The sequence below is a fragment of the Callithrix jacchus genome, chromosome 21, assembly GCF_049354715.1.
Source record: "Callithrix jacchus isolate 240 chromosome 21, calJac240_pri, whole genome shotgun sequence".
Taxonomy (NCBI): Eukaryota; Metazoa; Chordata; class Mammalia; order Primates; family Cebidae; genus Callithrix; species Callithrix jacchus.
Genome location: NC_133522.1, coordinates 46,860,049 through 47,090,023, shown reverse-complemented (window position 1 = coordinate 47,090,023; position 229,975 = coordinate 46,860,049). Strand labels below are relative to the sequence as shown.

The 229,975-nt window shown below is 46.1% G+C and overlaps 1 protein-coding gene, 1 long non-coding RNA gene and 1 pseudogene across 3 annotated transcripts; 1 reads left to right on the top strand and 2 right to left on the bottom strand.

The window, feature by feature from the left end:
• Positions 1-16,320: 16,320 nt before the first annotated feature.
• Positions 16,321-120,989, bottom strand: BACE2 (beta-secretase 2). 2 transcript variants are annotated; one of them, XM_035283289.3, is made up of 9 exons: positions 120,515-120,989; positions 65,384-65,472; positions 56,530-56,746; positions 52,884-53,012; positions 51,351-51,485; positions 48,846-48,947; positions 44,152-44,301; positions 38,484-38,652; positions 16,321-17,535 (listed from the first exon to the last, which is right to left on the bottom strand). In XM_035283289.3, the coding sequence occupies exons 1-9, from the start codon at positions 120,824-120,826 to the stop codon at positions 17,282-17,284; spliced, it is 1,557 nt and encodes a 518-aa protein (XP_035139180.3). In that variant the 5' UTR covers positions 120,827-120,989; the 3' UTR covers positions 16,321-17,281. The 2 variants fall into 2 exon arrangements, with proteins under 2 accessions (XP_035139180.3, XP_035139181.3); XM_035283290.3 differs by lacking the exon at positions 44,152-44,301.
• On the top strand, positions 120,315-124,912 carry LOC144580647 (uncharacterized). Its single transcript, XR_013530583.1, has 4 exons — positions 120,315-120,547; positions 122,427-122,581; positions 123,202-123,345; positions 123,454-124,912. It is a non-coding gene; the product is annotated as an uncharacterized LOC144580647 (long non-coding RNA).
• A 48,675-nt stretch (positions 124,913-173,587) lies between these two features.
• Positions 173,588-201,531, bottom strand: LOC100405342 (actin, cytoplasmic 2 pseudogene; annotated as a pseudogene).
• Positions 201,532-229,975: the final 28,444 nt, after the last annotated feature.

Sequence of the window (229,975 nt, the reverse complement as noted above, 5' to 3'; positions counted from 1 at the left end):
ACACCAAAGTGTAAAGACCATCGACACTATGAAGAAACTGCATTAACTAATGGGCAAAACAACCAGCTAGCATCAAAATGGCAGGATCGGATTTGCACATAACAATATTAACCTTAAATGTAAATGAGCTAAATGCCCAATCAAAAGACACAGACTAGCAAATTGGATAAAGAGTCAAGACCCATTGGTGTTCTGTATTCCGGAAACCCATCTCATGTACAAAGATACACATAGGCTCAAAGTAAAGGGATGGAGGAAGATTTACCAAGCAAATGGAGAGAGAGAGAGAGAAAAAAAAAGTAGGGGTTGCAATCCTAGTCTTTAAACAAACAAAGATCAAAAGAGACAAAGAAGGGCATTACATAATGGTAAAGGGATCAATGCAACAAGAAGAGCTACAAATCCTAAATATATATGCACCCAATACAAGAGCACCTGGATACATAAAGCAAGTTCTTAATGACCTGCAAAGAGACTTAGACTCTGCAACAATAATAGTGGGAAACTTTAACACCCCACTGTCAATATTAGACAAATCAACAAGACAGAAAATTAACAAAGATATCCAGGACTTGAACTCAGAACTGGACCAAGCAGACCTGGTAGACATCTACAGAACTCTCCATGTGAAATCAACATAATATACATTCTTCTCAGCACCACATTGCACTTTACTCTAAAATTGACCACATAATTGGAAGTCAATCACTCCTCAGCAAATGCAAAAGAACAGAAATCATAACAAACAGTCTCTCAGACCACAGTGCAATCAAATTAGAACTCAGGATTAAGAAACTCACTCAAAACTGCACAACTACATGGAAACTAAACAACCTGCTCATGAATAACTGCTGGAAAAATCATGAAATGAAGGCAGAAATAAAGATGTTCTTCAAAACCAGTGAGAATGAAGACACAACGTACCAGAATCACTGGGACACATTTAAAGCAGTGTCCAGAGGGAAATTTATAGCAATAAATGCCCACATGAGAAGTGAGGAAAGATCTAAAATTGATACCCTAATGTCCTAATTAAAAGAACTAGAAGGGCAAGATCAAACAAATTCAAAAGCTAGGAGAAGACAAGAAATAACTAAGATCAGAGCAGAACTGAAAAAGAGAGAGACACAAAAACCCTTCAAAAAATCAATAAACCCAGGAGCTGGTTTTTTGAAAAGATCAACAAAACAGTAGACTGCTAGCCAGACTAGTAAAGAAGAAGAGAGAGAAGAATCAAATAGGTGCAATAAAAAATGATAAAGGGGATATCACTACTGATCCCACAGAAATACAAACCACTGTCAGAGATTATTATAAACACCACTATGCAAATAAACCAGCAAATCTGGAAGAAATGAATAAATAATACTCTCCCAAGACTAAACCAGGAAGAAGTTGAATCCCTGAACAGACCAATAACAAGGTCTGAAATTGAGGCAGCAATTAGTAGCCTACCAACCAAAAAAAGTCCAGGACCAGACAGGTTCACAGCCAAATTCTACCAGAGATACAAAAATGAGCTGGTAGCATTCCTTCTGAAACTAATGCAAACAATACAAAAAGAGGGAATCCTTCCTAACTCATTTTATGAGATCAACATCATCCTGATACCAAAACCTGGCAGAGACACAACTGAAAAAGAAAATTTCAGACCAATATCCATGATGAACAATGATGAGAAAATCTTCAATGAACACTGGCAAACCAAATCCAACAGCACATCAAAAAGCTTATCCATCACAATCAAGTCAGCTTCATCCCAGGGATGCAAGGCTGGTTCAACATATGCAAATCTATAAACATAATCCATCACATAAACAGAACCAAAGACAGAAACCACATGATTATCTCAATAGATGCAGAGAAGGCCTTTGACAAAATTCAACAGCCCTTTATGCTAAAAACTTTCAATAAACTAGGTATTGATGGAACGTATCTCAAAATAATAAGAACTATTCATGACAAAAACCACAGCCAGTATCATAATGAACAGGCAAAAACTGGAGGCACTTCCTTTGAAAACTGGTAGAAGACAAGGATGCCCTCTCTCACCATTCCTATTCAACATAGTATTGGAAGTTCTGGCCAGGGAATTCAGGCAAGAGAAAGAAATAAAGAGTATTCAATTAGGAAAAGAGGAAGTCAAATTGTCTGCAGATGACATGATTGTATATTTAGAAGACCCCATCATCTCAGTTCGTAATCTTCTTAAGCTGATAACAACTTCAGCCAAGTCTCAGGATACAAAATCAATGTGCAAAAATTACATGCATTTCTATACACCAATAACAGAGAGCCAGATCATGAGTGAATTCCCATTTTCAACTACAACAAAGAGAATAAAATACCTAGGAACACAACTAACAATGGATGTGAAGGACCTCTTCAAGGAGAACTATGAACCACTGCTCAAGGAAATAAGAGAGGACACCAACAGATGGGGAAACATTACATGCTCCTGGTGAGAAAGATCAGTATCATAAAAATGGCCATACTGTCCAAAGTGATTTATAGATTCAATGCTATCCCCATCAACCTACCATTGACTTTCTTCACAGAGTTGGGAGAAAAACCACATTAAACTTCATATGAAATCAAAAAATAGCCTGCATAGCCAAGACAATCCTAAGCAAAAAATAAAAATAAAAAATAAAAAAGCTGGAGGCATCATGCTACCTGACTTCAAACTATACTACAAGACTACAGTAATCAAAACAGCATGGTACTAGTACCAAAACAGAGACACAGACCAATGGAACAGAAAAGAGGCCTCAGAAGTGACACTACACATCTACAACCATCTGATCTTTGACAAATCTGACAAAAACAAGCAATGGGGAAAGGATTTCCTATTTTATATATGTTGTTGGGAAAATTGGCTAGCCATATGCAGAAAGCTGAAACTGGATCCCTTCCTTACACCATATATAAGTTAACTCCAGATGGATTAAAGATTTAAAAATAAGACCTAACACGATAAAAACCCTAGAAGAAAATCTAAGCAATACCATTCAGGACATAGGCATAGGCAAGGACTTCACGACTAAAACACCAAAAGCAATGGTAACAAAGCCAAAATAGACAAATGAGATCTAATTAAACTTAAGAGCTTCTACACAGCAAAAGAAATTATAATTAGAGTGAACTGGCAACTAACAGAATGGTAAAAAATTGTTGCAATCTATTTATTTGACAAAGGACTAATCCAGAATCTACAAATAACTTAAATTTACAAGAAAAAAACAACTCATCAAAAGTGGGCAAAGGATAGGAACAGACACTTCTCAAAAGAAGACATGTATGTAGCCACCAAACAGGCAAAAAAGCTCATCATCACTGGTCATTAGAGAAATGCAAATCAAAACCACATTGAGATACCATCTCACGCCAGTCAGAATGGTGATCATTAAAACATCAGGAGACAACAGATGCTGAAAAGGATGTGGAGAAATGGGAACACTTTTACACTGTTAGTGGGAGTGTAAATTAGTTCAACCATTTGTGGAAGACAGTGTGGCGATTCCTCAAGGCCTTAGAAATAGAAATTCCATTTGACTCAGCAATCCCATGACTGGGCATATGCCCAAAGTGCTTGGAACGTGCCAGACCCCTCGGTGGTAACCAAGCAACTCCAAGCCTCTGGAAGGATTGGAAAATCTGAGACATTTGAGATTTCAAGAAAAAACTGTGGTTGACATTTCGTTTATTGTGCTATCTTAAGCTCAGGTCGCCTAAGAGGAGTTGTTTGCTTTGCTGTACTTGTTATGCTCTGTACTAATCATATTTGGGGACACAAAGAATAGCGTAAAAAGTTAAAATGTAACTGGTAACTTTGGCCCTGCTGAGCTGTTCTTATAAAACAGGAACCCTGTAAAAGACACACCACATAGTCTGACTGCCGGAGAGAGATGACAGCATGTAATAAGCTTCTTGTTGCAGAGAGCCTATAAACAGATGTGTAATGGAGAGGATCATTACCCAGATTCCCTTCCCAGGAAAGGCATATTGATCATAGCCCTGGAAAGGGAATGCGACCCTTATGGAGAGCCTATAAACAGATGCATGAGGGGCGTCTGCTTGGAGGGAAACCTCTGTGGTTGAGATAAGGATGTAAAAGTCTTTCTTCTCCCACTGCTCCTCCCTGCCTGCATGGGGGTCTCCCTGCTCTTGCAGTTTTGTGATCAGGCTCGTTGCCCTGTGTCAGATCCTGCCTCCCTTCAGCTGGGAGCTCAATGTGTTTCTTGCTAATAGTTATAAGTTTATGTTTAACTCTATTCTTGCTAAGGTGTATGGTTTTTAGCTAACACACAGAAAGTAACTTCCACATGATTATGCTTTCACAACACTATATTGTGATCTTTGGTCAACAGTTTTTGCTTATGTTTCTTTTTGTATAATTATCACTGAAACTTTGTGCGACCTCACTCACCTTCCCTACTGAAAGAGCCTAATAAAAAACTGAGGTTTTCAGGGGAATGTTAGATATCCACAGAGCAGCTTTATGTGGTGTCTCCCCTGAACCCAGCTTTGAAGGAAACTGTTTCTTTGTCTTTTCTTTCTTTTTCAGCAACCACTGGATCACTTTGAGAGATCTTGAATCCATATTGATATATTGGGAGCTGGTCTCCGCAATACAAAGGATTATAAATCATTCTGTTATAAAGACACATGCAGATGTATGTTCACTGCAGCACTGTTTACAATAGAAAAGGCCTGGAACCAACCCAAATGCCCATCAAGCATAGACCGGATAAAGAAAATGTGGCACATATACACCATGGAATACTATGCAGCCATAAAGAGGATGAGTTCAGGTCCTTTGCAGAGACATGGATGAAGCTGGAAACCATCATTCTCAGCAAACCAACACAAGAACAGAAAACCAAACACCACATGTTCTCACACATTAGTGGGTGTTGAACAATGAGAACACAGGGACATAGGGAGGGGAACATCACACACTGGGGCCTGTCAGGGGGTTGGGGTGCTAGGGGAGAGGTAGCATGGGGTAGGGAATTGGGGAGGGATAGCATTAGGAGAAATACCAAATGAGGATGATGGGGGATGGATGCAGCAAACCACCATGGCACGTGTGTGCCTATGTAACAAGCCTGCATGTTCTGCACATGTACCCCAGAACTTAAAAAAAATTGTTCAGTATTTTTTTCCTTTTCTTTCTTTCTTTCTTTTTTTTTTTTCTGAGGTGGAGTCTCGCTCTGTCACCCAGGCTGGAGTGCAGTGGTGCAATCTTGGCTCACTGCAACCTCCACCTTCTGAGTTTAAGTGATTCCCCTGCCTTAATCTCCCAAGTAGCAGGGACTACAGGTGAGCACCACCACACCCAGTTAAGTTTTTGTATTTTAGTAGATCAGGGTTTCACCATGTTGGCCAGACTGGTTTTGAACTCCTAACCTCTTGAGCCACCATGCCCAGCCAAAAAGTTGTTCAGTATTTCTAAAGGATATCTAGATGAACACATTTGAGATAATATCATGTAAGATGATTAACTGGGAGAGACTGCCCAGCTACACATTAAAAATCACATTAATAAACACTAGCAACAAAAACTTCAGGCACGGAGGCAAAAACAGACACATAGATAGGATCAGGAGAGTCTGGCAATGGCCCTAAGAAATGTAGGAACTTAGAAAATGCTCAAATTGGCAATTACTAAATCAATGGAATCAATGTTATTGGCTGACCAGATAGCAAACAGAGCACGGACATATAATTTAGAAGTATGCAGGCCGGGCGCGGTGGCTCAAGTCTGTAATCCCAGCACTTTGGGAGGCCGAGGCGGGCGGATCACCAGGTCAAGAGATAGAGACCATCCTGGCCAACATGGTGAAACCCCGTCTCTACTTAAAAATACAAAAATTAGCTGGGCACGGTGGTGCATGCCTGTAATCCCAGCTACTCGGGAGGCTGAGGCAGGAGAATTGCTTGAACCTGGGAGGCAGAGGTTGCGGTGAGCCGAGACTGTGCCACTGCACTCCAGCCTGGCACCTGGCAACAGAGTGAGACTCTGTCTCAAAAAAAAAAAAAAGAAAAGAAAAGAAATATGCAGGCAACCATCAGGGCAAACAGAAGATTTGGTCTGGTCTGGAAGAAGCTACCACTGCAGAGTAGGTCCTGGAGGTGGGCAGAAGTGAGGCAGCAGATACCTCATGATAAGCCTCTCGAAACTATTTAATGTTTAGTAATGATGTAACTGTATGTGTTATCCATGTTTCTCCAGAGAAACAGGAACAGAACATACATAAGATGAAGCAGAATGTCTATCTATCTATCATCTGTCTGCCTGTCTATATCTAGAAAGACTGATACACAGTAATTGGCTTCCATGATTATGAAGGCTAAGAAATCCCAGTATCTGCAGTCGGCAAGCTGGAACTGAGGAGAACCCGTGGTGTAAGTTACCTTCCAACAGCTGCCGGAAGAGCTGATGTTTCCATTTGCGTCTGAAGGTAGGAAAAGGCTCACGTCCCAGCTCACAGCAGTCAAGCAGGAGGAATTCTCCCTTGTAAGACGGTCAGCGTTTTTGTTCTGTTCAGGCTTTCAAGTGATTGGATGAGGCCCACCTGCCGTAGGGAGAGCAATCTACTTTATTCATTCTACCAGTTTAAATGTCAATCTCATCCAAAAACAGCCTCACGGACATACTGCTATGAGCTGAATTGTGTGCCCCCGCAAAACCCTGGCCCTCACCCCTGATGTCACTGCATAAGAGACAGGACATTTAGCAAGTAGTTAAGGTTAAATGAGGTCATACGAATGAGATTGTCATCCAATAGGATTGGCAGCCTTATGAGAAAAGGAGATCTCCATGTTCACACAGCAAGGAAAGGCCATGTGGGGACCCAGGAAGAAGGTGGCTATCTGCAAGCCTGGAAGAGACTCCTCACCAGCAGCTGGCTGAACCTGGATCCTGGACCTTCCAGCCTCCGGAACAGGAGAGAAAATAAAATTCTTTTCTTTTTCTTTTTAAGCCACCCAGCCTATAGCATTTGTTATGGCGGCTAATATATACGTCTAGAATAATAATTGAGCAAATATCCTGGCACCCAATGCAGCATTCAAGTTGACACATGAAATAATCCATTACAGTGTATTACTTGAATACAAAATAAAATTAATTTTAAAATTCTTAAGCCATCTCCTTTATGTATGAGTCCCAGTTGGAGGGTAATAGATTAGTGTGAATTTCATGTACTTATCACATTCTTAAATTCTATATTCTCATATCCATATATTATATTTCCCTTTAAAAATCAATGAAATGTTAGCATATTCAGAAAATGGCTTTTTTTTCCTCTATACTGTAGCCCATGTTGTCAATATTTCTATCTCTTTAGGATAGATTTCTAAAAGAAGTATTGATTCAAAGATGAGTTGGCTATTTTTTAGGGCTCTTTGAAATTATTTTTCCAATTTACACTTTCAGTCAGCAAAGCAGAAGATTGCTTACCTCCTGGACAGCTTTGAATCGTTAAAAGCTGTGTTCGTTCCATTTGCAGCTATTTAGCTATTATGCACGCGTTAAGAAGGCTGAACGCTTCCGTTCCATGGCCATTGGTATTCCCACTTTGACCAGCCTTGGCATGTTTTCTACTGGACTCTAACGTGATTCTTCTATTCTTGATGCTTGAAAGCTCTCTGGGATTTTTTTTTTATAAATTACATTTTTTTATTGCATTTAAGTTTTGGGGTACATGTGAAGAACATGCAAGATAGTTGCATAGGTACACACGTGGCAGTGTGATTTGCTGCCTTCCTCCCCTTCACCTATATCTGCCATTTCTCCCCATGCTATCTCTCCCCAGCTCCTCACCCCCCGCTGTCCCTCCACTATTCCCTCCAATTGACCCCAGTGTGTAGTGCTCCCCTCCCTGTGTCCATGTGTTCTCATTGTTCAACACTCGCCTATGAGTGAGAACATGTGGTGTTTCATTTTCTGTTCTTGTGTCAGTTTGCTGAGAATGATGTTCTCCAGGTTCATCCATGTCCCTACAAAGGACAAGAACTCGTCGTTTGTGATTGCTGCATAATATTCCACGGTGTATATGTGCCACATTTTCCTTGTCCAGTCTATCATCAATGGGCATTTGGGTTGATTCCAGGTCTTTGCTATTGTAAACAGTGCTGCAATGAACATTCATGGGATTTGTTTTAACGGATGTGACAAGGCACACAGACACAGAAATGACCGTCTTAAAGGAAGGAGCTTTTTGTATTCATAGATCCCTAGAAACAGGAGGCACAGCTGCCACTCAAGGCCACTCAGCAAAGCACCAGGTGGGTCAGGAGGCCGAAGGATGGTGGAAGAGGTGGGGCAGGAGGCTTTGCTGTGGTTTCTGTAGGAAAGTAGGGAAGAGCCAGGGTAATCACGCTTAGCTTTGGCTAATTGGAATAATTTCAGAGGCTTTGGGCAGGGGGATTGTGCCTAGGTGTCTGCTACCCTGGCTCTGGGGTGATGAGAGCAGGTGGATTTGGCCTGAGGGTGAGAGCTCCAGATAAGAGGTGGATGGGTGTGCCCTCTGGATTGGCGGGTTTGCATCTGAAAGGCAGGCTCCCAAGGGAGCCATTGACTGTATCTAGGCATTAGCCAACCCTGAGAGAGGCAGTCCCTCCAGGGTCAACAGGGCTCTGGCTATCACAGCATCAGATACAGAAAATAACACATTTGGCTTATCTCTGTATGATCTCTGCATGCTAAAGACGGTAAATCTTTTTGTTTTTATATTTTTCATGGTGATGATGCCTGAGACTTTGGACTGGGGCGTCTCATCCTGTGGGGTGAGATTCTCCCCTCCCTGGACCTCCTGATTTCCCTGAGCCTGTCCTTGCTGTAGCCCTGTCTTCCAACCTTGGGTTTTAAAATGTTTTTAGTGCCACGTACACCTCATTGGGGGTTGTTCTGAGGATGAAATGGCAGGATGCATGGCCAGAATTTGCTGTTCAATAAATATCAGCTTCTGCCCTTATATTTGTTACAAATATTTTCCCCAGTATTTTCTCCTTGTAGCATTTTAATTTTAGCATAAATAATTTTAAATCTTTAACCTTAAAAGGGCAATGGCATAATGATTGAGCTCACGAGTCTGGTAACCAGACACACAGGTGTTTTGAATCTGGGTATGTCATTTACGGAAGAATCTGGAGACGTCATAGCGCCTCTCTGTGCCTCAGTTTCCTTCCCAGTGATGTTCGAGCAGACACCTCCAGAGGGAACTTGCAGAGCCAAGTCTAAAACCCAGGGACGGGCCAGGGCTGGAGATGTGTGTTTAGGGGTTGCCTCTAAGATTTACTACACCGCTAGCTGGCCTATTTTTCAGATTCTATAAAGAACAGAATGAAAAAGGTCTGATGGTGTGTAGGGTCCTTACACACCCGTAACTTGATAAAAGCCTGCGAAAGCGACCCACAATGGGGAAAAAGGCGCGATCGTTATACCACAATGCTTTACAACAGCACCACCTAGTGACAGACTTGTGAAAATGCCATCCGCTGCGTGCCCTCCAGCTTAGGGATGGCAAAATAGGACAAAGCATCTCACTCTGGCTAGAAAGCAGGTACCCTCTTCTGTTTCTCCAGTAACTATCACTTTACCTCCTACTGGTTGGAGATTCTTCTTTTCCCCTCCTCACTTGGATATTGTCAGATAAAAAGTGTGTAGTCACTGAAAGCAGTCTATTGGCAAAGGATTGGCTTAGCAGCTAGATCACGGCTCATGGGTGACGTTCACTTCATTCATTACGTTCTTCTGCCGTGCCCAAGTTGGTGCACACCCATCTCTAGAGACCGAACCACTAAACTGGATTTTTCTGGCACAAATGATGTGTTAGGCTCTGAGAGTGTGGTTCTAACCGGCAGATGGGCCAGAGTGTGGTGCAGAGAAACAGCTGGGCCGTTGGAGGGAGACAGAGCTGGGTTCCTCTCCACTTTTTAGCTGTATTTTCCTGGGTGGGTGACTCAGAGATATAGCTTCTCGTCTGTGAAATGGGAGAATGACACCTCCCTGCAGGGTGATCACGGGAGTGACCGCATAGGCATTGCTGTCCTGGTCATCTCCAGGACCCAGCTGAATCACCTGTCCCATCTTTACAACCGCTGAAATGGGCTTCTTGGATTTCTTCTCTACAGGTGTTTTCTCTCCACCTGTAGGGTTTCCAGATTTGAAAGCACTTTGTTCTCCCCACCTTCAGCGTTTTGCATCTTAATGAGTGAGCCTGAACCCTTCCTTCCATTTGATTTTATCCTTGACATTTTCCAGGAACCCACAAGGAAGGAGTGGAGGTAACAAACCACCAGACCTGTCACTTACAGTGATTTCAGAAGTGTGACCCAAGAGAAATAAGTACCTACAAAAAATTCCAAAAAGCAACAGGTTGGAAGTATTATTTATTCAAATAAACAAAAACGCTTTATCTCCCTTTCAATGGTATGTATCTTAAATTGCTGGAACTTACAAGTATAAAAATAAGGTTATTTTAGAAAACTCCAGTTCTGAAGGGCACAGCAATGGTTCAGACATTAATCAGCAGCCATGAAGCCACTTTGAAGATGAAATGAATATCCCATTACTCCAACTCTTGGTCTTATTACAATTTTAAATCAACCAGCGTGCTGGAAATAGAGCAAAATTCCAAAAGGGAAATATAAAATAATTTTAGGCATTTTCAAAAGTACAAGTTACACTTAAGAAACATGTATTAAAGGATGTTAATCTGAGATCAACCAACACAAAACAAACATTTTGCAAAGCACAACTTTTTGCGTCTGTGTGAGGACACACAGCTTGCAGCTCTTCTGCCAGAAGTGAAATACTGACTGCAGCACGGCAGAAAAGTCAGCAACTTTAGGAAGACATGAGTGGTCGCTTTCGGCGACTAAACAGAGCATGTTAAACTTTAAGAATTTTAACAATGCAAATCAACAGCAATAGTAGAAAATACATCATTTGAGATTATAAAAATTCAGCTTTTACTAGGACATGACAAACCTCATTCATTCTCTGCCCTATCACATGCCGAGTGATTGCTACACAGAATTTTAAACCTCACTGATACAAATGCATGAAATTACATCTACAATTTTAAAAAATGAGGGAAAGAAATCTCATTTTATACCATTAGCAACAAAGAACACAAAATTGCATTACATTTGTTAAGAAATGATATTTTGTGCAATTTTCATTATAATTAGCTTTGTTCATTTTTTCCCTCCATCTTAAAAAGAGATAATCTTTGAATGTTTTTCTTAACATATCATTCAGGAACGCTAATCTCAGAAATGTGAGACTTGTGTAACATTTTACTTCGATAGGTACAATGTAGCTAGCAAAACCACACTCACATCAGCGAACTTTCAATCACCTCCATCTATAGCACTCAACAGAAAGAAGAAGTCCTGACCTTTGGGGACACTTCCTTCCTTACCATATTCTGATCTGTCCATGTCTTGTGAATAAAAATGCATGTTTATTCCAAGCCAAATAAGGAAAATCCTACGGAAAAACGTGGACATCAAAGGCGAGGTTGCCAAGGACGCTCAAGGTTTCTAGCCTTTTATCGATATCACTAAAGTGACAGCTGTGCCTAACATTGAAATCTACATAGTATAATGTAGATTTCCTTCTATCATTTACAATTATATAATTACAAATCTACATAGTATAATGTCGATTTCCTTCTATCATTTACAATTATATAATTACAAATCTATACTGGCAAAATATTTTACTCAGAAGGCTATGTGTGAGGCACACGTGTGTTCTATACAGGTTGGACTTTATCTGGTTGGCCTCATACCAATAATTATCCATCTGTAAAGAGAAATACCCACTTCTTAGGGCTCCCCTGATTCCCAGAGGAGAGACAGATATTTCACTATCACCCTCTTTCCCGAGGTGCTAGTGGAGATACCAGGATGGCTGCTCTCATCACAGTAGTGTCCAACAAGTACCCCAGGGACCAGGTACCCGCCTGTCACTCTTGCTGGGGCTGGATTCGAATTTATCAGGAAGCTTTGTGATGTCTCTTGGCCCAGCCGCTACCCACCGTGTGGTTTTTGAGCAAGTGTGATGTAAAAGTTACAAGGTATAATTTAGTTTAGAAGCACTGGACCTCTGTATGTAATATCTGATAAGAAACCTAGAGGAGCTCAGGGGCAGGGAAGAAAATACCATATTTATATTGGTGGAAGTTACGTATCCTCAACACCTATGATAGATTCCAGCCGCTGAAGTGACTTGAGGTTTTGGTGGCATCACTAAGAAGCATGGCTTTGTTCTCATTTCCACATTCCACAGATGTGGCGAACAGCCTTCGCCCACCCCTGGGGTGACAGCAACAGCCCAGGGAGCCGCCCACATCTGAAAATCCTGGTTCCTGCTCTGCAGCCTCCCTTGTCCCTCCTGCACTGACCCTGAATGGGGCTGGGTGTGCTCTGGACAGCTTGGACCTTCCGGGGACATGGCGCCTGGGGAGCAGGGCTCCCACACTGACACCAGTGAGACAGGAGGGAGCTCCTTTTCTGGAAGTCAGTGACAGGAGACATTCTGGAGAAGGAAGCTGTCAGGCATTCCGAATGCACGGGCTGGGCTGGCTCAGCAGAGCTGGCGGAAGCAGTGAGGGCCGAGCTGCTGTGCCTCTCAGTGACACTACCAGGGTAACTGCTACCAGGAGCCTTCCAGATGCTCAGACCCCACAGGTTACGATGCCAACTCCCTTTGGCCTCAGTCACTTGACCCTGCCCTACAAACTTCCTGGTGCATGACCTTGAACCTGCCTGTGTCCTGCTTGGTCCTTGAGGCCTCTCTAGTTTTATTAGGATAGGTGTGTTTTACATATGGCTACCAAGCAAGTTTCCCTTGGCCTAACTGTTCCTCTGACAAATAATCAATCCTGAGAAGTTCCTTTAGAAAATTCCTAAAAAGTAGGCTGTGCCAAAAACATGGGGTGAACTGAGGTACCCACGTCATCCTGGGGACGTTCTTGGCTGGTGTGGACCTCCGTGGCCCACTGCCCCCTGAAGGGTGGGACCTCGCTCCTGGCTCCTTCTTGCCCCACCCTCTTCCCAGATTCTGGCACTTGCCAGGCCCCAGCCATCCTGTACTCTCCATCTGTTGAAAGAACCAGTCCTTGCTCCAGGTGGGCAACACCCGGCCACCCGGTCTCTCCCTCTGTGAAAGCTGTCATTGACACATGACTCCCGCTTGAATATTCCTTCAGTTTGGAAATGGTGGCTCTGCAAAGTGAGTCACATCTCCAGTGGATTCAGCCACTTTAAAGGGAAAAGAAATCCGAGGATGGCTGGAATTAAACTGTATTTTCTTTCTTTTTTTTGAGATGGAGTCTCGCTCTGTTGCCCAGGCTGCAGTGCAGTGGCACGATCTCAGCTCACTGCCACCTCTGCCTCCCTGGTTCAAGTGATTCTCCTGCCTCAGACTCCCGAGTAGCTGGGATTACAGGCACACACCACCGCACCTGGCTCTTGTATTTTTAGTAGAGACAGGGTTTCACCATGTTGTCCAGGCTGGTCTCTAACTCCTGACCTCAGGCGATCCACCTGTGTCAGCCTCCCAAACTGCTGGGATTACAGGTATGAGCCACCGCACCTGGTCTAAACTGCATTTTCTAAAAGAATATGTTCTGCTTACTTTGTTGCTAGCATACTTTCAATTATATTCTTATTCTCCCTATTCCTCTCAAAATGTATTTTTCCAGCCTGCCATTTATGTGGTAAACTGCTGTTAAGTTCAAATGTGAAATTCTTAAAACTCCCTAAATATGTACACAGTAACTTCTGTGGCATGGCGTGGAGTTTTCTTGGCATTAAAAACCTCGAGCTTTACACTTTATGGTGCTTGGTCACTAAAAAAAAAAAAAGAATCTTAGTGGCAAGTTTTCCCTCCAAACAGTTCTCTAATCAATTCTAATAAGTTTGTGTAAGAGAACAGGCATGGGAATTCCACCCAATTATTTGATTTCCACTAATCAGGATAAAGTCTGTGAAACTCAATTACTGTTGTTTGTGGAACAGACAGCTGAACAGCGATTTATTCCCTACGATATTGAGTGGCATTAGGCCAGAACTGAGAACTGAGCCGCGCATGGCAGCTCCACCAAGCAGGGACAGGGAAAGAGGAATTTAACAAGTTTGCACCTGGCGTGTTAAATAATCAAATCCCTCTTCACCTCTTAAATGAAATGATGCAATCCCCAATTCGCAATTGCTTTTCCAAGTCGATTACCCAAAGCTCTGCAGTCATTAACGCTGTCTTCCTGGGAATTACTTTTACAACTTTGAACAGTAAGTGACCCCAAATTTACCTCCAATCAAAACCTCTGTGTTTCACCATGAATCAAGTAAGGTCCGTTGCAGTGTTCAGAAGTGGAACGTTTTCTAGAAAAACATTCCCTGCAGTCGCACACAGGGCATCTGTTTGAGTGCAAAGTATTTGTTTTTGGTTCAGGAGAAATACAAAATCGTGTACTGTACATGCTGGGAGAGCTGACACCAATCACTTGTGGCTCCTTTAAGTTCCCAAGAATAAAAATAGAATTGGTCCCCATCTTGTTTCTTGGTATTTTTAATAAATGGTTTCAGTTACTGAAGGCAGGATTTCATTTCAGACTTTGAAAGAACTTATCACGAAAATAAAGCAGCATCCTAAAATAATATTGTCTATAGAGAAGCACCGATTTCCCATCAGACTTGACAACGTTTCTGGTAACAACCTAATGCTAAGTGGCACCTTTCAGGCAAGGACCGCCTTCCAGTATTTTCCACAGCGTATATTACAAGGTGAAAATGACACCCTGAAAGGGTTGCTAATTCCTTTCCTCTTCCAAGCCAAGCATCCATTTACACAAGCGGAGGAGGTGGTTATCACTAACAGGGGTTCGACTGGAAGTCCAATTCTGAGCAGGATGGCATGCCAGAAAAATGTCCCACATTCAATTGTCTATTTCATTCTTGTTGCTAAGCTATGCTCGTGTAATTTCAGTATTTTCATCAAAATGTCACATCCAATGACATGCGATAGGAAAAGATAAAGAAATTTGATATGAAATACAAGAGAGCGTGATGGGCAAGCTGTATTCACCTACTCGGCCTGGAAACCTAGCTTGTGACTTCTGCGTATTCCGAGAACCCTGCCTGTCCATCTGCGGCAGGAGCAAGATTCCCGCCCCTGAAGCCTAACGTGATACAATGACGCAGAAACTGCCAGTGTAGAGAAATAAGCAGGAAGACTAACCAGGCCATACCTGCAATTCCCTCCTTTTATTTCAGGGGTTCGAATTTTTCACAGCAAGGGGAAGGCACAATCTAGGGGTGCTGGCATCACTCCTATGCAAAGTGGCCCACAAAACAGGAACCACGGAGAAAGCCAATGGGATGAGAAGAGAATCTGACTTCCAGACATCTCTCCCTCTGAAACGCACCCTGAGATTTTGAGCCCTCAACAAGCTGACAGCAGGCGTGACAATGGGCCCTGATACAAGAGCCCCCTCCTCCCGTTCCATGCCGTCATGTTCCTTCCAAGCTGCAACTCAAATCTTCTCCAGTGAGAACAGCACAGAAGGTTCCTCTGGCTGCTGGAGAGTCTTCCAGGACAGCATGACAAGCCGACGTGGCCTCCACGTCTCTTTGGCACAGTCACATATTTCTCAGTATGGACGTGACCCGGGGACCCAGGGAGCAGAGCAGATGGCTGAAACATCCACACACAGCCTACCGTGAATACCAACGACACTTCTGCAGGAGGGGACACTTAGCACTTTGGGTGGAATTCTGTAATATATCCAACCTACCCCAAAAGAAATGCAGAGTGAACACTGAGCTTGGCACAGAAGCAGGAGAGAAGGGATAGTCTTTCAATTCTTCTCTTAATGCCATCGATCATAGAAGGCTGGCTATATCGAGGTAAGGGCTTCCACTTTTCTTTGGCAAAGGCCTCAATGAGTGACAGAAAGTAGCGATTGCCCCACATAAGGCTACCACTGTACACCTGTTACCAAAGATTAAATACCCCCAAGGGAAGAAGCACAGAGGTCAACTGCTAAACAATTTAAGATGATTGGATGGGTATCCTTGAGCCTAGCTGGTTCTGCAAAGGGAAACACATGGCTTCGAAGCATGGGGATTAGTCGATTCTCCCTCGTGTCTTCTGTACATCTTGCGTCTTCCTTCCGCAACAGCTGGTCAGAAATAGGGGCATCGGGCCATTTCCCTGTTTCCCAACAGGGTAATAACCAACCTACTTCCAGAGAAGATTTGAAAAAATAGACAACTAAGCTAGTGAAATAGAAGGGGTTTTTTTTTTCATGAAAACACGATTTATTAATTTTAAGCAACAGTAAGCATATGTGAGTGGCCAGCTCGGTGACAGAACTCTCTTCCTGGTCGATGCACAGTTCAGCACCTGTTGGGTCTTGGCTGTTGGGATGATAATCCTTTTGGGTGAGGGGAACAGCTGCCCGCACCCACACCCAGGCACAGGACCCTGGGCAAAGTCTCAAAAGAGGTAGTGTTTTTACCTTCACACCAACAACACAACAGAAGTATTGGGTACAAAAGAGGAGGCTTCCTTCCCACTCTACCTCAATGGGCAAAAGGCCTTCCTTCTTCACAAGAGGCTGGTGAGGACCATCGGTCGATGACCTCCTAGTGGATTCTGGCTCCCACTCAGAGCACAGAGAAACCCACAAAAGGGGCCTGTGGCTCTTTTTCCAGCTCTGAAGGGGACAGCACGGTTACATCCCCAGGCCCCAGGCTGCTTCTCCTGCCATCATGCTGCAAGCCTTCTTATACGACCTTGACCCAGGTTGAGGTCTGGCACAAAATACCCTCAAAGGTGATTAATACAAAAAGCTTCCCGTGAGCTAAGAGGAGTTAACTATGTGCGCTTATTTTCCCAGAGATTGGAGAGAGAAGAGACTAGCCACCACTTGGTTTTGTTTCATGTTGGTGGCACACCTAGACAGTCTGGCATAACCAATCCCATAGCGCCTGCAGCCCAATCCACTCTGTTTTGGTTTAGAATTTTTTTTTTTTTTCATTATCATTTTTCTTGGAAGTAGGGAAGATCTGAAAGCTAAAAAATCAAGAATCAAAAGACAGTGAATCTGGAAGGCATCTGGGAGCAGAACAGAGATTGAAGACGGGTGGGCACGGAAGGAAGCGCCACCGTCCATCCCGGCTGCTGTCCTTGAAACGTGATTTTTTTTTTTTTAAATAGCTGAGTCCACGGTTGCTTGAGGTCTGGCTTGGCTCTTCATTTCCAGCGATGTCTGACCAGAGAGGACTCATCATTCACGATCTCAGGGTCCCGGGGGCGATGCTGACACCGGAACGGCAGCAGCAGCAGGACGATTAAGACAAGGAGGATGGCTCCACACACACTCATGAGTGCGTACGACACGATCCACAAAATGGGCTCGCTCAAAGACTGCGCGGGGACACAGTTGCTGGCTACGTCCTCCGTCGAGAACGGCCCAGAAATTTCGGACACTGCAGCACCTGCAATTTCTGGGGAGACATAAAGGGAAAATCCAGAGCTGTGACATGAGCAGACCACCTCCCACATCTGACACAGAGAGAACCCCTTGGCTGATTAAACCACAAAGTGGCACTCAGGTCCCGGTGGCTTAGACAGCTCAGGAAGCACCGAGGGGGTCGCCACTCAGTGGGCCTTCCGGGGTCCAGTCCCTGCACACTGGAATGACGGTGTGTTTCAAGGTCTGTGGGTACTGAGCCTAGGTATGGAGGGGAACTGCGGTGGGGCACCTATGGGAGCATCCTGTGCTTCATGAAAGGCCAGCGAGGCTGCAGTGCTACACAGGTGAGAGTGCAGGTCAGCGCCTGGTCATGACAGCTGCGTGGGTTGTGCTTCCTCCGTGGAGATGAAAAGAGAAGAAAAGGGAAGAAAGAGTAGGAGATTCTACCACAGAAAGCTCAGTTGGACCTGCCTGTATCATGGGGAATTTTCCCTGGTGGAGTCAACCTAAGTTCATTCTCTACCATGGATTATACTACAGACAGGGCCCTCACATCAGCCTGACCCACAGTCTTAGTGGGTTGCGAGAACTCCCAGGGTCAGACTGGCTCGAGAGACCCTCCCTGCTCCACTCTTATCCTAGGTCTCATCTACAGCCAGGAGCAGTAAGTGAATGAACACCTAATTCGTGACATCCCTGGTGACAAAGAGAAACACAGTTAAAATTCACCCGCTGACTTCTGCTAGAGACTCTTGAATAACTTCAAACCAAGAAGAAAGTTGAGATGATTTCTTAAAGCCAGTTTGTGGATTATCAGTAGACTTCCTTTCCCTACACTAAGCTTCTCTGATCCTTTCAGGAATATGGGATCTTAAGCTTTACTTGCAACACAAAAAAGAAATGGGCCTCATTATCCATTTTTCCTATATGTATTTGCAGAAATCAGTATTTTGGCACCAGAAAATAACACTGCAAAGCATTTAATTTTTCTATAACTAAAGCTTCAAGATCTTCAGAGCTGCCAAACAACACCCTTTTTGACTGAGGAAAGAAAAAGTCAAAATAACAGTGGGAGAGTGACCTGAAAAGAATGGTTTTTAAAATCAGAGGAAAACAGGCTTCATTACTTTGCAAAGTGACTGCATTTTCTTGCTAATGTGGATTCTGTCTTAATATGGCTTTTTTTAAAGTGCACTGAAAAAGAAAGGCAAGGAACTAGAGCCTGCCAACACCTGAGAACAGAGGGATGCAGCCTGCAGTCAATCTACACTCCCATATCCTGGTTTGTAGATAATGATTTTGCTTAACACAGAGAGAGACAAGGTGCAAGAAACAAGGGAGCTCTCCTGGACTGTCTTTAATAAGGGTGCTAATTCCATTTACAAAGAAAAACTCTGCCCTCACGACCTCATCACCTTCCAAAGTCCCCAACTCCAAATATCATCACCTTGGAGATTAGGTTTCAACCTAAGAATTTTGGCAGGACATAAACATTTATTCTATAGCACTAATTATGCAAGGAAGCAGGAACACAGTTCATAGCAGGGAGTAAAATCAATCAATTGGAACTTCGTTAGAAATGGTACAGATGATAGAATTAACAGGCAGGATATCAAGATATTTATTATAACTCTATTCTACTCAGATGCTAGATAAAATGTTTAACATGTTAAACAGAGACACAGAAAACATTAAATATCTAAATCAAATTTCTAGAGGTAAAAATTGCAATATGTGAGTTAAAAAATATACTGGATGGTTGTAATAGAGATTATATGCTGCAGAAAAACAGACTAATGAATTAAAAAACATAACAGTAGAAACCATCCAAAATAATGCCGAGAGAAAAAAAACCTGAAAAATAAAAAGAGAAAAAAATCGAAGTGTGGACAACATCAAGCTGCTACATCATGTAATCAGAGTACTCAAAAGAAAGAGGGGACTGTGAGGCAAAAAACATTTAAAAAGTCAATGACCAAAAATTTTCCAAATTTGATGAAACTAAATCCAAAAGATTCAAGAAACCTAAAAGACCCCAAACACAAAAAATGACATAGATTATAATAGTGAACTGCTGAAAACCAGTGATAAAAATTTCTTAAAAGCAAAGAGAGAGAGAAAAGAAATATTATGTACAAATGAATAAAAATAAGGATTATAGATGATTTCATGTTGGAAGCAATGCAAACTAGAAGACAATAGAGCAACATCTTTAAAGTACTGGGGGTAGAAAAATCCCTGTCAACCAAGAACTCTATACCCAGCAAAAAATCTTTTAAGAATTAAGATGAAATAAAAACGTGTTCAGTCATACACAAACTGAAATAAGTCATCACAGATTTTCACTTGAGAACGTTCTTCAAGAAGAAAAGGGACATCAGAAGGAAACTTGAATCTACACAAAAGAATGACGAACACCAGAAATGGAAACTATATAGTAGTTATACAATCTTTACTTTTAATTTTAAATATTTAAAAAAATCAACCAATTAAAACAAAAATTATAACAATATGCCAGGTGGCTTATAATATAGGCATAGATAAAATACATGCCAATAACAGCATAAAGGACTGAAGAAGGGAAATATCTTATTATTATTATTATTATTATTATTATTATATATTTTTTGAGACAGAGTTTCACTCTTGTTACCCAGGCTAGAGTGCAATGGCGTGATCTCGGCTCACTGCAACCTCCGCCTCCTGGGTTCAGGCAATTCTCCTGCCTCAGCCTCCTGAGTAGCTGGGATTACAGGCACACGCCACCATGCCCAGCTAATTTTTTTTATATTTAGTAGAGACGGGGTTTCACCATGTTGACCAGGATGGTCTCAAGCTCTTGACCTCGTGATCCACCTGCCGCCTCAGCCTCCCAAAGTGCTTGGATTACAGGCTTGAGCCACTGCACCCAGCCCCATGAAGAAGAGAAATAGACATGTATTGTTGTAAGGCTCTTAGGCTATATGAAGTGGTAGACTCTGATCAGTTAAAAAAACTTATACTATACATCCTAAAGCAATCACTAAGTAAAGAGTTATAGCAAATAAACTAGCAAAGAAGATATACAGAAATAGAAAATACTCAATCCAAATGAAGGCAATAAAAAAGGAAAAAATGAGACAAAAGAGACAAAAAGAAAAATAGTTTTCTTTGTTGTGTTACTGGTTAAACAGAGACATATCAATCATACATTAATTATAAATACTCTAAGCCAGCATTTAGCAAACTTTTTCCATAAAGGGCCAGATTGTAAATATGTTAAGCTTTTCAGGTTAGCTTCTTTTTTTTCAACCCTTTAAAAATGTAAAAACTATTCTTAGCTCACAGGCTATACAGAAACAAGCTACCTGCCAGATTCAGCCTACAGACACTTGTTTGTGGATCTCTGATTTAAACATCACAACTAAAAAGCAGAGATTGCTAAATTAGATAAAAAGCAAGATCCAAGTATATTCTGCCTACAAGAAACTTGCTTTTAATCTAAAGACTCAAAATGTTCCTGGCACAGTGGCTTAACGCCTATAATCCCAGCACTTTGGGAGGCCAAGGCGGGCAGATTACCTGAGGTAGGGAGTTCAAGATCAGCCTGACCAACATGGAGAAACCCCGTCTCTTCTAAAAATACAAAATCAGCCAGGCATGGTGGTGCATGCCTGTAATCCCAGCTACTCGGGAGGCTGAGGCAGGAGAATTGCTTGAACCCAGGAGGTGGAGGTTGTGGTGAGCCAAGATCATGCCATTGCACTCTAGCCTGGGCAACAAGAGTGAAACTCTGTCTCAGGTAAAAAAAAAAAAAAATCCCCTTCACAATGTTAAAAGTAAACAGATGAACAAAATGTATCATATTAATGCTTATCAAAAGAAATCCAGAGTGGCTACATTACTACTAGACAGAATAGATACAGATCAAAAAGAATTAGCAGAGATGCAGTAGTTTCATAATGATAAAATGTTCCCTTCATCAAAAGACATAAAAATCCTAAGGGTTTTGTACCTAATAACTGTGTTTCGAATTACATAAAACAAGATTGATAAAAATGCAAAGAGAAATCCACAAATCCACAAACATAGCCAGAGATTCCAATATCCCTTTCTCAATAATAGAGCAAGTAGACAGCAAATAAGTAAGGATATAGAATATCTAAACAACACTATCAACTAACTTGACCTGTTATAAAACACTCTATCCATAATAGCAGAATATACACTGTTTTCAAGAGCACAAGAAATATTTACCATGATAAGCTATATTCTGGGTGAGGAAACAAGTTTCAATAAATTCCAGAAGATTCAATTCCTAAACACTATATTCCCTGACCACACTGAGGTTAAATTAGAAGTCAGTAACAGAAAGCTTCTGGGAAAATCCCTAATTATTTGGAAACCAAGTAACACATTTGTGGCCAGCCATGGTGGTGGCTCATGGCTGTATTCCCAGCTCTTTAGGTGGCTGTGGTGGGAGGATCACTTGAGGCCAGAGGATGGAGGTTGCAAGGAACTCACACTACTGTACGTATGTATACTCACACTACTGTACTCCACTCTGGTAACAGAGCAAGACCCCACCTCTATTTATTTATTTTTTAAAATAACATTTCTAAAACTAAAACACTTCTAGAAAGAAACACAGGAGGAACTCTTTGTGTCTTTGGCGAAAAATTTCTTAGCATACCCAAAAGCACAATTTGTAAAATAAAAAAACAAAAATGATCTTATCAAAATTAAATAAGAACATCTCCTCTTCAAAAGAAAATATTAACAGACTAAAAAGGCTTGGCAAAAATATTTACAAGCCAAATTTCTGATAAAGAACTTGTATTCTTAATATATAACTCTGAAGACTCAATAATGAGAAAACAAACAACCCTATACAAAAATGGGCAAGAACATTTGAAAAGACACTTCATTTAAAAAGATACATGAGTGGCAAAAAAAGCACATAAAAAGATATTCAGGATCATTAGTCATTATCAAAATGCAAATTAAAACCACAGTGAGACCACTAAATTTTAATACCTATTAAATAAAAATACTGACCATATTAAATGTTGGTGAGGATGTTTGACAACCGGAACTTTCATAAACTGCTGGCAGAAATGTGACATAAAACAGCCAACTTTGAACATGAGTTTGGCAGCAAGTGAAACACACTTGTTATATAACTCAGTCATTCCACACCTATTTGTTTATCCAGGAGAAATAAAAACACGTGTCCAAGGACTTGCATGCTATTGTTCACAGCCGCTTTATTTGTGATTGCCAAAAAACCCAAAACTTGGCAACAACCCCAAAGTTCACTAACGGGTATATGAGGATAAAGAAATTGTAATGTCTAAACACAATAGAGCCTTGTTCTGCAATAAAAAGAGTGAACTATCGAATGTGAAACGTTAAGATGAACCTCAAAATAATTACATTGTGTGAAAGCAGTCAAACAACATGGAATAGGTACTGTGTGATTTCATTCATATAAAGCTCCTACAGGGAAACGATCCAAGATGGCCGATCGCTAACATCCCGGGATTGCAGCTCTCAGGGAAGGCGCGGAGAACTAGAGGACGCCACACTTTCAGACAAATTCTGGTCACTCACGGAGCAGGAGATCCCCCAGTGGAGGAAACACACGGGTGGCCAGCGCGACTCTCGTGGCCGGTGCAGCGGTTCCGCCGGCACCTTGGCGCGGCAGCTCTCGGAGCAAAGTAAACAGGTTCGGAGGACCGGCCCGGGTCCCCAGCAGGACACCAGAGCCCGGCAGCGGCTGTGACGGCACCTCGGCACGGGAGCGCTCGGCGCAGAGTAAACAGGACCGGTTCCCCTTCTGACCGAGGTTTGGAGCCCCAGGAAGGCAGAGTCGCCTACTACCGACACAAGAAGGAAGCCCGACAGGAGAATCCTGGGCAGAAAAGCACCATCAGTTTTAACGCCGCTGCTCTGGCCCTGGGAACTAACAACCTGGACGTCCACTCAAGAGACCTAATCTGAAAGTTGGTAATTTCAAAGATGACAGGAGGATAAATTTACAATGATGGGAAGAAACCAGCGTAAAAAAGCTGAGAATACTCAAAGTCAGAACGCCTCTCCCTCTAAAGATGATCACAGTTCCACATCAACAATGGAACAAGGCTTGATGGAGAACGAGCGCCTCCTGATGACAGAATCACTCTTCAAGGAATGGATAATAAGAAACTTCGGTGAGTTAAAAGACCATGTTGTAGCCCAACGTAAAGAAACTAGGAACTTTGAAAAAAGGTTTGATGAAATCCTATTGAGAATAGACAACTTAGAGCGGAGTATGAGTGAATTAATGGAACTGAAGAATACAATACAGGAACTCCGAGAAGTTTGCACAGGTTTAAACACTCGAATTGTTCAAGCAGAAGAAGGGATATCAGAGGTCAAAGTCCAACTTAATGAAATAAAACGTGAAGAAAAGATTAGAGAAAAAAGGATAAAAAGGAATGAGCAAAGTCTCCAAGAAATATGGGACTATGTGAAAAGACCAAATTTACGTTTGATAGGTGTACCTGAATGCTACGGAGAGAATGAATCCAAGCTGGAAAATACCCTTCAGGATATTATTCAGGAAAATTTTCCTAAACTAGCAAAGCAGGTCAAAATTCAACCCCAGGTAATACAGAGAACACCACAAAGATATTCCTCAAGAAGAGCAACCCCAAGGCACATAATCGTTAGATTCACCAGGGTTGAAACGAAGGAGAAAATACTAAGGGCAGCCAGAGAGAAAGGTCATGTTACCCACAAAGGCAAGCTTATCAGACTTACAGCAGATCTCTCAGCAGAAACTCTACAAGCCAGAAGAGAGTGGGGGCCAATATTCAACATTCTCAAAGAACAGAACCTTCAGCCCAGAATTTCATATCCAGCCAAACTAAGCTTCACAACTGAAGGAAAAATAAAATCTTTTATGAACAAGCAAGAACTCAGAGATTTTATTACCACCAGGCCTGCCTTACACGAGCTTCTGAAAGAAGCATTACACACAGAAAGAAACAACCAGTATTAGCCTTTCTAAAAATACACCAAAAAGTAAAGAGCACCAACATAAAGAAGAATTTACACCAACGAATGGATAAAACAGCCAGTCAACATCAAATGGCAGCAACCCTAAATTTAAATTGACTAAATCCCCCAATCAAAAGACACAGCCAAAACCCAATGGCATTTTACATCCAGACCTGTTTCACATGCAAGGATACACAAAGACTCAAAACAAAGGGATGGAGAAAGATTTACCAACCAAATGGAGAGCAAAAATAAATAATAAATAAATAAAAAGCAGAAGTTGCAATTCTCGTATCAGATAAAACAGATTTTAAAGCAACAAAGATATAGTGGTAAAAGGATCAATGCAACAACAAGAGCTAATGATCCTAACACCCAGATACGAGACTTAGATTCAATGAGACAGAAAATTAATAAGGATATCAAGGACTCGAACTCAGATCCGGAACAAGTAAACTAAATAAATATTCATAGAGCTCTCCACTTCAAATACACAAAATATACATTCTTGTCAATACCACATCACACCTACCCATAAGTTTAAATGAAACATTGATTGGCCATTATTAATACTCAATTTTTTTCAAAATAAAGCAATATTTCCATTTACTCTCCTTCTTTCTCTTCCTCTTTCTTCCTCTCCTTTACTTATTTTTTTTTTCTTTCCTTCTCTCAAAAAAAAAGAAATCAACTTGTAAACCTCTAGATCCAGGTCGGCAATGTCTCTCTCATTGCTTGATTTCCTTCCTTCCCTTCCCTCCCTCCCTCCCTCCCTCCCTCCCCGCTTCCTCCCTTCCTTCCTTCCTTCCTTCATCCCTTCCTTCCTCCCTACCGTCCTTCTTCCCTCCCTCCCCGTGTCCTCCCTTCCTTCCTTCCTTCCTTCATCCCTTCCTTCCTCCCTACCGTCCTTCTTCCCTCTTCCTGCCTTCCTCCCCCCCCCACAAAAAAAAAAAAATAAAAAATAAAAAAAATAAAGCTCCTACAAATGTAAACTAGTCTACAGCGACAGAAGGCAGGCCAGCAGTTTCCCGGGAATGGCATGGGGTCCAGAGGACCAGGGGGGCAGGGAAAACAGCTCAATGCTTAGGACCACTACCTTGTGGTGATGGCTTCAAAGACGTGCACGGATGTAACACTTATCAAACTGTATCCTTTCAACATGAACTGTTTATTTTCCACCAATTATATCCCCAAAAAGCTGTTTTAAAAGGTCAAAAGAATCAGGGAGTCAAAGTATGTCAAACAATAATACATGTGACATAGTCACACTGAGATTAGAAAAGAAAAACCGAACCAAGTCAGTCACGCCAGCTCCATGGACATAGATTTACTACTGTTCTTCCAGCTGAGTGCCTGAGTTCATACCTGTTTTTTTTGTATGTGCTGTGTGGGGTGTGTATAATAAAAATACAAAAACAAACAAACAAACAATTAAAATGGATTTTCTTCAATGTACCACGTATTACTTTTTATTTTTTCGAGGTGGGGCCTGGCTATGTTGCCCAGGCTGGAGTGCAGTGGCTATTTACAGGCATGCTAGCAGCACGTTACAGCCTCACTCCTGAACTCGCGCCATCCTCCCACCACCTCAGCCTCCCGAGTAGACATGTGTCACTTTTATAATTAGAAGAGTCATAGATTTTGTTTTCCAGTTTTTGAAAAACAGCACCAATTTAAGATTGTCAGACATCAAGCGTTAACCAGAAACAACTACATTCTCCTATCTGCTAACTAGCTGCTGAGCATTCAAGAAAAGCTGATTTAAAATTCCTTCTGGAATCAGGAACGCCATGCACTGCAGGGTCTCTACATTTATTACTTACAGTACTAATTCTGTGGTTATAAAGCAGATTCTAACTTGTATGCTGGATTGATTTATGAGGGGCCGTTGTGTGCAGTGGGTGAGAGCATGACCCTGGGACCAGACTTCCGGGGTTTCCATCCCAGCTCCCACGTACACACTGTGTGATCTGGGCCAAGTTACTTAACTTCTCTGCCCCCAGTTTTGCCATCTATAAAATGAAGATAATAACAGCCCCTATAAGTCACTCTTGGAAGAACAATCAAGTTAATAGATGTTAAGCACTTAGTACAGTCTTGGGCTAAGATCAGTGCTATGTAAGTGTCCTCTGTTACTACGTCGTTATTTTTAATTCTTTTATCCATGTCACAGTTTTAATTGTGTGTTTTCTCTGAAAGGTCAGGATCTGGTTGATAACGAGTGCCTGTGGAAAATCTATAATTTTACCAAGGATAAAAATTATAATGGTCAGGTCTTTTTCCCTATAGCATACAAAATAATGAGAACTGTCCCAGCATGCTGATTATCTGTACTGAGATGCTTTCTGAGAAGGCATGGTTTCCTCAGAAGAACATTCTGGAGTTTCAGGACAGGGGTCTGGACCCAGAGCCAGTTTTTTTCTGCAACCATGTGAAAGTCATGGACCATCTGAGGTCCTCAGTGTTTACTTCTGTAAAATGAGGAAACAGAGCTACTGCCTGAGCTACACCTTTGGGGTCCCTGGCTTTAGTATCTTTTGATTGTAGTGTAAGTAGATGGCAGAGGCGTATCTCTGAAACTCTGCTCTCAACAGCTAACTCGCCTATTTTTAAACATGAGCATGCACCAGATGATCCACTCCAACCTGCAGTTAGAAAAATTCAGTCAAATGGTTGCCATCATCCATGATGCGTCTCGAGTTGTGCAAGCTGAGATCTATACAGCTCTTGGGTGCTAAATGTCTCAAGCTATAAAAAGAAATGGGTGGTATTTCATAAGCTTTGGATACATTAAAATAACAGAGACTTGTCAATTTTAACACTCTATTATTTTCTTAGCCACAGGACACTCAGCCCAGCAACACAGGCGGCTGAAAGTGCTCCAGTCCCTAGAATCTGTGTCAGATATGAGATGCTGGCCAGAGCGAGAACACCCTGACCTCCAGCTGATTTGACTGCAGTGATGATTCTGAGCAGGGGTGGGGGTGGGCCAAGGAGAGGCAGGGCCAGCATAAGAGAAGCACCTGGGGAAATTTTTCCAAAATACCCATCACCTTCCCACCCACCACCATCCTGCTGTGAAGGGCATGAGGAGGTCGACCAGGTGTATTTTGAACGAGCTCCCCAGGAGCTTCTAATCAAGGAGCTCCTACTCAGTGCTCCCCACACCCCAACCTTTAGGCTAAGCATCATCTGACAAACAAAAATGACCACAAAAACCAGAATAATAATTAAAAAAAAAACACAAAACAGAAGACACTGCGAGAGAAGGGCACCTCCCAAAGATTTCCGGTCCTCAGACAGGGGCTGGTGTGAAGGTAGAACCTCTTCTTGTGTCAACACAGAGAAATGAGGACAAAATATAACTTTTTATCTCTATAGCTGAGTGCAGAAGTAAGAGACATTGCTCACCAGAAAAAAGGCCCTAGGGCTGGGTTCCCATGACTAGAAGGGGTTAGAGACTTGACTCTGGGCACCAAGGATGTGGGCACTGGGGTCAAGATGCCTGTGCAAGCCTTGTCCATTGAGGAAAGGGACTGGGAAATTCGACTGACAAGAAAGCCTGGCTCAGCGAGGGGGCTAAGGGATTGCGGGAGGAGGGCAAGAACTCTGCCATGGGAAATGGAGCCCCTAATCCTCCACCTCAAGCATGGCTGGCATCTAATTCACACAACCTGGCATACAAATCCCAAAATTCTTGTGGTCTGCGGACACTCAGCAGAAACAAATGTCAAATGGCTTTATAGCAACACTTTACAGCCCAAGGCACACTGAACTCCCATGGAAGAAAAAATGTGCTCCCTCTAAATATAAACTCACAACAAAATTGCAAAGCAAATGAGAAAACAGCCCACTATGAGAGAGCAGTCAGCAGATAAAAAAAAACAAGATGAATTCCCCATGAGTGATGGAAAAATAGAACAATGTGCACAAGATTATACCACAGCTGTGTTTAAAGTGACTAAAAACCCATTAATATACCATTTTTTAAAACTAAACAGGCTGAATCAAAGGTTTATGAAAGGAAAGAAAAATTAAGAAGAGTAGGAACATTCTGAAAAAGGACTAAGAGGGAACTAATACTGTATCAATGGACTAGCACAGAAAATCCAAAAATAGATACACATCGCCAAAATATTTACTGGCACACAGTAATTGTAGAATTTAAAGAAAAGATAAATTATTTGATAAATGTTATAACAATGGGGCAGTCATCCTGGAGGAAAGAAGTTTAATCCATACACTCCATGCCAAGTTAAATCAAACAGGAGAGCACTTGAATAAGTCTCAAAGCACTTTTACAGAGGAAAGTCATTTAGCATGTTACAGTAGACCCAAGAGCCTTAAAGCAACATATCAAACTATTTAAATATACAAAGGAAACTTTTTTGCACTAAAACATGTCATAAGCAAAGTTTAAAACATTTACAATTGAGAGAGAAATTATAGTTTTTTTCCTCCAAGCAAATCATTACATAAAGAGTTCCTACAAATCAATACAAAAAACTAATAACCCAACAGAAAACAAGGGACTAAGATATGAATGGGTAGTTCACAGAAAAGGACAAACAGATGACCTAAATATTATGAAAATAAACTCAATCTCACTCCTAGAAAGTGACACAAATTGGCCAGGTGCGGTGGCTCACGCCTGTAATCCCAGCACTTTGGGAGGCCGAGGCGGGTGGATCACGAGGTCAAGAGATCGAGACCATCCTGGTCAACATGGTGGAACCCCGTCTCTACTAAAAATACAAAAAATTAGCTGGGCATGGTGGCGCGTGCCTGTAATCCCAGCTACTCAGGAGGCTGAGGCAGGAGAATTGCCTGAACCCAGGAGGCGGAGGTTGCGGTGAGCTGAGATGGAGCCATTGCACTCCAGCCTGGGTAACAAGAGCAAAACTCCATCTCAAAAAAAAAAAAAAAAAAAAAAAAAAAAAAGAAAGTGACACAAGTTAAAACTACACAGAGATCATCATTTTTCACCTGTCAGATTACCAAAGTTTCCAAGTTTGGTAACACCAGGTTGGTGGGCTGACTGGTGACACAGGTCACTGGCTACATTACAAGGGAAGGCATGGCCAGGTATCAATGAGTATAAGCTCTATGGAAGACAATGAGGTGATATTCATTAAAATTACAAATGTTGATACCCTTTAACTCAGCCATTCTAATTTAACCTAGATGTATACTTTTATATATGCAAATGATATATATAAATGTGTCCTCTGCAGTATAGTATTATTTGTAACAACAAAGGATTTAAAACAACCTAAATGTCTATCAATATTGAACTGGTTAAATAAGGGGACACCCATATAACAGACTATGAAGCTCAAAAAAAAAAAATAATAAATAAATAATAAGGAAGAACTTTAGGCATTAGTAGTATGATTACTCTGAGGGAGTGCAACTATGTACCATATTTTACCTTCGGAATATTACCTAGCCTTTTTAATTAAATAAAAACTAAAAATAAAGAAAACCCAGGCCACAGTAAAACTGTTAAATGACACTATGGAGAAGTTAAGTGGCATATTGTTTATTTATTTACAGTCTGTTCGGCCTCCCAGGCTGGAGTGCAATGACATGATCACGGCTCACTGCAGCCTTGACCTCCTGGGCTCCAGCGATCTTCCTGCCTCAGCCTCATGTGTAGCTGGGACCACGGGTATGTCACACCATGCTTGGCTAACCTTTTCCTTTTCTGTAGACAGGGTCTGACTTTGTTGTTGATATGGTTTGGCTGTGTCCCCATCCAAATCTCATGCTGAATTGGGATCCCAAGTGTTGGCGGTAGGGCCTGGTGGAAGGTGACTGGATCATGGGGGTGGTTTCTAATAGTTTAGCACCACCTCCCAGTATTGTTTCATGATAGAGTTCTCACAAGACATAGTTGTCTGAAAGTGTGGAGCATCTGCTCTCTCCTCTCTCTCTCTCTCCTCACTCTCTCTCTCCTCTCTTTTTCTCATTCTCTCTCTCTCTTTCTCTCTCTCTCCCCCCTCTCCACCACCCCCCGGCCATGTGAAGACCATGTCTGCTTCCCCTTCATCTTCTGCCACAATTTTAAGTTTCCTGAAGCATCTTAAGAAGCAGAAGTCTGTACAGCCTGCATAACCATGAACCAATTAATCTTTCCTTAATCAATTATCCAATCCCAGGTATGTCTTTATAGCTGCCTAGGAATGAAATAACACCATTGCCCAGGCTGGTCTTGAACTTCTGGACTCAAGTGATCCTCCTGCCTCAGCCTCCTAAAGTTTTGGGACTACAGGTATGAGCCACTGTGCCCAGCAATGGTATATTTGGAAAAGTATGAGCTATAATTTCTAGAAATAAAAAATATAGTCATTGAAATGAAAAAGTCAAATAAAAGGCCCCCAAAACCAAAGACAATTAAAGAATCAAAACATAATAAAAATAATAAAAAGCACAAAAAAAGAAATTAAAAAACTCACTGAATAGGTTAAACAGTAGATTGAACATAACTGAACAAGAATATTAGGCCAATATAAGGTGTATCTGAAGAAATTACACAGAATGCAGCAATGAAAGATAGAGAGGAAAACATGAACAAGAAAGGTCAAGGGACCTGAAATAAATAATGAGAAATCTCATTACTTGAAATTAGAGATCCAGAAGAAGAGACTAGAGAGAATGTGTATGAAGCAACAGTAGAAGAGGTGACAGCTGAGCATTCTCTAAGACTGATGACAAAAGACATGAGTTGTCAGATTCAGAGAGCATAAAGTGTGTAGTGTGATGGGAAAACACCCTCTACTAGACACACCATAGTGAAACTTCACAACACTATTCGGAACACTAGAAATTTAAAATAAAAGCAGTCTTATTGGTAACTACGGAAAAGCAACAGATGATTACTCTTAAAGGCATAGCAATTAACACCAAGTAGGGTCTTTTCTTCAGCAGCATCTGGCCTGAAGACAGTGAAACTGAAACTTTAAAACGCTAATGAAACAGGAGCAATGTAGAATTCCATTTATAGCTAAACTGTGATTTGGAACTGAGGCAAAATAAAATTAACCTTTCATAGTCTTTTATAAAAGATATCCAAAAGCACATTCTTCAACAGAAAGAAAATTTCTGTGTGTTGTTCTGCTGAATGGCAAGTCAACAATTGTTTACCTCTTTTCCTCTGGTTAGCTTTTGGGATATTTTGTGTATTTATGTAACTACTAAAGTATGTATTATTTAGTTATTTTATGTGTAAAGCTGCTACGAACTTTCTGGTTAAGTCTCGTACACTTACATACTCATTTCATTCATTGTATACACTTACATACTTTGCATATACCTAAGAGTAACAACAGTGGGTTATAGAGTAGGCATATATTTAATGTTGAATGTTGATTATAGATAGGCATGTGTTTAATGTGGAAATTGTCAAAAAGTTTTTCCATTCATACCGAATACTTTTCAGAAACTGGAAATCCCTACATTTAGAATTAAGAAGGCAATTCCACAAATCTATCTTATGCATAATGCTCCCTGGTGCAAAATGAGAAATATTTCCTTTAAAGCAGAAAAAAAGACAAAAATGTCCATTGTAACCATTTGTATTCAATATTGTCTCAGAGGTCATCACAAAAGTATAAATAAAAGGATATAAGGATCAGAAATCATTTAAAATATATCATTTTCAAATTACACAGCTGTTTTAATACAAAGTCCAAGTGACTCTAGAAACTGTTTCTAAAAAGGAGAACTTAGCGATGTGGCTGGATAGAAGATTAATATACAAAAGTTGCACACCCACATTCCAAACAACCCACCAGAAAATGCAGTGCAAAATAATCTCATTTTTTATGGTAAGAACTAAGAGGTATACATAGGAATAAGTATTTGTGTAAAATCTTTTTGGACAAAATTACAAAACACCGCAGTAGGACATAAAAGACCTAAACAAATGAAAAGATCTGGCACATTCATGAGGGAAAACTCGATGTGGGAAAGATTTGGTTTCTTCTCAGGTTTGTTCTACAAGTTCAATGCAGTTCTAATAGAAACCCCAATAGGGTTTTTCAGGAATCTCAACAAGCTGAATAAAAGGGCAACAGTAGTCAAGAGAACTGCAAAGAAGAATAAGAAGAGTCAAGCCTCTGCCAGATATTGTTCCATAACTAAAAAAAAATTAAAACTAGATAGCTTGTAATCCCAGCACTTTGGGAGGCCAAGGCGGGTGGATCACGAGGTCAAGAGATCAAAACCATCCTGGTCAACATGGTGAAACCCCATCCGTACTAAAAATGCAAAAAATTAGCTGGGCATGCTGGCGCGTGCCTGTAATCCCAGCTACTCAGGAGGCTGAGGCAGGAGAATTGCCTGAACCCAGGAGGCGGCAGTTGCGGTGAGCCGAGATCGCGCCATTGTATTCCAGCCTGGGTAACAGGAGCGAAACTCCGTCTCAGAAAAAAAAAAAACTAGATGGTTTAGCCCAAGGGTAGACAACTTGACCAGTGGAATGGAACAGAATGCTCAGAAACAGGCTCAGGTATAAATGGGGACTCGGTGCAAAGATGCTATAAAAATTTATTAGATATCTTGCAAAAAAAATTAATCAAGTCTGATTAACCCTCTAGACTTAAGCTGAAGGAAATATGAGGTAAAATCATGCATTATATGGTCTCATTAGGAAACAGGTAAAGCTAAACGTGATTCATTCTACAAAAGACCTGGCCCTTCTGAAACCAAACAAAACAGCTCAGCAGCTAACGACAGTGTTTTGGGGACACCTGGGAAACCTGCATGTGGCCTACACAGTCATGCTACTTAGCAAGTGTTATTAATTTTTTAGGTGTGACTATGGTATTGCGTTTATATAGGAGAATGTCCTTATTTTTAAGATGCATAAGAAAACTTTTAGGGGTGAAAGTCATGATATCTGCAATTTATTTGCAAATGGTTCAGCAAAAACTCCATACTCACCTATACACACATACTGGTATATGGCAAAATGTTAAAAATTACTATATCTAGATTGTTGGTATGCAGAATGTCATTGTATTATTGTTAGTCTCTTCTGTAGATATATTTTCATAATAAAATACTGGAAAAATCAAAGGAGAAAACATTATATAGCCAATAAGGATGCTGAGAAAATGGAATGTCCTTATAAAAATGTATTTCCTATTTCACCTTTTGGAAGAAAATAAGAAAAATGTATACAGTATCTTTAGAAGAAAAATGATCGCTACTTTCTTGGATTAAGGAAGTATTTCCTTAATACTTGAACTCAGATCTGGAACAAGTAAACTTAATAAACATTTATAGAACTCTCCACTTTAAACACACAAGACATGCACTCTTACCAGCACCACATCACACCTACTCACAGGTTTAAATGAAATATTGGTTGGCCATTATTAAGCATAACTGATGGTATAAGGGAGGTTTTCAATACTCATTTTTAGACTGCATTCTAGCCTGGGCAATTAAGTAACACTCCCGTTCTCTCTCCCTCTTTCTCTTCCTCTTTTTTCCTCTTCTTCATTCCTTTTTTTTTCTTTCTTTCTCCTTTTCCTTTTTCTCTTTTTTTTAAAAGAGCAAATAAATAAATAGGAAGTATTTCTTAAATAAGGCACAGGGCATAATTCATGAGACAAATACTGGCAAACTTGATTTCACTAAATTAAAGGTACATGTGTGAATAAAAGGTGCCAAAACAAAGTAAAAAGTCAGGGAGATTAGCTGGTATAACCCAGAAAAATTAGTATCTCATAAATATAAGGAACTCATGTCTATCAATAAAAAAGATGAGTAGAAAAATGTGCATATGATATTAACAGAAAAATCTACCCTCAGAGAAGAAGCTCAAACATCCCCAAAACATATCCAAAGTTGTGTAAACTTGAAAGTAATTAACTAAAATGTGAAATTATTTCATGTACATGGATTAGCAAAACACAAAGACAAAACAGAGACAGTAATGCTTTTAGGGAATGGAAATTCTCATAGAATGCTGGTGTTCCAGCTACTATAAAGACACTGAAGAGCTGCATATTAAATCATTTAGAAGTTCCATTTCTAGAAGATGCCATTCGCCTACACAAGGACGTCCACTGCAGTGCTGTTTATAATTGCCAACACAGAAATAACCCAAATGTTAAGATAAAAATGGGTGATCTAGATACATTCACAAAGTCAAAACAAATGACCTAGTACTCATATCAGTACGGAAACTCTATGAAATGTAATGTTGAACAATGAAGTCAAGCTGACAAAGGATACACCCTACCACAGCATTTCTCAAATTTAAACATAAAATAAAAAAACCAAACAAACAAATTAACTAACCTAGGGTTTGTGATGAGTGTGTGGTAGGATGCTTCCGAGGTAGCTGCTAATGACCACCCCCTGCTTCCTGGCATTTACCTGCATCGTCCCCTCCCACATCACATCGGGGTCATTCTGTGAGACCAGCAGAGTGGGGTAGAAGAACGTGCCGCTTCCAAGATTAGGTGATGAAAACTGGGGCTTCTGTCCTGGGTGCTCTGATGTGTTCTCTTGGATCACTCGCTCAGCACTGACCAGAGGACATCAGGTAGTCCTGGGGTGAGGTCCAGATGGTGAGGGAAGCGGGGCTTCTGCCACCATGAGAGTGAGCTTGGAACCAGTTTCTACAAAGGACTTCAGATAGCTGCAGCCTCATGAGCAATGCTGGGCCAGAGACACCAGGGTAAGCCCCTCCTCGATTCCTGGCTCTCAGAAACTACACGAGATGGCCAGGCATGGTGGCTCACACCTGCAATCCTAGCACTTTGAGATGCCAAGGTGGGAGGATCAATTGAGCCCAGGGGTTCAAGACCGGCCTGGGCAACATGGTGAAAACCCAACTCTGCAGAAAATATCAAAAATGTTAGGCCAGACGCAGTGGCTCAAGCCAGTAACCCTAGCACTTTGGGATGCCAAGGTGGGAGGATCAGTTGAGCCCAGGGGTTCAAGACCAGCCTGGGCAACATGGTGAAAACCCATCTCTGTGGAAAATATCAAAAATGTTCTGGGCATGGTGGCCCATGTTTGTAGTCCCAGGTATTTGGGAGGTGAGATGGGAGGATCGCTTGAGCTCAGGAGGTGAAGGCTGCACTGAGCCAAGATCATGCCACTGCACTCCAGCCTGGGTAACAGAGCAAGACCCTGTCTCTTAACAAAACAAAACAAAAGCCAGGCATATGCTTGTAATCCTAGCACTTTGAGAGGCCACAGGGGGTTGAGGACTTGAGCCAGGGAGTTGGAGACCAGCCTGGGCAACATGGCAAAACTCCCTCTACACAAAATACAAAACAATTATCTGGGGCGGTCTTGCACACCTGTAGTCCCGGCTACTCAGGAGGTTGAGGTTGGAGGATCATCTAAACCAGGGATGCCACTGTACTCTAGCCTGAGTGACAGAGCAAGACCCTGTCTCAATCCATCAATCAACTGAAAGAAAGGAAAAAAGAAAGAAAAAGAAACAAACAAACTGCAGAAGGTGATAGAGAGTTGTGACATTTGGGGCACGTTGTTACATAACAATAGATAATTAATGGAAGGTGCTCACAGCCATCTAGTGAAATTATAAAGGTATAGTAATTTAGAGAAGAATAAACACTAATTTCAGGACAATGGTTAATGCTGGGGAAGGGGGTGGGTGGGGTGGGACTTTAGTTACACTTGTTTTCTCATTTCTATGACAGTTTTTTAAAGAAAAGATGACAACATGTTAAGTCTGGACATTCCACAAATGTGCATACAGTGTATGCTTTTCTGTAACTTAAAGTTTTTTTTTGTTAAACATTTTATAATGAAAAAATTAATACATTATATATATGCTTTGAAAAAGGCAGCACAGCTATTCCATGTATTAGGGCTCTATCAAGCACTGTCTGGGCCTTTAACTGCAGCCCTGAGGAAAGTCATTACTTTAATGGCTCAACAATCCACATGGAAGAGGAGACACAGATCAGCATATTTTCCCCCAGCTGGTAAAATCAAACGTTTAAGTTCCAAAACCCTAAATAAATTTTTTAAAAAGGAACAACAACAAAAAAATGTATAGAAGAGCACCTAGCAAATGATTCACAGTGAAATTTGGGGACAAAACGTTGCCCTGTCTAGGGATTACCTAATATTACACCATTTCCAACAGTAACCCACTTAAAAACAAATGGCTATTAGACTCTGCCGTATTCAGTGGACTCTAACAGCTGTTGCCATAATGGCCTCTACTTGAGTGACATTTAACAAGAGAACAGAAACTGTGGGCAAAATTGCTTCAGTTCTTAGATTCCCCTGGTTAAAAAGAAGCAAAATAGTCACAGTCAGGAAATTCAGTGATATTTCAGTCCCACTTGCCGCTACAAAGGAAGTTCTCACTCAGTGATAACTGAATAGGCTGAAAGAGTTACTTTTGCACACGCGAAAGGTAAACATTTGCTCACGGCAAAGGTGGAAAACATGACAATGGAAGGGTTCCATGTCTGCTCACCGGAGCAAAGTGAAAATACTTCCGCGCAGATATTTACGCAGACACGTCACGATGTATCACGTACGGACACTGAGTTGAATGATTTTATTTATATAGAATATGAATTGGCCGAACAGTCCAGATGCAATCCTTCCTTTGACTATTTCTGTCCTCTAAATCGTCACTTTTCTGACATGCCACTCTGCTTAAGGCAGCTAATGAAGCAGCCCTCATCTGCTTTACTCACCAGGAGTCCTGTTTTAAGACCATGTTTTAGGTATTAAAAAATAGTAGCTGGAATCTCTTTCCCCTGGAATAATTCGGCTGTGATCACCTGGCATTCTGCCCAGACACCTCGTCCTGGCAGCTCTTCATCTGCGTTCAGATCAGAGTGAAGGTCTGAGTTGAAGCTCCCAGGATGGCGGGCCCAGTACTCTCACCTGTCCGCCAACAGTATCTCATATCCATCAAATTCCTACAAATCCCCTTTCCTTCAACCACATGATGACCTCATATTTCACTATCAATCCCCAAATTTCCTTCTATTTCACCTCCTTGTCATCAATTCTTTTTTGACCTCACACTTAATTTTTCTCTCCTTTTACATATCACCAGCAAAACTTTGGAATTTCATTCTGTTCCTCACTTCAAATCTAATGCACCAATTTTTTTTTCAGTCCCTTGACATCTTATTTTGAAAGGCTACAGTTCTCCCGGCCATTTCTTTGATTCAGGCTCTTCTTCCACTTGTCTCCGGCAATTCAATCCCATGCCCACTTCTGTGATTTGCCTCTGCCTTGCAGGCTGGACTCTCAGTCAGAAATACCTAATCCTCCCATTAAACCATGTGCTGTGTAAGCACTCCATTTCAAGCAAACTGTGAAATCTGAAGACATTTCCAAGCTTATGGGGTTTAACCATCCTCTTGACTTTCTTGTGCTCTCCTGGTTTCTCTGAAGACCTGCCAACCCTTCAGCTAGACTGCAGAGTCATGCTCCCGGCCGCCCTCACGTCTTTCAAAGGAAACCCATGAGAAACAGGCGCTCCTTGGTCTCATTATGGTAGGATTTCAAGAAATTGCAATGATAGGTGTTCATTTCCTATTTCAAAATGAGGACAGCTTTAAGGAAAAATAAGTGTACACAGCTTAAATGTGAAACTTCTTCCTTACTCATATTGCTTTAACTGTCAAAACACTGTAAGGTAACTCCAAGGCTCCACAGCACATTTTTACTCCTTGACTATCAGGACTAATACTCGGAAAGCATTTTCCAAGTGTCAAGCACTGGACTGAAGTTTTACATGGATGATGTCATTTAATTATCTCAGCCACCCCATGACCCATTTTACTGAGAAGATTTTGATCCCTGGTGATAGGAAAAAGTGCAACAATTCAATGGTAGTTCATGTGCCATCCGGAATGGCTTCCAAGTCAGCACATTCACACAAAGGACTCTCGTCGGGGATCCCCATTCGATGTGAGAATTGCTCACCTGCGCAGGGGCTCGCCGCAAAGCCCACCCTCTTCCGGGCCCTGTCGAAGATGACGTAGAAGCCCTCCATCACCGTGGCTCCGATCACCAGCGCGTTTGTGGAAGGGGAGATGCCGAAGCGGTAACATTCATAATTCAGGCCGGCCCCCATCATGGGCTGAATGTAAAGCTGTTTGTCAGAGAGGAGAGAGCAAACGAACAAGAAAAAGCACAAATCAGGCAACATCACGAAACTGCTGAGGTCACACGCATGCTCAGACCCTCCCAGGTGCTGGGGGAGTTGCAGGGAAAGAAAGATGATCTTGTCCCTGCCCTCCAGAAGGAGAGAAGATAAAAATGTGGTGATCAATATTATTGATCGGGACAGAGCAGATGATCCATATCCACCACCTGGGGTTACTGGCAGGTGTATACACCCAGATGTTCATCCAGCTGTCTGCACACAAGAAGAGTCAAATTCTCTAAAATATTTTGAGGGGATTTATTCTGAGCCAAATATGAGTGATCACGGCGCGTTGGACAGCCCTCAGGAGGTCCTGAGAACATGTGCCTGAGGTGGTTAGGGCACAGCCTGGTTTTATGCAATTTTGGGAACATGAGACATCAATCAAATACTTTTAAGATGTACATTGGTTTGGTTCAGAAAGGCTGGACAAGTCAAAGTAGGGCTTCCAGGCTAAAGGCAAATTTAAAATGTTCTGGTTTGTAATTGGTTAAGTTTATCTGACCTGGGATTAATAGAAAGAACATGTTTGGATTCAGAGAAAGGATTGTGAATATCAATGTTTTATTGTGCAGAGGAAGCTTTTAGCTAGCAGGCTATGAAGAGAAGAGCTTGTGAAATGTTTCTTACGGGGCTTAAAAGGGCGCCTGACTCTTGGTTGATTATCTTCTGGATCTGGAAAGAATAAAAAATAAGGAAAAGGGGAGTCTCTAAAGACAGTAGAATTTTTCCTCACAAGAGACAATCTGCAGGGCAGTGTCAAGATATGAAAAGAAAATATATTTGGGGTTAAAATATTTTCGTTTCTTTCCTTATTTGTTATGTGATATTATGCCAGAGCTAGGCTGGAAAGCAGGGCATGTAATACAGGCTTAAATGAAACCCCTCTGGTGAGATTTTATGGTTTGTAGGGCAGACTCCCCAGGGTCCTTAGATAGGAATTTGGTCAAGCGAATAAAAAAAAGTCAGAGTTTAGTCCTCACCCCCATCTGGCCATCTGCCCAGGAGCTACCTGCTGAGGACTTCACAGGGCTCCAAAGCTGCCCTCTGTACCAGGACTACATTGATGAATGCCACACAGTCCCTGTTCCCTCAAGGCTCCCAATCTAGGTGGAACCAGGCAGTGAGCACAGGCTGCAAAGTGCCCACACAGACCCCCTGTATGGGACTGGTGCCCACTTATCACTCCCTCTGCATGGAGGCTTTCTTCACTTGGGCTCTAAGAGGGCCATACTCTTCTTTCTAACTCCTAGGCCACTCCTTCTCAGCACCTATATCGGATTTCCTTCACGTTCCTCCCCTGCAAGCATCAGAACAGTCTTGGACTCTGACCTCCTCTCAATCTTCCCTCCTTGGGTGACCCATCTGGCCCCACCCCATGGCCCTAGATCACCCTGTGGTCTCATCTGAGACTCCCACCTCCTCCTGTCCAGCCCAGACCTGGGCCGCCATTGCCACACACTTATGTCCACCTGCCTGTCCACCTTTCAGTCAGTCTCTCCCGTGTAACCTGTAAAAGCCTGAATGCTGGCTATCCCCCCGCAAATCAGCCTTCTCCCACAGTTCTCTGTCTCAGAAGATTTATGGTTCACCCAATTACTGAGGCCCTGAAGCTCTGGGCCAGTCCTTTTCTCTCTTACCCTGCATGGAGATGGTAATCAGACCCCTGCGAACCTTCCCGTGAAACTGAAGCAGAATTGAATCCCTCCCTCGCCTCACCCAGGCCAAGTCCTCACTGTCCTCGTCCCTCAGGATCCACTGCAATGGCTCCTAGCTGGCCTGGAGCCCATCATGCACCTCCCCCTTGGGCAGAGAGAATTTTAAAAGTAGGCAGTCTGACGGAGGGAGGACAATTTCCTCAGTGAAAAGAGGAAGACGTGATCAGCCTCAGAGAGAAGATAGCATCAGTGGGTCAGAAGTTCTCCCACGTGAGAGGGCCGGTTCCCACAGGTGCTGTGCGGTGTTAAACAAACTCAAGTTGGCCCTTGAGATCCCCGGAGCCAACAGCATGCAGGGAAATGGCCCAAACCTTAACACACGCAGGGAGCAAATCACTGTCCTATCAGCAGTAACAATTTCTTGGCTTCTGAATAGCAAATAATTCAAATGCAGGCAATTAGAGAATAGAGCAGCTGAGTATGACAAAATACCACCTATTTGGAGAAAAGCCAGAGTGCAAAATGAGTAAGAAAACGAACCTTCCTGTGAGTAATGATCAGCCTTAAAGAGCAGAGGCAGGAAGAAGGACTCTGAGGAAAAAGGTAGACACACTAACACACAGAGTCCTGGGCCTTCTGGCTGTAGAGGGTCTGAGGGACTGCAAGGGGGTAATTTTGGAGGGAGCAGAAAAGATTGAGAGGACATGGCAGCAGGGAGGGGCTGCCATGTGACCACTCTGGAGAGCAGGCCAGGGAGGGACAATGCAAAGCTGTGAAGAGAACTTGGAGCTCCCCTGTGGGCGGGCGGCTGCGGCTTTGCAGCAGGTCACATAGGATTCAGCCCATGGGCTTTTGGGAAATAGTGCTGGGTGTAGACAGAGTTTAAAGCAATTGCTTTTGACTTGACGCTTTTCTGCAGGACTGATTGTTCCCACCTATTAGCCTTCATGCCTGAGAGGTCCCAGGTGCGGGCAAGGACTCCTGGCGTTTTCCCTAGGTGTTAGAAAGGCTGCTGGGCAGGGCCCTTCTGCTGGGAAACGTGGAGCGTGTGGGGTCTCACCAGGTGACCTTTCCCAGCTTCCTAGTGGAGTCCCCTCCCAGCCAGGGAAGGGAAAACAAGTGGAATGTGACACTGGGTAAGAAATCAGGAAAACCACAGGTACATTGGAACGTGACACTGCGTAAGAAATCAGGAAAGCAACAGGTACATTGGATTTTTAAAAATCAAAATGTGAACATGTCAGAGTCAACCAAAAAATGTCCACCACTAGAAGTGAAAGCAATAATGAATTCTTACGTGGAGATGTGCAAACAACGTGAAATGCTCCCAGACCTCTCTCATTCTGCTTCTGAGCTTGCCCAGTGCTGAGGCCTAAACACTACGTGGAGCCCGAGCAAGCCTTCACAGCTGTGACCTGCCTGGACTGAGGTTCCCCCAAATGCCCGCCTTCTCCTCCTGCTGCTTCTGAGTCCTTCGTGCCTGACATTTATTCAGCAGTGCACACCTGCACCCTCAAGCTGGGTTCTGGTGTTATTACACACCACATTGATGAACTAATGTCCATACTCTGCCATTCTACTGGCCAAAATGTAATCATCAAGAGCACACAATTTTAAAGCTGCTGAAAACACAGCACCGTAACATCACTCAGGGCAGTGCCATTCATCCAAGGCTACTGCATTCTTCTGAAAATGTCTTTGGTAGGTATTACTGTTTCCTCTTTATAGTTAAAGAGACACAGACAGCGCTAAATGCTTTGCTCAAAGTCACAATGTGAGGGCAGGGCAGTGCTGAGTGTGTAACACAAGCCTCTCGTGAGAGCGGGTGGCTCCTGTTGGCCTGCATTTCTCCTGAAGCTCCCAATCCTTTCCCCCAGCTCTCTCCTTTTCTGGGACACACATCCCCACAATGTAAGGTTGAAAATGAGGAAGAGGCAGCAGTACCATTTCCTTTTTCTCTTCTGAAATCACTCCTCCCTCCCTGTCCAATCCGCTTTATTCCAAATTCATCAAGTTACAACAGAGACCCACTGATGTGTCCATTCCACAAACAGAATGCACTTTCCCTCCACTGCTGGTGGCGTTGGGGAGGGGAGGCTGATCTTTCACATTCACAGCTCTCATCTTCGAGGAATTTGTAATGAATAGAAAATGAAATAGAAGAAAACAGAAGTCAAATGAAAGAGGCAACAGCATACAACGTACCCTAAAGATATGATTCCATGCCAGATGAGCAGAACAGAAAATATGCGTGCTGAGTGGGAGGTGCAACCTCACAAATGGGTTATTCTGCTCATCATAGTTTCAACAAAAGCTGCGTTGTCTGAGTTGACTCTTAAAGGACGGGAAGAATCTGGATGTACAGGCGGAGTAAGGAGGGGGCATTTCAGGCAGAGGGGTTGGTGGAACAGGGGATGGGAGGCAGTTGCAGGCAAGAGGCCCTGAGGGTCAGTGGCCCCGCGGCAGAGGGTCGGCGTGCAGTGGGAATGCTGGGAACTAGAGGGGGTCTGGTGGGAGTCCATGGACAGCTATGCCAGAAGCCCTGAGCATTTACATCATGAGGATGCACTGCTTGCTCACAGCAGGGTAGGCTTGGGTGAAGACGGGGGTCTAGGAAGAGTAATCCCACAACAGTTCCAAAAAGAAGAGAGGGTGGGGGCTTGGGAGCATGGCAGCGTTCTGCAGGCGACAGAAGTGCTGGTGAGAGCCACAGGGCGAGGGCTCAGGAACAGAGGGGAGGAGGAAGCGGTGAGAAATGAGACTGAGGAACACAGATGGGGTCCATTTCATTACACATATAGGATAAAAAGGGAGTCAGTGGTGTATGGGGAGAAAAGAAACAACGATGTCTTCAAATTGGACAACCCAGTATTTTTTGTTTGTTTGTTTGTTTTTGAGACGGAGTCTCACTCTGTCGCCCAGGCTGGAGTGCAGTGGTACAATCTCGGCTCACCGCCACCTCCACTTACCAGGTTCAAGCGATTCTCCTGCCTCAGCCTCCCAAATAGCTGGGATTACAGGCATGCACCATCACACCCAGCTCATTTTTGTATTTTTAGTAGAGATGGGGTTTCAACATGTTGGCCAGGCTGGTCTCAAACTTCTGACCTTGGGTGATCTGCCCGCCTTGGCCTCCCAAAGTGCTGGGATTACAGGTATGAGCCACCACACCCGGCCCAGTTTTATCCTTTATACCTAGTATAATGGTGATGTGGTAGCTGTGACAAAAATTTCTCCAGGTCTCTTCCCTTTCCCTTGTAGCCACACCCTTGCCAATGTGGCTCTGTGGCTCCTCCCAGTGTGAGAGGCATCTATTCCCCCATCCTTGGAATCTGGGCTGGCTTTGGGCTTGTGTGGGCAGCAGCGCCGTGGAAGAGGCAGTGGCCAGTTCCGGGCTGACACTGCGGGAGCCCCTGCATGTCAGGTCCTTTCTCTCTCTCAGGTCCCTGTTACCATGTGTGACTCAGGCACCGGATGGAGAGTGATGCATGGCTCCATTCCTCCACCACCTTGCCACCAGATATGTGAGTGAGGCTGTCCTACAGCAGCCTAGGTGGAGGCCAACTAGGGTCTGGCCAACCACCGGCTGAGCAGAGACATGTGAGTGAGTTCGGCCGAGGGCCGCTGCCCTGCTGTACTCAGGGGCAGTAATAAGGGTGGCTGTCTTTTGCAGCATGGTGGTGGTGGTGACAGCTAATGCAGGTGTGACATCTCATATACGTGTCATGCATGGAATGCCTTCATTTTTTCATGTTAAAAAGAGCAAAGCACAAATCCAGGTTCATACCTGAGGCAGGATCGTGAGACGGAACGATCTGCTGGAGTTCTCGTCTCTCAGGTAGATGGAGATTTTAGGGAAGTAAGACCAAGGTGTTTCCGAATTCGCCCAGCAAGCCAGCTGGGACCCAGTCCAGAAACCATCAGAGAATTCCGGAATCTAGACAAAACAAGATCATGTGAGAAACCACGACTGGTCTGGAAGGTCTGCGGGAAACAGCTCTGGGCTCTCCTAGCCACCTCGCCAGATGCCCGCAGGGATAAACAGTGTTTAATTTGGACAGAACAGCAGGGACATTAGTCCCCTGGAAGAGTGACAGTGATGATAAAATGATAATGATTGAAACTGTCAAGACACAGAAGTACCTACTAGTATCAGGCACCCTTAGAAGCCCTTTGCAGCAATAATTACTTCAATTCTCAACCAGTGGAATGCATTATCCTGGCTACTTTACACGTGAGGCAAGCAAAGCACAGAGAGGTGAAGTAATTTGCCCAAGGTCACACAGCAGAGGGCAGAGGCCTTTTAGAAGGGAGGAATCCTAATGTTGGCCTTCAAGGCCCTTCTGCTCATCACCTGCCCTCCGAATTCCATGAGCCCAGCAAGTTGCCTCCTGGCGCAGAGCCTAGGCTCTCTGCTCTTTTGGGACATTTTTCTCCTCCTCCAGATCTCAGCTCAGGCCACCTCATCCAGGAAGCCCTCACTGGCTTCCCCTTGTAACACTAGAACACCACTGTGTCCCTCTCCTTCCTGGCCTTTCTCATTGTGGCAGTTAACAATTCACACTGATTGGTGTGATTCAGTTCTCCCTCCTGCACTAGAGTTCATGTCTTCTCAGGATAGAGGTCTGTGGCCTGGCCCCCGCTGCAGCCCTAACCCCTCACACACAGAAGAGACTTGGCGAATAATTGTGTAAAAAAATAAACGGGATCCAGAGACAAAAAGGTGGCCAGCAACACAGGACATCCACCTGTGCCTCTCACCAGGGAACCGGAAGGAAGGTGGCGTCTGCCCATCTCCCCTCATTGCTGAGTTGGCAAGTTAATGACAGCTGTGTGATCTCACAAGGAGACTCCCCAGTGATCCGCCCTGGGCCTCCTGTCCCACGTGGGGCAGAGCAGGAAGAGGTCATGCCTGGGAGGAGGGACTGTCTGTCCAGGGAGCTGGGCTGGAGGGCCAAGCAGGCACTGGGGAGGTGTGTGGCGGGGGCACCAGGCAAGATGCTGTGGTGGAACCTGCCTGCTGGACAAGGCTGGTGCTGCAGACAGACAGGAACGAAAGATGAGGCTGGGAGAGAACCAGCACCGCCACTGTGAAGGAATGCCGTGACCGCATTCATCTGCTGGAGGGCTGAGGTCTGCAGCGCTATCACCGCAGTTCATGCATCCAAGTGTACATGTCGGGCTCACTAGTCCTGAGTCCCTGAGCTCCAGGGGATGGGCATGGGCTAGATACACATCCCAGAGGTGCTGGCAGGTGAGCAGGAGGTGTCGATGAGGGTAAGGATGGGATCATCACATAGGAGAGCATGCAGCAAGAACAGGGGGCTCAGGCCAGAAAAAGAGGCCCCAGGACGAGGGGCACAGGGGCAGGAAAAGTCCAAGGAGGAGGGAGAAGGGTCTCATATAAGCCAAAGGGGTAGTCAGAGCAGAAGACAGGAAAGTGGGACGGAGCGCTGCCAAGACCAGAAGAAGAACATGTGGGTGCCCCTGGACGCATCTGCCAATGCCCACACCCACTAGGGGTGGCATGTGCCACATAACCATGTGCACTGCAGGCACCTGCCCTCCTTGCCAGGGCATGCAACTGGGGAGAAAGTGCCCTGTGGTTGGTTCATCCATCCAGTGTTCTCCATTCAGACCATTTGTGAAACTTCTAATGCTGGCATTAATAGATCTTGGCTTCGTAAAAAATCGAAGTTGATTGGAGATGTGCATCACAGGGAGAGCTCCTTCTCAGACAAGCTCATAAGAGGTGGAACGGACATTTTGCTGGATTTGGTGAAGAGCTTCAGTGGCCAGGCCGGCAGTGGGGCACAGAGCTCAGACGACAGCGCCATGTCCAGTTCCAATGGCAGGTGGCAATGAGACTCTGAGGAGCTGAGTAACTGGCCTGGGTATCTTGCCTCAGGTTTGGATGTGGGACTTACTGTCCCCAGAGCCATGGTCTGGCAGCCTCCCAGGGGGTGAAGCCATGTGTCCTTGGCCAGTTTCAACCCTCAGATCACAGAGTTTTAAAGTTAGAAGTCATCTTAAAGTGGGTGTCATTTTGCATCTGGATTTCCTCCTGGAGAAGCGCTGGGACTGAGCCACACGGGTGCCGTGGCAGGGTCGAATGAGCCCAGGTCCCCGTGCCTCTGCGTGAGCTGCACCTCGAGCAATACTCCCCTCCAGGTTCATTTGTAAACACAGAACTCCAAGCCCTTACTCTCTAGAATCCCATCTGAACAACAGCCCAGCATTCGTATTGTCTTGAGCGCCCGGAAGCCAGCCCTCTCCTTAACCAGAGGAAACCCAAGCCAAGAAGGTCGGCTTACCCGAACCTGGCAGATAAGAAAAACAAACACAACCCTGGTCCAGAGACACTAAGACAGAGACACAATGCGCCCTTGTAATGCTTTCCCTGCCGGAGACAAACAGGCTCCCTGGGTTTCTCCTCCTGATGCAGGCACTGGAGGAAATCAGGGGATAATTTTAGATAAGGCAAACAAATGTTGTGATCTCATTCTTTCTACCTTGCGCTTTCCTTGCAAAGTCAGTCAGGGCTCGGCGCAGGCCACGATGAACACGGGAATGCCAGCCCCACGCAGCCCCGCCGTCCTGCCTCTCACGGCACAGGGGCCCGGTCAGTCCACAGCTTGCTGGGATTTTCACGCTGTGCTTCAAATGTGTCTTTGGGATGGTGGTCAGACTTTTCCATTCAGCATATTAAGTTGGAAGATACATTAATCCCGTTGAGGGCATTTTTACTATTTAACAAATGAGGATATCACTCCATATTTTAAGTATGGTCTGATTTTCTGCAAGCGTTCTAAATTTAAGGCATTAAAAATGTTACCTGCTACTTTCTCTGATTCAGCAGATAGGGGGAAAGATGGAGACTCTGCTGCGGCTTCAGTGGCAGCTGTGCCAGGCAGCTGGCTGCCTTGAGTCCCGCTGCTTCAGAAAGGGCCCACAACCTTTCCTGCTTATTTCCCTCTGTGTCTGTTTCATCCGCGTGCCGCTCTTCCCGCAGCAGTTACAGGCGTTTGAAGTTTGGGTTCAGCACAACCCAAAGCCATCTCCCGCCTGTCACGTTTCTGCTACGAGCGGTACCCACTGCACGAGCTCTTATCGGCCACTGTTTGAACTCAGCCATCACAGCAGAGGAGCAGGACAATCAGCCCCACACCAGGGCCGTAGCACAGGCTGCGTACGGGAAACACTCTCTGACGATCTCACAAGGATGAGCGGACAGATGCCATGAGAACGCGCAGGAAGCCAAAAGTAACACTCATCTCGCATCTATACAAATAGCAGCAGTGCTGGGGTTGGACGTTAAATGGAAGCTCCAAGTGTCTACTGAACACCACGTGTTTGACCCAAACCTTACAACCACCCCTCAGTTGAGGGTACGGAGGCTCTCCGGGGGCACAAGACCCCTCTCAGGCATCCGGCTAAAACTGACAAAAACTAGAATAAATTTAATTCTATTTCATCCCCAAAGCTGTGCTGTAGCCAATGTTTATTGCCCTGAACTGACTAGAAAGCCGGGGGTCAAGCCAGGAATACCATCAGCCAGGTCCCATAAAGACATGTTGGCAGGCAGGGCGTGGTGGCTCACACCTGTAATCCCAGCACTTTGGGAGGCCAAGGCAGGTGGATCACGAGGTCAAGAGATCGAGACCATCCTGGTCAACATGGTGAAACCCTGTCTCTACTAAAAATACAAAAAATTAGCTGGGCATGGTGGCGCGTGCCTGCAGTCCCAGCTACTCGGGAGGTTGAGGCAGGAGAATGGCCTGAACCCAGGAGGCAGAGGTTGAGGTGAGCCGAGATCGCTCCATTGCACTCCAGCCTGGGTAACAAGAGCGAAACTCCGTCTCAAAAAAAATAAAAAATAAAAATAAAAAAGACATGTTGGCTACAATCGTCATTTCAATTGTATTTCAGGGCATGGCCATAAGTAATTATTAGATCGGCTGATGGACCTTTATCTTCTGTGAAAAAATGATACTCTTACAGAAACAGAAGTTAAGACACCAGTGCAGGGAGGAAGGCCAAAAAGGAGTAAAATTTTTGGTTTATGTGTTTTGTTTTAAAGTCTGTAAATATATTCTTGATTTATTGTTTATTCTAATATAGTTACATTACCAAGTGTTGTTTTTCACAGATTAAAAAAAAATACTACACCGACTGAACTATTAAGTGAAATACTGGAGGGCACTGCACATTCAGAGCCAAGTCCTCCGAGGTTCGTGAAGGTATCAAAGAGGATTGTGACATTAACAAGTAATGGTTGAAACAAAATCCTTCAGAGTGCACATTTGAAATACATATATATATCTACATATTGCACCTATATTACATATAAAATGTACAAATACAAAATATTTGAAATGCATGGCACGACAGTTCAGAGATGCTCAGAATGCACGGTGCTGCTCCTCAGCAGGTGATTGTAACCCCACGACTCGGGGACCCGTGAGTGTCCTGAGGACTCACCAGAGATGCGCGGGCCACAGCCTCCACCACTGCATCGAACACCTTCTGGGGCAGGCGCAGCAGCGTGGTGCCACTGTCCACGATGGCCTTGTCGGCGTTATACTAGAACGGGAGAGAAAGCGGAAGGCGCATGAGTGACAGTGGCACTCCCCACCTTGTGTGGCTGCAGTGGCCATCACCATCTATCTGTTACACACAAATCCTGGTAGTCATGCACTCATCAAGGACTGTAGTTTATTTATGTTCTCAGGACTGGGGAACGAGGGGTCTTCCAGCCAAACACATTCACTTCAGAGACAAGGAAATGGGCCCAGGAAAGGGAGGGGACATGACCCAAGTTAGCAAATCAATAGCCCTCCCAAGGCACAGCTCTTTTCTTACTCAGAGCTGCCCAGGTTCCTTCATTGAGGACCCCATTCCTGCCCCAGGGCAGAGGGAAGACCTATTTGTTTTTTGAGGCTGAAATATACTAAAAGTCACCTGCACAAACCGTACACAGATCAACTCTCTATGACCTCGCTAATGAAGAGAAGAAGGAGGGACAGTTTTTCAACAGACATCTCATATTTGTACTGGGAACAGAACCAGAGCCATACTGATTCACAGACTGAGACACACACAGACGCTGCCAGCCCCGTCCCCACCTGCAACGTTCTTTATGTGGCAGAGCGAGAAGGATGAGGCCAGTGGCCAACACCAGACAAGCCACCCCATCAACTATGGGCACAGCTGTATGGGCAAGGCTGCCCATGGATGGCACGAGTCCTGGGCAAGTAGATCCTCCTGCCTTAAGGCAAATCCATGAGTCTCATGAGGAAGTCTCATCCAACGAAGTCAGAAGGGAAGAGGAGTTAAGAATTTTTTAAAAATGGCCGGGCGCGGTGGCTCACGCCTATAATCCCAGCACTTTGGGAGGCCGAGGCGGGTGGATCACAAGGTCAAGAGATAGAGATCATCCTGGTCAACATGGTGAAACCCCGTCTCTACTAAAAATACAAAAAATTAGCTGGGCATGGTGGCGCGTGCCTGTAATCCCAGCTACTCAGGAGGCTGAGGCAGGAGAATTGCCTGAACCCAGGAGGCGGGGGTTGCCGTGAGCCGAGATCGCGCCATTGCACTCCAGCCTGGGTCACAAGAGCGAAACTCCGTCTCAAAAAAAAAAAAAAAAAAAAGAATTTTAAAAAATTATACCAATTTTTCTCACATACTACTTTCAGTGTAAAAACAAAATTTAAAATATAATTTAGCTTATTCATAAAATTGTCATTTTTTTAATATGTGAGAAAAGTAAATATGTAAAAGGCCTGTAGCAAAATGAAATGTTGCACTAAGATGTCCTGGATTTTGTTGTTTGTTCTTTTGTGGGGTGGGTGCATGTGGGGTGGGCAGGAAAGAACCTAGAATCTAAGAATCACATCTCCAAATATAGGCTTTTCCTTGCTAACACACACACGCACGCACACACACATACACACACATGCACACATGCGTACACACACACACACACACACAAAGTTTTGTATTTTGTTTTACATTTGGTTCTTAACTGGCCAATAAGTGCCAATAATTTCCTTGTTAATACACATACACATACACACGCGCACACACACACATACACACACATACACACACGCACACATACACACACATATACAAGTTTTGTATTTTGTTTTACATTTGGACATTTGATTCTACCACTGGGTTCTTAACTGACCAATAAGTGCCTCTTGACAATAAACACAGATTTGCAATGGAAGGGACTGTCATTTTTATCAGTCTTTAGTTTCTCAGAGGTACCTGCGTACATGAGAATTGATGGTGGGATATGGTGGGTAATAAGAACGGAAGTGCTAACATAACAGGTTACAATATAATGGGATCCCCGTGGTTTTTATAAAGCATTCTAAAAGGGCTGTAGAAGACTGAGGCTCCCACAAGTCATCATAATCATAATGTTGTCATGTGTCATGAACAAGCCAAATCACAGTGAGAGGGCGTGAACATGGGTCCTAAGAGGCTCAGTGTCAGAGCTCCGCATGTGGCCCCTTTGGACCCACCGAGCCACACACATCTTTGCAGCATGACTGTTGTTCCGGGAGAATTGTGTACTCTGGGGGCCAGACTAGCTGTGAATGGAGGAGAAAAAGCTGATGATCTTTTTTGATTTCGTATGTCCTACACTGATTAAAAATCTGCTTATTTCAACCTCTTAAACTGAGCTCAGGGACCATCAGTCCAAGATGAATGAATGGGGAAAGGTGTAGCTCACGTGGTCCTCTTCACTCACCATTTAATGCTAATTTTGTCCTGTGAAGGTAAGTGGTTGGGAGGATGCAATATTTGGGAGAACAAACAATTCATTGATTAAAACTCACTGTAGGCAAGCCCTGAACCTTTATCATACAATGTAATGTACCTTTTCTTGTCATATTCAGGTTCCAGCTGTCATATTTAAGTGACCCAGGCATACACAGAAAGACACAACAGAGACTATAGCATGAATACCTCTCTGCAGTCCAGATTAAGGCTCTGGCCTCCAATTTCCAATTTCAGAATTTCTATCTGGTAGTACCACTCCTCCTTAATAGGGGTATACCAGATGTCTCCTTTATACAAACTTGGTTCAATTCCACCCAGGACCTGGGACAGAAAATATTTACAGGTATAAGAGAAAAAATACACAGACATGTCAACGGTTTATACAAAGAAGCACACACTTGTAAAGTGAAACTTCACAGCAATCAGAGCTTCTACTTTGTGGTGATGTCATGAGCCAAATGTAAGTGCTTAAAAAATAAACAAGGAGCCAGGTGTGATGATTCATGCCTGTAATCCCAAACTTTGGGAGGCTGAAGTGAGCGGATCATGAAGTCAGGAGTTCGAGAACAGCCTGGCTAGCAGAGTGAAACCCCATCTCTACTAAGAATACAAAAGTTAGCCAGGCATGGTGGTGCATGCCTGTAGTCCCAGCTACACAGGAGGCTGAGGCAGGAGAATAACTTGAACCCAGGAGACAGAGGTTGCAGTGAGTCAAGATCACACCACTGTACTCCAGCCTGGGTGACAGAGCAAGACTCCATCCCAAAAAATAAAAGAAAATAAAATAAACAAGGAATGTTATGGGTTCATGTCTGCAAAGTTCAGATGATATTATGCCCCAGTCTAAACAAGATGCTTTAGTGATTTCTCTTATCCAAAGAAAGTACATACATGTTCAGCTTTACAATATTGACATTTTCCTTCAAACAAATGCAATAAAACAGTTGACCACACTCACTGACAATTATTTAATTCCTCAGAGGTCAGAGAACAGAAGAATAAGAGCTTCCCTGATCAAAGTTTCAGTTTGCAAAATTGTAAAACATTTCCTCACAAACCCTGCACTAACCTCTTCCCAGAAATGGTAGCAAATGAAAGTAGCTGAGATCAGGGCAGAGCCCACCTCTCACAGTCAGACAGCAAAGCGGCTGGCGGCACCCCATTCTAGTGCATTCTTCCTGTCCCCTACGGCTTTCGATGTCTGGGGGCAGGGCCCTGGAGGGAATCAGGCTCCAGCATTTCCGTAGTGCTGACGGCCTTGGTTCTGTTTCAATAGCAAATGCTTTTGCTGTGGTGCGTGTATGTGTTGAGAGCGAGGAAGGCTCTACAAGGCCTATTTCCGTGCCAACTTTATGAACTCTCCTTTGCCCCCCTACCCACAGCCGGGCCCACTCACCCCATCCCCAACCCCCACCAATTCTCACTTGCCCCTCCCCCACCCACAGAAAGCAGTACCCTTCCAAGGACAGTAAAGAAAAGCTTTAATGGAATTTGGAGAACGATGAGAATCATCCTTCCAGATGGCAGGGTGACATCAAGATTGCCTAATTTTAGCGATTTTTAAAAAGATTTACAACAAGGATGATTAAAGTTTTACAGTACCTACGCACACCTACATGCCCCATATTTATATTTCTGCTCAGGTGTTTAATAAAACAGAAAAAAAAACAGCCCATCAGTCTGTGATTTTTCGCCCCTTTAAGACTAAAAGATACCCACAAGACTACCTCCGTTGGTCCCAGATCCAGCAACGGGCAACCCGGCTCCGCACATCTGCATGGAGAAAACATTGGGGATGTTTGCTTGTTTCACCAGGGAGTCAAAGAAGGTCTCCAGAGAGCTTGATGGCTGTGGGGGGGTGACAAGGAAGGACGCCTACTTAGGACGTGCATGGTAGACACGGGCGACCCAGTGTAGATGCCATGCACCACAGACAACATTCCTGGTGTTTACATTTAATTTTTTCATGGTTCCACAATAAAGCAGCTTGTGATCAGGTCTAGGAATTCAGAAAGCCCCAACAGAGCTTCCCACTGGTCGGTGTTTTCCCTTCGGGTACGGCTCTGTTGTACAAATAAGGTCGTATTTCTGGAAACCGTCCGACGCAGCCACATCCATCGTCATGACCGCCTTGTGAGGGGGTGTGAGAAGCCGTGAAAGTGGGTTACCGTGGCAGGTGGTGGATCCTAATCTTAGACACTTCAGAGTAAGGAGAGAAGTGTTTCTCTAGGAGCTGCCATGGCCGCAGACATTTTTGTTCTCCTGTCAGCTGCAGCTGTCCACCATGCAAATGAGAGGTGACCGACTAGGGAGAACAGTATCCCCCGGACCCCAGAGCCTGGGGCGAGGCTTAGCTCTGCCTGATGAACTCTGGTGGGAAAGCACCAGGAAAGGCACAAAAATATCATCCAGAAGCATGAAAGGCTTCTTATCCCCAGAGGCCAGATTTCAGAAGCCCTCACGTGCTCTGTTTCTCTCTCACGTCCAGCAAGACATGCCGAGAACGTCCTCATTCCTCCAGAGACACTCAAAGGGAAGAGGGAAGGTCTGGGAACAGCTATGAGGTGGGGTGACATGGGGGTGTGCCGGGGGTGCCGGTGGTCATGGAGGAAGTCAGTGACAGACTTGGGTTTAGATTCTGACAAGTGGGAGACACTGGAGTTGGTGACCCTGAGTTGTTACTTTTTGATTAAAACTGAACTACAGTAGCACAGACGCTACGGGGGCACCCCCGGGTACCACGGTCATTCACAGACATGATTATTTACCATCTGTGAGAACGAAGACTGTGATTCCAGAGGGAGTGGGAGGGGAACTCCACGATGTAAGGGACGTAGATCTGCCCATTGGTTTAGTCCATTTGTGTTTGACCTCTTACTGTTTCATCTCAGCTTCTTCAGAATTCCCAGGCAGAATTCAGCACAATCTCACATGCATTCTCTGTCAAAACCCTTGTGAGCATGTGGGTCAACCAGTGAGACAAAAATCCCCTCCTAGGATAACAGGATGGGCCTGGGGGTGGCCCAGCTGGTGTTCTGCCCACCTTCTCAAGAGGCAGTAAAGCAAAGCAAACACGGGTGGAAGACTGGCTCTGCCACTTGCCGGCTGAGGGACTTGTTCCTTTGCTTCCTTCCCTGTGAAACGGGGAGAAGAGCAGCCTCCTGGAGCCGCTCTGGGGCTTCAATGGGCCGATGCTGCAACGGTACCTGGCACACAGTGAAGGAGCTACAATCTTCCCATCAAGTCCTTCTTCACCAGGGGTATGCCTTGGGATCCCTCTAAGAACTTAAAAACATCCAGGTGCCCAAAACCAACCCGAGAGAAGCAGATTCAGCAGGAGTGGGGCCCAGGCAGCTGCAGTGTCAGAAGCCTTGTGGATATTCCTGACACAGCCTTGACAGGAAGCCCCTGGAATGGACGAGGGGCCACCACACAATCTGACCACTGCAGAGCGCTCAGCCCTCCGTCTCAGAGACCCCTGCGGCAGTCTGCCCAGCCCACCTGCAGGCCCTGTTCCCCGCCACACTCTGCTTTCTCCAAGTCCTACTGCTCTCTCCTCAAACCCTGGACATGGGAAGCCAATTGTCAGTAATCTCGGAATTTCACAAATGAAAAGATAAAATGTCACATGGCGAGTCAGGAGGTCTGAGCAAACCCAGAAGTCTGTCCTCACAGAAGCTTTACATGGTATTAATTACAGGCAATTTAGGCTCATTGTCTTTGGAACAGCTCACATAAAACCAGTCATACGTCTTTCATTTCCAAACTGTCACATACAGATAAAACATTCTGAAAACGTATTTAGGAATGCAGGTTTTCACCCATCTGCATTTCCCTATGATACAAAGGACAAAAGCGTTCCTGAGCCAGCCTTGGCTCTGCAGACTGAGAAGTGTACCCACAGCTCCATGTTGTGACTTCAAAGGTGCAACGGCTTGTTGACCCTCAATCTCCACATCTTGAAAATGGGGAGAATACGGCCAGGCATGGTGGCACATGCTGTAATCCCCCAGCGCTTTGAGAAGCTGAGGTGAATGGATCACTTGAGCCCAGGAGTTTGAGACCAGCCTGGCCAACACGGTGAAACCCCATCTCTATCAGAAATACAAGAATCAGCCAGGTGTGCTGGTGAGCGCCTGTGGTCCCAGCTACTCGGGAGGCTGAGGTGTGAGAATCGCTTGAACCCGGGAGGCGTAGGTTGCAGTGAGCCAAGACTGGCCTCTGCACTCGAGCCTGGGTGACAGAGCAAGAATCTGTCTCAAAAAAATACAAAAGCTTTAAAAACTTTAAAGGGACTTCCTCCCACAGGGGAGTCATGGGCACTGAGTGACTGACATCGCATATCTTCTCAGCCTTGGGCCTAATAGGCTCTCCACAACTGGGGGGCCAAGGGTTGTAAAATTCCTCTTGCCCTCCCCACCTCACCCCATCCGCTGATAAACTGGAGCTGGAACAAATGCTCTTCCCGGATGGAAAGATTATCCTCATGGGACGATGGGGGGGCTGTTGCTCTGTTTCCTTCTACATGTGGCTCTGGCTCCAAGCCTACCGCTGAGCAAGGTGAGGCCAGGCGTGGTGACCAGATACAGGCACATGTAAACCCATGTGGACTCCAGGAGCCCACCGCACGCCCCTGGTGTCCACTCCCACCTGCTCTGGCAATGCCTCCGGGTGGAAATTCCCCTGCCTGCCTCCCTCCTCCTGCACACAGACTTTATTTCCTTTGGGTTGGCCTCAAGTACAAATTTTTGGGGAACATCCAATTCTGTCTTTCTCCATTTGGGGAGGCTCTGGTGATGGTGACAGCAGGGATCCACAATTCCTCCGTGGCTCACCACCCCTGGGAAGGCCTGGCTATCCCCGGGGCATGCTTGCAGGCCTCCCAAATTCCCTTGCTGGGTGTCTGCTCTGACGTGTCCCCTGCAGTGGTGGGAAAACAGGCCGAGTCCCAGGCTGGGGGAGAGCACCAACCCCGGCCTGTGTTCCAGGGCCGCTCTCAGGCTCCATCTTCATGCAAACGTATAAATTTAACAAATGTGTTATCTCTTAATTCTACATTAATAAAAAGTCCTAAATACACACCATAAGGTACATGACTAAAATTCTGTTCACATTTTAAACCATAAAATGAAAATAAAAACAAAAATAGTTAATGTGATTAGTCTATCTTACAGGAAGTTTCCAAGAATCATGCTGTTTATAAACAACACTTAGAAATATACTTGTGTGAATACTAGTCTGTTTCCACCACGTGGCTCTCACTGTCTCCAAGGACAGCCCAAGATTCCTGTGTCAGCCCTTTAATGACGGCTTTTCAGAATCTCATCCTACTGTTGATTTTCTTAAATCCATGGACTGGCCTTACCTTGGCTAGTGTGGCATAAGCTAGGCCGAGTATTCCATTCCATTTAATCCCAGGCAGAAAGAAGTTCTCTGATTCAAAAATAGTGGCAATGTTGACAAGGAAAGAACTATTGAAGCCTTTGGGGATGGTGACGAGGTCCTCCCCAACAAAGCCCGTCCAGCTGCCCTGTGTGTACTTCACAGTGACATCAAAGCCTTTGGAGCGGTATGTGCTGGACCTGCAGAAAGAAAAGAAAGGCCCATTGTATTATCTTACGTATCCGTGTTCCCTGAACCACGAAGATAAGGTGGCCATGTCCGAGGCAGCTATCCTAACCACAGGAAGTCTAGTCTAAGCCTGTAAGCCATTCTTCATGGTCAATAGCATCGATACTGACAAAGCGATAGTTTGTCAATAACAGATGTCAAAACATAATCACTAATTATGTCAAAAACATAATCACTAATGTTTTAGTAACTGCTTTCCACGCCACGGGAAAGGGAAGCACTGTTGTAAACACGTGGCTCTCGAGTGTATTCTCCCCTATACCCAAGTCCAACTCTGTCAGTCAGGTACTTTGCCTAACTACTACAGCCTCTGAAGGACACTGCCCAATCTGGGCACCTGCCTGGTCCTCCAGCTTTGCAGAGCTGCTGGGCTGCTACTCAGTGACACCGACAGGTGCCAGCACCCCAGAAGGAGGCTCCACCAGCCTGTGCCAGCAGCGGCTGGGGTTCAGGTTCACACATGCAATTCCCATGACAAATAATGACCAAGCCCTACTCGCCGAAGCCCAGGTCCTCAATGTCACAGGTTCTGCTCAAGGTTCTCCCCCAATGCCCTGAAGCTGATTATACTCACACCAAAATATGGGCAGTGACGCCAATGGCATGCCAGAACATGAATCACTGTGATGTGACCCAGAGCCTGACACTCACGTGGCCCTGAAGGGAAGAGCTACTGACGCAGGACGACATTCACAAGATGGGAGGAAAATTCTGCCCCCTCAGTTTATGCTGCAGTGAGGAGAGAGAATGCACAGGGGAATGGTGGTTACAGAGAACAAAGCAGACAAGAGGACCACAAGTGACCAGCAGCCGAGAGAACTCTTGGCTCTGACCATGTTTGCATGAGACCTGAATGCAGGCAGCAAGACGTGGGGCTCTCTGGGGGCAGAGCATGGTGGAGAGAGGACAGCAGGCATCAAGGCCCTGGGGTGTCCCACCCTGCAAGGTCATTCCTACGCCCATTGAAGTTTGAAAACTGCTGGAGTATAGAAGGGAACCTAAGACACATCTCTAGGGAAATGTGTGGGAACTCAAACCACGCATCATGATCCTAAGCTAACTCTCAAGTCGTCCAGTAGATCATGCTAAAGTGTTCCTGCTTGCCCGCAGGCTTCATTCCACTGGGCTCTAATAGTAAGTCCACAAACATTAACACATGTTAATAAGTCTTTGCTGTGGGATGTCATGAACTAGTGCAGTCTGGCTTAAGGTCAGTAAAAAAGTTAAGCTCAGAGATGACATGATCGTTTACTTATTTATTCATTTATTTATTATTTCTTTAAGAGATAGGGTCTTGCTCTGTCATCCAGAGTGGAGAACAGTGGCACAATCACGGCTCACTGTAGCCTTGAACTCCTGGGTTCAGGAGACTCTCTCACCTATGCCTACTATAGCTGGGACTATAAGTGCACACCGTCAAGCCCAGTTAATATTTTTCTTTCTTTCTTTTTTCCTTTTCATTTTTTTTTGGGGGTAGAGACGGGGTCTCATTATATTGCCCAAGCTAGTCTCCAGCTCCTGGGCTAAAGAGATCCTCCTGCTTTAGCCTCCCACAGTGCTGGAATTACAGGAATGAGCCACCATATCTGGCCTTTTATTCATTAATTCATTCTGTTAAAAAGGTTGCTGTTGAGATAGAGTCTTGCTCTGTCACCCAGGCTGGAGTGCGATGGCGCAATCTCAGCTTACTGTAACCTCTACCTCCTGGGTTCAAGCGATTCTCCTGCCTCAGCTTCCCTAATAGCTGGGATTACAGGCGTATGCCACCATGCCCAGCTAATTTTTGTGTTTTTAGTAGAGACTGGGTTTTACCATGTTGGCCAGGCTGGTCTTCAAATCCTGACCTCACGTGATCTGCCTGCTTCAGCCTCCCAAAGTGGTGGGATTACAGGCACACACCACCCTGCCCAGCTCTGGTAGAGTAATTATATCTTTCCCCAACAGTCTAAAGTGCTATGACTTTCTTTTGAAAGTTTAGTGTTACTCTATCCAGGCTATACAAAACTCCATAGAATTTGTACTGTTAGTAGGAACCTGAACCAACCTGCATATCTATTTAGCATGTCTTCTCTAGCCTCCTGCCCAGGTTGCTGGTCCCTCACAGAGGGAGCACTCTGGATATTTTGGTGTCATTTCCAGAGAGACAAGAGGCAGCTGGAGTTATACTGACTGGGTTCAAATATAAGTTCAATCCCTTATTAGCTCTGTGACCCAGGGCCAAGTTATTTACTCTTTCTATGCCTCAGTTTCCTCAACTAAAAAATGATAATATAATATCATTCCTCGAGAAGTTAATTATGCAGATTAAAAGAGTTAATGCTGTAACGCATATAGAACAAAACCTTGGAACACAGCAGATACGCACAAAACAGCTGCTATCGTAATTATCTCATTGCTTGCTACCCTTTTTCAGCCTATGAGTTATTATTAGAAAATTCAAGTGTGTTAGGCCATGTTTCCATTGCTATAAAGGAATACCCAAGGCTGAACAATTCACCGAGAAAAGAGGTATGATTTTGGCTCGTGGTTCTGCGGGCTGTGCAAGAAGCATGGTGCTGGCATCTGCTTCTGTTGAGGCCTCAGGAAGCTTCCACTCAAGATGGGAGGTGAAGGGGTACACAGTACATTACATGGTGAGAGCTGGGACAAGACAGCAAGGAGGAGGTGCCCAGCTCCTTTAAACAACCAGCTCTCATGTGAACTAACAGAGCGAGAAGTCACTCATTGCCTTGTGAGGGCAATAAGCCATTCGTGATCCAAACACTTTCCCCAAGGCCCCATGTCCAACACTGGGAATCACATTTCGACATGAGATTTGGCGGGGACACACATCCAAAGCACACCATCAGGATGTATTCTTTTTGCTGGAATATGCTACTGGAGAGCTACTCTTACTCCATTGCTCTGCACAATAATTAAACACATGGAGTGAGAACCCTGGATGGGCTTCTCCTTGGCCATGTCCATGCCAGGTGCTCAGAAACCACCATCAATCAGGGACGTGGGCAGCCGGGAAAAAGCCCGCTCACAGTAATAAAAATACTTTGAACCAAATTCAGAAGATGTTCTGCCTCTGATAAGAGTGCTCAGGGAATGCAGGATTAAAAAGCGAAATCAATTGAACTGAGGGGAAAAGAGTGGCAGAACATTTTATTATTTCAAATGAAATCTGCTGTTGTTTGCAGAGAACATGAAAAAAGAAGGTGGATGTGCAGAATTGTAAAGTTCAATCCTTGGGTCAGGTCTGGTTTTCCTAAGCCGCTTGACACAGAGAATGCTGAGTCTCCTAAAGAACTCTGCTCAGGATTCCCCTGGGACTCTCAGGGTCTGGAATCAACCAGTGGGGCTTATTATCCTGGCTCAGGTGACCAGATGTGACTCTGGAAGTCACCAGACTTGAATGCATGAGACCCCTGAGGTTCAGGATAAGCTCAGCCTGCCCAGCCTGGTGATTCATCAACGTCCTCAATAATGTTAAACGCTCCCAGGCTTCAAAACGGCAAGTCCGCTTCTAGCAGGCAAATGATGGGTAGGCTTGAGAAATGATCTCAGTAATCAGGCAAAAAAAATCATGCCTCATTGAATGCAAAGCCATTTGATCTGTATCCAGTTTAGCCTCCTTAAAGAAAGTCGTCAGGTAATTCTTTAATTCCCTAATTCCACTTACAAGCGTTAGCTGAAGAAAATAAATTGGATTTCTTGCTCTGTGAGTTTCACCCCAGATATAGTACAGAAGTGAGGAGATATTTTAATGGAAATATACTTAATTTTCTGAATAGATTCATGGAGGGCCAAGGGATGGGTGTACTGGATCTCTCATCAGGCCAAATAGCTGGAGGTAAGATTTTATTGGCTAAAAAAGATGTACATTTTAAAAAATGCATGATTTTTTCTTTTCTTTCTTTTTTTTTTTTGCTCTATAGTAACTCACTGGAACATTCGCCACCATGAAAAGATGGATTCTGATCAAGATGAGCTCACAAATGACTAATGGTGGCCTGACATCTCATTCCATAAATCAAAGAGATCTTGTCAAAGAACCCCACGCCACATCTCCAATTACTGTAACATGTTTCAGGAAGCATTAGACCTGAATATCCAAAGACTGAGGACGTGAATCAGAGGCGGACAAACCCAACCAGAAACTTATTATAACTAGGAGAGATCAGAAGCACAAGCAAATACAGACACATCACAGGGCAGAGAGCTGCAGCTCAGAAAAGAAACCTTTGTCAAAAACGGAGAAGGCAAAGGATGGTCTCTCGGCTCTCATGAAATACAATGGTTGAAAGTATAACTTAGGCCAACTCTAAAGTTAGATGAAAGCATTAGACAAATTAACTAAATATAATTGACATTGAAAGAAAATATTCATATCTTTCAACAAAAAAGCATATCAAAAATACTAAAGCATGTAAAAAGCAGATATGAGGAAACAAGATTAATATAAATTTAAGAAAGTATTTAACCTGTAAAGCTAGCATGGTAGCAGGGATGAAGCTGAAGGAACAGAACTTGCCTCTAACTCAGAAGTGGGATGTACCAGATCTGATTCAGCCAAGAGGAAACCTTACAGTTCTGTGGAAGAATGGTCTCTTGAAAAGAAAGGCGGTACCAGGTTAGACTCTCAAAAGGTGAGTGACGTGGCTCACGCCTGTAATCCCAGCACTTTGGGAGGCCGAGGCGGGTGGATCACGAGGTCAAGAGATCAAGACCATCCTGGACAACATGGTGAAACCCCGTCTCTACTAAAAATACAGAAAATTAGCTGGGCTTGGTGGCGCGTGCCTGAATCCCAGCTACTGGGGAGGCTGAGGCAGGAGAATTGCCTGAACCCAGGAGGCAGAGGTTGCGGTGAGCCGAGATCGCGCCATTGCACTCCAGCCTGGGTAACAAGAGTGAAACTCCATCTCAAAATAAATAAAAAGATAGATAAACAAATAAGTCAGTCAGTCAGTCAGCAGTACTTGCAAATAAGGAAGGTAGGCTGAATTTGAATGGTGGAAGTGGCAACGGGGTGAAACGGACCATTAAGGGGCTTTCTGTAGACCTCACTGTGTTCTGTCACTTTTCTTTTTATTTACCCACAAAAGGAGAAACAGACCAGGACCTTGAGTGGTCAGAATGGTGGCAAGGAATCCTGAATTATCTTGTGAGATTAGCAGGAGGGAAGGCTTCATCATCAAAGGAGTTCTGGATGATCCCAGTTTTCACATGAATCACATGCATACGGACGGGAGAAGCTCAAAGTATAGAAAACAGGAACCATCTGCCACTAATACACACCTGGTGGTGGGCACAAAATCCGCATGAATAAACCAAACAGGGCTGGCAGGTGAGTAAGAGAGATGTGTCCCACGGTATTCCGAAAGAGAACCACAGCTAAACCAAACACTGAACGGGGCTGAAGGCAGCTGAGAAAAATGCTGGGTTGTTTACGGTTGATGAAATATTGCACATAGTCTTGATGATGCGGACTATTATTTACCCTTGAATGTTTCCACAACTGCATCTGCATAGCAAAAGGATGTGTGGATTGAGACCTTCAAGGACTCTGGCTATGGGTGGCAGCCACAGAACTGTCATTCACCTGCCAGGAGAAAAGCAGCCATCCACAGGGCTTGAGTGGCATGGTTCACTTTAAATCTGGAAAGTAACTATCCACATCACCCCAACCTTGATTTTACTGTGCTTCGCTGTTTCTTTCTAGTGTATCTTGCATCTACAGATATGAGAGAAAAACCTATTCCAAGGGGAAAAGAACTGCTAACTGAGAAATGCAAGCTCCACGGGTGTTTGTTCTGTCCCCATGCACTGAGCCCCGGCGCTGGGGAACATGGAAAAGGTATAATACAGACTAGAGCTCTGCAGGGGAAACGACACAGGGCTAGAACCATTGAGGGCCTTCAGATAAGCGGTTCTTTCTCAGTGGGGAAAGCCCTATCCCCTAGGGGAAGTTTTGGAAACTCTAGGGGTGTGTTTGATAAGCATGCTGGTTATCCAGGAGTGTGAAGGGCGGGCGTGCAAAATGAAGAATTGCTCCCGACGCACATCACTTTCCAAAGTCGCTCTGGGCATCAGCATGGGTAAATCTGCTGGATAAGGAGCACGAAACGCACCTTCCATTCACCTGTGCACAAAGCCTTCTCTACAAAGGTTCAGTGTACATCGTGGATTTGCTGCCGTGAAAATCCAGGGAAGCTGATTCTTTTTTGTTTGTTTTTCTTGGAACTTTCCTAGGATTCTTTTCCATTTTGGAAAATCATGTCAGCCACTGATATAGTTTGAATATCTGTCCCTTCCACTTCCCATGCTGAAATCTGATCCCCAGTGTAGGAAGTGGGACCTGGTGGAAAGTGTCTGGGTGTGGGGGTCAGATCTCTCAAGAATGGCTTGGTGCCTTGTCCATGGTAATGACTGAGGTCTCGCTCTGCTAGTCCCAGGGAGGGTTGACTGATTGTTAAAAAAGAGCCTGGCACCTCCTTCTCCTACCCTTGCTTCCTCTCTCCCATGTGATCTCTGCACACTGACTCTGCATCCCCTTCCACCATGACTGGAAGCAGCCTGAGGTCCTGCCACCATGCTACAGGCTCAAGGTACAGACTGCAGAACCTTGAGCCCAATGAACCTCTTTTCTTTATAAATTACCCAGCCTTGAGTATTCTTTTATAGCTGTACAACAGACTAAGACAGTAAACTGAGTTGCTCAGGGTGAGAGTCTGTGTCAGCCTGCCTGGATCAGTCTACACTGGGTGTACATGTTGACGGAGAAGTTAACTCACCTCCAGCATCCCCCACTGCACGGACTCCTCTTAGCACCGTGGAGCCAGGGTGTTCATATATTGAAGTATGATTTCCTGGCTATACCTTACTTCCCTTCTATTCCCCTCATATTCCATCAGGGCATTTGGAGCTGTGTATGTAGATAAGTCATATGACCTTTGCAGTCCCTTCAGGGAACGACAAAGCACTTGTTATAAAAAGCAGGTGTTGCCTGAAGGTTTGGGAGCTCCTGGTCTCAAAGCTTGAACTTGGGTAAGCCCCCTGTCTTCCTGACCTCCTGTGCTGGAGGAATAAAAATGAGAGGTTTGGACCAACTCCCAGTCCGGTTCCATGATGAAGCGGTTCGGAGTGAACGGTTAGAGGTGAGGGCTGTTTGGGGACTGAGAACTTGGATGAACCACAGATCTGAGTGGGAAGAGGCCGCATTAGGCATCGTAGACCAAGCCTCTGCTACACACACACAGAGAAACACCACCACTACTTCTACACACGTTTGTGATTATAGCAACAGCTGGGCACATAGTGATCACATGGTGGCCAGTGTTGTATCCGAGAATATCAGTGAAGAAACCTTCCCAGTACAGGAAGTCACAAACTAAGCTATAGGTTCCTGGAGGGAGGGGCCCGCCGCATTCTTCTGAAGCCTCATATAGCACTGGCCACCACAGCCCTCGCCCCAGCAAGTAGCTGCAGCCACACGTGCAGGAGGCCACATCATTTATGGCACCAAAGCAGAGCCCAGGATGCGCAGCGCAGGTAGAACAGATATGTAGGGCTTCCTCTATGCTTTCTTTCCTACACAGCAAGGCATCTTGCTTTATCAAATTGCCTGGCATTTTCAGAAGACTCCAGCTATTCTTTTCCTCTCCTTTTGTCCCCAACTAAAGCTGGCCTTTATTCCCTGGAACAAAACACTGAGGACAAGGAAAGTGAGAAAGGGAAGTTGGGAAAAGGATTTACAGCAGGGAAACCCAATGTGGCAGTTCTGAGCCTGTAGACGGTTCATGACCCTAAAAAACAAACCGGCACATCAGCTTCCCCATTCTGTCTGCTGAGTTGAAGTTTCAGGATTGCAAAAATAGTTGTGACATCGAAATGTGCACATTTCGTGGTGTTAGAGTGCCTTCCAGTTCACAGAGGGCTGACTCTAGACCCCACAGGCTCCTGCAGAGCTGAAGGCTGCCACAGGCTGCCTGGGGCCTCCCACAACCCCAGCCAGGGCTGCTCTGAAGCCTGCATGGACAGGGCTTGTTCTATTCCAGAGACCTCCACCTGGCTCCACTGTTTTTTCTCAACTCCACGCCGTTGATCAGGTGCAGTCCCAGTCTTGGGCCTGAATACTTTGTACTCACGAAACTCACTCTTCCAAATGAGTGTTGCGGACCAACCCACAGAAATGGTTTCCATGAACCACAGCTTAACCCCGACTGAAGTATGCGAAGGCGGGTGTCCATGTATCCCTTCAGCTGTGGAAGCAACCCCATGTCCTTGCCCAGAGGGGCCACATGCTCCCTGCGACGGGGGAACTGTCGACGTGGTGTCTGACTTGGATTTCTCCAAAATGAATCTCATGTAAATGCATGGAAGCTATCAGGAGACTCCTGCTGTGGATTTGTGGATGGAATGAACATGCACGTACGCATACACATAGTCACATGTATGTACATGCACCTGTACATATGCACCCATGTCGGTAACCCCTTAAAATGAAACCGCTTTCTGGCTGTTATGGTCTGCCGCATTTTAAAGCATGCTGAATATGCAGTGCCCTGGCCCAGCACACCAGCCAAGGGGCCAGCACTTACCTCTCCGTGTCAAAGTACGTGTCAATGTAGGAGTGTGGGGCTCCCGCCACCGCAAAGTTGCTGCTTCCCGTGTCAACGAGAATCTGTAGCTTTTATGTTTTAAGGAGAGAAAAAAAAAAATAGAAAGCATCAGGTTATTTTAATAAGGCAAGATTCTTGAATAATTTTTTTTAACTAAGTACCAAGAAAAATGCAGCAGTTGGAAAAAAAAAAGTACACTGATCAGGGTAATACAAAAAGCAATTATAAAACTGAAATCTGAACAAAGTCCATGAAGAAGTTTGCGGGGTGGGGGGAGGTGCTGGGAATGGTGTTATCTCAGATATACACTGAGCCTTAAAAGAGGATGGGTTCTGGTGGTCACACCACCCTGAATGCGCCTGAGCTCGTCTGTTCTCGAGAATGGATTCTGTTAAACAGCCTGGTTTCCTTTTTAGGCCATTGGTGCTGGAAACCAAGGCTGAGCTCTCTCATCTCTGGGCTCTCAGCCAGGTTTAGCCCTTCACTGGGCTCAGCCTCCTCTTGCTTTTCCAAATCTGGCCTGGAAACCCCGATCCAATGTGGCCTCCCCTCCCCAGGACGCCTCCCAGTCTCCTCCTGGCAGGTGGTGCCCCCTCACCTCCCAGCACGGCACCTGGGAACACCAGTCATCAGCATCGTTTTTTATGTTATTTGAGATATAATCTGCGTATAATAAAAATGCAAGACCTTAAATGTTCGCCTGGTGAGTTTTGGCACGGTATGTCCCACACCAAGATACAGAAACCTCTCTTCACCTCAAAAGGTCCCTTTATGCCCTTTCCCTTCTGGTCCCTAGAAGCAGCCACTTTCTGGCTTTTGTGACCACGGACTGGTTTCATCAGTTCTTGAACATTCTATAAACGTAACCATGTGGGTTTTTGAGAGTTTGTTTTTCTGGCATGGCTTCCTCTGTGCAGCTCGTCTTTGAGACGCCCTCATGCTGCTGCCCTTTGTTTCTCTCCACTGTGGGAAAGTACTCCTCTGCAGGAAGACGCCACGGTTTGCCTCTGCTTCTTCTGACGGGCCCTAGGGTTGTCTCCAGTTTGAGGCTACTATGAGTAAGACAGCTATGGACATGCTGTATAGGTCTTTTTGCAGATGTCTATTTTCATTTCTCTTGAGTAAATACCTAAAAGTGAAACACTCTGGATCACAGGCTAGATACATTTTTAACTTTTTAAAGAAAACTGCTGAACAGGTCTGCAATGTGGATCCACCAAGTTATATTCCCGTGAGCAATGGATCCGTGGGCCATTTGGTTTATCTGCTCCGAATCCTCCCCCAGATTCGGCGTTGCTGGTCTTTTTAATGAGAACCATGCTAATGGGTGTGGAATGGTATCTCACCGTGGTTTTAATCTGCAGTCCCCTAGGGAACCAATGTCATTGGGCTGTTGCCCTGTATCCCACTGTTTCACTCTTTTTCCCCAGTAAACGATATCTCGGGGCAGGTGTGTGTGTCACTCATCACTTTATGCCCAGCATTTATCCCAAGTCCAGACATGTGCCTGGTTGTTTACAGAATAAACATATGTTTTAGATATAAAAACAGACCACTTAGATATAGCCCAAAAGATTGAAAATCAAGTTTAAAAACCTATCGTGTAAAGAAATCAAAACAGGCAGGATTATCTTCTCAACGGTCATGCTGTTGTTTCTGCCAAGGACCTCAGGTTTGCTGGGTCCAGCGTTTGCCTCTGCGCTGACCATCAGCAGGATCTGACTCAGTCTTGCTCCCTCCTCCTGGAAACGTTCTTCACTTTGGATCCTGGAGCCACACATTTCTGATTTCCTCCTCCTCCGACGCTTCACTTCAGTCTCACTGCTGGGTGCTTCTCATCTTCCTGACCCGCTGACGTTTCCTGGAGATCAGCTCAGTCTGATCTTCCGGGATCACTTCTGGGATCCATCCACACTCACACCCTTGGTGTCCCCACTGAGTCTCGAGGCTTTGAGCACCTTCTGCATGCTGACGACCCCAAGTTTACATCTCAGCCCTGGCACTCACACATGGGCTCTACCTGTTCAACACCTCCCCCTGGCTGGCTAACAGTCATCTTTCATGGGTTGAGATATGTTTTCCAAAAAGAGATGCTGAAGTCTTAACCCCTGCATCTGTATGCCCGTATTTGGAAAAAAGGTTTTTACAGTCAATCAAGTGAAAATAAGGCCCGCAGGGTGAGCTCTAATCCAGTATCACAGGCACCTTTCCAGGGAGAGGAAACTGCACAGAAAGCAGAAACACAGTGGGGAGCCAAGAGGCAGCAGAGACAGGGATCAGAGTGATGGAGCCACAAGAATGCCAAGGACTGATGACCATGGCCAGGGGCTGGAAGAGGAAGGGATGGCTCCACCTGGAATCTCAGAGGATGCACGGCCCCTCCAACACCTTCATTTCAGACTTCCTGCCTCTAGAACTGTGGAAGAATACATTCCTGGGTTTTGTTTTGAGACAGTGTCTCTCTCACTCTGTCGCCCAGGCTGGAGTGCACTGGCACAGTCACAGCTCACTGCAGCCTCAAACCCCTGGGCTCCAGAGATCCTCCCACCTCAGCCAAGTAGCTGGCACCACAGGCTGGCACCACCACGCCTGCTAATTTATTTTTATTTTAGTAGAGATGGGTTCTCACTGTGTTGCCCAGGCTAGTCTTGAACTACTGGGCTCAAGTGATTCTCTCTCCTAGCCTACCGAAGTGCTGGGATTACAGGTGTCACCCACTGCACCTGGCCCATTCCTACTGTTTTAAGCCCTCCATTTGTGGTACTCGGTTACAGCAGGTCCAGGAAACATCTTGAGGTGGGACATCATCTCAGGCCTGGAATGTCCTGAACTGAACTCCGGCTGCACCCAGCCCTGCTCTCCCGACGGACTTGGCCATCCCAGTTGATGGCAGCTCCATCAGGTCAGGCCAGGCCACTCCGGAGATGATCCCTAGGGCTTCCTTCCCCTCACACCCCACATCCAGCCACCAGGAGGTCCCAAGGGCTCTGCCTTCAGGTTCTAGTCCACACCTACCCACGCCTCACCTCCTCCAAGGAGACTGGCGGGGGAGGTCCACACCACTGTCTTCCCCTCCTTGTCCTCACTGGTGTCCCTGCTTCCTTCCTCCGTCTACTTCCAACTAGCAGCCACCACAGTCCTATGACAGTTAAGTCAAAGGGAGTCAACCCTCCACCTCCCACAGCTCTCATGTCACCCAGAGTAACAGGCAAAGCCCTCAGAATGTCTGCTGAGTCACTCGCCATGCCCTGAACTCGCTCCTCCCAGCCACGCCGACTGCCAGGACACTCCATGAATGCCCTAGATATGCCCTGGAGGCAGGGCCTCTCCCCTGGCCATCTTGCTGGGGTCTGGGGTGGCGGTTCCCCCCAAGGATACCCAGATCCACGTTGCATGACTCATCGTTCCTTCAAGGCTTCGTTCACTGCCACCTTCTCCACGAAGCTGACCAGGCCAGCCCTGTGGGATAACTGCCGTTCTGCTGGCCTGTGCATCCCCTTCCCTTGCCCCCACAACGCCACACCTCTCAGCACCTGCGGCAGGCTGGGCACTGCTGTAAGCACTCCCCATATCCATTAGCCTATTTTAACCTCACAACAGCGCTCCAAGGACAGCATGGTCATCGCTCCATGTCACAGATGGAAACACTGAGGCGCAGAGGGGCTGACCTGCCCAACTACACAACGGTAAGTTGTGGCAGAGCTGAGGCTGGGACCTGAAGCCAGGCTTGAGCGCATTCTTGTAACCAGCTCAGCCAGTCTGGGCCCGGGGCAGGATCATACCATTCTCTGGGTCCCGACAGCTCCTGCTGCCTCCACCCCACCAGATGAAGCCTCCCTCTAGCAAGGATTTTTGCTGTTTGCTGCTCTGTCCACCACACATACCTAGAACAGGGCCAGGCACACAGTAGGCATTCACACATGTGTGAAATAAACAACAAAACTATTCTCAAAGGTAAAATCAAAGACACTCATTTTGCTCTTGGTACAAAGATAACAGATTCAAAAAAAAAAAAAAAAAAAAAAACCCAGCAAGAATAGTGCAGTCTGTGCACACAAACCTGGCATGTGTAGGTTCTACACACAGTTTTCAAGCCGTTGGCAAAAACAAAGTCAGGTTCTTACTCCCCTAACCTACTAAGTGCCACGTTCCTTCCCCGACAGGAGGCCGTGGAAATAGTGGAGTGAAATGAACGACTGAATGACAGTCCTGGGCATCTGCCAGGTGCAGTGTTATAACACGTGACGTCCCTGTTTTCTCAAAGGAAAATCTACTTTGTGACTTTCGAGAATTCCTTCCTACCACTGACGATCATGTTTACAAAAACTGTGTAGGAATGGTAGAGAAGGATCTGGGACAAAGGTTTGAAGTGAATCTAAGATAACGGCAAAGGCACTCTACTTTTTTTTTAACATACTTTTTTGAGATGGGGGGTCTCACTATGTTGCCCAGACTGGTCTTGAACTCCTGACTTCAAGTGATCCACCCACCTCGGCCTCCCAAAGTACTGGAATTACAGGCATGAGCCACCACAGCCAGCCAGCAAAGGCACTCTAAATAAAGAGACTATAAATGCCACTTTAAACATCTTAGTTTTAGTAAATAAATTCTCTATTCTTAATTTCTATTTACAAATACACAGCTCCTAGAAAATGTGTAAGATCTTGCTCCTTTACAGAGGTGTTTGGGTTGATTTCAGATAGAATGTAATCTCACATATATATATATATAAATATATTTCCACATGTATGATACATAATAATTTATTATCTGGCTCTTCATCCACATATTAAATACTCAACAGACCCAAGTGTCAAAGCCACGATTTGGATTAGATTTAACCCTAATTTCTCATAAGCGTCCAAAGGGGCATGAAGGATCGTGAAATACATATTTCGTTTCATCCTCATTTCCTGGCATACAACTCCTAAAATCTCTGGAATCTCCACAGTGATGTGCTTTTGTTTACTGTGAGTTGACTCATGGCTGGCAGCCCCCAGGTAGCTTCGGGATGGGGGCTGGTCACCAGAAAAGAAGAGTAGAGGGTTGAGACTTTCAGCCCCACCCCCAACCTTGGAGAGCGGGCAGGAGATGAAGGTTAAACTGATTGATTACCAATGACCAATGGCTTAATAATGAAGTTTCCAAAAAACCCAAAAGAACAGGGTTCATTAAATTTCCAGACAGCTGAGGTTCCTGGAGTGTGTCGTGTACAGGGAGGGCATGGAAGTTCTGTAGCCGTCCCCCTGCACCTCACCCTACACATTCTTTCATCTGTAGCCTCTGCGATGTCCTTTATAATAAAGCAGCCTACGTGTTTTCCTGAGTTCTGTGAGCAAATCTAGCAAATTGATCAAACCAAGGATAGGATCCTGGTCATCTCCATTTGTAGCCAGGCTACAGAAGCACAGGCTTCTGTTCCATGATTGGCTTGCGACTGGCATGGAAATTGGGGGCAGTCTTGTGGTACTGAGCCCTCACTCTGTGGGGTCCTGAGCCATCCCAAGGTAGACAGTGTCAGAACAGAACTAACTTAGAGGACTCGAAGCTGGTGTCTGTCACAGAACTGATCTACTGCTTGTTGGTGGGGAGAAATCCCCATACAATAGGTCCCAGAGTCTTCCGCAGTGTGAGAGCAAAGGGAAAACAGTACGTGGTTTTTCCGATTAGACACCAAACACATCTGCATTTACATGGATTGTACAGGAGAGAAATTGCTGGAGGCCGAGTAATTCTTGTATCACAGTCGGTAACAGGTCAAAGTAGGTTAAGGAGATCCGTCTCCAGGTCAGTCTGGCTGAACCAGATATTTCTGAAGGGCAGGGCTCTCCCTGGTTCTGCTCATCAATCCTAAACACTCAATTTTCAGTAACTCACCACAACATGACTCGAAGAGGGAGCAGGCGAATCAGAATCTCCACACCACTTTTTAAACATTTCCCCCAACCTGAATTATTTTAAGAGATGTATTTATTGATTTACATCCAATCATACACATTCTTCCTCATCCTATCTCATGTTACACTGTCTGCTATAATGTATCTTTTATTCTTTTCTCTTTACTCTATAGATTTCTTGTGCTGAATAATTTTTCTGGTGACCTGCAAGCTTTACATCTGTTTTTAAATTACTGTAGTCATTTTCTTTATAACTTTATGTGATCTCTCTTAACCCTTTCTCTTGATTTGGCAACTTGGAAAGGTATTTGTGGGATCCCCACTCTGCACACTTCTAAAAATCAGGATGTTTGGAATGGACAGGGTGTGTCCTAGGGCAGGGAGAGAAGGGAAGAAGTGCTGGATGATAACATTATTTTTACTTTTATGATATGCCCTTTGGTAATTTTACATAATGCATGAACATCTTTCTTTTTTACCTGCCTGCCAATATTTTTTATCTATTGTCTATTAGAATTTCCTTCCATGAAGGAAGATGAGGCAGCGACTGCACCTAAATCCCCAGGAATCCCAGTCACACCAACCTCTCAGTAGGTTACACTATTGTTTTTATATTTTCAAGATTTGTTTCTGATACCCGTATTTCCCACAGTTGCTTAGTCATTCTATAAGGAAAGAGGTTCCGTCCTACCTACCCGTACCCCCAGTCCCTGACTTTACCCAGCTCTCTCCAGTGGGTCGGTTTTGTTCAGCCTCCCACGGGCCCCACCCCAAGCTGGGCACCATCTTCTCCAAACGCCTTCCTGTTTGAGCACACCTCTCGATTATCTTGACATCTGAAGAATGACTTGCCTGGCTGTTATGCATTTGGGTCATTTTTTTAAACACTTTATATACATATATATATATATATATTTCTCCAGTGTCTTTCAACAGCGAGTATTCGTGGAGAAAACTAAAGCATATCTTCCTTTTCCTCATTACGTATCACTTCTTTTTCTCCTTAGTTACTGAAGACTTCTTTCCATAGTCACAGAGTTCTGAATTTTACTGTTTATATCAGGACCATCATTCTGTAGTTTTAATGACACATCTTAACATCGGCTGGTCTGATTCAAGTTTCCTGGAAAATGGGACTTACTTTTCATATCAGTTTCCTAGGGCTGCCTTAACAAACAGCCACTAACTGGTTGGCATGAAATAAGACACATTTCTTTTCTTTTCTTTTGTTTTTTGAGAGAGTCTTGCTCTGTCACCCAGGCTGGAGTACGATGGTGCAATCTTGACTCACTATAACCTCCTTTTCCCAGGTTCAAGTGATTCTCCTGCCTCAGCCTCCCTAGTACCCTAGTAGCTGGGATTACAGGTGCCTGCCACCATGCCCAGCTAATTTTTGTATTTTTTCGTAGAAATGAGGTTTTGCCATGTTAGCCAGACTGGTCTCGAACTCCTGACCTCAGGTGATCTGCCTGCCTCAGCATCCCTAAGTGCTGGGATTACAGGCGTGACCCACCACATCCGACCTGGAAGCTGCTTCAAAACTGTTTCTGGGTCTCACTGGCAACTCTGCCCTCAGCAGCCCAAAAGACCCCCATTCCTGGCCACTCAGGCTGGCAATGCATGTCCACGCTGACTGTGCCCACGTAACTAGATGGGGCCAAGGCAGAAACAAGACTTGCCCTCCACACAGCAACCCTAGTGATGGGGGGACCTTCTCCAGAGACGTCTCCCCCTGCTTCCCTTGGTCTGAAGTTCCACTGCAGCCTCTGCATCATCTCCTACCTGGAGCTCTTTCTCATGCGCCAGGACCTACTCCTGCCTCTCAGGGGAGGTCACTCCCCTGCAGAGGCGGGGAACACAAATGCAGAGAAAGTCAGACCAAACTGTGGACTGCATTCTTTTACACAGATGATTTCTTTTCATTGCCCAGGTATTCAGCACAACCATACATTTCACGGTAATTCCACTGAAAGCTGGCTTTCCAGAAGGTTCAATTCAGAATCATGGCTCGGCAAAGCCAGTCCCCACGACGGTCGTTCCTAGAGTATATAATCTGAGAGAAATGGCCCCAGACAAACAAGACAGCCACAAAGGCAGGCAAGGATGAGTCTCTGGGGGCCAGTAAATACTCTGGGCTGTGCGTCACCTCATGTGTCTGAGCAGTCCACAGAAGCCAACACCATTTTCTGCGTGGTGACACTGGAAATGGACCTTTCTCGGGTTGAATTCTACGCAAGACCGTTACCACTTTTGCAAGTAGCCTCAACCACAGAGATAAAAAATAGTAAAGCCACTTGCTCTACAAATTTCACGAGAGGCACTCTGAAACAACGGGAAACTCGAACACTCAGGCTGTGGGTTTCTTCCAAGTTCCTCACCTCACGCAACGTGCTAGCAACTTAATCTGCCTCTTCCTTTACTCTAGGAGTTTCCAGAATTATTTCCTGCCTCTTTGGGTTCAACCTCACATGCACGCATGTGCTCACACACACACAAACACACACACACCAGCCTAGCCTCGGGCCATGTCATTCCAGCTACCTATTGAAATTACACATTGCAAAATGAATATTACACTGAAAATACATATTCTCAAATTCAGGGAACGTTCTGAACTTTCAGAGTACAACTTAAAATGACTCAAAAGCACATAAGATAGACCGATCTCCACTTTATAACTGAGAAAACAAATGCCTTGGAGATGTGAAACGGCCCAGGGAGATCCTGAAGTCCTGACCCCTGCTCCCTGCTTCCTTCCTGATACTAGGAATCCTCCCAGGGAACTCACATTCCACTGCTCCAGAACACAATAACAACCAGCAAAATCCTGTTTTCCAGCAGAAGCTGGACTCTTCTACCCTGATAATCATTGGCTTTTAACTACTCCAACCCTGCCGTCAACATCAGGGGCCTTGGGGGCCTTTGCAGGGCAGATGCGGGGCCTTGGGGGCCTTTGCAGGGCAGATGCGGGGCCTTGGGGGCCTTTGCAGGGCAGATGCGGGGCCTTGGGGGCCTTTGCGTGCCCCTGTGCTGAGCCTGGGGCACGGGGTGAGAGCAGAGATGATGATGGAGGCTGTGCCCTGGCCCCTGCAGAGTGCAGAATCCAATAGGGGGAGTGGCCTGTCCACTAGGACTTGCCCTTAAAAACCATCTGTGATCCAGGCTGCAAGACACCTAAGAAGGCAGAAATGTGGGAACTGAGTGACGAATTTCTCCTCGACTTCTTAAACATGTCAAACCCCAAAACACACTCCCTCTAGCTTCTGTTCCTTCCTCCTCTTGGTAAGGCATCCAGCAGTGGGCCACCTGCTGTCTCAATTTCTCCCTCCCTTTCTCTCCTCCACCTGCAGAGATGGGGCTTCTGCCTCAGCTCTCCACGGCCAGCCAAGCTCACCAGTGACCTCCATGCTCCAGGCCCACAGTCACCTCTGAGCTCTCCCCTGATCCATCCCGTCTGCAGACAGTGCCGACTACAAGTGACCAGACCCTCAGTGAAGCTTTGGAAATGCACCCTCTGGTTTGCCCACCACAGTCCTTTCTTCTGTTCTCTGGCCCCATACCTGTTCCTCTAACTTTATACGGTGTTTCCAAGGCTTCTGTGCCCGTGTCCTGGGTGCCTCACTGTCACACAGGAGTCTGTCTTCTCCAGACAATGTCCCCATCACAGTGTGTCCTTCATGAGAGCTGACAATGGGCCACATGTGGCTCATCTCCTTATCAACAGTACATCAGACAGTGCCTGGGAGCATATTAGGTGCTCACTAAACAGTTGTTGAATGAATAAAAGAAAGTCAAGGTTAGAGAGACTTTCATGCAGTGAAGAGCAAGTGGGAGAAATGCATATTCCAGGCAAAGGGAAGGTGGCTTGTTCATTTCTAAAACAAACCTCTTAAGCACCTACCGATTATACATGAAATCTGAGAGTAAAAGAGTTTAGATGATCTATTCCAGAAGATGTGTGAGAATTCTATGCCCCCACAATGAAAACTGTTCGTCTTTGGCATAGAGTTCCTTGACAAGATGCCCCAGTTCCAGCAGCCCCACCCAAAACCACATAACCAGATTCTACAAAATAATTACACAACAGGGACGGCCATTATGCACACATCGCAGGTGGGTGGGAACGAGACATGTTCTGAAGGTGAACATCTTCCTCCTATGTCACAAGCCCCTTGAAAACAATTCTGCCCACACGTCGCCGAGCAGAATGACTGAATTCACGCAGGACTTGGGTCCACCATCCATGTGCCGGTGCCTGGGTAGGCTCCTCTCCCCAGGCCTCTCTGCATGCTCCTCTAGGAAAGGGGGCAATGACCATTCTCATGGGGTGCTTGTGAGCAGGAAATGCTGTGACACAAGCTCCTCATGGTGTCGGCTCACAGTGAGTGAGCAAATAGACACCAGCGCCTCTTCCATGTGCAATTTCAGCCAGTGAGGTGGGAAAACAGTAAACTGAGTTTGGCTCCCGGTCAGCCGGGACGGACACACACAGTCCACAGCATCCCGTGGAACGGAAACCTCTGGACAAGGAAAATGGCTGATTCTGGAGCAATTTGGAGCTCCAGGATTCTTCAGGAAGAGTCCATTAGAACTGTTCTTGGAAACAGTCAAAACTTTCTCCCCATGCCGGGCCCTGTCCGGACAAAGCTAACTCATGTTTTTTAAATGGCATAATTTGTGGGGTTTTATATTCCTTATTTTGTTTTGATACAAGGAGGAGCCACCTCTAACCCTTTCTTCCCAATGGCTGAGAGTAAACGGTAAACCGTACGCAGGCGGTTGCCTTTGAGACCCCGGCTGAGACCCGCATTCCCCAGAAGGCCTCCCAGCTGCAGCTCCGATTTTCCCCTAACAGCTCATGCCCTGATTTTTGGTGCCCAGGGTTGTCTCATGTGTTTTATTGTCCTCTAATTTTCCCCAGTGGCCTATTTTTCCTGTCAATGAGCTTGTGAATTCCTTAAGGACACAGCTGTTTTTCTTAGTGTCTTTTTGATGGTCCCCATAGTGCCTACCACTAATAGAAACTCACTAAACCTTGTTCCTTAAGATGGGGAAACATGTTCACGAGCCCCAGGTGGGAGCAGAGAGAAAGCCAGTGAGGTCAACAAACCTGCCAAGACGTTGGAAGCAGCTAGAGAAAGTTCAACAGGCCAAACTCCTAGAGCATGTGTGCAAAGAATTAATTTAGATTTTCTAGACGTGGCTAGGGCAGGCTAAACTTGGTCAACTTCCCAGCTGCTATATAAATCATCAGAAACTTGTCTCTTAAATGTCCAAATATAAGCAAAGCTCGAAGCGAGAGGACAGCAGAGGTTGCTGGTGGCCTGCTTGGGCACTCCCTTCAGCTTCTATAACCTCAGGAGCAAGATTATCTAGTGTCCAAGTTAGGTCTGATGTGCCAGGGAGTGAATGCTCCTGGGAGCAGCCCTCGTCCAAAAATAAACAGCTGGTGGATTCAAACCCTTGTTCCCTTACTCCCCAAGCGAACAGTGTGGAGTGGTCTCTGTGCCATCCCCCAAAAGTCCTTAATGGAGTTGAGCCCCAGATGTGCATTGCAATAGCCCACTCTGAGTGCACCCTGTACCGACATCCTCCTCCCTCCCTCCCTCCCTCACTTTGCTGTACCCTGCCAGTGTCTCAGGGTAGGGAGAGTGAGAGAAGGTTTACTCACACAGTCCTCACCTTATGTTCTGCTATGGTCTGAATGTCTGTGCCCTGACCCCTAACTCTGTATGATGAACCCTTATTCCCAGTATTAGGAGGCAAGGCCTTTGGGAGGCAATTAGATCATGAGGATGGGGCCCTAAGAGATAGGATTAGTGCCCTTACAAAAGTACCTAAGCGCGAACTCTCATCCCTTCTGCCATGTATGGAGACAGAGAGAAGGCACTGTTTCTATGAAGCATGAAGCCCTCACTAGATCTGAATCGGCCAGTGCCTGGGTCTTGGACTTCCAGCCTCCAAAACTGTAAGAAATAAATATCTGCCATCTATAAGCCACCCAATCTAAGATATTTTGTTATAGCAGCCCACATGGAATAAGAGAAGCTTTCTAAACGCCAAGTATGCTTTAACTCAGAGACTATGACATAAACAAGAAAACGGTGGAAAAAGCCAATTGCCTCCTAGGCTAGAAGCCATGTTCTAGCCACCGATCTGCCACCTGGATGACACCCAAACAGACTGCAGAAGTCTCCCACTATCCCTTCTTAACCTCCAGTTGATGCACTGGGCAATAACCCTACGGAAAGCCATTTGCTAATTGCTGCAATAGGGTAAAACGTTGCATTAAAGGGAAAAACTGGGTGATTCATCTAGTTAGTGATTAGCAGCCTGAGATTTCTCAGATATTACTCTCTCGTTTTCAGCAGGTTAATAGATAGGAAAATTAGCAGATAATTTAAATAATGGCTCATTTAACACAACGATTCCTAATTATATTAGCAGCCCATCTGCTGAAGTCTGCCAGCAAGCTGAACCCGCAGCAGTGGTGGCCTCTGCAGCCCAGCCACGCGGGGCTGTTTGCCCACAGTTATTACATGTGATTGTAGGCACTGATCCGTTAATCAGGCTCTTTCAGCGCTTCAGTTCTAGAAATGAATCTCATTTACTTAAACACATCTTGTTGAAGACAGCAAAAATAATTGCCACGCGCCATTTCTCCACAACCTAAAATTAAGGTTGTTTTTATAAAGGAGGGGGAAAAATCATTTTCAAAGAGCACCACTTAACACAAACAGATGTTACAGAACTTCGCTAAGAGGAGCTTGATTATACAATTTATTCCGGCTGTGTGTGCACGCGTGCGAGTGTGCGAGCCATTTCACTATTGCTGCACAGGCTCCTACTAGAAAGACACATGTTGAGAAACGCGTGGATACCCAGGCTCCTTTTGGGAAAACCACAACTGCCAAGTGGATGGTGGCGGCTTGGCTGCCTAATTCTGGAACGTGGTGGTTCTCCAGCGAATGCTTAGCGTTTAGCAGTGTTAACTTAAAAGAAAATTCAACACAATATTTATACATTTGGAAAGGAGAAAAAAATACCTTCTTATAAAGGTGCAAGGCAGCCATCACACAGTCTGGGAAGTGTGCTTTTTGCCCAAGACCAGAGACAGGAGCTATGAAAGAGGAGGGGTTGGGGAAGGAGCTTTATACTGAATGGGTTGGCCAAATGCACACATTCAGCAGGTTACAGGAGGAGCTGTAAATATTCACGACGGTGGTCCTGACACATGCATATTGAACATCCATGTTACATGCCTCCCATGTTCACTGTGGGGTGGCGTCTTAACACTGAAATGTATCACAATTAGGTCCTAAACGTCAAAAAGGTCTTTTCAGGACTTGAAGCCACTCAGCCTCTGTAAACTGGCCAGGGCCAGTCCATGATTGGGGGCCTCTTATCAGAAGGAGGCTCCTGAAGTCAGTCTCCTGCCCCATCAGAGCTGTAGTCATGGTTGTGGAACAGGGTCAGCCAGCATCTGTGGGTGGATGAGCTGCAGTCATTTCAATCTCGGGGCCAGTGCATGTTGAGCTGCTGGAGAAAAAGAAGATACTGTGGTGTGAGGGCAGAGTCCGTTTTTCAAGTGCAGGACATGTGGCTCGACCCTTGCCTGGCATGGCCTGAGGTCCTGCTTATAAGTCTGTCCTGTTCTCTATTTTAACATTAGTAATGGTCATCAGTTGTGCCTAAACTATAAAAGGGAGCAAGTATGACAAGCTGTGTCTGATCTCCTGTCCCATAATGGCTGAGAACTAAGTTTTTAAGGGGTTTTACCTGAGGATGGGAGAAGACATTTACCTGCATGCCTCTCCCTTCCTAAGGCCCTAGTGGTGTGAGATTGGTGCAAGGCTGCATGGCCAGTGGCAGGCAGAATCAGGGCCGGAATCAGGCAATGTCACCACTGAATCAGGGCTGCAGAGCAGCACACCTGCAGACATGTGTCATCTGAGAGTGCGGGCTGCTTGCCAAGAGGCTGCGCAGGACTGCATTGCCTTCAGGGATGGCCACTGTCCAGGGTCTGATTCTCACTCTGCCTCTTGGATGCAGGAACCAAATGTGGACTGAAAGGGGAGCAGCCATCAGCAACCTCACTCCAACCGAGCTTCCGCAGATGTGGGCTGGAGGCCAGAGAGCCTGTGTTCCTTTGCAACAGGGGATATTCAGGAACAGGTGGGCTGGATGTTTTCTTCTGCTCCAAGGGTCCCTCTGAAGACAGCTTCCACCAGGAGGGAAATCAGAGGGGCAGGGTTGGGGAGGCAGAGAAGGAGAACAAGGGTGCTTTCTCCATACAGGATGCTTCTGTCCCGCACTCTCCCTGGGACCATGGAGTTTCCCTGAAAGCCTCTGAGGTTACACAATCTGTCTTCTAGCAGGATGCACTTCTACTGACCACTTCATTTAAATGAACGAAGGCACGTTTAAACAGTCATGTGTGAGAGCATTCGCTGATGCCAATAAAGACCACAATCCTTTCCCACGCAAGAGGAAATTCACACTCAGCCACTTTTAAGAAAACAGACTATTCAAAAGGACAAAAGATCTCTGACCTTCATACTCTGATGACAGTCGGGGATGGGGATAAGTAGAATAACATTTCTATGAATAGGGGTAGCTTTTTCCTTTCCCAAGACACAACTAAAGCCACTCCCAAAGAACCCCCGAGAACCCATTACGCATTTCCAAAAATTTTAGGACATGTCATTTTACCTAAAACTTAGCTGTTTCTGCACATTTCCCGGAGGGGTTTAAATAAATTCTTATAAAGGTATAATGTCTTAGTTCTCAAGATGTTTCTGGAGTTTCACTAAATGCTCCCTTTTGCTCAGAGTTGATGACAACAACTGAACAGGCGCTTCAAACCTGGACGACAACTGAACAGGCGCTTCAAACCTGGACATTCAGAAAAAGAACATAGTTAACTTTACCCCGGTTGCCAACATTCAAATTTTGTCACAAGTTTTAATAAGTGTAAAAAAAAAAAAAAAAAAGAGATAATGCATATACACCTGCTGCAGCATCAGGCAGGATTTTCAAGTGACTGTAATTATAAGATGGTTACTCCTTGTAATTATTCTGGATATTAAGATTCTTTTTTGTCTAAAATGTGATAAATACACATACCTAAAAATTGACTGTCTTAGCCTTTTTTAACGGTAAAGTTCAATGGCACTAAGTACATTCACATTGCTGTGTAACTATCATCATCACCCACCTGAGGAACTCTTCATTTTACCAAACTGAAACCGTTACCCATTAAACGACTCCCCACTCCCCAGTCCCCAGTCCTGCAGACAGCACCCCGAATGTTTCTGTCTCTATGAATTTGCCTTCTCCAGGGACCTCACATAAATGGAATTACACAGTGCTTGTCCTTGTGTGACAGTTTTCTGTCACAAAGCATAAGGTCTTCAAGTTCATCCATGTTACAGCAGGTGCTGAAAATGTCTTCCTTTCAATGCTGAAAAATATTCCATTATATGTTGTTATGAACTGATTTGTGCCCCCCACTTTTTGTGGCAATCCTAATCCCCAAGGTGGTGCCATTAGGAGGCAGGGCCCTTGGGAGGTGATTAGGTCATGAGGATGGAGCCTCATGGATGGGATTAGTGCCCTTATAAAAACGACAGAGGATCTCTCTCTCCCTCTTTCCACCATGTGAAGATGCAATGAAAGGCAGGCAGTCTGCAGCCCAGAAGGGGCCCTTGTTGTACCCTCACCATGTTGGCACCTTGATCTTGGGTTTCCAGTCTCCAAAACTAAAAGAAATACATTTACAGCACTTTGGGAGGCCGAGTCGGGTGGATCACGAGGTCAAGAGATCAAGACCATCCTGGTCAACATGATGAAACCCCGTCTCTACTACAAATACAAAAAATTAGCTGGGCATGGTGGCGCGTGCCTGTAGTCCCAGCTACTCAGAAGGCTGAGGCAGGAGAATTGCCTGGACCCAGGAGGCGGAGGTTGCAGTGAGCAGAGATCGTGCCATTGCACTCCAGCCTGGGTAACAAGAGCGAAACTCCATCTCAAAAAAAAAAAAATACATTTACATTATTTATAAGCCACTCAGTCTAGGGTACTTTGTTATGGCAGCCCAAACTGAAACACAGGTACAGAACAGAATTTTGTTTATCCATGTGTCTGTCCACAGACACTTGTGTTATTTCCACCTTCTGCTGTTGTGAATGACACTGCTGTGAACACAGCTGTACGGATATCTCCTCAAGACCTTGCTTTCAGTTCTTTTGGAGAGATTCATTTTTTTCAACAAGTATTTATTGCTAATAAATATTAAGTGAGCAGCTACTATGTTCCTGAGCCATAGAGATGAAGAAGATACAGTGTCCCCCACTGAATTTATGACCCGATGTTAAGACAGAAGACCAGCCTTCCCTTTCATAACAGTTTTCAGTTTCTGTAAAATTGGCCTTTGGATTGGTGAGGGACGAAGTACAAGCAACTACAAACAATTCATATAAGGTTTTCCACTCAAAATTTCACTTCTCCTCAGCCACTCAACACACTTGAAAAAAAACAAACTTGCCCTTCTGTTTACTATGATAGTTTTCAAGGCAACAGAATAACTTTAATAATATATAAAACAAAACAGAAGTAGAAAGATAAATTTTCTAATAGGGAAGTGAATTGCCAATCATACAACCCGTTATTTTCAATCACACCCAAAGATGACTGAATAATAACCATACTATGTTTAAAACTAACCTGCTGAATGGCCCTGCAATCTTACCACATCTTAGAAAAATGAATCTTAACATCTAGAATAATTGCAAGGAGTAACCATCTTATGATTGCAGCAATTTGAATTTATCTCATCTATGAAAATACATTATAAAATATTGATTATGATGAAGGGCTTTGAAAGCAGAAAATGTGATTTAATTTCTAAGTGTTGAAAAGGTACAAACACTTCTTAGCAACAACGACAATTATATGTGAGTATGTGGATGATGATCACTGATAATCTACCAATCCTAGTATTCACCCAAGTGTGGAATGCTGTGACCCAGCTTTACAATGAAATTTTGTTAAACTCTAAAATTTCATCTTCTTTTTACGTTGATCTTTTAGCTTGCGATCTGATCGGCCCAAACTTGGAATGTGTGACACAGAAAAACCACTGCGTTCAATTTACTACCCTTTGCTAATTTCAGGCCAACCATTTAAGAAATAGGCTATTTCTATGTGGCTCATATAAGGCTTTGATGTTTTTTCCCACTTTAAACCCACAAGGAAAAAAAAAATAACAAACTATTTTAATAGGCATATGGTGATCAAAGATATTCTCTGCTAAAAATACTTTTTTAAAGCCCTTCCAAGTAAATTTATCTCAAGAAAACATTCAATCTCTATTGACCTCTACATTTTTATGGCGTCCAGATACTTTGAAAGAATGCTAACCCAGAGGAGAAGGGACAGATGCATCCCTCTATGGCTTCTATTGCCAGCAAAATACAGATGTTTTCCTTATCATGGTATAGAAAAGTCATAAAGAAATTTTCCAGAATATTCTGGAGACAGGAAAAATGAAGAAGACTTGGGGAAAGAAATGCAACATATTAACCTTGGCAAAGTCTCCAACGTACATGTGAGAGCCCTTGTATGTGAGTATTAAATGTTTCCTGGAGCAGCAGTGGACACAGTGACCATCCACGGTCCTAGCTACAGCCCCTCTCCGTGGGTACTGGACCACCCGACTAAGGGCCCACTCAGGACAGCATATCCCTAATGCCCCCCTCTCTTCTGCATCTTTCCCCCCTCTGCCAGGATCACTCCCACTGCTTACACACAGGACAATATATCTCCCATATTGAGAAAGAAACTACAAACTCTTGGCCAGGTGCACTGGCTCATGCCTGTAATCCCTGCACTTTGGGAGGCTGAGGTGGGCAGATCACCTGAGGTCAGGAGTTCAAGGCCAGCCTGGCCAACATGTTAAAGTTCCAGCTCTACTAAAAATATGTATATGAGTGTGTGTGTGTGTGTATATTATATATATCTGTGTATATATATTATATATATTTATACATTTTATATATATATAAATTAGCCAGGCATAGCTGGTAATCCCAGCTACTCAGGAGGCTGAGGCAGCAGGATCACTTGAACCCAGGAGGCAGATGTTGCAGTGAACTGAGATAGTGCCACTGCACTCCAGCCTAGGTGACACAGTGAGACTCCATCTCAAAAAGAAAGAAAGAAAGAAAGAAAGAAAGAAAGAAAGAAAGAAAGAAAGAAAGAAAGAAAGAAAGAAAGAAAGAAAGAAAGGAAGGAAGGAAGGAAGGAAAGAAAGGAAAGAAAGGAAGAAAAGAAAAAGAAAGAAAATGCAAACTCTTCTCCCCGCATTGCCCTCCAACCACAGCCCTATCTCTCTATTCTCCTCCACAGTAAATCCCCTTGAAAGAGCTGACTGATCTCACAGGCTCCAAATCCTCTCCTCCCTTTCTCCCTTGGGGCCACCATCTCACAAAAATGGCTTTTCTCTCTACAGCAATGTCCTCTCCAGCCACAGCTACCCAGCTGAGGGGTTTGGCGACCTTCAGGACTCCCTACCCTCCCACCTCACCCCTGTCTCCTGGTATCTTTCCTCCCCCTACCCCCCACCCCCAGCTCTTACTCCTCAGGGACCTTTGCTGACTCATCCTCATCTCCTCTACCTCTAGTCTAAGTTTTGGGGTGTCCCAGGGCCCGTGCTGGGACCTCACCTCGTTTCCCTAGGCTCAGTCCATGGGAGCGCGTGGACCCTCAGGGCTGTGAATGCTGCCTCTGCATCGCAGACTCTCACATTCAGTTGTCTCTGGACCCAGAGGTCCACCTGTTGCAGGGGCTCTCCCCGTGGGTGTTAGGAATGGCATCTCGATTTGGCGTTTCCAAAACCACGCTCCTAATTCACCCTTGAAGCCATGCAGCTCTCATCAACAGCACTTTCCCCTCCTTCCTCAAGTCTTCCTCCCCATGGCTCACCTTCCGGCTCACCCTCCACACTCCACCACGCAGGCAGCCCTGGATTCCTCCAGGACCCAAGCACTGCTCCTCCTCAGGACCGTCGCACTGGCTCTTCCTGCTGCCTGGACACCCTTCCCCACGCACCTTGCCCTCCCAGCCCTACTTTTCCAGGTCTCTGCTCCAGAGCTCCCTTGTTGGAGATGCCTTTCCTGGCCATTATAATGATGAATTCAGGACACCTCCCTACCCCTGACACTCCTTTGCCTGTGTGGTGATGTTTTCATAGCATCCATCACAACCCTGTCACAGTATCTGTCACCATGCTTACAACATGCTGCTGTCCGTCCCTTTGATGAAAGTGTAACTTCCAGGAAGGCAGGATTTTTGGTGACTGTTGCAACTACTGGATGCTCGGTGCCTAGAACAGGACCAGTCATGTATCACATGTCCACTAAATACCAATTTGTCAAATGTTTGCAGTCACGTGTGGATTACAGTAACTTCTCCACCAAAGCAATAGCCAAACTCAGCCACTGCACTAGATTATATTAAGAAACATGAAGAGCTTAGGGGTCATCATTTTGTCCTGGCTGATCACTGGAATCACCCCAGACTCAAAAAATACATACAGCTCTAGCCCAGAGAGTGGAGCCTGGAATCCATACCTTTAACCAGGTCCCCAGGTAACTGCTGATCAGCCAGGTCTGCGGAGCACCAATTGGTCTCATCTCCCAGTGACCGCACTGCTATCCATCGGCACGCACAGTTAACATTGTTTCCACTGGATTTCTCAGTGATGGGAAGTGCATTACCTTGTGTCCCAGCTTGTTATAATTTTAGGGCATATTTTTCACCACATTCTCCCTTTTTCGGTTTAATTGCATGGTATATGTTGAGGATCTGCCCAGGAGGAGCGATGGCCTATCCTGAAATATACAGCTAGTGAAAGGGACTTGGCACCTGTCCCCAGAAAACTTCCAGTTGGCTGAATATTTCCCAACACCTACTGCTTTCCAGCAGACCCAAGCCTGTCCTCTGCAACAATGCCCTCTTCCACCTGGCTGGCAGCTTGTCGAGTGTAGAGTGTCTCCTGCCTAGGACCCGGGGCATCCCTCTTCTGGGGTGGAGGTGGGCAGGCTGCACACCCCCTGAAATCCTCCAAGCATTGGTCATGTGACATGATTTCCTGCTCCTTCCTCATCATGGTAGCATCTCAGAAACTCACCTGAAGTCAGTATCCAGCCCTCACACCACCTTCAACAGCCCCAATCAAACATCTCACCATCAATTTCTGCACGTCAGCTAAGCATTAACCATATCATAATAAATAACACACAGCTCAGTGCAGTCATGCCTCATCATTTAGCACAAAGACTTCTGAAAATAATTCATAGTGAAAACTGTCTTACATGATTTCACAATTTCCTAAAACAGAAATTATATAAAAACCAATATCACACAAAGATGGGATCTGCACTTAATATTTTTCAGCATCCCGATACGCTCTGTTCATCTAACCCGGGCCTCCAGCAGCTAGCACTCAAAGTTTTAAAACAACCAAGGTTTAATTTTAACCATTGACACTGACCCTAAAACATGCTGGATTTGGTAGCTTGGAAAATATTGATTACTGCTTAAAACCCTCACGATTAACGCAAACATGATCTCCCTCCTCTGTCAACACAGATTTCCTTCGGGAAAGAGCCTAAGTGCAGACTTTGAAAAAAAACCCATTTCACCTCATAGTTTCCTCAACTTAGATTTACACACGAAACGGTCTTGCAGCCTTACAGAAGGACGTTCACATGTTCCTAACCAGCTGCGCGTGACACATCTCGGCTCCTGGACCTAATAGAGATTAGAGCAGGCTGCTCCATCTTAAATCTTCTCTCCCCTGAGGAGCCTGCCTGGTTTGAAGATCAATGAACTGCCCAGACGGAGGCGAGACAGTGAGAGTCACAGCTGAAATCCTCGCAGGTTTTAAGTGCTGGGTTTTGTACCAAACATTCCCATCCTTTTTATTTCGAGTGCTCAGAAGGCAGGCAGCTCGATGGTTTCAGCCCTTGGATAACAGGCTGTAAAAGAAGCCATAACTTTCAGGCTCACCTGACTGTCACGACTTTGCCCCAAGTGGATGCATCTTGATTTGTGAAAAACAAACTCAACTCTATTTAATGCCTTTCTCTTAAACCACCTCTGCTATGATCAGAGCTGCGGGGCTGCTGGGACACCATGGATTCTAAGTATGTGTCTGTTATACTAATGTGCATTTACCAAAGAACAAAAGACTTCATAAGATAAACATTTTGCATGGTCCAGAGGGTAAGGCAGGTAGGGTATGAGCAGAGGAACGACTGTGTCCCTGAAGGCCCTCCTTCTCTCCTCATTCCTGCCAACATAAAATGGTCTGGTGGGCAATGCCCAACTAAGAAGGCTGGGACCAGGATACCCGAGCAGCGGGAGCTGCAGGAGGCTGTGAATGCGGACAGTGGCTGAGCCCATCCGCCTGTGCGGGCTCGAACGTGGTGAGGGGCTGTGGCAGGAGCGGGTTTGTGAGTCAGCACAGGCTGCCAGAACAAAGCACCACAGACCCACAGCTTAAACAACAGACTTGTAGCTTCTCACAGTTCTGGAGCCTGAGGTCCCAGATTGAGGTGTGGGCAGGTGGCCTCCTCCTTGGCTGGCAGATGGCCGTCCTCTTGCTCTTTCTTCACATGGCTTTCTCTCTGCGCACACCCCTGGTCTCTCCCTGCGTGTCCTACCGGATCAGGGCCAGGCCATCCTCATGGCCACATTTTAACTTAATGATCTCTTTTAAGGTCCCATCTCCTAAATCCGTCAACATATAAATGTGAGGAACACAATTCAGCCCGTAACAGGGGGCCGGGCTAGCACAGTGCAGGGAAGAGGTCCTGAGACCTGCCAGTCACGGGGTTTCAATCCAGGACCTCACAGGTGCGCCAAATCCGACATCCACGGCAGAAGATGGTAGTGAGGACATCTTCTCTAAGTTTCTATAGCCCAGTCCATTCTCTACAAACCAACTGAGGTAAACTGAAATCTGAATTTAAAGGATCAAAATATTTGGATAGACTCATAAACTAAAAGAAGCTTCATTCTGAAATAATGATCACTAGCTGTACTTACCAGAGTCCAGCTGGAAAGAATTCTGCTCCAGAGCTCCCCAGAAAACATTCTGATGGAGGGGCTTTTGTCGAGGCATGGGTGGGCACCGGGGACCCACAACAATGGCAGCCATCCCCTCCCTGGCCTGAGGGGACAGGGCACACACCACCTTGCCTGCCAGTGAGAGCTGGAGCTTGGAAAGGCCCTGCTGTGGGAGGCTGGAAGTGTGGAGGGAATCAAAGCCAGGAAGGGTGAGTGGGATCCATGCGCTGGCTTTTCTCTTGCCCTTCTGAGCTGCACTAGAAGCCAGAAGAAAAGGAAGCCTGAACCACTCTTGGAAGCCGGCCTCCCTGGCACAGGACAGAAGGAAGTTGCCCCACCCAGGAAAATACACTACTCTTGGGCAACCACAGGTGGAGGACATTGGGTGGTGTCCCTTTCACTGGGGCACCCAGACGGGATGCTTCGTGCAGGTGCTAGGCAGAGCCCCACTGCCACCCCCAGTCAGCATCCTCAGCACCTTGTAGACCCCTGAGCAGCTGCCAGCAGAGCTCAGTTCTTCCTCTTTACCAGCCTTCCCCTCCTCCCTGGGGCTCCCTCAGAAGGAGGCAGGGAGGGAGGGAGGGTAGGAAGGCACAGGCGGAAGAAGACGAGGAGGGGCCTCTGGCAGCCAGCTCCTCCCTGCACCACAAGGAGGAAAGAGGAAAGAGGAGCAGATGCTGGGCAGCACCCTGACCTCTGGGAGGGTTCTTGTAAACAAAGAAGGTGGTGCTGAAACCCAAGGGGGTGTGTTCACACCAGCCAGCTGGAAAGGAGTAACATACGCCACCCGTAGAAACTGCATGGAGATCCTGGTTGGAAGTTGATATTTATGCTTTAGATGAAGTTTTAAAAGAGTGTTCAATTCTATCTGGAACTGCTTTGGTAGAGGAGCTGATTAAAGAAGGCAGCCAGAAAGCCCTGTCAGGAACAGACAGGCGAATGCCCCGTTCTCCAGCATCTGTGATGTTCTGGGATCCAGCCTGCGTGCCCAGATACACGATGACTCAACTCAGAAACGGGCGATTTCTCTCAAACCAGACAGGGTCCACCATTCCCTACAAGACTTTAGAATTCTCAGTGGCAGTGACTTTGACTTTGAGAATTTGGGGATAAAGTGACCCATCAAAAAACATGTATTTTGGGGGCTGAGCACAGTGGCTTACGCCTGTAATCCCAGCATTTTGGGAGGCCGAGATGGGTGGATCACTTGAGGTTAAGAGTGTGAGACCAGCCTGGCCAACATGACAAAACCCTGCCTCTACTAAAAATACCAAAATCAGACAGGTGTGGTAGCATGTGCCTGTATTCCCAGCTACTTGGGAGGCTGAGGCACAAGAATTGCTTGAACCCGGGAGACAGAGGCTGCCATGAGCTGAGATTGCACCACCGCACTCCAGCCTGGGCCACAGAGTGAGACTCCATCTCAAAAATGAAGATAAATATTTCTGGGTATTTAAATTCTATGTGTGCAGGTATCTACCCCGTTTGCATATCCCTCTCTTTGTACATCACACATATTCTGAAATTTATAAAACACACAAAAGGCAGCTGAGCACACTGGTTCAGGGCATACAGTATGGGACCGACCAAGCTAAAATCCTGGCTGTGCCCTCATGAATGGTGTTACCTCAGCCATATAACTGATCTGTGCTTCAGTTTCCTCATCTGTAAAATGCAGATTAGGAATAGTCAACTTTCATCTCTCCTAATGTCAATCAGTAACTCTACCAAACCAACAGGAAGGTACCGCTTGTCTCCATTTTTTTTTTTAACACAAGCGAGATACTTTGGAAGATTTCTACATAGGTCGGAAATTCTGTCTCCAAGCTAAGGTTCAAAAGTATTTTTATAGGTAGCCAACTTACTCCATTTTGGTAATAGAAATCAAATAATGATGTAAACATTTGCAGATATCATCCTCAAAAGACCTCTCCATGGTAAGAGATCTTACGCTTCTCACTTAGAATTCAAGTATCATCTTACAGGGACCTGTTTTGTGTTTACTTTTTAAAATATCTACTAAGTACCATTTTTTCCCATAAATATGAACTCATACTTTAATCTATTTTCAGTCTCCTAAAGGTTCCAAAGAGCTTAATACATGTTCACTCAGCACAACACTGCGTTCCAACCACCACCCATGTTAGAAAACAAGGCAAAGAGAAGCAGAATAACTCTCCCTATGCCCCAGGAAAAAAGACGACAGAGGCGCAGGGTCGTGTACCACTGCCAGCCACTTGCTATCACCATAAACATCAGCAAATCTGGAACTGTGACTTTCTGAGAAATAAAAGCATGTAACTCACCTTTAGAGACCATGTTTCTTTTTTAAAAAGAATGAAAACAAACCTGACTGACTGGGTGCAGTGGCTCATGCCTGTAATCACAGCACTTTGGGAGGTGAAGGTGGGGATCACTTGAGCTCTGGAGCTCGAGATCAGCCTGGGCAACATAGTGAGACCCCGTCGCTACAAAAAAATTAAAAATGAGCTGGGTGGGTGGCATGCATCTGTGGTCCCAGCTACTCAGGAGGCTGAGGTGGGAGGATGGCTTGGGCCCAAGAGGCTGAGGCTGAAGTGAGCAGTGACTGTGCCATGGCATTCAGCCTTGGTGACAGAATGAGATCCTGTCTCAAAAAATAATAAAATACAAACCAGATCGATGCCATACCAAAACGTGGAAACTGAAGCCACCATCAGGGTCGAGCAAAAACACGTTCAAGGGCGCACCAGATGTGCACAGTGCAGCATTAACCACCCCTAGCCCCGGACCTCCGCAGTGTGCCACCATCAGTGAAGACCAGGACACCCAGCAGGTGGACTAAACGAGGTTACCTGCACTTATCACAACGTACTAAAGCCAAATCCTTTGCTGTTTTAGGCAAAACAATTCAGACATTCTAATTTCTTCCTGCACCTCTAACTTTGGAGACCTTTGTCCTGGGCAGTTTCTGGGGAGAGACACCCGTTTGTGCCCTATGCCACCTTCTTAGGTGAACGGTGGTACACATCCATCTTCTTTTCTCCACCTTGCTTTTCTCACTTGAAGTATTTAAAGATATTCTCAGTCATTTATATCATGTTCCATGGTGTAGATTCACCATAGTTTAATCAACCAGTCCCCTTTGGAGGCACAAGTGGGTTATTTATTTTTTATTTTTGAGATGGAGTCTCGCTCTGTCGCCAGGCTGGAGTGCTGTGGCATTGATCTTGGCTCACAGCAATCTCTACTTCCTGGGTTCAAGCAGTTCTTTTGCCTCAGCCTCCTGAGCAGTTGGGGCTATAGGCACACACCACCATGCCCAGCTAATTTTGTGTTTTTAGTAGAGACAGGGTTTCACCATGTTGGCCAGGATGGTCTTGATCTCTTGACCTTGTGACTGCCTGCCTCAGCCTTCCAAAGTGCTGGGATTACAGGCATGAGCCACCATGCCAGGCCACATGTGGGTTATTTCTAATCATTTGCTATGATAGGCATGCCACAGTGAACAGCCTTGTGAATTGCTTCCCATATTTTTCCCAGTGTAATTTTTGTACAGATTCCAAGTAGATTTCTTTCTCCTTCCCTCTCTCCCTCCCCCACCCGTTCGTCCTTCCTTCCCTTCCTCCTTCCCTTTCTTCCCTTCTTTTCTCTCTTTCTCCCTCCCCTCCTCTCTCTCTCCCTCTCTCCCTCTCTCCCTCCCTCCCCTCCCCCTCCCCCTCCCCCCCCCCTCGTGGAGTCTCATTCTCTCATCCAGGCTGCAATTCAGTGGTACAATTTTGGCTCACTGTGACCTCTACCTCCCAATTCAAGCAATTCTCATGCCTCAACCTCCCAAGCAGCTGGGACTACAGGTGTGTACCATCATGCCCAGCTACTTTTTTTCCTTCCTTTTTTTTTTTTTAAAGTAGAGATGGGGTTTCACCACGTTGGCCAGGCTGGTCTCCAACTCCTGACCTCAAGTGATCTGCCCACCTCGGACTCCCAAAGTGCTGGGATTACAGGCGTGAGCCACTGCACCCAGCCCAGAATTGGATTTCTGAGTCAAAGGATAAATGCATATGTAATTTGGCTAGCCATTTCCAAATTCCTCTCCATAGGAATTGTAAGATGGAATAACATTTTAATAGAACTCTCTCCTGCCATACAACTGCTTTGTAACAAGCCCTGTACATTTTCCTTCTCCACCCTTGAATGGAATCTTGGACAGAGCCCACATTTTTCCAATAGCTTTATGGTCATATATTTGATTTTAAGCATTTTGAGTCCAGTCTATCTCATATCAAAGCTTCTACCTGGCATCCAACGTGACGGGCCCGATCTAGGCTTGAGTTCTATCGTCGGGGAGGAGAGGTATTGTGGTTGGATTACTGCTGTTTCCCCACCTTGCTCATGACTGCACCTCTGACCTCACCAGGATTGAAACAGGGAGAGAGGAGGTGTGAGGGGCAGGAAGTTTTGTATTTGACTGCACAGTTGGCTCACTCTGGGCATGGCTGGTGTCCAAAGTGCCAACCCTTCCCCTTATGGATACTCCATGGGTTCTTCTGAGGCACTGCCTGGACATTTCCCACCTGCAGCTTCCTGATACAAAGTCTCAGGTGGCCAGTCGGCCACTTATCACTCCCTTCTTAGTCTCTACCACCTGAGTCTAACCCACAGGTCATCAAGCTTTTTCTGTATAGGGCCAGACAGTAAATGTCATTGGATTTGGTGAGACAGGATCTGTGTCAACCACTCACCTCTGCCATTGCAGTGTGAAATCAACCTCAGGAAGTATGAAACAAACCAGCATGGTTGTGTTCCAGTAAAACTTTATTCATAAGAACAGGCAGCTGGTCAGATTTGGGCCACAGCCTTCCTCTGCCTACCTCTGGTCAACTCCATATTAACTCCCTCTGTGCTCTTCTCATGGGGAAGGGCTTGCCTTGTTCCTGACGACCAGAGTCTAGATCCCTTTAACTGGGTCCACACCTTCCCTCCTGGAAGTAAGTCCACCGCCTGCCAATAACACCAACAAAGACAAGAGTAAACAGACTTTCAGGTTTGTCCTGCCATGCTTTGCCGATTCTAAAGAGAGGAGAAGAATGGCAAATTGCTTTAAGGTACTCTATTCTTATTAAGCTATTATTTTTTTCTCAAAAAGTTATGAGGGTAAATCATTTGGAATATTTTTGGCTGCAAGTAAACAGAAAATTATAGATTTAGGATGGCCCAAATATGAAAACATTTGTTCCCCCCGCCACACACACGTCCCTAAGAAGCAGCCTCTGGTGATATTGGACCAATATTTCAAAGACATCACCGTCAGCATCAGTGCTGTTCACTGACCTCTCTCCCAAGGTCAGAAGTCAGCTGTTTCTGTTGAAGGCCTTGTGTTTTCATAAAAGGCAGAAAACAGGAGGAAGTATTATCTTGGCCACACTTGACAGTTTTATTAGGAAAATATAAGCTTTCCCTGAACCCCCCCAGGAAAACTCCATTTAGGGCCCACTGTCTGCAGCTGTGTCCTTAGTTGCAAAGGCAGCCACAGTGAAAAGCTTCAGGCCAGAGGAAAGTGAGGTGAGAGGCGTTTTATTCAGTTATCCAGCTGATATGGTCAGGTTACATGGAATCATTTTCCTTGCCATGTTTCAAAAACTAGATATGATAAGGTCAGGTGGGCAGAGTTACCATAATGGACAGCAGAGACAAAGCTACAATCAGAATAATCTGACTCATGTAGGGTTCTGGCACTGGTTAATGAATCACGGTGTTCCTAGAAGTGAAATTGATAGGATGCCTACTGCATTTCTTCTTAATTTATACAAGCAGAAAACTTCTAGGTCAAATGGGCGAAAGACTAATTTGAATTATAAAAACAGAGAATCACAGCCTTTCCATCAATTTCCAGACTTGAGTCAGTTTACAGACCCAGAACCTTTTGAATGAAGTGGGGGCCAGGTCCCCGTGAGAAAAGACCCCACTACATTACCGATAATTTATGCAGTGAATCTTTCCCCTGTCTTTCCACAAAGAGACCTCTGGCCTTTTATCAGGGTAACTGTGCCCTGGGGAACAATGCACAGACATGTTGGGGACTACTGGACACTGGCTCTGAGCTGACGTTAATTCCAGGGAACCTAAAACGTCATTGTGATCCTCCAGTAAAGTAGGGGCTCGTAAGGAGGTCAGGTAATTCATGGAGTTTTAGCTCAGGTCTCACTTACGGTGGGTCCAGTGGGTTCCTGCACCCATCCTGTGGTCATTTCCCCAGTGCCAGAATGCATAATTGGCATAGATATACTTAGCAGTTGGCAGAACCCCCACACTGGCTCCCTGACTGATAGAGTGAGGGCCATTATCACCCCTAGTGATCCAGTAGCAAAATTTTTGCTTCCTGTTCCCACGACATTATGTTCTGCTGGCCTAGAGGTCTTAGTTCCAGAGGGAGGAATGCTGCCTCTAGGAGACACAACAACTGTCCTATTAAACTAGAAGTTAAGATTACCACCTGGACACTTTGGGCTCCTCCTACCTTTAAGTCAACAGGCTAAGAAGGGAGTTACCATGTTGGCTGGGGTGATTGACCCGGCCAATGGTCAAATGGAAGCCAAATGGAAGCACCAAATGGAAGCCATTAGAGCTGCCTCTACCTAGAAAAAGAGTAAATCAAAAACAATATCGCAACCCTGGAGAGACTGCGGAGATTAGTGCCACCCTCAGGGACCTGAAGGGTGCAGGGGTGCTGATTCCCACCACATTCCCATTCAACTCTCCCGTTTGGCCTGTGCAGAAGACAGATGGATCTTGGAGAATGACAGTGGATTATCATTAAGCTTAACCAAGTGGTGACTCCAACTGCAGCAGCTGCACCAGATGCGGTTCCATTGTTGAGCAAATTAACACATCTCCTGGCACCTGGTGTGCAGCCATGGACTCGGCAAATGCCTTTTTCCCCATTCCCATCCATAAGGCCCACCAGGAGCAACTCGCCTTCTGCTGACAAGGCCAGCAGTATACCTTTACTGTCCTGCCTCAGGGGTATATCAGCTCTCCACTTTGTGTCATCATCCTATTCAGAGATCGCTGTTCATTTCCACAGCATATCATGCTGGCTACATTGATGACATCACGCTGATTGGATCCAGTGAGCAAGAAGGAGAAAACACACTGGACTTACTGATGAGACCTTTATGTGCCAGGGGATGGGAAATAAATCTGACTAAAATTCAGGGGACTTCTACCTCAGTAAATCTGCATGGGTCCAGCGGGGTGGGGCCTGTCGAGATGTTCCCTCTCAGGTGAAGGATAAGTTGCTGCATTTGGCCTCTCCTGCAACCAAGAAAGAGGCACAACGCCTCGGGGGTCTATTTGGATTGTGGAGGCAACACATTCCTTATTTGGGTGTATTACTCCAGCCTATTTATTGAGTGACCTGAAAGGCTGCCAGTTTTGAGTGGGGTCCAGAACAGGAGAAAGCTCTGCAAGAGGGTCAGGCTGCTGTGCAGGCTGCTCTGCCACTTGGGCCGTGTGACAGAGCAGATCCAATGCTCTGTACCAGATCCAATGGTGCCATGTGACTTACCAGATCCAATGGATCCAATGGATCTGGGCCATGTGACCTACCAGATCCAATGGTGCCATGTGACCTACCAGATCCAGTGGATCCAATGGATCTGGGTCATGTGACCTACCGGATCCAATGGTGCCATGTGACCTACCAGATCCAGTGGATCCAATGGATCTGGGTCGTGTGACCTACCAGATCCAATGGTGCCATGTGACCTACCAGATCCAATGGATCCAATGGATCTGGGCCGTGTGATCTACCAGATCCAATGGTGCCTGAAGCATCAGTGGCAGATAGGGACTCTGTTTGGAGCCTTTGACAGGCGAATGACAGCGGAAGCCTCTAGGATTTTGGACCCAGACCCTGCCATCTTCTGCAGATAACTACTCTCCTTTTGAGAGAGAGCTCCTGGCCTGTCACTGGGCTTTGGTGGAAACTGAACATTTGACTATGGGTCATCAAGTCACCATAAGACCTGAACTGCCAATCCTGAACTGGATGCTTTCTGACCCATCTGGCCAATCACAATCACTCAAGCCCAATCATGTATATACCACTTCCATTTGATGACAAAACGCTGCTGTGCACGACCATTCGCCAGGGCTGACCTGGCTACGGCCACGGCTGGGTGCCCAATTTGCCAGCAGCAGAGACCAACACCAAGCCCTTGATATGGCACCATTCCTCGGGGTGCTCAGCCAGCTACCTAGTGACAGGTTGATTATATCAGGTCGTGCACAGCAGCATTTTATCATGAAATGGAAGTGGTATATATGTGACTGGGCTCGAGCAGGTCCTGAAAGCACAATTAAATTACATGGGGAAGTAGTTCAAATGCCCATGGTCTCCACTCCTGCCACCCTGCCTTCTCTTCCTCAGCCTGCACTGATGGCTTCAAGGAGAGTTCCCTATGATCAGTTGACAGAAGAAGAGAAGACTGGGGCCTGGTTCACAGATGGTTCTGCACGATACCCAGGTACCACCCGAAAGTGGACAGCTGCAGCAATACAGCCCCTTTCTAGGACATTCACGAAGGACAGCAGTAAAATCCTCACAGTGAGCAGAACTTCGAGCAGCGCACCTGGCCGTGCACTTTGCATGGAAGGAGAAATGGCCAGATATGCAATTATATGCCGATTCATGGGCTGTAGCCAATGGTTTGGCTGGATGGTCAGGGACTTAGAAGAAGCTTGATTGGAAAATTGGTGACAAAGAAATTTGGGGAACAGGTATGTGGATGGATCTCTCTAAGTGCTCAAAAACTGGGAAGATATTTGTATACCATGTGAGTGCTCACCAAAGGGTGACCTCAACAGAGGAAGGTTTTAATAATCAAGTGGATAGGATGACCTGTTCTGTGGCCACCACTCAGTTTCTTTCCCCAGCCACCTGTGTCATTGCTCAATGGGCCCATAAACAAAGTGGCCATGGTGGCAGGGATGGAGCTTATGCATGTGCTCAGCAACATGGATTGCCATTCACCAAGGGTGACCTGGCTACAGCCACTGCTGGGTGCCCAATTTGCCAGCAGCAGAGACCAACACTGAGCCCTTGATATGGCACCATTCCTCGGGGTGCTCAGACAGGTATCTAGTGACAGGTTGATTATATCAGACCTCTTCCATCATGGACAGGGCAGAGGTTTGTTCTCACTGGAATAGACACTTACTCTGGATATGGGTTTACCTGTCCTGCATTCAACGCTTCTGCCAAGACTACCATCCGTGGGTTCACAAAACGCCTTATCCACTGTCATGGTATTCCACACAGCATTGCCTCTGACCAAGGCACTCACTTTATGGCTAAAGAAGTGTGGCAGTACACTTGTGCTCACGGAATTCACTGGTCTTACCATGTTCCCCCATCATCCTGAAGCAGCTGGATTGACAGATGGTAGAATGACCTTCTGAAGTCACAATTACAATGCCAACTAAGTGACAATACTTTAAAGGGCTGAGGCAGAGTTCTCCAGAAGGCTGTGTATGCTCTGAATCAGTGTTCAGTACATATAGTACTGTTTCTCCCATAGCCAGGATTCACAGCTCCAGCAATCAAGGGGTAAAAGCACAAGCGGCACTGCTCACCATCACCCCCAGCGATCCACCAGGAAAATATTTGCTTCCTGTTCCCACGACATTATGTTCTGCTGGCCTAGAGGTCTTAGTTCCAGAGGGAGGAACGCTGCCGCCAGGAGAAACAATAAACTTCATTAAATTGGAAGTTAAGATTACCACCTGGACACTTTGGGCTCCTCCTACTTTTAAGTCAACAGGCTAAGAAAGGAGTTACCGTGTTGGCTGGGATGACTGACCCAGACTATCAAGATGAAATCAGTCTACTTACCTCCACAATGGACGTAAGGAAAAGTATGCATGGAATACAGGAGCTCCATTAGGGCATCTCTTCGTATTATCATGCCCTGTGATTAAAGTCAATGAGAAACTGTAATAACCCAGTCCAGGCAGGACTACAGACAGCCCAGACCCTTCAGGAATGAAGGTTTGGATTACTCCACCAGGAAAAAAAAAAACATGGCCTGCCAAAGTGTTTGCTGAAGGCAAAGGGAATACAGAACGGGTAGCAGAAGAAGGTAGTCATTAATACCAGCTACAACCACGTGACCAGCTGCAGAAATGGGACTGTAATTGTCATGAGTATTTTTCCTTCTTTTGTTAAAAACATGTTTGTGCGTGTTTACACCTGTACTAAGAAAACATCTTCATTTTACTTCCTTTATCCTTTATCACATGACATAAAATTTACTGGCTTAAAATCAGCATTTAAGTACGTTAACTTTATGTAATAGTATTTGGATTGGGGACCGGTGTGGTTCAGGTTGTATGAAGGACAGTTGTATTATGTTAGGCATAATTATGAGCTTATTATTGTCTTTATTTGGAGATTATGTATGATCTCAAGATGTGTACGGGTTCAAGCTGACAAGGGGTGGACTTGTGAGGGTTAATACTGAGTGCCAATCTGACTGGATGGAAGGAAACAAAGTATTGATCCTGGGTGTGTCCGTGAGGGTGTTGCCAACAGAGATCAACATTTGAGTCAGCGGACTGGGGAAAGCAGATCCACGCTTAATCTGGTGGGCACCATCTAATCAACTACCACTGAATATAAACCAGGCAGAAACACGTGAAAAGGAGAGACTGGCCCAGCCTCCCAGGCTATGCCTTTCTCCCATGATGGACTCTTCCTGCCCTTGAACATTGGACTCCAAATTCTTCAGTTTTTGAGACTCAGGCTTGCAGACAGCCTATTATGGGACCTGGTGACTGTATAAGTTAATACTTAACAAACTCCCCTTTATCTATATCTATATGTCTCCTATGAGTTCTGTTCTTCCACAGAGCCCTAACATTACCATGAAAATACTTTCTATACCTTGTCTCCATACAGTCCTTAACTTCCAATCAAATTTTAATGCTTCTCTTTTAAATATGAACAGACACTCAATAGTCACAAGATAGTTTAGAAAAGTCTCTAGCATGAGACACAGCGACCACCACGACAAACACACTGAAAAAAGGAACTCGGAGGAGACAGATAAAAAGCAGTGAGCAGGCCGGACGCGGTGGCTCAAGCCTGTAATCCCAGCACTTTGGGAGGCCGAGGCAGATGGATCATGAGGTCGAGAGATCGAGACCATCCTGGTCACCATGGTGAAACCCTGTCTCTACTAAAAAATTAGCTGGGCATGGTGGTGCGTGCCTGTAATCCCAGCTACTCAGGAGGCTGAGGCAGGAGAATTGCCTGAACCCAGGGGGCAGAGGTTGCGGTGAGCCGAGATCGCACCATTGCACTCCGGCCTCGGTAACAAGAGTGAAATTGCATCTCAAAAAAAAAAAAAAAAAGCAGTGAGCAGAGAGCAAATGTTAAACAAAACCATAATTAATCTCCTCAGAGAAATATAAGAAGACGTGCAACTTTGAAATAGGAATAAGATGAAAAAATAAAAAAACAGAAGCATTCAGAGAAAAAGAAACTGATCCTGAAAACTGAAATTTGGGTGGCAGAAATGAACATGGAGAGAGGAACCAAAAAGGCAGAGAAGGGAAACCGAAGGACCAGACTACACCTGCAGCATCTGAATGATGAGAAGATCAAGAAAAGAGAACAGGCAATTACCGGACGATTTGTCAGAACTGAACGGTATGAGTTTCTAGACTGAAAAGATTCCCCAGGAGCCCAGCATTAAAAAAAAAAAAAAAAAAAAAAAAAAAAAAAAAAAGACCCGGACTAATACACATCAACAGGAAATTTCCAAATACCAAGTTGAGAATATTTCACGTTTCCAGAGGGAAGGAAAACAGTTCATATACAAACAATCAGGAGTGATAATCGCATCAGATTTATCAGCAGTATGCAGGTGGAAGATAATGTAAAAATACCTCAGAACTCCAAGGGACACAAGAAGATGCTGCTTGGCCACAGCCTGCCACATCGCTGGCCTACCAATCCGTCCTCTGGGCAGGCCTCTGAGGCAATCACAGGCCGAAGGAACGGCAGTAACCAAAGTGCCATGGGCTGTGCTAAAACCCAGTGGCCCCGGGAATAACCCTGTTGATGCTGACCTGGAGCATGAGGCTTAAGGCTGAGGTTTGGCAGGCCCCAGTGTAGAGGCTAAGGCAACTCCATCCTTGGATGCCCACTGCCATGTTGACTTCTGATCAACCCCAGTTCCTGGAAAGCTTCCAAGGTTTCTGTTATCTATTGTTCCTTATGTAAGAGAAAGTACTTATTGGCAAATCCTGCCCTTAGGTCAGACAACCTCGCCCTTAGGCACATTCACAACAGATTCTTGCCTTTTCCTATGACTGCCCTACACATTCCTTCCCTACGGTATGTAAGCCCTGGGTCTGGGGGCGATGGGTGGAGATCCACCATCTCATCTCGCCACCCCTCAAGACACAGGCATGGCTTCCATCCGTAAGTCCCTATTACGTGTTTCTTTCTGAGAAACTGGATTTGGTAGTCTCTTCCTCGGCTTCTCAGCTTCCCTGGACTCTGGGGTGGTTTGCATAGGTCTGCCAACTGTGGAGCACCCTGCCTCTCCCCAGAACACAAATACTGGGATTTTTCAATTCTATGCTTAGCCTCATGGTTCATAAACCCAGGCAATGAGGCATATGTCCACAGAGACGGCGACGAGCAGGCTCCAAGTGAAGCACCAGCTCAGACATGGAGGGGAAGACGTGGGTTCTGAGGGGCACAGGGTGACTCCACCCTCTATAAACATGGCCCACAGGTGCCTGCAGCCCGGCCATCCTGAATGACACTGCCTTCTCTCCTGCTTGGGTGCAAAGAGCAAGAAGGAGGGATCACAGTTGTCCCTGGATTGCAGGGTTAAGCCAAGATGTACAGATACTGACTAATGGAAGGATGATAACAACACTACATACCTTAAAAATGTGTGAGAACACACAGACATAGGGAGGGGAGCACTACACACTGGGGTCTGTTGGTGGGAAATAGGGGAGGGACAGCAGGGAGTGGGGAGTTGGGGAGACATAGCATGGGGAGAAATGCCAGATATAGGTGAAGGGGAGGAAGGCAGCAAATCACACTGCCACGTGTGTACCTATGCAACTAACTTTCATGTTCTTCGCGTGTACCCCAAAATCTAAAATGCAATAAAAAAATGTGTGTGTACTTAAGAACTGATGCTATACAGAATATAACTGAACTATTATGCAGTAAATTCTTACGCATACGAAAGCCGTGAGGGCTACGCGTCGGTTAGCGTCCTGAAGGATTACATGTAAGTGGGAGTGGGTCAGGAGTTTCCCACTTGCTTGCAACTCTGTTGTGGTGCCAGTCCATGACACAAAGCCCGGCCACTCTAAAGGGTTTGCAAGCCCTCATGTTCAGAGCACTCAGTTCTCAGAGGTGGTTTTGTGGTTGTTTATAACCTCAAACGCAACCATCCTTTGCTTCCCCCAACCACTTTCCCTTGCTCAGTATCTACACATCACATCTTCACCTTCCAGTAAAAGTTCAGAGTAGGGCCAGGCGCGGTGGCTCATGCCTGTAATCCCAGCACTTTGGGAGGCCGAGGCAGGTGGATCACAAGGTCAAGAGATCGAGACCATCCTGGTCAACGTGATGAAACCCCATCTCTACTAAAAATACAAAAAATTAGCTGGGCATGGTGGTGCGTGCCTGTAATCCCAGCTACTCAGGAGGCCGAGGCAGGAGAATTGCCTGAACCCAGGAGGCGGAGGTTGCGGTGAGCTGAGATCGCACCATTGCACTCCAGCCTGGGTAACAGGAGCGAAAGTCCGTCTCAAAAAAAAAAAAAAAGTTCAGAGTAATACACAGCAATGAAAGGCACACTCCAAACTCACAGAGGCTTCCATGGGTTAGATTCTAGAGCCTGTCAGCAGGTTAGGATTTAAAAGAACAGTTTTAAAACTCTGCTTTGTGATTCCTAGGCCAAAATAATGCTCTCAAATACATTCAGTGGAAGAACATATTTGATTTTGCTTTCCTTAAATACCATCCTAACGTGTGCCAACCATGGTTCCAGCACACTGACTGTTCTAGGTACACAGTGGCTGCAGCAAACTCTGTGCCAGCCACACTCCTCTGGGCATTTGACCCTACAGCCTCTTAATGCAAACTTGGCTCATGCCTGTAATCCCAGCACTTTGGGAGGCTGAGAAGGGTGGATCATGAGGTCAAGAGATCAAGACCATTCTGGCCAACATAGTGAAACCCCATCTCTACTAAATACAAAAATTAGCTGGAAGTGGTGGCATGAGCCTATAGTCCCAGCTACTCAGGAGGCTGAGGCAGGAGAATTGCTTGAACCCAGGAGGCGAAGGTCGCAGTGAGCCAAGATCGCGCCACTTCACACCAGCCTGGCGCCTGGCAACAGAGTGAGACTCTGTCTCAAAAAAAAAAAAAAAAAAATTATAAATGCAAGCACCTATGACTCTCTGCAGATGGTTTATCTGGCCAGGTATTTATTGAGCCACAAATGCTGAAAAGTGAATCCCCTGGGAGCTGCCCTCTACTCATGGTTGGCAGGAGCGGGTGATAAGGCCCAGCTGCCTTGCCCCCTAGTCAGGACAGCTGAGTCGATCTGATGTCACCTCTCAGAGATCCCTAGGAGGGAGTGGGCCTCAGTGGCCCACACTTATAACCTCCTTCATGACACATGCTCTTACCTGTGACTCCTACTCCTGGTGAGGCAGGAGGTGGGACTTGATTTCAGAGGCAGGGCTTAGACACAGAACCACACTGAGCACTAGCTAAAACAGGTCGGGGCGGGTGCAGTTTTCCATAGGACACACCCACCAGCATGCCATGTCAGTTTACCATTTCCATAGCAACACCCAGAAGTTACCACCCCTTTCCATGGCAATGACCCAATGGCCCTAAAGTTACCACCCTCATCCTAGAGATATCTGCAGAAACCACCCCCTAATTTGTATGTAGTTGAAGGTAGGTATAAATATGACTGCAGAACTGCCTCTGAGCTGCTACTCTGGGCACACAGCCTACAGAGCAGCCCTGCTCTGCAAGGAGCAGCACCTCTGCCTCTGCTGTGCATGACTGCTCCCATCAAGGCTGCTGCCTAACACCACCAGCTCACCCTTGAATTTTCTCCTGGGCAAATCCAAGAACCTTCCCAGGCTAACCTGTTCTGCATCATCTGACAGCCAGCAAAGGGACGAGGACAGTGGAGACGGTGGCCATTGGCAGAGAAGCGAGACAGCGGAGACAGAGGCAGCAGTGGGCGAGATGGCAAGAGGCAGCAGTGGGCGAGATGGCAAGAGACGGTGAACCAGTCTGTGACTGAGGATGTAAGAGCTATAACCCTGAGGCGGTAACAATAAAGAGCTATAGGCCTAACCAGAGCCTCTTTTCAGAGCCATCATCTTTCCCTGGCAGGTGGTGGAACTGAGTGGACAGCCGAGTGTCCATAGTGCAGCTGCCTCGTGTGGAACCCACTCCTCCAACTAGCAGGCTGGTGGGTTACTGGTCCCTGTGCCAGCTCCCTACACAGAAGCTGAGCACCCCCAAGCTGGGGAACCTGGAGAGACCTGCACCTGGGTCCCATGTGGAAGACTGGTTGGTGCTATTTTGTCTTCTGTGGATGGGTGAGTGTCACCCATGTCTTCTGTGGATGGGTGTAATGTCTCCAGATAATATCCGGTACGCTAGGAAATAAGGGCCTTTGGCTAAGTGGTCAGTTCCCCACTTACTTTGGGTGCCTTGAAGGAGATCCTTGTTACCCCTTCACCTGGTTCTTTCTCGTCTGACTCCATTTGATTGCTTCTTTATTGGTTTTTATTTTCAATCCTAATACCTATGTCTTGTTTGCAGTCTTATGTTTGCTCTTGACTTTCTGTTAACTATATTTGGGCAACTGTGTAAGGCAGGACACTCGGCTGTGAGAGGTCCCCTGTTGTGTTGACTCCGGGACACGAGAGTCACATATTCTATGTTCTGCAACCTGGTATTGGGTTCACTGGGTTGGCCGTCCCCCTGAGTGCCCCATTGTTTTTGGCGCTGCTGTGCACTGCTGCTTTGGTGACGGTACCCCTGTGGGCTGAAACGTGGGAATTTGGGATTCTCAGCATTGGTATTATAGGCCACCCTCCAGATGCTCTGGGGTTTTGGCGTTGACATTTCCTCCAGGATTGTGGGTTATACCCCTTACCCCAGGCGAATATTGGTCTTGCCTTTTTCTGTCCTAAAGTTAGGAGTATTATTTTCCTAATAGCTAGTTGCAAGCCCCTTCCTAGGTCCTGTCTTCTAACTCCCTTGCTTAAGCCATTCTTGGTCAAAGAAATTGGGAGTTTCCAGACTTCTGGCCTGGCAGTCAGCCACCTACAGTGGTAGACAAGTGGCCACCCTGGTATTTTTTTCAGTATCTCCACTGCTGGGAAGGTTCGCCAGCAAGTCAGGGCCTCTGAGGTCTCCCCTTGGGCAACACTGTTTACCCTTTTGCCTTTCTCCATTTCTTTAGCCCCCTCTCCACCCAACTCTCAATCTCTATGGAATTCAGGCTCCACATTCGACTGCCCATTTGTAGCTCCTAATCCACTTTTATAACACCTTGCTATCCATATTTACACCTTTAAAGAACATGGAAATTTAAGAGGGAAAAGTAACTAGGTTTTTGCTAAACTTAAGCTAACTAAAACCCTCCGTGGAGTTCCCTAATAGGCATGGGGACGAGAGTGAGCATCCCAAAGGACTCGCCACTAGGGTGTCTTTTAAGCTATTGGAGCAAATTCAAATTTGGCTTAAAGAAAAAGAAACTCATTTTGTATTGCAACACCGTTTGGGTTAAATACAAGTTAGACAACCAATATATCTGGCCTAAACATGGCTCTATATATTATAATGATATTTTACGATTAGGCTTATTTTGTAAAAAGGAAGGAAAATGGGAAGAGATCCCTTATGTACAGACTTTTATGGCCCTTTACTGGCTCACATTACTTCCGGGCACCAGAAAGCCATGCATGAGGGATCCCCAACTAGCTGCCCGCCATTGAACATTTACAGCCTCCGCAGAGTCTCTTCAGTCACCAGTCCTGAGTGGGCATTCTCACCAACTCTCTAGTGAAAGATTCCACCCCAATGTCATCAGGCACCTTTCCCCCTTATCCAACTAGCCCTCGTCTACACCCTCTACTGCTCAAGAAAGTGAGCCCAACCAGTACCACAGGAGTGAGGTCCCACATCAGCCCCTGAAGTCAAACCTGTGTCCACCATGGGAAGTGGCTGATGGAAATCGGCGAACACTCAAAGAATACACACGCCATTTTCTATGTCTAATTGGAACTTATCAAAGGAAAACATTGGCCAGTTTTCAGATGATCCAGAAAAGCTTATACAAGAGTTTGTTACATTGACCACGTTCTTTAAATTGTTGTGACTTACAAATACTGTCATCCGCTTGCTGGGCTGTGGGGAAAAAAAAGTGGAGGAAAAAGTATGTGGGTTGGCCAGTCAACTATGGCAAGGTTAAAGAACTCAGGGAAAAGATAAAAATCCTGCTCTGTTTCAGGATCACTTAGTGGAGAAACTCAGGAAATACGCTAATGCAGACCCAGACAGCCCAGAAGGGCAAGCTCTCCTGGGTATGCATTTTATCATTCAATCCTCCCCTGACACTGGGAGGAATCTACAAAGAGCAGCAATGGGATCTTGAAGTCCTATGAGCCAACACTTACACATAGCCTTTAAAGTTTACAACAATAAGGATAGGGCAGAAGAAGGGGGAAAAAGAAACAGCCAAAAAGTACAACTGTTACCAGTTACTTTAAGCCCCCTTCCCCCTCGGGGTTGCTCATCTTGAGAAAATGTTGTAAAATTGGCATCTGGGATGCCCAGACAAGAGCCCCTGACTTGCTGACCCCTGGACCAGAATCACTGTGCCTACTATAAGCAAAAGGGCCACTGGCAATGAGAATGTCCTAACTGCTCTGGTGAGAGACAATTAGAAAAAGCTTCCATCAATACTAGAGCTACTTCCTCTACTACCCCAGTGAGCTGCTTTGCCCAGGCAAGTTTATTGGGAGTCTTAGATCCTTGATCTAGAGGACAGCTTTCCACAGTGGCAGGTAAGCAGCTGCCTGGACGTTTTTCTTTGGTATTTCCACTGCTGGGCATGCTGTCCGGTGGCCTGGGGACTCCAGAATCTTCTTTTGAGCAATGCAGTTTGTCCCCTCCCCTTTTTAGTTGATGGGATTCCCCGCCCTGACTCTTCCTGCTTCCCATACCTACTGGGGCAAACAAAATTTGGCCAGGTAGATGGGTTCCAGTTCTGTAAATAATGTGAATCCGGTTGTCTTGTATAGGTTGTTTTATTTAATATGTTTTTGGGTATAGGTACATGTATTGTGAGGTGTGTTGTGTCCAGCATGCTATCAAGTTGGCTTATAGATAAAACAGCACTCATAAATTCAACAAATAAGACTAGTCAAAGCAAATTAGTGTGAAGGGAATTTGTGTCTGCTAAAATATAACTTTAGGATTTTTATCTAGGTAAGTCACTGATGTTTACAGGCTTTAAAATGGTTAAAATGGCTTTAAATATGACTAACTTTATATGATACCTTGGTTCTTGGTGATCTAGATAATGCAGTTAAAAGTGAAATAATCAAATTCATGTGAATGGAATGTGCTTAATGTGTGGTTTGAAACCATAAAATGGTAGAATGGTTCGCATCTATTGAATGCCAATGTCTAGTGTGAAGTTTGGGACTTCTTCCTTCACAGGTTTACATAAAATGTGCTAAAGAAATGTATCCTTTGAGAATTTTTTTTTGTCTAATCCAGAAGTTATTAAATGGGAGGTTAAAATCACAAGTGAACCAGTGAGTAGAAAAGAGATATAAAGCACATTATGAATGGAAAATGTATTGTTTGTTTGCATAGAAAGAATAATTCTATATGTGGAGAAATCTTATATAGTAAATTTCTGTCCTAAAGTAAAATAACTTGTAATTTAAGAAAGAGGTCATATAGAACATGTCAGGAAATTCAACCATCTTGTAGATGGTCTGTGTAAGTCATCCACACAGTGTAGATGAGTGTGGAGGTAGGTGGGCACTCACTGGCCCTTGAACTCCTTTTGAGCAGTATGGGAGCCAAGAATAGAAGCCAAGAAATGGGGCTGTCAAACTATGGATTCCATGTGTCAAGCTGCTGCGGTCTTGGCTTGTAGTAATTACCTATACGAACCTTCCCTCTCCCCTTTAGGATTTAGGACAGATTCAAAAGTCCCAAAATACTGTCCTTCCTCACAAAGGAAAAAATAGCTCCGCTGTTCACCCAGGAGACTTAGTCTTGCCAAAACCTTAAAGACAAGGATTCTTCCAAGAATCAATTGCCATGCAAACAGAAGGGCCCTTATTGGGTTTGTTAAGTATCCCCACTGCTGTTAAACTCCATAGAACACCTACTTGGTACGCAGACCCAGGATTAAACCTGTTTCTTATGAGATACAGGCACAAAAGAAGGATACTACAACCACAACCTATATCATTAAAGCTTTGGAAGACCTCTGCTATCTAGTTAAAATAATCAACGCTCAGCCAGAAGATGTAATGTAGTGCTGTAGATGGGAACAGGAGCATTAATCTTGCTCTTCTTCTTGATGGTAGTACTTCTTTTCTATGGCTTTAACCAGCCACCTCCTCCTGAAAAACATCTCCTTTGGGTTTGGTGGGTATAGAGGCCACTCTAAGACCCAACCAGATACCATGATGCCAGGTTAATTCTGTTTGTTCTTCTAATTAACCTAAGCCAGTGTGTGCTGGGGGAACAAAATTCTAGAGTAAATATTTCAAAAATTATAGCAGCATAGAGTGATCTTTATGGTGGCTAGATTTGTCATCAACACCCCTAAGAAAGAGAGTTTCATCTTCTGATCTATCTGGAAAATCTCACATGTCCCCAGACCTCCTAATTAACCACAGCAATCCCAAAATACCCAAACCCCTACTTGTGAAGTGGAAATCTCCCCCACTTAGTGGATTCCACCTGAACCCTGCCATCCTCCTGCCCTGACCACTATGATCTGAATCTGAGAAGTTAGGTATCCCTATCTCCAGTGCACTAAGTAACTCTGTCTTTTGCATCCACACTCACATTAATGGCACAAAAGTGGAAGTTTCCCTGTGATGCTCTGATCCAACCCTAATTGCCAAGCTTCCAAGACCACAGTGAGGTGAATGAGATTCCATCTGCATGGGAAAAGACCATATACATGGTACCCTCTCCTGGATCAGAATATACAAAGGAAAAACAACCTCCTGGTCTGCAAAGGTGAGAGTACTACCCTCTTCTAGAAAATAAAGACTGTTCAACCACCACCATTAGAACTGGTGGAAAATATCTCTATAGTCTCAGCCTGGCCACAAAGTATAAACATCACACCCCACAGGGCTCCTGTGGGTGCCCCAGCTGGGCCCCTTTTCGTCTGTGACCATGCATGGGAAGAAGTCACACCCTATAACCACTCCCAACTCCCTAGGGAGTCGCTTGTTCTTTAAGAAGTAGCTTTCCCTTGTGTATCAAGAACTTGGAACTGACATGAACGTATGTTGGCCACTCTTGCCCCTCCAGGAGTCACAATCTATAACCCCTAAGACTCAAGAATACCAGAAAGAAGTGAGCAATAAAATTAATTCTGGCAGGAATCAGGGAGGCAATAGGACTGGCAGCACCCTGGGGTGGCTTTGCCTACCATGAGTTAACCCTAAAGAACTTGGCTCAAATCCTAGAATCCTTAGCCACCAACAGAGGTCAGGCATTAAAGAGAATTCAAGAGTTCCTAGACTCTGGCAAATGTAGTTGTTGGTAACAGACTAGCGTTTGATTATTTACTACCTGAACAAGTTGGAGTCTATGCAGTTATTAATAAAACCTGCTGCATGTATGTTAACTCTGGACAGGTTGAGGTCAACATACAAAACATCTCTGAGCAAGCTACCGAGTTACACAGACATAACCAGGGCACTGACCCCAACTGTATCTGGTGACTATCAAAAGTGCCTTTCCAAGTCTCACCTGTTTTTCACCTCGTCTAGGACCTTTGACAGCTCTCTTGTTGTTACTAACTTTTGGTCCTTGTTTAACGTCTCAGAAAAGTTTGTGTCTTCTAGATTACCACAGTTCCAGAGATAATGCTGGCACAAGGCTTCCAGCTCATCCTGTCCACTGACACGGAGGATAAAAGCGTCCTGCTTCTGGGCCCCTTAGATCAGGTATCCAGAGATTTTTTACTCCTCTAGTGCTAGGCAGGGCCTACGCCCATAAACTCAGCAGGAAGTAGTTATAGAAAACGGATCTCCGCCCTTCTGCAGCCCCCTTAAGATTAAGGAGGAGTATTTAATCTCTGAGCGGGGAATGAGGTAGGAGGTGGGACTCAACTCTGGAAGTGGGACTTAGACACTCAGACCAAATTGGGCACTAGCTAAGACGGGTCCAGGGTGGGTGCAGGTTTCCATAAGGCATGCCCACCTGTGCCAAGTCAGTTCAGCACGGCCCTGGCAACACCCAGAAGTCACCACCCATTTCCATGGCAACAACCCGACAACCTGGAAGTTACCACCCTCATCCTGGACATGTCTGCATAAACTGCCCCCTAATCTGCATGTAATTAAAAGTGGGTACAAATAAGACAGCAGAACTGCCTCTGAGCTGCTAGTCTGGGCGCACAGCCTATGGGGTAGCCCTGCTCTGCAAGCAGCAGCAACCCCGGCTGCAGCGGTGCACGGCGGCTTCAGTAAAAGCTGCCGCCTGACACCACCAGCTCACCCTTGAGTTCTTTCTCGGGTGAAGCCTAAGAACTCTTCTGAGCTGTGGGCTGATCTTAGGGGTTGCCTGTGCTGCATCACTGGGATCATGTCCCAGTAAACTAGCCACACTTAACTCCATGTGTCAGGGCCATTTCTGGAGAAACCAGCCCAGGACACTGTTGAATAACACACACAATAGTCTCTGTGGCCTTCTCCATCCCACCCCACACCCGGCACTGTCAGCTTGATTCTCCTTTTTAATTGCCTGCAAGCGGAGTAGCATAATGTTTTCACATTCTGTGTAAGGCCTTTGTTCTACTAGAATCTAACCTCAGAGCACAATTTTAAACTAGATGAAAGAAGAGCTGCTTCTGGAGCATTGCAGACACTTCCCCACCACACATGTGCACTCGGCCCGGATATCCTCAAGTCTTCACTTCCCTGGCTGCGGCCTGGGACACGTTTTCAACTTCTCAGGGCTCAGTCCTTCTCCTCCTGCCAATCTCGGCTCAAACTGCACCTCCTCAGAGAGGTCTTCCCCAGCCGCCTTTATGAAATAGGGTTCTTTCACCCATACCCATTCCCACATCGCACTGTCTCACAGCACTCCTCTAAAAGTCTGTTTACTTCTTTAACAATCTGGCTTCCTTACAAGAACAGAAGTTCTGTAAAAGCAAGGACTATCTTCGTCTAGTTGACTGTCGTGTACCAGGGCTTAGACCAAGGCCCTGACATACAGCAGGTGCTTAATAAATACGCTCTGAGGCAGGCTCTTGCTCTGTTGCACAGGCTGGAGTGCAGTGGCACAATCATAATTCAGTGCAGCCTTGACCTCCTGAGCTCAAGTGATCCTCCTGCCTCAGCCTCCTGAGTAGCTGGGACTACAGGCATGCACCACCAAGCCTGGATACATTTTTTAAAAAATTTATTTGTATAGATGGGGACTTACTATGTTGACTAGGCTGATCTTAAACTATCCTGAAGCAATCCTCCCACCTTGGCCTACCAAAGTGCTGGGATGACAGGCATGGAGCTACCACACCCGGCCAATGTGCTGAAGAGAGCAAGAAAAACATGCTCATTCTTTGAGTCCAGTTCCAAGTTTTCTCCTCTTTAATCCCCAGTCACTCCAGTTATAAGTGATGTTTAACTCCTCACACTTTAATGCATCTGGCAAGAAGATCCAAGTGGCATCAGGAACAAGACAGGACCTTACGTATGGGGGAATCAGCAGGTATCAGCGCGCCCCAGGTGCTCAGGGCAGCTGTTTCCACTGCACGTTCTCCCTTGCCCCTCTGAGTAGCAACTCCCAGGCCAGCCAATCTGCTGTGTGGAGTGACCAGGATTTCTCACTCTTGGCACGGATGTCATTTTGGACCAGATCGTTCTTTGTTGTGGGGGCTGTCCTGTGCCACATGGATGCTCAACAATTCCGGTCTCCACCCACAGTATGCCAGGAGCACCATCTAAGTTGTGAGAACTCAGAATGTCTCCAGAGGATGCCACATGTTCCCTGAGGGGACACAGTCCCCTCGGGTTGAGAACCAAGGAGCCAGGTCTGTTTGCCACCCTGGGGTAAAGCTGTATTCCCACCCCCTCTTACGAGGGCTGGGAGGCAGAGTCGTGCGTCCACGGAAGGCTGGCTTTGCAATGAGAGGACAGGATTCACATTCCTTCAACATGTAGACCCAGCTCGTCAGGCATCTAGTCCTTGGGTTTTTTTTTTTGTTGTTGTTCCATTTTATCTGTCTGCCCTCCTTTGTTCAGTAGCAGCCTGGAATTTGCCACTTTTCCTAAACTAAGATTTATAGAACACTTACCACGCATGGCTGATGCTGGGCAAGGCTGAATTTCTAACATACTCACCTCACTGAGCTCTCTCAACACTATAAACGCCCTCTGTTTCATCTTTACCCTTTCTTGGGAAGGTGACAGAGATGTAGGAAGGGGAACCGCCTTTGTGCCACGTCCAAAGGGTGTTACTGGTGGCATAACATCCCCTCCCACCCCACCCCAGTTTCTAACCTGCCGTAGGCTGTGGCACCATGGGGCAAGGCTCCACGTTGAAATTAGGAATAAGTGTGATGTGAGGGAAGGGCTGCCTTATTTTAGAACACATACTTTCTGAATACCTATGTTGATAGGTTAGATCCTCTCCTCTTCCTGTCTTCCTTCTGCTGACTCTCAATGTCTTGATGGTGTCCTACCTAAGTGCCTTTAGTAGAGACATGAGTTGTGACACACTCGGGATGCCATCAGAGGTCCTCTAGCCCAAGACTGCCAAATTTAACAGGGATTTCTGCATTCTGGAATAAGCCTCAATTTTCCCCAAGCAGGAGTACTCCAGAGAGCAAAACACAGCCCAATAGTACCACATTCCCTTTCTGCCTTAGCAAAAATAACCACTGTCTCTCTCTTTTTTTTTTTTGAGACGGAGTTTCGCTCTTGTTACCCAGACTGGAGTGCAATGGCATAATCTTGGCTCACCGCAACCTCCGCCTCCTGGGCTCAGGCAATTCTCCTGCCTCAGCCTCCCGAGTAGCTGGGACTACAGGCACATGCCACCATGCCCAGCTAATTTTTTGGATTTTTAGTAGAGACGGGGTTTCACCATGTTGACCAGGATGGTCTCGATCTCTTGACCTCGTGATCCACCCGCCTCGGCCTCCCAAAGACCACTGTCTCATTTAAGGGAGGAGGCCCCAAGCAAATTTGTTACTGGAACCATTTGTAACAACTTCTAGTTTGCACTGCCTTGGTGCAAGCGCACCTTGTAGAGTAAGGATTCCCAGTGACTTGGGAAACAAGGTAACCACTGATCGTTATAGGAAGTTGCCAAACTGTAGGACCCGGGTAGAGGAATGGGATCTCTGTCCAAACTAAGAATAAAAAGAATGACATTTGTATTTTGTATGTCTTTTTTCACTTTGTCTTTCTCATAATTCATTTTTTCTTGACGTTTCCTCCTTGCTGCCCTATGATAGACTGGACATCTCAAAAACACACCTGCAGCACCAAGGTTTTGAACAGCACCGCCTCAGAACGAGATCCCCAAAGAAAACTGTTTTCCATTTGCCCAACACAAGGGAGGTTTTGGAACACAATCTGCTTGAGGTGGAGATTTTCTAGATGGGCAAAGAGAAGGAAACACTTAACCTAGGAACGGTATTTAGGAAGATGAAAGAACATAGCCTTTCTGCACAGGAAACCACTGAGCACAGGAGAATCTGGCCTCTGTGGCCTCAAATAGAGTCCAGTGGCTGGGGCCAGCCTGTCTGCTTAAGGAGGGCTCAAGGGATATAATAAAATGCAGATTCTCAGGTCCTAGTGCAGACAGGCTCACCCAGTAAGTCTGGAATGCATATGGGAATCTGTATTTCTAAGCAGTTCTGCAAGGCATTCCTGGTCTTTCCTTAGGCAGCTGGTTTGGGGAAAGAAGTAATGACTTCAAGTGTGACCTGTGAGCTGGTGGCAGCCACCCTCAGCTCTGCTCCCGGTCACGAATCTGATTCTGCATTTTAACAGAACCCCAGGTGATACACCTGCACAAAGCTGAAGCAGACTGGTCTGAGGACAAAAAATAAATAAATAAATAAAATAGAGCTATGGAGATTCTCTCAAATGAAACACATGATATCATTGACTGTTAGAGCTTCTAGAAGGAATCTCAGGTCACTTGACCGAATTCCCTGATTCACAGATGAGGAAACTGAGGCTCAGACAGCTCAAATGACTTCTCTCCAATATTCAACATTTGGCAAGTAGCAGATCTGGGACTAGTACCTAAAGCAACTAGCTCCCCAATCACTACACAAGCCACACAGTTCCGTCTGCTTGCCAGTGGATTTTCTGATGTGAAAAAAGCCTAGGAATTTCCCCAGGAGGCAGCTAGATATAGAGGAAAGGACTCTGGATGCCTCTCAAAGGCTTCTGGAATCCACGTCCACCTCCACCAAGAGGCCACTTTCCTGCCAGCTACAGGTGCTCACCTGAAAAGCAAGTCAGGCCATATTAACCCTGACATTGCTGGTACCTGGAAAACTTTCTGATTTAATGCTTTCCACCTCCCCCCACCCCTCGCCACCCCCATGGCATGAAATCCTGAGGGGCTGCTTTAGAGGTTGTTTTATTTGGCTGCTGGTAAGGGGGCTGCACAGCTGGCACACTGCAGCAGTCTCCTGCCTGCTGCCAACAAGGCCATCTCCCAAGCACTGGCTTTGGAGAAGCTGGCACTCTGCAGTGGGAACACAAGGCTGCCCTTAGCAGGCCAGGTGTAAATTCTCTCCCTGCCACTTTCAGCCTAGTGTGAAACAGATGGAATGTGCATTCCCACTTCCCTTTATGGTTCCCTGGAATGATGGAGCTGCCCAGGGCATCACCACATTACTCTTCAGACAGCCCCTTTGTCTTCCTACAATGGCAGTGCTGAGGTTGTGTATTTCTAGGTGCAAGTATATGACTGCCATACAATAGAAATCCGAAAACATCCCACCCAGGACCTGTGCTGGGCAGCAAGCATTAGCCCAACACAAACCCACTCATTTATGTCCTTGAAGTGGTTAATGTCAGCACTCCCTGAGTATTCTTTCTTCTTCTGACAATTCTAAGAGCAAAAAAAAATGACCTTTTTTTTAAATTGAGTAGCAACAGGCAAATATCTAAATAGTCCATCTAGGCCAATAAAGGATGAAAGGGAGCCAGGCCAGGCAAGTTGCAGGGAAGAGGTGACGCTCTCTTCCTCAGGTTCCACCATAAACGTGTTTACACCCAGGGAAGTTACAGAAGGGGTGCCAGGCCACCCACCTTCCTCAGGTTCCACCATAAATGTGTTTACACCTAATGAAGTTACAGAAGGGGTGCCGGGCCACCTGCCAGCCTCACAGGTGTGTGCTGTTGTCCAGGTAGTATCTGTTACCATAATGTACAATGAGCCCCAGTGTCTTACCAAGGCCTGGGCAAGCAAGGTGACCTGGAGGAGGGATCCATGACACATGGCAAGGGACCCAGGGACAAGCAGAGGCCCACAGTCAGTCACAGGAGCCTCAGGTCACCTGGAGAGGGGCCTCGCTCACCAGCAGGCAGGACCACCACCCCATTCCTGCTGTACCCAGTGTGGGGGTGGGGCAAGAATCAGCAGCCTCTAGCCCTCCACCTCTGCCCCAGCATAAGCAGACCCTGAATCCAGCGGCCAAAGGCTTGACCTGCTCTAGTCTATGAATGAGATATTAAATAAATCCCAAGGCATGCTGTCAGATACCACGGAGAAGGAGAGAAACACCCCCTTTACATTCTTCCCCCTCTACCCTTGGGAGCAATGCAGCTGGGTACCACATCACGAAAGAAAAGCCACTCATCACAACAGCCAACCTTTTCCTTTTGGCATCATTCCAGGAGGAAAAAGGAGGGATGGGCAGCCACGAGGAGGCTAAGCCAACCTACCTACAATAAGGAGATCAGACAAGGAGATCGGGAATGAGTATGGTGGGAACTAGGAACTGGGGAAGGCCCCTATATCATATTAAATATATCCTGATTGATAAGGGGGTTGCCTGTAATGTCTTTAAAACATGAAATACTCAAGCTATGTCCATGTTGTTCCCAACGTAAGTATTTGTTACTCATAAGTAATTAAATATCGTTGATCTAATCTTGCACACATTGGATTTCTCTCATACACTAATTTCAGCAACTCTAGAATTAGTGCAACATGACATGGGACAGTTTTTTCGTTTTGTTTTGTTTTGCTTTTAAGACAGAGTCTTGCTCTGTCATCCAAGTTGAAGTGTAGTGGTGTGATCTCGGCTCACTGCAACCTCTGCCTCCTAGGTTCAAGCGATTCTCCTGCCTCAGCCTCCCTAGTAGTTGGATCTACAAGCATGAGCCACTATGCCTGGCTAATTTTTGTGTTTTCAGTAGAGACAGGGTTTCACCATGTTGGCCAGGCTGGTCTCAAATTCACAACCTCAGGTGATTCTCCCGATTCAGCCTCCCAAAGTGCTGGGATTACAGGCATGAGTAATTTTAGTAGAGATGGGGTTTCACCATGTCAGTAGAGACAGGGTTTCACCATGTTGGCCAGGCTGGTCTCAAATTCACAACCTCAGGTGATCCTCCCGATTCAGCCTCCCAAAGTGCTGGGATTACAGGCATGAGCCACCACACCCAGCCTGATGCTTCATATTTTTAAGCAATTATTCTCTAGTAGGAAAACAATACAGAAGTACAGAAGAGAGGTAGAAAACCTCCCTTCTTGGCCGGGCTCGGTGGCTCAAGCCTCCCATCCCAGCACTTTGGGAGGCCGAGGTGGGTGGTCAAGAGATCAAGACCATCCTGGTCAACATGGTGAAACCCCATCTCTACTAAAAATACCAAAAATTAGCTGGGCATGGTGGCGCGTGCCTGTAATCCCAGCTACTCAGGAGGCTGAGGCAGGAGAATTGCCTGAACCCAGGAGGCGGAGGTTGCGGTGAGCGGAGGTTGCGGTGAGCCGAGATGGCGCCATTGCACTCCAGCCTGGGTAACAAGAGTGAAACTCTGTCTCAAAAAAAAAACACGAAAACCTCCCTTCTCCCTTCTCCCTTCCCTCACCCAGGCCCCAGGGCACTGTCTTACCACAGCCTTCATAGTCACACAACACTAAAATCATCATCTGTTTATTGCCTATAATAAAAGTTACACTTGAATCCCAAATTGAAATTATTAACAATTAAAAGGTGAGGTGGAATCAAAGAAAAAAAATCCATGGAATGAAAAACCTAGAATGAACCTGTTGTGGATTAAACCATGTTCCCCCAAAAAGATATGTTGAAGACTTAACCCTGGTATATGTGAACTTGACCTTATTCAGAAAGTGGGTCTATGCAGACGTGATCAAGTAAAGATGAGGTCAGGTTAGAGGAGGTCAGACCCTAATCTAATGACTGGCATCTTATAGGAAGAGAGGAATTGGGCCACAGAGACTTACACAGAGTGGGGAGACTGGAGTCTCGTGGCCGAGGGTCAAGGAATGACAGCAGCCAGCAGACACTAAGCGGAGGGAAGAAAGTATCCTCTCCAAGAGCCTCTGGAGGGACAGTGTTTCTGAGGATACCTTGATTTTCCAACTCTAGCCTGTAGAATTGTGGGAACAAGTTTCATTGTTGTAAGACCAGGACACTAATGCAGAACTTAGATTATCCACAGCTGAGGAAAGGGAAGCCGAGGGAGGTTCCTTACTTGCCCGTGGTCTCAGGTGTGACACTACAGTGTTTTGGACCCGTAATCAGGCCAAGATGCTTCCAACAAACCACGTCATCTCCAGAAGCAAGAAGATGGTTCTTCTTAAAAAGTTACTGTAACTAAAACATTGCACCTAAGGAGGAACTCCAGTGAAGTGCGAAGACTTTGAGCTGGGCAGACCCAGACTGACAGCCCTGCCCCACCCTGCCTTCACCAGTGTGGCCCTCTGAACCTCGGTTACCCCATCTGAAAATTAAGTCATATTGTGCACATTTTCCAGGACATTGCAAGGATAAAATGAGGTGAGCAATGCAAACGGTTTCACATGCCCTTTGAGTGCCCAACACTCAATCAGCAAGAAATCAAGGTCAGCTCTTAATCTTATAAACCATTTCTCAGACTCCTGTCCCTCCTTGTTGTTCCAAGCTGATTTCTTGGCTCACCTTTCCTAGTCCTCTGTAATACAGCCTTTGATGAATTCTTTTTCTAAAGCCCGGGAGCTGGTGGCAAACTGGCTTTGACTTTCTTGTTCTTTCAGCCTCAGTAATTGTTTTATCTCATTGTCTTAAATAGTTTACCATTTCAAGTGGTTCCATCAGATTTCTTCTTGCTGGGACTGCCGCCTTGTTTTCAGCCTCACCTAGAGTCAGCTTAATTTGGGGAGCCTGGATGGCTTCTTCTGAAGAACAAACTCTTATTTACATATATATTCAGTCCATATTTTCAATCCAAGTTTTCCAAATAGTTTCATACTAAGAGGCTTAGAATTAAGTGAATGCACTATGATTAAAATGGGATTTGCCAAAATAATTAGGTGGTCCTTTACATTCAGGTGCTCAGGCATGAGAATAGCCTGTAGTCTGCTTTACTCACCTTAGTGGAGATGACAGAAAATCTTTCTGGAAAAAAAAAACCAAAAGCTTTTTTAAAGCTACTACAAGGTATATAGCTGCACACCTTTTCCTATCTTCAGTTGGAGTTATTGTATTAGCATGAAAGTCTCTTTTTTTAAATAATGGAAATTGCTGTAATTATAATCACTTTAGAACACTGTTATTATTATTAATAAGACCAAATTGCACAGTTCAAGCAGATGCTGGTTGAAAGAACTGTTCAAAAGTTCTACTGTTCGAAAGAGCCCATATAATGGGATCAGCCACAAACCTGGCAGTCATCTCCATGCCAACGTGGCCTGCCCCCCAGCACACGGGTCCTGCAGCTCTCACACAGGCTTCTGGGCACATGCCTGTGACTACTCAGAGTCACGGGGCAAACAATGGACCTCCAGTTCCTGATGAAAGCGTTCAGGGAATAAAAGCAGACTTCCAGCAGCTGACTTTCCCTTAGGAGAGGGGGAGCTGGAGAGCTGTCGTTGCTGCTGACCCCCTCCTCTCAATGTCTCTCCCATGTACACCAGGATCCAGCTCTTCATTCTGCGGCTCATTCAGCAGTGCCCAAGGAAGGAGGAGATGGGGGAACGGGGAATGTGGGAGAATCCAGTTGCAGTCACAAAGTTTCTAACACCTTGGGATATAAGTTCAGGATTCTCTGGCTAGAAAGGGTAGTTTGAGGCCAATACCAAAGAGATCACGAGGTAGGAAGGGAACCAAGTCATTATCTGCCTGGTGGTTCAGAATTTGGCTTCTGAAGTTCAGCTCCCTGGGTTCCATTTTTGGCCCTCCCTTTTTCTTGCCCTGGAAAGTCACTCAATCGCTCCAAGCTTCGGTTTTCCCAACCCCAAATGCATATAAGAACCCTGAGGGTTGGTGGGTGGTGGAGATTCCTGGGGAAAGCACCCCTAAAGCACATAGCACAGTGCCTGTCACTGAGCTCTCAGACACTGTGTATGACTGTTACTTAATTCTTGAAAAATTCTTGGTTATTTATTGCTTGAATTTACAATTCCATTTTTTCTCTCCACCTAAGCAATTTTTATTTTAGGCTTCGGAGAATCAGCAGAGAATAAATGCATGACTCCTGGCCATTAATAGAGCAGGAAAGCTCACTCCGGGTTCAGAAGTCACCTCACTGCTGCCCCCTCTAGCTGGCCGACGACACCCTGCTGGTGGTCAGAGACATTTCAGGGCAACGCAGGCAGGCAGTGAATCTTAATGCAGTAGTCAGTAAAGCCTCAGTGTACAGTAGGCATTTGGAAAGATTTTGCTATAAAGCGGCTTATTGCTAAATCAAGCCAGGAAGGAGGTATGGGATATTTCATTCCCATCACATGTAAAAATTAAATCCTTCTCTGTGAAAGCAGCCCTCCCTGGAAACATGCTAATGCTTGATAAGCAATCTATGGGAAAGACAGGAGCCTAGGTACTCAACACATTCCTATTAATTAACTTAATTAAACCTCATTTTAAAGTAAAGATCATCGAATTAATTAACAAAGGCAAGCTATCATTTATAAAAGCTTTTTTTTTTTTTTATTGTCCAAGGTAAGTATTTTTTAGTCCTTCTTCAGGCTTCTTCCTTTCCCCTTTCCTCTGGAGAGAGGGTTTTGGGGCTTAGCACAGCCCTCGGACTACCCAAATTTAGTTTTAGTAGAGACAATATTCCCTCACATCAAAGCATACATGTCAAATGGGGAGTCATGCAAGGGCTGTTACAAAAGATTCTCTGTAGGTCACCGAAGAAGTTCTTCCACAATATCCTGTGATATTTACAAGGTTCTCAGCACCAGGCGCATGTTCCCACGTGGTGGCTGCACCAAGACCACATCTTAAGGCCGAGTTAAGCTCCCTCAGCTGATGGGATTCCCATTCCCTCCCTCTAACCATCCACTCCCGGAGATGGGAAAGATCATTCACGTGGCTTCCCATGACTTAGATGAAAGGCAACTAGAATCAAAGTTTGAGAAGAATATGCTTTTGAAGGGGTTCCCCCCGCCCCACGCAAACTAATTAAACAACTACAGGAGTAATTCGGCAGTTTCCTTTTAAAAAAGAATTAGCATGGCATGTCTTCCCTCTTAAAGTCTTGAATAATTTAATAAGAATTATACAAAAAGTCATGAGTATGTTCTATTTATGGGAGAATCATGGCTAAATTAAAACCCAAATGACAATGTTAAAAATAAAAATAAAGTATCTTCAAACAGTGCATTCAATTGAGCAAATGATTTCAAATCCCACTTGCATTAGATAGTTTGAAAGTAGGAGGGGGAGCAGATCAATCGGAATTTTTTTTTAAATTTAAGATTACTGTGCTTGGGAACATTTGTTTCTTGCTACAAAAAGTGTTAGCAAATGAACATCAGAGTAAGAGAAAAAGCAAGCTGCCTGGTGTTTCATTTTTGTTTTGTAATCGGGATGCCACTTGGTCCCCGGACACCTCACTTAGCTCGTGTTTTTTTCCCGGTAGCTGGATTGCATTTTACTCTTTCTGCACAACCGCGTGTAGATGCATCGCTCCGTGCAGAGGGGCAGGGCCGCGGGATGAGCGAGGACGCAGCAGCCAAACATCTCAGAGAAGGGAGCGCTGGCGCAGGGGAACGCTGTTCCTCTCAAGAGCAGCAAGCAAGTCACTTTAGAACCGGGTTGCTTTTAGCTGAGCTCATGCATAAATCCCTTCTAAAGGGTACTGCGCCTTTGGAAGCACGCCACGAGCCTCTTTAGCAATGAGACAGCATAGGGGGGTGGGCGGGGGGAGGGAGAGTCTGAAGACGAGGTGATTTTCCCCTGAACAGCCCGTCGCTCGAGGCCCACCGCTCCGTCTCCCGCTGGAAGTAGGTGTCGCCCGCAAGAAGGAAATCACGTTACTGGAGGCGGCAAGTTCCAGGTCTCTCCCGCCCAGCCCCGCGGAGGGGGAGCTCACAAGTTCTAAAACACTCGCGCACACCCCTCCGTGCACCCCGGGCGGGGGCCGCAGTCCTCCACGACCCAAGAGCGAGCGCCCCCGCTCCCCCGCCCACCCGAGCCCCTCTGCGTTCCCAGTTCTTCTCTGCGGGGACAGCTGCTGCTTTGGGGCGATGCTAAGCCGCGTGGAGGCTTCCCTCCCTCCAACGAGCTCGAAAAACCCACGGCAGCCGCCAGGGCGTGGGGCTTACCTTCTGCGGGGGGGTCCCGATCAGCATCTCCAGGTAGTAGCCGCGGCCAGAGTCCCCCTGCAGGTTGTCCACCATGGCCAAGAAGTTGGCGGAGCCCGCGGCGGACTCCAGGGCGGGCTCCAGGGCGAGCGCCAGGCCGTCCGCGCGGCGCTCGGCGGGGGTCCCGGGTCCCGAGGTGGGCGCAGCAGCGCGGTTCGTGGCCGTGGCCACCCGGAGGGGCAGCGTGAAGGGCGCGGGGGCCAGCTCAGGGGCGGCGCGCAGGAGCCACTGGGCCAGCAGAGGCAGCAGCAGCGCCCGGGCCAGCGCGCCCATGCCCACAGCGGGGCCCGGGGGGCGCGCCCGGCCCAGCCAGTCCCGTCCCGTCCGGCGGCCGCGGCTCAGCGACTCGACCCGGGCGCGGGGCTGCGGGCAGGGATGGGCGCGCACCGGGACCGGCGGCGGCGGCGGCGGCGGCGGCGGCGGCGGCGGGGAGGACGGGAGGAGGGCCCAGGGGAGGAGGCTCGCGGGCGAGGAGAAGGCGGAGGCCGGGGAGGCGGGCGCGGAGGCGCGGAGCCGCCCCTGCCCAAGCGGCCAAGTTGGGCAAGTTCTTCTCCGCTGCCCCCTCTGGTGGCCGCGGCTGCCCCGCAGCGGCCCGGCCCCTCCCCCGCGGCCAAGGTCACAGCTGGGCGCGGGGGCCGCCGGGGTCCACCTGCGCCCGCCCTGCGCACCCTCGCCGGGCTGCGGCCGCGCCTCTTCCCCGGGAAACTCGAGTCCCGAATTTCCTCGGAACGCGCCCCGGCGGCCGCGGCCAACGGATGTGACGAGGCTCATCTGATACCAGGGGGGAAAGTTTCGAGAACCCTTAAAGGGGCAGCGAGGGCCTCAAGTAGCGCCCCGGCCCCGCGCGTGTGGTTGTCCGCGGGGGTCTCCTCACTTCGCCACGGCGGCGGGGGCTGCCGGGGCTGACTCGGGGGTCCACGGGGAGAGCGACAGGTCGGGAAGGAGCTGCGAGCCTCGCGCGCGTTTCCGAGCCGGAGCCTCCCCTCGCCAAGCGCCTCCGCCTCACTTCAGCCGCTGGGTCCGGCTGCTTTCGAGGTGTTTCCCGTGCGTTGCCCACCAGCCCCCGCCCCAGGTTCTGCCCGTTCCCCGGCCTCATCCCGTGGCGGCCCCTGGGTGGGTTTAAAGAGGTCTGAGTGGGGGCAGGGAGGGTGGAGGGTGGAAGGAGGCAGGGGGAGGATGCGAGAGCTTTGGAGAATATGCCCTAAAAATCCTTGGGGAGGTGGGGGGCGTGGCTGCTGCTAGCGGCTGGCCCCAGCCTCGGTGGCCCCATTACCTGCGCTGTCGCCCGCAGCTGGCTTCGAACCTGGGATTCCTCCGAACCACCTCTATCCTACTCCCGCCCCCTTCGTCCCCTCCGCAGCTCCCCTGTCAGTAACGCAGGTCAGATGCTGCTGGGACCCGCCCTCTCCCTTCGCACCGGGGTCCTCAGGCCACCTAGGAAGTTGCTGTCAGGATTCCGAGTCAGGGCCGAGAGTCCGCCCTGCTGCCATCCCTGCCCCTCTCCCCCACCTCGCCTCCCCTCCGCTCCCTTCCCAGGCCAGCTCTCCTCGGACTATCTAATTAATACTCGTTTAGCCATAGACGCTAAGACGCAGAAATGCGTTCAGTAATGCAAGCAACGAGGGTTATTTTATTTTAGATACTAAAGGCAGGGGGGGAACAGTTATACAAACTAAAGTCCATCGATGTCTACAGAAACAAGAAATAGAAAAATCTTTCTACCTCCTCCAGCTGAATTATGTTGGCTGTTTTAAAAACAAACAAGCCCATCTTCAAACAGTGGGGAGTTAGCAGCCAAGCTTCCCCAACTCACTGCAATTTTCAGCTACTTCTACTCAAGATTTAGTTTTTATTCCCGTGTTCCCAATTTTAGAATCACGTCCAGCTCTGCAAGGGACCCTTATGTCAGAGATCTTCAACCGTATTGATTTTCAGATGACTTTAACTATAAATCACACATTCCCCAAACTATATCTCAACTTGAACGAATCCTCAGCTCCATGAAGAAAGACATCGCTGGATCCCGTGGTAAAACTTAAATTGATATTCTCCATAAATTTGCATAGTTCTTCCACAGCCACTCTATGCATATATTCATGTTTCAGGTTCAAGGTTGTAGAGGAAGTGTGTTTTTTTTTTAAATGATTATTTATACTCCTTGGTGTCCAGTCTTGAGGGGTTCAAAAAGACATTCAGACAGCTCTGGGAAGAATATAATCTTTCTGGAAAGCACATGGAATGTATTAGGGCCATTGATAAAGAGGCTATGGGACATATACGTTCAATACTAGAGATTTTGCTTTCTCTAATAATTAAAAGCGACAGGGGAAAAATTTTTTTAAATCAAGTCTAATTAAGGTTTGTACCTGAAATTCCTGTCTCAGTCTAGGGTGAATATTCCTGAGCTTTTCATTTTAAGAGGGACGGTTTGGGTTTTGGAGGGGAAAGGGTGCATAGAGATCCAGAGATGGAGGAGCACATCAACGGATGGCAGACCTGTCTCGTCAGAGAGTAATGCAGGCTGAAGGGACAGCACTGGGAGACTGTCTCCTTGGTTGTCTCTGTTTCCATGAATGGCTTTAGAGCATGATCCCTATTCAGCACTGTAGTGCTGGGTAGATTTGGGAGACGGTAACTTTACTTTACAGGTGTTTGAACTGAAATGATAAGTTGCAGCCCTCTTATGGAACAGCGTTGATTTTTAAATCCTATCAACCTGAATCCACCTTAAAGCACTACCCTGAGAATCCCTTCCCATCGTATGGGTGAGCGATGCAGCCGAGAGAAAGAAGGTGAGAAATGCCCTCCCTGACCTCATTCCCAACATCAGAGGACATGGGATACTGCCCCGCTCTTCCTAACTGCACCAGAGCCTCTGCCTCCTTCCCTTCTCCTTACAGCCTCCCTCAGCACCTCCGTTTTCAGCATCAGCCTTCCTGAGTCCACCCAGGAAAACAAAAGCCCTGCAATTAGATGGGCCCTCTCTCCTTGGGAAGAACAAATATGACCATTAAGCATGTCCCTGGGCAGTGGAGGGTGAAGAAGGATCTCATCCTCCAGCCCAAAGGACTAACGGAGGATTCCTGGTAGGAACGTGTGGCGCTCAGCCAGGAACAATCACCATCCGTGTTCCACTGGTTTGTTGTCTCACTGCTAAGCTCTGAGTTCCTTTTATGCCTGCAGTTGTAACCGAGCCTGTGTTAGATGAATCATAAGGCGTTTGTTTTACTTGTTTTCCTTCATCATGGTCCTTTGCTTCGTCCTTGCATGCCCGTTTGCACAGTCCTTTGGTGGAAGGGAGTCACTTGTCATTGATTAACTTAATATCCTGGCCTGCCCACAAGATTAATGAACATGTTTTTCTTGTAAAGAACAATGACTCTTAGGTCAGGCAGACCTCTTTGACGTCACCCAGAAGTTTGATCAGGCTGGGCCAAGGAACCCGAAGCGCTTTGTTCATTGGGGTTCTTACATCCCACGTACTTACCTTTCCTGTAGAGGCCCCAGCTGTGGTCCTGAACTGGTTCAGAACTTTCAGTACATATTTCTGAGGCCTTTAAAAAAAAAACGATCCTTTGGTATAGCTACTGAAAAGTTCTGGAAACCATAAGTATCCTTAGTAACAAATTAGGGTTACTAAGTATCACTTCTCTCCAGAGAGAACCAGAGCTTTTTGGAGAAGGGCGATTTCATAAACTGAATAAGATAACCCCAGAAGATGTCACCCTACCAGAAAGCAAGGATGTCATCAAAGACTTCTGAGGTCCTGTCGTAAGCTGGGGCAAAACTGAGGCAATTTAAACATCATTAAAGGCAGACACCACAATGCCTCAGAACACTTCAATTATTTTGAAATCTATTTGCTCATAATGTTCTTTGAAAAAAGACATTGATTATCTTTGAAGAATGCTTAGAAGCCCAACTCATTATTTTTAAAAGCTAGAAAAAAGGAAAGGAATCAAGCATTTATTATCTTGACTTTCCTGTATAAACTATACCTCGGTATAAGCAAAGAGTTGATGAAGGAGAGTTTCTCTTTGTAAAAGTATCGCAGCTAATAAATGAAGACGGGGCCATAGAATTAGAATGTTTCCATTCTGCTTTCCTTAATGAATTAATGGATCTAGACATTGAATGTACGTGGCTGATGAAATATTAGAGAGTGAAGGAGAGAGAAACACCCTGGCATTCTAAGCCTCCTGATAGAAATCCACAATGCTACCAACTTATGACATGCTATAGAGAGAAAAAAAAAACCTGAATCTGAACAAGCTTGTACATCACATGTTAGTAATCTGACTCCTTGGGGCCAAATCTGGCCAACTGCCTGCTTTTATAAATAAAGTTTTATTGAAACACAGCCATACCCATTTGTTTAAGACATAGCAACAAAGACTGAATAGCCCACAAAGACTAAAATACTTGCTATCTAACCCTTTTCAGTGAAAGTCTGCCAACCCTTGCTATATAGATCAGAAGAATCCCAGCACCCCATCAGTCTGTTGCAATAGATGGACATGGACCTTGTTTGAGTCCTGATTTGAACACAATGAGAAAGTTGTTTATGAGGCAATTAGAGAAATTTGAACACTGGTTGGATGATATTATGGAATTATTGTTAATATTTTAGGTGTGATAGCAGTATTGTGTGTGAGAGGGCCCTTGTCTAGGGGACACATATGCTGCCATATTTATGGATGAAATGAGACTGGTTTCAAGATGATGTGGGTTGGCGAGGAGCGTTTCAGGCACTGTTCTCAGCTATTTGGTACAAATCATGACCCTATCAGCGGGCATTATTATTCCCGTGTTACAGATGAGGAACTGAGGCACAGAATTGATGGTTGGTTGGTGAGAGCTGGGGATGGTATTCAGAACCCCAGGTCTGATTTCAGGGTGTGTACTCTTCATCATTGGGCCAGGGGCACCCCTTTGAGGTGACCTTTCTGGAGCTCATGGTCTGCCCCAGCTGGAGAGCGCTCCAGAATGCCGCCTGCACAGCCAGGACACAGAAACTGCAATAAGCCAGTGGAACCCTGCAGGCTTTATCCATAACCAGGCACTAAACAGACATATGCTGAACCATCCCTGTGCCAGGCTCCACGTTAGAGGCAGGCTCACATGGGCAAATAACACCCAGAAAGCCCCTTCCATCAGAAATTACAATTTGGCAGGAGACAGACTGACTGTAAATACATTTCCTTTTTTGGGAACACCACTCTAGCTTCTAGGTGGAGGAGAGTTGGGGGTGGTGAGGCTGGAGACAGGGAGACCGATTGGGAGCTGCTGCAAGGATCCGTGAGGACAGTGGCGATGGGCGTGGGAGGGGGAATTTAGCATTTAGTGCTTAGGGGATAAAACCTCCACAGCACAGGGAAGCAGCATCATAGGACTCTCATGTGACGGGAGCACTCAACATTCAGCCATCTGCATAATAATCTCTCCTGTTTGCATGGTGCTGGTACTGTTCAATTTTCAGAGCAATATCACAAATCCTGCCTCATTTTGCTCCTCAAGCAGTGGGAGGCAGGGATGGTAGGGATGATCATTTAACTTATAAAAGGAAATTGAGGAACACTGAGCTCCCACCATGTCCTGGGACCCTTACTCTCTAACACTCCCAAGTAGGCGCTATGCGCCGGCATAACAGAGGAGGACGTGGAGGCACAGAGTTGATGACTGTGTCTGAAATCACAGCGAGGAAATGACGAACCCAGATTTGAACCCAATCAGCTCCAGGATCCTAAGGTTTTTTTTCCCCTAACCCATGTTGCCTTCTACAAATGACTAATTAAATACATTTGGGAACAGAGGGAAGTAGGGATTCACCTCACTTTCCTTTAAAGAATAATCTTTCCTCATGTATTTAAAATAGAGTCCCATTTACAGAAAGCCGTGCATGCTTTCAGGAGCATATCAATTTGATAAACAAGGCCCATTACTATGATATTACATCAGCAAGGTCCCAGCTAGGAAAGCTACCTAGAGAGGCAGATGGCTAAAATCACAGAGGTTTCCAAATGTCTGTTTGCCATCAGCCCTGCTGTTTTGAAGGCACAGAGGCTCTGAGTCCCAAGATCTGGGGTCAACTTCAGATTCTGCTTAGACCATTGGCGAGTTCCAGGCAATTTTCCGCCCCCTGAGCTTTGGTTTCCTTATTTCCATTTCTATTGCCACCTCCAAGGGCGTGTTCTCATAGATTCAATGTAAACGGCCCCTCCTGAAGTTGTATGTCAGTACTGCTGAGTTGACTCACTGCAGTAGGCTTCCTGTGAGGATGAAATTCTATTCTTCAGTCTCTCAATTCTGCTTGTTCCTCGTTTAACCACTCCAAAGCCAGGACACAGATGTCACTGTAGCATCTTATATTCTCCGTGCCATTGCCATGGCGTGGTGAGGCTAGGCATAGTGTTGCAATTCCTGGTGCCATGATGGAAAACCACCTCTCCTGACATTTTATTGACCCAATAACTAAGGATCAATTAAGAAGGAGTCAGAAACCTTTCTGTTGACAGCTTCTGATAACGTCAAGAGAGCCCCAGCATAAACACTTGCAGGAAGGTATCAGGGGCTGGGGGTGGTCTGGAGACCATAGAAAGCTGCGTGGGGTGAGGAGGACCGTGTTCCCCAAGGAGATCTGTGTCCTAATCCCCAGAGCTAAGAAATAAGGTACCTTATATGGTAAAAAGAACTTTGAAGATGTGATTCAAGGAAGGTTCTTGAGATGGGGAAGTTATTTTCGTTAATCCAGATGCAAGCCCAAGATAATCAAGTGTATCCTTAAAACCAGAAGACCTTCCCAGCTGTGCTCAGAGGGTGCCATGACTGTGGAAGGCTGGTGGACCAGAGAGATGCAACATTGCTGGCTTTGAAGCAGGGGTAGGGACCATGAGCCAAGGAATGCAGCCTGCTCGAGAAACTAGTAACAACAAGGAAGCAGATCCAGAAACCAAAGCAATCCTGTGACCCCTTGACAGCCCAGTAAGGCCTGTGGCGGACCTCTGACCTGGAGAAGCAGAAGACAAGGTTCGCTTTGTCGTTATTGGTTTTTTGGTTTTTTTTGAGACAGAGTTTCACTGTTGTTACCCAGGCTGGGGTGCAATGGCGCAATCTCGGCTCACCACAACCTCCGCCTTCTGGGTTCAGGCAATTCTCCTGCCTCAGCCTCCTGAGTAGCTGGGATTACAGGCACGCGCCACTATGCCCAGCTAATTTTTTGTATTTTTAGTAGAGACGGGGTTTCACCATGTTGACCTGGATGGTCTTGATCTCTTGACCTCGTGATCCACCCGCCTCGGCCTCCCAAAGTGCTGGGATTACAGGTGTGAGCCACCACGCCGGGCTTTGTTTGCTTTGTTTTAAGTCACGAAGGTTGTGATAATTTGTGAGTGCAGTGTATAGGAAACTCATACACTACTCTTAGGAAATTCTCTACCATCTGACATGTTAATGGCACAGAAGATTATATTCCATGGAAAAACATGGATATTGATGACTCCAAGACCAAAAGTGGTTCAGAAGAGTTAACCTGCATGTAGAAAGTGTTAGAAATCATTTAACAAAATTGATTTCACCTTTATTTAATGTTCATATTAGGATGTCTAAATAGGGCCCAGCCTTCTTCATACATACAGAACAAAAATCCTAAATAAGGCCGGGCGCGGTGGCTCACATCTGTAATCCTAGCACTTTGGGAGGCCAAGGCAGGTGGATCACAAGGTCAAGAGATGGAGACCATTCTGGTCAAAATGGTGAAACCCCATCTCTACTAAAAATACAAAAAATTAGCTGGGCACGGTGGTGCGTGCCTGTAATCCCAGCTACTCAGGAGGCTGAGGCAGGAGAATTGCCTGAACCCAGGAGGCGGAGGTTGCCGCGAGTGAGCCGAGATCGCGCCATTGCACTCCAGCCTGGGTAACAAGAGCAAAACTCCGTGTCAAAAAAAAAAAAAAAAATCCTAAATAATAATGAAGTGTCACGGTTTAATGGTAGCATGCTTTTTAGTAGTACATGAAAGGTAGGTTCTTTTGATCGAGGCATGTATGTATCTTAGCATCATTAGAGTTGCTGGAACTGGGCAATGCTCGGTACATAGCAGTCACTCAGCAAACACTACTTTTCCTTTCCTGAAAGTGTCGTCTAGGATGTTTTCCTTTGAGATGGGGTTTCACTCTTGTTGCCCAGGCTGGAGTGCAATGGTGAGATTTTCACCTCTTGGGTTCAATTGATTCTCTTGCCTCAGCCTCCCAAGTAGCTGGGATTCCAGGCATGCACCACCAAGCCCAGCTAATTTTGTATTTTTAGTAGAGACAGGGTTTCTCCATGTTGGTCATGCTGGTCTCGAACTCCCGCCCTCAGGTGACCCACTTGCCTTGGCCTCCCAAAGTGCTGGGATTACAGGTATGAGCCACTGCACCTGGCCCATCTAGGGTTTTAAGCCTGTGAACCCCGTGGCTGTGTGTATCTGTGACTTTTGGGGTGCCTGTATCGACTATCTGCCTTCCTTCTTCTTGGGCTTGCTGAATTGCCTTCTTTTTCCCACTCTGTCACTGCACTATTCCGCCCTTCCCAGCGCACCGAGACAACTTCCTTTTCTTTTCTTTCTTTTATATTATGTTTACTGAGATGTGGTTTACAGGAAGCAAGATTCACCTTTTTAGGTGTGTAGTTCTTTGAGTGTTTAATTAGATATAAATTTATTTATCTCTATACATATTAAAGTATCCCCCCCATACTTTTGAGGTACCAGTGGTTTGGGGTAACATTGATGAATTGTGAGGGGTGAGCCCTGGGCGAGAGGATTGAATCATTCCGGAATTCACAGTGGTGAGGTCTGGGTGAGAGGATGGAATCCTTCCGGAATTCACAGTGGTGAGGCCTGGGTGAGAGGATGGAGTCCTTCCGGAATTCACAGTGGTGAGGTCTGGGTGAGAGGATGGAGTCCTTCCGGAATTCACAGTGGTGAGGCCTGGGTGAGAGGATGGAATCCTTCCGGAATTCACAGTGGTGAGACCTGGGTGAGAGGATGGAATCCTTCCGGAATTCACAGTGGTGAGACCTGGGTGAGAGGATGGAATCCTTCCGGAATTCACAGTGGTGAGGCCTGGGTGAGAGGATTGAATCCTTCTGGAATTCACAGTGGTGAGGCCTGGCTGAGAGGATGGAATCCTTCTGGAATTCACAGTGGTGAGGCCTGGGCGAGAGGATGGAATCCTTCTGGAATTCACAGTGGTGAGGCCTGGGCGAGAGGATGGAATCCTTCTGGAATTCACAGTGGTGAGACCTGGGCGAGAGGATGGAATCCTTCTGGAATTCACAGTGGTGAGACCTGGCTGAGAGGATGGAATCCTTCCGGAATTCACAGTGGTGAGACCTGGGCGAGAGGATGGAATCCTTCCGGAATTCACAGTGGTGAGACCTGGCTGAGAGGATGGAATCCTTCCGGAATTCACAGTGGTGAGGCCTGGGTGAGAGGATGGAATCCTTCTGGAATTCACAGTGGTGAGGCCTGGCTGAGAGGATGGAATCCTTCTGGAATTCACAGTGGTGAGACCTGGGCGAGAGGATGGAATCCTTCCGGAATTCACAGTGGTGAGACCTGGCTGAGAGGATGGAATCCTTCCGGAATTCACAGTGGTGAGGTCTGGGTGAGAGGATGGAATCCTTCTGGAATTCACAGTGGTGAGGCCTGGGCGAGAGGATGGAATCCTTCTGGAATTCACAGTGGTGAGGCCTGGGCGAGAGGATGGAATCCTTCTGGAATTCACAGTGGTGAGACCTGGGCGAGAGGATGGAATCCTTCTGGAATTCACAGTGGTGAGACCTGGCTGAGAGGATGGAATCCTTCCGGAATTCACAGTGGTGAGACCTGGGCGAGAGGATGGAATCCTTCCGGAATTCACAGTGGTGAGACCTGGGCGAGAGGATGGAATCCTTCTGGAATTCACAGTGGTGAGGCCTGGGTGAGAGGATAGAGTCCTTCTGGAATTCACAGTGGTGAGACCTGGGCGAGAGGATGGAATCCTTCTGGAATTCACAGTGGTGAGGCCTGGGCGAGAGGATGGAATCCTTCTGGAATTCACAGTGGTGAGGCCTGGGCGAGAGGATGGAATCCTTCTGGAATTCACAGTGGTGAGACCTGGGTGAGAGGATGGAATCCTTCTGGAATTCACAGTGGTGAGACCTGGCTGAGAGGATGGAATCCTTCTGGAATTCACAGTGGTGAGACCTGGGCGAGAGGATGGAATCCTTCTGGAATTCACAGTGGTGAGGCCTGGGTGAGAGGATAGAGTCCTTCTGGAATTCACAGTGGTGAGACCTGGGCGAGAGGATGGACTCCTTCTGGAATTCACAGTGGTGAGGCCTGGGTGAGAGGATAGAGTCCTTCTGGAATTCACAGTGGTGAGACCTGGGCGAGAGGATGGAATCCTTCTGGAATTCACAGTGGTGAGGCCTGGCTGAGAGGATGGAATCCTTCTGGAATTCACAGTGGTGAGGCCTGGCTGAGAGGATGGAATCCTTCTGGAATTCACAGTGGTGAGGCCTGGCTGAGAGGATGGAATCCTTCTGGAATTCACAGTGGTGAGGCCTGGCTGAGAGGATGGAATCCTTCTGGAATTCACAGTGGTGAGGCCTGGCTGAGAGGATGGAATCCTTCTGGAATTCACAGTGGTGAGGCCTGGCTGAGAGGATGGAATCCTTCTGGAATTCACAGTGGTGAGGCCTGGCTGAGAGGATAGAGTCCTTCTGGAATTCACAGTGGTGAGACCTGGGCGAGAGGATGGAATCCTTCTGGAATTCACAGTGGTGAGGCCTAGCTGAGAGGATGGAATCCTTCTGGAATTCACAGTGGTGAGGCCTGGGTGAGAGGATAGAGTCCTTCTGGAATTCACAGTGGTGAGACCTGGGCGAGAGGATGGAATCCTTCTGGAATTCACAGTGGTGAGGCCTGGCTGAGAGGATGGAATCCTTCTGGAATTCACAGTGGTGAGGCCTGGCTGAGAGGATGGAATCCTTCCGGAATTCACAGTGGTGAGGCCTGGCTGAGAGGATGGAATCCTTCTGGAATTCACAGTGGTGAGACCTGGGCGAGAGGATGGAATCCTTCTGGAATTCACAGTGGTGAGGCCTGGCTGAGAGGATGGAATCCTTCTGGAATTCACAGTGGTGAGGCCTGGGCGAGAGGATGGAATCCTTCTGGAATTCACAGTGGTGAGGCCTGGCTGAGAGGATGGAATCCTTCTGGAATTCACAGTGGTGAGGCCTGGCTGAGAGGATGGAATCCTTCCGGAATTCACAGTGGTGAGGCCTGGCTGAGAGGATGGAATCCTTCTGGAATTCACAGTGGTGAGACCTGGGCGAGAGGATGGAATCCTTCTGGAATTCACAGTCGTGAGGCCTGGGTGAGAGGATGGAATCCTTCCGGAATTCACAGTGGTGAGGCCTGGCTGAGAGGATGGAATCCTTCCGGAATTCACAGTGGTGAGGCCTGGCTGAGAGGATGGAATCCTTCCGGAAGTCACAGTGGCTTTCAGATCATCATGATTAATTGGTATTAATGTCAATGCAAGCAGGAAAGAGGAATCCTGGAGTGGCAAAAATCTGAAGTGAGCTGCTGCCCACAACAGACGGACTCCTTTGGCGGCACAAGTGTTTCATGAACGTGCTGTGTTTGTTTGGCCATTTTCTGAAAGTCTTCATCTCTCTCCTTCCCTGATAAAAGTCTGGAAGGAGGCCAGTTGAAGCTCGTGCCCGCAATAGTGCCTGTTTTCACAGGAACCATTTGGAGATCGTTCTTTGTGCAGCTTTGTGAGTTGATCAGAGGAAAAAAGTAAAACACTGAAGGAGAAAGGGAAGGGGGAAAACAAGGGAGAAAGGGCAAGAGAAAGTGCAAGTCAGACTGCAGGGAGCTGCATGTTCATACCCTCCCCCGGAGATTCTTCTGTTCAGCAGTTTCTGAACCCCTGGCTGGTCCTGTTTAAATTAGATCAATTTAATTAGATCAAGTGCTTTGGGGCATCTGTCCTGGCAGGGCCCTTAGCAGACAGCAGGAACCCCAAGGGAAGAGAGTTGTGCTGCAGTTCACCTTACCATGCTGATGCTGTGATGTAGAAAATGTGGGAGAAGAGGGCCCTAGGCAGCTGTGAAATGCTCAATCCTGCTCAGCCCTGCATGTGCTTCTCTGGACCTTCCAGTGCCCTCTCAGAAATAGCCCTAAGACCTCACCAGTGCAGAGGCCAGAAGTTAGGGGTCAGGAAAGGTAAACCTGGAGCAGTTGTGGTAGAATTAATGAGAGAACCTCAATAATTCCACCAGAATGTCCCCCACAGAATTTGACTATCCAGCCTTGGCCTGCAGATTGACCTTCCACAGCCACTTGGCTGGCTCACAATGGCAGCTGCCACCCGTGCATTGGAGCTCAGCCTTTATCCCTCCTGCCTCTATCCTACCTCTGCGCTGCACCCAAAGGGGCATATGCCAGCTGCCCCTGCCCACAATTCCATTCCCTTTACTGTCTCCTGAAGACTCCCACTAAACTACTAACAGAGCCCATGCTAGCTGCCCAGATTCATCCACCTTAGCTGGTACATATCAGTATGTGTAGATGGTAAAAAGACCCCAGCACATGGGGTCTGCAGCTAAGGGAGGGCTGCTGAGCCGAGAGGGCCCCAAACAGCCTAACAAATCATTCTACTACTTCCTCACCTCGGGGAAATTTTAGAAGCTATCATATCAAGCACATAAGAGCTTTTACTCAAAAAATAAAAAATAAAAGAGCAATGGGAAGTCAAAAAAAGCATCACTGAAGATAAAAGTATATTTTTTGAGAGTAAAAGAAAAACTCAGTAGATGCAGTAAATGGCAGAAGGGACTGAGCTAAAAAATCTGATATCATGAAGTATTGGCTTAGTGTACTTTAAGGCATTATCGTAGCCTCTGAACCAAAAAAAAGAGATGGAAATGAAGAAAGGAATTTTTATGATGAAAAGAAATCCAGGAGACTCTTCCTTCCATGTCATAGGAGTCTAAGAAAAGAGAACAGACATGGTGGAGGTTAAACAAAAATCAAAGGAACCAAAAGTTTTCCTTGAGCTGAAAACATTAGCTCAACAATGCTTACCAAATGCTTGGGAGTTATTTTAAAAGACACTTAAGAATTCAAAAGATAAAGAGAAATTGTTTAAATGTGTATCTGGCTGGCACAAGACTCTCTCCAGGAGACTTGATGGTAGCAAACAGTAGAGCAACAGATCCCAGAGAAAGAGACACACTCCAGAATTATATATCCAGCCCAACTATCTCTCCTGTGGGAGAAGCAGAAAAAGTATGGTTTACCTTCCATATGCCATTCCTAAAAAGTTCTTACTCAAAAAATGCATTAACCCAATAGACAGAATGAATCAGAAGGAGAAATTCAAGAAAAGGGAGGTGAAGTGTCTGAAAAACAATAGTATAAGTGAAACAAATGAATCTGAACCATCATAGATAACATGACCAGAAAACATGTACAGTCAGGCATTGCTTAACGATGGAACACATTCTAAGAAATATGTCATCAGGAGATTTCATCTTTGTGTGAACAACATGGAATGTACTCACACATGCCTAGATGGCATAGCCTACTACACACTTAGCCCACATGATGTGGCCTGTTGCTCCTGGGCTATTAATCTGTACAACATGTGATTGTACTGAATGCTGTACTTAATTGTAAAATAACAGTAAATACTTATGCACCTAAACATATCTAAACATAGAAAAGGTACAGTAAAAACACAGTATCAAAGATAAAAAATGGACTGGGTACAGTGGCTCATGCCTATAATCCCAGCACTTTGGGAGGCTGAGGCAGGCAGATCACCTGAGGTCAGGAGTTCAAGACCAGTCTGACCAACATGGCGAAAACCCATCTCTACTAAAAATACAAAAATTATCCAGGTGTGGTGGGCACCTGTAATGCCACCTACTTAGGAAGCTAAGGCAAGAGAATTGCTTGAACCAAGGAGGCGAAGGTTGCAGTGAGCCAAGATCGTGCCGTTGCACTCCAGCCTGGGCAACCCAGCGAGACCCCATCTCAGGAAAAATAAAAGACAAAAAATGGGACACTTGTGTACTTCTGTGTAGGACACTTACTATGAATGGATCTTACAGTACTAGTCATTGCTGTGGGTGAGTGAGTCAGTGAGTGAGTGAGTGTGTGTGAATGTGAAGGCCTAGGACTTTATCATCCATTATTGTAGACATATAAGCACTACACACTTAGGTTACACTACATTTATTTTAAAACTTTTCTTTCTTCAATAATAAATTAATATTCACTTACTGTTACTTTTGTACTTTATAAAATTTATTTTTAAGTTTTTTACTATTATAGTAACAGCTTAAAACAAACATTATAGAGCCGTACAGAAATGTTTACATACTAATTCTATAAACTTCTACTTTTAAATTTTTTTATTTTATTTATTTACTTTTGAAACTTTTCTTAAAAACTGAGACACAGCCAGGCGCGGTGGCTCAAGCCTGTAATCCCAGCACTTTGGGAGGCTGAGGCGGGTGGATCACGAGGTCAAGAGATCGAGACCATCCTGGTCAACATGGTGAAACCCTGTCTCTACTAAAAATACAAAAAATTAGCTGGGCACGGTGGTGCGTGCCTGTAATTCCAGCTACTCGGGAGGCTGAGGCAGGAGAATTGCCTGAACCCAGGAGGCGGAGGTTGCAGTGAGCCGAGATTGTGCCATTGCACTCCAGCCTGGGTAACAAGAGCGAAACTCCATCTCAAAAAAAAACAAAACAAAACTGAGACACATACACACACATTAGCCTAGGCCTACACGGGGTCAGGATTCTCAGTGTCACTGTCTTCCATTTACACATGTTGTCCCACTGGAAGGTCTTCAGGGGCGATAACCTCCCCTGTGATAACAAAGCGGCTTCTGGGTGCCTCCTGGAGGACCTGCATGAGGCTGTTTACAGCTAACTTTTCCTTTTATAATTGGACGGAGTACACTCTAATGATTAAAAGTATAGCATATTAATAAACCAGTAAAATAGTTGTTTACTGTTACCAAGTATGTGCCATATATAATTGTAGGTACTACACTGTAATTTAATTTAAATTTTTATTTTATTTTTTTCTTTTTTGAGACAGAGTCTCATTCTGTCACCCAGGCTGGAGTGCAGTAGTGCCATCTTTTCGTTGCAACCTCTGCCTCCCGGGCTCCAGCGATTCTCCTGCCTCAGCCTCCCAAGTGCCTGGGATTACAGGTGCCCACCACCACGCCCAGCTAATTTTTGCATTTTTTTTTTTTTAAGTAGAGACAGGGTTTCACCATGTTGGCCAGGATGGTCTTGAACTACTGACCTCAGGTGATCTGCCTGCTTAGGCCTCCCATGATGCTGGGATTACAGGCGTGAGCCACTGCACCCTGCCCTGTGTGTGCTATAGTTTTATATGACTGGCATCACCACAAACACATGAGTAACACATTGAGCTATAAGACATCATGATGGCTACAACATTGCTAGGTGATATAATATTTTAGGACCATTATAAACTTATTGTCACCAACAATTGTCTAGATTCAGTCGTGTGTTGCGGTCATGTGTTGTCGTGTGTTGCGGTCGTGTGTTGCATAATGGTGCTTTGGTCAACACGGTCCTGCATGTAGCACTGCAGTCCCATAAGTTTAATGCAATTTTTTTTTTTTTTTTGAGACGGAGTTTCGTTCTTGTTACCCAGGCTGGAGTGCAATGGTGCAATCTCAGCTCACCTCAACCTCCGCCTCCTGGGTCCAGGCAATTCTCCTGCCTCAGCCTCCTGAGTAGCTGGGATTACAGCACACGCCACCATGCCCAGCTAATTTTTTGTATCTTTAGTAGAGACGGGGTTTCACCATTTTGACCAGGATGGTCTCGATCTCTTGACCTCGTGATCCACCCGCCTTGGCCTCCCAAAGTGCTGGGATTACAGGCGTGAGCCACCACACCCGGCTGCAATGATTAAGAAAGGAATCTTGAAACAGAGATGTGATCTAAAAACACAGAACCATAAACAACTGAGAAAGAGTATTTCAGATTATCTCAACTAACTTTTTTTTTTTTTTGGAGACAGAGTCCCGCTCTCTGTACCCCAGGCTGGAGTGCAGTGGCATGATCTTGGCTCACTGCACCCTCCGCCTCCCAGGTTCAAGGGATTCCACTGCCTCAGCCTCCTGAGTAGCTGGGATTACAGGCACATGCCAACACGCCCAGCTAGTTTTTTGTATTTTAGTAGAGATGGGATTTCACTATGTTGCCCATGCCTCGAACTCCTGAGCTCAGGCAATCTGCCCACCTTGGTCTCCCAAAATGCTGGGATTACAGGTTTGAGCCACGGTGACCAGCCGTTAACTAACTCTTCGAGTTGGAGAAGTAGGGTAAGAATGAGAGGGGAAAGGGAAGGAAAAAAGAAAAAGAGTCTGGCCTGGGCGCAGGTGGGGCTGGTGTGTGATGAGAGCAGAGGTGGGGGTTGGGGAGTGGGAGAGAGCTTAACGGAGGGGGAAGGGAGGTCACCCCAAGGATTGCATTGTCACTCAGCATTCGCCAGCTGTGTGCTCCCCAGCACACCACATCCACTCTTCACTCCCTGGCTTCCTTCTCTGTTAAATGGAAGATAGAGCCCAGTTAGTCAAGTATTTCTGAAATTAAATGGGAATACTTGTCAATCCCTTCACATTAAGCTGACATGTTTTAAACCCTAGTCACTAGGTATTATTTTAATTAATACTAATTACTATTCTTGATGGTGATAGGATAATATATGTTCAGACATATTTTAAAACTCGTTTTACATAAACTTAAACCCGGAGGAGGCTGGGGTGGTGTCCCTCTGTGCTAAGCCACACAAACGGAACCCGGATCTGCCACCCTGCGTCCCAGGGTTGGGTTGGGTTGGGTTTGGAGGGTGGAATCTATTTGCTTTATTCGTGTAGGAGGTTGCGGCTCCTCCTGTTCCCTCACTTTCAGGTGGGTGGAGGCCAATTCCAGGGTAGACAAGAAAGTACTTAATAAAGAAAGTCACCAGGAAAGTCACGCCATTATTATTCTCCCTGGAGTGGAGAGGAGGATGCAGACCTGTGTACACAATGCGAGGGAAGCCATTTGTTTTTAAACTGCAAACATGGGATTGGAGCACATGCCAGCACAGTTCCTACTGGTTCCCTTGAGCCACCCATATCCTGCAAAGAGCCTCAGTGCCTTGCATGATGATGAGAAAAGGTCGAAGGGTCTCCTTCCACAGATCTGGGAGCCTGTTGCTCGCCTCTGCCTAACACTCTCTCTGGAGTCACTTGGGAGAGTCGGGGTGGGCACACCAGGGTTTTGTCAGGATGGGGAGCTGGGAGCTGGGATGCCCAGCGTTCAGCCTTTGGAGCTTTCTGACAAGGGAAGGACCCTTGATAAAAACTTACCTACTTGGGAAGTTTGTTTAAAGCCAGGTAATAATCACTGTTATCATCATTACTGTTTACTGGCCGGGAATCACTTAATCTAAAAAAAATTCTTGAGTAACTGTGGACTGTGGGTGTTATCCCCCAACCTGAAAGTGAAACCAGGGAAGAAAGGAACTTGCCCCTCCTGGGTGGAAACATTGGATTCCAGCCCTGGAGAAATAGATCCATGGTATAATATCAGGAGGAATTCAAAGGCAGCACGTTCCTTTCATGCTTTATTGAAGCAGGAAAGGTGGCAAAACAGACCTCTGGAACACCGAAATTGGAAGGAAGGGGTGATTTATTCGCCCGGAGCAAGGCAGCATAGTTGCCTAACAGCAAAGCTCCAGCTCACAGAGAAAGTTCCTGACCTTTTAAAGGCTTACAACTCTGGAAATTACGTGCCAAAGAGTCTTGAGCTTACAGCTCTAGAATTAACATCTGAAAGGGTCTTGGGCCAAGGAGTAGGTGTGGGGTTTAGGTGGGGCTTTGATCTTATTTAAGTAAAAACAATGCCTTCCGGAAAGATTCCTCCACACGAAGCCTGCCATCTATAGGAGGGCAATTGGGGGCACCCAGTCTGCCAGCCTTTACTTCTATTGAAATGCAGTGTGGAAGTCGGGGCGGGGGGGGGGGCGGTGATCTTAGACGCTTAAGGGTGATTAAGGGTGTCCCCTCTCATTAGCTCTATTTTTAGATTATTTTCATTTAAGAAAAGACCTTGTATTTGCTTTTGAAAGGAAGTACTTCAATGTATCTATAGTTTATGGAGATCAATCAATAGAAGAACAGTAACAACTTCCCAGGAAATGGGAACAACCCTGCCTTATCTCCTCCTGAAGACTGGTGGCTTTCCGTTTATGAATGTGGTGATTTGCCCACGAACTTGCCTTTTCCTCTGCTTGGGGATGTGATGGTCATAGTGTTTTTATTTTCCAAACTCCCTGTGAGGGACCTTCAGCTGGGGCATTTTGTACGCAAAGCTCAAAGGTGAACATGTAAGCTCATACCCGCAAGTCTCAGCTGCCACCACGTTGGACATTGAACTTGAAGGAAACCAAGCTGGGAATAAGTTTCCATAACCCAGGGAAGGTCAATTCAGAGTATTAAAATAATCTTTGGCTCAGAACTCCAGAATGGAATATTTTGCATTCATTCTTGAGTAAAACTTGGAATCATCTACAAATCCCAGTCCCCATCTGACCTGGACTCCTGGCAATAGTCGATGCAGTGCTGAGCACTCTACTTTCATTCTCCTGATTTCTGCGATGTTCTCTCTTTCCTCCAGTTCCCTTCTTCTCAGGTTCTTTTGTGGGTCCCTCCTCTTCTCCTCCACCTCTGAGTGCTGGAGATGCCTGGGTGCAGTTCCTGATTCTCTCATGTGCCCTGTCCACTGTCGACCTCTGGGGATCTCACATTTCAATCATCACTCAAAATACATCTGTTTTAGTTCCAGCTCAGACCCCTCCTGAATACCTACTACTATTATACCCTGTAGAAAATAATAATAAATAAAAGGTTTCTTTTCAAAGCTTTTCCCTTAGTTCATTACGAATAAATAATAGTTTCTTCAAAGGTTAATTGACTTTAAAGCTTTTGCTAATAATCTTAAAGTGGCTGGCAGTCATAATAAAGAAACAAGTGAATCCCACGTTCTTAGTTCCTAAACTTTAAACTAGATACTTGCCCTGACATGTCTGGACAAGCACGGGCAAGTCTTAGGACAAAACTGATTCCCCTTCCTTATTTGAAAATGTTGTCACTTCTCTAAGCATTCCTCACGTTGCTTCCTCTTTTCCTCCGCCTTTACTGCTTTAGAAAAGTTCCAAGTTTTTAGCCAATCGGGTCAAGCATAGAATGTGAGGTCCTGTTCTGGCCAGTGGAAACGACACAGCAGTGGGGTGACTGCGTCAGATCATGAAGTTTATAAATGTCCCTGTCTTCTTGTTCAGGTGCGCTCTGAGACTGCGGGCGAGTTACCCGCTTCCTGCAGGAAGTAAACTAGCCTTGCTGAGTGATCCATTGTCTCAGTGTGGACTCTTCCCAACCGTTTTAACTCATTTCCAACACACCCTCTGCCGCTTTGATAGTCCATTGGGCTTTCTGACATCCATCTCAGAGTCACAGCATCCAAGTGGAATTTCTCCTTTCTCATCTCTCTTCCCTGCACAAATTCCCTACCTGCCATCTTCCCCTCCTCAGTCACCTGTCCCGTCTGTCCCTCTCGTTCAGACCACAGTTTGGAGACACCCTTGACTTCTTTTTCTCACACCACACATTCCAGTCATCAGGAGTCATGCTGGATCAACCTTCAACATTTGCCAGAAACTGACCAACTACTTCTCACCTGGCCCCAGCTCCCATCCTCCCTCACCTGCTGCAGCCTCCAGCAGGCCCCTGGCCTCCACTCTTGTCCCCATGGTCTGTTCTCTGCCCAGCGGCTCCACTGATCGTGTTAAAATATGGCACAGAATGCTGTTCCTCTGTTTAAAAGCCTGCAGTGGTCCCATGGGACTGCACCTTACAGTGGTCCTTGAGGCCCTCTGTGGTCCATACGCCCTTTCTTCTCCCATGCGACCCGCTCCGCTCCAGCCACTCAGACCTCCAGCCTCTTGCCACTATGGGGAATGCTCCAGTGTGTTCTATCCTTAGGGTCTCCTTGCGGCCAGTTCTACCTGGAAGGCTCCCTGCTAGACGGCTCCAGGAGGATCACCCCACACTTCCCCAAGTCCCACTTCCCATTTCCTGTCCCAGCCAGGCCCCTTCCTTCCTGCCCTGGCCAAGCATTCCCTGGCTCTACTGACCCCTATGGTTTTGGTTTTCTTCTTTCCTTTATCTGCCTGTTTGCCTTCCTTCCTTCCTTTTTTCCTTTCCTTTCTTACCCTTCCTTCTCTTCCTTTCCCCTTCCCTCCTTTCTTTCTTCCTTTCCTTTCTTCCCTCCCTGTCTTTCCTTCCTTCTCTCCATTTGTCCCTCTCTCCCTCCCTTCCCCCCTCCCTCTCTCCTCCCTTCCCTTCTTCCTTCCTTCCACAGCTCTAATCATTTTATAATGAAGCACACAAATGGATGGCTTGCTACGTTTGCTGTGGACGCTCACGATCTCACTGTGCTCTGTCTCCCTACATACCTCCCTCCTCAAACATAAGCGCCACGAGGGCAGCAATTGATCTTTGTCTATTTTGTTTTTTGATGTATGCTGAATGCTCAAAACAGAAGGTGTCGTGTCACAGTGCTCAACACATATTTGTTGAATGAATGAGAGAAGTCACAGGGATCCCAGAGAGACTGCCAGCGTCTTCTTTCCAGGATTCCTAGCTTGTCCTACAGTCTGGGAAGCCTTTGCACATTCTCCTGGCTGCTGCAGTTCTTGCCACCTGGGCTGAGCTTAATGTGCTACTGGAGTCAGCCCACACCCTGCTGGCCACTCTGAGTCCAGCAGTGTCCATCTCATGGGTGGGAGACACCATTGCTCCCCAGTTGTGCCAAACCATCCATTAAGCCACTAAAATGGCAGGGCCCTGAGCCCAGCACCTGGACTGACTCTTCGTTTTGTACTTGGCAAGAGACACTCAAAGTACAGACCAACAGAAAAGTCTACCAAGGAAAGGGAGAAGAGCAAGCTGAGGACACCAGAGAATCATGTTTAGGATCTGCAGATAGTAACAAGAATCTTAAACGAGACTCCCATTAAACATAACTTCATGGGTGTTAAAAGGTCATTTTCAAATGAATAGGCACTAAAACTTCTGATTTGGGACAGAAGACTGAAAATGTAATTTTTTCATTGTCTTTTTGTCACTAAACACATAGGTGCTCATGTAACTCGTATTTGTTCGTGTAAGCCCAGTTGATTCACAGGATATGTTGCTTTTCTAGGGCATCATTCTTTTAAGTCCACTTACCCCTTCCTTTGCCTACTGATATGGTTTGGCTGCGTCCCCACCCCAATCTCATCTTCAGTTTTAGCTCCCGTAATTCCCATCATGGGGATTATAATAGAGACAACTCCATCAAACTAGAGATAACTGAATAGATATCTGTTAGAAAGAGAGAACTGAATCATAGGGCAGTTGCCCCATGCTGTTCTCACTCTGGTGAGTGAGTTCTCGGGAAATCTGATGGTTTTATCAGGGCCTTCCCCCCTTGTCTGAGCACTGATCTTCTCCTTGCTGCTGTCATATGAAGAAGGATATGTTTGCTTCACCTTCTAAGTTTCCTGAGGCCCCCCTAGTCCTGCATAACTGTGAGTCCATTACATCTTCCTTTACAAATTACCCAGTCTTGGATATGTCCTTATAGCAGCATGAGAACAGACCTGCTTTCCATATTTAATATTTTGTGCTAACATAGCTATAAAAAATTGGGTTGTTAATATACACAATTCTGAAAGTGCTGTTGAGCACATATGAGCAGATCTCAATGTGGACATTCAGGTTAAATGATTGTTAAATGATCTTCAATTGTCCCTCCATCCAGAGAGGACACAGAAAGATGCTGGGCTTAAGCGTTGACTTCCATATGCTTGGAAATTCTGCTGGGAAAGAAAACAGAAGAGGAAAATGGAAATTGCATATATATGGTACCGTCCCTGGTTTGATGACCTTCAATTTCAATTTCTCTATCTCTCCCTTCTCTCTCTCCCTCTCTCACTCCTTCCCTCCCTTCCTTTCTCTCTCCTTTCTTCCTTTGTACGTCCTTTGCATGTTCTCAGACTCACTTTCATGTCTGTTTTTTATCAATGAGAATGACTGACCCCGCAACCCCAGGACCAAGCATCTCAGGTAAAGCAGAGAATTTACCCAGGGAGAGCAACACTTTTTGTTGTTGGCTAACATTTATTGAGCACTTACTGTATACGAATGCCAACACTTTACCTATACTAAGTCATTTTAACCCTCCCATCAACCTCATTTTAATAGATGAGGAATCTGGGGTACAAAACTGTTACATCACTAGTCAGAGACTCAGTGGCAGTGGTGCGGGTAGGTAACTGATATGAGATGATTTTGTATTTGAGAATATTTTGCAGAATGTAAAATCCAATACAAACTTAAATAAGCACCAGAGCTCTGTTATTCGTGCATCTCTAGGGAATAGAAAGCATGCATGATTTCAGTGCTCGGATGAAGCATTTTACTGCATTAACAGCTTGCAATATTAAAATAACAACATTGCAGGGCATGACGGATGAACAGTATCATTAGGGCTTCAGCAGCAACTCTTTGGAGCTCTTTCTAGGTAGCAGATGGGGCAGCAGCAGTTAGGTTCTCCTAACCCACAACAACTCACAAGTACTTGCATTGTGACCATCCTGCAAATGAGGAAAGAGGCTGTACGGCTTAGCTGCCCACGCAGTGGTGTCCTCCTTCCTCCAGGCCTTGACTTGTGCTCCACAACTGTGTCGTTGAAAACAATCTTGGGCTGAGTTTTCCACAGCAGCTGCTCACATCGGGTTCCATCTTCCTTCCAGCTGGAGAAGTCTCACCAGGTCCTGGTGCGCGTAGGAGGGCTTCTCTGACCACCCCAGGACCAGAAACCCCATTCTCCCCCATCACACACATACAGGGACACACTCCACCTGCACACACACAGGCACACATCACACTTAGTCTCACCAAACTACACTTCACATATCACACACATTCTATATACTCCCTCACCAGACAACACTACACACCACACATCACATACACAAACAGCACACAGGACACACACACACATCACACATAGGGCACACACATTGCACCCCACATACATTGCACATGCAATGCTACACACACATAATACACACTACATACCATACAAACACATCACCTACCACATACAGACACATACAGAGCACCTCATACACATCAGTATCTATTGATGGCTCGTTAGCCACAAACCATGTCACATCTGCTCTCACACCAGCCCCATTGTGCTCACGCAGGCTTTCACTTGGTCCTGCCCCACATACCTCCAGGACAGGTGCTGTGTCATGCTGTTCCTTTGAGGCATGTGGCTGGTTCCTGGCTGACCCAGACCACTCGTCAAGTCCCCTTGTCTTGACCTGTGCTCTGGAGGGCTAGTGACTGTCCATTTCCATTGGATGGTGCTTCCATATGGAATGGCCAGAGGGGCTGGACATTTTCTGAGACACAGACTATGGCTGGCTGCTTTTGGCTGGTGGTGCCTTGAAGCCAGCCACAAGCAGGGCTCATCAACCACAGCAGGTTTCTCTCAAACAGTCCCTGTCCTGCTGGTCCTCACCCCACCACCCCACCTGCATCCTGTGCTCTTCACCCCCACCAGGAGGGAGGAGAAAACCAACTGCAGTGGTGCCCATATCTGGAATTATCTCCTTTACGCTCAGGTCAACAGATTTTCCAAGAACACTCACTGTGAGCATCTGCAGCCTCTGCTTCTCATTTCCTTCTAAGAGGAGCCCACTGGGATGCCATGAAGGAAAGCGTGGAGGGCATTGGACTCCTGAATTAAGGCTTGGCATTCTGTCCCATGGCATCTCATGCTCTGATCTTGTGGCACAAGGGCCTTTGGGTGCCGCAGTTGGTCATAGAGGCTGATAGTGCATGCGCCCCGTGTTGAGCCGTGCTTCCTCTAAGCAGTTACGGTGTCAGCTCATTGAATCTTTACAGCACATGCAAGGCAGATCTAACAGTTGTCACCCCTGTTTACAGATGAGGAAACTGAGGCACAACTAGCAAGTGGCAGAAACTGCTTAAATGCTCAATAAGTAGTTGTTGAATCTTAGAATAAAGAAGGAGTTCGTTCAGCTGCTTAGCGGCGGCAGCGGGGCGGCTGACCTGACTCACCCACACTGTCTGAGCATTTGGCGTCATGTTGGGGTAGTGAGGTTGTTTTTCACAGGGGAAGTTGCAGCATCTCCCGGGTATGGTGAACTTTCTGAGAAGCAGCACCCGTGAGCTTGCAGAAGAGGGGAGATGCGACTGTTCCGCACTCCCCTCTCCATACAACCCCTCTTGCGGCAACAGCGGCTCTGTCACTGAACATGCGTGAAGTGCCTTGTGTCTGAGGAAAATGAGCAGTGTCTGTTTCTCCAAGATGAATCTACCCTAGATAAGCATGTAGCAACCTCAGACCACATTGTGTCTACAAATATTTCTCTCCGTTTCCCAATCACTTAATGGACAAAGTGGGGTCTGGGAGAGCTGGGGAGAGTCGGGCAGTTCTCACTGAGCACCAACACTTTTTCTTGAATCTGTGGTTTTTGTCTCCGTGGCTGCAGGAACCGGCCCGGGTCTTGTCCGCCATCCACATTCAGAATGCTGGAAACAGTTGAAAAGAACATCGAGGCAAAGCTTGGGCTGCTTTGTAAGCAGGTCTCATCTTAGAAACTCTCCTTGCCCCTTTCATGGCAAATGGTCACTTTCTTCAGGCCCCCTTGCTTGTGTGGGCGTGGGTCAGCATGCACCGGAGTCCTTCTTAGAATATGGGTGCAAATATCACATCTGTTTGCATAAGTTAAGTCTCTAACTGCTTTTTCCTCCTGTGAATCAAATTGCTTTTTTCCTTGCTAGAATATTGTGAAAGCAAAACTAACAAATAAACAGAAAAAGATGTGGGTTGGTTCTCTTACTTGTGCACATTTCTTCCAGTGGGGTCAATGAATCCCCCATTGTTTGCTCCTACAAGCCCCTTGTTGTGTCCACGGGTAGCCCTGTACCAGGTAATGAAAGGATTTCTCGTATGTTTCTGTTCTTTGTTTTCAAGGAACAACAGAGAGATGGTATTTCCAGACAAGGGAATAAATTCCCAGAAGCAAGTGGCCAAGGAGCGAGCATCGTGGAGAGCAGAGTTGAAGAAGCCCATATTCCGTGTCTCCTGCTGACTTCCGTTCCCCCTAAACACTGACCCCCCCCAGTCTTCACTAGCAGATATTCACATTTTCCTCCCTACGCCACTGTAGCCTGTAGGCCCCTAAATTCCAGAGCCTGCTGGAGCACTAAACAGCACTTGCGGGGGTGCCATGTCTAGCGGGTCCATGGGAATGAGAACTCTGGGGTTGTGCAGTCCACACCCAGCACAACTGTAAGCTCCTTTAACTCCGGGCTCACAGCCAGGTGAAAATGCCAGCTTTATTATGCTAATTAGACTAATGATCTGCTGACTTTTGGAGTAAGAGGTTTTAACCTCCCTGCTCAGCACAAGCAGAAGGAGGGAGTTTTCAGGAGACAACAGCGCCTCAGGGGGCCCCTGGCAGCCTCTCCTGCCCCCATGCTGAGGACTATGTCCAAAAGTTGCCAACTCAGCCTGGGGGTGGGGTGTTGTCAGCTGGGTCTGAGACCCTCTCAGGTGTCACCTGCTTCATTATCCTTTCCTGGTGGGGTGTTCTGGCCTCCGGAGCATCTGGATGGGTTCCAGGATATAAATGTGACACTGTTATTGCATTAATCTAGTAGAGCTGAATCCCCTGAAAACAGTGACAAGGTTTGGGCAGCTGCAGTCTTAAACACCAGGAAGCCAGGTGGGTAAATACCTGGATTTGCAGCCTCATTGCTTGTCAGTGCCCTGGGGTAGAGCACGAGACTCAGCAGGTGGTTCCAGTTCCTGACCGGGGCTGGGCTGGGTGCTCCTGGGGCTCCCCTTCCCTGCCCAGAGACCCGCTGCTCTGGTGCCCCTTGTTTTTTGAGGGAGGGAAATGGTATCCACCAGGGGCTGCGAGGGTCTCTCTGAGTGCCACTCTGACACTTTCTGCTGGGTTCCCTCTATGCTCTGTCCCTATGGCTCCCCCCACCCCATGCCCATCCCCTCCCTTCTCTGCCATCGTCCTCCCTTTCATGGCAGTCAGCCCACTGCCCCTCGCAGCTGATCTCTCCCTTGAGCCGCCGGTGGTGTGATTCATCTCCCTCTGGTGCACTCAGGGCTGGCCACGCTGCTGCCTGCAGCTTGCACTAATCCTAATAGCAGCCACAGCTGATATGTGAATTGCTCTTCAGAGTTCAGGAGGCTTCCGGCCTCACAGGGCCCTTGGATCCTCACAATAATCTCTTGAAAATGGTAGAATTTGGATGCTTTGTATACAGATGCATTTATTAGGTTTTAATAAACATTTCACTTTCTCAGTCATCACATCTTTAAAACAGACTTTTTTTGTTGCTCAATATACAATAAAGCTTTGAAAGAGTTTAGATAATCTGCACCTTTCATAAAGCCTAGCAGTGGAATATAAGTATGATAACACTAGGTATTCTAATTTTCTCTTTACCACAGGGCAAGAATGAATACCTTGCATTTTTACAATGCTTTATACTTGCCCCCCAAAAACCAAACCTACATTTAATTACCAAAATAATAGTATTATCCAGCCATCTTTTGAGGTGAGGGAAACAAGACTTATTATCTCAAGTTTACAGGTGGAAGAAATAAAGGCTTATATAAGCTAAATAATTTGTTCAGAGTTGCAAATACCTGGTAGATAGCAAAGGTCAAGTTTGATTAAAGTTTCTGACTTTTTAAATTATAGACCTCAATTTCTTTCCTAAAATTATGTTCTTTTGATATAGATGCAAAAAGACAAGTACCTCCATATGGTCCTCCTCAAACGCCGCCCTTCACCGTCCATTTTTCTCAAGTTCTGCAGGAAAGAATCCCCCACCCTACCTCACTGCACAGCCCTTTGACTCGTATTTCACACTCTTATCTCCAGTTGCTTCCATGGAAGCAGATAGGCTGACCAGCCTTGGGCAGCTCCAGCGTGCCTGGCGTGGCCCTGGGCACAGAGCTGAGTGGGTCTCGCAGGTGGCAGAATGTGGCCTCACCTCATGAGTAGAAAGGGAGGGCTTCCTGGACAATTTCTCATGTTCATAGAATAAATGAGGATGAGGGCTGGGCACAGTGGCTCACACCTGTAATCCCAGCATTCTGGGAGGCTGAGGTGGGCAGATTGCTTGAGCCCAGGAATTCAACACCTATACTACTACTACTAATAATAATAAAGCTGGGCATGGTGGCACACCCCTGCAATCCTATCTACTAGGAAGGCTGAGGCAAGAGGGTCACCTGAGCTGAAGGCTGAGGCAAGAGGTCAAGGCTGCAGTGAGCCATGATTACACCAATGCAGTCAGCTTGAGCAACAGAATGAGACTGTAGAAAAAAGGAAAAGAAAGAGAGAGACAGAGAGAGAGAGAGAGAGAGAGAGAGAGAGAGAGAGAGAGAGAAAAGCTGGGTGCAGTGGCTTATGCCTGTAATCACAGCAATTTTTGAGGCTGAGGTGAGTGCATTGCTTGAGCCCCAGGAGTTTGAGACCAGCCTGGACATCGTAGTGAGACTCTGGCTCTATGAAAAACACAAAAAATTAGCTGGGTGTGGTGGTATGCACCTGTAATCCCAGCTACTTGGGAGGCTGTGGTGGGAGGATCACCTGAGTCTAGGAGATTGAGGCTTTAATGAGCAGAGATGGCACGGCTGTACTCCAGCCTGGGCGACAGAGCAAATCCCTGTCTCAAGGAAGAAAGAAAAGGAAAGAAAAAGAACGAATGAGAGTAGCCACGAGATTATGTCATTTAAGTGTCACAGGATAACAAGCAAATCATCAGTACCTGTTCTACCTGAACTTGGTGAGACTCAGTCTCATGACCCATGGTACTGGACACAGACCATGACACCTTGTCTACCCAGAGTGCCTGGAGCACTGTCTGCAGTTAGCTCCTGGAGGCTTGTCCTCAGTGGGCTTAGAGCATGTGGAGCCCTAGAAAGCCCAGGGACCCATGGAGGGCCCTGGAGAGACAGCACCTGTGGCTGACGGGTTCGCAGGCCTGGCAGCATCCACTCAGGTAGGAACTAAAGGCAGAAACAAGGAGGGGTGGATGTTGAAGCAGAGGTACACTTGGGATTGGGCAGCCAGAGAGAGAAAGGTGGAAATGAGGGGACTCGGTGATGGGATGGGGTCATCTTGCGATTCATCCTTGCTGAAGTAGGAGTGCCTGCTTTACCCCACTTGCGGCTGAGCTCGTTCTGAGATCTAAGGAAGGACTCTAAAGGCAGTTTTCTTCTTGTCTGTACTTTCCTAACCTGGCTCCGAATGCTTTGGTGCGGGAAGCATTTATGTTGCCTCCATCCTGCCTGAGCGAGTGAAGCTGCCAGGGTGCCTCTACTCTCCCGGCAAAAGGGAGCAGGTGGAGTCACGGTTCTCCCTGGGGCTTCCTTTGGAATAGCCTGTCCCACTGGGGCTTGATCAGTGTCCCAGTTTCCTGTATGCCTTCAACCCCCAAATGGCGTTCGCAAGCATTTTTTAATGTTTATTTTTAACTCTGATGCCCTCTCTCACTTATCTCACCACGCGGTAACTCCACAATCATATTCGCAGGAAGAATTCACCTCCATGTCATCAAGATCCCCTAGAAGCATTTGCTTCCCATTCCTGTCTTGAAAGATGTGAAATGTAAACACTGGTTTCTGTAGGCACCACTGATTTCCTGCTGTAGTTTTGATCAATCTCTAGAGGAGGAAGCGCATTCAGCATTGTATGCCGAATGTAATGCATGTAATGGCAGGTTGCTGTTGCAGGAAGGACAAGGTCTTGGAACTCAAATAAGCCTGAGAGCAATGCTGCCTAGCTGTGGGACTTCGAGTAAACTTTCTCGGCTTCTTGGGACCTCAGTTTCCTCCTCTGTAAACTGGGCGTGCTATCCTTCCATCATAGAACAACAAGAGGAAGTTCACTGTCCTGCACAAGCACGGCAGCCAGGGCTTGGCACTTGGAGGGCCGTCCATGGGAGCCCACTTTTATGAACCCCTCTTTTTGCTAGGGGGAGTAGGGGAGCCCTGGGAGGTGGGTCCTGCTGTCTGTTGAGCAGCACCTTCCAGCCCTGAAGGAACCCAATGAGGTCCTTTGATCACCAGCAACCAGCCGAAGCTGGGAGGGCCAGGAGCTGAGTCTTCCTCGGAGCCTCAGGAGGAGCAGCCCTGTCCACACCTAGATGCTGGCCCCCCAGCTGAGAGAGCACATCCCTGTTATTTAAGCACCCCCAGCCTATGGTACTTTGTTATTGCTGCCCCAGGAAGTCAATACGAGAATTGTGTCTGGGGGCCAGCCCCAGCCCCTCGTTTCTGTCCTGGGGAATGCATGATGACCCAAGAACTCAAGAACTCATACTGCTTCATAGCAGGGGGCAGCCTGGCCATTGTCTCTGCCATGACACTTGTTGTCATGCCAGAAGTCTCTGACATGTTACTGTCCCTCTGACCCTGGCATCCGGATGAGGGTTTCTGGGCTGCTGGGATTGCAAGGATTCCCATAGGGCAAAGGTTGGCACCCTATAGGTGTCTGGGCATGGGTGAGAGGGAGAAAACAAACAGTAAACTCCCCAGTGGGCATCAGCCCTGTACCTTCTGGCCAGTGAGGGATCCTCCCACAGGCAGATCTGAGACAGGCTTCTGAGTAAGATTTCTTTGGATGGAGAAGTTTAATGGGGGAGAGACAAGGTGGCAAACAAGGGATCCAAGCCATGTCCTTTCTTTCCCAGGTGAGGCCATCTGCAGAGGTCGTGCTGCGGAGTCTGGAGTCCATGTTCATTTTCAAGACGTCGAGCTCTCCTTTTCCCTTTCTCTCTTTATCCGCTTTCCTTCAGAAGTGCCTCGGATGCATCCTCCCCTTCTCTTTTCTGTGCATGAGGACATCGCTGATCACCTTCTCTGGTTTGCTTCTAAAGTCAAGGTGCCCTGGGGCTGGCAACTACTTACGGGGCATTTATAACCAAACAAATATTGAAATGGTCAATGGTCCGCAAAGCAAATGTTAGTGGTGACCAACAGCGGTAAAATTGGGGACGCGGGACCCTGCACCTTCTTGCGTGTATGTTCCTTACGAGTCCCCAGGGCCACCTTCAGCCTCTCCAGTGTGCTCAGAAAATCCTTGGTGGCTCCCACCCCCAGCTTAGTCTTTCAGACAGTCCTCAGACTGAAGCAAGGGACAGGGAGAAAATTGGTGAAGATTTTCCAGAATGCCGAGAACACTCGCTGTGGTGGAGCTTGGCACATACTCGCTCTTTGCTGCATGTGCCTCAGTGTCAAGCAGCTGGGAGCCTCTCCTCTGAGAGCCCTTGCCCTCCGGTTTAAACGACAAATGGAAGGGAATGGGTTCTGGAAGGCCCCACGTGGCTGGGGTGGTTTCTGGTGAACATCTTCCAACTCCTCTTCAGGAGGAGGTTTGGTCAGGTCAGCTCTGTGGCCACCTGGGCGCCGGAGGGGCAAGATACAGGCTGGTCTGGCCCACAGGAGGAAGAGCACCATGTTTTGGTGAAGCCCACGTGGGAACCTAAGGCCCTGGGAGGGATCCTGGCTCTGACATCTCCCAGCCACGTGGCCTTGGGCAAGGTCCCTGACTCGGACTCAGCCTCCTCATCCATAAAACAGGCAGAACAGTCATACTGACCTTTCAGGTTGTATAGAGTTCACATACGTCAAGCACTCACCACCATGCCTGGCAGACCACATGCCCTAAACACACACACTCGTGAAATGAATCCCTCAGCAAGCAGCTGCTGGGAGCAGTGTGGGGCAGAGAGGCAGCTGCCTGGTGGAACCGGCAGTGGGAGGAATACTCTGTGCAGAGGACACTAGGTAGCGTCACCTGTCTCCTACCAGCGTCTCCACTGGAATGGAATGTCAGACTCACACCATGCATTCCTTTCCCTGCCAAGACGCCTCCTCTTAGCAGCGAGCAAGAAAGTTGTTCGAGTGGATGAAGCCAAAAGCCCATTTGGCAAGAATGCTGTTTTGGAAAATGCTTAGCAGTGTGGGTTGGGATGAGGTTTTCTGTGCCTTTCCATTATTTCCTCAGCTTCATGTAACCCTGACTGAGCAATGCTCAGCAGAGCGAAGGCTGGGCAGCAGATGGACAAGATTTTCTCAAACTCCTTTCTGAGCCAATTTCAAAATATAGAGAGGGAAAAATCCTTGTTTTCTCTCTTTGCTTTTGAGAGGTTTCATATGCAGACACAATTTTAATTTTTTTTTTTTTTTGCCCCCGATGAGATGCTTGGAGATGGTCGTAGTGGAACAGGAAGGAATTTTCACCCCAAGGCCCATATTCTCCTATAATTCAAGAAGTGAGTGGGTAGTGTTTTTGTTTTTGTGAGGGGGGGAGGGGGGGAGAGAGAGAGAAAGAGAGAAAGAGAGAGAGAGAGAAAGAGAGAGAGAGAGAGAGAGACAAAGGTATTATGTAGAGAAGTCCAAAGTGAATACAGTGAAAACCAGTTTGGATTAGTTCTGCAATATTAAGTAGGCAGCCAAAAATTTTAGTCTGCTTAATTCTCAGCTCATCTAAGTCTATAGTTGACTGATTTGATTGATTGATTGACTTAATGAAATACTTATTGAACTCGCATTAGCCAGACACTGGTCTAGGGCTCAGGAATTCAGCAATAAATGAAACAAGACCAAAAAAAAAAAAAAAATGCCCCTTTCAACCCGACTTTCTTGGGGAGAGGGTGGGGACCTGTGGCATGAGGGGTGCCACATCCCGGCCAGCCCATCCACGCAAGCCACAACCCACAGATGGTGGCCAAGGAGCTTCCAGTTCTTTGCATGGCCTCTGCCTGTGGCCCCACACTCTTGGCTCCCTGTGCAGATAACAGCCCCTATCTGGGTTTAATTTAGGCTGAAGCTTCAAGGGAAATAAAAAGCAGCTATTCCCACAATGGAATGTTTGAAGATTTTCGGGTCAAGGAAAGACCCAGTGGCAAGCGTCACTCACCCACACCAAGCAGGTCGGAGCCTGCTGGGCAGCATCCAACCAACACATTCCACTCCCTGCTCTGCCCAGTTCCTCATGGTGCAGACTCTGCATGTCATATGAATTTGGGACTTTCCAGTCCCACCTCTGGGAGTCATCTATAAATAGCCGATTTGGGTGTCTGCTACCATTGTTTATTTGCTTCCAACGTAATGATATTTATCCCCCAGGGACGTTGCTCAATCAGTCCTCATTCACAGTGTGTCGGGCACATGCTAGGTACTGTGGGAACTAGGGATATGGCAGACTCAGTTGTTCCAAGCTCTGGATTTGAAGAATTCTGGGGTTTTCAGTGACCCCAGGACACAAACACCACCACCAGCAAACAACAACACGACACGACACAACACAACACAGTGTTGGCAACCACAGGAGCGACAGCAACGGAGTACACAGTGGTGGTGGCCACACTGCCGGGCATGGAACCCGGCCTGGAGCGCGGGTGGCTGTGCAGGGGGAACCCGGGTGGAGCGCGAGTGGCTGTGCAGGCGGGACCCGGGTGGAGCGCGAGTGGCTGTGCAGGGGGAACCCGGGTGGAGCGCGAGTGGCTGTGCAGGCGGGACCCGGGTGGAGCGCGAGTGGCTGTGCAGGGGGAACCCGGGTGGAGCGCGAGTGGCTGTGCAGGGGGAACCCGGGTGGAGCGCGAGTGGCTGTGCAGGCGGGACCTGGGTGGAGCGCGAGTGGCTGTGCAGGCGGGACCCGGGTGGAGCGCGAGTGGCTGTGCAGGGGGAACCCGGGTGGAGCGCGAGTGGCTGTGCAGGCGGGACCCGGGTGGAGCGCGAGTGGCTTTGCAGGCGGAACCCGGGTGGAGCGCGAGTGGCTGTGCAGGCGGGACCCGGCATGCTCATCATGGTCAATTTCCCCGGGCAGAATGAAAGGATGCTTTTTAGGTTAACAGTATCCTCAAAAGCCCAAATGTTCCTGTAAGAGTTGAGAAATGTGGAGGTAATAGGAGTCAGGAGAAGAAAGAAAACAAAGGTCAGAGACCAGAGGGCACTGCAGGGAGGATGATTTGATTTGGAAACAAGGGTGCGTCAGAGCCTCTTCTGTCCCAGTACAGGTCCTCCAGGTGCTCCTCGTGTTCCTTTTTTTTTTTTTTTTTTTGAGACAAAGTCTTGCTCTGTTGCCCAGGCGGGAGTGCAGTGGCCCAATCTCTGCTCATTGCGACCTCCGCCTCCCGGCTTCAAGCAATTCTCTGACTCACCCTCCCGAGTAGCTGGGATTACAGGCGCATGTGCCACCACACCCAGCTAAGTTTTGTCTTTTTAGTAGAGATGGCACCATCTTGGCCAGGCTGGTCTTGAACTCCTGACTTTGTGATCTACCCTTCTCCACCTCCCAAACTGCTGGGATTACAGGTGTGAGCCACCGCGCCTGGCCGTTCCCTGTGTTCTTTTGGGGCGAGTCTGACCAGCTTCACATGTGTGCTCCCGACAGTGCCCCACCTGCTCACGCCTGCCCCTCTCGCCTCCCACCCTGGCCATCCTTGCTGCAGCCTCGCACCGCCCTCCTCCGAGCCACTCCCACGCAATGTGACCTTCTTTGAGGACTGGGTGGGGTGGGGGGTGGGGGTGTACTCTCCAAGGGATGCTCCCGAGAGGTCTGTAAGGCTTTCAGGGCGCTGTCCTGGGAGCGTGCAGGCTGTTGCAGAGTCCACACTGGCGACTGGCCTCTCAGCAGCCTCGCTTCGCCCCTGTCCCTCCCTCCTGTCCTGGGCTTTGTGCTCTTCCGTAAAGCAGTAGCCCGGGGACACTCTGCCTTGGGAAACGAGCTCCAACCCGGGGTGCTCGCAGCACCATCCCGAAACCTGCCCTGTCACGTGGGATCCGCGCTACAGCGACAACAATCGCTGAAGGAGCAAGCGCGCCCGGACTGAAGAGCCCCGAGGGTCTTACCAACATCGCGTGCATTCTTTATTGCAGACCATTCTGTAAATGAGAAAACGGAGGGAGAGGATAAAGACCTAGCCTAAAGTCTCAACGTTGTTAATTGTTGCTTGCAAGACTGAGTGCCATAGCCCTTGACGCCACAGCTGCTTTCCAGAGAGTAGAGACAACGCCGTGGGAGTGGGAGGGAGGGCAGGTGGCCAGGAGAAATTTGCTTGAATAGTCTCTGGGTCATAAGCATAAGCACAAAACCTCTGTGGGATGTGTGTGTGTGTGTGTGCTGACTGCATATATGTATGCACATGCGTGCATGTGTGTATTGGGGTTATGCTTGTGTTGGGTACGTGCATGTATGATGTGTGGTGTGCATACAAGTGTGCATGTGTGTTGTGCATGTGTGTGTATTGTGTGCATACACATTGCACATGCATTGTTGTGCGTACATGTGTATTGCATGTGTTGTGAGTGCACCTGTGTTGTGATTGCATGTGTTGTGTGTGCACATGTGTTGTATGTTGCAAGTGCACACATGTGGTGTTGTGAGTGCATGTGTGTTGTGTATATCGTGAGTGCATGTGAGTGTTGTGAATGCGTGTGCATTGTGTTTGTTGTTAGTGCACGTCTGTTGTGTGTGTTGTGAGTGCACGTGTGTTGTATATATTGTGAGTGCATGCATGTGAGTGCATGTGCATGTGTGTGTACATGTGCATTGTGTGTGTTGTGTGTGCTGTGAGTGCATTCATGTTCTGTGTTGTGAGTGCATGTGTATTGTGTGTTGTGAGTGCACATGTTGTGTGTTGTGAGTTCATGCGTGTTGTGTGTGCACATGTGTGCATGTGTAGCATGTGGATGTGTACAGGCCCTTTGAAACACAGTGATGAGGCAGGTGTCTTCCCTGTGGCTGGTCCAGACAGGCTGTGACTCCCATACTGCCATCAGTTCCATTTGTTGAGATGGGAAGATGGGGCAGGGGAGAAACGAGCTGGGAGAGTAACATTTTTTGTTACATTTGAGGGGCCTTAGTTTGAATTCCCCCCACAAGCAGATCCTCGGAAAAGAGCAGAGCTGCACATCATTTGTGCGGGAAAGCAATCTCAGGGACCAGGGAGAAGTGAGACTGAGGAGGGAAGCTTAGCCCAGAGTATGTTCTGGAGCTGCTGGGAAGTGGGAGGGGACAGGATCACCACAACTTCCACCCCCCACCAAGGACGGCTCGGGCGTGTCAACTCTTTTGCTCTTCCAGGTGTATGATGGCTGCCCCTTGACTGAGTGGGCTCCTGCAGGTGCCACAGTTACAGCAGCCAAGTCACCCTGAGAAAGAAGCAAGAGGTGTGTGCGGCCCCAGGCTGGAGGTGGAATCAGCCCCTCCTGTCTGCAGCTGGTTACCACAGCAACAGCTGGAGCAAAAGGGTGGACTGAGAGGATGTGAGGTGGTATGAAAAAATGTCCCGCACAGCATCCAAAAGAGATGTCCTGGAAATAGCTGGATATCTGAGCCCGGAGTTCAGGAGAGGTAGAGCTGAGCTATTGGTATAGGCGTCCTTAGCATAGAGATGATACAGCTGTGGGACCTCAACTAGAGGAAAGTCAAAGAGGAGCATCTGGCCAGGCGCAGTGGCTCACGCCTGTAATCCCAGCACTTTCAGAGGCCGAGGTGGGTGGATCATGAGGTCAAGAGATCGAGGCTACCCCGGTCAACATGGTGAAACCCCATCTCTACTAAAAATACAAAAAATTAGCTGGGCATGGTGGTGCGTGCCTGTAATCCCAGCTACTCAGGAGGCTGAGGCAGGAGAATTGCCTGAACCCGGGAGGCGGAGGTTGCAGTGAGCTGAGATCGCGCCATTGCACTCCTCCAGCCTGGGTAACAAGAGCGAAACTCTATCTCAAAAAAAAAAAAAAATAGAAAAATGAGCATCTAAGGTGGCCTCTGAGCTGCCCCTTCTGAGAGGGGTGAGGAGGAAGACGCAGTAAAGGAGTCTGAATGGAGCAGAAGGAGAACCAGGGAAAAGGGTGTGATGAAATCCTCAGAACGCAAACCAGATGAGGACGTAAAAATCATCAACGGGTCACAGACGGGCTTGATGAGAGTGGCTTCAGTGCCGTAGTGGGGAACATCTTGATAGCAGGTGTGGAGAGAAGATGGAGACTGCTTTTAAGATCCAGGCTCTCACAGGGAGCAGGCCAACGAGTTAGGAAGGAGGAGGTGCTTTTTTTTTTTTTTTTTTCCAAATGGTGTTTTCAATATCTCACCAAAAAATATTTGAGTAACCATCTCCGTGTGGATTGCATCTTGTTACTAACAGCCCAGAGAATTACTAATTATGTTACTTCCAAATTAACCAGAAAAAAGAAGAGGAGGAAGATGAGGATTAGATATCATTTATCCAGAATATTTTGTATGAGTTCTTGAATAAGATTTGGAAACTAAGCCAAAAAAGAGAGAGAACAGAGGCCAGACATCTGCTGTGAGGCTGAGGGGTAAAGTGATTCCATCTCAGTACTCACGATCACATTTCCATTCCGTGTTGTTAGCGTAATTTATGTATTTTACAGTTGCGGAAAGTGAGCCTAGAAGTTTCATTACTAACTCATATTCACCCAAATGTTGAAGAGGTGATCTGAACCCGGCTCCATGGGACCTGGGAGCCTAATTGCTTTCCGGGGCCACAGCGTCATCTAAGGGGCAAGGGCTAGGGTACACCATGGTCAGTGGCAGGCATGGACGGAAGGGGAGTAGAAGCCCATTCTCTAGGAGGAGTTTCTCTCTGTAGGAACTCAGGTTCTGGAAGGTTCCCTTTCAATTTTCCAGAATGATGGATAACCATTTTAGTTTTCTGCCACTGAAATTCCTGTGATGGGGCTGGCTCTTATGAGGGGCTGGAGCCACTGTGACACTCTCCATTGGAGAGTGAAGAGCTGGCACTGGACACAAACTCCTCTCAAAGCCATTTCTCCGTGTTCCCTGTCCTCCCATCCCCCTTCTGTTTGTTCTGTGGAAGACCTAAGCTCAGGCTCCGAGGATAATTTGTGAAAACAAAAGAAATGGGCAACAGTTTGTGTAAGTTTCCCATTTGTTTTTCCATTTTCCATCACAAATGCTCCCGGGGTAGTGTTGAACGATGGTATCTGGTCTAACCATTTGCAAGTAGCAGCAGTAGATAATAGAGATGGAGAAAACACCCAACAGAGATGTATTCTATTATAGACGTGGCTGTCCGGAAAAATTGGTGCATATCTTGGTTAAGGCCTTGAAAACTGAGGAAAATTTAAGTCCAGCATACTCTGGGAAATCAGTCTGTCACCATTTTGAATAACTGCTACTGACCATGACCTTGAGATGACCAGTAGATGTCAGTATAACGTAGGTCTAGCAGGAGCCTGTGGCCAAACAATGAGGTCAGCGCTGGTGAGAACTTACTCTCCGACATCAAAGACCCCCAAAATAAAGGAATGGCCTAGACCCGCGAAACCATGATGCCTTGCATTCTTCCTTAGGTTATGGTGTGAATAAATGCTTGAGGAAAATGGCTTCTTAGTTCAAAGAAAATGCAAGAAACCTTCGGAAATGAAGAAAAAAGAAAGCAAGTATTTACTTGGGGTAGCCTTCTTTAAAGACCATAAGGTATAGATAGGCTAATGCATAGAAACCTGATACAATATGATATTCTAGAACATTCTAGAGCTATGTTGATGGGTATAAATAGCTCCCACAGCATATTGTGGATATTTTTTAAATTTGGCATGTATAATGTGATTCTACTTATAGAACGTTATACATTCTATACATTTTAATTTAAAAAATAGAATTTGATTTGTAAAAAAATGCATTGCATGGCCTCTCCCACTCAAAGTTACACCTCTGGGCAATTTTTACACTTTCTTTGTGGTAGTAAGACTTTCACTGTGGTCATTCTCAGTGGCCGTCTCTTTCTGAAGCTAGAAAGGTGGTAGACCAGTTGTTACCTTCACATCTTGTCCCATGCTGCTGCTGCATCTTCTTCTTCTTCTTGAGATGGAATCTCGCTCTGTCACCCAGGCTGGAGTGCAATAGCACGATCTCAGCTCACTGTAGCCTCTGCCTCCTGGGTTCAAGCAATTCTCCTGCCTCCGCCTCCCCAGTAGCTGGGATTACAGGCATCCATCACCATGCCTGGCTAATTTTTGTTTTTGTTTTTTAGCGGAGACAGGGTTTCACCATGTTGACCAGATTGGCCTTGAACTCCTGACCTCAGGTGATCCACCTGCCTCAGTCTCTCAAAGTGCTGGGATTACAGGCTTGAGCCACCGCACCTGGCCCCACACTTCTTTATCTTAGATTTTTCTAGCTCAGCCCAAAGGGAACACGTGCTTGAGAAATGCTTATAAAAAGATGAATAAAACCTAATCATTGTCCTCATAAGAATTTACTCCCCTCGGGGAACAAAATACACACATAAGCAGTTCTGGTGAATATGGTTAGTGCCATTCCTACGTGGGATACGCTACTCCTTCCTTCTCCTTGCCCAACCAACTCTAGTTTTGCAATTGGCTCTTAGCTTAAACATCAGCTCATCCAGGAAGCCTCCCGAACCCCAACATTGCCTGAGGACTGCCTTTACCCTTGCACATGCTTTTCTGCCCCAGGGCCACCTTCTCCTTCCACAGGATTGCACGCTAGAACAGGGTCTCACTGAATGTCAACAAATTTGTGTGTCCAGAGCAGCGCTTTATCAGTGGTGGGTAGGAGGTGATGGCTAAACACCCAGCTTCTCCCTTCTTGCCAGGACAGCCTGGGGACATGTACCATGGATGTAGCCTCCTGGACGTCCCCAGTGGGGTTGGGCCCAGGTGCCCACTGTGTACTGTGCATGGGTTCCTTCCTTTCTCTGTCTCATTCCCCTGCTCCTCCGTGAGGATTTCTTGTCTCTCATCCCAAATTAACTGGTGTGCTCAACTGCTTGTCTCCAGGTTCGCCTTCTGGAATCAATCCTGGAACAGCACTTACCAGGCTGCATTATACTTGCGCTTACCAGGCTGCATTATACTTGCTTCCTGTGTCTGTTCCTTTAGCCTACGAGCTCCATGAGGACAGGGGCCACATCTGCATCTAGCTCTGTCTCCGGATAGACTCTGAATGGATCTTTATTAACTCATCGGGTCTCATCTGGACTCTGGGTATAATCAGCTGTGTAAAAGGAGGGGAGCTTGCATGTCCCAGGCTTTTGCCTTTGGCCTAACCGATTGAAGAAGAGTTTTGCTCAATATCCACTTCTGAGAAGAGGTGGCCAACACATTCCAGGGTTATTTTAATCTTTGACCTCTCAGAACAATTTTACTTTTTCATTATTCATTCCATCCAACATCCTCTCTCTTCTGGTATCAGGTATCCCTTCCCCACATATCATCCCGAGAGAGCCAGGTGCATTCACACCACTGTGTCTGTGCAACTGCTGTTCATTTTCCCTGGGATGGCTCTCTTTTCCATGCCCCTTCCTTCCCTGGGTCTTCTACCTTCCGTTTCTTCTTCCAGGCTTGGAGTGCGTCCCTTTACCTGGAAGGGACTTTGTTGCCAATGTTGCCAACTCCTGGGGACAAAGCCATGGATGAAGGAAGTCTCTTCCAGGGAAAGGGGCACACGCCAAGTCTGCAAGGAGGAGAAGCAGTCTCCTCTGTGTTTATGACTGGGGAAGAGGAGCATAGTGTGCACGAATGCAGACAGACCCTGGAGCCCGGCCGTCTGAGTCCTAATCTCAGCTCCATCTCCCACCACTCGTTTGACTGGGGTAGATTACCGACCCTTCCTAGGCCTAGGGGTGTGCTTCTGCAGAAAGCCTTCTTTAATGCAAGGACTTTGTCAGTTTCTCCTTGTAATTAAGAATCAGAAATTCTGGGGGTCTGGGATAGGAAAGAGTGGCAAGAAGAGATTAAAATCCATGAAATGGAATGTCTTGACCAAGTGAAATGAGCTTCTGCACACACACACACGCACACACACACCAAACATGTGTGCACACACATTCTCTGTTGAAATATGCAAATACTTTCACTTGGGTGTTACTTTCCCGTACTCCTTGCTCCCGCTGGTGGTCTGGTGATTTCACAGTAGGCACAGAGGGGTCTTTTTTCTGTAGAAGGCTGGCTCCCTCACAGCCTGGTTCTGTCATACCTGCCTTTCCTTCTTGGAGCTGTCCGCTGAGGCATTCTCCTCCAGGTACCATTCCCTGGGTCTGGTACCTTCTCTGGAAATGCTTCATTAATACCAAGGTCTGAAAAAGCTGGCTGACCTCATTGTGTTCCCCACACCCTGTGCCTGTCTGGCTGTTGACCTTGACAGTAGACCTTTGCTATAGTTGTCGATTTCCTCCTCCCTCTTTCCCTCCAGACTTTCACTTTTCCTTCTGGTGATGATGGTCCAGGGTTTACAATGCAGCCAGCCTCCCATATCCACACGTTCCACATTCGCAGATTCAACCAACCTCGGATCATAAATAGTTAAAACATGACTACAGGATGATACACACTTTACAATTCAGTGAAATGACCATTTACATATCATTTACATTGTATTAGTTATCCTAAGTAATCTAGAGATGATGTAAGGTATTCAGGAGGATGTGTCAGGTTACATGCAAACCTCACATGCAAACTATGCCACGTTACATAAGGGATTTGAGCATCTTTGGATTTCGGTGTCTGCAGAGGGTCCTGGATCCAATCCCCCATGGATTTTGAGGGATGACTGTAGACACCCTAAACTTACAGTCTGCCTTCAAATATATTATGTAATTTTGTGTATAATGTATGTGTATAATGTAATAACCATATGGCAGTATAATTCCATCCCTCCACTGTCTTTTCTGCTATTTATGGCATGCATCTTACTTCTACAAAATGTTAAAACCCCACAATTGTTATTTTTGCTTTTAACAGCCCATTAACTTTTAAAGACATCATAAAAAAAGAAATTCTTTTATACCTACCCTCATTTTGAACTCATTTTTGCCATTTCTGGAATTCTTTATTCCTCTCTACCTTTCTGAGTTTCCACCCAGTGTCATTTTATTCTGTGTGTAAAACCTCCCTTCTCTGGCTGTTCAGGTGTGCTGGTGAAATATTCTCCAGACTTTTTTGTGGGAGAAGAAGGGGTCTGAAAATGTCCTTTTTGCATGTCTATTTTTGGAAGATTTTTTGCTGAATATAAAATTTTAAGTTGTCAGTTTGTTTTACTCTTTGTGTTATTTACTTATTTATTTATTTATTATTTTTTTGAGATGGAGTTTTGCTTTTGTTACCCAGGCTGGAGTGCAATGGCACAATCTCGGCTCACTGAAACCTCCGCCTCCTGGGTTCAGGCAACTCTCCTGCCTCAGCCTCCCAAGTAGCAGGGATTACAGGCATGCGCCACCATGTCCAGCTAATTTTTGTATTTTTACTAGAGATGGGGTTTCACCATGTTGACCAGGATGGTCTCGATCTCTTGACCTAGTGATCCACACGCCTTGGCCTCCCAAAGTGCTGGGATTACAGGTGTGAGCCACCGCACCCGGCCTCTTTGTGTTATTTAAGATGTTTCATTGCATTGACCTACGACCTCCTTTTAGATGTGATTAGGATAAAAGGAACACTCTTATCACTGTTCTCCAGTGTGTAATGTCTCTTTTTTTTCTGGATGCTTTTAAGATGACCTTCATCACTAGTTCTCAGAAATGTGATTATGATATGTCTCAGTGTTTGATTTTTTTTTACGATATTCTGCCTGAGGGTTTGTGTGTGCTAATGTTTGTGTCCTCCCGAAAATTCTTATGTTGAAAACCTGATTACCAATATGATGTATTAGGTGGTACCTCTGGGTAGTGGTTAAATCGTGAGGGAAGAGCCTCCATGAATGAATAAGGATCAGTACCCTTACAGTCCCAGATGCCGAAGCTTGATCTTGGACTTCTCTAACTCCAGAATTGTGTGAAATAAATTTCTGTTGCTTTTTTTTTTTGAGACAGAGTTTTGCTCTTGTTACCCAGGATGGAGTGCAATGGCACGATCTCGGCTCACCGCAACCTCTGCCTCCTGGATTCAGGCAATTCTCTTGCCTCAGCCTCCCCAGTAGCTGGGATTACAGGCACGCACCACCATGCCCAGCTAATTTTTTGTATTTTTACTAGAGATGGGGTTTCACCATGTCGACCAGGATGGTCTCAATCTGTTGACCTCGTGATCTACCCGCCTTGGCCTCCCAAAGTGCTGGGATTACAGGCATGAGCTACCACACCTGGCCTGAGTTTTGTTCTGGCAAGTAGCTAATTTCCTTGTACGTAGTTCAGCATGATTCTTTCAGTCTTATTTTTAAGCATGTTAGGGTGAGTATAGAGTAGCTTTTACTTCACAGCTAGAGAACCACAGTTTCTGAGACATGGCATTTCTGAGGCCTCAACTGAGTTCCTAGGGCATTTGGGAGATCTATGAATTCTTGTAAGTTGGTACTCCTAGGTCACTTGACCCTTTGCAAGTTCTGGAATCTCTGTGTAGCTCTTTTCAGCCTCATCTCTCTGTGCCAAGGATAGGTGGTGGTTTATTGCTAAAAGCTGTGCCTGGCCTTATGAAATCTCATCCTCTATATCCCCAACTTACTATTCAGCCAGAGACTCAAGGAGACCCCTGTATAAGTTTTTGTAACTCCGCCATGAAGCTCCTCCAACCACACTGTACTCTGTGCCATTCATTCCCATAGTCTTAGCAACCAAACTCTGATCTTCATCTTCTCCACTCAGCTCAGCACGATTACTATGCACTCCTATGCGCTGGTTTGTGGTGGATGAAGAGTCTTTTACAGGGAAAGAAAATGGCACACTCCAACCCTGGAAGGAGGAGCAGAAGATGGAGGACCCAGGGAAGAGGCGTGGGGGACGGGGACATCCCAGGCAAAATGAAAATAGGCACTGACTTGCCTTCCCTATGCTATGACCCAGAAAGTGCTTTAAGTCAGATAACCGGGTAAATCATAGGGCTCATCTCATTTTGCTCTCCAAGAGGTCACAGTACTGTCACATCTGATGTCCTACGTCTTCAAACAGTTGTTTCGCATAATTTTCCCATTTTCCATTGTTTATGGGGGTGAGGGCTGGTCTGGCACCAGTTACTCTGGTTGGCTTCTCTGGATGTTGAGAGGAACACAGGGGAGATGGAAGGTGACAGTTTAGTCTATGCACCCCCAGCTCCCCACAGTAGGCACGGCTCACAGTAGATGCCTATGGCAGTTTCAAGAATGGGTCCCCCAAGATGTCCACATTCTAGTTCCGAGAACCTGTGGGGCTGTTACCGTCTATGGCAAGAGGAACTTTGCAGATTTGATAAATTAAGGATCTTGAGATGGGGGAGATGATTCTGGATTATTTGGGTGGGCTCAGTGTCGTCACAATGTCCTTAGAAATGGCAGACGACAGTGTCACCAGCCAACAAAGGAGCTGAAGGAGGGACCAGACGTTGGAAGGGTGCATTTGGAAGATGCAGGAAGATGCCATAAGCCTTATAGGTCCCAGGAAAGACGAGGAATATATTCCTCTGCAAAGCCTCCAGAAAGCGTGGCCCTGCCAACACCTGGATTTTAGACTTCTGACTTTCCAAACTATTTAAGAGGACATATTTTGTTGTTGGAAGCCATTAAGTTTGTAGCAGTTTGTTACAACAGCCACAAGAAACTTTATAAATTTGGTTTTGTTTTGAGACAGGTTGGCCTATAGTGCCAACCACTTGGGAGGCTGCCGTAGGGGGATCACTGAAGCCAGGGAGTTCAAGGCTGCAGTGAGCTGTGATCACATCACCTTACTCCAGCCTGGGTGACAGAATGAGACCCTGTCTCAAAACAAAACCCAATTTATAATGCCTTGTAAATCCTAAGGAGATTGAAGTTGCTCAATATTAATTAATGCCCTAGTGATAATTAGCTAACAATTCTTTCAAATGTTTACGATTTTTGGCTAGTTATATACGGAATGAAATGAGAACACTTTAAGCAAAAAAGCAGTTGATCACATAGAAGTAAAAAGTAGGACAGAGGATGCTAGAGGCTGGGAAGGGTAGGGAGAAGGGAGGGGTGGGGAGAGATTTGTGGAAGGCTACAAAATTACAGCTAGGTGGGACAAATACTTTCTAGTGCCCCATTGCACTGTAGGATGACTAGTTAACAATAATACACAGTTTCAAATAGCTAAACGGAAGATATTGCATGTTCCCAACGCAAATGAATGGTACATGTTTGAGATGATGGTTATGCTAATTACCCTGATCTGATCACCTTACATTATACATATTGAAACATCAGGCCGACACAGTGGCTCACGTCTGTAATCAAAGCACTTTGGGAAGCTGAGGAGGGCAGATCGCTTGAGGTCAGGAGTTCGTGATCAAACTGGCCAACATGGTGAAACCCCGTCTCTACTAAAAACACAAAAATCAGTTGGGCATGGTGGCGGGCACCTGTAATCCCAGCTACCAGGGAGACTAAGGCAGGAGGACCCTTTGAACCCACGAGGCGGTGGTTGACATCACTATGTGCCCCCATGAATGTGTACAATTATTATTCATCAATTAAAAAAATAAAAGGTAAAAAAAAAAGCTGAATCTCATAACCAAAAAAGAAGGAGAGGAAAGGGTCTGGAATGTTAATATTAATTGGGAGCAGGGTCTGGAAGGAGTCCTTTCATTCTCTTGACACAAGGTGAAGGGGGGAGGTTTTTATGAGCTCATTACATTGACAGGAGAGTCAAGCCTTTCCTCATGTCTGCTAAGGTAATTCTTCTCCAACATCTGTCTTTCAAATGTTAGCTCCATTCCCTGGAGTCAGAAGGTCAGAGATCTTTAATGCAAAAGTTCTAAAGCAATTAACTCTGAGAGTAGTAATAGAAACCACTGTCCAGTGCATTGTATTTTATAGATTCCTCCTGCCAACATTGCTCTGCTGTAGCCCAGCTTGGCCCACTTGCCCAGCTGGGTGCTGAATGCACAGGTAAGCCCTCGCAGTAATCCTTCTGGGGAATAAGCTATTTGCCTACTTTAGCTCCCAATTTTCCCTCCTTGGAAATAAAACTCAGCTCTGTGAATACGAAAATAACCATTTTATTCCTATCACTGAGCCTCTGCCCCCTCCAAAACTCCTTGTTTGGAATCTGTGCTTTTATAAGGAGCCAAAATATTCAACCCAGCAAGTGAATACAAGAAAAGATGCCTTAGGGCTCTTTTCAGCCTCACCTCTCTGTGCCAAGGGTAGCCGGTGGCTTATTGCTAGGAGCCACTCCCTGCCGATTCCCTGTGAAGCCTTGTCCATTGCTCCGAGGCTGCAGCCCTGCACGATCGCTCACAGGTGGCCAGTGGCCGGTGAGAACTGTTCTGCTCACAACTGGCAGCTGCCGCATCCTGATGCTTCCTTTCAGCCTCAGCCTCTGGGCTAGAAACTGGTTGCCTTTGACCACAGTTACTCTGTTCCCCAGCCGCGCTGTGATTATAAATAGCTCTATCCGTTCCAGGACAAGTGATTCGGGGCTCACACGGGTTGCCATTTGATCCTAATTACATAATCACATCTGTGGGCTCTGCATGGGTTTTAAAATGAAGTGGTAGGTATTGGCTTACAGACTCTAGAGGCTGGTACCTTGGCGGAGGCAACTGTGTTTCTCCTCATCCTCGAGAAATTGGCATCTCGAACCAAATGTTCAGTGGTTATGGAATATTCTATATAAGATTCACACTGCTGCTTGGAAAAGCTAGGGAAGACCTTCTGGCATGCTGAAAGTTGATCTTTTCTGGCGTAACTGAAAATAGGAGAGAAAGAAGGAAGAGTGTGGAGTTTTTCTTGGTTAAGTCACACAGACAAAATTAGTGCTAGAAGAGGCACTAGCTTTAGAAAACGTGTCATGTGCTTGGATTGTGGATGGCAATTTTAGTACTCCTGTGTGCTCAACTTTTAAATGTCTCTCTAAAGATTTTATTAAGGGCATTCTTGTGGAGGCACATAGCAATTTGGTGCTGGCTCTAGCAACCAGATGCCGGGCAGGTTCTAGGGCCTATTTCTGACTAGAGCGAAAAGCAAACAGAACTATTTCTAAGAGAACACCTTTGCTAATTTCTTGTTAACATTTAAAATCAATTCCTTGTTTGAATTGAGGGTTAAATATCAGGTATCCTGCCCCCTCCAAGGGGCAGAAAAACAAGTGGAAAAGAGCTTATTTGAATACCCGATGGGGGCTTATCCCAGGATTTAATGTAGAAATACAATTGGGAATACATGTGTGCTTTAAAAGATTTATATTCTAATTGGAAAAAAAGCAGGAGACTTGGTGTGGATGGCTGGCTGGATGGCATCTTGCCTTTATCCATTCGGACAGCTGCCTCCACTCTGCTTTAGGAAACGGTCCGCACTGCAAGCTCAGCTTTTCCATGTAGCCTGTGACCTCCCAGGGAGACATTGACCCCTGGCCCGTCCATCCATTTGTGCATTTATTCAGCAAAAATGGAGCATCTGAGGCTGTGCTCTCGACACTGAACCGAATGCCCTGCCCTTATGGAGCTGGCATTCTTGCAGTTCTGTTTTTGTAAATCTACGAAGCCAGCAGAGAGTTGTTCTCAAGCAGGTTCAGGGACACTTCCTCAGGGCCAGAATCCTTCCTGCCTCATCTGATCTGGGTTTTGTGTCCCTACATCCTTCCAATGCAGAGGACACTGTCGTTGTCACCGCCGTGAGGAACCCCACGCACCTGTCCACCCGCCCCACACAGAGGCTGGCTCAGCCGCGCTCCTCACTGCCTGCATCACAGGACGCACATGTCTGCAAACCCCCACTCCTACTTTTGTTTATTCATTTGTCATTTCTTTTTGTCCTTATCTCCCACTCCCATTCTCCCTGTTTCCACTGGCCATCAGGTGGATGTGTTTAATGCATAGCTCTTAATTCTAAGGTAATATTAAAAGAAGGTGTCTCCAGTTTTGTGTGCTCTTGCTTAAATTGTTACCTGACGGATAGAGAGCTTGGATTCTGGACTCAGCCAGCTTGGGTTACGGTCCGAGTTCCGCCGTAGTCTGGGTGGTCTTGGCCTTACTACACAACCTCTCTGCATCTTTGTTTCATCATCTGTAAGAAGGAGCTGAGACTAATAACCTACTTCACTGAATTTTTGCACGGATTAAATGAGTTAATGCAGTGACGTTTCAGAAGAGGGGCTGGTAGGTGGTCTTCCCTCTGTAAGGGTTGGCGACTAGCACTGCCCGCCCATCTTTACAGATTATCTTTACCTTCCCCACCACATTTTAGAGAAAGAGATACCGGCGAGTCTAGGCGATTAACATTTGTCCTGAAAACCAGTCCCCAATTCTCTCGCTGTCCAACTGTCATGCTTCAGGGTAGGGCAGCGGTGCTTAGAAGGAGAGAGTGGTCAGCTGGACACAGTTGTTCACACCTGCAATCCCAGCACTTTGGGAGGCCAAGGCAGATGGATCCTGAGGTCAAGAGATCAAGACCATCCTGGCCAACATGGTGAAACCCCGTCTCCACTAAAAATACAAAATAATTAACTGGGCGTGGTGGCGTGTGCCTGTAATCCCAGCTACTAGGGAGGCTGAGGCAGGAGAATCACTTGAATCAGGGAGGCAGAGATTGCGGTGAGCTGAGATCACACCACTGCATTCCAGCCTGAGACACAGCAAGACTCTGTTTCAAAAAAAAAAAAGAAGAAGGAGAGAGAGGGGTCAAAGTGTGGGTAAAACAGGAGCGTTTCATATAAAGAACGACTAGCAACAATAAAAGAATAACAACAAGACGTAAGGAAATGCAATAGGGTGCCCTGGGGCAGGGGGCCCCAACCCCCGGGCCGTGGACCAGCACCAGTCGGTGTTAGGGACTGGGCCGCACCGCAGGAGGGGAGCGGCAGGTGAACAAGTCAAGCTTCATCTGTATTTACATCACTCGCATTACGGCCCGGACTCTGCTTCCTGTCAGATCAGTGGTATAGTCTCGCAGGACTGAGAGCCCTGTTGTGAGCTGTGCACGCAAGAGATCCAGGTTGCCAGCTCCTTATGAGAATCTAATGCCCGATGCTCTGTCACTGTCTCCATCACCCCCAGATGGGACCATCTACTTGCAGGAAAACAAGCTCAGGGCTCCCACTGATTCTACGTTTTGTGAATTGTATAACTATTTCATTATATACATATATATATAAAATATGAAATATATATAATGAAATATATATATACTTTTTTTTTTTTGAGATGGAGTTTCGCTGTTGTTACCCAGGCTGGAGTGCAATGGCACGATATCAGCTCACTGAAACCTCTGCCTTCTGGGTTCAAGCAATTCTCCTGCCTCAGCCTCCTGAATAGCTGGGACTACAGGCGTGCACCACCATGCCCAGCTAATTTTTGTATTTTTTAGTAGAGACGGGGTTTCACCTTGTTTACCAGGATGGTCTCGATCTCTTGACCTTGTGATCCACCTGCCTCGGCCTCCCAAAGTGCTGGAATTATAGGTGTGAGCCACCGCTCCCGGCCTCATTATCTATTATAATGTAATAATAATAAAATAAAGTGCACAATAAATGTCATGTGCTTGAACCCTCCTGAAACCATCCCACTCACCCTGGGTCTGTGGAAAAATTGCCTTCCACGAAACCAGCCCTTGGTGCCAAAAAGGCGAGGGACCACCGCCCTAGGGCTCAGGGAGATGCCCAAGGCAGGAGGGGCTCGGAACGGTTCTGGACCTTCTGGAGAGTGTGTGGTCAGCCAGGGGAGGCGGGAGGTGCCCCAGCTTGGCCAGGCCAGGGCTGGTCCGGAGCCCCTGGGACACCCTCATGCGCACAGGCCCTGCAGTGTTGGAGGCGGTGGCCTTGCAGAGCACAGGGGCTGCACAGGAGCTTGGTTTCCCTGTCGCGAGAGCGGAGGCCAGGTTGTCACCAGGCTGAGGGATCAGGGCCACTGTGGTCCTCACTCCTATGCCAACGCAGTGGCCGCTGTGGTCCTCACTCCTATGCCAACGCAGTGGCCGCTGTGGTCCTCACTCCTATGCCAACGCAGTGGCCGCTGTGGTCCTCAGTCCTATGCCAACGCAGTGGCCGCTGTGGTCCTCACTCCTATGCCAACGCGGTGGCCGCTGTGGTCCTCACTCCTATGCCAACGCGGTGGCCTCTGTGGTCCTCAGTCCTATGCCAACGCAGTGGCCGCTGTGGTCCTCACTCCTATGCCAACGCGGTGGCCGCTGTGGTCCTCACTCCTATGCCAACGCGGTGGCCTCTGTGGTCCTCACTCCTATGCCAACGCGGTGGCCGCTGTGGTCCTCACTCCTATGCCAACGCCAGGGTCCCGGCTGGAAACTGCAGGAGGCCTCGTTCTCCTGCGTGTCCCTCTAGCGCCCTCTGCTGGGAAAGCTTCGCCTCGCACTTACTTTGCAGGAGAGAAACGCTCGAGAGCAATTTGGCTGCTGATCACCGAGCACGTTTTGGAAGGACGGGCTGGGAGGCAGCGCGTGGAGACCGACACGCGTCCGCTGCACACTCCGTCTCGCTACGGAAAGCGTTGCCAAGAACGCACTGGAGAAACCGCCCATCTGCTTCGGACACGCGGCCCTTCGGGAACATCCCCTGACGCTTTAATATTCACTGAGCGCCAACGGTGTGCGTTGTTCCGTGTGCTGGGGGGTCAGTGATGAAGATGGGCGGGTGACTTGCGCTCGTGATGTTATATCCTGGTTGGAGAAATTAGATAAATAAATCAAATATACGAGAAAATATCAGCAAATGATCAGGACCCCGTGCTGCGTATAACGGAATGGGGGTGGGGTGGGGGTAGAGAGCCCAGACAGACGGTGGGGGTGCCCTCTGGGGGGTAACCTTGAACCTGAAGCTGAGCATCAGGAAGGGACTGGCTGTGTGAAGACCCGGAGGAGGGGCTTTGCAGGAACGTGGCCTGAAATTCTAAAATGCATCCCCGACAATTCCAAATATTTTTAATCTGTCGACTCTTCCTGCCTTACAGATAAGAAAACTATGTGAGGGCCGGGCGCGGTGGCTCAAGCCTGTAATCCCAGCACTTTGGGAGGCCGAGGCGGGTGGATCACGAGGTCAGGAGATCGAGACCATCCTGGTTAACGTGGTGAAACCCCGTCTCTACTAAAAATACAAAAAATTAGCTGGGCACGGTGGCGCGTGCCTGTAATCCCAGCTACTCGGGAGACTGAGGCAGGAGAATTGCCTGAACCCAGGAGGCGGAGGTTGCGGTGAGCCGAGATCGCGCCATTGCACTCCAGCCTGGGTAACAAGAGCGAAACTCCGTCTCAAAGAAAATAAATAAATAAATAAAATAAAACTATGTGTATGAATTAATAACTGAATCCATTGTAAATACATCTAATATGTTTATATTCCATTATTATGAAATACATTTCTTCTTAAACCGCATGAGCTGTGTTGCTCTATTTCCTTAGGGATTCTTAGATTTTCTGGGTGGAAATTTACTTGTGCCTCAAGTGCCAGGCCTGCTCATCTATCAAAGTTCCAGAGCAAGAAGTGGAGCACACCCTTTCACCCACATCCGTTCTCCCCCGTGCTCCTCTGGGATGGACACTTACCTGCCATTTAGTTTCTTTTTTCTTCTTTTTTGAGATAGGGTCTCACCCTGTCACCCAGGTTGGAGTGCAGTGCTGTGATCACAGCTCACTGCAGCCTTGACTTCCTGGGCTCAGGTGATTCTCCCACCTGAGCATCCTGAGTAGCTGGGACTATAGGCATGCACCACCATGCCCAGCTAATTTTTGTACTTTTTAGTAGAGACGAGGTTTCGCCATGTTGCTCAGGCTGCTCTTGAACACCAGAACTCAGGTGATCTGCCTACCTCGGTCTCCCAAAGTGCTGGGATTACAGGCGTGAGCCACCGTGCCCGGCCTGGTTCCCCATGTTTTATATCCAGTTGTGGCGATCATTTCTCTCCGACTTTCACTGCTCCACTCTGTCTCCCGCTGTCTGTCCTTGGGCTTTCACTTTCCCTACCATGAAATGGCTGCTAACCCTGGTGCCTCCTTTTTGACACTTACTGTCCCTGCAGCCTTTCCCATCATGCACCGCACTATCCTCCTAAAACGTGCTTGTCCCAGGTCCTCGGTGCCCACGCCTGCTCAGTGCCCCTGCTACACCTCTGCTGCTCCCACTCCAGGCGTCTGTCACTTTGTCCTCCTACCCCTGGACGCCGAACCTCAGAGCTCCTCGGGTGCTGTCCAAGGACTTCTTTGCAATTTGCACACACTCTTGAACTATCTAAGGCGCATCTGACATTTCAATTATAACCCGTTCTGATAACCTCTCAAACTTTGTTTACAAGCCTAGACCTTCTCTTGAGGGTCAAATAAGCCACCCTTACCTGTGAGACAACTGCATTTGGTTATCCCATGGATTTCTCAAATGTGTTCAAAATGAAAATCAGTTGTCTGCTCCCTAAACACGTCTTGCCTCCTAGAATGTCTGTCTCAGGGAGTAGGGAAACATCCGAGTTTCCCAAGCCAGAAACCTGGGTGTTTTTTTGACTACTCTTTCTTCCCCACACTGCACATCCAAACTTTGAGTTTGCTGTGCTGTTTCTAGAAGTGTCTCTTGCCTGCATCCAGGCCTCTCCGTTCCCACAGCAACCCTCTCCCACTGTGATGGGCCTGGGTGACTGCAGCAGCTCTCCGCTGGTGCACCACACAGGAACCTGCCCAATGCACCCTCTGCACGGCAGCCAGAGCAGCCTTCCAAAATGCACATGTGATCCTGCCTCCCTTGGCTGAAAAACCCTCCAAAGACTCCCCATGCTCTCGTTCCATCTTCATAGGGTGTCCTGGAGCCTTTTTCTCTGGAGCCACTCTTGCCTCTGGCACTCAGCCCTGCCGTGGCGGCCTGGATGCAGTTCCTGGGTGCCGTGCTCTGCCCTGTTCTCATTCTCCGTGTCTTCCTCCCTTTGCCTCTTACTGCAAAGCTAAGCCTGCCTTCTTAGATTCTTTCCCTGTCTGGCAGCCCAGCTTTGTTGATCAAGTGACTCTGATCATCCATTTGTCTGGACAGACTTCACCTTCCTAGGAAATAGCCCCTAACCCCACACATAACTGGCTCCCTACTTCCTTGTAACAGGTGAATGCTGCCTGGCCAATGCCTTGCGACTTGTCGGACTGCCCTCTAATCTGTCAGCTCCTGGATGGCACGGCCCTGTTTTCTTCACTGCTCTAATCCAGGTGATTAGAACAGCACAGGTGTTCAGTAAGTATTTATTCAGTGAATAAAGAAATGGGGGTTTGTAAGAGTTAAATGAGATATTGCACATGCCCCATAGCTGGCTCATCATTCAAAACAGATGAGATCATTACTATTAACAGCAAGGATGGTCAGCCCGCAGCATGAGGTCAGCACCTCCTGGGCTACTGCATCCAGAGGGTACAGGAAGGTTGCTGGCTGGCAGGACGGTTCCAAAGTGCCTGCGAGTCCCACTGCCCTTGGGTGGATCACGCCTGTAATCCCAGCACTTTGGGAGGCCGAGGCGGGTGGATCACAAGGTCAAGAGATCGAGACCATCCTGGTCAACGTGGTGAAATCCAGTCTCTACTAAAAACACAAAAAATTAGCTGGGCATGGTGGCGCGTGCCTGTAGTCCCAGCTACTCAGGAGGCTGAGGCAGGAGAATTGCCTGAACCCAGGAGGCGGAGGTTGCGGTGAGTCGAGATCGCGCCATCGCACTCCAGCCTGGGTAACAAGAGCGAAACTCCGCCTCAAAAAAAAAAAAAAAAAAAAAGAAAAAGAAAAAGAACAAGAAAAAGATAGGAGGGGCCATCAACAGCTCAGTTGCCCTAAAGAAATAGTTCAAGTCGTAGCTGAATGAGGTTTCCTGTCCCTCATGGGGAATGTCACGTTGCTTTATATCAAAGCGTGCACCAGGCCCCGCTCAGGAAGACACAGTACCTCCCAGGCACACACGCTGGAAGGGGCTCCCATCTTCAGAGAAGATGTACGCTGGGCTCAGGGAATGATCTACGTTTTTACCTTGAGTTGATGCTGTGGCCTGTGGGAGGCAGGGGAGCTGTGGCCGCACAGCTCCAGAGAAGGAGGAGGAGGAAGGCTGAAATTCACTTTGGGGGAACCGTATAACACATCTAAGCATCTTTAGGATGCTGTTTAAAGATGCCCCACAATTCTGTGTGGCTGAGATATAGATAGCACTCTCTTTGGTGTTAGATCTCTTACACTTTCTCCCTCTCACTTTCCTCATTTGTAAAGTGGGGGGAAGTTGAGGCTCATACCGGAAGGAGGCCCCAGAGAGGAAAAGGTTGTTCGGGTTGTTGCTTGGAAACCATCATTGTACCGGTTTTAGGGAAGAACTTTCCTCCTCCCTCCTTGCTGTCCCTGCCTGCTTCCTCTTGGGTCCTCCTACCTTCTTTTATTTGCTCTCATGTTCATTTTGCTTCCTTCTTTTGCTCTAATATAAACAAATTTTAAGTTATTTTGAAAGTTAGTTATTTTTAAGTTATTTAAGTTATTAGATGCATAATTAAAAATTAAATTTAGATACATATATTAAATACATAATTGTTCTCACAAATTCAAGCCAATTCACACTTGAGCCAAATGTGACCTTTCTCCCATCAAGTTCGAAACCATTTTTTCTCTGATCTCCAGCTTCCCTCAGGGCCCTTCAGTTCCCCACTGCCATGGCCCCTTGTCTCTCTCTCCTCTTCACCCTCCTCCTCCTCCCTCCTACCCACCTCCGTATCTGTCCTGACAACTCCTGTCATCATCTGAGTCATATTCACAGGCCTCTCTATGGCAGCTCATCCACATCCTTCTGAACACAATCACGTTGTGGCTCATGGCACAAAGGCATCGCCACTGGTTAGTGTTGACAGTGTTGCAGTCACAGCTGTGGTGCATCGCCTGGCCCGTCCTGCGTCCCGCGTCCCTCCTGTGCACACATGTGCCGCCCTTTCTGCTGCAGAAATGCCGCTGCTCTGACAGAGTGTGCACATGGAACGCGGTGGAGCGGACACACTCCTCCCCCTCTCAAATGTTGGTGTCTGTTTATGCTTCCACCAAGAGCATGCGAAAATGACAATCTCCTCACAGCATCACCAACACAAATGTTCTCCATCTTTACATTTTGTGTCAATCTTGTGGGCAAAAATGCCGTTTGTGACTGCTTTAATCATGTATTTCTTTGCTTTTTAAGACATGCAAATATTTTGCCTCCAGTCTGCAATTTGTCAACGTGGTTAAGTCGGAATTCTATGTCCCCAGTTCCGTCCTCGGATGATAGGAATGGGGCAAAGGGGCGCTGGCCCGCGATGTGGTAGGTGGCAGGAAGCAGCAGTCCCTGCTCTCTGAAGGCCGTGTCTCTGAGACGGGAGGGCACACAGGGTGAGATGGCTGTGGGCCTCCCTCTCCTGCACTTATTGTCCCTGGCATCCCTGACTCTGGCCTGGCCAAGCAACACAGTCCTGCCCTGAGACGTTCTGTGACAGCCTGGAGGTGCTGGGGGTGCATGGCTGCTCAGACAGGATGGTAGGGGCTCCCCTGACCCTCTGCCTCTCTCTTCTCCCTCTGCCTTCCACCCAGCTTCCCTCCAGCCAAGAGGAGTAGAAATCTTGATCGCAACATAAACTCCTGATTGTAAACACACACGAGCAACTCTGCCTGAACCGTCTTTCAACTCTGCTCATGGGTCCTCTGCAAGTCAAATTTTGCTTTTTGGCCTGCCTACATTTTCCTTCCTTCCCTCCCTCCCTCCCTCCCTCCCTCCCTCCCTCCCTCCCTCCCTCCCTCCCTCCCTCCCTTCCTTCCTTCCTTCCTTCCTTCCTTCCTTCCTTCCTTCCTACCTTCTTTCCTTCCTCTCTCTTTTTCTTTCTTTCTCTCTCTCTCCTTCCTTCTTTTCCCCTCCCTTCCTCCCTTCCTTCCTTCCTTCCCTCCTTCCTTCTTTCTTTCCTTCTTTTCTCTCTCTCTTTCTTTCTTCTTTCTTTCTCTCTCTCTCCTTCTTTCTTTTCTCCTTCCTTCCTTCTTCCTTTCTTTTTTTGTGTAGCATAGAGTGGAGCTATACCACAGCCCTCCCCATTGCCGGGAATGAATGTGCCTTTATCATTCTTAATGCTATGTACATATGTGTCATACTTCTTAGACGTTCCCCTATTTTACAGTGTTTGCAAAGAATTGGCTATTGATTTTATTTACAAATATGCTAACTTTTAAGGTGTTTTCATCTTTTTAAACGTTTTTCAATTATCCGTATTCTTTTCTACTTTCCTTAGGATTACTTTAGTGGCTGACTGCTTTAGACTTCCTTTTTTATTTTTATTTATTTTTCTCATGCTACCTTGCCTAAGAACTGGACTTCTTGAGTTGAATTCTTAGTTCATTCATTTGCAGTCTCTATCATTTTACAATAAAGCCATAGCTGTTCCTTGAATTATTATTAAGTTATTAGGTATTGATATGTAGTGTTCACATGAAATTTTCTCTTTAACATAGGACCTGTTTAGTGTACTGCATTTAAGATTTCCAGTTAGCTATAATCTTTGGAGGTCTTAATTTATAGTGTTTTGGCATCATGATCAGAAATAGTACTTCTGTAAGGTTTCTACTATTTGGAATATATTGAGCTTTTCTTGGTAGACAGCATTTATTTTTGCTATAAAGGGGAAATGATGGAGAAAGAGACAGAAAGTAGACTTGGAAAGGGAGTAGTGTGTGAAGGAAGAGTTGGAACCTGGGGAAGACAGGTGTATCTGACTTTCACCTCCTACTGAGCTTTCACAGACATGGAGAAAGGCAACACTGACCTATTAGTCTGTTTTCATGCTGCTGAGGAAGATATACTTGAGACTGGGCAATTTACAAAAGAAAGAAGTTTAACAGACTGACAGTCCCACATGGCTGGGGAGGCCTCACAATCATGGCAGAAGGCAAGGAGGAACAAGTCACATCGTACATGGATGGCAGCAGGCAAAGAGAGAGAACTTGTGTAGGGGAATTCCTCTTTATAAAACCATGAGATCTTGTGAAACTTGCATGGGAATTCAAGATGAGGTTTGGGTGGGGACACAGCCAACTGTGTCCAGCATATCAGCTGATAAGAAAACTTACCCCATATCTCCGGCACCAGTCCCCTTGCAGAAAGTGAAGGAGAACTGAGGACTCAGCTCTTTCACCTGCACCAGCTTCACTCTGAGCTACATGTTCCCAGCTCATCTCAGTTTGTCTTGATGCTGGACACTGTTGAAGGACATAGGTCACTGCCATGTGAGGGGTGGGTGCCTGCTTTTTCTAGGCATGTGCATTGGGAAAGAGAAAGTTATCCCACTGTATTCCATGCCTTGTCATAGCAGGAAAGCTAATGAGGAGGGGACTAGGCATTCATTCAACACAAACCCGTGTTCCAGGCATTGCGTATGCTCTGCTAGGAGTCTCTGTAACTGCCATCATGCTGCACCCATAACACAATAGCTAATGATGCCCTGATTTAGGGCTCCAAGGCTCTGCAGGGTTATAAAGGCAAGAGTAAATCTCAGCATACATAAGACTTAAGACTAAAATCCCTAGAAGAAAGCATGGGGGAAGCTTCATGACATTATCTTTGGTGATGATTTTATGGATATGACACCACAACCGTACTCAGCAGAAGCAAGCACAGCTAAGTGGGACCACATCAAATGACAAAGCTTCTGCACAGCAAAATAAACAATAAAGAGGGCCGGGCACGGTGGCTCACGCCTGTAATCCCAGCACTTTGGGAGGCCAAGGTGGGTGGATCACGAGGTCAAGAGATCGAGACCATCCTGGTCAACATGGTGAAACCCCGTCTCTACTAAAAATACAAAAAATTAGCCGGGCACGGTGGCGTGTGCCTGTAATCCCAGCTACTCAGGAGGCTGAGGCAGGAGAATTGCCTGAACCCAGGAGGCGGAGGTTGCGGTGAGCCAAGATCGCGCCATTGCACTCCAGCCTGGGTAACAAGAGCGAAACTCCATCTCAAAAAAAAACCCAAAAACAATAAATAGAGTCAAAGGCAACCGATAGAATGATAGAAAATATTTGCAAACCACATATGTGATAAGAGGTTAACTTCCAAGATTTGTAAGGAACTCCTGAAACTTGAGAGCAAACAAGCCAAGTTTTAAAATGAACTAAGGAGTTAAATAGCCATTTCTCCAAAGAAGACATACAAATGGCCAAGGGGTGTACAACAAGATGCTCCACGTCACTGTCACCAAGAAAACGAAATCAATCACCACGAGACACCATTAAGATGATTTAACTAAACAACAACAATCAAAAGAGAACGAGTGTTGGTGAAGATGCGAAAACGCTGGAGCCCTTGTAACCTGTTGGTGGGAATGCAAAATTCTGGAGCGGCTGTGGAAGGCAGTAGGGAGGTTCTTAAAAAAATTGTAAATAGAGCTACCTGCAAATCCAGCAATCTCACTTCTGGGCATTTACTGAAAAGAGCTGGAATTATGATCTTGAAAAAATATTAGCACTCTGCACACACACACACACACACACACACACACACAGATATTATTCTGCCTTTAAAGAGTAAAATCTGCCCTTATGTGATAACATGAATGATGAATGAACCTGAAGGACATTATGCTAAGTGAAATAATCCAGGCACAGAAGGACAAACACTGCACCATCTCATTATTTAAGTTATCTAAAATAGTCAAACTAATAAAAGAAAAGAAGCCAGGCACTGTGGCTCACGCCTGTAATCCCGGCACTTTGGGAGGCTGAGGTGGGCGGATCACCTGAGGTCAGGAGTTTGAGACCAGACTAACCAACGTGGAGAAACCCTGTATCTAATGAAAATACGAAAATTAGCTACATGTGGTAGGATGCACCTACATTCCCAGCTACTGGCTTGAATTCGGGAGGCGGAGGTTTCAGCAAGCCAAGATTGCACTACTGCACTCCAGCCTGGGCAACAAGAGTGAATCTCTGTCTCAAAAAAGAAAAAAAAAAAGTGGTTGCTGGGGCCTTGCGGAGGGGGAACGGGGGGGTTGCTAATCCATGAATATAAAATTTCACTTAAGCCAGACAAATAAGTTCCAGAGACCTGATATAAACATTGTGTCCATAGATCACAGTAATATGCTGTACACTTAAAAATCTATTAAGACGGGGGTATCTCATGTTACATGTTACATCACAATTTAAAAAATGATTAAGTGGGGTGCAGACATAGAGAGGAGCATGGCATAACAGGATTCTGGAGAGTGGGGTCGGCCTGGACCACTGACACATGCATCCATTGTGCATGGGACATGGGACCTCCAGAGGGCCTTGAGCCTCTGTTTTCCCACCTGCGGGGATCTGTCCTTCATAGGGTGGATGCAGGAGTCTGCAGGGGGGAGCCTGTGGATGCACTCAGCACCCTGCTTGGGACTGAGCACAGCATCCAGGCACCAGCTTCCCTCCCTTCCTGCCCCATGGCTCCTTCTCCTGAGCATTTTATGGTCTCTGCTGTCCCTACAGTCCTCGAACCCAGGCTTCGTCTAAGAGTCTGCCAGGTCCTCCCCCTTCCTTCACCAGCATCCCCTCTCCATTGTGCTCAGCTCTGCATTCTGTGCAGGATGCCTGAGTTGGTATCTGTAGGCCTGATCTTTCCCCAGATCTAGGGCCTTACTTCCCTTTCCCCTGGGGCCTCTCCATTCCTGTAGTGTGGCAGCAGCTTCCTCCTGCTTCCCCGGGAGAACCTCTCCCTTCCCTGTCACTCCTGGGTCAGACATTCTCTGCTGCTCCCTCCCCATGTTTCCCACCTTCCAGGAGCTGTCACAGCCTGCCAAGCCTCGTCCTGCAGCCCCTCATCTGCTGGGCATCTGGCTTCTCTTTTCCTTTCTCATCCCCATCCCTATAATTCAGACTCTCATCACCCTGCATGGAGACCCAAGCAGCCCCCTTTGCATTGATCCCATACCTCCAGTTTCTCCCGCTCCTCTGTCCTATACCCTGCAGCCAGGTGAACCTTTCTGTCATGCAGCCCTGATGATATCAACTCCTTGCCGATGTATTTTTAGTGGTTCCCCCTTGTCCACTAAAAACGGTCACATTTTACAGGCTTTGACTCAAGTCCTCTAGATTGGAACCCAATAACAAATCTAGGCTGCTCCGTCACTTTCTTCCTGTGTCTGTGCCCAGCTGAACAATCTCCTTGTTTTCTCCAACACATCTCAAGCTCTCCCCAGCCATGCTGTTGTCCTCACTCCTCTGTTAACTTCACATAAGCATCCTTTCTTTGACTCTTCCCCTACCAATTCTATCCTTTCCTTCTATAAATCTGTCCCCAGTTAACCAGGCAGTGGTATCTTGCTCCTAGATCTTCCAAAGGACTTGCCTTATGCTTCTTACAAGACAGCAGCATGTATAGAAGAGATGTTGGGATCTTCAAAACCCCGTCTCAAAAAAAAAAAAAAAAAAAAAAAGAGAAAGAAAAAAAAAGAAAATTAAATTTAAAACAGTATTAAGGTTGGTAATCAGCTGACTCTAAAATAGCCCTGTGTAGGTTTGCAACCCAATTTTCCACCACTATCTTGCTGTGGGAACTTAGAAACATTACTTTCCTTCATTAACCCTATATATTCATCTACAAAATGTTATTATTTTAAGTGCTATGGAAAAGGTTTAAAAAGATAACACATGGCTCACCCCTATAATCCTAGCACTTTGGGAAGCCAAGGCAGGTGGATCACGAGGTCAAGAGATCGAGACCATCCTGGTCAACATGGTGAAACCCCATCTCTACTAAAAATACAAAAAATTAGCTGGGCACGGTGGTGCGCACCTGTAGTCCCAGCTACTCGGGAGGATGAGGCAGGAGAATTACTTGAACCCAGGAGGTGGAGGTTGTGGTGAGCTGAGATCACACCATTGCACTCCAGCCTGGGTAACAAGAGCAAAAAACTCCATCTCAAAAAAAAAAAAACAAAAAATCCACATAAGACACAAGGCACCCAGTATGCTCGTTCCTGTCCCTCATTGGGCCTGTTCTGTCTTACTTGACATATCATTTAGAGACACCTCTGATCTCCCCAAATGGAAAAACGCATGCAGGTAGCTTAGCGCAGAGCCTGCATGTGTTCAACAAATGCTAATTATTTTGGTGTGGATATTGTTATCACTAGAGTGTAGGTTTTCTCACTGTGAAGGCTGGGCTTCATTTTCTGTGATTTAAAAAAGAAAATTAGACATCGTTTGCAAATTATATAAGTTAAGTAAAAGTTGTGAATATATCAATGTTTTTGAATTTAAGTATTTAAGCTTGAATTCCTAACTTTACCTTTGCCCCAATTCCTTGAACTTTATTTTCCTCTGAAGACCACAAGGCTGACAAGGAGCTCCAGTTCACCTGTGCAACGAGCGCAGCAGGAAGGCACAGCCAGGTGACTGTCAAAAACTGAGTATGCAGATTGCTAAAATTACGTAGTCACAAAGTGGTCATGTAATATTTAAATGGAAATACCAATGTTTGTGAACTCAAAGACATATCTCCCCAGTAAGCCAAAGAGTTCTCATTCTTCTAAATTCTCTGATTCCCAAGGGCCAGAAGAGGGAATTCTAAACAAGTAATTGTTTGCTATGAACCTATGTACTAGCTCAAGCTCTAAGAAAAAATGAACACTAAAACTTTGAGATGAAAACTGTTCATTTTGCATGTGATCCTTCCTTCTGTCCAGTCAGTTATCCAGAATCCAAGGTGGTAGCTCAACTTGTCTTTGAGGCTGAGGTAGGCAGGATGTATTAGTCTGTTCTGACATTGCTATAAAAAAACACCCGAGACTGGGTAATTCATAAAGAAAAGAGGTCTAATTGACTCATGATTCTGCAGGCTGTACAGGAAGCTTGATGCTGGCATCTGCTGGCTTCTGGTGAGGCCTCAGGAAACTTACAATCATGGCAGAAGGCGAATCAGAAGCCAACACTTCACATGGCCAGAGAAAGACAAAGGGAGAGTGAGGGAGGAGGTGCCACACACTTTTAAAGAACCAGATCTCATGAGAACTCACCATCACAAGGATAGTACAATGAGGGGATGGTGCTAAACTTCTTGTGAAGGATCAGCCCCCATGATCCAATCACTTCTCACCAAGCCCCACTCCAACATTGGGGATCACAATTCAACATGAGATTTGATGGGGGCACAGAGCCAAATCATATCACATATAATGGCTCTCCAAACATGTTTCTATACTAATCCTGAGACAGCACGAATATGTTACCTTGCATCATAAAGGGAAATTCAGGTTGCAAATAGAATTAAGTTTGCTAATCAGCTGACCTTGAAATAGGGAGAGTATCCTGGATTACTTGGGTGAGTCAGGTGTAATAATAAGGGGCCTTAGAGTGAAAGAGAGTGTCAGAGTCAGGGAAGGAGATGTGATAATTAATGCGAGGCCAGAGTGATAGCGACTGCTGCCTTTGAAGATGGAGGAAGGGGCCACCAACCAAGGAATGCAGGTGACTTCTAGAAGCTGGAAAAGGCAGGAATCTTTTTCCTATGGAGACACCAGAAGAAATCAGCCCTGCTGACACCCTGAATTTAGTTCATGAAAACTAATTTTCAAACTCTTTGTCTCTAAGAACTATAAGATAACAAATATGTCATTTTAAGCCACTCAATTTGTGGTCATTTCTTACAGGAGCCATATAAAGTAAAACAGACTTTGATACCAGGAAGGAGGTGTAGATGTAAAAAACTATACATAGTTTTTAAAACTATAAATGTTTTGAAATTGGCAATAGGTAGAAAGAACTTTAAGGTGCATGATAGACCACTTATATAAATTTGATTGTCAAAGACTCTGTTTATGAGGGTCAGAAAAGAGTAAAAACGTGACAGGAAAAGACATCAATTGCCTTATAGAACCCCCAAATTATCATGAATAGACTTGATAGAAATATGGATGTTACAGGTGCTGCTGGTCAGGACTTATAAAGAAATGAGGGACTTGTTTTTGGAAAGTGAGGAAAGCAGACCCTTGTTATACCATGGAAGAAATCTTGGTGGAATTCTGCCCTGAAGTTGTGTGGAAAGCAGACTTGTAAGGAATGAACTTGGATATTTAGCAGAGGAAATTTATAAGCAAAGTTTTGAAGGTACAGCCTGGTTTCTTCTAGTTGCTTATATAAAATACAAGAGGAGTAAGATAGACTGAGGGAATAAACGTTAAATTAAATAAACAAGACATGATGATTAAAAAAATTCTCAACCTATCCAGATTGCAAAAAAAAAAAAGCTAAAATTAAGAGATCCATTATCAGGAAAGCCTGCTCTAGAGAAAAAGCTGAGGACATGGTTGTACAACCTTTTCCTAGTAGCTCTGAAAAAAATAAAATATTAGAGTATTCAGTTACACAACCAACTCCTGGAAGAGACTAAGGGTGTGGTTTGCAGATTCCCCAGATCAAACCAGAGAATATCTAGGAAGCTTGGGAGCATTGCACCACAACCATCTCTGCAAAAGCCAAAACAGAGACGGGGTACCTAGGAAAAACCTATGGTGGCGCTCTTGTCTAATGGAATGAATCCCCATGACATACACAGGAGACCCACAGGCTTCTTGAGAATTTGATACAGCAGAAACACTGACAGTTAGGATTGCAGGGGAAAGACAGGATACAACAAAAGAGGGTTTTTGGTTCTGCAACTGTATCCTGGCAAAAAGCACACTGATAAAATTACTCAGCTGCCAGCATATGCTACCTTCTATGAAAACTGAAGGAAAACTCAGAGGGCAGAGCTACAAGCCCAGAGGATGGAGACTTGATTCCTGAGGGCCTAGCCTCAAGCTCAGGGGGTGGAGTTAGGAGCCACAAAGAATTATCCCCAGGCATTAATACCTAATGTGGTTTGCACAGATGGACCTTAAAATTGCTTCATATGTGTGACTCATTTTTTTTCTATTTTCTCCTTTTTTGAACTGAATGTATATAACTGGTTGCCTATGTTTGTACCCCCATTGTATTTTGGGAGCAGATGCCCTATTTTCTACTTTAAAAGATCTACAGATGGAGAGGAATTTTGCCCCTGGACGGATTGTACCCAGAACCTCACCAACATCATATTTAGATGATAAAATTTAAGACTTTTGAGGGAATGAGACTTAGATAACATTTTAGACTTTGAGCTGATTTTGTAATGCATTGAGACATTTTGGGATGTTGAGATGGGGGATATGTGTTGTACATTGTTATCTATAAATAGACATGGTTGGGACAGAATTGTTATGGTGAGAAATGAGGCTGTGTGCTGCTATATTATGGGACATGGTAAATGCCAGGCAAAGTAGTTCAAAATTAATTCTGCACAAAGTGAGGAGTCTTTGTACAGTGCAGTAGAGGAAATGGGTGGGACACTTCAAAGCCAACTGAATTTTGGAATAAACCCTTGTATAGCCAGGTCTTGGTTCCCACCTTAGAAAACAATACCCAGTATCAAAAAGGAAGTAGCTGGAGCATTGATCTCGAACTCTTGAAATATTTGGACTTTTGTCCAGCTTCTCTTCTGTCCACAACAGATGCTCTGGTCCAAGAGTTCTGAATGTCTCCTAGAAAATAAGCAAGAATTCTTTGATTTGGCTCTGGAGAGGAGAAGATAGTGTGATTTTGAGAATCACTATAGGTTAGGATACAGAAGGCAGCAGGTGGCTGTGGATTTTAGCCTCTTCACATGCGCTCTCCAGGATTTCAGTTCAGGCGCATCTTGCTGACGTCTTATGACTTCATGAAGTATTTTCTGCAAACTTTCCTGTCACAGCTTTCCTAGCCGTCATCCTGATCTATTCCCAGAACTAGAGCCCAATGTATGACTAATGAAAACACCTGGATGATTAAGGTGAATGGAAGTCCTCATTCCCCACGATGCCTTTGCTCTTCTCCTCACCCTTCACCATCTTATTTCCTTCTGACTTGCAGTCATCCCCACCAGCCTGATGGCTCTCACTGCTAGCTTTGGTCCAAGCTCTCTTTCTGACCTATATGACCTGTGAATACCCATCTGGAGACTAGAGGATGAATTTCAGGTTTAAGATGCCAAACCTGTACTCTTTGTCTCACCCTCAAGCCTGCCCTTCCTTTATCCCCAATTTCTTAATTAGTGATGTCTTCAGTCACAGAATCTCCCAAGCCAGAGACCTGAGTCCTACCTCTATTTCCTCTTTCATGCACTTTAAAAAATCGGCACCCAAGTATGGCTCATAATAGTTCTTCAATATCTCTCAATTTTGACCTCCTTTCTTGTTGCCACTGCCTTATTGATGCCTCTATAACTTCTTGCCTGGAGAACTGCTGTAAACATGTAGGTGCTGGGTAAGTGTCTATCAGCTGGTCTGCACCAGGGTCCTCCATGTATGCCTTGCATCTGCTCCTTTCTGTCCACTCCTTTTCTTTTCTTTTCTTTCTTTCTCTTTCTTTCTTTCTTTCTTTCTTTCTTTCTTTCTTTCTTTCTTTCTTTCTTTCTTTCTTTCTTTCTTTCTTTCTTTTTTTTTTTTGAGATGGAATTTTGCTCCTGTTACCCAGGATGGAGTGCAATGGCATGATCTCAGCTCACTGCAACCTCCCCTTCCTGGGTTCAAGCGATTCTCCTGCCTCAGCCTCCCAAGTAGCTAGGATTAAAGGTGCCTGCCACCACACCTGGCTAATTTTTTGTATTTTTAGTAGAGACAGGGTTTCATTACATTGGCCAGGCCAGTTATCTTTTTTAGAAAACTTTCATTGACCAGCCCCTCCACTGACCTCAGGTGATCCAGCCGCCTCAGCCTCTCAAAGTGCTGGGATTACAGGCATGAGCCACTGCGCCTGGCCCCTGTCCACTCCTCTTCCTGGTTCCAGCGCAGGTGATCAGTCGCCCCCTACTCTGGCCATGAGGATGGCCTGTAACCCATCAGGATAGTGAGGGCAGTCCCCTAGCACTCGTGGTATTTGTATGGATGAGTGAGCACCTTGTTGTTGAATGACAGGGCTTGTGATGGAGGCCCAGGGAATGGGATCAAGGGAGTGGGAGATGGTAAGAAAACAAATCAGAACCAACACACAGGGAGAAACAGAGGCCAGAGAACTCAGGGGAATAGTCAGGCATGGACTCCTGGGTCCTGCTACATCTGTTCTTGCTCTTCTGTTCTGTTTGAGTGGATACAGTCACTATTTTCCTACCATAGCTTAAGTTGTGCTTTACCAAAGCTTAAAAAAGGATGAGCTTTTCTCCATTTCTGAATATCCTCTCATTCCCCATGACCAGGGGAGAAAGTTCTGGCTCATGAGCACGGCAAAGACCTCTGACTTCCCCTTTGCTCTCTTGTCCTTCCACACCACCTCCTTATGCTTTATATTCCAGGAAGGAAAACAAGCATGTCATGGTTTTCTGAACATATCTGCACATTTGGAAATGCTTCCTCCCCGGCCGATTGGGGCACTTCCTGCGCACCACCTCCACCAGCTGCCGGGGAGCTCTGAGCTCTTTCTCCTGTTGGAAAATGGCATTTTTTTCTTCAAATCCCAGGCCAGATATCTTTTTTAGAAAGCTTTCATTGAGCAGCCCCTCCCCTGCAATCTCTCAGACAAAATTAATTATCCATACTCTGTGTAATCTCAATGACACACACTTCCTTCTTTCTTATAGTTCTGACACTGTGGATTCCCTTATTTGCTCAGCTGCCTGATTTCCTTATGAGGATGTGACTTGTGATTGAGAATGATCTTTGGCACATAGTAGGTGCTCTGCAAGGGCCTACTGACTTGAGAATTTAAGTGAAAAAGAAGGTAATGAGGGAGCCTTCGGATGATCCCATGGAGGTGTGTTGTTTCTAGCGATCATCTAAGTTGAGGCCCAAAGCCCCAGTACCTCAAAATGTCATGATCCACCTGCCTTGGCCTCCAAAGTGCTTGGATTACAGGTGTGAGTCACTGCTCCCGGCTAAGTTTGTTTTTTAAAATCTGGAGACAACAGATGCTGGAGAGGATGTGGAGAAATAGGAACACTTTTACACTGTTGGTGGGAGTGTAAACTATTGTGGAAGACAGTGTGGCGATTCCTCAAGGCCTTAGAAATAGAAATTCCATTTGACCCAGCAATCCCATTACTGGGTATATATCCAAAGGACTATAAATTGTTCTACTATAAGGACACATGCACATGAATGTTCATTGCAGCACTGTTTACATTAGCAAAGACCTGGAACCAACCCAAATGCCCATCGATGATAGACTGGATTGGGAAAATGTGGCACATATATACCATGGAATATTATGCAGCAATAAAAAATGATGAGTTCGTGTTGTTTGTAGGGACATGGATGAATCTGGAGAACATCATTCTCAGCAAACTGACACAAGAACAGAAAATGAAATACCGCATATTCTCACTCATAGGTGGGTGATGAAAAATGAGAACACAAGGACACAGAGAAGGGAGTACTACACACTGGGGTCTATTGGTGGGGAAAAGGGGAGGGACAGCGGGGGGAAGGGAAGCTGGGGAGGGATAGCCTGGGGAGAAATGCCAAATGTGTGTGAAGGGGAGGAAGGCAGCAAAACACACTGCCATGTGTGTACCTATGCAAATGTCTTGCATGTTCTGCACATGTACCCCAAAACCTAAAATGCAATTAAAAAAAATGTTTAACAATTTTTCATTATGTGCACAGGATTTTAGTAACATTGTATCACTGTCTAGCCAATAGCCTAAATTGATAGCCACCAAAAACCTATTTCAGTCTTTGTAGAAAAATATTTTATTTAAAAAACTTGCTTTCTTTGGGGGAAAGAAAGAAGTTCGATAATCTTATGTCCATGTATTTCCGAAAACAATTTTCTTTTATGTTGATCTCAGAATTACAAATTTGTCTGCTTGTTTTCCTGCTTTTAGGAAGTGTGTGACTAGTAATTGGTGTGTTTCTCCACGTCTGCAGACCTTGCAGGGATATTGGCTTGGTTATGTTACCCCGCGATCCAGGATGTTAGTAAGACTTGGTGGGTTGCACGCTATGGTCCTTGCATGAATTACACTATCTATTACTCGCCATATTCATGGCATCCATATGCAGAGCGAATGCATTCCTGATGGTTTTTAACTTGGGTTGCAAGACCTTACTGCAAAAACAGCGACTCTATAGAAAGCAGTGAGTCCCAATCCTGTAAACCAAGGTGAATGTGTAGCAACTGTGTAGTGACCGGAATGGATACATAAAGCACCATAGTTTTCTCTTGGACATTACCCTCCTGATTATGATCTCCTCTCACCCTTGGAGGAGGTCCTGTGTGATGAGTGGTGCCAGTCTTCCTCTCTTAAGTGTGACCAGACTGGGGAGTGTCACATCTGTGAGCTGCCCTCCCTGTGGCTCTTTAAAATATGGCTTCTACAGGATCCCTGCCTTGTCCCTCCTCCTGGGTGCCAGAAGCCATTGAGAGATTGTGAGAACTTTGACAGCCCTGAATATTCCTTGGAAAAAACAAAACCAAACAAGGCTAATTTCTGCTTCTTCGCTGGTTTGTATCAGAAGAGCCAGACGCATGGAAGGTGAGCTTCTAGCCTTCAGTTCTCTGGCTTCAGAGAGGCCCATTTGTAAGTTATCACCCATATAATTTATCTGTCTTGCTTTCAAACATTCGCGAGATTCGATTTTCTGATTGTTCCAGAGAGTTGGTGCTGGATGTATGTTACATACCCAAAGCGAAATGCTGGCCGGCTGATGGCACTTTCTGACTCTGGCTGGAAAGAAGTTGACATCTCCTTGAAATGAAAATACTGTAGCCAGTTACCTAGCGGCAGGTCCAGCTGCTGACAAGCATCTTATTATGTAAAAAGGCAAACACTTGAGCTTTTTCAGATCATGATTTTCGTTGTCATGCAGAACATCTGGAAATTACTCGTGAATGCAAAAGCATTGAATGTAATAGAGAAGGGGGAGACAGCAAGACACACATCTGACACTCTCAGTCAACTTAAAAGGAAGTTCTGTTTTACGCTCAGAGTTTTCAGATGCGGAAGAGTCTGTAAGTGCTACCCGTGAGTCCCCATGGAATTCTATGTGGTGTGTTAACATGGGGGGCAGTTGAAGGGGCCCAGATGCTGCATGAGAGCCATCTGTAGAGGTTGGTGTAGGAAGGATCAGGACAGCCTCCTTCATGGAGGGCCGAGGCTGAGGGCAGGCAGCTGCAGTTGAAGTGATGACAGAGCTCTTGAGCAAAATCAGGTTTCCTCTGAGCTGAATTATTGCCCAGGCACTCACTAACAGCTCTTGGAGTCCCTGGCTAAGCTCCCCTGGGTTCCGGAGGGAAATGGGGCTGTGCTCTGGGCTCCAGCCTCCTGGTCTACTCACTACCCTTTCTCAGACCTCTTACGCACCCTCATTTTTTTCTGCCTCCCACAGTTGGTACTGTCTCTGCTGGAAACCCCTTCCCGAACTTGGTCATTTGACCAGCTTCTACTGTCTGAATTTCAACTCATAGAGACATTTTGGCAGCTGTCTTCCTTGGTGTCCCCGTGCCTCCCTCCCCAGCCCAGTGTGAGTTAGGTTACTCAATAATCCTCCTGCAGCATCCGGGCTGATTCCTATCAGAGTTATTGGCTACTTGATTCTCTCTACCTCAGGACAGAGGCTTCTGTAGGCATTTCTACACTGTTAGCTCCTATCGTGGTAATTCACACAGAGAAGGAAATTCAGGTGTGTTTCAGGGATGGGTGGATGAGTGAACAGCCCTGAGATACTTAATGGATACAAAGTCAAGTTTGATGTGGAATGTGGATGCTGTAACAGAACTGCTGATGTCCCTGTTAGCTGGATGGTAGGATGACAGCCCGAAGGTTAGGTTCAGGTTGGGGTGTGTGTGTGTAAAACGAGGTAATAGATTGAATATTACAGTGCATAGAATCTTTCTCTTACATGCCTGATAAGGAGTAACTGGTGCTTATGAAATAGGAGGGTTTTTTTATCCATTTGTCCTGATATTAGAGTGTTGGTGTGGACAAAGGACAGGGCCTTAGAAGCAAATTATTTTGGAGCGCTCTCACTCTGGAAAGAAGTCTTACAGGGAGAGCTCTCTGGAAACTGCACATTGAGGTTGTCAGCTCTGTGTATGGGGAAAGTCAGGGTAGACACACGTCCGTGATGAAAGAACAAGAGTTTTCCAGTCATAGGAACAACATGCAGGCCAAAAGCATTAAGGAGCCCTCCAGGTCACAGATGATGGCTTCTCTCCTTCCAGGAAGCAAACTTTCAACCCTGGGTCTGGGGTCTGAACTTTTATACTTTTTGGATTTTTGAGTAACTCAGGGATCTGCTTTCAATCAGCTGGTGGCCCCTAAGAAGACAGCTCAAATTCTATGTTAGTCTTTTTAGAATTTTATGCTCCATCCTGGGAGCATTGGGACCGCACAACTTAGCTGGTCGGGGCACTGAACCAGCATCTGACACTGGAGTGGGATGCCCCACTGAAGGCAGCAGGCAGTGTGGAGCTGCAGGACGTGGCTGGTGGAGGTGGGAGTTCAGTGGGGAAGTGGAACCCCGCTATGCATTATTTTTGTCTGCCTAGCATTCCTGCTTTTAGAGACGCATGCTCCCTTATGATGAATTATGTGGTTAGGGTCTAGTGAGGGTATCTGTCAGGCTTTCAGGCATGATGCTTTGTACCCTTTGGCCATGATGGGGCATATTACCCAAGCTGAGTCAGTCCCCTTGTTGCCAGCTGAATCAGTCCCCTTATTGCCCCCTCCCTGGATACAGCTATTGCTGCCAGGTGTAGGCTCTTTCCTGAAGCTGAGTCTTGGAATCCTTCTGTGGCATTTTCTAGACTAAAGGTTGAAATTGTACCAAGGTTTAACATCTTTCTCTTCCTTTGGTTCAGGACCAGAAGGGTGTTTGTTGGGATTGATTGTAGCAGCAACTTTGCTTTCATGTGAGAAAATTTGATAGCAAATAGAGAGGAAGGAAGGAATGTCTGGAAGGGAAGTGTTGAGACCGGCCTCCAGCTCCTAGATACACAAACTCAATGACGTGACTGTCTTCCTCTCTCTACCTTTCTTGAAGCTTCCATTGTTAAAAGCTTCTTGTAATTCTTTCCAGATATACTGGCATCCATCTATTTATTATACATTCTATTTACACAGAAAGGACCATAATACGCAGGTTTTCTTTGTGCCTAGATTGTTTTCACTTAATAAAAGATCTTGTCGATTTATCAATTTCAGCAAATATGGGTTTCATTTATTCTTTTTAAATATCTTTTTTTTTTTCCTATTCTACTCTGTAGGTAAAATAATTTATTTAATCAATTCCTCATTGGTGAATATATTCGTTGCTTAAAGTTTTTATTTATTTGTTTTACATTAAGTTCTGGGGTACATGTGCAGAACGTGCAGGTTTGTTACATAACTATACACATGCCGTGGTGGGTTGCTGCATCCATCCCCCCGTCATCTACATTAGGCATTTCTCCTAATGTTATCTGTCCCCAAACCCCCACCCCCTGATATCCCTCCCCTAGCTTCCCCCATAACAGGCCCCACTGTGTAATGTTCCCCTCCCTGCAACCACATGTTCTCATTATTCAACACCCACTTATGAGTGAGAACATATGGTGTTTGGTTTTCTGTTCTTGTGTCAGTTTGCTGAGAATGATGGTTTCCAGCTTTATCCATGTCCCTGCAAAGAACATGAGCTCATCCTTTTTTATGACTGCATAGTGTTCCACGGTGTATATGTGCCACATTTTCTTTATCCAGTGTATCATTGATGGGCATTTGGGTTGTTCCAAGTCTTTGCTATTGTGAACATTGCCACAATAAACATATGTGTGCATGTGTCTTTATAGCAGAATGATTTATAATCCTTTGGGTATATACCCAGTAATGGGATTGCTGGGTCAAATGGTATTTCTAGTTCCAGATCCTTGAGGAATTGCCACGCTGTCTTCCAAAATGGTTGAACTAATTTACACTCCCACCAACAGTGTAAAAGTGTTCCTATTTCTCCACATCCTCTCCTGCATCTATTGTCTCCAGATTCTTTAATGATCGCCATTCTAACTGGTGTGAGATGGCATCTCAATGTGGTATTGATTTGCATTTCTTTAATGACCAGTGATGATGAGCTTTTTTTTCTTATGTTTGTTGACCACAGAGATGCCTTCTTTTGAAAAGTGTCTGTTCATATCCTTCACTTGCTTTTTAATTTTTTTTTCCTTGAAAATTTGTTTAAGTTCTTTGTGGATTCTCGATATTAGCATTTTGTCAGATGGGTAGATTGCAAAAAATTTTTTCCATTCTGTTTGTTGCTGGGTCACTCTAATGATAGTTTCTTTTGCTGTGCAGAAGCTCTTAAGTTTAATTAGATCCCATTTGTCTATTTTGGCTTTTGTTGACATTGCTTTTAGTGTTTTATTCATAAAGTCCTTGTCCATGCCTATTTCCTGAATGGTATTGCCTAGGTTTTCTTCTAGAGTTTTTATGGTTTTAGGTTTTATATTTAAATCTTTAATCCATCTTGAGTTAATTTTTGTATAAGGTGTAAGGAAGAAATCCAATTTCAGCTTTCTGCATATGCTTAGCCAGTTTTCCCAACACCATTTATTAAATAGGGAATCATTTCCCCATTGCTTGTTTTTGTTAGTTTTGTCAAAGATCAGATGTTTGTAGATGTGTGGCATTATTTCTGAGGCCTCTGCTCTGTTCCATTGGTCTATATCTCTGTTTTGGTCCCAGTACCATGCTGTTTTGATTGCTGTAGCCTTACAGTATAGTTTGAAGTCCTCCAGCTTTGTTCTTTTTGCTTAGGATTGTCTTGGCTATGCAGGCTTTGTTTTTGGTTCCATATGAAACGTAAGGAGGTTTTCCCCAATTCTGTGAAGAAAGCCAATGGTAGCTTGATGGAGATAGCATTGAATCTATAAATTACTTTGGGCATCATGGCCATTTTCATGATATTGATTCTTCCTAACCATGAGCACGGAAGGTTTTTCAGTCGGGTTGTGTCCTCTCTAATTTCCTTGAGTAGTGGTTTGTAGTTCTCCTTGAAGAGGTCCTTCACATCCTTGTAAATTGTATTCCTAGGTATTTTATTCTCTTTATAGCAATTGTGAATGGGAGTTCACTCCTGATTTGGCTCTCTGTCTGTCTGTTATTGGTATATAGGAATGCTTGTGATGTTTGCACATGGATTTTGTATCCTGAGACTTTGCTGAAGTTGCTTATTAGCTTAAGAAGATTCTAGGCTGAAAGATGAGGTCTTCTAAATATACAATCATATCATCTGCAAATAGAGACAATTTGACTTCCTCTTTTCCTAACTGAATACTCTTTATTTCTTTCTCTTGCCTGATTGCAGTGGCCAGAACTTCCAATACTATGTTGAATAGGAGTGGTGAGAGAGGGCATCCTTATCTAGTGCCAGATTTCAAAGGAATGCTTCCAGTTTCTGCTCATTCATTATGATACTGGCTGTGGGTTTGTCATAAATAGTTCTTATTATTTTGAGATATGTTTCATCAATACCTAGTTTATTGAGAGCTTTTGGCATAAAGCACTGTTGAATTTTGTCAAAGGCCTTCTCTGCATCTATTGAGATAATCATGTGGTTTTTGTCCTTGGTTCTGTTTATGTGATGGATTATGTTTATTGATTTGCATATGTTGAACCAGCCTTGCATCCCAGGGATAAAGCCAACTTGGTTATGATGGATAAGATTTTTGATGTGCTGTTGGATTCAGGTTGCCAGTATTTTATTGAGAATTTTCGCATCAATGTTCATCATGGATATTGGCCTGAAATTTTCTTTTTTAGTTGTGTCCCTGCCAGGTTTTGGTATCAGTATGATTTTGGTCTCATAAAATGAGTTAGGGGGAGTCCCTCTTTTTCTATTGTTTGTAATAGTTTCAGAAGGAATGGTACCTCTGGTAGAATTTGGCTGTGAACCTGTCTGGTTCTGGACTTTTTTTGGCTGGTAGGCTATTAATTGTTGCCTCAACTTCAGACCTTGTTATTGGTCTATTCAGGAATTTGACTTCTTTCTGGTTTAGTCTTGGGAATGTGTAAGTGTCCAGGAATTTATCAATTTCTTCTACATTATCTGGTTTATTTTCATATAGGTGTTTATAGTATTCTCTGATGGTAGTTTGTATTTCTGTGGGATTGGTGGTGATATCCCCTTTATCATTTTTCATTGTGTCTTCTTCTCTCTCTTCTTCTTTATTAGTCCGGCTAGCAGTCTATCTATTTTGTTGATATTCTCAAAAAACCAGCTCTTGGATTCATTGATTTTTTAAAGGGTTTTTTGTGTCTCTATGTCCTTCCTTCCGTTCTGCTCTGATCTTAGTTCTTTCTTGTCTTCTGCTAGTTTTTGAATTTGTTTTTCTTGCTCCTCTAGTTCTTTTAATCGTGATGTTAGGCTGTCAGTTTTAGATCTTTCCTCCTTTCTCTTGGGGGCATTTAGTGCTATAAATTTTCTTCTACACACTACTTCAAATGTGTCCCAGGGATTCTGATACATGTGTCTTCATTCTCATTGGTTTCAAAGAACATCTTCATTTCTGCCTTTGTTTCATTATTTATCCAGTAGTCGCTCAGGAGCAGGGTGTTCAGTTTTTATGTAGTTGTGTGGTTTTGAGTGAGTTTCTCAATCATGAGTTCTAATTTGATTGCACTGTGGTCTGAGAGACTGTTATGATTTTCTTCTATTGAATTTGCTGAGGAGTGATTTGCTTCCAATTAAAATTGGACTGTTAGACTTTGCTTACTAATTTGTATAAGTTCTATAAATAAAGAAAATAAGTGTGATGTGGTGCTGAGAAGAATGCATATTCTGTGGATTTGGGGTAGAGAGTTCTGCAGATGTCTATTAGGTCCACTTGGTCCAGATCTGAGTTCAAGTCCTGGATGTCCTTGTTAATTTTCTGTCTTGTTGATCCATCTAATATTGACAGTAGAGTGTTACGGTCTCTTACTATTATTGTGTGGGAGTCTAAGTTTCTTCGTAGGTCTTTAAGAACTTGCTTTATGTATATAGGTGCCCTGTATTGGGTATATATATATTTAGGATAGTTAGCTCTTCTTGTTGCACTGATCTCTTTATCTTTATGTAACACGCTTCTTTGTCTCTTTTGATCTTTGTTCTTTTAAAGTCTGTTTTTCAGAGACTAGGATTGCAACCCCTGCTTGTTTTTTTGCTTTCCGTTTGCTTGGTAAATCTTTCTCCATCCCTTTATTTTAAAGGCAGTATAAGCTACATTCCAATGAGTGGTATTGTAAATATAGTTTGATCAAGGTTTAGGACAACCTTGATCTTGGTATAAATTTCAAGTAGCTTATACCTTAAAATAATTTTTTTTGAAAGTTATTATTAAATTTTGCTCCAGAAAGTTTGCACCAGTTTATACTCCCACTAACGGAATGTCGGAACACCCATTTTTTCACACGCTTGCCAGCCCAGAGTAACAGTTATTTTCCTTCCTTATGGAAGAATAATGATTTTATTTGTTTATTTCATATGTTTATTGGCCATTTGTATGATTTCTTTATGAAATTCTTATTCATATTATTTGATCATTTTAAAATTGGACTGTTAGACTTTGCTTACTAATTTGTATAAGTTCTATAAATAAAGAAAATCAACTATTTTTAGGTCATGTATTTTTAAACACTTTTCAGTGACTTTTTTTAAAAGTAGAATTTTTTTAAAAAATTTTTTATTGGATTTTAGGTTTTGGGGTACATGAGCAGAGCATGCAAGACAGTTGCGTAGGTACGCACATGGCAGTGTGCTTTGCTTTGCTTCTCCCCTTCACCCACATTTGGCATTTCTCCCCAGGCTATCCCTCCCCACCTCCCCCTCCCACTGGCCCTCCCCTTTTCCCGCCAATAGAACCCAGTGTTTAGTACTCCCCTTTCTGTGTCCATGTGTTCTCATTTTTCATCACCCGCCTATGAGTGAGAATATGCGGTGTTTCATTTTATGTTCTTGTGTCAGTTTGCTGAGGATGATGTTCTCCAGATTCATCCATGTCCCTACAAACGACACAAACTCATCATTTCTGATTGCTGCATAATATTCCATGGTGTATATGTGCCACATTTTTCCAATCCAGTCTATTATCAATGGACATTTGGGTTGATTCCAGGTCTTTGCTAATGTAAACAGTGCTGCAATGAACATTCGTGTACATGTGTCCTTATATAAAAGTAGAATTTTATCCCAGCACTTTGGGAGGCCGAGGTGGGTGGATCACGAGGTCAAGAGATCGAGACCATCCTGGTCAAAATGGTGAAACCCCGTCTCTACTAAAAATACAAAAAATTAGCTGGGCATGGTGGCGCGTGCCTGTAATCCCAGCTACTCAGGAGGCTGAGGCAGGAGAATTGCCTGAACCCAGGAGGCGGAGGTTGCAGTGAGCTGAGATCGCGCTATTGCACTCCAGCCTGGTTAACAAGAGCGAAACTACGTCTCAAAAAAAAAAAAGTAGAATTTTACATTTCTGTGTGTCCGTCTTTACTTCATGACTTCTGACCTTTGGATTATGCCTAGATGACGAATTTATTTACTCATATTTTATTTTAGAATGTTTATGATTTTTTTTCTATTAAAATATTTTATTTATCTGCAATTTACTTTTGGGATAAGAAAAGAGATGGAAACCCTGTTTGATTATTTTCCAAACAGCCAATTTTTATATTATCCTTTATTCATAACTCTTCTGTTTCCCATTGATTTGAAATGTCACTTTAATTATGAGCTAAATTGCAATAGGAAATTGTTTTCATTTATAGGTTTCTAATTTTGTTTTATTTATGTATTGCTTTTCCAGTGAAATGGGCTGACTAGCGGCCTCCAAAAGAGATGCCCTTTCAGAGCCTCAGAATACGACTTCAATTAGAATAGGAGACTTTGCAGATGACTCTGGAAAGAGGTCATTTTCAAACAGGGTAGGCCCTACATTCAATGACAGGTGTTCTTGTGAGAGATGGAAAAGGAAAAGATATGGGGAGGGACCCAGGAAAGAAGTCAGGGGAAGATGGACACAGAGACTGGAGCGACGCAGCTGTAAGCCCAGAAATGCTGGCAGCCACCAGAAGCTGGAAGGGGCAGGAAGGCTTCTGCTCACCGGGTTTCAGAGGGAGTGTGTTGACACCTTCAGTTTGTACTTCTGTGTTCTAGAGCCGTGACAGAGTACAATGCGGTTATATTAAGCTGCCAAGTTTGTGGTAATTGCTTGCAATGGACTAGGGAACTAGCACGTCCAGTATGAAACGTTCCTGATTATTTGAAAGTCAGGCGTTTTGACATCTGGCAGTGCCAGTTGTCCCTCATCACGCTTGGCTTGCAAATGTTTTGGTACACTCAGAAGTAAACCCAAGATGAGTCTGTCTAGAGCAGCCAGTGTTGAGGACCTGGGCTGTGTCTGCGGGAAAGACCATTTGCTTAGCCGAATTTCACACCAAATGAATGAGAAGCACACCTTTGATACTGTGTCCTTAACTTCGTCTCATGATGACACGACACTTTGAAATCAGGGGTACAGGTAGATCTATCTCAGCTGTCGCTCCTAGTCTTAGGAGATATCCCTTCTCCCCAGCATCTGGCTTAAATCAACTCCTGGAAATAATTATGAAAATCAGTAAAGCACAAATAATAGGGCCCCTTCTTATTGACTGCATCTTAAACTATTTTCTATTTAAAGGAAAGGGGTGTGGCCTTTGCTTTTTAAGTTTTTTGATAAAGAAAAGCCTTATTTACTGGCACATCAAGGAAAATAATAGCCTGTGAGATAAACTTTGTCTTTCAAGTTAACAGTTGAAATGAGCATTCTGTGAGCTCAACAGAGCAGTGAGTTTACCAGGGAACGATTCTGATCGATCCCGTCACCATAATGAGGTTCCTGCTTGTCGGCCTGTAGTTCTCTGTTGGAAGGGAAATGGTTAATGCTCTGGTTTCCCATCATCCTCTCACTTACCGTGGGCACATCTAAAAATGCTCCCATCTTGTTCACTTTCAATGCAACGTCAAAGCCCTCACTCACAAGCTGGTGGCCAAGTGGGCAATTCCTGGCTTAGGCCTTGAACATCTGGTGGCCTTGGAATTGGATGGCATGTAATTACAGCAGGGGCAGCCAGACAGTTGGGGATTACAGGGATGTTGTTGAATCTTCTGCCATATGTTCCCATTTAACCTCTCTTCTCTCTTGCCACACCCACACACAGGAAGCGTCTCCCAGCTGCTCCCGAGACTCAGCCTCCGGGGAGGTTGGCTCCCTCCTAGCGTGGCTGGAACTTCCTGGCAAACCCGCAGGCATTCTATATTTCAATGCTTTACAGCTGAGAAACATATGACCTATTGCCTTTCAGTATTCAAATGGTTCCTATTTACCCTACTCCTGATTGCTTGTATTTTTTTTTTTTTTTTTTTTTGAGACGGAGTTTCACTCTTGTTACCCAGGCTGGAGTGCAATGGCGCAATCTCAGCTCACCGCAACCTCCGCCTCCTGGGTTCAGGCAATTCTCCTGCCTCAGCCTCCTGAGTAGCCGGGATTACAGGCACAAGCCACCATGCCCAGCTATTTTTTGTATTTTTAGTAGAGACGGGGTTTCACCATTTTGACCAGGATGGTCTCGATTTCTTGACCTCGTGATCCACCCACCTCGGTCTCCCAAAGTGCTGGGATTACAGGCTTGAGGCACCGCGCCCGGCCTGATTGCTTGTATTTCTATGCCCATAAATCTGTTGATCTAATCAGCATGGTCATAATCCAGTTGTACTGGAACAGACAATGGTTCTGCCCTCACAAGAGTGAGTCTCACACTGTATGAAACCACGTCTTATCCACATCCTTCATGTGTGTCCTAATGGACATGAAGGGGGTTGATGGGAGTTAGAAGTTTTTCAGAGCCAGACGTAAGCCCTGTTTTTTTAGGCTGAGGACATTGGCGGTACCTTGTTTCACGATGCTCCTGCCAGGATAAACGCTGTGACCAAGCATACAAACTACTAGGCACAAAATGCTCTGTGATGTGTCAACATTTGATAAGCTGCTGCCTGTGTCAGTTTAGGCTGGCAGTATCTTAATATGATTGCACCTATGTTTTGAAATGTTAATAAGTATTTAATTCCTTCTTGAAGGTTAGGTTCTGGTCCAGAAAACTTCTCTTCTATGTCACGCCGGTTCAGTTTTTCCTTCTTTATTCTTACTAAAGTTACATGGTTGCTGATCATACCTTTGTTTCCCATCTGTCTTATTCTGTTCAGGCTGCTATTAAAAATAACACACCTGTAATCTCGGCATTTGGGGAAGCCAAGGCAGGTGGATTGCCTGAGCTGAGGAGTTTGAGACCAGCCTGGCCAACATGGCGAAACCCTGTCTCTACTAAAAATGCAAAAATTTGCCGGGCATGGTGGTGCACACCTGTAAGCCCAGCTACTCAGGAGGCTGAGGCAGAAGAATCGCTTGAACCCGGGAGGCGGAGGCTGGAGTGAGCCGAGATGGCGCCACTGCACTCCAGCCCAGGTGACAGAGTAAGACTCTGTCTGTCTCAAAAAACAAACAGATCAAAAACACAGACGGGCACGGTGGCTCATGACTGTAATCCCAGTATTTTGGAAGGCTGAGGTGGGCAGATCACTTGAAGTCAGGAACTCGAGACAAGCCTGGCCAACATGGCAAAACTCCATCTCTACCAAAAAATACAAAATTTAGCTGGGAATTGTGGTGCATGCCCATAATCCCAGCTACTCGGGAGGCTGAGGCAGGCGAATCGCTTGAACCTGGTGGCAAAGGTTGCAGTGAATTGAGATTGCACCACTGGACTCCAGCCTGGGCAACAGAGTGAGACTCCATCTCAAAAAAAAAAAAAATACCACAAACTAAATAATGTATAAACAATAGAAATTTATTGCTGCCAGATTTGGAGGTTGAGATGACCAAGATCACTTGAAGAACTCATTTTTCCCTTATTTTGTTTATAGTGGTTTTAAGCAGCAAGTCTCTGATTCCTTGAGACTCGAAGTTCTTCTGAGCTTAGCTAATTGCTTAAGAGGTGGTTCATAAGGCTTTCTTTAGAGAGACACCTGCTTTTGTTGGTGAATGTTTGGATGTAAGCCTCAGGAGGGAAGCTGAAGCTCTAGTTCCTGGACTTGTCTGTTATCCAGGATTGATGGGAGCAGCAGCTGCTACGCCTTGTGGGGAAAGTGGTGAGGTCTGCTGAGACTGGACACTGCTTGCTCATGGAAACCTTGGGAAAGAGAATCCCTGGCTGATGAGAAGAAAAGGAAAAAAGACATGGATTATTGAAGAGTTCACTGTAGTTCATCAGTCTCTTTAGAAAAATATCCTGGAGGTTCCACACTGCTCTTTAAAGTTTAATGAAAGCACATTAATTTATTTGTGGAAACCTAAGGAGAAAGTGGGAATAACATGAACCAATCCCAAATATGAAACTCTAAGTACCGTAAAAGTATTAGGAAATATGTCTAGGCCGGGCACAGTGGCTCACACCTGTCATCCCAGCACTTTGGGAGGCTGAAGCAGGTGGATCACGAGGTCAGGAGTTACAGAACAGCCTGGTCAACATGGTGAAAACCTGTCTCTACTAAAAAAACAAAAATTATCTGTGTGCAGTGGCAGGCACCTGTAATCCCAGCTACTTAGGAGGCTGAGGCAGAGAATTGCTTGAATCCAGGAGGCGGAGGTTGCAATGAGCTGAGATTGCACCGCTGGACTCCAGCCTGGGTGACAGAGTGATACTCTCTCAAAACCAAGTACTCCGATCCACACAGAGTACTTGCGCTCAGGAGGAGCAATGATCTTGATCTTTATTGTGCTGGGTGCCAGGGTGGTGATCTCCTTCTGCATCCTTGCGGTGATGCCAGGGGACATGGTGGTACCGCCAGACAGCACTGTGTTGGTGTACGGGTCTTTGCGGATGTCCATGTCACATTTCATGATGGAGTTGAAGGTAGTTTCGTGGATGCCACAAGATTCCATGCCCAGGAAGGAAGGCTGGAAGAGCGCCTCAAGGCAGCAGGAACTCTCGTTGCCAATGGTGACGGCCTGCCCATCTGGCAGCTCCCAGCTCTTCTCCCGGGAGGAGCTGGAGGCCACCTTGGCCATCTCCTGCTTGAAGTCTAGGGTGATGTAGCACAGCTTCTCCTTGCTGTCACACACAATTTCCCGCTCAGCTGTGGTGGTGAAGCTGCAGCTGTGCTGGGTGAGGATCTTCATGAGGTAGTCAGTCAGGTCCCGGCCAGCCAGCTCCAGACGCAGGATGGCATGGGGGAGGGTCTACCCCTTGTAGACGGGCACAGTGTGGGTGACCCCATTACCGGAGTCCATCACGATGCCAATGGTGGGGCCAGAGGCATACAGGGACAGCACAGCTTGGATGGCCACGTACACGGCTGGGGTGTTGGAGGTCTCAAACATGATCTGGGTCATCTTCTCATGGTTGGCCTTGGGGTTCAGGGAGGCCTCAGTAAGCAGCACGGGGTGCTCCTCAGGACCCACACGCAGCTTGTTGTAGAAAGCATGGTGCCAGATCTCCATGTCATTCCAGTTGGTGACAATGCCGTGCTCAGTGATATACTTCAGGGTCAGGATGCTTCTCTTGCTCTGGGCCTTGTCACCCACATGGGAGTCCTTCTGACCCATACCCACCATCACGCCCTGGTGCCTGGGGTGCCGCACGATGGAGGGGAAGACGGCACACGAGGAGCATCTTCACCAGTGACGCAGGCCTTGCACATGCTGGAGCCATTGTTGACGCTGAGTGTGGCGATAGCATCATCCATGGTGAGCTGGCGGTGGGTGTGGACGGGTGGCGGAGCAGTGAGGGCGAGGCTCTGTGCTCGCCGGGCGGACGCGGTCTCGGCGGTCCCTATTGCTCTGATTACAATAGTTTTATCAATTAAGTCCACCTTAAGCCTTATCCTTAGTCTTCATTTTCAAAATCGGTTTAGTCGCTTGTGGTTTTTTATATGTGATTTTAGAATTATTATGTTGAAGTCACTTAGCAATCACCTGGAACATTAAGCTTGCATTAAATATACAGATTAATTTAGGGATAATTGATATATCTACAATACTAATCTGGTTAATTGGTGTATCTACTATATTAGAGATCCTATATTATGCTAATTGACACAAGGATCATGGCATAAATTTCCATTTATTCATATTACTAATATCTACTAGTTACTTAAACATTTCCATAAAAGTATCATGCATTCCCTCTTAGGCTAATTTTTTTTTTAAACACGGGTTTTGGTCATAACAAAATTTAATTGGGGATGCATTCTTCTGAGAGGCTTTCTGTCAGATTCCATCACAAATGCCTGCAGAAACGTGTCCCTCTTGGCCAGAGTCAGCTGGTTCTGGCTCCATCATCAACCCCATTCTCAGACGGAGCTCTTCAGAACATTTAAAAGATCCCATCATTTAAAATAAATTAACTGCACCCCGGGGATATGATTTAAGACCTGAACTCCGCCTGAGTAGAAAAATTTCAGCCCATTTCAACCCCAACAAGCCTTCCACATCATTTACACCACAGGGAGGGAGCTCTGGGACCTTTGTTTTGCTTATGAAAATAACATGCATTAAGAAATGAGGACATTGGAAATGAGTAGTCTTTGGAGAAAGACGCAGGACTCTTTGAACTCCTCCACCAGCATAGTTTTTCTTTGGCGTAGTTTCACCAAAGGACTTGTGCCCTGAAGAATCTAGCTTAGGATGACCTGAGGCCAATACGGATTCTGTTTTGAAGTCTTGTGTTTGAATCGTAGAATTTTATTCAAAATTTGAATTCTCCAAAACATGCATTTACAATTTTTTTCCTAGGTGTAACGTGTTGGGAAGTAAAACAGAGTCTCTAGATGGTTATTGCTACGTTCAATATACAGCTTTGCATGACTCAGGCACATGCCCAGGGTGCTCTCTGAAGACAATACACTATTTAATCAATGACATTTTGCTTGGGGATTGTTAGGGGCTGAATTGTCCTCGCCCCTCCCTGGTCCCCAATTCATATGTGGAAGTCCTGACCTCCAGTACCTCTGACGTGACTGTATTTGGAGGTAGAGTCTTTTAAGGGGTAACTGAGTAAAACAGGCCATTAGAGTGGGTCTTAACCCAATCTACTGGAATCCTTAGAAGAGATCAGGACACAGAGGGATGCCCCTGTGTGTCCTGATGGCCCAGGGAGAAGACGGTCATTGACCAGCCCAGGAGGGGGACTCAGGTGAAACAACCTGATGACCCCTTGATCTCAGACTCCAGCCTCCAGAACGCTGAGAGAGCCAGTGTCTGCTGTGTAAGCCCCCTGCTCCATGGTCGTTTGTTACAGCAGCCGAAGCAAAATAACACAGGGATGGACCCATAGTTTGTATTGTTAAAATGATATTTTCCTTTAGGAGGCAGAGGTGGGCAGATCATTTGAGGACAGGAGTTCAAGACCAGCTTGAGCAACATAGTGAAACCCCATCTCTACTAAAACACAAAAGTTAGCCAGGTGTGGTGGTGGGTGCCGATAATCCCAGCTACTCAGGAGGCTGAGGTAGGAGAATCTCACTTGAACCCGGGAGGTGGAGGTTGAAGTGAGCTGAGATAGTGCCATTGCACTACAGCCTGGGTGACAGAGCGAGACTCCCTCTCAAAAGGAAAAAAAAAGATATTTTTAAAGGATCTCTCTAGAGGACCTTGTAGTTCTCCATCTTTCTTTGGCCCTTCCACAGATTATTGGTTTCCTTCTTTTTTTTTTTCTTTTTGAGATAGTCTTGTTCTATCACCCAGGGTGGAGTGTAGTGGCGTGATCTTTGTTTACTGAAACCTCCACTTCCCAAGTGCCAACAGTTCTCCACCTCAGCCTCCTGAGTAGCTGGGATTGCAGGCATCCGCCACCACACCTGGCTAATTTTTGTATTTTTAGTAGAGACAGGGTTTCACCACACTGGCCAGGCTGGTCTCGAACTCCTGACCTCGTGATCTGCCCACCTAGGTCTTCCAAAGTGCTGGGATGATTACAGGCCTGAGTTACTGTGCCTGGCCTATTAGTTTCTTTCTGGGGAATAAAGACCAGAAAGAGGTCAGCATGGGCCAGAGGAAGGAAAAAGGGAGCTGAGGAGTGAGCATAGTCCAGGGTGCACTGGTGGTTCATGGAAGCAGGAACTCCACCCAGAGGTGAAGAGGTGACCTTCCAGAGAATTCTGAGGAAAAAGGAGGCATGGGTCACGCCAGGTCATGCTGACACAGGATCCTTTGGGTGCCGCTTCACCAGCTAGAAATTTCCACAGCTGGTGGTGCTCCTGCCCAGACTCTGCTGGGCTCAGGGCTCATTGCTGGACTTGCTCCTCCCACTCAGCCCCAGCAGGCTGCATTAGGTTCATGCCTCCGGCCCAGATCTCACACCTGCTGTGGGTGAGCCAGGCATGCCAGCTGCTGTGGCAGGGTGGGCAGCTCCAGGTGCTGGCACAGCACTGGCTCCATGTGAGGCTGTGGCTGGACCAGGTGTACCACAAGCAGCTTCCATGCTGGGCACTGGCATCGAGATGACTGGAAGATGGTGGTGCCTAAAATCTCAGAGACACCAGCCACTGGGGAGCCCCAAGGGGGTGACACAGTGGGTCACAGCTCTGGCTCAGGGGGTCCTGAGGTCTGGGCTCCAGAAGGGTTGCAGCTTGTTTGTGTTACAGTTCATTCATTCCCATCATCTGCATGCCTCACAAATGGGGGCGTGTCCCAGCCTGGCCCTGCCGTGGCTGCCTCCCATCCGATGGGGCAGCCGCCCGGTATCGGTGGAGGGTGGGAGGGCTACAGCGTTACTGCCCCTTTTGCACCCACCATTTGGAGGGTCCTGGGATCTTGACCCATGTCCAAGAAGAATGAGGTTACACAGACAACTGAGGAGTGAGCAAGTCGGAGAAGAGTTTTCTAGAGTGACAGAACAGCCCTCAGTGGAGAGGGGACCTGAAGTGCGTAGTCCGTACCTGAAGGTGGCGGGTAGTTTCCAGTCCAGGGTTTTTATGGGTTCAGAAGGGGGAGTGCATGCTGATTGGTCCGTGGGCAGGCCTGTAAAAAGCACTATTTGACTGGCTACAAGGCATCAAGGAAGTTTTCACTCTGGGTCATCCACTTCACTCAGAACTGGCAGCCCCGATTTTAGCCCTCATGCTGTTTTTGGCTTGAAGGTTTCACAAGGGACCCGCCCCATTCTGCCCATGAACTTGTCCGCCTCCCATCGCCGTCAATACCATGGTCAGCACACAAATGAGAAGAGCTGTTATGCCAGTGCCAGGACTCTGAGCCAAGGCATCGACTCTCAGGGAAGGGGCTAGGGCAGAACAGAGTTGAGGCCAGATTCAACCCAAGATGCCCAAGAAAGGGGTACTGTGGTTGTAGGAAAGTTTAACAGAAGGTACAGTTTTCAACATGAGCAAAGCATGAGTGCAAGGAAAGATGGGGTACAGGTTGCGGGAAACGTGCCCAGGGAAAGATCCATGGTGTTAGAATTCACAGACACACCCGGAGTGTCCAAAGAACTGTGATTCTGAGGAAACTGGGTTGAGGTGGGCTTGGTTCCAGGAACTCCGTAAGGGAGGATCTTTGCTTGTGCTTTCATGTTGAGTCAGCAGCACTCAGGAGGGCTCACCTGGGTTTAGACACCGAGGAAAGCGCTAGAGGAACTGACTTGGGGTCCAGGCCCATCAGCTGTTGAGCTGTGACTTCCTCACTTCCCTTGCACTGGAACTAGGATGGTTCTGGGACTCCAGATGGGACTTGGCCTGCAGGCAGGGGAGGAAACCTCAGCCTCTGGAAGCCCAGTGTGGGAATGAAGAAGAGCAGAAAGGAATGAACAGCAGGGAAGCGATTACAAAGAGGGACTCAGCAGCAGCGTTTGGGGGTGAGTCGAGCATTGAGGGCAAGGAGCCCGAAGTTCTCTAAATGTGAACCCATGACTTGCCATACGGTATCTGTCAGGGAGAGCGGGGACGTTGGTTGTTAGTGATATTATAAAACTCCAAACTGTAAGATTTCAAAACAAGCAATTATTTTAGCAGAAAATGAGAGACCAGCTTCAAGTTTTCTTGTTAGGGCTTGTTTCTAAACAGCTGAATAATTACTGTCGTCTATTTAAGATTTCCAGATGGTTTCTATATTTTCCTGCTTTCTTCAAAATTTCTCAGCCTCTTTACACTTGTCTCAAAGATTGCGATGAAATTTCTAATTGAATCATTGCATTTTCAACAAACATTTCTTAGAGGCCCACTCAGCTAAACCCTGAGTGAGATGCAGAAGATCTCCTTGTGCTATTTTAAGAAGAAATGGGGTTTTACGTAATTTGGTAATATTAGGAATGTTTACCCACTGTATTTACAATGCAACCAATATTGACACATCAAATACTGATTTGATCAAGTGTCTGATTCTGGATAAAATAACAAATTCCATAATTTTCAATAAAATAATATTTTAAGTTGACATTAAATCACAAAACAGTAACATTTTGTGCTTTTTTTTTTTTAACATGAGGACAATAGAATTTTTTATTCTTTTGCAGGAACCTTTAGTCCCATTGAGGCCACTGTAGTTTTTTAAAAAATATTTTTCATTCAGAGCGTTAAGCAAAAATGTAGCTGGGTCTGGAAGTAGCCGCCACAGTCACGCTGTCTTTTATAAACACTTGTCATTGTCATTGTGTTTGGTGCCTACTGTGGGACAGAGGGGCCCAAGGCTGGGATTCCTCTTCTCAGCGTCACTGAGGCCGGTGCTGGCACCTGGCTCCAGGTCTTCTGTGCTCCAGTACAAGCAAAGCGAGGAAGTCCCAGCTCAACAGCTGATGCGTGAGGCCACCTGGGAGTCTTGCTTTTCCCAAATACAGCCTTACACTTCCCGTGTTCTCCATTCCATCTCTACCTGCTGCATGTTACTAAGGGCTATCCTGAGGTCCTCATTGAGCTCATGCTTTCTTTCCTTTGGAAGCATGTTGCATTTTCACTTTTTTTTTTTGGTGGTCCACAGTTCTGCTTTGATTCATGGCCATGTGCGTGTATGGACAAGTTCCAGCACAGTCGTGTTCCCGTTCCCCTCGATACATTATAATTCTTGAAGACTGGTTGTCATAGATATAGACATAGGAGTGTAGATATATAGATACGCACACATAGATAAAAATATAGGTCCAGCACGCTGTTTCCCGTCTGTAATCCTAGTGCTTTAGGAGGCTGAGGCGGGCGAATCACCCAAGGTCAGGAGTTTAAGACCAGCCTGGCCAACGTGGCAAAATGTCACCTCTACAAAAAATACAACAATTAGCTGGGCGTGGTGGTGGGCACCTGCAATCCCAGCTATTCAGGAGACTGAGGGAAGAGAATCGCTTGAATCTGGGAGGCAGAGGTTGCAGTGATCACAGTACTGCACTCCAGCCTGGGCCATGGGGTGAGATTCTGTCTCAAAATAAATAAATAAACAAACAAACAAACAAATAAATAGACTTAAATGCATAGAAAGAACTAGATAGAAAAATAAGTGTGGATAGATAAAGGGATGTAGATGTTTAGCTAAACAGATGTAAATAGTGTAGGGATACAGAAGGAAACACATAGATACACATAGATCTCGGCGACAGACACGCAGATTGATAGAATATGTGCATATTAATAGAGATATAGATACAGATATTTCCTGTTCAGTAGAATGTGACCTCCTTGAAAACAAGGGATTTTTTTGGTCTGTTTTCGTCACTGTAGCATTGCCAGCATCTAGAGCCCACCTCCTCTGGGTTCGATGCCTGCCTGCGGGTTCAGCTGGCATCTGGAAGGCAGCCCTCATACACTCATGCTGGGCTGCTACTGCCTGCTCTCCGTTCCTCGTCCCCGTGGCACTGCGAGCTGCATGGGGCAGGCCTCCACACCCCTAGTCATTGTGTTCCCACATCTCTCACTCGATATGAGCTGACCAATTATGCATATCTACAAAATGTTCCTGAACTAAGAGAGACACTCCTTCCAATCTTGGCAGAAATGTCACCTTAAAAGGAGGTCTTCCTGGGAATTCTGTTTAAAAAATAAAACTAGTGTGCTCCCTCACCCAGAACGTTTTCCCCTTTAATTTTTCCCCAAAATATTTATGACTGCACCACACATTTGCTTGTCTGTCCCCAGTGAGACCAGGGGCTCTATCTTCTTTCTCTGAAAAGTACCTGCCACATGGGTGTTCAGAGAAGGTTTGTTGAATGAATGAAAGACTGAAATAGAATATCAAAATACATCTGAGGAATCACTAGAAAGCTGTAATGATTTTTAAAATAAATATTTATTAATAAAGTGTTTAAAATTTAAAAATCTTTATAAATAAATATATGTATAAAATAATTTTTAAAAGCTTAATTTAAAAAATTAAAGTGTAATAACAGCTTTACAGTGATGCTCTCTCTATGTTGATGTACCTCTCTCTGTAGATTGGATTTAGCTGTGAAATTTTGTCAAGCTCTGTGAGGCACTCCCCAGGAATCAGCTCCCTTGTTACCTGTAGGAAGCTGCCCATCCATGTTAACGACCCCCAAAGTCTGGAATGAGAACTGAGAGGAGGCTGGATCACGAAGTAAGAAGACACATCTTTCTTTCTCAGGTCTGGTTTGCACTAATAGCTCTAGCAGCCTTCACAGATGACCGATCCTGTGCCTGGGCCTGACACCTCCTCAATAGACGTCTCCTGAATGAAAACATCTCCATAAAAATAGAGTTCTTCAATGAGCTTCAGAAGCACGGGTTTCACCAATTAACTGTGAGGCTCGTTTACAAGGTATACACCTTACCAAACCAAATGCAGGAACTGTGATCACAGACGTGCTGCCACAGCAGAGGCTTTGCTGGTACCATGAAGTTTGCAAAAGGTCTGCGGCTTTAGAGGGAGGCAGGGGTGAGGTGGAACGTGGAGACCACACATGTTTGAGATGGGGTCTGTCTTAGCAAACGTGGCTGGCTGTCTCACCAGCGTGGACATGTGCCTCAGCTCAGGGGTGCCCTGCCGTCTCTGTCGGGTGCTGGAGACCCAGTTTGCAAGCCTGCAGCACTCTGCTGGGCATTCTGGAAGCACCCGCTGAGTGCGTCTTTCCACACGGCCCAGAGACTCCCATTAAGGTCTGTAGTTTAACTTTAATGAATGCTCCAGACCGTAGTGTTGACGGACAAGAAATATGAGCTCCTGTGCAACATGTCAATTTACCAGGCTCTTGCCAAATTTCTCTTTTATTTTAAAAAAAGAATAATACCATATTCGGAGGCTACATGTTTACAGTTAGAGTTTAAAATACGCACTGCAGTGAAGGAATACATTGAGAGATGGGTTGGTAGTTTAGTTTTTTTCCCTTTGATATGTAGTACGTGTTAAAAACTGCAATGGCTTTGCACAGTGCACACACCGCACTCCCTGCCAGGCCTGCCTGCTGGATCTGGCACGTAGTTCACCTTCTGCCTGAACCCGGGCAGAGTGGGCTCAGCCCCGACCATCCTTTGAGGCACGGGCACCTGCCTGCTGTGGGAAGCTGCTCAGAGGCTTCCAGGCAGGAGAGCTGCCCTGTCCTCTTCCACTCCCTCCCTCATCGTACTGTCTCTTTCTACCTCTCCCTCCAGTTTTCCTTTCCTCCCTGCGAGTGTCCTTTTCCTCCAGAGAGCTTGACACAGACGGAGGGGAGAGAGAGAGCCTTGTCTTTTCCTATTTATACCACAGGGTCCATTTCATTTTCTGGTTTGGATTTTGGACTCAAGTTTTGGCGTTTTCCTGTTGGAGAGAAAGTATTTGGGTGACTCTGAGTGGGGAGATGGCTGCCCGGTGCCCCTTCCTCAGCTTGCTCGAGGCACCTCTCTGCTTTCAAATCTTCCTCACCACGCTGCACTTCAAAAAGGAGGGGATTGAACACACATGGCTTCCTTGTTCTTCTTTTTGAGGCAGAATACTGGCTCTGTCATCCCTGCTGTAGTGCAGTGATCCCACCGCTCATGGCTCACTGCATCCTTAGACTCCCAGGCTCAAGCAATTCCCCTGTCTTGACCTCACAAGCAGCTGGAATTGCAGGTGCACCACAAGTCTGGCTAATTTTTTTTAATTTTAATTTTTGGTAGAGACAGAGCCTCACTATGTTGTCCAGGCTAATTTCAGACTCCTGGTCTCAAGTGATCCTCCCACCATGGCCTCCCAAAGTGCTAGGATTACAGGCATGAGCCACCATACTTAGCAAATATATGGTTCTTTAAAGCCCTTTATAGCTCCATTTTTGGGGCTGCCATGAGTCTCTTTTGTACACTCTGGGGAGAGTGAGGAGGGAGGTGGAGAATATCGTGAGAAGGTGGAGGGGGCAGTTTCTGCTGTGTGACCACCACGGTCTGCCCAGGCCCTTCTGAGGCTCTGACATACCTTTCCTGGGCCTCATGGCCCTCCCCATCCAGGAACCAGCCCTGGGCACCGACTGTGACTTCTCCGTGGCCCAGGACAAGGAAGAAGCCTTCAAGTAGATTGGGAGCAGCACATTACATGTGTAAGCACAATTGCTCTTCCGTTCACATGTCCTCATCGGCATCATATTTTCTGTGTGTGTGTGTGTGTGTGTAAAATTGAGGTAAAATGTACATGACATACAATTTGCCTTTTTTTTGTTGAAATAGAATATCAATTTGTCACCCAGGCTGGAGTGCAATGGGTGCAACCTCTGCCTCCTGGGTTCAAGTGATTCTCCTATCCCAGCCTCCCTAGTAGCTGGGATTACAGGTGCTCACGACCAGGCTTAGCTAATTTTTGTATTTTTAGTAGGGATGGGGTTTGTGACTCGACTGGTCTCGAACTCCTGACCTTAAGTGATCTGCCCGCCTCAGCCTCCCTAAGTGTTGGGATTAGAGGCGTGAGCCACCAAGCCCGGCTCTGCGATTTACCTCTTTCACCACTTCCAAGTGTACGTTCCGTGGCACTAAGGGCATTCCCTTCGACGGTGCAGCCCCACAATCCTGTGTACGTTATTTTTCACGTGTGCCTTCCAATTAATAATTTCCTGCATTCTTTCAGCCGTAGGGAATAGTTCTGGGCCATGATGAGCCTTCAAAATAAACAGGAGGTGTGGGTGAAATGGCCCTGCGGGCAACACGAGTAACTCGGGTCCGAGTGGCCGGTTCCACTAGGTCGTGACTCCTCAGTGCCAGCAGAGGGCGCGAGCGGACCGACCCTGGCCGCGCCGCTGCCGTCCGCTCCCCGTAGCAGCGCGGACCGAGGAGGAGCGCGGGTCCGGAGCAGGTGCGGCGCGCAGGTCGGCACGCAGGAGCAAGAGGGCCGGGTGACGTAAGGAACCCTGCAGCCTAGCAACATGGAGCTGTTTATTTTTTTCGCCAATTTTCATCGGTGAAAGGAATCCTCAAGGAACAATCCTCCTCCTGTCTTTCCCAGCCCACCTTGTTCTAGGCTTCAGAGCTCTTCTGGTTCCAGGGAGCAGTTAGCAGCATTTTTGGGGTATTTTAAACTGGATGGTCTGTTCTGGGGTATCCAGTGCCACCCAAGGCAGGCAGAGGCCCATGGGCTGCCAACGTTGGTGTGAAATTTGACTGGGAGACAGTCAGGAAATGAGAGGGCATTTATTGACTCTGGAATGGGGTGGAGCGAGTCATATCCACCTAGACAGGGGTATGACTGGGAATGCTAAACGTTTCTCCATGGCCCCTGCCGTCACTCATGACATTACTTAGAGAAGACACAGAAATCAGGGCTTCCAGTCTTCACGTTTCTGACGCGGACCTGGCTATGAAGAGCAGAACACTCCACTTGCAGGGAGGCTGGCTAGGCGGTAGCCATGCCCATTGTCCGCAGGCAGCTAGGATATTTTTAGCAAACAAGAGTAAAAGAGAGAATTCTTTAGGAAATGAAACTCTGGCAATTATAGCCACAGAGAGTCAGATAAAACAGGCAGATATTGTCAACAAAGAAATTTTAAAAATTCTATTATTTTTAAACATAATAGCCTAGAATAAGTTAAAAAGAAAACTCCAATTAAAAGCAAAAATGACACAAACCAAAATCTAACCCAAAAAAGCCCCATGATCCTTAGGAAACCTTTACTAGAAAACAGCTCATTATCTAACAGATTTTTAAAAAGCATTTTCTCTCCTCAACAATGAAAAAGTACTTTCTCTCCTTGACCATTCACTACTCCTATGAACAATTTCAGGAGTTAAAAGCAAAAACCTTAAAACAAACACAAAAAACCTCTTCTCACTTGCTTTTCGTCACCTGTTTTTTTGTGCTGCACTTTATTTTCCAGCTCATCTTGCTTTGATATTAGCAAAAATACATTGAACTTGGCAGTCTCTTTCTCGCCTATCTCTAGCTAAAAAGTAAAGTTCTCTTATGCAAATGAATGCCTTATGTCTGACTTCTTGGGTCTATGTAATGGGGTTGCTGGCATTTCTTTGACCTCCTAGTGGAATAATTAGGTGCTCTAGTTACCAAGCAACAGAATGTCGGGTGACACAGGAGCAGAGAGTTCTGGGCAGACACGGGAAAGATGGAGCCCGCCTCCTGGAGAGCCCGAACCAGGCACTGTGGCTCTGTGGGGACACTGAGCCTCCTGCCATCTAGGCTGATGCTTTCAGGTAGTTAGTTTGGCCCCACCACCCCCAGACCAGGTGCAGATGGGATGCCTGCCCATCCTGAATTTCTGTGCACCTGATAGCATGCAGTGACCATTTGAAGAATTCAGTCACCTCTTCACCATCAAGAACGCTCAGAGTCCTTGGTCCTGGGGAAGAGGCATCACCTGTCCAGGTCTCTGGTGTTAAAATTTCGATGTGGCTGAGGGGGACTGACTCCATGCACTTGGGGCTCTGAATGGTGAGTTTTGTGTTTCAGACTGCAAAACCCCTAAAGAGGAAAAAATCTATATGGCAGTGTGGGAAGATTTTCTCCATCTTCAAAATTTTGTCTTGTAAGACCTAGTAAATTCTTGAAGTGGCACATCAACAAAAGAAGGACATTGTGCAAAGATGTATGGATAGGACTATTGTCCCAACATATCCATGTGTTTAGGGGAAAACTCCCAGACCCTAACGCTGTGTCCTAGAATGTCCACTATGAATTTCCCCGGTGTTGAGATTATGTGATTATGAGTCGCTTCCAATTATTGTCATACATTTTAATATTTTTTCAAATTATCTACAGCTGATATTTCCTTTACATTAGAAAACATAAACATGCAAGATGTACCTGTGTACACATGTGTGTATGTATCATATGTGTGTGTGTATGTGTTTTATGTGTGTATGTATGTGTGTGCATATTTGCATAATGTCCCGGGGTTTGCTCTCCAAAATGTGATAGTCTTTATAAAAATGACTCATTATCACCGAAAATCTGCTTATTCCTCCAGGGGCAAAAGGGAAACACTCCCTTCTAAGCAGGGACCTGAGTTACTTTGGTAACTACTAGGTCTTCCCCACAGCCCTGCGGTTTGGAAGGCAGGCGTCTTCTTCTTAGCCCTGTGATCCACCTGCTGCATTTTTGGCCCCTCCCCGGAACTCAGATTTCTCAGCTGCAATTCATTGTGATAAGAGGCAACATTGGTTGGGCAGTTATTTCTCCACCTGCTACATATTTTCTCTCATTAGTCCTTGCATTGAGCCTGAGAGGGAAGCTCTGCCATCATCTCCATTTTTACAAAGACAAAACAAAGGCACAGGTGTGGCCAAGACCCCTGCATCCCCCACCAGCCATACTGCCCCTTCTAAATGGGGTGGCAGGGCACCCCCCAGGGCTGTGTAGACTTACAAAATCGATTGTACTGAAGAGTTTCTTGGGAATTAAGTAGCACATTGAGAGTAGTTATTTAAAATACATTGAACATTTCATTGCATCAGGTAGAGTCCACATGCTTGGCCCTTTCTAGGTCTGAGTGAAAAGGCTGCCTTCTTATGGGACCTGGTTGGATGCACAGGGGGTAACAGATCCGACTGAGACAGAGCCCCTGGTCCAGGCTTCAGTCAGTGGGTTGCCTCTTGCTGTCTGGGCACAGATCTGACCTGTGTGGATGTGAGAGGCCGAGGCTGACACGTAGGCTCATGGCGGAGAGGCTAAGGCAAGTGCAGCCCAGACAAAGTCATAGATGACTCAGAGAAACCCCAGCCATCCAATCATCTGTCTCCTCTGTGGCTGTCTTGGTGCAAAACCCCTGCTGTGTTGGTGCTACGGTCTACAGTCTTCCACTTGTGTCCCTGGAACAGGGAATGTATTCATTTACATTCATGCTCAAGAACATGATTGGTATAATATGTTTTCCTGGCAGTCTGTTTTGAGAAGTTTCATGGGAATCATTTTAACTAGCAACCACTCTAGAACAATAATAGGAAAGTCACGTTAGTGTCAGTCTATCCTAGACACATGTGGAACCATGAGTCCTTCTGAGGATGAGGACTGTGTAGACTTCAGACACGTGGCATGTTGAGATGGAGTGACTGCAGGTGAAGCCCTAAGCAGTGTGCTGGAGAGAAGTCTGGAAAGAAGCGTCTGGAATGCTGAATTCTCATCGCCACACATCACTGCATGACTTCACATGATTACAACAACTCTAAAATGCTCCTTATCTCAGGATTCTAACTAATTGTAACAATGCTGTCCTATTTTGATTGTCAGACATTTAGAAGCAAGACAACTTTGCAGCTGTTCTTCCCTTGATGGATCACACAGTCTTCCTTTTTTTTTTTCGAGATGGTCTCACTGTCACCCAGGCTGGAGTGTACTGGTGCAATCTTGGCTCACTACAACCTCCACCTCCCAGGCTCAAGCGATCCTCCTGCCTTGGCCTCCTGAGTAGCTGGGACTATGCACGCCACCATGCCTGGCTAGTTTTTGTATTTTTAGTAGAGACAGGGTTTCACCATGCTGGCCAGGCAGGTCTTGAACTCCTGACCTCAGGCGATCAGCCCACCTCAGCCTCCCAAAGTGCTGGGATTATAGGCATCAGCCACCAGGCTCAGCTGAGATCATGTAGTCTTTCTGCTCCAGGCTGTGACATTCTGTGGTGACGTCTAGCAGATCTCTGCTCAGACCCAGGCACTCATTTATTCAGTCAACAAATGTTTATTGAACTAGAAACATGAAGTGGAAGACAGTTCTCTGCCTTTAACAATTTCATCTCTTAGCAGAGATTCCCACAGCCCTCTAGACACAATGACACTTTGTGTCTAGACACAACGACGAGCATTCCAGATGCTTCTGTGCTAAGAAATTCTGGGGACCATTAGAAACCCTGGACTTGCTTCTTCCAAAACCTTAATCCCCGTGACTTAAGGACCCCGGGAGACAGACTTTCACCTTTTGGATAAAATCACTTGCAAGCAGTTAGCAAGTCCTCTCCAAACACCATCACATGCTAAGGGCCCCAGATTCCTACAGCCTGTTTCCCAGTTCTGTGCATCACAGAGAGTGGGGACTTGGGTCAGGGTTTAACAGAATTACGTTTGGACGAAACACGTCTCTGTGGGTTTGGAGTTGGCCTGGCTGCGTCAGAGTGGAACGCAAATGAGGTTTAAATGATGTGCAGTTGGAAATCTCCCTTTCCCCTTCATCTGGTTTTGCTCATTGCTAATCTCATTTCTTGCTCTCATGCCCATCGTCTGTCCTGGCATCAGCTTAGCAGAACAATGTCTGTGAAATTAAATTCACAGCAGCCTCGGAGGCCGATTCGGAATCTAGTCCCGATGTCGTCTGGAGCCTGGGCTGCGGCCAAGGTGGAAGCCCTGCAGGAAGCAGAGCGGCAGCAGCGAGGCCACTTGTAGACAGGCCGTGCCATCCCCGTCTCGCACTGGGGAGCGCGGCAGGAGGCTGAGCTGTGTGCCGAGAGACTCCGGGGACCGTTAGAAACCCTGGACTTGCTGCTTCCGGAACCTTAACCCCCACGACCTGAGGACACCGGGAGAGAGACTTCCACATTTCGGATAAAATCGCTCTTGACAGTTGGCAAGGTGCCTCTGAGCACCACCATGTTAGCCAAGAGCCCAGGGTTCCTGCAGCTTATTTCCCAGACCTCTGCAGTCTACCAAGGTGCTTAGGGCATGACAATCTTCCTCACCCATGAATTTACTCACCTCCCCTTTTCGTGTGCCAGCTGAATAATTTGGCTTGTGTAAACTGGATGACAAATGGTGACTGTTTGAGCCTTTTGGTCACTGAGGGCATAACAGGCCTTTTAATTCCCAAGAAAATTGCTTGTTCTATACAAAATATTCTGTACCATTCACGTCTCAGCAGAGCCATTTCTATTCTGACATAGCTTCCTTTCAGATTCGACATACAGTATGTAAATGTGAGCTAGCAACCAAAACTCCTTTCTAAAATCGAGACTGTTAATATTTCCCTTTTAGGATTGTCACCTCCTTCAGATGGGAAATTACTGTCAACTTTCCTGCTGCCTAGCAGTGGGTAACCGAGCTTTTCCTCACATTTGTTGAAAGGAAATATTGTACCAGGGACCATGTCTAGAAATACGTCTGTATTTAAAAATCATGATCTAGGAAAGTGGGCATCAAAAGTCATTGGCTGTGCTCTGCTCACATCGAGTGGCCGGCACACAGGTTCAACATGTTTCCAATGTGTGTGAACTTGGTAACTTTGGTCTATTTTAGAAGCCTTTAGTTCAGTGTGATTACTATGATTTCTAAAGGAGTTTCTGTGTAATTACCAAGTAGTTTATTTCACGGTAACTATGCAATTAACTTGTCTCACTTCTTTAAGTGGAACACACTATAATTCCAACACAAATGGTTTGGATGCTAGGGTTCCCAACCGTACTTTAAAATATCTGTATTTTAAGTGATGTCTTCATTTCTCCTCTTACCTTTCTTCAAATAAGAACTCTGTTTTAGTTATTCTTATTATTATTTTAGAGCAAAGAAAGGTAAGATTGTCAAAATTTTATTGGGCAGCCTCAAATTATCAAGATACCTTTTGGGAAATTAAAAAAAAAATACACGGGTAGTTAAATGATCCACACCAATGAGTGCTGGTCAGGGTCTTTAAAGAATCTCTCGAGGTCTGATAGAAATCAAGAAAAGAAGCCAGAAGAAATGGATACATATGTATTTACTTTTCATTATGTCAGAATTAGCTTTAGGAGGCAGCTTGCCAGATTTGCCTTTTCTGCTGGGAAGGTGAGGGTGGCATTTGGAGAGCGTCCCAGAGACAGTCCCTCTGATTGTTTAAGGCACAGGTGGGGCAGATGGGGCTAGATTCCAATAAAAGGCTTTGAAAAGTGGAAGCTACACCAATGCTAATTACAACCCAGGGGAAAGTGGAAAGTGTCAGCTCATAGAGTTTTTAAAAAAATATCATTTTAATTGTTCCTGCCTATATAAACAGCTGGGATGGCATTTATATGGCCCATTGAAATGACTGAGGAATTAAAAGCAAACCAATTTACCTGTCGAACTGTGGGGCCAAGGCCAAACTTGGGCATAATTCTGACTCATCTAATTTCATCAGTCCATTTCTCCATTCATCTTTCAAACACCCAAGACACACGGATACCTAGGCACCGGGGCAAAGAAGATAACACCCCCCACCCTTGAAGATCTTACAGCCCCGTGTGGGAGGTGATTGGAGTGACAATTAGATTACAGCAAGAGAGCACCATGGTGGCGTGAACAGTATGCTGTGAAAACACTCACTTGCATTCTACAGATAGTCTACATTCTACAAACAGAGTATCTCCTCTGCACTGGGTGCTATTCTAGGTCCTGGAAATGCAACAGAGAGAGACCCGTGAAATTCCTATCCTCATGGTGCTTACATTCCAGTGGGAACATGGAAAATTAACAAATCCCAAGTAAACATGCACGCTGATTGCATGTGATGATGTGTTCTCCATTCCGCAAAAGGACAGCGAAAAGGGCTTGGGGAAACAAGAAGCCATGCTGGCTGTGGGGGCGAGGGAGGGCCTCTCTAGAAAGAGGCTGAGGTGGGCAGATCACAAGGTCAAGAGATTGAGACCATCCTGGCCAACATGAAGAAATCTCGTCTCTGCTAATAATACAACAATTAGCCAGGCATGGTGGTGCGCACCTGTAATTCCTGCTACTCGGGAGGCTGAGGCAGAAGAATCGCCTGAATCCGTGAGATGGATGTGGCGGTGGGTGGAGATTGCGCCACTGCACTCCAACCTGGTGACAGAGTGAGACTCTGTTTTCAAAAAAAAGAAAGAAAAAAAGAAGCATTTGAGCAGAGACACCATCATAAAGTCAGGGCTTGAGCCGTGGGAAGTTCTGAAGAAGCCAGGGTCTCTGCAGTGGGCTCAGAAAGTGCACAGCACAGAGGCTGCTGTTCCAGGAACAGTGAGGCTGGATGGGAGCCTCTGGGAATGAGGCCAGAGAGCCAGGGGAGCATCACTGGAGCCACGGGAGCATCACAGGGAACTGGTGGGTGAACTATTGTTTGTTTTTTCTGCATGAGTTAGGAAGTCATGGGAAGATTTTGGGTGAGGGAAAGACAAGATCTGGTTTTGTGTTTTAAAAGGAAAAGTGTTACTCTCTGGCTGATGTGTCGAAAGCAGAACATAGATGGGGCAAGAAGGGAAGTCAGTGAACAGTTTACAGTAGCCCCTCTTACCCCAGGGGAGGCCTTGAAAGATCCCCGGTGGATGTTTGACGCCACAGATAATCCTGAACCCTGTACAGTCTATGGCTTGTCCAATAGATTCCTATGATGAACCTTAACTTAAAAATTAGACATGGTGCCGGGTGCAGTGGCTCACGCCTGTAATCCCAGCACTTTGGGAGGCCAAGGTGGGTGGATCACGAGGTCAAGAGATCAAGACCATCCTAGTCAACATGGTGAAACCCCGTCTCTACTAAAAATACAAAAACTTAGCTGGGCACAGTGGCATGTGCCTGTAATCCCAGCTACTCAGGAGGCTGAGGCAGGAGAATTGCCTGAACCCAGGAGGCGGAGGTTGAGGTGAGCCGAGATCATGCCATTGCACTCCAGCCTGGGTAACAAGAGTGAAACTCAGTCTCAAAAAAAAAATTAGACACGGTAAAAGATTAACAATAACTAATCACAAAATAAAACACCTATAACAACAGACTGTAATAAAAGTAAGATCAGGGTGATTTGGACAAAAGCACTGTGATACCCCAACAGTCCATCTGGTCACTGAGACAGCTACTAAGTGACGAACAGGTGCACAGTGCAAACAGCGTGGGGATGCCGGACAAAGGGAGAGCTGACATCCCAGGGGGGATAGAGCAAGATGGCGAGAGACTTCATCAGGCTACTCAGAGTGAGGCATGATTTAAAACTTAATGGATTGTTTATTTCTGGGATATCCACATAATATTTTCAGACCACAGTTGACTGTGGGTCACTGAAAGTATGGAGAGTAAAACTGCAGATGAGGGGACCATTCATCTAGAATATTCGAGGTGAAGGATGAAGCTGGCTTAGGCTTAGGGATTTTTGGTGGAGGCTTCGTAGAGTGAAAAGTAACCTCTGAACCATGTTTGAGTATAGAACCAGTGGGCTTCCCCACCGAGCTGCAGGTACAGAGTGAGGAGGCAATGAAGGTCCCTAGGATTTGGGCTTGAGCAGTCAGAAAATCGGATTTGCTGGGGTAGGGATGACCTTGGGAGTAGCAGGGCTGGAGGTGATGAACCAAGCTCATCTTTGGGGCCAGTGTGTCTGAGATGTGTGTCTGGTATCCATGTGGAAACACTGGGTAGGAGCCAGATACAGGAGTCTTGAGATGGGAAGGATGCTTGAGGTGCTGATATGAGCTGGCTGTGTCTCCACCCAAATTTCATTTTGAATAGTAGCTCCCACAATCCCCATGTGTTATGGGAAGGACCTGGTGGGAGGCCATTGAATCATGGGGTGGGTTTTTCCCATGTTCTGGTGATAGTGAATAAGTCTCATGAGATCTGATGGTTTTGTAAAGGGCAGTTCCCTCTGCACACGTTCTCTTGCCTGCCACCATGTAAGACATGCCTTTGTTCCTCCTTGGCCTTCTGCCATGATTGTGAGGCCTCCCAGCCATGTGGAACTGTGAGCCCATTAAGCCTCCTTTTCTTTATCAATCACCCAGACTTGGATATGTCTTTATTAGCAGCATGAGAATAGACTAATATAGCTGGTAAGAGGAATTAGGGCACTTTTAGCTTGCAGGAGGTATTTAGGGTGGTGAGACTGTGTAAACTCACCAAGAGAACAGGAGTAGGAAGAGGAGAGATCTGAGGACTGAGCCAGAGGTGCCTCAGGTTGACAAACTGGCAAAGGAAGGAGGAGTGGGACTTGGCAGATGAGACTGAGATGTAGACAGTGGGGTGGGGAGACGACTGGGGAATCTGATGTCAAGGGAGGCAAGGAAGGAAATGCTGAAAAGGGAGGGGTGATTAACCACGTCCAAGGCACGGAGAAGTCGAGGAAGTCGGGAGCACTGCCCCAGGCTAGGCAAGGCAGGCACTGTCATTCCTGACAATATTCCAGAGGAGTGTTTGGGACTGAAACCCACATGAGGTAGGCTCAATAGGCCACGGGTCAGGGGAGCTGAAGAGTCAGAGACAGCAACATAGACCACTATTCTGGGGAGTTTTACTATAAATAGGAGCAGAGAAATAAGCTGGGTGGAGGTGAGCACGAGGCCAACGGAGATTTCTTTCTAAGAAGGGAGATTCCAGCATGTTTGTGGTTAAAGGAGTGATTCCCTGGAGAAGTAGGACTGAGGAGAAGAGTGAGGGGATGGCCTGTGAGGCACAGGTGAGAGGAGGGACACAGAGTTCCAGAGAGGGGTCGGCAGGACCGCTCTACCAGGAAGGACGGCCAAGTTCATGGGGGCAGAGCCAGATGGGGAGGCCGTGAAGGTTGAGAAACAGAGCAGAAGAAAGCTCAGAAAGGCATGGGGCATGCATAGAGTCAGAGGAAAGGGTGGGGCCAGGCCAGCTTGCACCCCAGGCCTGCGGACTCCAAGTCAGTGCTGTGGTTTCAAGTGCTCTGTCTCCAAATTCGGCAATCTCTACCTTTCTTCTCCTTTTTCTTTTTTTCCTTTTTTTTCTTGAGACGAAGTCTCGCTCTTGTCCCCCAGGCTGGAGTGCAATGACGTGATCTTGGCTCACTGCAACCTCCACTTCCCAGGTTCAAGCAATTCTCCTGCCTCAGCCTCCCGAGTAGCTGAGATTACAGGCACCTGCCACTACACTAGGCTAATTTTTGTATTTATAGTAGAGATGGCGTTTCATCATGTTGGCCAGGCTGGTCTTGAAATCCTGACCTCAGGTGATCCTCCTACCTCGGCCTCCCAAAGTTCTTGGATTAGAGGTGTGAGTCACCATGCCCGGGCATCTCTTCTCCTTTTTCCTACCTCTTCCTTCACATCTTCCAGCCAGCAGGCCTTTGAATTAGCTTCCACTTCTAAGTGCCCTGTCCCCTGCCTTTGCCAGGCAGTATTTCATTCTGGGTTTTGTCTTTTCATGCCTTTGTGGTAGAAGGAACAGTGACCATTCCTCCCCCCAAGATATCTGTGTTTTAATCCTCAGAACTTGTAAATATGCTATGATACACAGCAAAAAGGACTTTGCAGGTGTGACTAAGTTAATGATTTCAAGATGGGAGGGTGGTCTTCGATTATCCGGGTGGGATCACAATAATTGCAAAGGTCGCTATAGGAAGAAAGGAGGAGGTTAGTCAGAAAAGATGTGGCAAGAGAGATGGAGCTGGCCGGGTGCTGTGGCTCACGCCTGTAATCCCAGCACTTTGGGAGGCCGAGGTGGGTGGATCACGAGGTCAAGAGATCGAGACCATCCTGGTCAATATGGTGAAACCCCGTCTCTACTAAAAATACAAAAAATCAGCTGGGCATGGTGGTGCGTGCCTGTAATCCCAGCTACTCAGGAGGCTGAGGCAGGAGAATTGCCTGAACCCAGGAGGCAGAGGTTGCGGTGAGCTGAGATCGCGCCATTGCACTCCAGCCTGGGTAACAAGAGTGAAACTCCGTCTCAAAAAAAAAAAAAAAAAAAAAAAGACAGATGGAGCTACACGTGTTGAAAATGGAGGGAGGAGCTCCCAGCCAGGGAACTTGGGTGGATTCTAGTATCTGGAAAAGCCAAGGAAATACTCCCCGTGGAGTCCAGAAGGAACACAGCCCTGTTTACACCTTAGTTTTGGTCCTGCAAGATTCATTTCAGACTCCCGGCTGCTGCAGCACTAGGACAGTAAACGTGTGTGCAGAGCCAGGGGGGGATCATTACTTACTCCATTTGTGATCAATTGTTACAACAGCAGCAAGAAACTAATACACTTTCAGAGAATTTACCGGGTCCAAGAGCCGTTGTTCTGAGCCCCATCCTGCTCACAGGGAGCACTGACCGCTGTAAAAACATTGATGCTACCAAAGACTGCTCCTCTTTTGGCTGGTGAGAGAGGGATGGTGGACAGTTGGTGGCTTCAGTCTCTGCCATATCAGAGACTAGGGCTCCGACGCATGCATGGCCCAGGAATAGCTACGTAAACCCCAGCCATGACTTCTGATTTGGCAATGCTGCTGGGAAAGTCAGTCATTTGAACAGCATGGTGACTGTGACGGAGGTTGGTTATGGTCTCAGCTTCATGCTCTACTCTTTGTCCCAGTGGCCCAGGCACACATCCTGTCTCTTGGCCTCTTTTCACAAAGGGAAGGCCTGTAGGATCTGTGCAGCTGACTCAGGCTTCAGAGTATGATAGGCCAAAGGCCTTCAGCTTCCTCTAAGTTCAGCTTACCGCACTTTTCTCTATTTGGAAATTTGTGATTTCTCCAGGAAGCCTGTCGTGAGGTGGCTTTATGTCACTGCTGTTGATTGTGAACCAGTTTAAGCTGTTAATTGCTGTCCTTCACTAATGTTTTTGCTATGAAAATTAATGTGCTAATTTTCTTCATGTGAATCCTTGGATAATGCTGTGATGGGTGGAATTTTAGAAATCAGAGGTACATGTATGTTTTAATGATCAGAGACAGCATCTGAACTGCGGAGTCATTGAACTATTTCTCATAATACTCCAGGAGTGGGTGTCTTCATTTTCCATTTTATGAACTTTCCACTTCTAACGCAATTGCCCTTTGTGGTTAGAAAAGAGGAAAACAATAGCATCCTATATTCTCTCACTCATAATTCCGACACGAAGCTATCACCATGGAGTGAGAATTAAAATGTAGTCCAATCTTTGCATTTGGAAAGTCAGCTAGTGGTGAAGTCTTCCTAAATATTATAAAGCAAGATACATTCACCATCTTAATTGGAGCTCGGAAGTGCTCCAGTTGTGTCCATAAATTACAGCAAAGAAGACAGTACATGAATGTGATGTGGTGGAACTTGAGGGCTGCCTCCGATTTAAGCCCCAAAATAGGCAGAGAGTGGACAGTGGCCAGCTGAATCCCTGCCCTTCACTTTGGTAGACTTGGGGCAGGGGCAGAGATAGAAGCATAGGGTAAAAGTTATTGGAGATGGGGCATTTCAGAACTGTAGTCTCTCTTTCTCTCTCTCTCTCTCTCTCTCTCTCTCCTTCTCTCTTTTTACTATGAGCACAGGAGCCTCAGAAGAAAGAGGATGCCCTCTGGGACCCAGCCATGGTGGGAAGCCCCAGCTGCCAGGGACACAGAGTGGGTTACCTCAAGTGTGTTGAGGCATGTGGGTAGCCTCCGCAGAAACAAAGCCTTTATCAAGGTGGGTAGACAACTTTAGGGCTCTTGGAGCCTCTGGTGAAGGCTTTATTCAGACTAACCCTCACCTGGGAGTAGTGGGGGGGTGGGGGTGGTCCATCATACGGTTTCTGCCGTATCTATTCTTCTGGATCTGCTGTTTACTCGTCACCCCCATTAGGCTGCAAGCCCCTTAGGAGGTGGGCCAGTGTGTTACTCACCTGTATCCCCAGTGTGCTTCCCAATGCCTGGCTCATAATTCAAGCTCAGTAATAGTTGGAAGCAGAAGCAAATGGAAATCCTCTTAGATAGGGATAGGAAAACTATGGCCCTAATTAAATCCGGCCCCTAGCCTGCTTTTGTCAATAAAGTTTTATTGGAACAGAACCACAGTCATTAATTTACATATTGTCTATGGCATGCTAAAATGGCATAATGAAATAGGCATTATGTGACCTACAATATCTAACATATTAAGTCTCTGGCCATTTACATACAATGTTTGCCAGCCTCTCTTCTGAGCAATCACATCAGCACCTGGTGGTTGGATCTTAAAGCACGTCGTAATGATGTACTGAGAATGTTCTGGAAGTTTCCTAATTTATTGTTTGAAATAATCAGAGACAGGTTAAAGCAAGTCAATTCAGGTTTGTGAATCAATGGCATCTGTTCCCTTTATTCAGGATTGCACTGTCCTGGACTCTGAAGCATTGCCAGCCCTCTGGGGGGCTGGAAAGGGCTCAGCAGGGCTAGCCTTATGCAGGGAATACTGAAATTGGCTTTGTGATCCCATGCTATTTCCTTGTTCATTGGTGCACACTACCTAAAATCTCATCAGATACCCCTGTGAGAATTAAGGTTATTATTGATTTATGCCTTATTTTTGGATCAAAGTACCTTCTCCCCTCATTCTGACCTGAGATGGGCATCGCTGCTGAAACAGCCTTGACGGGGGCCCCTGTGCCTGACCTGGTGGCGGCAGGGGCATTGTGGAAGGCAAGGAAGGCAGCAGAGTTGTTTAGCAGCGGGCGCTCTTTGGAGCGAGGAAGGCCTGCGTGGCTTTTTAGAGTTGAGACATTAGGTGAGGAGAGGGCAGCCTGGCTGGGTGCATGGAGAGGGGGGAAGAGGAGCACTTAGGAAGAGAGGGTGTCCAGTATCTGGGCTTTCTACTTCTGAGCTGTGCCCTGGATCAATCGCTATGTACAACACCTACTTCCTCACCAACTGGGCAAACGTGTAGAATGTGGTTCCCAGTGGTGAGCCCCAAGGGTACATTTGGCAGTGTCGGGGAAACATTTTCCGTTGTCACAACGGAGTGTGGTGGGTGCTATTATTGTCTAGTGGGTAGAGACCAGGGATGCTGCTAAATACTGTACAAAAATGCAGAGGCTGGTGCCCACCCCACTACCCCCAAACACACACACACACACGCAGAAGCCTCTGGCTCTGCAAGTCAAGTCAGTGGCACAGAGGTGGGGAAGCCCGGATGGGATCCTTGCATGACCCACACCCATGCCCTGAGCTGACCAAGCCTGCTCAGAGAGAGGCCGTGCATGGAGAGGTACCGGCTTGGCTGGGGCCGAGTGAAAATTTCTTGCCTGGAAGATTGTAAAGTAATTAGATGGGGCGACTACCTTCTGTTTCGGAAGAATAGGAAGAATTATCTTGTCATCACAGGGCAATTATCCTGTGAATATTTTGGCAGCACATTATGTTTTGCTGTGTAATTGCAATTAACATGTAAGTGATCTAGTACTTCTGGTGTGTGCCATCTCTCTGAAAAATATATGACTAATGCCACAGTGACAGCTACACACGTGTCACATATGTCTATGGAAAGAGGTGGCACGGCCATCAGCCACATTGTCGGCTTCTCACTCAGCTTCCAAGCCTTCACACATTCGTGTTCTTAGAGGAATTTTAGGCTTGAATGTGTAGAGGGGTTTGGGAAGCAACGATGGGGCTCCACGTTGAGAGTGGCCATGTGAACATGTGATTTTCTGTCTCTCGGAAACACCTTCAGGTCTAACACTGATCCTTTTGAGAGCACAGTGTCAATGGCAGAGAATACTCTCTCTCTCAAAACAGTAGTTCAAATGCAATTTCTTTTCTCATATCTTTAAATGTTCCAATATGGCTTTAAATTTTTTTTTTTTTTTGCTTATATAGACCTCAATTTTCTACCAGACTCCGTAGGAGTGTCCACTGGGCTTCAGTGATGACTTGGGATGTCTCTCCCGTAGCTGTGTTGTATTTCAGGGTCTAACATGACAATAACCTTTACTCTGAATTTTCAACAGTGATTTGCTAAAACGTTCAGAAAATGTTTTATTTTGAATTGGAGAGCTAGAAACATAATGATTCGTTCTGGCTCCTTTTCTTTTCTCTAGTCATTTCTAGTAGCAAAATTGGGTGCTATAGAGTGTGTTAGTGTGCTGTGAAGTGCTTTGGCTGACCCTAGTCCACTGCTGAGGTCTAAAGAGGGGTGGCTCAGCTTGGGGCACGAGCCCCAGCTCCCTGTGGATAGCCGTTTGGACTCAGGTTAGAGGCCCTGGCTTGTGCTAAAACTGGACCCCTGCATTGCACATGGTTGAGAATCAGGCCGGCTGTGGTCTCCATCCCTGCTTCTATCTTTGTGGATGTAGGAACTCATTTTCATCAGAGCCTGTGGGATGACCAGGTTCTTGGAAACCTACTCACACCAGCTAAACCTGTGCAAGAAGAATGTATAAGCCCCAGGCGGATGCTGATTTTCGGTGATTTGAGCACCCGAGCTCCTCCAAGGAAAGCAAATCCGTTATGCTCCGCCGTCCTCCTGGCCACATACCACAGCCTGGCTTCACTCCAGAATATCCAGTTTTTTGGTGATGACAGTAACATCTCTTAGTCACCCAGGCTGTTCTTTGGTTGGTTCCTGACGCCTGACGTCTTTTTCTCCTGTGTACAATCAGCCACCAAATTGCATCTTTGTTTCCACTTTCTTTATCCTGCATCTGTGCATTTGTTCCTGCTCTCCACAGGCTCATAAGCAAAGTCAGGTCTGGGCTGCTGGAACAAACTGGCTTCTGGGCCAGCTCATCCAGGATGCAGCAGCTGGATTCAATTCCTACAGCACACACGTAAAAAACACAAAACGTGAGGAAAAGCACTTATTTTACATGAATGTTCTTCATTTTGTAAAAAGAGATAATCAGTATTTATTTTACTGTCATTGTAATTTTACATATTGAGTTTTTAACATCAGGTTAGAGTTATGGCAATAGATTATGGTGCAGATACATCATTAATAACTGATATTTTTGTGCTTCAAAATATTTCGAAGCAATTGTCTACACATTATCTCCCCTGGTACATTTAAAGCATAATTTGACTTTCCAAAAGGAATTGTTTGCACACAGTTTTTCAGAAATATATGAAATATACCTCCTATAATTATGCAAAGTGATAGATGTGCATTGAATCTGGGTTTAAAAATGTGGTCTTCATTATGCACCCTTGTGGTCAAGAACAGGGTCAAAAACGAACCCTCACTCTGAATTCAAACACCTACCCTAGATTCATTTGTAAGCCTTGGCTTCCCATCAGGCTTCCCGTACCCTCTCTAATTAGGCCCCAATTCTCCTATATTCCTTCTGTACAATCATTTTATAATGGTTGCATCTAAGCTGCTAGTTTAATAATCTAGATAATAACACATTTTGTACAGAATCATTGATAATAGCTGCGTATTTATAATCCACGCTGTGAATGTTTTCATCTTTAGAAACACAATAACGTATTTCTCATACTAATTTTGGGCCCCCTAACGTCTTACTTTCTTCTTAACTGCTGATTTCTTTGTGCTGCCGTGGCTGTCAGCATCGTTGAAACACCGTCTGGTTTATCCAGCGCTCGTCCAGGGGACTTGCCCTGTGCCTCTTGCTCCCATATCCTCAGGTTCCATCAATGCTCACTCACCTCATTCAGCATTCATTGCATTTAGGAAGCATATCCAAATGTCTCTGCTTTTATCTAGTACATCCCAGTTCTTGGAATTAAAAACATTCACAGTCCACCTTCTGTTTGTCAGTACTTACTTTTGCGAAGGATTTTGTAGGATGCCTTCAGCTTTTCCTTGGCTCTGGGGAGGTGACATCTCCGCTCATGATGAGGACTCCACTGCTGCCTGGGGCTGATGCAGCCGCACCGATTGGTCTCTGCAAGCCCATCAGCATCCTTGCCCCATCCAGGGGTGCAGGAGGGACCATGGACGGACCGTTGGCTCATGGACAGGGACATAGCTGGTTTGCCCCTGTTAGCACTGACTAAGCTCACCAGTCACATATTGAGTCAATTACTTAAACATTTAAAAAAATTACAACTGCGATGAACTATTTTGTTCTATTCGAAGCTGATGTGAAATGTTTATGAGGATATAATTTTGCTATCAGCTTTGATCTGGCCACTATCAGCAGGAAACAGGTAAAAGATCTGGGTTTAGCTAAATATTCTTTCTGAAGCGAATTAGCCATTTATCAGTAAATCAAGAACTTAAATAAAAGGTGGATATGCTGTGATTTGCAAACATCCTGCAAAAGCAGTGTGCATCCTCAGGGGCTGAATGGATTGTTCTTGCACAAACCAGGGAAGGGGGACATTCTCCTTCCAGGTTGGCCTGGCCTGTCCCAGAACATGCAAACCAGGCACTGCCTCCTCTGTTTTCCTTAAGGCATGTCCTTTTTGGTTAAATTTCATTTTTATGGTTAAATGTTATTGTTCTTTGAAATTGTGAAATGTTAATGGAAATAAACCATTAATACCAAGTCTAGGCCGGGCGCGGTGGCTCAAGCCTGTAATCCCAGCACTTTGGGAGGCCGAGGCGGGTGGATCATGAGGTCAAGATATCCAGACCATCCTGGTTAACATGGTGAAACCCCGTCTCTACTAAAGATACAAAAAATTAGCTGGGCATGGTGGCGCGTGCCTGTAATCCCAGCTACTCGGGAGGCTGAGGCAGGAGAATTGCCTGAACCCAGGAGGCGGAGGTTGCGGTGAGCCGAGATCGCGCCATTGCACCCCAGCCTGGGTAACAAGAGCAAAACTCTGTCTCAAAAAAAAAAAAAAAATACCAAGTCTAAGTTATAGATGGAATCCTACTTCATGCTTTAGACGTATGAACTTAGAGCATTTACCACTGACATAGGGTCTGGAGAGGGACTGAAGGGGCAAGATAAGAGAATTTAAGCATATGCTTTACAAATATTGATCTTTCTATTGTTATAGAAATGCACACTTACTATAGAAAATTTCAAAAGTAAAAAAAGTATGAGAAAGTAAAATAAATCACCATCAACGGGTAACCTTGGGACAACCTCTGTCAACATTTTGCATATTTTTCTCATCTTTTTTTCCTATATGCTTTTTTTTTTAAAACATAGTCAAGAATGAACATATATATTAATCCTGACAGGCAAAAATAGTGGGCAGAAATTTAAAAGAAGTCAAATAAGCAGATAAGGATGAATGAAAATTCTAATATTTTGTTCCATAAAGTTTTTTATTTTTTTTGAGACAGAGTCTCACTGTGTCACCTAGGCTGGAGTGCAGTGGTATGTGTGATCTTGGCTAACTGCAACCTCCACCTCCCGGGTTCAAATGATTCTTCTGCCTTAGCCTTCAGAGTAGCTGGGATTACAGGCGTGCATCACCATGCCCAACTAAGTTTTGTATTTTTTTTTTAGTAAAGATGGGGTTTCACCATATTGGCCAAAATGGTCTCAATCTCTTGACCTTGTGATCCGCCCGCCTTGGCCTTCCAAAGTGCTGGGATTACAGGCATGAGCCACCGCACCTGGCCTCAATTAAGTATTTTTATAAACACAAATTTAGGGAGGCCTGGCTCAACACCAGTTTAAATGAGGAATATCATGGGATTTTAGCTGGTTGCAAATTGAATATGGGGGAAGTGTTGCCAACACAATTTTAAAAATAATTGATGAAAATACAGTGTCCTGGTCAAGGGAAAAAGACTCTTGCACATATATGTTCATGACAGCACAATTCACAATCGCAAAGATGTGGAACCAACCCAAGTATCCACTGACTAGTGAGTGAGTGAAGAAAATGTAGTATATATATATGGTATATATATGATATATGGTGTGTGCATACATGATATATATTACATATATCATATATATGATATACACCATATATATCATATATCATATATATACACACACCATATATACTCACCAGTCAGTGAGTGAATGAAGTGAATGGTATATATATACGATATATATATGGTGTGTGTGTGTGTGTGTGTATATATATCTATATATATATACACACACCATGGAACATTACTCAGCCATTAGAAGGAAGAAAATAATGTCTCTTATAGCAACTTGGATGGAACTGGAGGCCATTATTCTAAGTGAAATAACACAGAAGTGGAAAACCAAAAACTAAGTTCTCACCTGTAGCTGAGCTATGAGTACACAAAGGTGTGCTGAGTGAGATCATGGACTTCAGAGACTCAGAAAGGGAAGGCGGGGAGAAGGATCGAGGGATAAAAAAACACACATTAGGTACAATGTACGTGACATGAGTGACAGGTGCACTAAATGCTTAGAATTCACCACTATAAACTTCATCTAC

Bases quoted from the DNA above. Each gene is read 5' to 3' on its own strand.
- BACE2 (XM_035283289.3), bottom strand. From the start codon at position 120,826: ATGGGCGCGCTGGCCCGGGCGCTGCTGCTGCCTCTGCTGGCCCAGTGG. The intron at 65,473-120,514 runs GTAAGCCCCACG...AAAACATAAAAG, and splicing joins TCGGGACCCCCCCGCAGAAG to CTACAGATTCTCGTTGACAC. The intron at 56,747-65,383 runs GTAAGTGCTGGC...TTCTTTCTGCAG, and splicing joins ACGTACTTTGACACGGAGAG to GTCCAGCACATACCGCTCCA.